Source organism: Polypterus senegalus, chromosome 16 (assembly GCF_016835505.1).
Source record: "Polypterus senegalus isolate Bchr_013 chromosome 16, ASM1683550v1, whole genome shotgun sequence".
NCBI lineage: Eukaryota > Metazoa > Chordata > Cladistia > Polypteriformes > Polypteridae > Polypterus > Polypterus senegalus.
This window is the reverse complement of record NC_053169.1, coordinates 97,159,734-97,448,091: the sequence shown is the minus strand read 5'-3', so window position 1 is coordinate 97,448,091 and position 288,358 is coordinate 97,159,734. Positions and strand designations below refer to the sequence as shown.

Below are 288,358 nucleotides of genomic sequence, written 5' to 3'. Positions count from 1 at the left end.
TAAGCCACAGCTTCATCCACCACGTGCAACCTACGCATTAGCCGTGGTTCATGCTCAGTTGGCACTTACTTCTTGATCAACCATGATCAACCATCAACTATGGCTGGGATGTTTGGATGAGGGTCTCTGATATTAAAAAACCCAAAACATCTGTTGACCCCACTGGACTATCATAGTGGGGGGTCTCACGGTTTGCATTGTGGGAGAAGACATTGAAGACACATCTGTTTACCCTTGTATTCGAGTATAGGTGAGCACCTCTGGTTTTAGACGGGGTGGTGGGTCAGGCAATGCAAGGTGTACGTTTTGTGAATTTTGTGAACTGAAGCGGCTTAGAAATTGCTCAGAAAGTCAGTTGCTGGTAACACGTCGTTATTGGGGGAGAAAACAACACCGTGAGGGTCCAGAAGACTGTTTGGTGTAGCATCTTGAGGTCAGGAGGAAATGAAAGTGATCACCAAAATGGATGATTAGTAGAGAGAGAATGAGGGAAGGCGAGAGAGAATGAAAACAGAAAAGAGGATGGGATAAAAGAAAACACACTGAGGATGACTGCAGATGTGAAGAAGACCACTGGACTATCTGGGTAGAAAGAGATGTCAATGTTATTAATGTTATTATTATTTTTCTCAGTTTGTATTGATTGCTTTTTACCCTTAACCCACTGGGTTCCTCATGTCTAATCACCTAATGGTCAGAACTTCAAGAAGCATGTGTGTAGCTCTGATGAGAGCTATCTTCTAGATGGATGGCAATCACATTACCTGGAAGTTCAGTTTTTGTAGACCTAGTTGTGCAGTTCCAAGGTCTCAGACTGGGATTGGAAATCACATGAATCTTGGAGCTGCACACATACAAGATGTCAGTCTTAAGGTCTTTGTATTTGCTGAGCTTTTCTACCTCTTTGACTGAGATGTTCACATCATCTGGAATGGCTACGTCAAAGAGTAGACATTGTCACTTTCTTCTGATGTTGAAAGACACCCCCAGGTAACATCACTGATGATGTGCTCTGACGGTGTGGTTGGTGTTTCTAACAGTTATGTCACATATGCCGGTGTTGTTCTGCGTCCCGACGAGCTTTTTAAAGCTGGAAATCGTACCAATGAGGAGGTTAGAGTCACAGAGCGTTTACCAGAGCAGGTGGCTAGCTATCCAGTTCGGACGATGAGTGCATTCTTTTGCAGTTAGAACTATGACTGTTGCATATCCTACACTTGTTATCAACATCCATCTTACGACTGTTGTTCTGATGATTGCGTGTGTTGAGTGTCTAATCCTGAGCTCTTATGAGGAGACTCTCAATCTCATCCCTACAACTCAGAGTCTCATGACCATCCAAAGGTCACTTTCTGGACACAGTTGTTTGACGTATATCTGTAGAAGTGACCATGGAGTGATTGCGATGAGAGACTGTTGATGGCTTCGAGACGTGATGCTATTGTCTGGGAAAAATTATTACTATTATTATTATTGTTATCATCGTTATCACTGTGTTGAGGAGGAATTGCCCTCCGCTTTGTAAATCCAGAGGGTCTCGCACAGCTCCTGGTGGTTCATTTTGAATGTGCTTAGGATTGTTTGGTGAGCTCTGGGAGTCTTCTATGTTTTTTTTTTTTTTTTGACCCGATGCTCTGGTTTTTGACTTCGCTTTGGATTTATTGCTTTGGAAGTTTGTTTGCTTTGGATTGACTTCTGGCTTCAGGGGATTCCTTTGCCTTTTGTGCTCTTGACAGCTTGCTCTCATTTCAGAGCATTTGTGTTAAAAATAAATTGTTCATTTTGTAAAGATTCTTCAAAGCCTTCTTTGTATCTAGCTGGGGTTTGACGATAACCCTCACCCTTATCCCAGTGAGTATTTTTAGAACTGTCTAGTACTTTGGGACTCTGAGTGTTCATAATAGAACTGTCCTTGCCAATAGAGTCCGCAGGTGAAGATCTGAAGATTCCTAACGTCCTGCTGTCTCCCACACCACTTGGTCTTTTTTTCCATGTGTCTGGTTCTCTATATGTGATGAAACTGTGAGAGACCCTCCAGTGTTATAAGGTGGAGGACAGTTTCTGGCAGTGATTAGCAGGTGGCCCTACCTCTAGGGGAACCACCCATTAAACACAACAGATCATAAACCAGGCAGCTTATTATACACGGACACATGTCAAGTCAAGTCAAGTTGGGGGGCATGCACTGGTAAAGCCCGTTGCTGTATCCATCACACAACGAAACAGCTCAGGATCCCGGTTGGCAACCCCCCAGGCAGACACACGGCCCAGTCCCATCCTCTGGAAATAACCTTCTATCTGCCACAGCCAGGTGTTATGTGGGCGATCCCTTGGCCTAGTCCAGCCACTTGGGTCCTCAACAGTGAGGGTCCTGTGAGCCAGATCTCTCTCAGGTAATCATGCCACATGACTCTAGTGCCTTAACTGACGCTCCCTAACAATGCAGGTCATGTGCCTCATTCGGGACTCTGTGTGCAACACAAAGTCAAACCAGCAGTACTCAAGAATTCTCTGGAGAGACACACATGAAGGAGTCCAGTCCTCGTCTCAGCCCACTGGATGGCGTCCACGTCTCACAAACAGGAAGCACCAGGGCTCTGAAGACTTCGACCTTCGTCCTTTTGCAGAGATTTTGGGAGCACCACACACCCCTTTACAGTGACCTCATGACCCCCATGCTCTCCCAATCCGTCTACTGACTTCATACGAAGAGTCACCAGAGATATGAATGTCACTGCCGATGTATGTAAACCTCTCAATGACGAGGTTGACACTCTCTTCTCAGACAGACACACTGCTGATGGCCGTGCCCAAGAGCTCATTAAAGGCCTGGCTCTTTGGTTTTTATCAGGACACTCACAGACCCAGACACTCAGACCCCTCACTCAGTCTCTCTAGACCCCCGATCAGAGCCTCCATGGACTCCATGAAGATCACAGCATCGTCAGCAAAGTCAAGATCAGTGAATCTCTCTTCACCAACAGATGTCCAACGGCCACTGGACCCCACGACCCTGCCCAACACCCAGTCCATACAAGTATTGAACAGAGTAGGAGCAGAACACACTGCTGACAGACCCCAGAATCAGCTGAGAGGGTCCGCCTCCACTCTGCACAGCACTCACAGTACCAGTGTGACACAACAAGACCACTCTGCAGAGATCTGTTTGACATCAAAGCGTCTTTTCCACTGGGTTTCAATGTTGCACAACAAGAAAAAGTGAGAACTTCCAGGGTGGCGAACACTTTTTAGACCAAAATACATAACAGTTTAGACACACCCCCACCCCGAGTATGGCAGGCTGACACTAAAGATGAGTCCCAAAAGCCATCAGGATGACACTCTCTCTGTGGTTGGCACCACCTCAGCTCTCTTCCTACTCCTTCTACTTTTAACTTTGAGTTCAGAACCAGTCTGTGTCGCTGATTTCTCAGATAATTCTGTATTGGAAGAGACTAACCAAAAATTACTTTACGTGGGGCAGCAGAAAAAACAAAATAATCAAAACAGGGGGAAAAAAAAGGGGGAGGCACCAAATTGTTTATGCCGCTGTTTCTGCAAGTAGTAAACACTTTGGCCCATGAATTTCCTGCATAACACCTCCAAGTTCAAGTGTTGATTGTCACGGCTTTGATATTCGAATGACTTCTCTCTCCAAACTGTGGTGTTTTGCAGTGACAGAAGCCCCGCTCCACACATCAGTATGTAGGACCCCCTTTCTACAGCACAGTTGAAGACCCATCTGTTTATCCTTGTACTCAAGTGTGGGTGGGCAGCTCTGGTTTTAGTCAGGGTGGTGGGTCAGGCAATGCAAGGTGTAAGTTTTGTGAACTGAAGCTGCTTGCAAGTTGATCAGAAAGTCAATTGCTGGTCACACATCATTATTGGGGGAGAAAATGACACCGTGAGGGTCCAGAAGACTGTGTGTGGTATAGCATCTTGAGGCCTGGAAGAAATGAAAGTGATTACAAAAATGGATGATTAGTAGAGAGAGAATGAGGAAAAGTGAGAGAGAATGAAAACAGAAAAGAGGATGGGATAAAAGAAAACACACTGAGGATGACTGCAGATGTAAGGAAGATCACTGGACTATCTGGGTAAAAAGAGATGTCAATGTTATTAATGTTATTATTTTTTTCTCAGTTTGTGTGGATTGGTTTTTACTCAGAACCCACTGGGTTCCTCACGTCTAATCACCCGATGGTCAGGACTGCAAGAAGCATGTGTGCAGTTCTGAGGAGAGTGAGTCCTCAAGATGGCTCTGGATTAGGAGTGGAGGCCCATGGGGTGAAGTAAGTGCCACCTGATCATTTGCCACAGCTTCATCAAAACCATGTGCAACCTGAGCATCAGCCATGGCATATGCTCAGGTGACAGTTACTTCTTGATCAACCATGATCAACCATCAACCATGGCTTGGTTGCTTGGATGAGGGTCTCTGATGTTAAAAGACGGAAAACACCATTGACCCTGGCAACATCACATCATTATTGGGGGAGAAAAAGACATTGTGACGGTCTAGAAGACTGTGTGAGATGTAGCATCTTGAGGCCTGGAATAAATTAAAGTGATTACAAAAATGGATGATTAGTAGAGAAAGAAAGAGGGAAAGAGAGAGGGAATGAAAACAGAAGAGAGGATAGAAAAAAAAAGCACACAGGATGACTGCAGATGTGAGGAAGACCACTGGACTATCTGGATAGAAAGGGATGTCAATGTTATTAATATTATCATTTTTATTATTATTTTGCTTTGTACCCAGAACCCACTGGGTTCCTCACGTCTAATCGCCCGATGGTAGGGACTGCAAGAAGCATGTGTCTAGTTCTGATGAGAGTGATTTTCTGCAGATGGATGGCAATCGCTTTACCTGGAAGTTCAATTTTTTTAGACCTAGTTGAGCAGTTCCAAGTTCTCAGGCTGTGATCGGAAATCGCATGGACCTTGGAGTTTCACACATAGAAGATCTCAGTCTCAAAATCTTTGTATTTGTTGAGTTTTATCTACCTCTTTGACTGAGATGGAATGGCTACGTCGAAGAGAAGACATCGCCGTTTTCTTCTGATGTTGAAAGACACCCCCAGGTAACATCACTGATGATGTGCTTCAACGGTGTGGTTGGTGTTTCTAACAGCCATGTCACATATGCCGGCATTTTTCTGCATCCCGACGAGCTTTTTAAAGCTGCCAATCGTAGGTTCTGGGAGGTGACAGTCACAGAGCATTTACCAGAGCAGGTGGCTAACTGTTCATTTGTGATGATGAGTGCGTTCTTTTGCTGTTAGAGCTATGACTATTGCATATCCTACACTTGTTATTAACATCCATCTTAAGACTGTTGTTCTGATGATTAGGGTTAGGAGAAGAAGACAAGAATCACTTTTGAGTTGGACCCTCTTTATGGTAGAATAGTTTAAAGTTCTCCAGGTTTCTTCTTCACCTCCATGTGTCAGTAGTTTGTTCCACAGTCCCACAACTCCTTGTGTAAAGGAGAGCATCCTGGCTTCAGTTTTAAAGGCACTTCCCCTTAATATGCACTGACATCCTCGAGCACCGGATTCACACTTAAGCTGAAAGAGAAGAATGTTGCTGGATCTCCTTGATCAATGCCTGTGATGGTTTTGAAGATATGGAGGAGGTTCCCCACACAACTCTCCTCCGCTCGAAACTAAACAGGTTAAATTCTCGGAGTTTGGCAGAGCAGGGTGTGTCCTTAAGTCCCATGATGCACTTGGTTGCTCTCCTCTGCACAGATTTATTCATTTTCTGTATCTTCTTGTAGTGTTGCATCACTGCTGCCCAAGATTTCAGTTGTTTCAAGGCAGAGTGGTCATGGCAAGTGGGTGAATTTCTCTGGGGTAATCATAGGGTCCCGCTAGTGCCTCAACCACCAAGAGCAAACCAAACTCGATGCATGACGTGCCAATAAGAGGACAGGGTCAGACACAATCCTCTCTAATCATCTGCACCTCATCCTCACCTCTTTGAGGTTTTTCTGAAAAGCACATAAGGCAATTGTTTTATACCTACAGTAAATCAACTGTAAGAGATTCCAGGTTCCCGCAGGGCATCATGGGATTTGGAGTTCATCTTCTCAGCCCTGCTGGATACTTTGGGTGCCACCAGAAGACATTGCCAGGGGACCTGGGGACTTGTATCTTTTCCATAGCCCGTGGGGATAGAAGCACTGAAGTACTTCCAGGCTGAAGAAGAAAACAAGTTCTTCCATCTCACCCGGAAGTGCTGGCAAGTCACGTGAATGGAAGATGAGAAGCACTTCCGGGTCAAGGACTATATAAAGGACTAATGGAGACCCAGCAAGTGAGCCAGAGTCGAATCGGGAGGAGTAGGATAAAGCTTACTGGGAGGTGTGCAGGAGAGAATTTGGAATTATTATAGAGAATTGTGCTGATTTGTTGCATTTATTGCCTTATTTATTGTGGTGGAGGTGCTTCAGGGCACTACAAGAAGAAGAAAAAGAATTAAAAGCCTTCTTGGTGATTTTACCCGGTGTTCAACCCTAGTGGGTTAAAAGGGGTAACTGCGACCCCTAGCATCTTACAAGGTATTTGAGGAAGTGATAAATCAATTATTGGTTACTACAGCATGTAACTTTTAAACATCCATCCATCCATTATCCAACCCGCTATATCCTAACTGCAGGGTCATTGGGGTCTGCTGGAGCCAATCCCAGCCAACACAGGGCGCAAGGCAGGAAACAAACCCCAGGCAGGGCGCCATCCCACCGCAGGGCACACACACACACACACACACCAAGCACACACTAAGGACAGTTCAGGATAGCCAATGCACCTAACCGGCATGTGTTTGGACTGTGGGAGGAAACCTACGAAGACATGGGGAGAACATGCAAACTCCATGCAGGGAGGACCTGGGAAGCGAACCCAGTACTGGGAGGCAGCAGCGCTACCCACTGCGCCGCCCCACTTTTAAACATGTCAGTTTAAAATGCAGTACAAAATCAAACTCCGTTTAAAAATCATACCGTCTGTAGCATAACTAAAAGCAAAGCAGAAGTATTGCCTCTCTCTTAGCGGCTGCTCCAAGCGTATTGCATTTCGAATCAAGAGCACGCATTAGTCATGGCAAAACTGAATGTAATCAAATGACCAATCAGAGCCAAAGGGCGGGGCAAGGGGTAGTGGCATTTGGGGGTAACAGGAAGTCGATAACACCAGGGATATGCAAGACAGCTCTAGTTGCTCTATTGTGAGATTGAATAGCACTGAACAGCAGAAAGCTGGTTAGGTCAATGGTGGCCATTCCTTCAACCTCATGGCCTGTGTTCAACTGCCCGACCTCCCACAGTCAGGTGTGTGCCGTTCCTAATCAGTCCAATCAACTGAATCGACCGCAGACGGACTCCACACAAGGTGTAGAAACATCTCAACGGTGATCAGTAGAATGAGATGCACCAGAGCCAAACAGCAAGTGTCAAAGCAAAGGGTCCGAATGCTCGTGTCAATGGGACGGTTCAGTTTTTTTAATTTTTAAAATTTGCAAATCCTGTTCTCTCTTTGTCATTCTAGGGTACCCAATGCTGCCTGATGTGAGGAGAAAGCAATGGAAATTGATTTAGCACAACTAGACTGCAACAGCACAAAATGTGAAGAAAGCAGAGGGGACTTTCTGAAAGCGGGATACTCACAGGGGTATAAGGGCATACCCCTCAGCTGCCACCAGTGGGTACAAGACCGGTGTTTCCGTTTCCTATTCTTACTCTACAAAACAATTCTAAAGTTTTTCAGTAAAAATTCTTTATGGTGAAATGCAATATTATTGTACAGAACGCACAAAACGGGGAAATCACAATGAGTTTCCATGATTCAGTAAGTGGTTTCTAACAAAAACAAGAAGTTAAAGGCCGCCCTTTATTGCCTGTGATATATTTAAGGAATTAGTGACGAAACCCGATCAGTTCGAAAAGTGAAAGTTTCAGGCTAAAGCCAGGCTGTAAATTAAAAGGTTTTGCAAAAGTACAGTGTCATGCATTTAAGGCGCCTGTACATTAAAGGGCAAATGGGGCAACCATGCCATGATTTATTACAAAGGATACACGTCTCCAGTGTTGAAGACCTCCAAAGCGTTTGAGTCCTGCTGAGAACGTTTCTGGTATGCTTGTTAGGAAGTGAGTACTTCCCAGATGGTGTTTCAATGTACATTTGATACACATCACACTTTGCGTCATCTCACCTTTTGTTTTGTATTTGCAGTGTGCTGTGCATCATCATGCGCCACCTTGATCTTGGATACCCGTCAGCCTGGTGGCACGTTCTTAGGAGGCCAGGTGGCTTTGGTCATACGGACATTCATGTAGACTTTCCTAGCTACTTTGGGTAGCTTTATTTTCACGGTGTCTCTTCGGAGACTCCTTGGGTACCGCTGTTGCTCATGGGGTCCCGAATGAGGCACGGGACCTGCATTGTGAGGGAGCGTCAGTTGTGGCACTACAGCCATGTTGCATCATTCCCCAAGGGTGATCCGGCTCGTTGTTGGGACCATGCCAAGAGGATGACCACATAACACCTGGCTGCCACAGACAGAGGGTGGGATTGGACCGCGTGTCTGCCTTGTGTTGCCAACTGGGATCCCAATCTGTTTTGTCATGTGGTGGGTGAAGCAGCACGCTGTACCAGTGCCTGCCCCCCAACCTGACCTGACCTGTCATCACTAGTTGGCCTTGTTTTACTGTAGCTTTTATCAGAATACTTTACTTTCAGGCTGGCGGTAAAGTCAAGTCAACTTTAATTATAAAGCACTTATATAAAAACACAAAAGTGTTTACCAACATGCTGTACAGTAAATAACTGTAATAACAGAAAGACAATAAATAACATATATGCATAACAGAACAACATTCCATAATTACAGTCAACATGTATAAGAAACAGTGCCTATCCAATACATAAAATGTAAACCAGCAACCCTTTTAATCTGAATTTGAATTGAAAAAGATACGTTTTCAACCTGGATTTTAAAATGTTCAAATTCAGAGAGGATCTCATCTGTACACACAAACGCACGATCACCCCCATGCTTTAGCCTTGTCCAAGGGACCACCAGTAGCAACTGGTCAGGCGATCTTAAAGACCGAGTCAGGGCAGGTGATTTTAGAAGATTGGTAAGATGTACGCATGCTAAACCATTTAAAGATTTATAAACAAGCAATAAAAGCTTACAATCAATTCTAAAACTAACAGGTAGCAAATGAAGAGAGGCCAGTATTGGAGTAATGTGTACTCTCTGGCAGATGGCTGGGGATCCTGCACAGCCGGGAAGCCTGGAAGGACCGGGAAAGGGACAATACCTCTCTTGGACCAGAAGAGGGCAGCCTCCCTGGTCTGCATTGGGGCCACGGGATCAGAGCTTAGAAGCTCAACCCTGTGGTGGCCCGTAGGGCGCCCGGAGGATTATGGAGCCCTGGACTGCAGCACTTCCGCCACACCAGGAAGTGCAGTCGGAAGATCATTAAGAAGGACCTGGAGCACATCCAGGGTGTTATAAAAGGGGCCGCCGCCTCACTCCATTAGTCAAGCCGGAGTCGGGAGGAAGAAGACAGAGCTTGAGAGAGGAGGAGCGAGGGCGACAGAGAAGAAGGAAAAGGCAAACGAAAGGACTGAGCTGAGTTTATTGTGGTGGTCTGTGCACTGTGTGTTGTACAAAGAAGAAGGTGACAATAAAAAGTGTCTGCTTTTGGACATCATTGTGCTTCAGAGTCTGTCTGTAGCTGGGCTGGTCTTTTACAACTTGCTTTTGTCAAAAGCCTAGCCGCTGCATTTTGTACGAGCTGTCGGTGATACAGAAGGGACTGTCTGACCCCTGTGTACAGAGAATTCTAACAGTCCAGGTGGGATGAAATAAAAGCATGCATGACCTTCTCAGAGTCAGAAAAACAAAGAAAAGGCTCTCAACTGAAAAAAAAAAAACAGTTTTTAACAATTTATCTCTTTATCAAAATTCCTATCTGCTGATGTCCAGCACTGCTGCAGTGGACCAAGACTTCTACCAGTCACATATGAAACCTCGGAAGGACCAAAAATCAGAACCTCAGTTTTATTCTGTTTAAAATCCAGAAAATTTAAGGACATCCACTCTTGGGTCATTTAGCTGGACTAAGTCCTCCCACCAGATATCGTGCCCCCTCACCCCAAAGCTCCATGGCCCTGGGTGTACTGCTACATTTTGTATTTTTTTGACTTTATCACACAATGTCCCCCCACCCCTCATAATTCATATACCCCTTACCATTTTTTGTTTGAAGCCAAGGCTGTTTTCAGATTGTTTCTTATGCATTTAACTAACACTTATGGCAGACGACCAGGGACCTTGCCCCACTGTGACGCCTTCGAGAAGGGAAGGACCGGGAGATGGGCCATATCTTCCCTGGCATGCAAGAGGGCAGCACCCCTGGATAGAATCTGGGCCAAAGATACAGAGCTGGGAAACTTAACCCTGTGGGAGTCCGTGGCCATCGCCCCCACCTGGATGGTTCCCAAGCCATGGACTGCAGCACTTCCGCCACACCAGGAAGTGCTGGTGGAAGGTCATCAGGGAGCACCTGTGCCATAAACTTCATTCAGGGAGCCAGAGTTGGGTTGAAGAGGACAGAGCTTGCGAGAGAGGAGTGGAGGCGGCAGGAAAAGAGAATTAAAGAAAGGATTGTGAGTGACTGGTGCACAGAGCTGTGTGTACAGAGCGGAAAATAATAAAGCGTGTGTTTTGGACATTGGCTATCTGTGTCGAGGCCGATCTTCCACACTCTACTGTCAGGGATGCCAGGGGCGATGACAAGGCCGGGATGTCGGGAAGGACCGGAAGAGGGCGTGCGCCCATCTGGGATCACGTGGGGGCTGCCACCCTGGTTGCTTTGGGGGCCACGGGTTGAGGGCTTGGAAGCCCAACTCTGTAGGGGCCCGTGGTCACCATCAGGGGGCGCTCCGGTGCCTTGGGAGCCCTGGACCTCAGCACTTCCACCACACCAGGAAGTGCTTGGGGGAAGAGAAGCAGTGACACCCGGAATGCTTCCGGGAGTACAGCTGGGACTTCTGCGTGTCGACGGATGATTGCTGGGGAGCACCTCTAGAATATCTGGGTGAGGATAAAAGGGGCCGCCTCCCTCCAGTCGACGGCAAAAGTTGGGTGGAAGTGGACGGAGCTCGAAGGAGAGGAGAGGAGGTGGTCTGAGGACTGAGCAAGGCATTGTGTTGGCCAGGACTTGAAGGGGTGATTGGTGCTGCGGCACTGGGTTGTGCACTGTACATAGTATTGTAAATAAACGTGTGTGGTGAACCAACATGTCTACCTGTCTGTGTCCGGGTGTACCTCACAATATATACATACAGTATATAAAATCCAACATCTATCTGTCTGTATGTCTGTCTGTCCACTTTTCACAAGAGTTTTTTTCTAGAATTTGCTTGAACATTCTGGTTGATTTTGCGACTTCTCACATCGCATAATCACCGATCTGTGGCACCGATTTATTCACATGAATCCGAGAGAGAGCTGCAGTGGGCCGAGGGGAGGGGGTGGTGCCCTCCTTAGTCACGCGCCAGCCTCAGGGTGTTCCTTACCTCCACTTAGCTAGCAAACGAGAGAACTGCTTAACGGTTTTAGATCAGGCTTTTTTCCAGAATTTACTTGAACATTCCGGTTGATTTTGTGACTTCTCTCATTATGCTAAGAATCATAGATCGCTTGCAAGATTGATATATTCACGCTAACCTGAGAGAGAGGCTGGGGGGCGAGGCAGCGTGATGTCAGTAGTGGGTGGAGTTACGGGGAATGGCTAGTCTATTGGTCAGTCAGTGTCCAACCCGCTACATCCTAGCACAGAGTCACAGGGGTGTGCTGGAGTCATTCCCATTACGCAAGGCAGGAACAAACCCCGGGCAGGGTGCCAGACCACCGCTTGGCACACATACACACCAAGCACACGCTAGGGACAATTTAGGATCACCAATGTACCTAACCTGCATGTCTTTGGACTGTGGGAGGAAACCCATGCAGACACGAGGAGAACATGGAGACTCCACACAGGGAGGACCCGGGAAGTGAACCCAGGTCTCCTTACTGCGAGGCAGCAGTGCTACCACTACGCCACCGCGCTGCCCAGATAGTCTATTATTAAAAATAAAACACTAAGGTCTGTGTGTCCAGTCCTTTCGAGCAATCTGATTGGTCAGTTTTGGCTTTGGTGTGATTGGTCAGCTAAGCTTTAGTGTGACTGATAAGTTTGGCTTTGCTAATGCAATGCGTGAGGAAGTGCAAGAGTAGGACACCTGAGGAGGAAAACTGGTGCAGGCTGAGAGAGCCGCTTTTAAAGACGGCAGGTATGAAACCGGACAGGAGGCGAGAAAGGCCGCAGAGTCCTGAGAAGCCGACTTTACGAGAACACGCTAAAGGAAGTGCCTGTGAAGTGACGTTCAGACACATTAAAATATGGAGGAAGGGCATTGAAGGTACACATAAGGGCAGGAGATGGGAATTACATTTTAATTAATGATTCGATTACCTGACTTGGTAGTATGGCTTGTAGTGTAATAAAATAGGAGTTTGCCCATTCTCCTTATTTCAAATATTGACCCAAAGCAACAAATATTGTGTCCTGCAGTGGAATGACTTTCTATCCAGGGTTGTTTCCCATAATAATAATAATAATAATAATAATAATAAAGACCCTGAACTGACCAAGTACTTGTGGTAATGGGTGTGTATGCATGAGTGTGCCCTGCGATACCCTGGTGGGAGTTTGCACTCCATGATTATCGACACAACATGAGTGCCATGACTGCCGAAAGTAGCCGTTTTTGGGTGGCTGAACCCTGAAGGCCATTCTTCATAATTTGCTTGCCAGGTTTATCAGCTCTCCTTAAAGGTCAAACAATCAGCGGCTTAAAAGGTGCCATCTTTAGCCTCTAAAAACAGGAAAGCACTTTATTTTTATCTTAATATAGTTTTACCTTAATATAGTTAAAGTTAACTCCATCATTTCCTGACATAACTCACTCTGCTCTACAGCAAAGGGAAAGGCCCGGACCCAAATTAGAATGAGGAAGCGTTGAGCCAGCCATTGTACAGAAGTGCAAATCCTCCAGTTAACGTGCGGCGTGCTTTAGTTCAATCGTTCCATGAAATGCCAACTTGTTTTTAGGAATTAGTGAAATACAGTAAGAAAATGGATGTGCAATGACAGGGATATTTTACAGGTTACTCCAAAGAATAACAAAGCGATTCTGAAAAAAGTGTAGCGGACATTTGGTGTTTCTACAGTTTAAATGGGCTGCCTTACTGTTTTGCAAAATAACCAACAGGAAGACGCCAACTGGTGTCTTCAGCATAAAGGATCAGAAGGACTTGACGTGGCGAACGTTACATCCACTGACCCATTATTGAGATACAAGGGGGTTAAAGTTTCTCCTTTTAATAAAATTTTGAAAAAAATGGAGATCATCAGTATAGAGATGTGGACTGTCATTTTGTGCTGTTACGAGGTTGCCGATCACAAATATGATCATATTTATGATATTTGGTTCTTTCCTGGTGGTCCTGTCCCTCTAAGAGCCATTCCTAGAAGGTTAAAAATGACAAATCTCAAACATAAGCATGTGGGGTATCATTTTAGACTCTTTCAAGGTCAGTGAATATGAATAGATAGATAGATAGATAGATAGATAGATAGATAGATAGATAGATAGATAGATAGATAGATAGATAGATAGATAGATAGATAGTGTGGGGTCTCCTCAGTCTGTCAGTGGAGCAGGATGGTGACAGCAGTCTGTCACTGCAGCTGCTCCTCTGTCTGGAGATGATCCTGTTCAGTGGATTCTCCATGATTGACAGGAGTCTGCTCAGCGCCCGTCGCTCTGCCACGGATGTCAAACTGTCCAGCTCTGTGCCTACAATAGAGCCTGCCTTCCTCACCAGTTTGTCCAAGCGAATATATTGTGGTCTATGGCCAGCTTGTCATCCCGGCCAATACCCCCAGGCTGCCAGATGGAGCTCTCCCTGCAGTATGGAGGTGCCCCGGATACCAGCAGGGAATCATGGACGATGGAGTTTTTAACCACAGCCCTGCTGGATACCACAGGGGCCAACAGAGGACGCTTCAGGGAGGCCCAGAGAGTCGTATTTGCCCTACGCCCCGGAAGTACGTCCGAGTCACATGGACAAGATAGATAGATAGATAGATAGATAGATAGATAGATAGATAGATAGATAGATAGATAGATAGATAGATAGATAGATAGATAGATAGATAGATAGATAGATAGATAGATAGATAGATAGTGTAAGGTCTCCTCAGTCTGTCAGTGGAGCAGGAAGGTGACAGCAGTCTGTTGCTGAAGCTGCTCCTCTGTCTGGAGATGATCCTGTTCAGTGGATGCAGTGGATTCTCCATGATTGACAGGAGTCTGCTGCTCAGGTGCGAAAGCATGACCATATCACCCCAATCCTGAAAACCCTTCACTGGCTCCCTTTTCCACTCAGAATTGAGTTCAAGGTCGTTCTCCTCACCCATCAGTGCATCTATGGACATGCCCCCCTTTACTTACAGGAACTCCTTACCCCTCATACCTCCTCACACACTCTCCGCTCTGTACACACTAACACTCTCCAAGTCCCTAGAACCAAGCTTCGCAGTATGGGTGATAGGGCTTTTTCATCAATGGCGCCCTCCCTGACTACCTGAGAGCCCCACAGTCGACTGATGTTTCTAAGACGGAATCTAAAAACTCATCTTTTTAGAAAGATATTTTGTTAAAGTATACATAGATTTTCTTGTTTTATTATTTTTGTTTTTACTCTGTAGCACTTTGAGATTTCTAAAATATGAACAGCAATATAAATAAAATTTATTATTATTATTATTATTATTATTATTATTATTATTATTATTATTATTATTACAAGAGGAATGACGTACTTCCAGGATGAAGAAGAAGACTTTTTATCTGATCCGGAAGTGATAGGAGATCACATGGACTGGGGGATTGGAAACACTTCCGGGTCAGGGACTATAAAAGGACGATGGGAAATCCCAGACGTTGAGCTGAGCTGGGTGGAAGGGAGGCAACGCGTCTGGGAGTGGTGGATTTATTGATTAGTGTATTGTGATTGATTATATGAGTATTGTGGAGAGGGGGGTGCTTTGTGCACTGGGTAATAATAAAAAGTCAACTTATTGGACTTTTATCTGGTGTCTGACATTATAGTCTGAGGGTTCAAGGTAGCAATAGCGCCCCCTATCTATCACAATATTTATATATATATTAGGTTATTTTGAATTTTTGACCCTTTAATAGGGGTCTATTCTTCTATCTCTATTATAATTGAGAATATTTAGACTTTAAACATTTAAAATTGAGGCACACATTTTAATGGGGTGGCACTAAGGTGAAATGGTAGTGCTACTGCCACATGTGGAGGAGAGCAGGGTTCACGTCCTGGGTCCTTCCTACATGGAGTTTGCATGTGTGGGCTTCCTCCGGGTACCCTGATGACTTGCAGGTTAGGTGAATTGGCGACACTTTATTGGCCAGGTCTGCGTGTTTGGTGTGTGTGTGTGTTTGTCTATCCTGTGATGGACTGGGATCCCGTCTAGGGTTTCTTCCTGCCTTGCACCCTATGCTAGCTGGGAAGGCTCCTGCATCCCCCGTGACCCTGGTCTGGATTAAACCGGTTAGAAAATGACTTGACATCCATTAATATATCAAATATTTTTACACAGCTATTTTTGTTTCTTATGTACTTTTACTTCATGAAGTTTATCATTACATTTTTCATCAATGCCCCAAATTAGGAGGACGTTTGCTAATTCAGAATGTTTTAAAAATGATTTGCATCGAATGCAAAACACAAACACCTCAAACAAATGAATGCAGTGTTATTAGGGCAATTTGAGAATGGTGTCAATTTTATTAATTTTAAACGTAAAATGTCCGATTGGTTGTGATTGCACTTCAAGGAGTTTAAAACACAAAAACTGTATGAACTGGCCCTAACATGCGCTAATGCTCCTTATTTCATTTAAAAGCACAGAGCACTGCTTGTGTTGCAATCATTCAGAAATAAAAGAACAAAGGCCATCCCTGTTCTCTTGTCACTGGAAAGAAACGGAGACTTGACGCACAGCCAAACCGTCTCTTCAGCAGCAATTTCATTCTCAGGGCACCGTTGTGAAATATTAAAGACATTTATTAGTCATGTCTCTGTTCCAACCAGGTGTATAAAATCATAAAAAAAAATACATTGTAAATGAAAGAGCAGTTTTAGGGCAGTCCGGTGGCACAGTGGTTAGTGTGGTTGCCTCACACCTTCACAGTCCTGCACCCCTCGGTCAGGACTGGCTCTCACATTGCATCCAATAATGGCAGGACTGACCCTAAAATGGAGAAGTGGGTTAAGGGAATGATGGACGACAGCTCTCGTTTTGGGGTATAGAGGTTACTTTCCATCACAACTACATTTTATGCCCATGTGTTATGCACTAATTGAGTGAATTGAGTTATTTTGCATTAATGATACTCAATTACTAAATGGTGCAATTCTGATGCACTGAAAGTGTCACTTATGAGGCCGTTACTTAAAAAGTTAGAGCTAAACCCCACGTTTAATAATCCGAGACCCATTTCAGATTCATCCTTTCTTTCTAAAATACTGGAAAAAGTGTTTGATGTTCCACTTCAGCCACACCTTACACATCACAATTTATTTGAAACATTCCAGTCCGGCTTCTACACTGGTCACAGTACAGAACTGACACTATCCCATAAACACTATTCTCATATCCTCTGATGGCAGTCAGTCAGTCAGTCATCATCCAACCCGCTACATCCTAATTACAGGGTCACGGGGGTCTGCTGGAGCCAATCCCAGCCAGCACAGGGCGCAAGGCAGGAACCAATCCCGGGCAGGGCACACACACACACACACGCACACACACCAAGCACACACTAGGGACAATGTACCTAACCTGCATGTCTTTGGACTGTAGGAGGAAACTGGGACACACAGTGGAAACCCATGCAGACACGGGGAGAACATGCAAACTCCACGCAGGAATGGCAGTTATATCAGAATAATTATGTTGTTAGATTTAAGTGCAGCCTTTGACACCATTGACCACTCCATTTTATTACACAGGCTGAAAAATGAAATCAGGCTCTCAGGAGCCAGCCTTGACTGGTTTAGTTTGAATTAATTCAATTGATGTCAGTATGTACAGAAAGGTGCTGAAAAGACTCCATCATTGCACTCTGAAGGTAAATATGGTGTCCCGCAGGGCTCGGTACTGGGACTTTTAACTGTTTCACTACTTGTTTCCATTGGGACGGCAGTTCTCAACCCGTGGGGCGTGAAGTAACAAAAAGGGGGGCGCGGAGATGTGAAAAAAAGAAAACAAGAATCGAAAATATGAAAAATACATCTATTGAGACAAAAACAAATGAACTTAAACTACATTCTGATACTAGAAAAATAAATACAGTGGTACTTTGAGATACGAGAGCCGCAACATACGAGTTTTTGAGATACGAGCCATCACTAGGTCAATTTTTTGCCTTGAGTTACGGGCCAAAATTCAAAATACGAGTCATCAAAGAGCTTGTCGCCACACATTCTGAGGAACTGACGATGGAGGAGTTGACAAAACTACAGACGCGGCAACATACGGAGGTTCTGCAGGAGATCGATATCGCAGAGGAGGTTATCTCTTAAAGTGAGATAAAGGAAGTGTTTGCAATGTGGGAAAGTTTCGAACTTTAGGTTAGGTGGATTGGCTATTCTAAATTGGCCCTAGTGTGTGTTTGTGTGTGTCCTGCGGTGGGTTGGCACCCTGCCCAGGATTGGTGGCTGGGATTGGCTCCAGCAGACCCCCATGACCCAGTGTTCGGATTCAGCAGGTTGGAAAATGGATGGATGGATGAAAAGTGAAGTGAAAGAAAAAAATAATACAATACGCTAATCGGCATCGCCAACATCTGTTTGTTTCTTTAGATTCTCTTTTATGTATTAGGTTTTATTTTGTTTGTATACAATATCTGTTCCTTATAAATACATTTTTCTTATGTCGAAAACATTTAACAAAAAATCGGGGTGTTTTTTGCGGGGCTGGCACGAATGAATCTCATTTCAATTAATTTCAATGGGTAAAATTAATTTGAGATACGAGCATTTTGACTTACGAGCTCAGTCACGGAACGAATTAACCTCGTATCTCAAGGTATCACTGTATAGAGTTACATAAATGTCGATAAAAGTTAAGTAAGCATAATAAAACTTGTAGCGGTGTATCGGCAGCAATAAATATAGGAATACATTTTATTAGGGTTTCAAAAAAATGTTAGGGGGCGCGATTCAAACTGTTATGAAAATACTTAAAGGTTGAGAAACGCTACATTAGGAAACATGACATTCATTTTCACTCGTATGCTGATGATTAGGGTTAGGGTTAGGGTTAGGGTTAGGGTGATGATTCTTTTCGACCAAATGGCATTTCTCCAATAATGTCCTTAATTAATTGTGTCTCTGAGTTAAATGAGTGGATGGATGAGAAAAACTTGTCTCTGAATGTAGAAAAACCAGAAACGCTCTCTGTTTTAGGGTGATGAGACCACAAAAACATCCTGTCACTGAGCAGGACGAGACGAGGTACAGAATGATAAAGAGCCGGTTCTCACTCTGATGTTATCCTTGGTTTTAGTAGATTATTTATTTTAACTTTCTCACTGTTTTTACGTATTACTTATTGCTTGAAGACTCTTAACTGTACCGCACGTTGTTTTGGAGGCCGTCTTTGGTTTTAATAAACACACGAACAAACTTGCTGTTTGTGTCCTCATTGTCCGAGTCCATCTCGGTTCATGATAATCGATGTCCCAGGAAGGCTGTGAACACTCAGGTCATCTCACCTGTGTTACCCAAGCCAACGGTTAACGGTCCCTTCCTGTTGTGGGTTTTTTTTTGAGACTCTATGCTAGGGAACTCCAAAGTTCTTGACCATTTTAATGTGATTGAGTATTTCTGCCGTAGACACCAAGGATGGATAATATTCTTGTCAGCATATTGGTAGGCTGAAATACTAAAAGAACATATTCTAACAAATTGTCACCCCCTCCCACTCCATTTATGGATTCTTCCTACCCTTACTCCTACTATGCAATTGCTTTGTCAATTGAACCTCTTTCCTTTTACTACATTTGTGTTTCTGGTCATCATTTGGGTTTTGGTTCACCAGCACCTTCCCTAAAGTCCTTCCATCCATTACCCAACCCACTATATCCTAACACAGGGTCACGGGGGTCTGCTGGAGCCAATCCCAGCCAACACAGGGCACAAGGCAGGAAACAAACCCTGGGCAGGGCGCCAGCCCACAGCAGACATCCCTAAAGTCCACGACCTATATAGACATTTGGAGAAAATGCAAATTCTACACAAATCTGGCACGTGATTAGACCCCAGGATACTTAGTCCATGAGGCAGAAGCACAAACCACTGGGTCGCCATGTCCCACCAATTCAATGTATAGACTCTGATAATGTAAGAACACTGAGAAACTGACTTCCTGCTTATTATCATTCATTTAGCTGCCCACCCTTAAAGGCAAATGGAGCTTTGCGTCAGCATTCACACCTACATCCGCATGACCTGCAGCTTACGCAGGAAGCCCACTCAGTTAACACCTGTAGGAGGGAGGCTGTTTCATTTATCAATACTTAAAGGTGAATTGCAGACAGGTCTTTAACACTAAGGAAACAGCACTTTATACGCATTTAAATTTAATGCTAGTGGTTGTGTGTGTGCCCTGCAGTGGTCTGGCACCCTGCCCGGGGGTTGTTTCCTGCCTTGCGCCCTGTGTTGGTTGGGATTGGCTCCGACAGACCCCCGTGGCCCTGTAGTTAGGATATAGTGGGTTGGATAATGGATGGATGGATTTTCTAAGAGATCAAGTTGGAAACATTGGAAGCTGGCGTGCTGTTGCCTGGTTACTGAAGAATGGAGCTGGGAATGCTCAGATTAGGAAACGGGTCTGATGGAAGAATTAAACACACTATATGGTCAAAAGTTAGCCCTTATAAGATCTTGTTGTGCATCACATTCCAAAAAACATTGGCAATAATATGGAGTTAGAGCCCCCTTTATGGCTATGATGGCCTCTACTATTCTTTCTACAAGATTTTGGGTCTGTGAGAATTTGCACCCATTCAGCCAAAAGAGCACTGGTGACGTTGAAGGTGAAGACATGGCTCACAGTCATTGAAGTCCTTCTGAAGTCACCGTATTCTTACGTGTTTGTGAAGAGGGTTTGCAGACCCAGGAGTAGGAGTGGGGTGGGCTGGCATGGCGGTCTGGACAGCTGCCCCTTTGTCCCCATTTTAAGACGTGCTCTGCACATTGTACAGTGGCAAGCTCTATCTCTCTCCTTCGTTTTCTCTCAACCTTACTCCCCATCCCTTAGCAAACCCAGACAAGCTCCCAAATGTCACCAATGAGAATCGAGCTGCGTCCCGCTTCTTTCAGTTTCACATCCTCACATGAAGTGGCTGGCCGTGAGCTTGGGGCGTATAAACTGTCTGCTTAATCAGTTGCCCTAAAACAGAACTCCTTCAGGGCAGCTCGAGCCCGGGCACTGCCATCTCAGGGAGGATGATGGACCAAATGAATCAGTGGAGACAGCGACACTTCATCAACTGGGGTAAGTGGAGCAGGGTGAGTCCTAGTTTGGAATATCTGCAATAGTGAATTGAATGAAAAGGCATACAAACTGACAAAAAAGGTCAATGGGTGGCAGAACATGCAAATAAAAAGTGAGGATGGCTATTGGCTTGCATATGTGGTACAATAAGTGGAGGGTGGCCATTGCTATTGTGCCAGTCAAAGCATACAATGCATGTCCTTCACGTATCTGTCTTGTTAAAAAAAACACAATACTTAAAATACTTTCCATGTAAATAACCAGTTTACAAATAAATCCACTTGTTGAAGGCGCCAAAGCTTCTCCTAACAGGAATCGCCCGACTTCTAAGAAGCACCTTAACAGAAAGCAGATTTCTGCTCTTTCAACATGCTGTTAACACAGCCGACTGCTCAGGTTTTCACAACTTTACTTCCCGTTTTGTCCGAGTGTGTCTCATGACTTTTACTGGGCATTCCAGTTTCACTTCCCGTTTATTTGAAGTCTGCAGAAAACTCCTCTGTGACGTGCTGTTAGCCATTAATGAAAAAAATGGATAAACTAATTTACCTGCCAGAAGATGGTTAGGGGGTCACGTCTAACTAACAGCAGTCATACCACCTGAACTTCAGAAGAGGTCATCCACCTGACGCTAAGCACATGTAGACCAGACCAGTACTTGAATGGAAGAAGCTTGGGTTGCTGCTGGAAGAAGGTGTTGGTGAAGTCAGCAGGGGTCTGAGTGTAGATCCCGATGCCCCAGTGTACTGACAGGGGGACATAATGCTGTAAAAATGGCGCGTCTTTCGGATCTGACGTAAAACCGAGGTGCTGACTCTCTGTGGTCATAAAAGATCCTTCATAAAGAGTAGGGTGCATCTCAATATCCTGGCTAAATTACCCACCACAGCCTAGTCCTTCTAGCCCCCTAATCATCCCCTGTCTCTAACTGGCTAACTGTCTCACTGTCTGCAAAGTGTGAGACCAGTGCAATGTTGAGATCTCAGCATAGACATAGACCTTAGAGTTTTTTCAGGCTAGATTGTCCATCACAGGCCTTGTCCATTCTGGCCCCCTAATCACCTACCGTACCCCACCCCCCCATCTCTAATTGACTATCTCTCTCACCCATTCACCACCTGACAGCTAATGTGTGGTGAGTGTATTGGCACAAAAATGGCCGCCATCACATCATCCAGGTGGATGCTACACTTCGTGGTGGATGAAGTGGCGGCCCCACTCACTATGCAAGCCCTTTAAGTAGTGAAAAACGCACCATATAAATGTAAAACAAATTATTATTATTATTATTATTATTATTATTACTGCTGCACTGCTTTAATGACCTTTAAAGAGGGCCTGTATGCAACATTATTATCTGAAATGATATCAAGGCACTGTGGTGGGCTGGTGCCATGCCCGGGGTTTGTTTCCTGCCAGGGACGTTCTTATGCATGCGCGAATTACACATCCACGTAGGGCCGACTTACAATTTTTTTTATTGCTGTCGGGCTGTGGGCCTGGGGCGCCTGTCATGCCCCTGCCAACTCAGCCGTCTGTGCCAGTCCTTCACACCATGTACCCACAATACACAATTTTATGGTTCTTTTCTGGACACTTTATTAGAACACCTTACAGAGTTAAGGGGGGGCTATACCCCCCAGACCCCGCCCCAATCCGGGGCCTTCACATCCGGGGCCTGCACATTTCTGAACCGTGTAGGCCCCCCAAACTGCTAAGAACAGCCCTGTTCCTGCCTTGCGTCCTGTGTTGGCTTGGATTGGCTCCAGCAGACCCCCGTGACCCTGTAGTTTAGGATATAGCGGGTTGAATAATGGATGGATGGATGGATATCAAGGCAGTGTGAAGGCACAATGGTTACCATTACTGACTCACGATTCCCAAGACCAGGGGTCTGTCCCCCCCCCAGGTCTGACCACTGACCGTAGAAGTCTGCATGTTCTCTCTTTCTTGAGCTTTCTTTGTGTAATTCCAGTTCCTCTCATTTCCAACACGCACATGTTAATAAGTTGTCCCTGTATAAGTGACTGTAGGTGGGCTGTGCGTTACATAGACAGTGTGGAGCCACTCCAACCACGACCAATGTTGTGATGGCAGCCATTCTTGTGCCAGTATGCTCACCACACATTAGCTGTCAGGTGGTGAATGGGTGAGAGAGATAGTCAATTAGAGACAGGGGGCCAGAATGGACGAGGCCTATGATAGGCCTGGATAAACCCTAAGGTCTTTGTCTATGCTAAGATCCCAGCATTGCACTGGTCTCACTCTTTGCAGACTTCCAAATGCGCACTGCAGGAAGTGGTAAAAACAAAGAAAATGCACAGAACAGGGTGCCCTGAATTAGATAAAAGCCTCAACCATACAAAATAAAACTGAAAACCAGTTTCTCCTTAAGATAACTGATACTGATTTCGAATGGCGAGAGCAGACTTTCTCGTTGCTGTTTAGCGATCTCCTCTGGCAGGTGGAAGTGCAGGTGTACGTCTGTTAAACGGTTCAGTATTTGTCCTCAGGCTGGTTACCTTGTCATCGTGTGTGTGAGCGAATGTGGCACAGCCCCAAAAATGAAATGTTACCTTGGCATCCTGTTTGTGCACAGCCGTTAAAGCATCAGGTTTACAAGTCCAACTACTGCAGGCAAAACGTAACGTGCATTTGAACTGTAGTCGTCTAAGGCCTGAGATGCCTGGCTGATTCTTTCATCTCCATTTCTATTTATTCATTTTTTTCATATTAACTAAATGTTATTATAGTGGAATAAGAAAGAATTCAGAGCCCTTTACTTTCTGTGCACTTTATTGGGTTGTAGATTTAATTTTAAATACCATTTTTGTCCCTCAATCTACACTCAACAACCCATCATGAGAGAGTGAAGACACCCCTTCAGAAGGGTTTGCAGATTGAGTTCAAATCAAAAACTGAAATCTCTCACTCATAGAAGCATTCACTTTGTAGAAGCCCCTTGTCTGCCCGTGCGCTGACAGTGACAAAACTCGGGCAGGTAGCACAGATCAGGTAGTGACATCCCCATTCAACATGGCTGCTACAGCTTTTCAGATGCCATGTTGGCCTCAAAAAAGTATGGAGGAGATCATTTAAGACACCTGCATGGTGAATTTTCAGGGAAAAATTTGTTGAACGTCGTCACAAATTCGCTGCGAGAAACACTTTTGCCAAATTTCACTGGTCCACACAAGTTATGACGTGGCTGACTCTGTTAGGTATGGCACACTTGAATGGCAAAGGCGAAAGGGTAGGAATAGAAAATGGCAGCCTCGTTGAAAACACGATAGGCCCCTTCAGCAGGAGCAGACTGGGTCTGAAAACCGGCCCGGGCATTCGTCAACGAGTGAGGTGACAAGGTACTTTCTGACAGTTTCTTGTTCTTTCTGGGCCCCAGCTTTTCTCCTCGTCTGTTTTGCTTCATCCATATTTGGCAACAGACACTGAATGGCTGAAATGAACGACAATGATGTGAGATTAAACGAGGACGAGGTCATGAGTGGGTGTTAAAAGAACTTTACTTAATTCAATGCCAAATAACTACCCATATAGGCAGTTAGGCAAACTAAAGCAAAGTAAGTATGAAACAATTATTTTCAACTCGATAATCAAACTGCTCATTTACAATGGAATGAATAATAACCGAAGTTATAATGAAAATCTCACATGGTTGAAATGTTCCATTAACTTAACGATAAACTATAAATGTTCTGTCCTAATATGAAAAATTCCTGTCCTGTGCTTTATAACTTTATTTTATCCTACTAATAATTGCAGCTGAAAATTACTAATTATCGCTCAGGCCGACAACCAGAGAGCAATTAAATACATAATCTAAACTAATTATTAGTACCAAAGAATTTAAGTACTGGATATGAGATAAAATAAATTGCAATAATGTATATGCTAACCGAAATGTAGCGGTATCGAAACAGAAATCGGCAAAAGGCAGTTTTGACCAAATTTTTCGCTGCCATGTTGTGTACTGACAACTAAAACAACTTGATGATGTAATACGGTATATTAAATAAAACTATAGAAATCGCAGTACCGGAGAGATAATGTTTAGTAGTTTAGAAAATTAATTTTAATGTCAAACAGTAACCACTACATAAAATTTATTTCATGAAACGGCCTGCCCATGACCAGACCAGAGTCCGCGGCCCACCGGGCATATATATAGTATATAAATATATACTATACTGTATATATATATCCATCCATCCCGCTATATCCCAACTACAGGGTCACAGGGGTCTGCTGGACCCAATCCCAGCCAACACAGGGTGCAAGGCAGGAAACAAACCCTGGGCAGGGTGCCAGCCCACCACAGGGCGCCCACACACCAAGCACACACACACTAGGGACAATTTAGGATCACCAATGCACCTAACCTGCATGTCTTTGGACTGTGGGAGGAAACCCACGCAGACACGAGGAGAACATGCAAACTCCATGCAGGGAGGACCTGAGAAGCGAACCCGGGAGGACCCGGGAAGCGGGAAGCAGCGCTACCCACTGCGCCACTGTGCCGCCCCATATATATATATATTTATGTTGGAAATATGGTGGCTCTGTGGCTAAGGATCTGCGCTGCTAACTGAAAGGTTGCTGGTTCAAGTCTTGCTCCTGCCAGAGGGGATCCTACTCCATTTGGCCCTCAAGCAAGCCCCTTCACCTGAAACAAAAATGCTTCAGGGGTGCTCCTCAATGACTGCTTCTTCACTCTGACCACCAAAACTCAAACAAAAAGACAATTTCCCATCCATCCATCCATCCATTCTCTTCCGCTTATCCGAGGTCGGGTCGCGGGGGCAGCAGCTTAAGCAGAGAGGCCCAGACTTCCCTCTCCCGGCCACTTCTTCCAGCTCTTCCGGGAGAATCCCAAGGCGTTCCCAGGCCAGCCGGGAGACATAGTCCCTCCAGCGTGTCCTGGGTCTTCCCCGGGCCTCCTCCCGGTTGGACGTGCCCGAACACCTCACCAGGGAGGCGTCCAGGAGGCATCCTGATCAGATGCCGAGCCACCTCATCTGACTCCTCTCGATGCGGAGGAGCAGCGGCTCTACTCTGAGCCCCTCCCGGATGACTGAGCTTCTCACCCTATCTTTAAGGGAAAGCCCAGACACCCTGCGGAGGAAACTCATTTCAGCCGCTTGTATTGCGATCTCGTTCTTTCGGTCACTACCCATAGCTCATGACCATAGGTGAGGGTAGGAGCGTAGATCGACTGGTAAATTGAGAGCTTTGCCTTACGGCTCAGCTCCTTTTCACCACGACAGACCGATGCAGAGCCGCATCACTGCGGATGCCGCACCGATCCGCCTGTCGATCTCACGCTCCATTCTTCCCTCACTCGTGAACAAGACCCCGAGATACTTGAACTCCTCCACTTGGGGCAGGATCTCTCCCCCAACCCTGAGAGGGCACTCCACCCTTTTCGGCTGAGGACCATGCTCTCGGATTTGGAGGTGCTGATTCTCATCCCAGCCGCTTCACACTCAGCTGCGAACCGATCCAGAGAGAGCTGAAGATCACGGCCTGATGAAGCAAACAGGACAACATCATCTGCAAAAAGCAGTGACCCAATCCTGAGTCCACCAAACGGACCCCTTCAACACCCTGGCTGCGCCTAGAAATTCTGTCCATAAAAGTTATGAACAGAATCGGTGACAAAGGGCAGCCCTGGCGGAGTCCAACTCTCACTGGAAGCGGGCTCGACTTACTGCGGCAATGCGGACCAAGCTCTGACACGGTTGTACAGAGACCGAACAGCTCTTATCAGGGGTCCGGTACCCCATACTCCCGAGCACCCCCACAGGATTCCCGAGGGACACGGTCGAATGCCTTTTCCAAGTCCACAAAACACATGTAGACCGGTCGGGCAAACTCCCATGCACCCTCCAGGACTCTGCTAAGGGTGAAGAGCTGGTCCACTGTTCGCGACCAGGACGAAAACCACACTGTTCCTCCTGAATCCGAGGTTCGACTATCCACGGACCCTCCTCTCCAGAACCCCGAATAGACTTTTCCAGGGAGGCTGAGGAGTGTGATCCCTCTATAGTTGGAACACACCCTCCGGTCCCCTTTTAAAGAGGGGACCACCACCCGGTCTGCCAATCCAGAGGCACTGTCCCGATGTCCATGCGATGTTGCAGAGGCGTGTCAACCAAGACAGTCCTACAACATCCAGAGCCTTAAGGAACTCGCGTATCTCATCCACCCCGGGGCCCTGCCACCAAGGAGTTTTTTGACCACCTCGGTGACTTCAGTCCCAGAGATGGGAGAGCCCACCTCAGAGTCCCCAGGCTCTGCTTCCTCATTGGAAGGCATGTTAGTGGGATTGAGGAGGTCTTGAAGTACTCCTCCCACCGACCCTAAGCGTCGAAGTCGAGGTCAGCAGCGCACCATCCCCACCATATACGGTGTTGACACTGCACTGCTTCCCCCTCCTGAGACGCCGGACGGTGGACCAGAATCTCCTCGAAGCCGTCCAAAGTCGTTCTCCATGGCCTCTCAAACTCCTCCCATGCCCGAGTTTTGCCTCAGCAACAACGAAGCCGCTCCGCTTGGCCTGCGGTACCTATCAGCTGCCTCCAGAGACCCACAGGACAAAAAGTCCTATAGGACTCCTTCTTCAGCTTGACGGCATCCCTCACGCGGTGTCCACCAACGGGTTCGGGGATTGCCGCCACGACAGGCACCGACCACCTTGCGGCCACAGCTCCGGTCAGCCGCCTCAACAATAGAGGCACGGAACATGGCCCATTCGGACTCAATGTCCCCCACCTCCCTCGGGACGTGGTTGAAGTTCTGCGGAGGTGGGAGTTGAAGCTACTTCTGACAGGGGACTCTGCCAGCCGTTCCCAGCAGACCCTCACAACACGTTTGGGCCTACCAGGTCTGACCGGCATCTTCCCCCACCATCGAAGCCAACTCACCACCAGGTGGTGATCAGTTGACAGCTCCGCCCCTCTCTTCACCCGAGTGTCCAAGACATATGGCGCAAGTCCGACGACACGACCACAAAGTCGATCATCGACCTGAGGCCTAGGGTGTCCTGGTGCCAAGTGCACATATGAACACCCTTATGCTTGAACATGGTGTTCGTTATGGACAATCCATGATGAGCACAGAAGTCCAATAACAAAACACCGCTCGGGTTCAGATCGGGGGGGCCATTCCTCCCAATCACGCCCTTCCAGGTCTCACTGTCATTGCCCACGTGAGCATTGAAGTCTCCCAGCAAAACGAGGGAATCTCCAGAAGGTATGCCCTCTAGCAACCCCTCCAGAGACTCCAAAAGGGTGGATACTCCAAACTGCTGTTGGGCATACGCACAAACAACAGTCAGGACCCTTCCCCCCCACCCGGCGGAGGGAGGCCACCCTCTCGTCCACCGGGGTAAACCCCAATGCACAGGCTCCGAGTGGGGGGCAATAAGTATGCCCACACCTGCTCGGCGCCTCTCACCGGGGGCAACTCCAGAGTGGTAGAGAGTCCAGCCCCTCTCAAGGAGATTGGTTCCAGAGTCCAAGCTGTGCGTCGAGGTGAGTCCGACTATATCTAGCCGGAACCTCTCGACCTCGCGCACTAGCTCAGGCTCCTTCCCTTCAGAGAGGTGACATTCCACGTCCCAAGAGCCAGTTTCTGTAGCCGAGGATCAGACCGCCAAGGTCCCGCCGCCACCACCCAACTCACACTGCACCCAACCTCCTTGGCCCCTCCCATAGGTGGTGAGCCCATGGGGAGGAGGACCCACGTTACCTCTTCGGGCTGTGCCCGGCCGAGCCCCATGGGTGCAGGCCCGGCCACCAGGCGCTCGCCATCGAGCCCCACCTCCAGGCCTGGCTCCAGAGGGGCCCGTGACCAGCGTCGGGCAAGGGAAAACGTTGTCCAGTTTTTATTTTTCATTGGAGGTTTATTGAACCGCTCTTTGTCTCATCCCTCACCCAGGACCAGTTTGCCTTGGGTGGCCCTACCAGGGGCATAAAGCCCCGGACAACATAGCTCCTAGGATCATTGGGACACGCAAACCCCTCCACCACGATAAGGTGACGGTTCAAGGAGGAGACAATTTCCCCTCGGGGGTTAATATAGTATATCAAATGAAAAGTAAAAGGAGGACATAAAAGTTTTCAGGGTTTCCTGTGAAAAATATCATTTTATAGGAATTATGCAACATACCTGAAAGAAACAATGCAGACAGTGATTGGCCAGGCAATGACCAATGAAGTCCTCGGGTCGATGAAGATGCCACAGATCTCGTCGTCACACGAATCGATCCACAAGTCACACAGATTTATTTTGTGCTTCAGTCTGAAACTCATGTTGGATCTGGGAAGAAGAACAAGACATGGAGACGAGTTAACCATCCATCCATCATCCAACCTAATTGCAGTGGTCTGCTGGAGCCAATCCCAACCAACAAGGCAAGAAACAAACCCCAGGCAGGGCGCCAGCCCACCACAGGGCACGTGCACACACACACACGGGACAATTTTGAATTGCCAGTGCACCAAACCTGCATGTCTTTAGACTGTAGGAGGAAACCCACGCAGACACGGGGAGAACATGCAAACTCCACACAGGGAGGACCCGGGAAGTGAACCCAGGTCTCCTAACTGCGAGGCAGCAGCGTAACGCCACGAGTTAACCAATTCATTGTTAATATATTTGATGAAATGTAATTTGTGTTGTATTATGGTTTGTTACTTCTGTTAACTAGCATGCTTTAGTGATAGTGTATGGTTTCTAACTGAATTGAGCTGTGAGGGGGGAGTTCCCCAAAAGCATCACAGTATTAAGAATATTCTCATCTCCATCTTAGGGCAAATCGTGAATTTGTGAGTGTTGGAACCAAAGTGGCACTTTACTACTACAACAACAGCAACATTTATTCCTATAGCACATTTTCTTGCAAATGACGTAGGTCAAAGTGCTTTACAAGATGAAGAAAGAAAAGTTTATAAAAAATTAAAATTTAAAAATAAAGTAAGGATGGCAGAAAACAAAACACAAAACAAAAACAAAATCTGCAGGGGTTCCAAGGCCACAAGACCACCCAGCTCCCTACTTTAAACCCTTCATAATTGATGTCCTCCCCGGCCTACTCTTAAACTGGCAAAATCCCATGACAGCCTTAGAGACGGGCAGTTGGTTGCTAGAAAGAGTAAATTTAATTAATCTCAAACCAATTAATAATTATATGTTTTATTCAAGGTGGCACAGTGGTATTGCTGCTGCCTCGCAGTAAGGAGGCCTGGGTTTGCTTCCCGGGTCCTCCCTGTGTAGAGTTTGCATGTTCTTCCCATGTCTTCCTCCGAGGATTCCCGTTTCCTCCCACAGTCCAAAGACATGCAGGTTAGGTGCATTGGTGATCCTAAATTGTCCCGTGTGTGTGCTTGGTGTGTGTGTGTGTGCCCTGCAGTGGGCTGGCGCCCTGCCCAGGGTTTGTTTCCTGCCTTGCGCCCTGTGTTGGCTGGGATTGGCTCCAGCAGACCCACCTGACCCTGTAGTTAGGATATAGTGGGTTAGATAATTAATGGATGGATTGACATTCTTTTCTTTCTGTTTTATTACCGCTTGCTTTTTGTCTCTGTGAGGGAGTGTGTGTGAGTCGGGCCAAGGCTGGGTGCATTCCTGGGGTCCCCACCAAAAATATAAATAAATCCCCGACTGAATCTTACCTGGGAGTTTTAGTCCGCTACAATCTGATGATTGAAAAAAAACATCTGCAGTTGCCTGCCTGAATGACTATCAGCCTACAGAGTCAACCTTTGTGGTGATGAAGCATCTGGAGGAACTGCTCATGATCCACGTTAACCATAACATTCTTGCTACCCTGGATCTGCTGCAGTTTCAGTTACAGTTTGCATGCCAGCATAGTAGACCTGTGGATGATGACATCTCCCTCTCCCTGCACACTACTCTGGGATCTTAGGAAAGGAGGAACACCTGCAGTATGTCAGGATGCTGGTCCTGAACTATTGCTTTGCCTTCAACACCATTGGGGCCTCCTGCCTGGTGCTCAAGTTCAGAGACCTTAGTCTGAGTATCTCCATCGGCAGCTGGGTGTTTGACTTTCTGAAATATCTCCATGTCACACACGTGCGAGTTGGAGGTAGTCAAAGAGCCTAAAGGTGAATGAAATCTCGCGAGACAAGGGACTGTCACGTGGTGCTTACCTAAATCTCTTCTTACCCACAGAAAACTGGAAGAAAGATAAACATATTCATTTCCGGCTTCAAAATGGCCGCAATGACGTCACGTCCGCTTACACTCCGATGACGTCACTTCCGGTTCCACGATCCATTGCTTTGGTCTGCTCCTGATGACGATGCTTCCATGTTCCTGCCTCCAATCATCACTTCCTGCCAACCATTTCCTTTCCCATGATACCTTCTGCTATATAAACGCCGTTTTGTTACCATTGATTCATTCATTCTGTACTGTAAAGTCATTTTGAATCGCTTTATTTTGCAATTGTCTGGGAGACAATATATGGGGACAATCCCCAAACCTTTTTCTTTTTTTGTGGAAGCTTTATTCTTCTCACACTCCACCATGTTGTTCACCAACATTGGCGTTCTGCAAGGCTGCTGCTTCATCCCACGGCTATACACTACAATCCATTCACCTATGACTGTGTAGCAAAGCTTGAGGGAAACGGCATCAACAAGTTCATTGACGACACCTCTGTGACTGAGCTCATCAGTGACAATGGTAAGGCTGCCTACAGGAGGAAGGATAAAAAGCTCTGACTATATGGTGCCATGACAACAACCTCTCCCTGAATGTCAACAGAACATAGGAGGACATTGCTGACTTCAGAGGAACCAAATGCAGTCACTCTCTACTCAACATCGTCAGCTCCCCTGTACCAGACAGTTAGCACCTTCAGGTTCCTGGGTGTCCAGGTCCTCGACTGCCTTTTGTGGTCAGCCAAGACCACCTGCATACAAAAAAAGGTTCAGCAAAGTCTCTTTTTTACTTTCTCGTATATCAAGTTTAGAGAGAGTATAGTGATCATGAAAAAAATTTGACTTTGAGGTTCTGACGAATCTTGACGCTTTAGACATCCCTGAGTCAAAAAATGACATTGTTTTAAAACGATGTCTCTGTGTGTCTGAATCTGTAAACACGACAACACTGAAACGCAATGAGACAGATGGAAGAAATTTGGCTTGTGGTTGTTATACCAAAATAATTGTAGATCTGTATTAACTTTTGGGCCAAATTCATCCAACGGGAGATGTACTTTACCGGAACACATGCTTGATTCTTATTTTATTCACGCAGCTGCAGAGTTCGATTTATTCAAGTTTACTTTTATAATAATTGTTCAATATATTACTAACTACCTGTCTCCCGCGGCTCCGCCAGCATAGTAGTAAAACAGGACAAACTTTAAAAATCAATAAACAAAACAGGTATCGCTAGCTAAGTGGATGCAAGGTACAGTCCAAAATGCAGAGGTACAGTAATTCGAACGGAGGATGGCGTGTGAGTGAGGAGAGCCAACGATGCCTTTTCCAGCACGATGGAGCACCGGGCCATAAGACAAAAGTGGCTCGGGGAACAAAACATCTAAATTTTGGGTCCACTATCAGGAAATTCCCCAGACCTTAATCCCATTGAGAACTTGTGGTCAATCCTCAGGAGGCAGGTGGGCATCAGTCAGGATTGGGCCCAGAAGTTGATGGACAGACAGCCTGCCAGGGCGAATTGCAGAGGTCTTGAAAAAGAAGGAAGGGCCAACACTGCAAATCTGGACTCTTTGCATGAACTTCATGTCTTTGTCTATAAAAGTCTTTGAAACTTCTGAACTGCTTGTGATTCTACTTCAGTCTACCAGAGAAACATCTGACAGAAAGATCTAGAAACACTGAAGCAGCAAACTTAGATAGATAGATAGATAGATAGATAGATAGATAGATAGATAGATAGATAGATAGATAGATAGATAGATAGATAGATAGATAGATAGATAGATAGATATTGTAGCTGGCAGGATTAGATAGATAGATAGATAGATAGATAGATAGATAGATAGATAGATAGATAGATAGATAGATAGATAGATAGATAGATAGATAGATACTTTATTAATCCCCAAGGGGAAATTCACATACTATATTATCTACTTGTATTATTTATCTTCTTCTTCTTCTTCTTCTTCTTCTTCTTCTTCTTCTTCTTATTATTATTATTATTATTAAAGTGTGTTATCATAACCTGTGTGTCTTTTTCCTACTCTTGCCCGCGCCTGTATGTACAAATAGCATGAACAACAAGGTTCACTGGTCCCTAAAGCCTCCTTCACACTTCCATGTTTACCTGTGTTCTTTCCTGCAGTTGTGTCTCCTAACTTATCTGGACCAGAGCATCACTGAGCTCCTGGACAGTCTGAGGTGCAACCTGGTGGCGTCAGATGGACTGAAACATCATGTCCCACCCAGAGGTGTTCTATTGGACTGAGGTCAGGCGAGTGAGCGTGGGGGCCAGTAAATGGTATCAATTCCTTCATCTTCTCGCAACATAAGACCGGCCATTGTCGTGCACAAGGAGGAACCCAGGAGCCACTGCACCAGCATAGGGTCTGATATTGGCTCCAACGATTTCATCCCGATATCTAATGGCAGTCAAGGTGCCATTGTCTAACCTGTAGAGGTCTGTGAGTCTCTCCATGGATATGCCTCCCCAGACCATCACTGACCCACCACCAAACCGGTCATGCTGAACAATGTTACAGGTGGCATAACGTTCTCCACGGCTTCTCCAGACCCTTTCACATCTGTCACATGGGCTCAGAGTGAACCTGTCTCATCTGTGAAAAGCACAGGGTGCCTGCCAGTGGTGGACCTGCCAATTCTGGTGTTCTATGGCAAATGCCGATCGAGCTCCACGGTACCCACTAGAGGACGTCGGGCCCTCAGACCACCCTCATGAAGTCAGTTTTTGATTGTTTGGTCAGAGACATTCACACCAGTGGCCAGCTTGCTGGAGGTCATTTTGTAGGCTCAGGCAGTGCTCATCCTATTCCTCTTTGCCCAAAGGAGCAGATACCGGTGGGTCCTACTTATGGGTTTAGGACCTTCTACGAGGAGCCCTGGAGCTGGACCAGCTCTCCTAGTGTAACTGCCTGTCTGTCTCCTGGAATCTCCTCCATGCCCTTGAGACTGTGCTGGGAGACACAGCAAACCTTCTGGCAATGGCATGTGGCATTGATGTGCCATTCTGGAGAAGCTCGACTACCTGTGCCACCTCTGTAGGGTCTGGGTATGGCCTCATGCTACCAGTAGTGACGCTGACCATAGCCAAATGCAAAACGAGTGACAAAACAGATGAGGAGGGAAAAATGTCAGTGGCCTCCACCTGTTAAACCATTCATTTCTGTTTTGGGGGTCATTTCAGTGTCCCCCCCCCAGTGCACCAAAACAGCTAAAACTGATGAGCAAGTCCCTACTTAACTGAGCAGATCAATAACCCAGAAGTGTCATTGACTTGATGCTATACTCAGATAACAAAGGGTTCCTTTCATTTTTTTGAGCAGTATATAATCCACACCACACCCGTAAAGTCAATTCTTTTTACGCCAATCATTCACATCACCATAGGAGAGTGCTTGCCCTTGCTACTTTAACTTTGCTATATTTTCTTTGAGAGCTCCTCAACTTTAACCGTACCCCCTATTTCTCTCCTTCCTGATCTTGCCAAGCTTTTGTTACTCCACATGTCCATCTCCACATCCTCCAGTTTCCTTTTACGCAGCTTTTTAACTCTGCAGGATTTCTGATCGACACAACGACGCAGGGCTGACCGCTCACTGTGTTACACGTTTTACCCTTCACTCTCGCACTGATGCCTCGGTAACACATATCACTCCTGATACCTTTCTCCAATTTCTCTTTATTTTTCTTCTCAATTAATCTTAGACACTGAACGGGGTTTTCCCCAGGACTCCAATCCTTTATCTGTGTGTGTAATTGTGATCTTTCGACAATACGTTCTAAGAAACAAAAACTTAAGTACAATGACAGGAATGGTAGATAAGTTGGTCCGATCCATCGATCGAGTTATGACTGTCCGTTGAGCCCCTATTTGAATTTATGACTAAGACAAATCCTCGGGTAATTTTCGGAGCTAAATTTAGATCATGTCTACGTATTTTTAAAACATGCAGTGCAGCTTTTCACCCCGATTTCCTGAAAAATCACTTTTACTGATATAAATAGAGCTGCTTTCAGTTGACCCAAGAGCTAAATGACAATGGGGCTTTTCCCTTGAATTTCTGGGAACTGTGATTGTCTCAATGATGAGATCCGGCAAAGCAACGGTAGTACAAGTTATGCTCAATGTTTTCATAGTGTTTTGTGTCGCCTGGGGGTTTTTTCTATTGTTCACTTGTAATGGCCGTTAACAAACCAAACATAATAATAATAAAAATAAGGTGTAGGATTTGTACTTTCCTCTACAGAATGACTTTCACACCAGCGCTTCATGGTGGCCTCACATGACTAATGCCGTGTTGTTGTTGGATGGCCCACACATGTGCATGTAGGAGGAATGTAAAATGTCAAGGCTGCAGCTCAACGCGACGTTAGACTTCATTGTGGGAAGAAGTTATATTCGTCCACACATCTGTTCATTTTATCTACCTGGTGTTTTTTGATTGCATAACAGGTTCTCCATTGACCATTGATTGTAAGCCAGGAACAAACTCTGGACGGGATGACATGGAAAATCCTCCGCATTCACTCCCACTTTGGGTGGAGTGGTGGATCCGAGGCTTAGGATCTCCACTTCTGGTTCAAATCCCATAAACACCAGAAGTGATTCTACTCTGTTAGGCCTCTGAGCAAGACCCTCGACCTGCAATTGCTCAATCCTTGCTACGACATTAATCTGCAACCAACCCTGCAAGGAGGTCGTCCAAGTTACAGGGAAAACTTGTGGCACTCCAGCCACTGTAAAAAAAACAAACCATCCCACTGTTTAGTGTGGTGATGAGGCTGAACTCGGACCCCAATCTGGGTGGTTTGCCATGTGGTGGGGTGCGGCAGAGTGTTCCCAAACCTCCTCACTCACACTTTGATCGATTAAGCCAGGATTAGGATGTTGGAGGAAACTGGAAAACGGTGAATTCAGAAAGTATTTGGGCCTCTGTCACTTTCTACACATTTAAAAATCAATTACTTTACCGGTCAATCTCTCCACACTCAATAGTCCAAAATGATGAATTGAACATGTTTTTTTAGAAAGGTGTGCAAATGTATTCAAAATCAAAAACTGACATCTCTCATAAATGTCCATTGTTCAGACCCTTTGCTCTAGCACACCATATTCTGCTCTGGTGCCTCCTGTTTGCTTTACTTATCTGTGAGATGTTTCTAGAACTTGATTAGGGTCCACCAACATGAAATGATTAGACATCATGTGTACCTGTGTATAGAAGGTCCCACAATTCACACTGCATGTCACAAAGTCCAAGGAGCGCTGTGTAGACCTTCTTGATCAAAATATGGTAAGGCATCGATTAGGGCAAGAGGATCAAACCATCTGTAATGTTTTGAGAGTCCCCAGAAGCACACTGGCCTCAATAATTGTAAAAATGGAAGAAGTCTGGAACCACCAGAACTCTTCCTAGAGATGGCTGTCCAGGAAAACCAAGTAACTGGTCAAGAAGGGTCAGACAGATAAACGGGAACCTCAAGAGTCACACTAACAGAGCTTCAGATTCCTCTGCTGAGGTAGGAGAACCTGACAGAATATGGCCATCTCAACAGCATTCCATCCATCAGGTGTTTCATGGTAGAGTGGCTAGATGGAAGTAAAAGGCACATGACATCCAACTTGGTCTCTGGGAGCATGAGGAAAACAGATTCTCTGGTCCAATTAGGCAAATGCTGAGCTCTATGGGCAGATCTCCAAGCACGATGTCTACTCATCAACATTCTTAATACCAGCCCTACAGTGAAACATGGTGATAGCAGATCAAGGAAGACTACAAAAACTTGTCTACAGTACTGAAGGTTCCCAAGAGCGCAGTGATCTCCATAATTCTTAGATCTGCTGTCTCTCCCAAACTGAAAAATGCCTTAGTTACCAAGAACTCGATTGTCACTCTGGTTGAGGTCCAAAGAAACTTTGTGGAGATGGGAGAAACTTTCATAAGAACAACCACCACTACAACACTCCACTTATATGGGCTTTATGGCAGAGTGTCTAGATGACACATGAAAGCCTGCTTGAAGTTTGCAAAAAGGCACCTTAAGGACCCTGAGACTATGAGAAATGAGATGATCTTGTCTGAAGAAACCAAGGTGGAACTGTTTGACCTCAGTTCTAATCATCACATCTGAAGGAAGCCAAGCACCTCTCGCCAGTTTAGAAGCACAGTTGTGGTGGCATCATTCTGTGGGGTTGTTTTTCACCTGGCTGAGGTTCACAGAACCTATGTGGACATGAAAGAAGCTTCCAGAAGAACAACTGTTAACTGCAACACTCCACTGATGTGGTCTTCATGACAGAGTTCTCAGCAGAAGTCACATGGAAGTCCTGCAACAGGGCACTTAAAGGACTCAGAGTGCGAGATATAACATTTTTTTGGTCTGATGAATCCAAAATGAATGTCATATCTGGAGGAAACCAGGTGTCACTCGTTATCTGTGCAATACCATTCCAGTGGTGGAGCAAGGTGATGGCAGCATCAGGCTGTGGGGTTGTTTTTTTTTTTTTTAGCCTAGGTCAAGGATAAGGTGAACAGAGAAAAATATGGAGATATCCTTAATGAAAACCTTCTCCAGAGCACTCTGGACCTCAAACTGGACCTCAACAGGGTAATGGTCCTAAGGACAAAGCAAAGACATCACAGGGGCAGCTTAGGGGCAACTCTGGGAATGTTTTCGAGCGGCTCAGACTTAAACTGAATCAACGATATCAGGAAAAACCTGGAAGCAGATGTCTACTGATGGACTCCATTAGATTTGACAGAACTTGAGAGCATTTGCAGAGATGAGTGGCAGAAAATACCAAAATCCTGGTGTATGAAGCTTGTTGCGTCAAACACAAGAAAAATTCTGGTTATAAGTAGTAAGTAAAAGGTCTGAATGCTTGTATTAATGTGATAGGTCAGGTCAGGTCAGGACAGGTTGGGGAGCAGGCACTGGTACAGCATGTTGCCGCACCCACCACATGACAGTACAGCTCAGGATCCTGGTTGGCAACCCCCCAGCGAGACACAAGTTTCAGTCCCACTTTCTGGAAATGACCATCTATCTGACACAGCCAGGTGTTACGTGGGCATCCCCTTGGTCTGGTTCAGTCACTCTAACTAACCCTAACCCTGACCCTAACCCTCAACAATGAGGATCCTGTGAGCAAATTCAGGATAAAACCTGGATGTGTTATTTTTCTCTGCTGGTTTAGGAATGCCTGGAAATTCACTACTGAAGATCTGGAGTCATCAGCTTGGGACAGAGAAGTCTGGGCTGACCTGCATGATCTGCTGCCACTGTGTCACCAGTTCACTGTATGCAGCTCACAGCAGGTCATTCTAAAGTCACCAGTTAACCTGACTGGCATGTCTTTGAAATATGTCAGGAGAAAATCTATGCTAATGCAGAGGAAGAATTGGAAAACTATACTTTGGAATTGAACCCAGGTCTTCACAGCTGTGAGGAAAGATCTCAAATGATTGTGCTGACTGTGTCTTATCAGAAAGCCATGAAAGTCCACCAGAATTCCAATTAAAGTGAAATAGTGTCAGAGTGAGATTTGCTGAACGGATATTAAATATGGAGCCTTTAGCAGACACAGCGGGGGAAATGAAAGAGGCGACAGTGTGCTCTTGTGTGTGTCCTATAAAAAACTCAAACCATCTTTCCACGCATCTTCCTACAGCATTTCGCTCTTCCGGTTGGCCTGGAGGCAGCTTTCAGTCAAACCCGCCCACCCCAGGCAGCCTACAGAGCTGTGACAGGAGGCCAAGTGGAAAGGAAGTCGCACTTGTATTGAGACTGCCGCTCTTTGATGTCTTCTGCACAAAGCGTGATGGTACAGTGGCCTGTGGAGAGAGGAAATTCCACTAGACGCGGCATGTGTGGGGGTCCGACTGTAGTAGGTCACCTCTGACGAAAGCACCAAAAACAAACAGGCTACATGATTGACAAATGTGGTACATTAATAACATGATTACTCAAATTTTTAGAATGTGATCTGACAGCAGGGGGAAAGGAGACCACTAAAGTAAAGATGGCAGTGGCAGCCTGGTAGATGGACCGTTCCTTGATACATTAAACATTCTCTGGTATAGTGACGGTGGAGCCGGAACTTACATTGCAGCCACAGGTACAAAGCCTGACCTCCTTGTACACCAGTGCATCACATTCACCAGCACACCCACATGCACTAACTGGGGCGAAGCCAGAGACGCCAATGAAACTGACAAGCAGGAAATCAGAGTGCCTGGCGCACAAAAAAGAACCGGTGGTCTGCACAGCAAAGTTCCACTGGTTCATGTCTGAAAAAAAAGAAGGGCTTATCTGTGTTACTGTAGTGCCTTTAGTATCTATTGATGGATCTGCCCTTGGATATCAACCCACCATGCCATCCATCACAAGTGCCATTCATGTATGTCTCACTACCCATTTCATGATTCTTTTAAGAAAAAAAATCTATCTATCTATCTATCTATCTATCTATCTATCTATCTATCTATCTATCTATCTATCTATCTATCTATCTATCTATCTATCTATCTATCTATCTATCTATCTATCTATCTATCTATCTATCTATCTATCTATCTATCTGTCTAATCCTGTCTACTATGCTGTCTATGCATATCTACCTATGCAGACCTATAAATACCTGGGAATGCAGATGGATGATAAATTGGACTGGACTGCCAATACTGATGCTCTGTGCAAGAGAGGACAGAGCCGACTATACTTCATTAGAGGGCTGGCGTCCTTCAACATCTGCAATAAGATGCTGCAGATGTTCTATCAGATGGTTGTGGCAAGCGCCCTCTTTTATGTGGTGGTGTGCTGGGGAGGCAGCATAAAGAAGAAGGACGTCTCACGTCTGGACAAACTGGTGAGGAAGGCAGGCTCTATTGTAGGCACGGAGCTGGACAGTTTGACATCCGTGGCAGAGTGACGGGCGCTGAGCAGACTCCTGTCAATCATGGAGAATCCACTGCATCCACTGAACAGGATCATCTCCAGACAGAGGAGCAGCTTCAGCGACAGACTGCTGTCACCGTCCTGCTCCACTGACAGACTGAGGAGACCCCACACTATGCGACTCTTCAATTCCACCCGGGGGGTTAACATTATTCAAAGTTATTGTCTGTCTGTTATACCTTCATTGTTATTACTCTTTAATTTAATATTGTTCTTTATCAGTATGCTGCTGCTGAATTTCTATCTATCTATCTATCTATCTATCTATCTATCTATCTATCTATCTATCTATCTATCTATCTATCTATCTATCTATCTATCTAACATTTTTACTTCCTTATATAGCTCTCATTTACTGTATATAGTGCCTTTCATATCTATCTGCTTAAAGTCTATCTATTTCATAGATCCATCAAGGCCGTCTTCACAAGGAGCTAACAGCAGTACCAACATACGACTCTAATAATTTCCAGAACGCAAGTCCAAGTCAGCACAGCACGGTGGCAGGCAGCTCAGGTTGAGCAGAAGAGGCATGAAGATGGGAGGCACACCCCTTTGTTTTGCACCACAATCCATTACAAAATCTTTGGTGTTGTTTTTTAATTTTATTTTTTTTTTCTGCTTCCTGTTGTTGCACAAATCCATCAGATACCACAGTTTACTTCTTAACTGCTTTTGCGCTGACCTGAGTTAAAACAGTAGTGATCCGTATTCCACCCTAACTGTTGTTTTGAGTGCCACACGTGACCCTAGAAATCCCCAGTGCTGCCAAACATGAAACATCACTTTGAGTCAGCTGCTGTTTGGGCTCCTGGACTACAGCTGTAGGACTTCCCCTCATGTTTTCATACATGTTCCTCTTAACACCAGCAGCAAGGTCCAATTCGGGGAGCTTTACGTTTGGCTTTCTGCACTGTGGTACAAACAGCCTGAACATTAATAAAATAAAGAAGCTGTGAATGACAGCAGCACTCCCTTCCTCTCATCCTATCCACACCTACAGTTCATGCCACAAAAGCCATCATTTTTACAGCCTGTCTCCATTACTAGCTGCACTATCTTTATTACCCTGTCATCTTCAAGGATAAGCTTGTATTAAGATTTAAGTCATTTCTAATCTCAACTTTATTCCATCCAGTGACTTCTCATTGGGACAACACAGTGGTCATCCTCATGAATTCACCGTCCTGGCCTGGCTAAAGTTAGTGTGTAGTTTTCATGTTCTCCCTTAATGTGTGTGGACCACCGGCTTTTCCTCTGGCGTCCTATGTGTGTTATTTTAATTGGTGAATCAAAATGGAACAGCTTAAGAGTCGGTGTGCCATGCGATGGTCTGGCACCCCGTGCAGGATCGATTCCTGCAAAGCACCAACATGGGCTAAGGGATTGACATTAATGAAGAGGGGTTCAGCGTGTCGTGTTATGTTTTGTTTGCACTTCTCAGTAGAGTTGTGATTTGGCAAGATGCTTCTCTCCCGCTGCACTGTTTGCCCACTCGATGCTCTGCAGACTGTGTAATGTAATGTGCCATGAAGCTGCAAATGGACAGCTTTCTGCATCTGTGGTATACGGACGGCAGCCATGAGACGTGTCATTTGACGTACTGTTAACAGGGCCTGCAGTAAGAAGTGAGACCCCTTCACTTTGTAGACATTCTTGCTGTGTCGCTGCCTTAGGCTAAAATTGTTTCAATTCATTTTTTTGCTTCATCAAGCAACGTTCAATATGCCACAATGACAAAGCAAAAACAGAATTTTAAGTCAGCTCAGCTCAGGTTGGGGAGCATGCACTGGTACAGTGTATTGTCACACCACACCCTCCACATGGCGAACCAGCTCGATCCTGGTTGGTGACCCTCCCAGGGCAGATACGTGGTCTAGACCCACCATTCAGAAATGACCCTCTATCTACCACAGCCAGGTGTTACGTGGGCATCCCCTTGGCTTGGTCCTCAACAATGAGAGTCCTCAACAATGAGGATCACCCTCGGGTAAACACGCCACATGGCTGTACTGCCGTAACTGATGCTCCATCACAATGCAGGTCATGTGCCTCATTTGGGACTCCGTGAGCAACACAAAGTCAAACCAGCAGGACCCAAGGGCTCTCTGGAGAGACAGAGCATTGAAGGGGTCCAGTGTTCATCTCAGGTCACTGGATAGCGTCCATGTCTCCCAAACAGAAAGTACCAGAACTCTAAAGAGTTGGACCTTCGTTCTTTTGCGGAGACATCAGGAGCACCACACACCCCTTTCCAGCGACTTCATGACCCTCCATGTTCTCCCAATCTGCCTAATGACTTCATAAGAAGAGTCACCAGAGTCATGTAAAGTAAGTAAACCTCTCAACGACGAGGTTGACATTCTCTCCGCAGACAGACACATTGCTGATGGCCGTGCCCAAGAGGTCATTAAATAAACAAATCTGAAATTTCCCATCAGACCCTTTACTTAGTCCTTAGCTGAAGCCCCTTTGGCAGCAGTTCCAACCTGGGGTCTTCTTGGCTCTGGTGTGACAAGCGTTCCCACACCTGGATTTGACAATTTTCTGCCATTCTTCTCTCCATATCCTCTCCAGCTCTGTCAGGTTGGATGGGTAATTTCAGGTTTCACAGTTGGATTCACCGAGTTGTCCTGTTAGAAAGGGACCCTGCCGCCCCATCTGTGGTCCCAAGTGCTCCAGAGCAGGTTTTCGTTAAAGATACCTCTGTCCTTTGCTCCATTTAGCTCTTCCTCGATCTTGGCATGATGCTGCCATTACTGTACCATGCTTCACCGTTGGAATGGTGGACCCAGGTTTCCTCGAGACATGGCATCAGTCTTGGATTCATCAGCTTTCCTTTAACCATGGCCAGTCTCTGAATACCTGGCTCTGAAAAAATTAGCTGCACCTTGGTGCAAAATTTCTCATTTGGGACAAATAGGTGCAAATATGTGCTCTGGGACAGATGGAAAATCCGAGATGTTGAGTCGAAAATACCATGTGAACGCTCGACAGATCCGGACAATTTGGCCAAAACCTACGTGAATTGTCTGAGTTGTGATGTAATGCTGACCTCTCACCTTAGTCAGAACATTTAAAATGAAACATATAATCTGGTCGACCCAAAATGCCATTTTGTGATCTCAATTCATTTGGAGCAAAATTATACATATTCAGTACGCTCGTGTTGCTCTTTCTTTCCACCAACAAATGCAACTGATTTTTAATTGAAATTTGTTTTGAAGACTAAATAACAAATCAACAGCAGACTTGCATTTTTCTGAGTAATCCGACCCGGCTAGCACAGATGGGGTAGTGACATCCCCATTTAATATGGCTGCTACAGCTCTGTGATGTCAAGCTGGCCTTTCAAAGCTTCATGAAGCACTGAGAAATAAAAAAAAAAACTTGGTGACACAGTAAATTTTCAGGGCAAGATTTGCCAAATAAGGAGAACCTTGGTGAATTTCGTCAATCAGCCCTCATGAAGAGCTCAGATCAGACTGAATTCGGGCCTGTCCTGTCATGGATGCCATTTTTTTTTCTGCTGGCATGAATTCTTCTCCCCATATCTCTGCATTTGAGTATCTGTTTGAATTTAGAATTCATACCGCGGCTGACTTTCCTTTTTAGAGACCATTTCAACTCGAGACTTGGCCAGTGGACCACAGATAGAGGTGGGTGTTTTCACTTCTCTTGAGCTTTGGTCTGTAGGGACTTTTTTAAAAGTAACATATTTTGTCATTCTGTGCTCCTCCAACACACACACACTATTCTTCCTGCCCACCATTAGAGTAAGTCACAGACCACTGGACGACTACACACTTTAACTGAAAAGGCTTGGCAGAAGCATTTGACTCATAGCCGGGAAGAAAAAGTAAAGATAGAATCAAACAAACTACTTTTAGTTAATCTTGAAATTCTCATTTACTTCAGGTGATCTCTGAAGTTTAGGACATCAACAGAGCACTTCCCACCTGATCTTACTAAAAGTCCATCATTAAAGAATTCTTGTCAAAACCCCATCTACAATATGGCTTCTGCCATTGCCCAGGGTTGACAGCAGCATTACCCCCTTCATGTGACATTATACCCCTGCTCCACAAGTGCTTCACCTGGACAGCACTGTGAGGATGATGCTTTTTGATGTCTCCAGTGCCTTCAAAACCATCCAGTCATTCCTGTTAAGGGGCCAACTCAGAGATATGCAGGCGGATGAGCCTGTGGTGTCCTGGGTGATGGACTGCAATTTGTGAGACTCAAGGACAGAGTGAACAACACTGGAGCACCAGAAGGAACAGGCCTGACAGCTTATCACTTCAATCTGTATACCTCAGACTAGAAATACAACAGCAGGTCAGGTCACTGGCAGAAACTCTCAGATGATTCTGCACTTATGAGAGTGTATTGATAAGGGGGGTGAGACAGAGGAGAGCAGTCAGGGGAGAACTCTGATAATGTTCTGCAAAACCTTGGAACTGCTTATTGACTTTCCACGCACCAAAGAGTCTCTACACGCAGTCACTGTTCAAAGAGTGAATGTATAGTTGGTGCACTCCTACAGGTACTTGGGGGTCCACATTAGTGACCAGCTGTACTGGCCTCATAGCACTGAGGAAGAACAGAAGAAAGGGCCGAGTAGACTCATTTTTATATTAGGAGATTGCATTCCTTTAATATGTAAGTGACATCCTTCACATCTTCAGCAACTCTGTGATAGCCAGTGTGGTGGGCTGGGCTGGTGACATCATTTCAAGAGAGGCCCACTGAACAAAACTAAGTACCATTACAAACAATGCTGTGCATCCTCTCTCTGACACAACAACACTGAGGACTTTCCACCAGGGAATTATTCAGCAGAAGTGAGTCTAGAAGTGCAACCTGTGGTCCTTTATACCAACAGCAGTAGGCCTGTACAGCCACTTACTGGTAATGTAAAATCAGAAGTCTATCTGTCTGTTAATTTAATAAGCTTCTTTAAAAATTACGATATAATCCTGCCAACTAAGCTATCTATCTATCTATCTATCTATCTATCTATCTATCTATCTATCTATCTATCTATCTATCTATCTATCTATCTATCTATCTATCTATCTATCTATTCTCTTATATAGTGCCTTCCATATCTATCTATCTATCTATCTATCTATCTATCTATCTATCTATCTATCTATCTATCTATCTATCTATTATATAGTGCCTTTCATATCTATCTATTTATCTATCTATCTATCTATCTATCTATCTATTATATAGTGCCTTTCATATCTATCTGTTTATTATATAGTGCCTTCCATATCTATCTATCTATCTATCTATCTATCTATCTATCTATCTATCTATCTATCTATCTATCTATCTATCTATCTATCTATCTATTATATAGTACCTTTCATATCTATCTATCTCTTTATTATATAGTGCCTTTCATATCTATCACACTATCTATCTTTTATTTTAACAAGTTTCTGTAAACAGCCAAATTTCCACCTTTAGGTAAGTAAAGTTCTCTCTATTGTCATTTATTGCCAGTTTATTCCACCTCAGTCATTTCCGCAGGACAACAAGTCATTTTGCGGTGGCACAGTGGTCATTGTGCAGGCCCCACAGCTCCTGAGACCTGAATTCAATGACCAACTCAGTTAATGTGTGTGTGGAGTTTGTAAGTTCTTTCCTTGTCTGTCTTGGCTTTGAAAACTGGTAGTCGCATGTTGTTCCACATCTCAAAAATGTGCAAGTCAAGATAAATGTTGACTCTGACTCTGTCTGATGTGATTGAGTATGGCTGTGATACTATGGAGCTGTGCCCCCCATTCAGAAACCAGGCCTCCCACATACACCTTTGTTAGCTCTATATTAATCGAGATTGCTAACTTCAACCCTAACCTGACATCAATTGTGAATAAATTGACCTTAGAAGTGTTGTCAATGAAGCGAGTTGTGGTAAACTTCAAGGGGGAACTCCCCCGGGACTCGCCGCAGGTGACCATGTGCTCCTCATTACCTTAAGGTTCTGTTCCTAAATGAGGGATAAGGCCACCTCAAGAGACTAACCAGTGGATCGATTCAGTGGTAGCAGCATTGCGTGTGCTGAACAAGACTGTGGTGTCGAAGAGGTAGCAAAACTTTCGATTTACTGGTCAATCTACCTCCCCATCTTCAGTTGTGGTCACAAACTGTGAAGCAGCTGCCCTAAGGCTCAAGCACTGTTAGCCTCAACTTCTCTAGATGTATTTACTTACTTCAGCTTGGCGATAACAAGTACATCGCTGAACAGGAACAAGTGCTTCTCTTTCGTTTTTAAGCCCTCGGTGAGCTGCACACAAGCATCGGCAATCAGTTCAGCATCCTCGTTTGTCAGGCCCAAAACGAAAGGACTCTGGTCAGCAGAAACGGGGCACGGCGGGCTCTCTCTGCAAGTAAAACAGACAGAGGAAATGCAGTTTACAAATTAGGAAGGTCATTCCATTTAATATGAGATTCAAATACTCTGAATACAGAATGAGGAGTCTCCAGGCTCGGATGATATCCCTTCTATGAACAGAGCACTTCTTTTTTTCATTTCTTAGCCCAGAGGCTTCACAACTGTCTTTAATTCTGCAACATTTATCATGTAGTGTTTGCTTAAAATTAAGCAAAATAATTATATTGGAAGAGCTTTCGTTTCAGGAAATATAATATGAAGAAGTACTCAATCAGGACATGGGGTCTCATTTATAAAACTCTGAATGGATTTGAGCGTGAAACATGTACAGTAAAAAATGAAGAAAAATGTGTTAACCAAAAAACTGAAATTTCCACATTTGTACAGAGTTTACTGTCATAAATCACAATCATCTTGTAAATGTATGCACATGAACACACCTTGGACCCCACCTGATTGCAACCCTCAAAGAACTAAATATGAAGCTGTGCTACCTGTCAAAGACATGTTGAAATCTAAATAATCATGAATGCAGTGAACCACCCATTGGAATGTATTTTGTAGTAAATATAGTAATAAAAGGCATTGCATTCATCATTATGGCAGATGGTGCATCACAAAAATTTGTGGTAATAAAATGCATTACTTAAAACAGTTGTGATGCACCATCTGTTGGAATGACAAATGCAATGTAGATATCTCTGTCAAATGTCATTTGGTATGACATTTGTAAAAGCAATTTCAATGTTAGTGACACACCATCTGTTAGAATGATAAATGCCATGTGTTTTATTGTAAATGTTTGTGATGTCCCATCTGTTGGCATGACAAATGCAATGCATATGTGTCTGTTATATGCCATTTGGTATGGGATTCAAAAAAGCAGTATTAATGTTTGTGATGCGCCATCTGTTGGAATGACAAATGCAATGTATATGTATCTGTTTTATGCCATTTGGTGTGGTATTCAAAAAAGCAGTGTTAATGTTTCTGATGCGCCATCTGTTGGAATGACAAATCTAATTCATATGCTTCAGTTATATGCCATTTGGAGTGTGATTTGTAAAAGCAGTGTTAATGTTTGTGATGCGTCATCTGTTGAAATGACAAATGCAATGTATATGCTTCAGTTATATGTCATTTGGTGTGAGATTCGTAAAAGCAGTGTTAATGTTTGTGATGTGCCATGCGTTGGAATGACTAATGTAATGTATATGTATCTGTTTTATGCCATTTGGTGTGGTATTCAAAAAAGCAATGTTAATGTTTGTGATGCGCCATCTGTTGAAATGACAAATGCAATTCATATGCTTCAGTTATATGCCATTTGATTTGGGGTTTGTAAAAGCAGTATGTCATGCATGCTCATCAGTGAATCACTCTCTGGGCTCATCTAAGGTATGAACTATCACAGAATTATTATTATTATTTTTATTAATTACAGAAATTGCCAAAGTTAAGACTGATTGCTTCACATCAGTTCTTCTTCTAACATTGTACACATTCCCTTCAATGTCTAAGTAAAAGTGGACCTCTGCAAAGTGGTCTAAATTTTTTAGAAATGTACAACAAATAACAATTGACTGCATTAATTGTTCACCCCCTTTAATAAGTCACACAGTCCCAGAATTAGTTCAATGGAGAATGACAGGAAATCATCCAGTTCGGGATTATTATGCAGATGGGGTTGCATTTTGAGATATTGACCACAGAACATGTTAGCAATCATTTAAAAGAAACGAGCAGCAAAAGAAGATCCGACTGCAAAAAGAGCCCACCCATCTGCGTATTATGTGACATGATACCAAACCCACAGGCATTTGTACAGCACTGTGCTGATCTCCTGCTTTTGATCTGAAAAATACAAATCACTTCCGTCTCTTGAACCTGCTCGCCTCTTTTATCACACAGGATCAAAATGTACTTCCCTTCAGAGAAACGACACTGATTTAATTACACTTTCGGTTGTGGGAGGTCTTGGACCATTAATGAAGGAACAAAGAAAGAATCAGCTCGGTTATAAATTAAATTAACGGTTTGGAAATAATTTGGGATCTTTGCCAAGAAAACAAATCGAAGATACCCAGAATAATATAAGAAAAATCTAGAATAGAAGAGTCATTTTAAAGCAGCTGCGCTTTGCGCAGGCGCGCAGAAACTGATTGATTGGCCGCTGCCAGCGCAACTTCAAGTTCACAGCCTCACCGCGTGACGCGTCTGTCGTCTGATGCGTGGAACATTTCAAAGCGGCCGGTGACCTGGCCTTGCGTTCTTTCTTTTGTCTTCTCAAAGGAGGCTGTCTGTCCTTTAACTAAAGAGGGGAGCTAATGCTGGACGACCGACAACGTCACTGCTCGTTTGCCGTGTATTGCCGTGTGTATTGAAGCGGCAGGTCCCGTTTGAATACACGCTGAGACCGTTTCACTTGCATGACGATCAAACCGATTTTCTCGGAAACCTGGGCTCACCTTATTCTCTCATGTGCAAGTCGGTGACCCACACATCACAAGATAGATGTATATACAGGTATATAGAAAGGCAGTGTGGCTCAGGACATCACACCCTGAGGTTGTGAGTTCAAATCCCCACCACTGACACTGTGGGACTCTAAGCAGGACACTTCAACCTGCATCTGCTCCAACTGGAAAATGAAAAAAAATAATGTAACCAAGTGTTGTAAGTCAATTTGGAAAAAACATTTTCAGCCAAATGAATAAATTTAAATCTACTCTCTATATATAAAACTAGAAAAATACCCACGCTTCACAGCGGCGAAGTACTGCCTTAAAATTTTTATTAAGAAGAAAAGTAAACCTTTTAAAACTGAGGGAAAATATACCAATAATTATTTGTTAAGGATCTCCTTGTATGCCACGTTGTCTGTTCGGCCCTCCGGTTGTAATATGACCAAGCTGTGCACTGAGCTTACTCTTGAGCATGTAACGTACAGTCGGCCATGTGAACAGTAATCTTGTCTCAAATCTCACAGCTTGGATTACTGCTGTCATAATCGGTTTGAGTTTCATGGTTTGTTTCAATGACGACAGTATTTGTAGTACTTTTGTTGAAGTGACATTCGGCATCTGTCAAGCGTTGTAAGCACACAACCAGTTTCATTGATAACTTCACATCCAGCTTTTGAGAGTTGAAACATTCATAAACATCAAAGTGTCCACTACTGAAATTGTCACCTGTCAGTCTAAGATGTTTAAGAGGCATTGGCGGTTGTCTAAAGGTGTAAAATATTTGGCCATTTCAGTACACTTGAAAGCGACAACCGAACAATTCACCGTCAGCCATCAACTCACATGCAGATCCACAGGTGAAGGGCTTAAGCATTTCACTCTTCTAGTGCTCCTGTGTAGTCTAATTATCTCCTGTACCGTCATCAGTCCACACCTTGAACCTGTGCCAGTCATTCAATACATAAGACACAATGGATATCAAGAGTGAGCCTGATATGGCCGTGCAATATGTAACACAGAGAATGGAAAAGAGAATAGAAAAGGCAGGTGCCACTCGGTAAGTGACAGTTCTTTGATCGATGGTGATCACCTCGATAGACATGTTAATGGCGGTACGGTTGGAACGATAAAGGAAATGGGTACCTGAACAATGTAAAGTAAGTCTAAAATACCTACACAATAACTATAATCGTAATAAATGAACAATAAAACAACGGAGAAGCAGTGGATTAAATAAAAAGGCTGTAGTTATCAGCACGGAGACTTGAATCCCGTGGTGAAGCAAGAAAGGGAATGAAGAGACTGGAGCGACGGACGGCGTTATATAGGCAGACAGCCAACAACGTGGGAGGTGTTGGGATGTGGGACCCAACACCACCTCACACGGTGACCGAGCTGCAGGCTATGGACGTATATATGTACGTAAGTAGGATTCAGTTAGCGTTGGGAACCCGCGTATCAAATTTCTTGAAGATGGGCCCATAAGTAACAAAGACTGTTGAAAAGTTCAATATGGCGGTCGACAGTGGCATCATACCACCGAAATAAGTACGTACATTGGTTTCGGTTACTGCAGGGAAGCCACCTACCGAATTTCGTGAAGATGGGGCCATAAATAAAGTTTAACATGGCGGACTTTATCGATCGTTATGACCATTACGCATAGAATTTCGAAATGAAACCTGCTTAACTTTTGTAAGTAAGCTGTAAGGAATAAGCCTGCCAAATTACAGCCTTCTGCCTACATGGGAAGTTGGAGAATTAGTGATGAGTGAGTGAGTCAGTCAGTGAGGGCTTTGCCTTTTATTAGTATAGATCCTGAGCCTAAAAGTGGAACGATTTTATGTGACGTTTTCTGTCACGCTTTAAATCAGACTTACTGTATCTTAAAACCAACATATACATGTTTGATATCATCCATCCATCCATTATCCAACCTGCTATATCCTAACTACAGGGTCACAGGGATCTGCCGGAGCCAATCCCAGAGTGCAAGGCAGGAACAAACCCCGGGCAGGGTGCCATCCCACCGCTGGGTACGCACACACACAAGGGACAATTTAGGACCACCAATGCACCCAACCTGCATGTCTTTGGACTGGGAGGAGGAAACCCATGCAGACACGGGGAGAACTCCACGCAGGGAGAACCTGGGAAGCGAACCTGGGTCTCCTAACTGTGAGGCAGCAGCACTACCCACTGCACCACCATGCTGCCCTGTAACAGAATAATTGTTTAAATTCCATCCATCCATTATCCATCCCACTATATCCTAACTACAGGGTCACAGGGGTCTGCTGGAGCCAATCCCAGCCAACACAGGGCACAAGACAGGAAACAAACCCTGGGCAGGTCACAAGCCCACCGCAGTGTTTGGTATCACTCTTTTTATTATTTATCAAACTTTAATGTGATGTTGTTAGATTTTCAAATTCTTATCCCATTTTTAAATTATAAACTGAAAGATCAAGAAAGTCGTGGTTTTTAACATCAAGAAAGTTTTAGTTTTTATTTTCGATCGAGTTAACTTTCTTTCACAGGAACAAACTATTTAAAAAAAAAAAATATATATATACTGTATATCTATTCATAACACCAATGTTTGTATTTAGGTGATTTAGTTAGCTTGAGTTTTTTTGTTTTTTCTGTCCCCCCTGGCCATTGAACCTTACTCTTATTCGATGTTAATGTTGATTTATTTTTTATAATTATGTCTTTCATTTTTCTATTCTTTAATATGTAAAGCACTTTGAGCTACTGTTTGTATGAAAATGTGCTATAGAAATAAATGTTGTTGTTGTTGTTGTTGAAGGTCGAGGTGTCGAAGGCGCCAGCCCACCCAGTTATATATAAAAAGGGTAAATTTTATTTCGAGAAGGTCTAGTGAAGTAGACCTTTGAAAGATATGACAGATACCTACTGAGAAACATGACCATTACCACACAGTCTAAATCAAAACAGATAAAAAAAAAAATGTCCTCGTTCCAAAAGACATCTGGCACATCTTGACCACAAATGCATTCAGAGTTGCATTTAGAAGAAAATAAAATCATGCCTGCTGATGCCCGAGCCCATCGGTTTTTCCCCACACCTCAGTGATACTCCCACTCTCAGAACTATTGACCTTTCTGACTAAAGCGATCACATGCAAATTTGACAAGGAGGCTCAAGTGTTTATGGAAGCAAAAAAAATATCAATATTTATTAAAAGAAAGCTGAAGTTAATAAGTATTGTAAAAAAAAAATAATGTGGCCAAAAAAGGGGAGCTAATTGAGCAAACCCCTAAACCCGTAGTCGGGTCAGATTTATTTCAAAACACGCAGACCTACGTACGGAAGCCGAAAGAGGACATGCAATATCGTTATTTTTATTAAAATTGTTTCTTCGAGATAACAGACTCATTTTATCGACATGTCGAGAAAACGAGAATTTGTTTTATTGAGATAACGGACTAATTGTATCGCGATCTCGAGAAAACAAAACTTAACCTTTACTCCTGGCATCAGGCTCGCTTAGTTTGCAACGCCTATACAGCTAAAGCCTTGCTAAGTGTCTTCTTAAATGACGGCCACTAACGTTATTTTCTAAACTAAGGCATGAACTACTGAAGCCAGGAGAGGATAGTGAAATATCGTTGTTTTTTTTTAATTGTCTCCTCAAGATAACGGACTAATTTTATCGTGATCTCAAGAAAACGAAACTTAAGCTTTGCTCCTGGCATCAGGCTCGCTTAGATTGTGACGCCGATACAGCAGAAGCCTTGCTAACCTACTTTCTTCTTAAATGACGGACACTAACGCTATCATTTTCTAAACTAAGGCATAAACATATTTCAGCCACGTCAGTCCTTTATTGAACAAAAATGTGACGCGCTGATCAATACAGTTCTGCTCTTCTGCCATTTCAAACAGGAAGTGGCTTCAATAAGCTCAAAACTGAACGTTAGATACAATTATTTCATAATTTCCAGAAAACAAGGTCTTTTGTTTTGTTGAGTTCTCGATAAAATTAGTCCGTTATCTCAAGGAAACAAAAAAATATAACGATATTGCACGTCATTTCTCGGCTTCCGTAATTTACGAAGACGCTTAGCAAAGCTTCAGCTGTATAGGCGTCGCAATCTAAGCGATCCTGATGCCAGGAGCAAAGGTTAAGTTTCGTTTTCTTGAGATCGCAATAAAATTAGTTTGTTATCTCGAGGAGACAATTAAAAAATAAATAAATAAAGTTATTGCACGTCCTCTCTCGGCTTCCGTACTTTGCTCCTGGCATCAGGCTCGCTTAGATTGCGACGCCTATACAGCTGAAGCCTTGCTAACCGTCTTCTTAAATGACGGCCACTATCGTTATTTTCTAAACTAAGGCATAAACTACTGAAGCCAAGAGAGCACGTGCAATATCGTTATTTTTTTTAAATTGTCTCCTCAAGATAACGGACTAATTTTATCGAGATCTCGAGAAAACAAAAATGTGTTTTCTTGAGGTAACAGAAATAATTGTATCGCGATCTTAAGAAAACGAAATTTGCTCCTGGCATCAGGCTCGCTTAGTTTGCAATGCCTATACAGCTGAATCCTTGCTAACCGTCTTTCTTCTTAAATGACGGACACTAACGTTATTATTTTCTGAACTAAGGCATAAACACATTTCAGCCTGCACCAGCCCTTGATTGAAGAAACATGTGACGCGCTGATCAATACAGTTCTGCTCTTCTGCCATTCCAAAACAAAGTTTGTTTTCTTGAGACAATTTTATCGAGATCTCGATAAAACAAAATATCTTGATTTCCCGAAATTATGAAATAATTGTATCTAATGTTCTGCGGTGGGCTGGCGCCCTGCCCGGGGTTTCTTCCTGCCTTGCGCCCTGTGTTGGCTGGGATTGGCACCATCAGACCCCCTTGACCCTGTGTTAGGATATAGTGGGTTGGATAATGACTGACTGACTGAATGTATCTAACGTTTAATGTTTAGCTTATTGAGGCTCCACGTCCTGTTTGAAATGGCAGAATAGCAGAACTCCATTGGTCAGCACGTCACAAGTTATTCACAAAATAAACTTTGTATGTGCAAGATGATTTACAGGAATGTCTCAACCTGATCACCACCACGTTCAACACACAAAGACCCAACGAGCAGCAGTACCGTTTAAAGGCCGGACACACATTTCGAAGGGGAATAGATGACACCACAGTCCGTATTCTGTCCTTCAGGTCACTGATATCACAAACTTTCCTTCTATACACACGTGCTTCTTCACCCTACCCCATAACCAGAAATCACAAGAGTGTGGAGGCCATGGCAATGGTCCACCATGACCTGGAAAGGTGTGGTTGAGATAACAACAATCCATTAGTGTTGGCAGAATTTTGACTCCCCCTGTACTTACGTACTGTGGCACCAAGAAGGCGTCACAAAGTTAGAATTTTACTTCACGGCCTACCTAGCATCTCTCTGCTTATGGTAGAGCGGACTCTTGTCTCCCTGAACATGTGACAAAAACAAAAGCAGAAAAGAAAAATCGTACGCTTGAACCAGTGACAGGCAAAATGTGATGGTGGTGCCAGCTTTCTTTCATTTATAAAGGACCTAAAATGAAACACATATTAAGGAAGAGAGACAATGCAGAACTCTGACGATGGACGCATCACAGGCGTCGTGTATCAGCGTTTCACATCAGCCAAACTACCAACAGCATCCAGCCTCATAAACCAAGCTTCTTGTTCTGTCTGTCAGATCAATTACCAATGTGAAATAATGGCTTAGGGAAGTAAAACTTTGTGATGCGTCACTTTCTTGCCATTCAAGAACCAAAGTCTGGACTAAATTTAGGCAGACCACAGACTGTCCTGAAAAAGAAAAGAGTCGCATCAAAGGATAATATCCTGTCACCTTCTGCGGTTCCTGTCAGTCGATTCCTAATTAGAACTTTAGAAAGGAGTGATGAGGAGGAGGAGGAGGAGGACGGGCCGTTTAGACCCGAGGAGTTCGTCTGTCCGCTTCATCTCAGTTGAGATCCAAAGGCCTCTAAAGTCCTGCTTGGTCATTCATCCCCTGTGTCTGTATATGTAAATTTCAAACATTCACATCTAATCTGCGCTTAACAAGTTTCCAACTGTGTCCCTGAGCTCTTGTGGCAGAATTTTTTTTATAGGGTCCACCGCATTAAAGTGGCGTGTGAAAGTATTGAGCCCCCTGGTGAATCATAATAATTTTCTGCATGACAAAAGATTTGTGCATTCAGTGTCATGAATGTGAACTCTTACGCTGTAACGATCCATCCATCCATTATCCAGCCCACTATATCCTAACTACAGGTTCACGGAGGTCTGCTGGAGCCAATCCCAGCCAACACAGGGCGCAAGGCAGGAAACAAACCCTGGGTAGGGCGCCATCCCACCGCTGGGCACACACACACAAAGCACAATTTAGGATCGCCAATGCACCTAACCTGCATGTCTTTGGACTGTGGGAGGAAACCCACGCAGACACACATGGGGAGAACATGCAACCTCCACGCAGGGAGGACCCGGGAAGCGAACCCAGATGGGTCTCCTAACTGTGAGGCAGCAGCGCTACCACTGCGCCACCGTGCTTCCCTGTAACAGAATAATTGTTTAAATCCCATCCATCTATTATCCAACTACAGGGTCACGGGGGTCTGCTGGAGCCAATCCCAGCCAACACAGGGCGCAAGGCAGGAAACAAACCCCAGGTAGGGCGCCAGCCCACCGCAGGGCACACACACCCACACACCAAGCACACACTGGGGACAATTTAGAATTGCCAATGCACCTAACCTGCATGTCTTTGGACTGTGGGAGGAAACCCACACAGACAGGGGGAGAACATGCAAACTCCACGCAGGGAGGACCTGGGAAGCAAACCCAGGTCTCCTTACTGCGAGGCAGCAGTGCCACCGTGCCACCCTGCGGGAGCAATACATTTCCAAAGTCCAAAGATATCTGTAAGTGAAGAAGCAAATCTCCCACGTTCTTGTTTGCCTAAGTATTCAAGCCTTCATACAATTGCACTGCAATAACAGCCTTCATTCTTTTGCGGTAAGTACGGACCGGTTCTGCACATTGTTCAGGAGGGATTCTTCCGCATTCACTCTCAAGACTTCCTATTTTTTACTTCCTATGTGTAATTCCTTAAATTTACTTGCATTCAATTTCATCTGCTACACATGTGACTAAGCCTGTACGGTATGATCTCCAAGATCCCTCTGGAATGATTTGGCTGATTCTCCATTATCTGCACTTCCACTAGTTTGGTATCCCATATTAAAATGTTCCTGTTGATCTTTGATGGCACGTGAGACATGCAGTAGAAGAGATTCTCCTTTGTACTTCATTTAAAAATCAATGTTGTCACAGATGTTTCTCCAATATTTCATAGGAGACATAGCTGTGGACAACAAAGGAGACATGAGATTCCACTGAGGTAAAAATTGAGAATTTTGGGTTGAAAAGTGTGCTCTATTTTGTGAGATCTCTGTCTAGTTTTGCTTTAATCTCGTTCAAGACTTCATATTTTTCACTTATTTTTGGACTGATGCCTTCATCCAAGGTGACTTACATCATTTCAGACATGATTGGTCGCCTTTCTTTTGGTTTTTCCCAAATGGAGCACAGGTAAATGAAGTGATTTTCTCATAGGTTAAATGGTGTCAGCAGTGGGATTAAAACTCACGGTTTGAAGGTCAAAGCCTCAACCGCTACACCAGACAGCCTGCCTGTTCTTCTCGAATGCGTCTGGTCTAATTGGAGCATGGCAATATAATATAACAGTATTATACAGAAGCAAGGAGTACAATTTTATTATCTGTAGATGCCACATGGGCTGGACGGGCATCAGACCCGGAAGGAAAGGAGCAACGGTCAGCCCACTACAAAGAGAAAATATTGATTGGGGCTTTTTACTCCCCCAGCACGCTGGATAGCCAGTAGGGCATTTAGGTAGCCCTGCTGGGGTCACTGGGTGCCAGAAGAGACAAGCTCCCTGCTGTAATGGACTTCCGTATGACCTGAAAGTACTTCCATCGGGTAGTGGTCCTGGCACCAGATGTACTCCCGGGTCATTAAGGGGCCACACTCCATTGGCCAGGCAAGTTGGAGCTGGGAGGAAGAAGGGCAACACTCAACTGGAGGTGGTGAGAGAAATTGTGGGTAAGAATTGAATTGTGAAGAGAGAAACCTGTGCTTTTGTGCTTTGTGTTCCTTGTTTGGGGAGTTTGGTTAATAAACCAGCCTTTACTTGAACCTGGGACTGTGCTTGTGTGTTCGTGTTGGGATTTGGGCTCCCTGACGCCCCCACGGTTTCCATCACACACCGTAGTAAAGGGTTTGATTACCAGAAAGGCTCTCCAAACATTTCACCCGATATCATCGAGCAGGATAAGCAAGTACTTTGATTGCAAAAAAATAAATAAATTGGGGAAATCTGAGCCCACTGTGTGACGTTGATGAGTTCTCTGCTGAAACTCGAGATGAGACACGTGTGGCAATACCGGAATATTTTTAAGAGGTAAGATGATAGGAATCAGATGAGGATGAATAATGGCTTGTGTGATGAGAATTGTAATAAATGTAAGAGATGCCCATGGCATCTGAAGTGAGTCTGTATGTGGTGCCTGTCTTGAGACTCCGAGTGCCCTCATTGGGGCTGAGGGTGCCCGCACCAGTCTTCCTGTTACTGCAAGGGTCTTGACTTACGGTTTTGTTCCTCACTATCTCCACTTCTTTCGTCTCTCCTCAAGACGTTCCTTCAAGACGTCTCCTTTCTTCCTCTGTCCGTCTGCTGACCATCCCTCCTTTTGCCAGTTGTGCTAAGACTGGACAATGCTTCTCCATTCTTGTTCCAAAGCTTTGGAATGATCTCCCTTTGTCTATTCAGACTTCACCCAATTTACTTCTACGTTTTGAACATATGGCTTTTCATTCCATAGTTTGAAACTGCTTAGCTTCTTCTCCACAGATCAGCTGCTGTTGTACTCTAACAGAGTTGAGGTCACTGGTGAGTATCTTAGTCCAGCTGCAGGTTCAAGAATCTAACAGGACATCCCCATCTTGCTCAGGTTTTCAAGGTGTCCTAAGTTGCTTTTGATGCCTGCACCTTCTAACTATTCTTGTATGTTATATGGCTTGCTGTGTAAGTCACCTTGGATGAAGGAGTCTACTATCCATCCATCCATCCATTTTCTAGCCCGTTGAATCAGAACACAGGATCACGGGGTCTGCTGGAGCCAATCCCAGCCAACACAGGGCGCAAGGCAGGAACCAATCCCGGACAGAGCGCCAACCCACCGCAGAGGTGTCTACTAATTAAATAATAATAAGAGCAAAATAAAACAGCACAATATCAGAATGTTCAGTATTACAAAAACACCCTTGTACAAGTAAATCTGGATCTTGGGAAAATAAATGATCACAGGAGAAATGTATGCTAAAGATTTCTTAAATCACAACACCGGAGAAATCTCTTCTAACTGAACACGATTTCTGATTTTTATGCGGCAACGCATATAAACCAACAGCCAGGCCCCTCTAAATACTTGACATGTAGCTGGAAATATAACACTAATAATATGATATTTCAACATGCCAGTTTATGATAAAAGGCATCATAACACCGATCACAATCAGCTGCCAATGAAGACCACCCACGAACGCCACATAGACCATTAACAGTATGACATTAAAAGGATTTTCCCAGAGGTTTGTGTCAACAGCAGCTCTGTGCACAACACATTTCTGTACTTAACTTGTGGATGACTTAAATTAGATAAACCTAGAAATATTTGCATGTTTCAGAATGAAAGAGTTCTTCAGAACAGAAGCACAGAACCATAAAAAAACATCCTGCAGAGGCTCGAGACCACTTTGTATCATTTCATTGGTACTTAATGATTGTTTAAGGTTTACGTTAGCCTGATTTTGTAATCCACTTATTGAGATCTGTAGCTCTGTAGAGAACGGTTTTAGAATCACCACGGGTGTTAACTATTTGAAAAGATGCTAAAAAAAAAAAAAAATTCATAAAACTCACTTACTGAAATCAGTAGTGCCGGAAGTCACCAAAACATTTATTATAATTAATATTTATGTCACTCTCACCTCGAAAATGCAGTGTGCAGAATAATACAATCAGTAATTAACATCAAGTAAAAAGGGTGGATACTGTAGATAGATAGATAGATAGATAGATAGATAGATAGATAGATAGATAGATAGATAGATAGATAGATAGATAGTGTAGTTGGCAGGATTAGATAGATAGATAGATAGATAGATAGATAGATAGATAGATAGATGTAGATTAGATAGATAGATAGATAGATAGATAGATAGATAGATAGATAGATAGATAGATAGATAGATAGATAGATAGATAGATAGATATGAAAGGCACTCTGTAACAGATAGACACTCCATGGTGGACAATGACTGAATGCACAGAAGGCTCAGTGCCAGTCTGGAGGTCGGGGTACAAGCCGCCATTGACCAGTAGGATGGGTGACTTACAGTGGTGGGTCTTACATGGGATCTTAGCTGTGAACTCCTTCTTGTCATTTATTACTCTGGGGGTTTCTGACAATTGTTTTCTTTTTTTGTGGTGAAAGAGAGTCGTTATTTTACTGTTTTATGTATTGTGGAAGGTTAGAGAAGCTTTTTGGGGGGTTGGGAATGACATACGCGAAGGTGGGCTTTCTGTTTGGGTTTAAAATGATAAAAAATAAAGAAAACAATGTAACTCTGGCAAATTTTATTATAAGACAAAGTATTAGATAGATATGACTTATGATGTCTTGTAACCTGGGAAGTGTAACTTGCTTGTACATCCTGAAATAAGAAAATGTTGGGATGTTATGTAAAATACAAAAGAACAAAAACAGCAAAATGATTCCAAAATTGACTTTGACTTTTATTTCATTGAAGACTGTGTGTGGACTCAAGATATTTCACTGTTTGTCCGGTCAAATTCATTTCATTTGTTAATATCCATTCCTGTATTTCAGGCCTGCACTACAGTTCAAAAAAAGTTGCAGCGTTTTCTTTTGTTCATTTTTATTCACAATTTCTATACCAACCCAACTTTCTCTGATTTGGGGTTGAGTTTTCTTCTGAGCTTTTCTCTTGCGATGACCACTTCTGTCACCTTGTCCTGTAGCAGTTTTTCCCAAACAGTCCCAGTTTACTTGATTATGTGGACTTCTTTTGTAAGTCACCTTTGGATAAAAGAGTCAACGTAGACTGACAGATGTGACAGGGATAGGGTTAGGGTTAGGGTACAAAATGTCTGGCTGTCTGAACTTGTGCTACGTTTCCTGATTAGCCTTTCTAAAACTCATAAGTATGGCTTCCTGAAGACAATCACTTCACCTTTTGATGTTTCTCTCTAGCCTTTGACCCAACTGTTGACTACAACAACCATGAAGTCCCAAGCCTAGAAATGAAATTTCTGTGGGGACAATGGTCACAATTGAACAGAGAAGCTGGTGACGTCATTAATAGATGATAAGCAACGAGGAAGTGTAAACCATAAAGTGATAAATAAATGATCTACACATTACAAACATATAGAACTCAAACAGCAATGAGACAAAAGTGACATTAGATATGGTCAGATCCTGGCATTAAGAGAGCCACACAGTCTTATAATGGTGAAAATGCATGATGGGAGAGAATAAATGAAAACATGATGTGGCACACATCTAACTAGGTCTTACAGCAGCCATTCTTGAGTTACAGAAGTAGCTGGCCTCTATTAAGCGCCTGGCATTGTTCACATCCCATTGCTTGGAGATCTTTCTCAGACTCTGACATTTGAAACATCATGCCAGTCCCCGACAGTTTTATTCCTAGCTGTCTTACAGGACTAGAAGTCACCCGCAGATCGCTTCTATTATTTCAGATGACCAAAGTGTGGATTTGCCAACTTCATTTTGTCAACATTTCTTGGGTAAGCATGACGAGAAGATTGCCAGTTACACAAATAATAATCTTAACAGAGATCTGATAAGCAATGCGAAGGTGGGTGTGTGTGTGTAAGCACTTGTAAAGGGGGGATTACAGGAGGGGCGTCAAAGAGTGCCAGTCTATGCAATAATACGGCGAGAGTGGCAAAGGGTACTTTAGGCGACCGTTTGTGGAAAGTACATCAAATCACAGTGTGGAAACCGGCAGCAAGTGTGCCACATGCATAGACCACAAGCATGTCAGAAAGCCAAGCAAAAAAAAAAAAAAACGTCATGAAACATCAGCAAAAACCTCTGCTGGGGTCTTTTTCAGCTATTAACACTTCATATTTTTCAATCATTATCTGCCATGAAATGGTTATATCTTTATTTTCTTTTCTGGACTTCTGCTTTGTGTAGCCATGGCATTTTGCACCCTATGAGTCAGGGGTACTCAACTCCAGTCCTGGAGGTCCACAGTAGCTGCAGTGTTTTTGCTTTAACAACATTTTTAATTAGAACCCATTTGTTTACCACTAAAGCAATATATTTCTGAGGCTCAGTTTAGTGAACTTGGTTGTTATGATTTGTGACCACAAGGAGGCACCAGTGAGCCCCAAACCCAAGACGCTTCAATACACCCTGCGTTACTAGAATAAAATAAAGGATTTTTATTCTCTCAAGGCCCTTCTTCACTCCAGTAATCAGCCACATCAACAATACACAATCACAATAATAAATAAATCTTCCTCCTCTCTAACTCTGCCTGCAGACTCAGACTCAAATGAAGTGAGGCAGTTGGACCCGGGAATGCTTTGTCCTTGCAGAAAAGTAGGGAGATTCTCCTCCCAACAGTACCCTCTATCAATCCCCAGGGACTCCAACAAGGCTGCACTTCTGGACTCCAAGTCCCAAGCACCCCTGGGGGTGTCCCTGTTGGGATACCATAGGAGAACCACTGCCACCTAGTGTATGGGTGTGATGGAACCAATCCCTATCCTCGGCTCTTCTCAGTCCGTCCATTCAAACAGTATAAATTTATTCCCCAGTTTAGTCAACCAATCTGCTTGCATCATCACACTGACCTCCCGTCCGGGTAATGAAACATCCTCCAATCGGGCCGGGGTGTCCATTCTCCTCCTACAGATTTAAAACCCTTAATTGCTTATTTTAGCTTTGAACAGCTGCAGTAAGGTTTTAATGGAGGGGCAGACTGGCCATTAGGGCATTTGGTCTTGTCATGGGCCGGCCATTTCATTAAATTAATTTTATGTACTGGTTACTGTTTGACATTAAAATCAATTTTCTAAACTACTAAACATTATCTCTCCGGTACTGCGATTTCTATAGTTTTATTTAATATACCGTATTACGTCATCAAGTTTTTTTAGTTGTCAGTACACGACATGGCATCGAAAAATTTGGTCAAAACTGCCTTTTGCCTTTTACCGCTACATTTTGGTTAGTATATACATTATTGCAATTTATTTTATCTCATATCTAGTATTTAAATTCTTTGGTACTAATAATTACTTTAGATTATGTATTATGCATTTTATTGCTCTCTAGTTGTCGGCGTGAGCGATAATTAGTTTTCAGCTGCAATTATTAGTATGATAAAATAAAGTTATAAAGCACAAGATAGGAATTTTTCATATTAGGATGGAATATTTATAGTTTATCGTTAAGTTAATGGAACATTTCAACCATGTGAGGTTTTCATTATAGCCTAGAACAAGAAACTGGTAGAAAGTACCTCGTCACCTCACTCGTTGACGAATGCCTGGGCCGGTTTTCAGTCCCAGTCCACTCCTCCTGAAGGGGCCTATCGTGTTTTCAACGAGGCTGCCATTTTCTATTCCTACCCTTTTGCCTTTGCCCTTCAATTGTGCCATACGTGACAGAGTCAGCCACGTCATAACTTGTGTGGACCAGTGAAATTTGGCAAAAATGTTTCTCGCAGCGAATTTGTGTCGTTCTCCAGTGACCACGTTCAACAAACTACCTGAAAATTTGGCGTGCAGGTGTCTTAAATAATCTCCTTCATACTTTTTTGAGGCCTACATAGCATCTGAAAAGCTGTAGCAGTCATGTTGAATGGGGATGTCACTACCTGATCTGTGCTACCTGCCCAATTTGTGTCACTGTCAGCACATGGGCAGACAAGGGGCTTCTACAAGCACACGCTAGGAATTGTTCATATTAGGACGGAACATAGCGACATAGCGAGTCATGTACTCATCACAAATGTGAAGAAAATTACAATGAATAATGGGCCAAGTGGGTCGACCTCGTCACCTCACTCGTTGAAGGATGTCCGTTCTGGTTGTGAGACCCAGTCTGCCCCTGTTTAAATGGTTGCCTGTCTTATTAAATGGCCATCAGTCAATAATGAGGTGCAAATGACAATGGAACCAGCAGCCTTTCAAGTAAAACGCTTCCTTTTCCACCCGTGTACATGCATCATCACATATCTGTATAGTAAAGTAAAGTATCTGTATTAATGCAATGTTTTGAAATAAAAGAGAAAGAAAGGAAGGACCGGAGGTATAAATCTGTTCTGGATGACAAAACATATGGAGGATGTTCTCAGAAAACAAAAAATCTACAATACGATAATCAGGAGCTTGGCTGCCCAGGGTGAGGTTTGTTTTTGAGTTCCAGTCCAGGTAGACTGTATTATGCTGAACAGTCCTCCAAATCAAACTTATTAATAATTCATATTTGAGTTCAAAAACAAACACAAGGCTTTGAAATAAATGAGAGGGGAGGACCACAAGACACATGGCCAATATCACCAGATGACATTCTCAGACAACGAAAAATCGTCATCAGGAATGATCTGTGTTAATACAATGCCTTCAAATAAATGAGAGACAAGGGAAGGCCCAAGAGGTACAAATCTGTTCTGGACCACAGGTGTTCTCAGAAAATGTAAAATCTACAATGTCATAATCTGGAGCTAGGCTGCCTGGGGTGAGGTCTGTTTTTGAGTTCCAGACCAAATGGAGGGTATTATGCTGAACAGTCCTCCAAATCAACCTTATTAATAATTCATAGTTGAGTTCAAATGCTTTGAAAGAAATGAGAGGGAAGGAACTCAAAATGCATGGTTAATGTTCTCAGACAACGAAAAATCGGCCTCAGGAAGTATCTCTGTTAATGCAATACAAATAAATGAGAGAGAAGGGAAGGACCAAGAGGTACAAATCTGTTCTGGACCACAGATGTTGTCAGAAAATGAAAAATCTACAGTGATAATCTGGAGCTTGGCTGCCCAGGGTGAGGTCTGTTTTTGAGTTCCAGACCACATGGAGGGTATTATGCTGAACAGTCCTCCAAATCAATCTTATTAATAATTCATAACTCAGTTTAAATGCTTTGAAAGAAATGAGAGGGAAGGAACTCAAAACACACGGTTAATGTTCTCAGATAAAGTGTGATAAAGATTTGTCTTGAAAGAACAGAACCACTAACAAGCCATATAATTTAATGCCAGATTTCATTGTCTGCTAGGCTTCCCATCTAATTATGAAACTGGTTGGAATGAAAACCTGCCCTCGTTGTGGGCCTCCAGGACCGGAATTGTGTACCCCTGCTTCTAGGGGATTTCAAACAAAGAGAATTCAAATTTTAAAATAAAAAAATGATTTGAGATGAAGATAAACATTCTATCAGCGAACCGGCAGAATAACGTTTGAGTAAACACTGGGAGATGCACGTAAAAAAAACAGACAAAAAACAAAATAAAGAGAAGCAAAACCGAGGCCTATTACACCAAACAATAGAGAACGAGAGAGACCAAACCAAAAGTACACAGAGTACAAAGATAGAGTTTGAATATTTCATATATTTGGTATCCACAGATCGCATAAGGATTCACATGTCCTTTCGTTCCCTTCGTGTCGATTATGCATGGGTCCCAACCTCAGAGGCCAAATTCCTAGCAATGCAAGAAGTGGATCTAACAACGGAAAAAACACTGGCGACCTTTGAAGATCCAAAATAATTCCAAATCACGCCAAAAATGACTTTGCGGTGGCGCAGTGGGTAGTGCTGCTGCTTTGCAGTTAGGAGACCTGGGTCCACTTCCCGGGTCCTCCCTGCGTGGAGTTTGCATGTTCTCTCCGTGTCTCCATGGGTTTCCTCTGGGTACTCTGGTTTCCTCCTGCAGTCCACAGACATGCAGCTTAGGTGCATTGGTTATCCTATATTGTCCCTGGTGTGTGCTTGGTGTGTGTGTGTGTGTGTGTCCCAGCAGTGGGCTGGCACCCTGCCCGGTGTTTGTTTCCTTGCCTTGCTCCCTGTGTTGGCTGGGATTGGCTCCAGCAGACCCCTGTGACCCTGTAGTTAGGATATAGTGGGTTGGATAATGAATGGATGGATGTTTTTATAGTTGCCTGGTAACCTAGTTGAAAAAGGGCAGGGCAGTTAGGGGTTAAAAGATCATCATCCAGGTCCTTTCCCCATCAAAGATTGTGGATAAAATATTGACACTGTGTGAAACTGTTAATGAAAATGCTGCTGTTAAAAAAGACCTCAAAGCCGTAAGGGCTCTTGTGATGGTAATTCTCTGCCTCACTATGGTTTGGCGCTATTTGATAACACCTTCTCTTTTCCTCCTTCCACAGAATGGACGATTGACACCATTTCTATCACCATCATCACTTCTGGGGTCTGTCTTTCTGGACCTGCCACTTCCCGCCGGACGTCAACATTACCAGAAGCTGCACCGTATGATCATTTCTTTTCTTTCCCTCCCACCATAGACCAGAAGATGGACGGCTTTTTCACCACTGATGTCACTTCCTGGCCCCGCCTCTTCCTACCAGAAGTCAACATAGCTGATAGTTCTTCCATTTTCTATCAGTCAGAACCATACTCCAATCTGGAAAGACGTTTTCCTCAACACTGTCCCGGTTCGGCAGGTAAATGCATAACTATACTTTTTGAGTCCCACCAGGAGATGAGTGCAAAAGGCAAACAAAACAAATAAAAAAAATAAAAGGAAGCGGGTGAAAAAAATGGATGAGAGGCAAAAATCACATACAGAAATTCAGGCAAGAAGTCGAAAACCAGGACAAGACAATAAAGAATTTCAATAATGGAAAGGATTTATCTGCAGATCGCTGTCCTTTTACCCTGTCTTGCTGATAAACTTGAGGTCATGACCCCGGAGACCACACCCCCTAGAAGCATGTGACGTGACACTAACAATGGTTATGCAAAATGGTGTCTACTACAGAAGAAGGCTATACGACTCCAAAATTCAGCCCTGCATGTGCTGTGAATTTCATTTGTTTTCCAGTAAGACGGGGTTTGCCCACTGGTGCCCCGACACTCTTTATTGTCTCTCCTTGTTATTACACCGACTGGCATACAAAGTCAGAAAATGGCATCAAAACAAACAGTAAAAAGAACGTTGTAAAGTACATTTTAGGATGTTAAAAAACGCAAACCCAAGAATAAAATAACTGCTGAAAAATACCCTTGAGAGTCGTAGAAACTCCCCTTTGGGAAAGGGGGAATCTTAATCAATAAGACAGAGGAAAAGTAAAGAATAAAGCCAAATCACAACATTAACAAGAAATAAATCTAAAAGAAAATGCATTGAAAAAATGTGAAAATCAGGTTTTCCAACAAAAATCAGACAAACTGACCATCACACCATACAGGAAGCAATGGCCACTGACCACTACTGTCACATTGGGACATCTGGAACGGAATAAAAGACATAACAACATAAAACAGGAACTCAACCCAAACGGCCCTGACACACGTCAGCCTCTTAAATGACCTACCTGATGGACGGCCACGGCTTGTTGAAGGCTCTGCCCAGAATCAGGGAAGGAGCTGAGCGCCGACGTCGGGCCAGGATCTTGAGTTGCTAAATGACATAAAAGAGAAATGGAGCAGAGAGTGAGTCGCGTTTCTTACTTCTGCTCTGTACTGTGTGGATTATATCTAGAATTACGCAAGCAGATCACTACACACATGTTCATAGTATTCATTCAGTTCCACACCTGCAGCAGGTCTGTTCATTTCTGGAAGTCTTCTCAGTTTCTATTTTTGTGTTTTTGTGTTTGGTAAAGGAAGACCACTCATGTCTAACCAGACATAAATGTGTCAGAAAGCCCAGGAACTCTAAACTGCAATACTGCGTAACACGACTGTCTCACACCCACTTAGTCCAAAGTGAAGTTCATCTCAAACACACATGCGGCCAGTTTGAAATTACCAGTTGACCAAATCCTCCCATCTGTAGGGATGTGGAAGAAAAAAAAAGCCTTGTCCAGAAAGCACCAGAAATGTTAAAATAATTAAATAATATAAAAAAAAAAAGATAATTAGGAAAAAGGGGATCCGCTCATCAATATGAATCTGCAAAATCCAAGAAATTCGTGTATGAGCAGCACAGTACAAGAAGTTACAGTAGCAGATGGGGCCATCCAAGACAATAAAGAAACTTCATCAGCCCCACACTGTGACGGGGGAAGACACCAGCAACAACATCACACACACACACACACACACACACATCTATGCAGTGTATCATTTCAATTTTATTTAAATTTTGCTAATATTATTTTACAAAGCACAAAGCACTACAGGAAGCAATCATGTTATCAAATTTTTCTACACTTGCTTTCTGAGATTTCCCTAATTTTTAGATTTCTGCGAATCTTTTCTGAACTGTTAAGAAAATACTTAGGAGAATCTCAATGCTTTCTTATTTCACTGTGAGATATGCAAATTTCCTTTGGAAAGCCACAGTGGGAGCGTTTAATGCGCCATGTCAGCTTCATTGTAGATGCCATCCCAGAGGTTGAAAGTGAGCAATGACTCCCAGTCTCCCAGGACTACCATGACATTCACTCGGAGGTAAAACTGGAATGGCGTTGGACACAAGAGGGAGAATGGAGCCTGCTCATTCAAAACGACTGCATTCAGTTCTTTAGGATGTTATTAAGGCTCATGTGCAACATTTGTAATGAGTTATTCTATCTATCTATCTATCTATCTATCTATCTATCTATCTATCTATCTATCTATCTATCTGATCCTGCCAACTACGCTATCTATCTATCTATCTATCTATCTATCTATCTATCTATCTATCTATCTATCTATCTATCTATCTATCTATCTATCTATCTATTTTGTAGTGCCTGTCATATCTATCTCTCTACTAATGTTTGTGATGAGCCATCTGTTAGAATGACAAGTACAATGCACATTTCTTTCTTATATGCCAGCTAATGTATATGCCATTTGGCACTGGATTTGTAAAAGCAACATTATTGTTCATGATACTTCATCTGTTGGAATGACAGAAACATAGCCAGCAGATAGACACACTGACACTTATCCTTTTATTAAGGTGGATAATCACTTGATTATTTCCTTCTGATTTAGCACCTTTAGTTTTATTCCTGTAGAGGGGAGTATGGTGACCTATTTTTGCTTGGTTGGTGTGACCTTCCTGGTGTTAAACAATGCCAGAACAGGAAAGGACAGCAGACTACAACAACATATTTCCAACGACCTGCAGAAGCTTTCTCTGGATGTTCCAGTTTGGGGCCCTCTGATGTTGTCTACATGACCCTGTTTGTGACTCCCATTGTCACTGGGGGTGAGAGTGTCAGCTCTGGCAATGTGGCCACAATGTCCCTCAGAGGCTTTGTCTGACCAGGACGTTCTTCCAAGAAATTCTCCTGGTGTATGAGAATTACTCCTGAGTTGAAATTTAAAAGAAGCATCCATGATGGGTTTGGACTTGGAAGGGAAGCATTGGTGAGAACTCACCTGGCATGATGTAAAAGAAAAGATGAGCATTTTGATCTAAAAACATGGACATGGGTTATAAAGGGTGGAACTGTCTAATAGACACATTATTATAGACAGGTCCTGGACTTATGCATTTGTGTTTTCCACTAGAGATTTGCAGGAATTGTCATAGAAAGCCTCTATATTCAGGTATACACAGACTATGAACAAATGAACACTTAGAAGGAGATCTCTCTTCTAAAATGGATAGATGGATAAAGTCTGTCTATCTGCCTGTCTGTGTACTGCATATATCTATATATTAAAATAGTATAGATAGATAGATAGATAGATAGATAGATAGATAGATAGATAGATAGATAGATAGATAGATAGATACTTTATTAATCCCGCGGGGAAATTCCCATATTCCAGCAGCAGCATACTGATAAAGAGCAATACTAAATTAAAGAGTGATAACAATGCAGGTATAAAAAACAATAACTTTGTATGATGTTAATGTTTACCCCCCAGGTGGAACTGAAGAGTCGCATAGTGTGGGGTCTCCTCAGTCTGTCAGTGGAGCAGGACGGTGACAGCAGTCTGTCGCTGAAGCTGCTCCTCTGCCTGGAGATGATCCTGTTCAGTGGATGCAGTGGATTCTCCATGATTGACAGGAGTCTGCTCAGCGCCCGTCGCTCTGCCACGGATGTCAAACTGTTCAGCTCCGTGCCTACAATAGAGTCTGCTTCAGAGAGCTTCCGGGAGAACAGCCAGCACTTCCGCCACACTGGGGCATGTCAGCGGGAGATTGCCGGGGAGCACCTGGAGCACATCCGGGTGCGGATAAAAGGGGCCGCCTCCCTTCATTCGGGGCTGGAGTCGGGTGGAAGCAGGACAAGGCAGAAGGAGCGAGAGTGGAGGCGGCCCGAAGAAAGGCAAGGTGTTGTTTGGCCAGGACTTTGGGGACTGAAGGGGTTGTGTGCACTTGACATTTGTAAATAGTTTGTAAAATAAACGTGTCTTGGTGACTTTCAACATGTCTGCCTGTCTGTGTCTGGGTCATTTCCACAATAGATAGATAGATAGATAGATAGATAGATAGATAGATAGATAGATAGATAGTGTGGTCCCCGTCCGTGGCTGGAGCCTGGCCGGGACGCCCAGGAGGACGAGAGGAGGGCTTGTGCCTCCTCCAGACCGCGAGGCGTCCGTCCTGGTTATGTTGGGGGCCTCGGGTACAGGGCTTGGAAGCCCAGCCCTGTAGGGACCCGTGGCCACCGCCAGGTGGCGCCCTGGTGCCTGAGGAACCCTGGAGCCCAGCACTTCCGCCACACCAGGAAGTGCTGGGGGGAAGACTTAATGTGGCGCCCGGAGAGCTGTCGGCACTTCCGCCACGCTGGGGCGTGGCCAAGGAGGGAATGCCGGGAACGCCTGGTGCTCATCCGGGAGCATTATATAAGGGGCCGCCTCCCTTCAGTCTAGAGCGGAAGTCGGGTGGAAGAGGACGGAGCGAGAGGAAGGACTGGAGGCGGCCAGGAGAAAGGCAATAAGACTGTGTGGCCTGGACTTGGGGGAATCGATGCAGGAGGCACTGGGGTTTGTGTGCACGTTACAACTGTAAATAATTAGTGTAAATAAACAGTGTGTTGGGTGAAATATGATGTCCGTCTGTCTGTGCCCGGGCCGGCTTTCACAATAGATAGATAGATAGATAGATAGATAGATAGATAGATAGATAGATAGATAGAAATGGCACCTAGTTATAGACTCAGGTCTTCCAAGTATTTGCATGGTACGTTCATCTTAACTTTGTTCTCCTTTTCTTGTGTTTGTCTGTCCTTCACTTCATCGTATTAATGAGTAATCCTTTTCTGCTTTCACATGTCTAACTAGGCTCATCATTTTCTTAATCATTTTCACTGTCAGCTCATTTTCAAAGACAGGCATGCTGTAATAAAGACAGTTAACATTACACAAGCACCATGTCACCAAAACAAAGCCTCATTGTTGTCAGCTGTCCCTTCCTTAGTGCCACTTTCTATTGATTGAATGAAAAACACACACACACAAATAATACATCATTTGTGAACTGTGTCATTGGCTGCAGTTTTCATAATATTTTGATGGCAGATATGAATTTTGAAATTATTGAATTTACTGGAACAATAAGTGCAGATTGAATCATCTTCTCTATTTCCTTTCTGCTGTGATGCTGTGTGGCGAGACAGAAGTGTTTAAAGGCTTCACTGAGTAACAGCAGACATCAGCACTGGGCACACCAGGCAGGCACACTTACTAAGCCCACTCATATCTGTCCATTCACACTGTGGCAGACATAGTGCGTACCTCCACAGTGGCAGAACCTGCCAGGATGCCTCTATAATGGAAAGACAGAGGGCAGGCCCCCTGGGTTGCTGTGGCTCCATGGACACCCACAGGGCTTCATGGGAGTTGGAGTTTGGTACAGCTCTGTTTTGTCCCGTGGGTGCCACCAGGGGGTGCCGTAGGATATGTGGACCCCTTTATTGTACTGGACCCCTGGATCTATAAAAGGAGCCGTCTCACTTCATTTGGGCAGCCAGAGGTGTGAGGAAGGGAGATGAAGCTTTCTGGAGGTGGAAGGAGAAAGAAACAGAAGAAAAGAAAGAAGAAAATGTGTGCTTTGTGCTGATTACTGGTTATTGCTGTACTCTGCAGAGCAGGTAGGAAATGAGTGAAAGCGTTTCCTGTGAAAAAATAAAAAAAGTGTCTCCTGAGCTTGCGTCGTGTGTCTGTTTGTGTCGGGTTTGCAGGCCACAGCACAAATGATAAAAAGTCACAAAGAGTATCACCAGCCTAGGACTGGTCATCAAAGTCACCAAGTTTCCGAACATCAATTTGGCCAAAATGTGGGATTCGGTGCTAGAAGGGTGGAAGAAAATTGATGTTACCTGCGTCTGCAAACTGGTGGCACCCACACCAGACAGAAGTGCAGACGTTCTTTGGTCACCCGGAGGAGTCACGTGCTACTGTAATAATCATAATAATTCTTTATATTTATGTAGCGTTTTTCTCAGGACTCAAAATGCTTCAGTGAGTTGGGAGTCACTTCTACCTCCACTAATGTGTAGCAGCCACCTGACAGCCATTTTTGCTCCATTACACTCACCACACATGAGCTGTTAGATGGTAAGAGAGATAGCCAGCTAGAGACAGGGGATGAATAGGGGGCCAGAATGACCAGGCAGTGGTGGGCAATTTAGTCAGGACATTGGGGTACACCCTACTCTTTACGAAGGATGCCCAGGGATCTTTTATGGTCACATAAAGTCAGGACCTCAGTTCTATGATTTATCCAAAGGATGGCATCATCTTCACAGCACAGTGTCTCCGTCACTGCATTGGGGCATTGGGATCCACATTAAGACCACAGGGTAAGTCCCCCCTGCTGGCCTCACCATCACCTCTTCCAGTTGGAACCCAAGCTTTTCCAAGATGGCCTCCTATCCAAGTCCAGGCCGGGCCTGAGCAGGCTTGGCTGCAGATGGGTGAATGACATTTTCTGAAGTGCGTGTGGCTGCTGGATAGGATAAGATAAGATTTAGCCAGGGGGTGCCTACTTTTTTTTATCAGGTGGGCTTTCTACACCATTGAATTCTAATTTCTGGTATAATGTGATGATGGATCCTTGTTTCCTCCCCAGTGCAGATTCATAACAAAAAGCTTTTCGTATCAGCTTTGTAATGGAAAAGGTCATCTGAACAATTTTCTGATGGATGTTTATGTGAATTTCCCCTTGGGATTAATAAAGTATCTATCTATCTATCTATCTATCTATCTATCTATCTATCTATCTATCTATCTATCTATCTATCTATCTATCTATCTATCTATCTATCTATACAGTACCAATATTCATTGGTGCTGCTGTATCAAGTGGGGCGTTCCAAAGGAACCACAGAACGAGTAGCAGATGTTTCCTGTTACTTTCTGGCTAAAATACAAAATGAATTGCAAAATTTTGGGGGCATCCCATTTCAGTGGGTTTTTACATGCAAAATAGAAAACTGTTGCTCCAAAAATGTACTGGTGTGACACCAACGAGGAGAGCAAACAGCAGACGGGCGCCACTCAGAGTTAGTCCACATGGTGAAGTCATCGAGTCCTTACAAAACATACTCATCGCCTTTTGGACATAATTCACACGTAATTCCACACCGATCGACAGAAAAGGACTCCTTCGTGTCAAAGGGACAACAGATCTCTACAAAGTGATCATAATGAATTGAGGATTTTAAAAATATATATATATATATTGTAAAAGCGCTATATAGCGCCCGACCCGGCACAGACCACGCAGAGGCAACGTGTACAAAAACACACAGGTTTATTTTCTTCAGCCGTGGGCACACGCCTTCCCCGTGTCCCACAGGCCCAACACAGTCCCAAACACAGTCCCAAAACACAATCTTACAATTCTCCACCACTCCTCCCAGGCAAGCTTCGTCTCCTTCTTCCTCCCAACTCTGGCTCGCCGAGTGGTGGTGGCTGGGCCCTTTTATAGCCCACCCGGAAGCATTCCAGGCGATTAACCACCTGGTCCCGATTGCACCTCCGGGTGGGGCTGAAAGCTCGTCCAGCCGGGCTGTGGGAAGCAGGCAGCTCCCCTAGCGGCCACGCCGGCCCCAACCAAGCTGTGGAGGACTCCATCTCCCATGGAGCCCTGCGGGTGGTTGGGGAGTCACTGACGGCCAGGGAGGCTGCCACCAAGCGTCCCGGGGGAGGTATTGGACTTCCCATGGCGGCTCCCCCGGAGCATAAGCAACAGAGGCGTCCCTACCGGGCATGGGACCCGGCTGTCCTTCACAATATATATATATATATATATATATATATATATATATATATATATAAATATATATATATATATATATATATATATATATATATATATATATATATATATATATATATATATATATATATATATATATACTGATTGCATAAGTATTCAGTGGATGGCAGCCATGACAGCATTGAGTCTGTGCCCACAGACTGTCATTCTGCCCCATTTCTCCTATTCTTCTCAAAGCTGCTCAAGCTCATCAGGGTGCATGAGAACCATCACTGAGCTACCTTTCCTCAAATCCAGCCAGAAATTCCCCATTGGATTGAGATTTTGACACCTGAATCTGTCACTCCTGCGCATTCCCATTTGATGTTTTGAAAGTCATTCATACATGTGATGAAGACCATGGAGCAGCTGGTGCTTCACCACCTGAGGCCACAGGTCCACCACGCCCTTGACCTTCTGCAGTTCGCATACCAGGAGATGGTGGGAGTGGAGGATGGCATCATCTATATGCTACACCGATCCCTCTCCCACTTGGACAGAGGCAGTGGTGCTGTAAGAATTATGTTCCTGGACTTCTCTAGCGCCTTCAGCACCATCCAACCTCTGCTCCTTAGGGATAAGCTGACAGAGATGGGAGTAGATTCATACCTGGAGCCATGGATCGTGGACTATCTTACAGACAGACCTCAGTATGTGCGGAACTGCAGGTCTGACATTGTGGTCAGCAACACAGGAGCGCTGCAGGGGACTGGACTTTCTCTGGTCCTGTTCAGCCAACATACATCGGACTTTCAATACAACTCGGAGTCCTGCCACGTGCAAAAGTTCACTGACGACACTATCATCATGGGCTGCATCAGGAGTGGGCAGGAGGAGGAGTATAGGAACCTATATATAGGACTTTGTTAAATGGTGCGACTCAAACCACCTACACCTGAACACCAGCAAAACCAAGGAGCTGGTGATGGATTTTAGGAGGACCAGGCTCCTCATGGACCCCGTGATCATCAGAGGTGACTGTGCAGAGGGTGCAGACCTATAAATACCTGGGAGTGCAGCTGGATGACAAACTGGACTGGACTGCCAATATTGATGATCTGTGCAAGAGAGGACAGAGCCGACTATACTTCCTTAGAAGGCTGGCGACCTTCAACATCTGCAATAAGATACTGCAGATGTTCTATCAGACGGTTGTGGCGAGTGCCCTCTTCTACGTGGTGGTGTGCTGGGGAGGCAGCATAAAGAAGAGGGCCAAACTGGTGAGGAAGGCAGGCTGTATTGTAGGCACAGAGCTGGACAGTTTGACATCCGTGGCAGAGCGACGGGCGCTGAGCAGACTCCTGTCAATCATGGAGAATCAACTGAACAGGATCATCTCCAGACAGAGGAGCAGCTTCAGCGACAGACTGCTGTCACCGTCCTGCTCCACTGACAGACTGAGGAGACCCCATACTATGAGACTTTTCAATTCCACCCGGGGCGGTAAACGTTAACATTATACAAAGCTATTGTTTTTTATACCTGCATTGTTATCACTCTTTAATTTAGTATTGCTCTTTATCAGTATGCTGCTGCTGGAGTATCTATCTATCCATTCCTGTGTATGTTTGAACTCAGTCTTGCTGCAAAAAAATTAGGCTGAGGTTTCTTGCCGACGGCATCAAGTGTTTCTCCAGGATTTCCTTGTATTTTGTTGCGTTCATTTCACCCTCAGAAGCCCCTCGAGGCCTGCAGCAGAAAAGCGTCCACACAGTCTGATGCTGCCACTAGCATGTTTCACAGTTGGGGACGGGATGTTGTGTATGGTGTGTGTTGTTCGGATATGGTGTTTAGTCTGATCACCAAAAAAATCTCAATTTTGGTCTCATCAGACCGCAGAACTAGGGAATCCATTCCCAGGCTCCCGGGAATGAAACTGCTGGAATTCCCGGCTGAATGGGAATGGCCAAGCTCGCATATATAGTGTGTGAAAGTGTAAAAATCGATCAAGAAATAACAGAGTTATAGTTGAAAATAATTAAGTGGCACGGTTCGTTCGTCGTCTGGTAACACGACTTGAACAGACTGACAGCAGTAGTTTGGCTGCAACATCCACAACACCGGAAGAAGTTGGCGCCATTGCTGCAGCTTGCACTTCATCAGACAACAGCTTTGAACAGCAACTTGAAATTGCAAAGCGTCAGCCTGTTGCATCCGCATTATCTGTGCCAAGAAACTTGCCATCACAGAATGATGACACGAAACTGGATGCATCTGTAAAAGCTGAAATGGCGGTGTTTCAGAGCAACGGCAACAACTATAGAACTTTAGAACAACTGTATCAGTATCTGATGACTGTGCCGCCTACTTCAGTGGAGACAGAGTGTGATTTCTCAGCGGCTGGCATACTCTGGATGAAGGTGCGCTCTCGCCTGGACGACCGCACGCTCGACACATTGTGTTTTCTACACTCTTATTATCTGTAACTAACTAGATACATGTACTTATATGACAGCATGAACTGCTTGTAGATAAGGTTAGTCTTTTATTGGTGTCAACATATTGCAGTAGTTTTATTAAAAATAAGTGTCGCACGTTGCAAAACCGTTCACATGTGAGATTCCCGTACACTGTGTCATTCGTGGAGCCCTGGATTGCCTAATTCCTGGAAATGGACAAACCCATCCGGGAATGGATTCCCTACACGGAACTTTCTTGCCGCTGACTTCAGATACATTCACAGACATGCTGAGCGTTTTTAATCTTTGCTACTCTTGCATTCGAGCCGCAACTGGTGAAGTACTCAGGCACAGGTGTTGTCTGCACTGTGTTGGCCGCGGTACCTTGTGATACCTTCAGAGTTCTCGGAGGTCCCTCACTTGTCTTCTTCTTGCACAAAAATGAGTCACAGGATAGATGCGAATGGTTTACAACATGGGTTATTGCATTGGGTGCTGCCAAAGGGCATGTTGTACAGGCAAGGTGTCGACTTTGCTGGTATGTCAAAGCCTAACGTCCAACAGGGTCATCCGACAGTGGCATGGCGTCCACTGCTAATCGTCATTAGATCTTCATTCCAAAGACTGGCGTCATGTGTCATGCATTCTGACAGCAGACAATTCCTACAAGTGTCTCAGCTTTTGTTGATTACTTACAAAACCTCTGCTTGCATGAAATCAGCGATGGAACAAACCGGGTTACCTTCAGCGCTTCATACTCCAGAGCGGCTGACCCAGTCTTCCAAGATGACAGTTGTCACCTGTACAGGGCTGGAAATGCGTGTGATTGAACATTCTGAAGCATTCTCCCATAGCGAAAGATTCTGGGGGACTGTTTGGAGAAATGAGTGAAATGCTGGTGGAACCATCTGACCAATCCGGACAAACAGTGGGATTTGCTGCTGGAAGGGAGGACGAAAATTAAATCTTCGAAGACGAAAATTGTTACATGTACGGTACAGGGCTGGGAATGTCTGCGACTGGACGGAAGAACATTCTGAAGCATCGTCATCACTATCGCTCAATCCGAGTTTCAGTTTGTTCTAAAACTGCCTTTACAGCTTTTCGTTTGCCATTGTGTCTATAGTCGGAGGCTCCGCCCCACTCATGAATATGGATGAGTTTCCTTTGGCTGGCAGCTCGCATAGGAATAGTCATGATTTTTTGCAGCACGGTGTTATTTCATCCACTAGATGGCAGCAGAACACTGTCCCGGGTGTTATTCAGGCTTGTAAATGTAAAGCGGATCATTACGTGTCTCCCCATGCGTGACTTGTGGCTAACAGTAATTGTGCAGAATCTCGAGCCCAAGTCACACAGGAAGGTTAAAGAGTCTTTCTCTAAAGAAGTCCACTGTAATTCCATGTTGTATAAAAATATAACCTAAATATTTCCAGCAGACCCCCGTGACCCTTTGTTAGGATATAGCGGTTGGAAAATGACTGACTGACTGACATTTCCCAAATACGTTTTATGGACACTAATAAATGTTGTATATTTATTAAAAATCAAAGCAGCGGAACATATTTGAGACGTTTCGGCTTCAGAGAAATGCACATTCCTGTGACACCTTTCTTTTTCAATTAAACGCTTCCTACTTCCATGACTCTTATAGGATCAGGCAACAAGTTAATGGTGGGGATTTAACTGGCATCCTTGTGGGATACATTCCAACACGTTAGCGATCGGAGCCTGGATTCAAACAGGGATATGAATGGAATGACCGCTTCATTCTGTTGTAGGCCGCAATCCCACATAAGTACACCGTACCCAAAGTGGATATGAAAATTGTGCCCCAGTACTGCCATCTGTTCCCAGTCTTTTCTTCTTGGATCTGGGAATCTCGCCAGCAGTTTATACAGTACAGGCCAAGTTTCTGTCTGTGTTGAGCTTTCATTTGTGCTGTACATGGCCATTCAGTGGTAAAGGCTTCAGTGGGACACTGAACAGACTGTACATATGAGACTGGTAAATGGCAGCGATGAAATGTCCGCGTCCTGATGCTCGGCACTATTTACAAACAGAGCAGTTGTCTGGTGCCTCGACAAAGTCACTTCTGTCTCTTTCGAAAATCTTCTTTGGTAAACTATTATCATTAGAGGTAACGAAAAAAAAAAAACAATTATCCTTAGGGCTGATTTTCAGACATTTCTAACTTAAAGTTTTAGAAAATTCTCCTACTAAGTTTTTACAATCCAACTTTTCTGCTAGCCCCTTTTCAATGGAGACCACCGTCAGTCTTTAAAATCTCCTTTCAGTCCCCTTGACTTTCTGCTCACTTTATAGTGTTTCAGATTTCCTTTGAAATGGTGTCATGCATACATGTTGGATGACCTTCTCACAGGCTCTGCGGAGGTATGCAAGAACCGACCAGGACGTTAGGGGACGCTATCAATAACACTGTCATCTCCTTCTTTCTGCACAGTGCAGAGGAGCTGCCCAGTGAAGGGCAAATGACCCCAAACCTTCTGGTTCAGACGCCGGAAGGAGGCATCATTAATGACATGAGCGACTCGTCGGATGGAGCTCCGCTACCACAGTGACCTTAGCTAATCAAGTCAGAAACCTCTTTTCTTTAAACAGGAAGAAATACACGCTGAAGAGGGGTATCGATTGTTTTGTTTTTTGTGCCTCCGGAAAATACTAATTTTCCTACTGCATTGAGCTGTCAATCCGGTGCCCGGCCTCAATGGCTAAATGTACCATTTTTGCCCATTAATGGGCACTGAGTACTATCTTCACAAAGTGAATGCATATTTTTACAAAAAGATTTCCGAATTTATTAAAAACCAATAAGCAAAATCACCCCCAAAATGAAAAGCCTTGTTAGGACTAATGAGGAATCAGAACGTCATAATGGTGGCATAACTGTGTATAAAAATAAAATGGCAGCCTGTCTATCTGTTCCCAATACAATCCTACAAGCTTTGACCCATCTGGACCAAATTTTGCATAGTTGCTCTTTAGTACCAAACGGACAAAATAGACATTTCAGGTCTGTAGCCCAGAAGAATGACATTGTCATGGTTTGTGCTTTTCCCCTGTTATTCGATTATTTGAGCGCAAGAAGGTGACACCAACAACACAAGGCACATACATTACATTGAAAATGGCTAAATAATGGAGGGTGAGAAAAATAAATTGATAGATGGATAGACTTTATTGCTGTCTTCTTCATACATGCTGTATTTTCCAAATGATAGATAGATAGATAGATAGATAGATAGATAGATAGATAGATAGATAGATAGATAGATAGATAGATAGAAATGGCACTATACAACAGATAGGAAGTCACAATATGATATAGATAATATAATAATAATAATAATAATAATAATAATAATAATAATAATACATTTTATTTATATAGCGCCTTTCTCAAGCTCAAAGGAACTATCCTCGTTAGTATAGATAGATAGATTAGATAGATAATAATACATTTTATTTATATAGCGCCTTTCCCAAGCTCAAAGGAACTATCCTCGTTAGTATAGATAGATAGATAGATAGATAGATAGATAGATAGATAGCGTAGTTGGCAGGATTAGATAGATAGATAGATAGATAGATAGATAGATAGATAGATAGATAGATAGATAGATAGATAGATAATAATAATAATAATAATAATAAATTTTATTTATATAGCACCTTTCCAATGCTCAAAGGAACTATCCTCATTAGTATAGATAGAAAGATAGATAGATAAAGACTTAAAGGCATGATTAAATGATAAAATGTATAGTTAGACATATATAAAAGGCACTTTATTAAAGTAGATTGACAGTTATGAAAAGCATTCAACAAATAAAATAACGAATAATGAATAAAAGAGAGATAGATGGAAAATACAAATAATAACTGAATATAAAACACACAATTTAAAACACAGGCAAGATATGAACGAAGCTATATATATATATAGATATGAAGTCACTATATATTTACATCGATCGGTCCTAAAGGCACAACAGAATGTATAGTGAGACATATATAAAAATGCACTTTATTAAGGTATATTATATTTATAATACAAAGTACATTATAAATATAATGCCTTGTGTGTTGAAAGTCATCCCAAAGCACCTCCATCGCCACAGCTCATGTAACTCTGACACAAACGGCGTATAAACTCCTCTGCTTTCAGGCACATGTGGCACACAGTTTAGTGAGGCTGCTCCAGGGACCACACGAGTGATGTGTTACTCAATGGCTAGAAATGTACGGAAAAGTTTCATTGTACTTTGTAAACATTACAGTAAAGTTGAACTTGAACTTTATATGTATGTTTGTATATATATATATATATATGCACCCACATACAGTACGGATACAGTGTACCCATGTTGTATTTATATTTATTTATATTTCAATATTCAGTATATTTATTTATACAGTATACACAGACATATTTTAACACAGGTGCCAAATGTGTTTTTGTCTTCTCTACTCCATTATCCGTTCTATTTCTGAGTTTTCGAGGTACTTACGGGGCTTATTGATGCCGCAATGTCGTCACAGCTCCCTCTCCTCATGGCTCTTTGTCGCCGCTGACGCTGTTTCTTCGTTCAGGAGTCTCAGAGTCGAGCTGGAGTCGGCGTGCTAAAGAGCACAGACGGTTTAGTCAGGCCGCCTAACTGACCACTTCATCTCTCGCTAATGAGAAGACAGCGACCAAAACACAAAAGAAGGAGGAGGTCCCGCCATGCAGGAATTCTGCTGAATTGTAATGAGGGCCCAGGAATATAAAGTAACTGTGCATCAATCTCCCAACTGCCAGCCAGCAGCGAGCCTTGGAACGCGTCCCTGTTTTCACAATGAGCTCCGCACGGCGCGTACTTTAATAAGTAGGGCTGGTTTGTTTTTTTGTACTTTAAAGAATATGTCATCCATAACTGGGCATGGCAGAAGTCTTCTAGTACCTTACATCTCTTAATTACCAATTGAAATTAGGGAAGATTTCAAGTTCTAAACATATTTCTTTGTTCTAAACTGAAAAAGCAAACTTTTTTTTTTTTGTTAATGCTCGTATCATTGTCTTTGAAGCTAAATCGTATTTATTTCACAGTACATTGTTCATTTATGTGGACCGTAGTGCGACATTCAAGTATACTAGAAGGACAGTTAGACTGTTTCCTGGATAAAGGAGTTCAAACAGTGCTGTGCTCGGCTGGATTATTTGTATTTAAAAGAATAAAGCAGAAAATTTAATGTGCTGCCTTGGGGGTGCAGTACTGGTGCCAAACATCCTGAGAGTCCAGGGTTCAAATGGCAGCCGTTTGTCAGTATGGAGCTTTCACTGGGTACATGCAGATTATGTGATGACAGCTCCCGATTCTTGAGGTGGGCAGGGTGGTGTGGTGGTTAGGACATCGGACTGCAGGTTCAGGAGCCTGTGTAAGTAGTTGTATGGAGTCCTGACCGTGATCAGTCTGAGTTACCATTATAATAAAACTGCTCTAAAAAATGAAAGGAGCACACTGAAAACACATCAGCTCTCAATGGGTAAAAAACTTTTGCTGGCTATCTCTGCTTCAATGGACTGATATGGTGATGTGTAAGGAACGAAAGGATGACCATCACTGACCCACCACCAACCCGGTCAAGCTGAACGATGTTACAGGCAGCATAACGTTCTCCACGGCTTCTACAGACCGTATCACGTCTGTCACATGTCCTCTCATCTGTGAAAATCACAGGGTGCCAGTGTTGGACCTGCCAATTCTGGTATTTGATGGCAAATGCCAATTGAGCTCCACGGTGCCCACTAGAGGACGTCGGTTTCGATTGTCTGGTCAGAGACATTCACACCAGTGGCCTGGCTGCCTGCTGGAGGTCATTTTTGTAGGCTCTGCCAGTGCTCATCCTGTTTCTCGTTGCTCAAAGGAGCAGATATTGGTGGGTCCTGCTGATGGGTTAAGGACCTTCTACGAGAGGTCCTGTCCAACTCTCCTGGGTTAACTGCCTGTCTGTCTCCTGGAATCTCCTCCATGCCCTTGAGACTGTGCTAGGAGACACGGCAGACCTTCTGGCAATGGCATGTTATATTGATGTGCCTGCCGTCCTAGAGAAGTTGGACTGCCTGTGCCACCTCTGTAGGGTCCAGGTATCACCCGCCTCATGCTACCAGTAGTGATGCCTGACAACTGACAAAACAGATGAGGAGGGAAAAATGTCAGTGGGCTCCCTCCTCCTGTTAAACCATTCACTCCTGTTCTTGGGGGTCGTCTCAGTGTTGCCCCTCTAGTGCACCAAAGCAGCTGTAACTGATGGACAGGCCCCTCTGCTACTTAACTGAGCAGATCAATAGTCCACAAGTGTCATTGACTTGATGCTATACTCTCAATAAAATTTCATTTTTTAGAGCAATATTCATTAATGTATGTGTGACTACGCCATGTGAAGGAGTCGTGCCCTGTTCACTGCTGGCGATGTAAGTTTTATTACCAGTGTAACCAGTAGGAGGCGCTGCAGCACCTCAAACAACACCACTCAAACACAAGTCCCAGGTTCAAATAAGTCATTTATTAACAATAATGCCATCGCCATGGCTCTTAATACACACTGCTGCTCTTTAATGTCTTCCTTTCATCTCCTCCTCCTCCTCCATACCTACAGGCGAGTTTTGCCCTCCTTCCACCCAACTCCGACTCCCTGGATGAGGTCAAGTGGCTTCTTTGATCTGGGATCCCCGGAAGTACTGCCGGTGTGAAGGCATAGCCCGATGGAAGTACTGCCGGGTCAAACGCGGGTCCTATAAGGCTGAGATGAAGAATCCCTGCAGCACCACCTGGTGGTCCCAATAGGACCTGACAAAACTGTTCTGCAGAAACTACAACATCCAGAGTGCCTTGTGGGTATCATCACCCAAGGAAGCTGTCTCCTGTTGTCTCCTGCTAGGCGGTCTCCACTTGACCTTCCATTCTACTGGCCGGGTGTTTTTCCTGACTTCAACCCAGGGCCGTCTTAATGCATGGGCACTCTGGGCAGTTGCCCGGGAGTCCCCCATGCTAATCTGTGCAGAGTCATATGAAAAAGTTTGTGAACTCCTCTCAGCCTGCATAATAATGGACTCTCCTATCAACAATAAAGATATCAGTGGTATGTCTCTCATTTCCTAGGAGTACTGCGGTGTTTTCTGAACAAAGATTTTTAGTGACGCAGTATTTAGTTGTATGAAATAAAATCAAATGTGAAAACTGGCTGTGCACAAATGTGGGTCCCCTTGTCATTGTGCTGATTTGAATGGCTGTCACTGCTCAATGCTGATTACTTGGTTGGATGAGCTCGTCAAGCCTTGAACTTCATAGACAGGAGTGTCCAATCATGAGTGGTCAAAGGTATTTAAGGTGGTCAATTACAAGTTGTGCTTCCTTCCCTTTGACTCTCCTCTGAAGAGTGACAGACAGCATGGGACCCTCAAAGCAACTCTCAAAGATCTGAAAACAAAGATTGTGCAGTCTCCTGGTTTAGGGGAAGGCTACAAAAAGAGATCTCAGAGGTTTAAACTGTCAAGTTTCAACTGTAAGGAATGGATCAGGAAATGGAAGGCCACAGGCACAGTTGCTGTTAAACCAACTCAGCAGGTCTGGCAGGCCAAGAAAAATACAGGAGCGCCATATGCAGAGGCAGGATTGTGAAAATGGTACAGACAACCACAGATCACCTCCAAAGACCTGCAAGAACATCTGCTGCAGATGGTGTATCTGTACATCGTTCTACAATTCAGCGCAATTTGCACAAAGAACATCTGTATGGCAGGCAGGGTGATGAGAAGAAGCCCTTTCTGCACTCACGCCACAAACAGAGTCGCTTGTTGTATCAAATGCTCATTTAGACAAGTCAGATTCATTTTGGAACAAAGTGCTTTGGACTGATGAGACAAATGGAGTTATTTGGTCAGAACAAAAGCGCTTTGCATGAAGAAGAACACCTCATTCCAAGAAAAACACCTGCTACCTCCTGTCAGATTTGGTGGAGGTCCCATCATGCTGTGGGGCTGAGTGGCCAGTTCAGGGACTGGGGCCCTTGTTAAAGTCGAGAGTCTGGAGAATTCAACCGAATATCAACAAATTCTTCAGGATAATGTTCAAGCATCAGTCACAAAGTTGAAGTTACGCAGGGGTTGGATATTCCAACAAGACAATGACCCAAAACACAGTTGGAAATCTACAAAGGCATTCATGCAGAGGGAGAAGTACAATGTTCTGGAATGGCCGTCACAGTCCCCTGACTTGAATATCATTGAAAATCTATGGGATGATTTGAAGCAGGCTGTCCATCAAATTGAACTGAACTGGAGAGATTTTGTATGAAGAATGGTCAGAAATACCTCCATCCAGAATCCAGACACTCATCACAGGCTATAGGAGGACAGCGTCTGGAGGGTCAAAGGAGGCTCAACTAAGTATCGATGTCATATCTCTGTTGGGTGCCCACATTTATGCACCTGTCTAATTTTGTTATGATGTATATTGCATATTTTCTGTTAATCCAATAAACTTAATGTCACTGCTGAAATCCTACTGTTTCCATAAGGCATGTCAGATATTAAAAGGAAGTTGCTACTTTGAAAGCTCAGCCAATGAGAAACAAACATCCACAGAATTAAGAGGGGTTCCTGAACTTTTTCATATGACTGTATGTTGTGACTTGCTGAGTGGTTGTGTCGGTAGGGGGTCCCACTGCACTGCTTCACCCAGGGGCCTATAATGCTGTTTAGGCGGCCCTGCTTCAATTCAACTGGGGGTGCCATGTTGGCATCTTCTGCCTGTCCTCTGGGTGAGACAGGACGATCTTCACCCTGCTTCTTGTGACATCATAAGGCTGGCCTGCTGTCCAGTTAAAGGCACTATGATCCATCCCAGGGCCGGGACACCCACCCATGTGCACCGTCCATCACAGCAGCTTCCCAAAACTCTTTAAGCAAAATCAAAACAGTTCAGTGTGTTCTCCTGGCGTCCTGAGTGAATGTGAAACATTACTTTTGGTAAAACAGTCTTTAAATATGACAGCACGTCTCTGGTACTTTCCAGTCTCAGATAAAGACACACGTGGGTGACAGTGTAAGGAGAAATGGGTGTCCTTTGAACCTTTTCGTAGAAATGCTCTCCAGCACTGAAACTCCCATCCTAGAAAATAACATCTACTTTTTCACGGCTGCAAATATTTTTTTGTCGCATTATGAAAATATGACATCTGATTTTCATTTTAAATTGTACATGTAATTCATCCCAAGCCTTGGCTTACTGTCAGGTGAAAGGGAGATTCTCAGACGTGATGCTGCAATTATTAGCAATGCCACCGCCAAGCAACTGCTTGAATTTCATGTGAGGCATAGGAACGTTCTCTGCTGGTCTTTGTGCCTCACCAACCACCTCACTGAGATCTCAGGGTTTTGTCACACCTCACAATGATGTGTCTGTTAGTTCATTTCTCTAAATTGAAGATGACAAAGAAGACAAAGAAGAAAACGGAGAACATGAACACAAAGCTGAAAAACGTGAAGACTAAGAAGAAAATGAAGAAGACAAAGAAGATGAAGAATACAAAGACAAAGAAAAAATGGAGAAGATGAAAACAAAAATGAATGTAAAGATGAAGAAGAAAAAGCAGAAGATGAAGATGAAGAAGATGATGAAGATGACAAAGAAGATAAAGATGAAGAAAAGGAAGACAAAGAGAAAGAAGGAAATGGAGAAGAAGATGAAAGCAAAGATGAAGAATGTGAAAACGAAGAAGAAGATAAAGTATGCGAAGGGGACGATGAAGATTATGAAGATGATGAAGACGGAGATGAAGATGAAGAAGACAAAGAAGAAAATGGAGAAGAAAATGAAAGCAAAGATGAAGAATGTGAAGACTAAGAAGAAGATGAAGGGGACGAAGAAGATGATGATGACAAAGAAGACAAACAAGAAAATGGAGAACATGAAAACAAAGTTGAAAAATGTGAAGAAGAAAACGAAGAAGGCAAAGCAGAAGATGAAGATGAAGAAGATGACGAAGACGACAAAGAAGATGAAATTGAAGAAATGGAAGACAAAGTCAAAGAAGAAAACGGAGAAGATGAAAGCAAAGATGAAGAATGTGAAAACAAAGAAGAAGATGAAGTAGGCAAAGGAAAAGACAAAGAAGACGAAGAGGAAGAAGGTGATGAAGACGGAGATGAAGATGAAGAAGACAAAGAAGAAACTGGAGAAGATGAAACCAAAACTGAAGAATGTAAAGATTAAGAAGAAAACGAAGAAGACAAACACGAAGATGAAGAAGACAGAGAACAAAATGGAGAAGAAGATGAAAGAAAAGATGAAGAAGATGAAAAAATTACTTAATGTGATGTCGCAAGGTTCCCACTAGCAAAAAGGTTGAGTGTGATTGCTGTGTGCCCTCTGAGGCTGATGTTAGTTATTGTGGGAGCGTAAAGGACCAGGAGATAAACAGCAAAGCAGACAGGCGGTTACATTTTTAGAATATTCTTTTGAAATGACAGTTTTAATTAGTGAGGAGATGAGCCAACGTGGTGCATTCAGAAAATAAGACAGAAACATATGCACCTCACTGTTAAGATAACTTAGAAAGTTTTTGTTTAGCTTTATTAGTGCCAATCCCACTTTAATCCTAAAAACTCCCTTTGTAGTTCTGATTGCCTTTCGGAAAGTCCAACACGTTTTTTTATAATCCTTTCTCCCAAATAGCTGTCATTGCCAGTTGTGCAAATTCATAAAAAAAAAAAAAACTGCAGACGCATCAGAATGACTTCAGGAAGAGAAAGATCAGGAAGCCCTTAAACATCCAAGAAACCTTCCATTGTTAAGCAGTCGGTAGAAAGTTTGATCAGAATGTGAGTAAAAATATGCAAGGATGACGGTGCAAGTGGGACCTGAAATGACTTTGAGATGATGATTCAGGCTGAGACTGTGGGCCTGCCCGGCCCGTCTGCTGTGACTGTTTATAACGCTGCTGGTAAATGCAGACTCATCTGCCTTAATGCTCTTTCTCGGTTTAGCATTAAAGAAGGCTTAAGTGAGGAGGAGGAGGAGGAGGAGGAGGCTCAGGTTCCTGAAAATCTGCTTGTGAGTGCTGCTTCAGTACTGAAGATCTGCTGGAGAGATAATTGACTTGTAAAATGAAGAGAAATCAGGGGGAAGGGTTGTTTGTTATAATATTTCTTAAGCTTCAGCAATCAAGTAATGCAGATGCTGTGGAGAGAGTGTCCAGCTTTAAGTTTCTAGGAGTCACCATCTCAGAGGACCTGTCCTGGGCTAGAATAGGCAAAGCACAACAGCGCCTCGGTTTTCTCAGGAAGCTAAGAAGATCTATCTATCTATCTATCTATCTATCTATCTATCTATCTATCTATCTATCTATCTATCTATCTATCTATCTATCTATCTATCTATCTATTATATAGTGCCTTTCTATCTATCTATCTATCTATCTATCTATCTATCTATCTATCTATCTATCATATAGTGCCTTTCACATCAATCTAGCAGTCGATCTATTACTTCATATATGGTATGTTACAGCAGTGTTGGTTGCCCCTGCCTCGCAATTCAAACTCCTCTGGCTTCATTCCCATGGCACTGCCACTGTCTGTTTGGTCTTCCTCTACCTATAAGGGTGGTCTCTGGCTCCTCCCACAAAACAAAGACATGGCAGGTAGCTGAGCACTGGGTGACCTGAATATGCCCTCTGTTGGTTGCATTCTTGCCCTCAGTCCGACTTCACATCCTCACAGCCTTATAATGTACTATGCTAGTTCTGAAAGTGAGCAAATTTAAACGTGCATGCCAGATGCTTTGGCAAAGAAACATCAATTATTATGATGGCTTGAAAAGGGGTAAAATATCTGACCGATGACATCACTGCATCGATTAACCTCCGCCCATCCAAAGGTGGTCTCTCATGACATTTGACCCAAAGCAGATCTGTTAAATTTTTCTTCATTGTCTGTATTTGTGTCTGTGTCAGTCCCTTACAAAAGAGAAGGCATGCAGCTTTAACAATCTGTTACAAAGTTGGAAAGGAATTTTTCCAGAGGCGATGTCAGCCATTAATTATTGCACATTCCAGTGTACCTGAATTATGAAAACCTTCAACACACGCATTTCAAAATATAAATAAGAGTTCAGGAGCAGCCTGGGAGGTTAGCAGCAAATGTTGATTTACAAGAACCACTTTAAAGTTCAAAAGCAAAAATAGTGTTATGATCTAAGAGTAGAGCAAAAAGATTAGACCACAGAAGTCTTATCAAAACACCCAACTCATAAACTGAATATGTCATTTGTCTTTAGGGAGCGTAACATCTTAACTATTATGCAGAAGAAATAACAAAAACAGAAATAAGGGGAACTTCAAAATAACAGCAATGTAAATATAAACAACTGGAATTGAACAAAGATAGATAGATAGATAGATAGATAGATAGATAGATAGATAGATAGATAGATAGATAGATAGATAGATAGATAGATAGATAGATAGATAGATAGATAGATAGATATTTTTTAATTTTTAACAGACCTTTATTAACAATTATAACACAATTGCAGTCAAATTAACAGCCAAAACTCAACAACATTTAATAACATAGTTTTTCTACTTATACTTTAGTACCAGACATTCATTTTCCAGGGAACATAAAACATCATTTACAGCCCAGATATCTTCAAATATATCTAATTGATTAATTAGTTTAAAATATGCAAATTCAATCTTCAATCTCCTTTGAATGAGGACCTTAAACATTCACAGAGCGTCAGTGGTTTTCAGATCTTTATCTCTATTTCTTCTTGTTTTAAAGTTGCCATCTTGGCCTGGCCTAACAAAAAATTGCAAAGTGAACATTCTCTTTAACAAATTCTTGACACAGATATTCCAAAAATATAAATGAATTTGTTAAATACAATTCCCAAATCCATCAACAATAAAGCAAGGAAATGCAGCAGTGGTTGTAATCAGGTACAATACAGAAATAAATGATCAATTGTTTCTTTCTGAAGGCGAAATGGACACTGATCTGTTGCGCTGGCGTCAACGGTTTTTAAGAATGAATTGGTGGCTACTGCTACATGTAGAATCCTCCACTGCAGGTCCCAAATAGATAGATAGATAGATAGATAGATAGATAGATAGATAGATAGATAGATAGATAGATAGATAGATAGATAGATAGATAGATAGATAGATTGATTGTGTGATTTTGGGCTATAGAAAAATACATTTTATTGTATTGTATTGTATGAGAGATTCTGTGTGTTACTTGAGGGAACAACAATAGGCCAACATACAGTATAATAAATATAATATAATAAATGTCTTCTAGTATTGGATTAGGATAGTAAACTCAGAAATATGTCTAAATCCATATTGAAGTCGGTCATCTCCTGATGAAGTGGAAGGTACAAGCATTCTGAGCTCAGAGATGCTATCAGAGCACCCCCTTCAAGCCTCAGGCTGGTTGTGCCCATTGCTGTTGGCACCGACTCCAGGGCTCTCATGACTCTGATCGAGAAAAAAATGAATGTAGTAAATGGAAGAATGAAAGAGATGATGAAGATGTGCACATGCAATAGACAAAGAACTGATAATATCAGAATAGCCCAGGCCACCTTTCCAAGTCCTTCCATTGCTTTGAAGTTCATGTTGGGGGGTGTATTTGTAAATTTGGAATGAACATTAAAATGTGATCATCAGCGAGTATAACCACCTGACCCAGAAAGACGTAAACGAGCTCTTGCTGGCAGTGAACCCCACGACGGCGGCTACCTTTCTCACTTAACACGCATGGCATCACATTTGGAGTAGGTCATATTTTCATGTCCCACTTAGCCTGAAAGTAAATGGAGCAGAAATCAACCAACTGCAGTCTGGTTCACTTTATGCCTGACTTACCTGCATGTGACTTTGACCTCATCCTCTTGCACGTGAGGTGCGACACTGAAGCCTTCATTATCACACACAGGTTTGGTCTGAATAACCAACCGTTGTAACTGTTAGATCTGCTTTCTACACACCCACCTCCCTCCTGTCTGCTGTGAATATGGCGTGTCTGATCGCGCTACTTAAGTAACGAAGGAGTCGCCTTGCTAAGTAATAATCGAGAACGGCTATCTTACAATCGTTGGAGTCGTAAAAATAAAGACATTGACAGATTTGTAAGGAATTGGGAATCAGGCATGATGGCAGTGTAGGCCCTGGGTAGGCCGATGCCTACCCACTTTCCTTATTGGCTGACCTCATTTTATAGCATGGAATTCATTTTTTTTTTTTCATAGTGCATACGTTCATTTTAATAGACATCTCCCTTAAATTAGATTAGATAGAACTTTATTGGATATTATATCAGTTCATTCAAAACCTACACGGAAAAATCGGCAGTTTTACTTTACCACTAATAACAGTTAATTGAACTCTTAAGAAGAGTATAAATGAATGGTGGTCTTACGGTGTACGTTTGGTTTGGTTTAACCGATCACAAACACTTAAAACATCCACCGTTACATGGCGGTTTTAACAGCTAGGAAGGGAAATTATGTCAGCGGAACCGGGAATGACGTCTTCATGACCGGAAGTGACACCATCGTCAATGCCAAAAGTGATATCTTCATGACTGGAAGTGATGTCATCGTCAGCATCAGAAGTGACATCTTCATGACCAGAAGTGACGTCATCATCGACACCGGAACCAAGTTGGATTTCCCAAGAATGGTCTGCCAGAGACTGAGAGAGACAGTTAGCACACTCTGCCATCCCCTGGTCTGGCGTAGAATGACTATTATTTAGGACCTTTAGCTGTTTCCCATGCACACGTGTGTGACAATGGATTATTAAACTGTGGGTTGTAGCCCATTTTGGGTCACGGGTTGCCGCCTTTTGGGACGCATAAGGTTGAGGTATGCGTTAGTATTCGTGAATAAGGTCGAGTACAGTTTGAGAAGCATCTCGCGATGGGTTGCCAGCAATCGGTATTGTTCCAGTTTGATGGTCTGTAGCGATTCTCCAAGGGGGGCCTTCACCCCCATACGTGATGACTGGCAATTTTCGAAGAGGGAAAAACAAGTTTAAGGAACCCTGGCTTACTGAAGTTCTGTTATGTAGGCAGGTAAACGTGAACAAGGATAAGTGAACCTTTGGGATTTTATTAGCAAAAAGCAAATGAAGAGAACTGCAAAACTGCTCCAGAGTTTGGCTGAAAATTTCGCTAATGCCCCAATGACAATTGGCAATGCCACTACTAGCTCTTGTCACACACGTGCACTTGGGAGGCAGTTTATGGGCTCAAATGGATACAGTTACCTGCTGAACCAGAGGTTGGCGCTGCCCTGTAACTCTTTTTCCTCTCTCCCATGCCAGAACAACTGAAGAATCCTCATGGTAACATCACTTCCGGTTCCAACCCTCAACACCCCACCTCTCCATGATGTCACTTCCGGTTCCTACCCTCAATATCCCACCTCTTCATGACGTCACTCCCGGTTCCAGAATGCCTTTTACCCATGACATCACTTCCTACAAAATCTACTGTATACGCCACCTTCATTTCCTTTTTTGTAAGTTCCAATTTGAACTCGGTCAGCGAAGACGTCACTACCTTTGTTCGTGCTACATTATTTGGGGTCAAAAACCTTTGATGGTGTTTGTGTCCTTATTTTACGCTCTTTCTAAATTTATGTAATGTATGCTGGAAGATCTACCACCACTCCGTTACCAACTGACAGGTTACAGATTTGTCCAATTTTGATGAGTCGTCAGCTCCATCCGTACTAAAGTTTCCAGTGTCTCTTCGGCCAAAGTCACATTAGTCATATAGTATGTCAGATTTGCCAATTTAAATGACTGAAAATCATTGGCCATGCCACATTTTAACAACAGCATGCCAACCTTCTAGTAGAGTCGCACTCATCCTTGTGCTGTACGAACCATTAACAGCTGTGGCGAGTTCGGTCACAATCTCTACCCTTGTTTCGTTTTTTGCCATTCTATCGTGAAACGTAAAGTGCACAACATCAGACAGATGACCTTCTGTTGTGTTTGTGAGGTCCAAAACACCTGTGTTCCTTATTCCTCCTTGCTTACTACATGCATTGTACTTCCAGATGAGCATTCATTGGTTATCAGCTCTCATGCATACAGAGCCTCCTCACCTTCAAAATCAAAAACCTGTTTGATTTTGTTTGGAGCGAGTCGCAGATTATTTGGGGTGAGTCGGTGGGCTTGTTCTGCCATCTAGTGATGTGTTTGTTCATGAACGTGCCACCTCTAAGGGCCAATTCTTTGTAGCGAACGATAAGAGCCGACTCCAGTCGGGAATCTTCAGCTGCTTCTGCTCAGCTCTGCTGAGAATCCCTGTAGGCAAGGGAGGGACTTTATTTTGACGGGCACACCACCCGGCCAATCACATGCAAAGACAGACTAGGATCGCACCGTCATGTGAAAGAAGGGGTGGGCAGATGCTCCAAAGACAGCGAGTGCGAGAGTGACAGACAGACAGGGGTCAGATTGAAATGCCAGCGCGTCAGCCCATCCAAGCTGAGTCATCTGGTATTTCTGAATGCCAACCTTCACTAAAGACTTTTATCTAAAGTGTCATAATGTTAAGACTTTGGCCTTTATTTATTTATTTGATTGCTGTTGTTCTGGGTTCATCTATCCATCCATTATCCAACCCGCTATATCCTAACAAAGGGTCACAGGAGCCAATCCCAGGTCACAAGGCAGGAACAAACCCCAGGCAGGGCGCTAGCCCCCCACTGGGCACACACACACCCACACACCAAGTGACAATTTAGGATTGCCAATGCACCTAACCTGCATGTCTTTGGACTGTGGGACGAAACTGGAGTACCCGGAGGAAACCCACGCAGACACGGGGAGAACATGCAGACTCCAGCAGGGAGGACCCAGGAAGCGAACCCAAGTCTCCTAACTGTGAGGCAGCAGCGCTACTCACTGCGCCACCCTGTTCTGTGTTCAGTTATTCATTTAAAGGTTTGTTTATAATGTTAAACAACAGTAACAGTATATTTTTTTTGTAAGCAAAAAAATGCATAAAAATAAGGCTTTTATGAAAACACTGAATAAAAAAATTGCTTACCAACACACAAACCATTGTGATAAAAGACACAAGACTGTTCAAGGTTTGGGGGTTTCAGCCCCGTATACTGCAACAAAATATTGTCAATTGTTTTACAAAAACTCAAAAGACATTGAAGGGAGGGAAGACGGACATTTTATGGAGGTGGACTGGATATTGCTGTGAAGAATGCTGGGATAGATGTGGTGGATTCTGGGAGCATGACGTCATCACGGGTCGGCAGAGGGAATAAATAGACCCGGAAGTGTGTGCTTCCTATAGCCGCCCGGGCGTTAATTACGGCTGTGACGTCTCGGTGTTTCTGAGAAAGTAAAGAGAGACAGGCTAGTACACTGCCGTTGGGGGACGTTTTCCGAAGCAAACCGGGTCGATCAGCTGTTCCCCAAGCGCTCATGCGTGACACCATTCATAATTGTTAAATTAGGCTAAAATAGAAGGCTCTGAGTGATTATAAATGAAGAGCCATTTGGGAGCCATAAGAGCCGGCTCTTCTACGGGAGCCGAGCCAAAACAGCCGAAATCTTTGAAAAGAGCCGGACCTCCCATCACTACTGCCCACTGACACCGACTCGCTAAGGTCATGTCAATGAAGACGCATTGCCGTGTGTGTAAAGGAGCCCCAGTCGTGTTACCTGACACACTTGTGCAGCCCCCTCTGGTGACACCCAAGGACCCCAACAGTGCTCCTCTTTCAACCTTGAAGGTGTCCAAATTGGGACCGTGCCAGAGGAGCACTGCCACCTATCGTACTTGGGGACCACCAGTCTCTGGTTTAAAGTCTTCCCAAGACCATCCATTATTTTGTCTCCCCTAACTAGGAACCATCCTAGCTGCACTACCATCAACAGAGTCCATTGATTGTGACCTCCCAGGACACCCCTACACCAGTTATGGTGTTCACAGAGGGTGAATACTTTTTGTCGCCACTGTAAATGGGGGACCACCCTGTAGGTTGTACCTTCCTGAAACTCTAATCTGCTAATCTCATCATTCCTGATGCTATTGTGGATACCTAATAGCGAATGGATTATCTGAATGACCTGTAATAATAATAATAATAATAATAATAATAATAATAACTAGCTGATTACCCAGTGGCTTCGCTCACTGAGTGCAAGGGAAAAACATAAAATGCAGTATTTATAAAATAAGTTTGAAAATTACCAATTTTATTTTTGAACAAATAAAGAGCATTTACAATAACATAGAAATCAATATAAACAACATTATTAACATCATTATCATATGAGAATATGAAGTAATATATAAGAAGCACATTGCATATAAATATCAATTATTAAAACATTTCGATGAGATAATTTGAATGACATATAAGAAGCGCATAAATTATTAAACAGTAAAACATTCACATTTAAGAAGTAAAGATACATTGAGTACTACTGCAGTGCTTTCGGGTAAACTACATTTTTTGTTTGCCCATTAGGTGCATAAATGTATATGTTACCGGCAAAGTTTGAAATCCGGCATTCTATAGAATATATAATATAATATATATGTATATAATGCCCAAAACTAGCCGGCAATGTATGAAACGATTAATATTTCACACTCTATAGAATGCCGAATGAGAAACCGGCCAATTATGAAGTACATCTCCGATTCGTTTCGAACATCGAGTGGCAAGGCACGTGACTTTTAACGCGCGTCCTCAGGCTTAGAATTTGTCAGTTGCACTTTGCGTTTTGTTCGGGAGTGTCAAAATACGCAATTTTACTTAAATTTGTTCAACAGAAAATTTGTTTTTTTTTTTACTGTGCTCCAATATATTGGCAGTTGTAATGAGTGTGACAGAGGATGGTTTCTACCGACCTGGAACTTCTGAAGGAATTTTAAAACAAGTATATGCGAGATCACAATTCACTTTATGCCCTAAGAACTTGCTTAGAATTGAAGATATTCCTGACCATGAAATTCCTCTCCGGTCAGTTGCAACTGCTCAGTCCAGTGGAAGCGGCCAAGGATTCGTCAAATGTATGTGTAAAACAAAGCGCCAAAATATGAAATGTCTTTGCGTGAAAAATGTAATGAAATGTAATTCAAAACGTCATTCAAGCCTGCCATGTTGCAATAATTAGGTTAAGGGTAATTTCTTATTTTTTATATGAAAATTTTGTTTCCCTTAATAAGAAAGGCATACATTTTGTTTTGTACAACTTTCATTTTTCTTTAGGTATTTTGAATAAATTTTTTTTAATGGCACTCTCATTATTTTTTTCAGAATAACATTTGTATATTTGAGGAATGCACGTCATTTATATAATAGCCTTTTCAGGACCTTTTTTTATACTTTGCCTAAATAGCATTTGTCATTCTATACAATGCCTAGGGAAACTGTGTAAAAATTCTCATATTCCATACATTGCCTAAAAACGCCGGGCATTATATACAACGCCTAGGTGTTCTATAGAATGCCGGCTTTTCTTACTTTGCCGGTAACATATGGTAATGACCCGGCAGTCAGCGCTAACAGCCTGGTGCATTATGGGTATTTCTTTAAAGTTTACTTTTTATGTTAATTAAGCAAGGCAGTCGATTTCTTTTGCATTAGAGATGTTATGTGTTTATGTCAAGTTAGTTTGGGTGGGTTTGGTTCATTTGCAGCCCAGTTATATGAGAGTGTAACAGTTACCATCATGGAGAAAGATGTCTTTATGAATGACCTTGGCAATGGCCTTGCAATGTGTTAAGCTTTGTTTTTGACTCTCGGCTCTATTAAAGAGGTTGTAAAGGACAGAGCTGTGTCTTGCTAGATATTCCATCTATGCAATTATTTACAGAGACGCTCGGGGTCGTGCGGTGTATGGGACACGAGTGTTCGCCTGCTTACTGAGCTAGGTACAGCTGCGTGTATGGCGCTGGCATTCCGCTAGCCGATAGCTTGGGGGAAATGCGCAGCAAAGTTCAGCTCCAAGAACTTCAATACTCAACTACAAGTTGTTACAGTGGGATCTCAGGCTGTTTAGAAGACGCCGTTATGGAGCAGAGTATTGTCGAATTAGAGCGTGCCATCCGAGAGAACAGCGTTATGCTAGAGCGCCTGACAAGTGGAACAATGCGGAGAGAGGTGTCACACTGGCCTGATGGTGCCAGTGTTCCCCGGACAGTGTTACGCTCTTCTAGGCACGGCCAGAATGAACCAAACCCACCCAAACTAACTTGACATAAACACATGACATCTCTAATACAAAAGAAATCGACTGCCTTGCTTAATTAACATAAAAAGTAAACTTTAAAGAAATACCCATAATGCACCAGGCTGTTAGCGCTGACTGCCGGGTCATTACAATATACATTTTTCGGTGTTTTCATCCTGAGAAGATGCTACATATAACTGACCGTGGGAGAAGCTTGGATTTTCTAAATTGATTCCTACAACTTTAAGTGATTGGCCTTGCGCTCTCTTTATTGTAATTGCAAATGCAAGGCGGACCGGAAATTGTAGCCTTTTGAAGTCAAATGGCATGTCCGCAGGGATGAGCGGGATACGTGGTATGAAGACATTATTCCCTCTGCCAGCATTTGTCAAGATTGTCGCCTCAATGACATTTGGCATGAAATGTAAGCGCTAGTTACGCTGTTTCCGGTCATACGCACGCACTTAGTGTATTATAATATGTTCTGTGGTCATACGTAATTTCCATTTCAAACGCGAAAAGAATTGTATATATTTAGATAAATGACACTTATATAACACTTTTTTCTCACTACTCTAAACGCTTTACAGATGAGAGCTCCCACCTGGATGACGACGTGGCAGCCTTTATAGCAGCAGTACCTTCGGCACACGTTAGCTATTAGGTGATGACAGAGATAGACAGAGGATGATTAGGGGGCCCAGACTGGACATGGCCATTTTGGACAATTTAGCCAGGACATTGGGACACCACCTTACTCTACATGAAAAATACCCTCAGATCTGAGAGTCAGGACCTCGATTTTATGTCTTACCCAAATGATATCACCATGTTTATAGCACAGCATCCCCATCACTGCACTGGGGCATTGGGACCCACATTCAGACCACAGGGTAAGCACCCCCTACTGGCCTCACCAACACCTTCTTTCACCAGCAACCCAAGCTTTTCCCAGTTGATCTCCCATCCAAGTCCTGGCAGGGCCTGAGCAGCCGTAGCTGCAGGTGGGTGACCTCTTCTGAAGAGCAGGTGGTGTGGCTGCTGACTCTAAAGCTACTGCTTTATCCTGAGAGCAGGACTGTTCATCTTCTGGTGAGAGCTTCTTAATGTTACATAAGGATGTATATTTATCGACCTCACATGTTACGAAAATTCACTGATTTTTAGGCTTTGAAACAAGGATGGAATTACTTAATCTGTTTGCTGTTTGCACTCTGATGAAAGGGCAGCAGTATTTGAGAAATAAAATAAAATTTGACAACAGGAGGCTTGCATAAGAGAAGCAGGAAATGTCAACGACTTCTACATGGGAAGCAGAGAGATGGGAGGGTCTCTTGATGGACGTTCTAACAGGTTTGTTCAGAGTTACTTGCTCGGAACAAGCGGCTCTCATAATTATTTTCATGGCTTATTAGTCAAAGATGAATGTAAACATTGTCTCCTAGAATTCTCCAGAAGAGGAAGTCATTACGTAACGTATGATTGGCCTAGTTTGACAGTCGGTCATGATAACAGTCAGAGTATCCTCTGATGTTTCTGTTGTGGAAAGGAGGCGAAAGAACGGAAAATTAACTGTCTGATTGCTAATTCCTGTAGATTTACTTTAGTCCTTATAACACTGGGGGAACATGGAGGTGAGTGCTGCTGAACCACTCGAACTTGGAAGCAAACTGTGGACACGTGGAATGAATTACTAAGTAGTGTGATGGAGAGTAGGACTTTACAGATCTCGAAATTATGTTAATTTAAACAATTTTAGGTGAAAATAATAAAATAGCTGGTGGGGCTGAAAGACCTCACCTTGTTCTCATTACAAATGTTCCAATGAACAATTTTAGATAGATAGATAGATAGATAGATAGATAGGTAGCGTAGTTAGCAGGATTAGGCAGATAGATAGATAGGTAGCGTAGTTGGCAGGATTAGGCAGACAGACAGTTAGATAGATAGATAGTGTCAGGGATGCCAGGGGCAACGACCCAGCTGGGACGTCGTGAGGGACCGGATGTGGGTCTGCGCCCACCCTGGATCACGTGGGGGCCGCCAGGGGTCTGCAGGAGAGCCGTTTTACCCTATTGCGGGCTGGCGGCGTGCAAGCCATGAGTGCAGCGGTCTCCGAGGAGTGCGCCGTTGCTGGAGGCGCCAGGGCCAACATTGTGTCCAGAGAGGCCACGCTGAGAACGTTTCCTCGGTTGGACGGCACCCGGGAGGTGAGTTCCCTGCCTATTGGCAGGCATGTTTTCTCTTTTCCAGGCAGGGACTTCCCGGATCCGCGTCAGTGGCGGGTGCATGCCGGTCTGCCAGCTGTGGGAGCTGCAGAGAAGGAAACGCTGCAGATCGAGAGGCGCTGGCAACAGCAAGGCTGCCGGCAAGCACGTCACCGCCGCAGAACGGGAGGCAAGATGGCCGCGGACCAGAAGTCCCTCCCCCTGACAGGCACGCGATTGGATGGTGTGTCTTGCGCGCCCACCAATGACTGTATAGAGGCGGGACCAAGGAATATTCATCACGTGCAGGGGGGAGACTCGATTGGGCCAGAGGAGGAGGCCCACAGGAAGTTGCTGGCGTCCGGGGCTGACAGACAGGTAGGCTCCGCGTCGGTTACCTTCCTGTCTTTGCCGGCTGCTCTGTCGGAGCTGGAGGCGTGCCTTCAGCCCGCGGAGCAGCGTTTGTTTCAGGTGCTACGTTTCCTCCGGGCAGAGATGCAGGTAATGGAGATTAAGGCAGTCGCGTCCATAGAAGAGCTTCGATTGGCGATCCGACGGCGCAGCACTGGATTCTCCAGCCGGAGCAGCATGGCGGGGAAGGTAGGTTCAGTCGTCCCCATACAGCATAAGGGAGGGTCTGCTGAACACGGCTGTGACTCACAGGATCAGCTTCAAGTAAGCAGCCCTCCGACTGTAGGTGCGGCGCAGGGGGCTGTGCGCGCGGCGAGGGGGGAGTCCGTGAGGACGCTGGTTGGACACGGGCTGCTAAGTGCACTGGGTCCTAGCGCCCTCCACCCCAAGTCGGCCACGGTCTCGCGCCACTCTGTAGGGACGCAGACGGGAAGGAGGCCCTTTCTTTTTCATAAGGGGACTCAGACCGTCAAGGCGTCCCAGAGTGATAGTAGGAATTGGAGGCTGAGTGCCGATTCTCCGATAGGTTGGGACGCGATGCTGGGTGCACACGTCCAGGTGTTGGCCACCCTCTGCGGGGGCAGAGGGAATCCCTGAGGCCGGTGGAGAGGAAAAGAGTGCAGGCGGTTCCAACAATAGGAGGGACATGGAATCCACAGAGAGGGTGCCGAACAGGCAAGTGCCGGGGTGCCGAATGGAGGGGGGAACGCTGCCAGTGCGTGGCACAGGAAGGGTGCCCAGGCAGCGGTTCTGCCCCTGTGTTTCTCTTTGTTGCAGGGACGGACCCTGGACAAGCAGTAGGACCCCCTTCGTTGGGGACCTGCCCTCAGAAGTCGGACCATCTTTTGAAGGATCTCTCCGCTGGCGTGCGGGTGCCACCATGGCTGGAGGAGGCTGCAAGGGAGCGAGTGGCTCCGAACAAAGGGGCGCGGAGGCCTCGGAGGGGGTGCCAAAAGAAGGGGCCCCAGGGTGCCGGAAAAAGGGGGGACCGCGACCTGTGCGAGGCACAGGAGAGCACCAAGTGGTGGTGCTCAGGCCGCATCTCCGCCCCTATTCCTGTTTGGAGAGCAGGACCGGACTCCGGCTGTCCCCGCTTCATGGGTATGCTGCTCTCGCGGGACGTGTCGCTCTTCCTGAATGGTCTTCACTGGCTGTGGGGCACTGTCAGGGTTGCCAGGGGCAACGACCCGGCCGGGACGCCGTGAGGGACCGGATGTGGGTCTGCGCCCACCCTGGATCACGTGGGTACCGCCGCCCTGGTTGCTTTGGGGGTCACGGGTTGAGGGCATGGAAACCCCACCCTGCAGGGGCCCGTGGTTACCGCCAGGGAGTGCCCCAATGCCTTGGGGACCTGTTACCTCAGCACTTCCGCCACACCCGGAAGTGCTGGGGGGAAGATTAAAAAGGACATCCGGTGTGCTGCCGGGAGAACAGCCGGCACTTCCGCCACGCTGGGGCGTGGCCAACAGGGGAGTGTCAGAAACACCTGGAGCTCATCCGGGACATGTATAAAAGGGGCCGTCTCCCTTCATTCAGGGCTGGAGTCGGGTGGAAGAAGGACGAGGCACGAGAGGAGTGTGGAGGCGGCCCGAAGAAAAGGCATTGTGTGGCCAGGACTGTGTGTTGGGGTTTGTGGTGCACGTGACTGTGTCTGAGTGACACTTATAATTGTAAATATTGTAGAAAATAAAAGTGTGGTGGTGGAAATCAACATGTCCGCCTGTCTGTGTCTGGGTTCACAATAGATAGATAGATAGCATAGTTGGCAGGATTAGATAGATAGATAGATAGATAGAGCGTAGTTGGCAGGATTAGATAGATAGATAGATAGCGTAGTTGGCAGGATTAGATAGATAGATAGATAGCGTAGTTGGCAGGATTAGATAGATAGATAGATAGATAGATAGATAGATAGATAGATAGATAGATAGATAGATAGATAGGAAAGGCACTATAAGGACTACATTGATGGAGCGTTGCAGTGATGCTTGCCCTTCTGGAAGTTTCTCCCATCTCTACCCACACAGGTTCTCTGGAGCTCAGCCAGAGTGACAATCGGGTTTTTGGCCGTCTTGGTTAGTTTTCCCAATGTAAGAATTGTGGTTGTTCCGTTTATTCTTGAGAATCTTCAAATCTGCTGGAATGTTTTTTTGCTGCCTTCCCCAGATCTTCACCTTGACCCAGTCCTGTCTCTAAGCCCCGTAGGTAAGTCCTTCACCCTCAAGGCCTGGTTTCTGCTCAACAATTTTCCTTCTACAGACAGGTCTGTGCTTTTCCTAATCAGTATAATCAGTTGAATTGACTCCACGTGGACTCCAGCTAAGGTGTAGAAATATCTCAGTGATGTCCATAGAACGGGATGGCCCTGAGCCAGATGTCATGTGTCATAGCAAAGGGTCTGAGTGTTTGTGTAAATGTCATACTTCAGTTTTCATTTTTAATACATCTGCAACAATTCCTTAACTGCTGTTTCCAGTTTGCCATTCTGGGGTATTACGTGTTGCTTAATGAGAGAAAAACTGAACTGAAACAATGTTAGCACGAGGCTGCAATATAACAAAATGTGAACTAAGTGAAGGGGTCTGAAGATTCTCTCAATACACTGTAGCTGCAGCGTCTCCCTGAACTGTCAGGCACAAAGCAACCTCCAGCTCCGGACAGCGTGTCCAGTCTGATAAACAAACACTCTGGTTTTACATAACTGACCTCAGATTCACATTTCCACCATTTTTTAAAAAAGCCCTGCATGTCTAAAAGGCAAAGCTCAGCACAAAGTGTAAACATTTATTACACAATATCAGACCATTCTGCACAATGAGTACACTGAATACATCTTCTGTCACTGTGGATGTCCTCCACTTCCTATAGTCTTCATCTAATTACTCTTCAGATTCTATTTAAAGAGGCAGCATAATTAGAAAACCTCAAATAAAGAACACTTGCCGATTGTATCAGCTATGACTCCGCTTCTTTAATGAACTACTTGTAGAAAATACAACTGGGAGCAGAGCTGTACTCCTGTCGCTGAACAATTTACACGTCAGTCCGCCGTCATCATCCCTGCTTCACGCTACACCGGACCAGTTTATGACTCTGCTGTCTGTGAAGGCCCATCTGTGTCATCACATCGCCCATGCTCTCACTCATCTTTCCATCTTTTCTCTCTTCTTCCTTGTCTTTTTGTTTCTCGACCAACCGATTCCTTAACTTTTATTTTCTTCACTCACTCCCAACTTCCCCTCCCTTTATTCAGGTGCACCATTTTAAAACCAAGCTGAGGCGAGCATAATCACCCAATAAAGATGGTTACGCATGTGGCGGCCCTACTCGCCTTATCGGCACGCGTCTACCTCGCCACAGTTAGCACATCTCGTGAAAGAGTAAATTTAGATAGATAGCGTAGTTGGCAGGATTAGATAGATAGATAGATAGATAGATAGTGTAGTTGGCAGGATTAGATAGATAGATAGATAGATAGATAGATAGATAGATAGATAGATAGATAGATAGATAGATAGATAGATAGATAGATAGATAGATAGATAGATAGATAGATAGATAGATAACATAGTTTGCAGGATTAGATAGATAGATAGATAGATAGATAGATAGATAGATAGATAGATGTGTAAGGCAATATATACTTAGCTAGATTAGTCTTTAATGTACAATAAAATAGATTACAGCAGGTCATCTATCTATCTATCTATCTATCTATCTATCTATCTATCTATCTATCTATCTATCTATCTATCTATCTATCTATCTATCTATCTATCTATCTATCTATCTAGTCTGACATGATGTTTTCATAAATGCCCTGATGTCCATTTTGTTGTGCCTTTAAGAACAATCTATTTAAGTATATAGCGCCTTCATATCTACCTGTGATAGTCCACTTATGCCCAGGGCCAAATCACATAATCTTTGAGGTGGTGGCAACTGGGAAAAAAAAAAATAATCTTAAAGTGTCTTTGTCTGCCATCTTTTGGCCGTCACACTGGTACTGCACCAAAACAGAAATCCTTAGAGAAGTGGAAGTGTGTGTGTGTGCTTGTCTACAGTTTGTTTCTGTTGTAGCTGTGCGACCCGCCTGAGATGGGTTGAAATCTAAGTAATCACCGCACACCTGAGTGTTAATGTTTACATTGGAATGTATTTTGCAATGCATGTAATAATCCATCTATCTATCTAATGCTTGTGATTTACCATCTGTTGGAATAACAAATGCAATGCATGTGTCTGTAATATACCATTTGGTCAATAATATCCAACTGCAGAGCCACAATGCCGTATGTGACCGCCTGTCTACACCAGCAGTTACACTGCAGCAGTTTCACAGCAGAAGTGTCGTCGCTACACATCTACACTACAAGCAAACAACACTAACCCTTAACCAAAAGCTAAACCTAAACTAAGCTGTTTATGTACAAGATAACCACACTAACCCCAAATCTTGACTTACGCCATGAAACTGCTGGTGTGGATCTGCTGATGTAGACTTGCAGTTATATATAGCATTGTGGCTCTGAAGTTGGGTATCATTCACTAAATGGCATATGAGAGACACAAATGAATTGAATTTGTCATTCCAACAGATGGTGAATCACAAACATTAGATAGATAGATAGATAGATAGATAGATAGATAGATAGATAGATAGATAGAAATGCATTTTATTAATAAAAATGTTTGTGATGTGCCATCTGTTGGAATGACACATGCAATAGAAAATGCATTTCAATAGATGGCACACTGCAAATGTTAACACTGAGGTCTACATCAATGATTTAGATTTCAAAGTGTTTTAGACAGGTAGCACAGCTGCTGCACTATTGTACATACTGTAAATACTTCTTACATTCTAATAAAAAATGAAAAAATGGTAATTTCTGAAATGACACCAACACATCAAACAATAAGCAGTAGCAGCTTGCCTAATGAAGGTAGGACTCCAGCTAAAAGCAGAAGTTGGGTGGGATGAGAAGCTGCAGCCCCATTAGGCCCTGGTCCTGAACTTCAGAGTCTGGATTAAGTGAGGTGAATGGGAGAACAGCGGCCCCTAGTGGGTAAATGTGAAAAACACACGGCTTATTCACAAATGCATTTAGAGAATGATGAGAATTTCTTTTCATTAACCCATTTATTTTTTCAACTGCTTATTATTTATTGTGAAAAAGAAATACAAAGTAATTCAAAGTCAAATAATTTTTAACCTACTTAATCCAGGCCAGGGTTTGCTGAAGCCTATCCAGCTAGCATAGGTAGCATAGGATGCAAGGCAGGAACAAACCCTGGACAAGGGGCGCCAGTCCATCACACGACAAACACTCACACGCCCACCCCACGTCCAATTTAGCTTTACCAGTTTACCAAATCTCTGGATCTCTCTCAAGTCTTTGGAGAGTGGGAGGAAACCCAAGCACCTGTTGGAAACCCACAGAGACAGAGGGAGAACATGCAACCTCCCCACAGGGTGGGCCTGGAATGTGTACCCTGGTCTCTTTTCTGCAAGGCATCAGTGCTACCGCTGTACCACTTGGGACTCAAAGTGATTCAATCAAATAATTTTAGTGCCCGGGCACCAACACACAATCTCCGAGAATGCAGCAAAGCTTTCAAGGGCTTCGATGGTACAATACGATAAAATAAAAGTTTATTTTTGGGGTTGGACTGATCTGAAGTTGGCAAGCAGCCAGTTTAGGTTCACTAACAGCAGGAGTCCATCCATCTGTCCATCTACAGTATCCTCAAAACCAGGGTCTCTGGAGACAGTCCCTAGCCGGTCCAAGGCTGGAACAATCCCTTTAATGGGGGGCCGGTCAATCACAGGGTGAGCACACGCTCAGACCAGCACACCCTAGGACCAGATTGACATGTCTCTGGACTGCAGTGACAACAAGGACAACTGACTGGACGACAGACACAGCTGCGCTCACACAAGCTGGGCAGTTTTGGGGTCTCAAATTCACCTCACACACACTGTCGGTCTTTGGCACTGCCTGGAGATTAGAACATTAGAACAGCAGAACAATCTGGATGACAACAGGCCATTCAGCCCCACAAAGCACGCCAGTCCTATCCACTTAATTCTTTGGAAAAAAACATCAAGTCGAATTTTGAAAGCCCCTAAAGTCCTACTGTCCACCACACTACATGGTCACTTATGTCCATTTGTGGTTCTCTGTTTGAAGAGAAACTTCCTAATGTTTGTGTGAAATTTCCCCTTCACAGGTTTCCAGCTGTGTCCCCGTGTTCTTGATGAACTCATTTTAAAGTCACCGTCTCGATTCATTGGACTAATTCACTTAATCATTTCAAACACTCCAGTCAGGTCTCCTCTTCATCCCCTGTAAAGGCTCAGCTCTTTTAATCTTTCCTTACAACTCATCCCCTGTAGCCCCCCATAATCAGCCTTGTCGCTCTTCTTTGGACCTTCTCTAGTGCTGTTATGTCCTTTTTGTAGCCTGGAGACCAAAACTGCAGCCAGGACTCTAGATGAGGCCTCACCAGTGTGTTATAAAGCCTGAGCAGAACCTCCTGTGACTTGGACTCCACACGTCAAGGCGCTATATAACCTGACATTCTGAACACTGGATGGAAATCGATAGCTTAGAGTCCACTACGACTCCTAAATCCTTCTCATAAAGTGGACTCTCGATTTTCAAACCTCACATTTTTATTTCTGACGTGTAATTCTTTATATTTGCTGACAATAAACTTCATCTGCCGAAGCCAAGACCCACTGTGATGATTCTACAGATTCTCGATTATCTGCCAATCCACCCAGCTTGTTATCATCTGTAAACCTAACCAGCTTGTTCTTTATATTCCTACCCAAATCATTTATCTTTATTACAAACTGGCTGTGTAATGCCATGCTGTAAAAAGTCCAGGGGCCTTGAAACTATTGAAATCGTCAGAAAACAAATTGAAATGTAAAGAACTACGCTGGGCGTCTCTCTACTAGAAGGTTTCATTTCGCCAATGTGCCCCCCTCTCTTGTGTATTAGCGACTAAACTCTCAGAGGTTTTGTGTATTAGCGACTTCAGAGGTTTCATTTCATCGATGTGCCCCCTCGCTTGTGTAATCGACTTTGTCTTGTGCCCCTCTTCAGAGGTTTCATTTCGCCGATGTGTCCCCCTCGCTTGTGAATTAGTGACTAAACGATGTGCGATGTGCCCCCCTTGCTTGTGTATTAGCGACTAAACGACTTTGTCTTTCTTCAGAGGTTTCATTTCATCGATGTGTCTTTCTTCAGAGGTTTCATTTCATCGATGTGCCCCCCTCGCTTGTGTATTAGCGACTAAACGACTTTGTCTTTCTTCAGAGGTTTCATTTCATCGATGTGTTCACATCGCTTGTGTATTAGTGACTAAACGACTTTGTCTTTCTTCAGAGGTTTCATTTCGCCGATGTGCTCCAAACACTTGTGTTTCCTCGGAGGCCGAGCCTTTACCCCGACTCCACCTCTCATTTCCGGCTGGACAGACAGACACACACACTTCCATGTGCAGACGTTTATATATAAGATAGCCACGGCCCCGGCACTGCCCCCTGCTGGACACCACTCAATTCTGACCAGGTTCCTCCCACCATCACCCTCTGTTTCTGAGCCAATTCTGCACTCATCTACACTCCACCCCCTGAACTCCTACTTCTTTTAGTTCTCACCACTGTATCTTGGGTCCAGCATCCTGGGTTCCAGTCCCAAGCTCAGTGATCTCTCAAGGTCTTAATGTGGTCACATTTTTGTTTTTCTGTACCCCCAAAATGTTAATGGATTGTGAAAGAAGTCTGAATCACGAATGCAACAATGTTGTTTCCTGCCTGGCACTCAGGGCCGCCGGGATAGGCTCCGTTCTTCCTTGCCTCAGATGTTTTGTCTGTTTGATCCTTCATATGTGGATACAGATATTGGAGTAAGAAAACTGCACAGGGGAAGTGACCAGGCTGGCACTGGAATCATCTCATGGAGCTGTAAGTCAGCCAAGTTCACCACTGAGCTACCAGGCCATCTCAAAAAAAAAGACTTGTCAGCACTTCAGCGGTCCCCAGATCAGGGTGCTTGGCCAAACTGAGCAACTGTGGTTGACAAGCCATGGCAAGAGAGGTGAGCAAGACCCCTGACGGTCACCATGGCTGAGCTTCATGGAACCTGTGTGGCAATGGAAGGAACTTCCAGAAGAACAACAGTCAGTGCAACACTCCACTGCTACTCTGGACTGTATGAATGCGGCCAGAAGGAAGACACATTGAAGCACACTTTGTATGTCAAGCCCAAGAAGATTCCAGGTCAGAATTGCTGCCAAAGGGTCTTCAACTAAGTGCTTGGTAAAGAGACTGAATCGACTTTAATTAAAAGGATAAGTGTCTGTCTATCTATAGGTTCATGCAGTTGCTACTTTTCTGCCATTGCAACAGGTGGTGCATCACAATCATTTCTAGTAATAGAATGTGTTGCATTTGTCATTTCAACAGATGGTGCACTACAAACATTAGTAGGGATGCATTTTATTCCTACTAATGTAATGTGCCATCTGTTGGAATGACAAATGAAAAGCATGTATTATTAGATAGATAGATAGATAGATAGATAGATAGATAGATAGATAGATAGATAGATAGATAGATAGATAGATAGATAGATACTTTATTAATGCCAATGGGAAATTCACAATTACATGCATTGCAAAATACATTCCATTAGATGGCGCAATGTAAACATTAATGCTCAGGTGTACGGTGATTATTTAGATTTGAACCATTGGCTAGCACCGAAACAAACTGTAGACAACTTCTGTTAGGATTTCTGTTTTGGTGCAGTACCAGTGTGATGGCCACAAGATGGCAGACAAAGACACTTTTAAGATTTTTTTTCTCCAGGTACCACAAGCTTAAAGGTGTGTGGGTTAGGTGATTTGGCCCTGAGCAGAATTTGACTATCACAGGTAGATATAAAGTCACAACAAAACAGATATCAGGGCATATATGAATTACATCATGTCAGAGTAGATAGATAGATAGATAGATAGATAGATAGATAGATAGATAGATAGATAGATAGATAGATAGATAGATAGATAGATAGATGTGTAAGGCACTATACACTTAGCTAGATTAGTCTTAAAGGTGCAACGAAATTAATCATGATATGTCTGTCTATTACATGTGTCTCCAAGTCCATTTTATGGCCTGTGCTTTAAGCTTTGGAAAGGTGCTATATAAATCAAACGTATTATTATTATTATTATTATTATTATTATTTTATTTATTTATTTATTTATTTATTTATTTATTTATTTATTATTATTACACTGCTCGGTTTCACTCTATCCTCTAGCAGTTCTGAAACAGATTAAATAGATTTGAAGAATGCCATGTTTTAATTAGGCTCTCCATCTAAAACTGGTTCCAATCATATATCCAGTGCTGTTGAGACTAGGAACCGGCCCTACAATGAAAGGGCAAGTTAATGGATGGATTACCTTGAAACCTGTGGGGTTGGATACTGGAATGAACAGCCCCTCACAATTCAGCGACTTTGAAAGGCATCGCAGACGACAGTAACATCCTTCTCAGCTGTGGCCTTGATGCCTTACAGTCCAAAAGAAAAAAGTGCAATGTAGATGCAGTGACACGTGTGTCCACAAGAGGGCAGCAAGTGGCGGCAAGACGGAGGAGTAAGATGCGTCTAGTCCGGCAGACACTCGGGGCTTTACAACGCGCTGTCCGCTTCTTCTTTGCACCAGTGCTGAAGTAAAGGATTCTGCTGCTCTTCACAATGTCTTCAACTCCAGCACGGATTATTTTAGCCATTTGCATTTCGCTCAATTCTTTCCTGTCGTCAGAAACAGGTAGGCACTTCCTTTGCCTTCTACACCACAGAGCCACCCAGGGGTGACTTTATGATCTAATGTGGGCAAACTTTAAGAGGAATTTTTAAACCACAAATGTTGTTTTTTTTTTTTTGTTTTTTAATACGCTAAAGATTTTCTTTTTCTTTTATTGTTTGTGCATGACCGTTTAAGGTGTAGGTGTGCATGCCCTAGTTTAAAATCAAAACTTAAATCTCAGACAGTAACTAGCAATTATTCACTTTTTACTGTACTGTACAGCCTTCATTTTATTGCTGAAGAATGAGGGAATAAAATAAAGTTACATGTTCCCTTTTAATTTGCATAATGTATAATGCATACACAAGTGGTCTCACATTTCAATGCATAGCGTGCGCTCCTCGCATTGGGGCACTAAACGCGCGTCTTTATTTAATTCTCTCCTGAGAGCCACTCTGGCTCATGGCAGGCGAGTCTTTCTTGCTTTGGAAACAACTGAATTGGGTTGAAAACAAACTGAAAAACAGACGGGTCAGTCTGGGATATTTAGTGTGGAAAGGGGGCTGCAGGGGGCATCTGCCACTGGACAAAAGTGAATCCCCAGGTGCAGGTTGTGAGGGGGCAGCGCTAGAAACTCAAAAAAGGACACCAGATGGTCGGTGGGTCAGGCAGCGCCTTTTACCCCCGCGGTCCTGGCAAGCGGCACGGAAAGCCGTGCCAGGCAGCCAGCCAGCCAGCCAGCCAGCCAATACAATAGGCCAAGTGCCCCCTGCGACGTCTGCTTCCTGGGTGGGCGATCGTCTTCATGTGTCTGAATGAGTCGGGGGTGAGACGACTACTGACCGAGGGAGTGAGGGTCTCGTGCGCTGCTTGCTTTTATACTGAACGGAATATCAGGTTGAACTGCACTTTCTCTGTAAAGCCGCCATCAATTAGATTACATTAAGTGGTTCAGGACATCTGAGAAACTCAGGCTGGCATTTTTGTCACCCTGAAATTCTGTCGTGTGACTTTGCGGCGGTGGGACAAGTCGGGTGATAGGTCCCCCTGCTCGCTTTGCTATATATATATATAAAAGCAACAACAAGAATACTCCCTGGGCTGCTTTGCATGTGCGATCTGAGTCGACCAACTGTTATTACAAACACTTATTAAAATTAACTGTCAATTTATTAAGGTATAGATAGATTTGAAAAGCACGATATGATAGATAGATAGATAGATAGATAGATAGATAGATAGATAGATAGATAGATATGTGTTGCCTAATCAATAATAATATCTAAATAATAATCTATATTCATATATCTTATATAATGTGTTGAGTTACATAATACACACATACACACACACACACACACACACACACATATATATATATATATATATATATATATAATTAATATATATATATGCTCAGATTGATCTTATTGGAACTATAAAATGCTATATGCTCAGATTGATCTTATTGGAACTATAAAATGAATAATAATAATAATAATAATAATAATAATAATAATAATAATTCATTACTATATATCAGGATATATATGAAATGCAGTATTTTAAAGTATATAGGTGGATAGACAGATATGATAGGCACTATATTTCAATAAATATGAAAGGCGCAACATAGAGCGATACATTGTATATTTAGATTGGTCTCAAAAGCACAATTAAAAGCATATCAAGACAGGTATGAAATGCACTGTTCTAAAGTAGATCTAGTAGGTCGATAAACAGGTATGAAAGGCACTATATGCTACGCTACATTGAAATGGTTTCGCTTTTATCGGTTCACACAGCCACATACAGAAGCGGACTGACTTCTTGTCCGCTATGCTGATTCGCACTTGACTCCGCTACATTTTGCACAGATGCCAACTTGGCACGGCGTTAAGCAGCAGGCTGTGCTTTGTTCCGAAACAGAGCTGACAGTCGCGCAGGCGGACATGCATATTCATAACACATCGCACCCACATCTGCACATTTATCTACCTGACTTTTCATTTTATTTTTTGTTCATTTTATTTGTATTTTATCTTCAAGGACACCAGACCCTTAACTTCTGTGGTTCCTCTTTCTCCTTCTCCGTCGCCGGTTTTGTTCGCGTGCCACTTTAGCCAGTGAGGTGTTCTCGTGTCGATCATAAAACGTATGTTGTCTTTTTCGACTTTTCCTTAATTTTTATTTATTGTGTTTAATTCTGAGTGACGATTAGAAGTGGGAGGTAGCCTACTGTGGTCGGTGGGAGATAAGTGGCAGGTTTCGGTATTATGTGGGGGGTGACAGCACCCAGAATGGGCTGCTGGTTATAAATATGAGGTGTCTGAATAGCAAATGTTGACCATCCTGTCCACGCAAAATGCTGATAGCTGATTCCCGAGACGCATTATGAGGAACCTGAGCTGATTACATCCAACAAAAAAAAAAATCGGTATTGAGCGTGACGGGTGACGTCGGCAGTCAATGGTCTGCTCAGGAGAGCCGCGCTAAGACGGGCGGACTGCTCAAGGAGGTGAGGCGGCGACAGGTTCAGACGCCTGCGTTAGGGGAAAACCTCCTTCCCTGCTGATCCCATAGGAATTTTAAGAAGGGGATTTTTATTCCTTCCCCTTACAGAATGAACTGAATGAACTCATTAAAAAAAATCTTGGCTGTAAGCAAAAAAAAAAAAAAAATCACCGGGAGGAGTTAGTCAGTCAGGCGGTTATCTACATGGCGACGGACCGGACCTGCACCTCTGGATTTGTGAAGCCATCCTTCCGTTTTCCAGATAGACTTAACGAATCGAATGCCACGGAATGGAAGACCCCTGCTAAAGTTTTAAACTTTGGGTGGGGGGGAAGAACATACAGGGAGACGTCAACCAGCATCAGAAATCTGTGAAGCATCAGTGCAAAATCCTGTGGAAATAACCCGCCGCCTTTCCTCTTTGAAGCTCTGACAGAAACACTTCTGTTTTCCAAAAGGTTAAAAGGGGAGACGGCAGATTTATATCTTTTTTTTTTTTTTTTAAGCGAGGAAGTTAATAAGAAATAAAAATGTGTGAAGACTGCACGGTTATCATTATGATGGCGATTAGTGCCTACCGCACAGATGGGACAGCTGCCGTCTCAGCACCCTGTGGCTTGAAATCCATCGGCTATTCCAAATGTGAAGTTGTCTGAGTGTGTGTGTGTGTGTGTGTGTTGGGGGGGATTCTGGCTACTCAGGTCTAAACTGAAAAAACACAAAGACGGGTCTGGAAACTTATTTTATATACTTTCTGAGTATTGACAGATTAGATCCCCCCAGTATGAGCAGGAGTGAGTCCTGCAATGGACTGTAGCGCCCCCCAGTGCCGGTTCTTATCTCGACTCCGGGATGGATACTTGGCACTCCAACACTATGAACTGGCAGGGCCGCATTAATAGGCCCTAAGCACCTAATTCTAAACATACACAATCATAAACCATAAAATAATTTTTCAAAATGAAGCAAAATTTATACCAAGAAGGAAAATAATGTTTATTTTTGTATATCTCCACTTTATTTGCATTTGAAAAGTTTTCTCTTACTTATTCTGGTTGCAAAGTCTTTGATCAGATCCACAAAACTAATCTTACGTGACACATGTGCTTCTACACTTAGAAGAGATAAGGCACCCAGCCTGCCTCTATTATTATTATTATTATTATTATTATTATTATTATTATTCATCCATTATCCAACCTGCTATATCTTAACTACAGGGTCACGGGGGTCTGCTGGATCCAATCCCAGCTAACACACGGCGCAAGGCAGGAAACAAACCCCGGGCAGGGTGCCAGCCCTCTGCAGGGCACACACACACACACCAATCACACACTAGGGCCAATGTAGAATCGCCAATCCACCCAACCTGCATGTCTTTGGACTGTAGGAGGAAACCCATGCAGACAATGTCAATGTCAACTTTATTTATATAGCACATTTAAAACAGCATAGGAATGCTGTGGCCAAAGTGCTTTACGATAATAGAATAAAAGAAAACAAACAAATAACATAAATAGAAATAAAATATATGAATATAAATAAAATAAATAATAAGTCGAAGTAATGTTATATAATCACAATGAGGATGCCATCAGTATTACTGAAGGTCACGGAAAGCAAGTGACTAGAAATGAGTCTTTAATCTCGTTTTGAATTGTCGACGACTCCTTTATGTGACGAGGTGAAGAGTTCCACAGGTGAGGAGCAGCAGCTGCACAAGTCCTGTCTGTCCCCTTAGTGTGACACTTGGTATGAGGGACAACAAGAGACAGCTGACCAGAAGATCTAAGCACTCTAGATGGCTGGTGTAAAGCACACAATTCAGGTAACTAAGCAGCAGCGAGCCCATGTAAAGATTTAAAAACTAGCAGCAAGATTTTAAAATCAATTTGAAAACTGACAGGCAGCAGCCACTGTAAAGAAGCAAATATTGGAGAAACAGAATCAGACTTTCTTGCCCCAACCAGAAAGCGAGCGGCAGGATTCTGGACCAACTGTAACCTGCGGATCAGAGATTTGCTAATCCCAGAATACAGCGAGTTGCAGTAATCGAGGCGAGAGAAGATAAAAGCACGAGTAGCTTTCTCAAGATCCCTAGAAGATAAAAAAAGGCTTGATCTTAACTAATAGTTGGAAAAAGCAACTCTTAGAATTACAGAATGAACTTGTTTCTCAAAAGAGAGGTTACTGTCAAAGATAACACTAATATTGTAGAGTTGAGGTTTGCAAAAGACAGAGAGAGAGCCGAGGAGTCCAAGACCAATTTGGCTTTAGCTGATGGACATACGATAAGCACCTCCATTTTATTTTGATTCAGATCAAGAAAATTATTAGCCATCCAGGGTCTTAGTTCAGAAAGACAGTTGTGCAGTTGATTCATTGCAGAATTGCAGACGGGAATATAAACCTGAGTATCATCAGCATAGCAGTGAAAAGAAATGTGACATTTCCTAAAAAGAGCTCCAATAGGGTGAAGGTACATAGAGAATAAGATACACGAAGCAGACACGGGGAGAACATGCAAACTCCACGCAGGGAGGACCCGGGAATGCGAACCCGGGTCTCCTAACTGCTAGGCAGTAGTGCTACCCACTGTGCCACTGTGTCGCCCTATTATTATTATTATTATTATTATTATTATTATTATTATAATATATGTGAACACTGAAACTGAAAAATGAAAACATTACATACATACATATATATATATATATATATATATATATATATATATATATATATATATATATATATATGCATTGTGGCAGACAACCGGGGAACTTGCCACACCTGGACGCCTGGAGAAGGGAAGGACCGGAAGCCTGAGTCGGAAGGTAGCAGAAGGCAATAGAAGAAGAGAAAGAAAGAAAGAAAGAAAGAAAGAAAGAAAGAAAGAAAGAAAGAAAGAAAGAAAGAAAGAAAGAAAGAAAGAAAGGACTGTGAGCATTGTTGGGATCTGGGCACTGAGTGTTGTGCTAAGGACTGGAAACGACAACAACAACAACATTTATTTCTATAGCACATTTTCATACTAACAGTAGCTCAAAGTGCTTTACATAATGAAGAATAGAAAAATAAGAGACACAGTAAGAAAATAAAATAAGTCAACATTAATTAACATAGTATAAGAGTAAGGTCCAATGGCCAGGGGGGACCGAAAAAAAAAAACTCCAAACGGCCGGAGAAAAAAAATAAAATCTGCAGGGATTCCAGGCCATGAGACCGCCTGACCAGTCCCCTCTGGGCAATCTACCTAACATAAATGAAACAGTCCTCTTTGGATTTATGGTTTTCACGGAAGGATTTGATGATGATGATGATGATGATGATGATGATGATGATGATGATCACGTGGACTTCTGGCTTTTAGTCCATCAATGCTGGGGCATCATGGTGCTTTGAGTAGGTTGGTGGTGGCGCAGGCCGCCACCACAGAGAAACCGGAAAAAGAAACAGAAGAGAGAGTTGGGGTCAGTACGGATTTTAGAGCCACCATGAATAGTTATTGTGATGAATTGAACATACAGAGTATCAGGATTAAGATAAAGTGAAGTTATAGAAAGGCCATGTTAAAGTAATGTGTTTTCAGCAGTGTTTTAAAGTGCTCCACTGGAAAAATGAACGTGTGTGCTTTTGGACTTCTGGGTGTCCTATGTCTGTCTGTGATCTGGGCTGGAATCTCCTCAACATATACAGTACATGCATATCATTTTTGTATCATTTTTATATATACATATGGATGTATGTCATGTTTTCCCCTTTTTGTGGAACCTGCACTTCAGCTGCCCCATTTGCACTTTTGTACCACAGGGTCCACAGTAAATCCAGTAATGGAAGCTTTTTGGGGTGCCACCCCATACTTCTCTTGATGCCCTAAGCCGGGCTGATTTTTGCTTAATGGTGAATCCAGCCCTGTGAACTGGACAAGCTGTTAGACCAGGGATGGACGTAGTTTTCAGATGGACGTAGTGAATCAACTGCACAGAAGGGTGACCCGTCCTGAAGTGTTCGATTTTGGGAAAAGAAAAAAAATAATACCGAGGATTTAGTGGAAATTAAAAATCACTTGAATCCGAGTTATCTTCATTTTAAATGTCTCCACTTGGGCTGGAGGCGTGTAATCCTGTCCTGTCTCCCATCTTTCTCACCTCCTACATGACAGACCTCCAGTACAGCACCAGCGCTTGCCGCTTACAGAAATTCTCAGACGACTCGTCCATCGTAGGCTGCATTAATAATGGAGACGAGTCAAAGTACAGGAGGCTTGTGGAGGTCTTTGTCTTGTGGTGCGGGGAGAACCACCTGCAGCTCAACATCGGCAGAACTAAAGAGGAGGTGGTGGACTTCCAGCATGCCAAGGAGTCACCATTCAGGGGGGAGAACCTGGAAGTGATGCAGAGCTACAAGTACCTGGGGGTCCACATACATAACAAACCGGACTGGCCTGACAACACAAGAAGAAGGGCCAGAAGAGATTGGACTTCCTGAGGAGACTCAGTCTTTTGATGTGTGCAGCAAGCTACAGGAGATGTTCTACCAGGCCATTAGTAGCCAGTGTGGTGGTGTTCTACGTGGTGGTCTCTGGGGGAAGCAACCTGAGCCCTAAAGGTGCACAACGCCTGAGCAAACTTATGGGGAAAGCCTGCGCCATCACAGGGTGTAAACTGGACACACTGATGTGGAAAAGAGGAGGGCGGCAACATCGGATGCCATCATGAAGAGTTTCTCTCCATCCCCTCCTGGGGGGCCGCTCTGTCTTGGAGGACTTTGAGCCACAGGCTCATAACACCACGGTGTGCTAAGAAGTGATTCTGGGGGTCTTTTCTGCCCACTGCTATCCCCATGTACGCATTAAGTTCATTTTGAAATTTCTTCACAATATTGATTGATTGATTGATTGATTGATTGATTGATTGATTGACTTTCTGTATTATTTGCCCTGTGAGTCTGTATCCTTGTTTTTTTTATGTTTCCGCTGCTGTATGCATCATAATTTCCCATTGGGATTATTAAAGTGGATCTAATCTCATCTAATACAGAGATCATATCATCATCATTAGCGATGAGCAAACCCGCTGGATTCGCTTTATCTCAGCAAAATCGTAGAGATGTTCAGGAACTTTGCCAAATTCAGCAAAATGCATCAAAGTCAATGGGGAAGAAGAAACTGAGCGAGTTGTTGGGTGGATTATACGACCGCAGTAGTCTTTGTGTGTCCCCGAGTGCCAGGGAAGGGTCTGCCAACTCTGCTGGATCGATTATTGTGGCCAAAACTGAGAGCAGAGCTTTGAGGTGGCACTGCTAATAAACACTGAGATAAAATGAATAGAATTGAATATCAGAAGAATGGCATTTCTTGCAGATAGGAAGCATGAGGTTTGGCCCCCCCACAGATTCCATAGCAGGTACCCCCCCAAGCAAAAAGTGCTCCTTCACTACCACTGCTATCAAATAAGCAGTGCACTAATGTCTCCTTCCTGTTTGCATCAACTGCACAGCACTCTGGGTAATACAGCCTAAAATAAAAGCAAGCAGCAAAGCAGCCCCGGAAACGTTGCTGTGGTCTGTATACTTATACTCTGTCATCGGGAATGGTCACCTGACCTGTCCCACTTCCAAAATTCGAAGGTGACAAAATGTCAGCATCAATGCCCCAGAGGCCCATCCTCTAAAGTGACTTTACAGAGAGCGCGCAGTTCAACCTAATATTCCATTCAATATGAAAGCAAACAGCGCACGAGACCCTCACTCCCTCGGTCACTAGCCATCTCACCCCCGACTCCATCAGACACATGAAGATGACCGCCCCACCCAAGAAGCAGACGTCACAGGGGTAGCACTCTGCCTTTTGTATTGGCTGGCTGGCATGGCGCTTGCCAGGAGTTAGAGGTGCTGCCTGACCCGCCGATCATCTCGTGTCCTCGTTTATGCTCCCGCGCTGCCTTTCTAGAAAATGAAAACAGAAAACGCGTGAAGGCACCACATCCCTGAAGTTAAGGGGCTACAAGCAGGACGCCTGTGGAGTCTTTCATTTCATTGTCGTTTTTTGCCACTCGAGTGGTTTTTACAAACTCAGCCACATTATCATGTCGTGCCCTCGTTTGTGTTTCTAGCGCTGCCCCACACACCCGGGCCCTGGGGACGTACAGTAAGTGCTAGAATGTCCGATGCAGAAATGAAAGAGGGATGTAAGGGCTGCCATATCTGGGGAACAGAGGATCCTAAATGCATGACGTGATTGAAACAGATGGACTTACTATTGTACCACTTTGCCCATTTTCTTAAACTGGCACTTCGCTGTGCCAGTAGAGAAATTCTAACAGGGGATATTTTATGCCTTACATGCACCTTCAGCACCTTTCCTCAGTATCCTAGTGTCTCTCGCCTGGCACTCCTCTGTCACGTGAGTTCCCATAATGTCTGCTTTTCAAACTCTTGTCATTATTTGCTCGCCTCCTGTCAGCTTTTATGCTTCCCATCTTGGAAGACGACTCTCAGTGTGCCTCCTATGCCTTCACTCCTCCTTGTGTGTCCCACACTCACCCTTCCTCTTTGGTTCGCATCACCAAAGCCAAACTAACCAATCACAACAAAACAAAAACTGACCAATTAGAAGGCACTGAAGGCCTGGGCACACACACACACACACACACACACACACACACACAAACACACACAGACCTCAGCGTTTTATTTGACAACAAACAACAAGAACAACCCAACTTAAACACACACACACGAGTTACAAGAATGAAAAGAAATCTTCTGACTTGGCAAAAAGATAAGAGAGCAGTCATTGTGAGGCGCTATAAAGACATATTACTATTGGTATGAAGGGACCCCAGTAGCATTTATTGATATATATGTCTGACGAATAAGCCCTTGGCTAAAAGTCTTTAGTGCTAGTAAAGAGGATGCGTGGCTTTGTTCATAGCGGCCTTCAGGTTTGTCTTCATCCTCTCTTCCACTACCACTTCCAGTGGGTCTTTTCTTTACAATGTAACCGATACTGTATGGGTGTGAATAATATAATATAATATAATATAATATAATATAATATAATATAATATAATATAATATAATATAATATAATATAATGCGGTGGGCTGACACCCTGCCCGGGATTTGTTTCCTGCCTTGCACCCTGTGTTGGCTGGGATTGGCTCCAGCAGACCCCAGTGACCCTGTGTTAGGATATAGCGGGTTGGATAATATAATATAATATAATATAATATAATATAATATAATATAATATAATATAAGGTAACACTGGTGTATATGTGTATAGGTGTGCCATGTCATTTAACATGTACTGTGCGGTCGAGATACAGAATTACAAGTCACCACTGGAATTGCTGGAGTGCCAAACTGGTCCTCCTGTTTAATTCTCACAAAAAAAAACTTTTTTTATATATGAAACAAAAATTAAGGCTGCTACGCGGCCCAACAGAAAGCCTTTATAAAATATTGTCTCTGCAGGTAACTCCGTCCTGTCTCAGTTCGATATAAGACTGAACATCTTCTCCCATCAGCCGAACCTGAAGAGACGGAGTCAATTTCCCTCAACCAGGCATCTTGTCCGTGCCACGGTGGAGACAAGAAAGGAGAATGTGCCCCCTCTCAACCCAAAATGGTATTAAATACCTGAGAGGAGCCCGTAGAGTGGTCCACAGATGCTCATGCGTGGCAGCTGGTATACTTCTAGGCATGTATGCACCATCCACCTTAATAAAAGGACAAGTGTCTGTGTATCTGTGTATGTCTATGCAGTTGCTATGTGTCTCTTATATGCCATTTGGTATGGGATTCATGTTTTGTGATGCACCACCCGTTGGAATAGAAAAAAACAATGCATTTTATTACTACATGCATTACAAAATATATTCTAATAGAAGGTGCATGGTAAATGTCAATGCTGAATACGCTGAAGGTCTACGTTGTTTTCTTAGATTTCGATCCGTCTTAGACAGATAATACTACACAATACAAACAGTATTGGTGCCTCTGTGTCTGCTTTGTAATATGATGCATATTATTAGATTTATGTGTGAGAATATTTGTCATTTAAAATGTAACAGATACTGGTATGGGTAATTCATCCATCCATCCATTATCCAACCCGCTATATCCTAACCACAGGGTCACGGGGGTCTGCTGGAGCCAATCCCAGCCAACACAGAGCGCAAGGCAGGAAAGAAACCCCGGGCAGGGCGCCAGCCCACCGCAGTGGGCATGCATTATATAATATAATACACAATAGGTTTTAATATGGGTGTCACATTTCTAGTGCTGCTGCCATGCATTGTGTGGAGTCTGCGTGTTCACCACGTGTCTCTGTGGGTTTGCTCCCCCTGTTAAAAGTCGGGCAGGTGAGATGTGTTGGCGACGCTGAATTGGCTCTGATGTGTGTTTGGTGTGTGTATTCACCCTGCGATGGCCTGGGTCTGTTCCTGCTTTACGCCCTGTGCTAGCTGGGATTGGCTCCTGAGACCCTGGCCTGGATTAATCAGGTTAGAAAAGGACCTCTGTTATATGAGATAATAATTCATAAGAATAGGTGTATGATGTGACATATACTGGTCTGTGTGTGTGTGTGTACCATATAATACAATAACATACTGTGTTGTCAAATACTAAATATTGATACGTGTGCTTGTGTGTGTCTACTGGATAACATGACCCATATTCGTCTGTGTCTGTGTGTGTGAGCGCAGGCCGCTTGATATCATTTAAACTGCTATGTGGGACCGCATTGTTACCCCACCCACTAAAACCCTGAAGACATTTCTGCTGCTGCCAATTTTCAGCGCTGACTGATTACTTGCACTTCGTAGTCTTGAAATCTGACCCACGGTAACGACATTGAGAGCATAAATCACTTTCTACGGGAAATAAGGTGCAGTTTGGCAGCCATCGACAAAGTCTGGATCCCGCGCTGCCTTTTCTAGAAAATGAAAAAGAGAAAACGCGTGAAGGCACCACATCCCTGAAGTTAAGGGGCTACAAGCAGGACGCCTGTGGAGTCTTTCATTTCATTGTCGTTTTTTGCCACTCGAGTGGTTTTTACAAACTCGGCCACATTATCATCTTGTGCCCTCGTTTGTGTTTCTAGCGCTGCCCCACACACCCGGGCCCTGGGGACGTACAGTAAGTGCTAGAATGTCCGATGCAGAAATGAAAGAGGGGCATAAGGGCTGGCATATCTGGGGAACAGAGGATCCTAAATGCATGACGTGATTAAAACACAAGAGGCTTTACAGGGAGTCTGGGGGAAGTGATGTCATCCTCGGGGGCGGGGCCGGAAGTGATGTGCTCTGAGTTGAGGCACCGCTTCCTGGCGGGATTTCCCAGGAAAGCTCTGCAGGAGACTTCGAAAAAGAGTCAGTTTACTCTGCCACCCCCATGGCGGACGTGTTAACAGTATTCTGTGAGCCCTTCAGCTGCCTCCTATTCGCACGTGTTTGACAGTTGGTATGTTCCAGCATCACTTCCAAAACGGCTGGAGAGATTTTCATGAAACTTAGTACACACGTTTCTCATTGGTCAACCAAAAATACTGTAGGGTGAAATCAACCCTAACCCCCCCCCCCTTCTCTTGATCTTGCGGTCGTGTATGCACGTTATCATCCAGTTGACACTCGGAACGACCAGCAGAGGGCGAACTGGAGGTGACTGCCAGCATTCTTTATGTTTGAGCGCCAACACCGCGTCCGCTTGTTGCATTTCAGATTAAACAGAATTGTCCAGGGCTTGTATATATATATGTATGGGAGGCACGGTGGTGCAGTGCTAGCACTGCTGCCTCGCAGTTAGGAGACCCGGGTTCGCTTCCTTGCATGGCGTTTGTATGTTCTCCCCGTGTCTGCGTGGGTTTCCTCCGGGCGCTCCGGTTTACTCCCACAGTCCAAAGACAGGTTAGGTGGATTGGTGATTCTAAATTGGCCCTAGTGTGTGCTTGGTGTGTGGGTGTGTTTGTGTGTGTCCTGTGGTGGGCTGGCACCCTGCCCGGGATTGGTTCCTGCCTTGTGCCCTGTGTTGGCTGGGATTGGCTCCAGCAGACCCCTGTGACCCTGTGTTTGGATTCAGCGGGTTGGAAAATGGATGGATATATATATATATATATATAGTGACAGTTTGGGGGCGCTATCGCTCCCTTTAACCCTTGTCCAATACACCAGATAAAAGCCCAGTATTCTGCACAGTGCACAAAACACCCTCCTCTCCACAATACTCATTAAATAAATCTCAATAATCACAATAAACCAATCCTCCACTGCCAGACGCCGTCTGGGAGCTCCCACAGTCCTTTTATATTGCCTGACCCGGAAGTGTTCCAATCCGCAGCCCATGTGATATCACTTCCAGGTCAGATCAAAAGTCCTTTTCTTCACCCCGGAAGCACGTCATTCCCCTTGTCCATGTGACTTGGACGTACTTCCGGGGCATAAGGCAAATAAACGTCGTTCCTCCCTGCAGTGTCATCTAGCGGCGCCCAGGGCTGTAGTTAAAAACTCCATTGTTTAGAATTCCCTGCTGGTCTTCGGGGCACCTCCATGCTGCAGGGAGGGCTCCATCTGGCGGCCTGGGGGTATTGGCCGGGATGAATGGCCGGCCATATTCCACAATATATATATATGTATATATACAGAAATATCTATATATAAAGGCCAAATCCCACTGACTCACTCATCACAAAATCTCCCAAACCATGAGGACTTGGGACTTGAAATTTGACCCATAGGTGCCCGCTAAGAAACAGTTTTAAAAGTTTTGTGGTCCAAGCGCGTTCTGTCTGTATGTCTGTATGCTTTTCACAAGAGAATTACTTAATGGATTTAGATCGTTAGATTGTTCTCTAGAATTTGCTTGAAGTTTCCGGTTGATTTTGTGACTTGTCTCGTCGCGCTAAGTACCAGAGTTTGCTTGCTGTACCGATGTACTTATGCAAATGATAGAGAGTGGCTGTGGGCCGAGAGCAGGGGGGGCGGGGCCTTCCTCATTCATTCGCCAGCCTCTGTTCGAGTCGCTCTACCTGTCGCCACGTGTTGGAGCGCACCATTCCTCCACTTAGCTAGCGATACCTGTTTGTTCAGCAGACATTATCATCTAGAGATTGCTAAGGAGTAACGTTTGACGTTTTTGAGAGAGATTAGAGCTCCGTGTGTTTAAAAGGGTAGCTGCTCATTGGCAGACAGAGATATCACGGCCATGTGCTTTTCTCCCCGCTGAAATTAAATAGAGTTCCAAGCGTCAACTGGATGATAACATACATACAAGACCACAAGACAAGCACATAAGATAAGTGAGTCTTCATTGTTTGTTAATTTATTATTATTTTTAAAGTTGTGTTTTTTTAAATTATATTTTCCTCAAACAATTGAAAAAAAAAAACAAAAAAACTTTATTTTCCTCCAGGGCAATGCTGGGTACTTCAGCTAGTTTAGGAAATAACGTCCACATTACCGACGTCTAATCCAAAAGCTCTTTACTGAATGTAATCCATTTCCCTCTTTTGCAATGACGAGAAGCCAAATGAGATTTTTGTTCCGTATGTCTTTGTTTTTTTTTTTTTTTCTAATCTGAAACAATAACTTCAAATCGTGGATTTGCTTGATTTGAAAAGCTTATTGGAAAAAGCTGCTTTTCTTCTGATCCGCATTATTCGAAACCACTTTCTTGTTCCAATGAAAAAAAAAAAAAATTGAAAAGCTGCTGTTAGAAGAGACAAAAAAAAAAATAGTTTGGCTTTTGAGATTGGAGAAATGCCTTCAGACACTCGAGGCTCTTGGGAGCGAGCGGGATACGCACACCATGTATTATTATTATTATTATTATTATTATTATTATTTAATAACATCTTAAATGTCAAATGAGGAGAGAATTCAGTTCCAGACACCAACAAGGTAATGCGTCGTGTCAAGCGCCGGTGCCAGGAGGCTGCGATTGTGTGTCTTATTGTTTTGGCGTATCGTTCGGGAAGAGACAGAAAACACATCTCAGCGTTTTTTCTTCCGCTGACATTTCTTTGGATTCCATGCTGTATTCATTTTAATAATAAATACTTTGTGGATTTTACACACATTACAAATGAAACTTGAGGAAAAAAGCGCTGAAGACAAATAGGAAACTGCTGCCATCCACGTTGGAAGAGCTTTTTCCTGGCAGCAAAAGGCTTTGAGGCAGAAGTGTGTAACCAGTAAGGGGGCGCCACTGAGTCACTAAACCCCATTAAACCCCAAACCCAGTAATACCAGTCACGGGGTGAAATAAAGGATTTTTCAATCCAGTGAGCACCAAACACAGTGAAAGTTCATTCAAACAATAAAGATTTTCCTCTCCTTCTGCCTCTAGTTGAGTGCAATACAATACAATTTATTTTTGTAGAGCCCAAAATCACACAAGACGTGCCACAATGGGCTTTAACAGACCCTGCCTTTTGACAGCCCCCAGCCTTGACGCTCTAAGAAGGCAAGGAAAAACTTCCAAAAAAAAAAAACCCTTGTAGGGAAAAAATGGAAGAAACCTCGGGAAAGGCAGTTCAAAGAGAGACCCCTTTTTAAGTAGGTTTAGGGGTCTTGTAACTAAAAGCTCGACCTCCCACTGTTATTTTATTAATCCTTGGAATCCTAAGCAGACCGGCATCTTGAGATCTTAATGTGCGCTCAGGTTTGTAAGTCATGATAAGTTCAGATAAGCAAGCCGGACCTCCGCCATTTAATGCCTTATACGTTAAAAGGAGGATTTTGAAATCGGCCCTAAACTTAACCGGGAGCCAGTGTAAGGACTTGATGACTGGAGTTATGTGTTCGTATTTTCTTGTTCTTGTAATAATTCTTGCAGCGGCATTTTGGATTAACTGGAGGCTAAATAAAGAACAGTTTGAACATCCCGTGAACACCGCATTGCAGTAGTCAATCCTACTAGAGATAAATGCATGAATGAATTTCTCGCAATCCTCTTTATTTAGAAAGCGCCTTAATTTCCCAACATTTGTAAGATGGAAGAAACCTGATTTGGACAACTTTGTAATATGTGCTTTAAATGACCTGCTAGAGTCAAAGAGAACTCCTAGACTGGGGGCTGATTCAGTAAAATTAATGGGGATTCCAACTGAGTTAAATGATCACAGAATATTGAGTGTTGCCTGCTGCCTCCCGACTCGGCCTCTCAGAGGTAAGGCAGCGGGCTTCCTTTATACTGGGTGGAGGAATCAGGGTAGTCCTAGCTGTTCAATAAGGAGAATCGGAACTAGAGGAGCACGCTCCATCTGGGAACTTTCAGGGTCTTTCAGCTGCTTCCTATGCACTTGTGCATAACTATATATATAAATTATGTAAGTTTATATTGATTTATTTTGTATTACGTATTCATTATTTTTCTTGTCTAATTAGTTTTTCTTTTCTCGTAACTGTTTCCTTGAAATCATGTAAAGCTCTTTAAGCTGCATCCTGTGTATAAAATTGCGCTTTAGGAATAAATGCTACTGTTCTTCTTCTTCTTTCTTTTCTAAAATACAATACAATACAATACAATACAGTTTATTTTTGTATAGCCCAAAATCACACAGGAAGTGCCGCAATGGGCTTTAACAGGCCCTGCCTCTTGACAGCCCCCCAGCCTTGACTCTCTGAGAAGACAAGGAAAAACTCCCAATAAAAACCTTGTAGGGAAAAATGGAAGAAACCTCGGGAAAGGCAGTTCAAAGAGAGACCCCTTTCCAGGTAGGTTGGGCGTGCAGTAGGTGTCAAAAGTAGGGGGTCAATACAATACAATATACACAACAGAACAATTCCTTAAGACAGCATAATAAAAATTTTAGAATTACGGTTTAACAGTAGATGATATGACATAATTAGGTTTCGATATTTTTAGAGTCCTGGAGACCTCATCCATCTAGCTGCATCTCCATTTGGCCATGCCACGGCTGAAACATTGCTCCGATGAAAGGACCTCTCTTTCCCATGATTCCTGTGATCCTCCATCAGGGATGACTTTACCATAGGCAGGCAAACAACTTGGCAGGTGGGCCGTGGCACCAATGGCCACATTTGGGTACCGAGAAAAGAAACAGAATAGGTGAGGGTTAGTATTCAAATATAATTATCATGTTACTTATGTTATAGTGCTAATGACTAACAACAGAGATGCAGTCTGGACAGTTAATCAGCAGCTCTAGTCAGGATATGCTAACTGAAGTAGTGAGTCTTCAGCCGGGATTTAAAGGCTGAGACCGAGGGGGCATCTCTTATGGAAGCAGGAAGACCATAAAATGGTGACATGTAAAAAACATCCAAGAGCACTGCGCCAAGCTCCAAGGTAACCAGGGGCCAAAAACTTTTGTGATGTTGTAGCCTTGTCCTAAATTAATTTAAAAATAAAAGTGCAGAAACATTTTCAACATCTCTCATATCTATCTGTCTAATCCTGCCAACTACGCTATCTATCTATCTATCTATCTAATCCTGCCAACTACGCTATCTATCTATCCATCTATTTTCTAACCCGCTGAATCCGAAGACAGGGTCACGGGGGTCTGCTGAAGCCAATCCCAGCCAACACAGGGCACAAGGCAGGATGGGACTGGGCAGGGTGCCAACCCACCGCAGGACACACACAAACACACCCAGCACACCAAGCACACACTAGGGCCAATTTAGAATCACCAATCCACCTAACCTGCATGTCTTTGGATTGCGGGAGGAAACCGGAGCACCCGGAGGAAACCCACGCAGACACGGGGAGAACATGCAAACTCCACGCAGGGAGGACCTGGGAAGCGAACCTGGGTCTTCTAACTGCGAGGTAGCAGCGTTACCACTGCGCCACCGTGCCGCCCCTCTATCTATCTATCTATCTATCTATCTATCTATCTATCTATCTATCTATCTATCTATCTATCTATCTATCTATCTATCTATCGTATGTTGCCATTCATTTTTATCTGTAGAATCCAATAGCTTAAAAGCAAATTCTGCAGGGCAGAGAAATATTAATAAATGTTTGCTGTTTCTTGTTCTCCCACAGCCGAACGCCCACTGAAGCCAAGGAATGTGAAGTTAGCACCTATTGCAAGTGGTTTGAGAGTCACATGGGATGTCGCAAGTGAATCAGAACAAAGACGTCCCGATCATTACAACATCGGCTATGGGAAAACTATGAACAGCCTCCGCTTTGTTAAAGTTGACAGTAGACATCGGTCTTACACAATCGATGATGTTGGTAAGATGTTGACGGTGCTGTTTGATTAAATAAAGCTGGCTGCATGTGTGGAGTTGCATACTCCTTCTTTGGTAACTTCTTATCTCATCCTACATCATTAGCAGTGTAATGGTACGGGGCCACTGTTGCCGTATTTTGTGCTTCTTGAGGCGCCACTTAGTTCTGCACTGCAGACAGGCCAGTCTCGTCCCCGCACTCTCTGCTTACTCAGCCATGAACTTGTAATCAGTGCAGAATGTGGCTTGGTGTTTGCCTTCTGGAAAATGCAGGGACATCCCTAGATAAGACAGCATCTTGATGTCAGCATAGGTTACTCCAAAATTTGTTGAGATCATTCTGCTTTATTGGTGCCCATGGTCACTGACACAGCCCCACACAATGACAGGCGCAGGATTTTGGACCTGACACTGAGAACAGCTTGGAGGTTCCTTAGACTGTGGGACGTTAAAGAGTCTCCGAGAAAATCACGCGTCGTCTCCTTCCAAGAATTTTTTTGATAATAGAGAGATGCGTTTTTTTCTGGATTTTTGGTTGATATTCCGTCCCTCACCCATTAAAATGAAGCTACCCTAAACATTAGAGACGGCTCATTTCTTGGTAAGTGAGTAAACTTGCAAATTCAGCATTGGTGCTCAAATACATATTTGCCCCCACTGTAGCAGCACTTGAAGTTGTGCAGAAGAAAGCAGCCAAACGCATCTCAGAAGTGTAAGGACACGTCGCATTGGGACAAACTCATGGAATTAAACCTGTGTAGTCTTGAGCAGAGGAGACCATGTGGGGACCTAATCCAGGCCTTCAAAAGCAATGATAAAGTAGATCCTGACAAATTCTTTCAGCTTGGGGGGGCGAATCACAAAATTCAAGGACAACAACAGAAGGATTGAAGCCAGGAAGCGAATCAAAGAGTTGTGAAAATCTAGAAGTAAACTACCGAGATGTGGATTTGAAGGAGAGCACTCAACAACCTTATCTGGATGAGAAGCTAAACAAATGGACTTAATGGCCCCCTCTTGTTAGTCAAACTTCTTATGTTTCAAGGTTTCATATCTGACAAGAAACGAGCCGAATCAAACTCTACAAGCCAAATGTCTTGGGTGGTATTTCTAAAGGAGCGTCTCCTCACTGGGCACTGTGGCCCACCACGTTGATTCCTTTTGATTGACACAAACAATTAAGCGAATTCGATCTCTTAATGACACATAAGTAGGTGAGTTAGCAGATACGCCCTTAGGGGGGCAGCTAACACAGTACAGAAGAGACGAGACTGTAATTAATATTTGGGCAGGTATAAAGTGTTTCATGTTTACTGTAAATGAAAGTTAAATTCTGCGCTAGTCGACAGAAGAGGGAAATAAATAAACGACAAAATCCTTAACTTGTTGAAGCAGCGAAAACGTCAGTGCAGGTTTTGTTGTGCGGGATCGCGGTCATGAAAAGGCCTGCTTGAACATTAGGAAGAGCTGCCTCTTAATCTCAATGCGATTTCCATTAAAAAAGATTTAGAAATAAGTAGCCAGGCTTAAATGATGTCAATTATGAGAAAGAGGATATCCCATTCATTTTCGGATGTCTTTAAACAGGGCACTAACTAACTAACTAACTAACAAACAACTAACTAACGGCAGAGCCTCATGCTGGGCCCGTTTCAAATCATCAACCAGCCGGACCCTGCAGAAGTGAAATCAGTAGCAAAATGTTGTTGAGATTTTAACACGACAGACAAGCGTTGACCACCCTGGGATCAGAAGTCAGCTGTTTTTCGTGGCCCTTTTTTTTTTGTGTGGGTGGAACCTCCAAGAGGCGGAGCCACCATTACATCACTGCTGAGAGACCGCCCTCGGCCTTTATATCTCAGAGGTTCATGGACAGCTGTGGTGTAAGGATCATTACTGTGAGGACTGTTTGGATTCCTGTTTTCTTTTCTGCTCCTACTTTGGGTTTGCGCTCAATCGGATTATGGACCAGCCTTGTTTTGCTTTTGGTTGCCTGTTTTTGCTTTGCATCTACTGGGGAAACGCGAAAACTTTAGATTTGTCGCAAATTTTGAACTCCGGATTTCAACGTTTTAGGGTCCCCTGATACCAAAAAACATCGATATGTGTGAGTCTGTGTGTGTCACAGTATTTTCGAGAACTAAAACGACTGGACGTGAAAAATACCAAACTCAAAACTTAAGCCTGTTATGAGATGACGATGTGCTGATTCGTTTTTGAGCCAAATTGTGGAAGAGAAAGAGGCGCTCGAGAGCAGGGGTGTCGAACTCCTGGCCTGGTGGGCTTGGTGGCTGCAGATTTTCATTCTAACCCTTCTCCTAATCAGGGATCAGTTTTCGCTGCTAATTAACTCCTTTTCTCTTCATTTTAATTGCTCTGTTTTTAAGGATTCATTCCTCTGAATTGATTTGTTTCTTCATTAAATGGCAGCAAAACAGAAATGAGACGTGAAACGATCCAACGGTTGGCCAACTGAATTGGGGCTTCAGACTCCAATCAGTTTCTTACTGTGACACAAATTCTTGCTGGTAATTAAACCCGTTCTTTAATTCCATGGCTTGTTGCTGCTCTCATTCTGCCACAGCAGGCATTTCCCAAACTGTTGATTTCCTGTTTTTTTCTAAGATCACCGTCAAAAAGTTTTGGTGACCTGAGAAATCAACCTTACTGAGACCTTCACCTTTCTTTATTTTCAGATGGGTACCGATGAGTTGGTCATGTGGCGACTCGTTTTGTGTCTCATTATTGTTTGGCTGCTAATTCAGGAAAAAGAAACAACTAAGGGGTCTGAGTCAACTAAGGCAAAAGACGTTAATTAGCAGCAAAAACTGGTGACTAATTAATAAAATGGTTAGAATGAAAACCTGCAGCCACTGCGGCCCACCAGGCCCGGAGTTCGACACCCCTGCTGTAGAGGAACCCTCAAAAACCGTAATTTTGCAATTAATTATGAATTCTTCTCGTCAATTGCTATCGTAATGACATATTTTATGATCAGAAAGATCGGCATCAGCACAGTAAATAATTATTGAAATGTTAAAGAATAGTTCGGTTAACTTGGTTCCTAGGCGTAAAGCCTACTGACGCTCACAGCCAAATTTTTTTGCTCTTTTTTTCACTTATTGTTCTCCTTTTCCTTATTCAATAAATCCTTGGAATTTCGAGAACATTGTTTAGTTTTTGTCCGTCAGAAAAGAAGGTTTATGGTCATCTTGAATATTTAAAACACCAGCCTTGAAGCCTCTTTATGGGGTTTGGAACCAGGCTGCCTGGGGTGAGGCAACAGGAAACTGGCTGTAACTCAGTTAGGCCTTGTGTGCCACTGTAAGCCTGATAAAACGGTGCAATGCCCACGCCATCCTACACCCGTGGTCCTACAATTGGACTAAGCAGATTCAGTAAATTGAATGACGAATGGATGGAAAGTGGCTGTACCTCTGCCAGGCCTTTTGTGTCACCGTAAAAGTGACAGAATGGCCCAATGTCCACCCCATCCTATGCCCATGCAGTGTTGCGCATGAATGAGTTCCAAAGAGCGCCTTCATTGAACAAGCTCATTTTTCTACGAATGGTGAACTTAACATAACGTATTTTCAAGTGAAGAACTTGAACGTGAGCAAGTTCAGTTATATGTGAAATTCTGGATCTGGTGTCAGTCCTGATTAAACGTTTTGCCTTACCCTGTAATGTAGGGGTGGAGCCGAATCTGAATACGGTATTCAGAGAAGCACAAATAGTGGAGTTTTACCAATATTTATTTTGCACAAAAATCAGTGCTGTCTGTGTCTGCCTGCTTGTGCTTAAGCTGCACCCCCGTGGACACAAGCATGCGGTGAAGCTCCGCTTTTGCTTTTAGGAATAACGTTGTACTTCACAAGGCCACTTTATATTTTTCCCCGTTGGACATGCAATATGTGACGAGAATTTTGACCGGCAACGTAATGAATTAGTTCACCTACAGCCACCATTTGTGTCACACGGTTGGAAATAGAGCGGCCATTTCTATGTATACTTGCATCTATTTAAGTTATTTTTTATGACTGGGAGGATATGAGCATATATGGTTATACGTGTTTGTTGCTGGGTATAACCCAATAACGTGTATTTAAATAAAAAAAAGTCTTTAGAATTATTGCATTTTATTCAAGAACACTGTATAAGCCTAATATAAGGCATGAAAAACTGAAAAAATTAAACTCATGGGTTATTTATTCTCACTCCTTTAAAAAATACAAAATTAGTTCAAAATTGAAATGGTGAGCTACGAAAGTGAATTGATTCATTTGAATCTGCGTGAACTGAACTTTGAGTGAGTTCTTGTGAGGTGTGAACTTGCACAACACTGCACCCGTGGTTCTAAAATTGAATTAAGCAGATTCAGTAAATTGAAAGATAGCCAGATAAAAACTGCTGTGAAAAAGTATTTGCCCCCTTTCTTATTTTTTTGCATGTTTGTGGCACTTAAATGTTTCAGATCATCACACAAATTGAGAAATTAGACAAAGATAACCCAAGTAAAAACAAAATGCACTTTTTAAGTGATGATTTTATTTATTAAGGAAAAAAAAATACCCAAACCTACATGGTCCACCCTATGTGAAAAAGTAATTGCCCCCCTGTTGTTAAATCATGAAGTATCTGCGGTTAATCACATTTTTGGAAAGCTGAGTTCAATTTCACGAGCCACACACTACCAGATCTTAAATAGAACCTGTCAGACAAAGTGAAGTAGGCCAAAAGATCCCAAAAAGGAAGCATCATGCCGCAATCTAAAGAAATTCAGGAAAAGATGAGAAAGAAAGTAATTGACATCTATCCGTCTGGAAAAGGTTACAAAGCCATTTTAAAAGCATTTTGGCCTCCAGCGAACCACGGTGAGAGCCATTATCCACAAATGGAGAACACATGGAACAGTGGTGAACCTTCCCAGGAGTTACCCCAAGAGCACAGCGACGACTCATCCATGAGGTCACAAAAGAACCCAAAACGACATCTAAAGAACTGCAGGCCTCAATTCAGGCCTCATGAGTCAACCAGAAGAGAGAGACTTGGCCAAAATGGCATGCGTTGCGGAGTGAAAACCACTGCTGATCAACAAAGAACATAAAGTCTCGTCTCACTTTTGCCATTAAACATCTTGATGATCCCCCAGACGTTTTGTGGAAAATATTCGGTGGACTGACGAAACAAAAGTTGGAAGCTGTGCATCCCGTTACATCTCACGTAAACATAACACAGCATTTCAGAAAAAGAACCCTTCCTTAGATACTGAAATGTCTCCAGATTTCAATGACCACTGTGGACTTTGATTACATGACAGCATTTTGTGTGAATGGATGTCCTCTCTTTGTTCCAGAGCCAGGAGAGCTGTACTTCATGCAGATAACAGCAGAGAATCGCAATGGAAGGAGCCATCCTGTGTTTAGAGCTGCAACTACAGGAGGTTGGTATTTGCAGCTAAGTAAAAATGTTTTTTTTTTTTTTTTAACTTTTATATTTTAGGTAACATTTCCAAATCACAAATGTACAGTGAATTGTGGTGTGAGATGTTAATGGTAAGCACTAGCACGTGACAGGAGCCATTCCTTGCTTGTGGAGTAGTCTGCTTCTTGTCTGTATGTTTTGGCTTCTTCGGATTCATCGGCACGTCGTTACTTATGTGCTTTTCTTTTTTATTAACTCTTACATTGTCGTCTCTTTTTTTTGAGGTGGTGAATGGGTCAACCTCGATGGCTTTGCAATTGTAAGCCCGGCAGCAGTGGATGGCTCTGTCACAGGTACCCCCTTTCTGTTTGACAAGTGGCTGTCACTCATGCAATGATTTCTAGCATTTGTCTTGCAAATAGGATGACCTGCTTCTCTCCAGACTTTCAGACAACATCGCCACGCGTGGTGCCCCTCAGAAGGGGGATAGAGGACTGGAAAATGGCAAATATCAAAGGGTGACAGGGCAGATCCAAGCAACTATAGGCCAATAAGCTTAACAGGAAAATTAATGGAAGGAATTATTAAGGGTAAGATTGAGCAGCACATGGTAAGGATAGGACAGTCAGCGTGGGCTCAGAAGAGGGAGGCCGTTTTTCACTAACATGCTGGAATTCTATCAGGAGGCAAGAAAAGGATACAACCAAAGTGGAGCAGATGAGATTATTGATCTGGACTGTCAGAGAGCATTTGATGAAGTGCTACACGAGAGGTTGGGCATCAAATTAAAAGAAGTTGCAGTTCAGGGGGTGGAGTGTAGGAGAGTGCAGAATTGGCTCAGACACCGAGGGTGATGGTGTGAGGAACCTCATCAGAATTGGCCGATGTTAAGAGCGGTGACCAGCAGGGTTCAATGCTAGGCCCGCTGCTATTTTTAATAGATATAAATGATTTAGATAGGAATATAAGTTTGCAGATGATACCAAGATAGGTGGATTAGCAGATAATTGGAATCCATTATATCAACACAGAAGGACTTGGATAGCATTCAGGCTTGGGCAGATTTGTGGCAGATGAAATTTAATATCAGAAAATGTAAAGAATTACACATAGGAAGTGAAAATGTGAGGTTTGAATACACAATGGGCGGTCGGAAAGTTGAAAGTCCACCTTATGAGAAGGACTTAGGAGTCGCAGTGGACTCTAAGCTATTGACTTCTAGACAGTGTTCAGAAGCCATGAAGAAGGCTAACAGATTTGTCAGGTTATATAGCGCCTTGACATGTGGAGTACAAGTCACAGGAGGTTCTGCTCAAGCTTTATAACACACTGGTGAGGCCTCATCTGGAGTCCTGAGTGCAGTTTTGGTCTCCAGGCTACAAAAAGGACACAGCAGCACTGGAGAAGGTCCAGAGAAGAGAGACAAGGCTGATTCATGGCTACAGGGGGTGAGTTATGAGGAAAGATGAAAAGAGCTGAGCCTTTAGAGTTTAAGTAAAAGAAGATTAAGAGGCGACCTGAGTGAAGTGTTTGAAATTGTGAAAGGAGTTAGTCCAGTGGATCGAGACGGTGACTTTAAAATGAGTTCATCAAGAACACGGGGACACAGTTGGAAACTTGTGAAGGGGAAATTTCACACAAACATTAGGAAGTTTCTCTTTTCTCAAAGACACTTGGAATAAGTGACCAAGTAGTGTAGTAGACAGTAAGACTTTAGGGACTTACAAAACTCGAATTGATGTATTTTTGGAAGAAATAAGTGGACAGGACTGGCGAGCTTTGTGGGGCTGAATGGCCTGTCCTCGTCTAGAGTGCTCTAATGTTCTTAAAAGGGGAGAGGAAAACGATGGGGGCGAATTATTTGTGTAAATTAAACATAAAGATGTCAAAGGTTTGGGGGGAATCCCCCTCGTATACTGTAGATTCCAGGCAAGTGAAATACGTCTTCACAAACTGGAGTCCAAAACAGAACTGAGTATAACAAAGAGAAGGCGGTATATGTATGTATATGGTCGGCGGAAGGAAATGACATCATGAGTATGTGGCATTCTGGAACTGGAAGTGACATCGGGAAGGAGGTGGGATCTGGTGGACCAGAACCAGAACTGATGCTGTCCGCTGACCAGAGGTGATGGTTAGGCTGAAGGTTCGTCTGTTGTTCTGTAGAGAGAGAGAGAGGAGATGGAGTTAGAGGACAGCGCCAACCCCAGGTCTGGTGGGCAAACGTACTTATTTGAACCTGTAAATTGTCTCCTCATCGCATTTGTGTGACAATAGTTAAGAAACATTTAGTGGTTAAAAATACAAGTAAGAGAAAAATGAAATATCTATATGCAAAAGTAATCATAACCAATCGATAATCAAAAATTATATGCACAAGCCCTCCTAATTCAGGGGGTTCATAAGAAACATGAGCTACAAATACAAATGAAGGTCAGTAGGACCACCAGGACAGAATACATGTGTATGAATGAGAGGGAGGTCAGTGGAATGGTGAGGATGGAGGGAGTAGAGTTGGTGAAGGTGGAGGAGTTTAAATACTTAGGATCAACAGTACAGAGTAATGGGGAGTGTGGAAGAGAAGTGAAGAAGAGGGTTGAGTGACTGGAGAAAGAGTGTCAGGAGTGATTTGTGACAGACGGGTATCAGCAAGAGTGAAAGGGAAGGTCTACAGGATGGTAGTGAGACCAGCTATGTTATATGAGCTGGAGACGGTGGCACAGGAGACAGAGCTGGAGGTGGCAGAGTTAAAGATGGACAGGATTAGAAATGAGGACATTAGAGAGTCAGCTCAGGTTGGACAGTTGGGAGATAAAGTCAGAGAGGTGAGATTGCGTTGGTTTGGACATGTGCAGAGGAGAGATGAGGGGTATAATGAGAGAAGGGTGCTAAGGATAGAGCTGCCAGGTAAGAGGAGAAGTGGAAGGCCTAAGAGAAGGTTTATGAATGTGGTGGGAGAGGACATGTAGGTGATGGGTGTGACAGAGCAAGATGATGAGGGCAGGAAGAGATGGAAGAAGATGATCCAGAGGAGACATGCTGGGTATATTGGGTGAAGGGTGCTAAGGATAGAGCTGCCAGGCAAGCGGAGAAGCGGAAGGACTAAAACATAGTTTATGGATGTAGTGAGAGAAGACATGCAGGTGATGGGTGTGACAGAGCAAACAAGAACATTAGAGGATCAGCTCAGGTGGGACGTTTGGGAGACAAAGTCAGAGAGGCGAGATTGTGTTGGTTTGGACATGTGCAGAGGAGAGATGAAGGGTATATTGGGTGAAGGGTGCTAAGGATAGAGCTGCCAGGTAAGAGAAGAAGAGGAAGGCCTAAGAGAAGGTTTATGGATGTGGTGATGAGGACAGGAAAAGATTGAAGAAGATGATCCAGAGGAGACATGCTGGGTATATTGGGTGAAGGGTGCTAAGGATAGAGCTGCCAGGCAAGAGGAACAGAGGAAGGACTAAAAGAAAGTTTATGGATGTGGTGAGAGATGAAATGCAGGTGATATGGGGTAAAAGAGCAAGATGACAAGGACAGGAAGATATGGAAGAAGATGATCCACTGTGGCAACCCTTAATGGGAGCAGCCGAAAGAAGACGAAGAAGAATTGTGTTGGACATTTAATACATTGCAATGTGTGCTTCAGTTTAAATGTTTAAAGTCTAAATATTCTCACTTGTCCATTTGCACCTTCTGATAGAGGCCCATAGAGGGTTAGACCCCCTAGTAAAGGATTCAAAATCAAAAATGACACCATATTCATAATCAGTGCCCTTGAAATAGTCTAAAACGATACCCCACAGGCTTATGTTTGAAATTTGACATATTTAACTCTCTGGGACCGTCATATTTGAGATCAGCAACCTCGAAATAGCATAACACGACACTCCGCGTGCCAATATTATCAAGCCACGTTTCTTTCAAAGTTTTATGCAAAGGACAAAAGGGCCCCCTCGTTGTTACTAGCTGGGCTTCAAATTCTTGTTTTGTCTCATTTGTTGTAAGTGCTACTATTTCTTTTGTTGATGATCTGCAGTATCCTTTTACGTCTTATGTATTCGTAGCTAAGCCTTTGTTATGCTCTATGTGTTTTGTGGGCGGTTCCCCCAACCAGAGGACTGGAGAAATTTGGGGGGGAGGCGGGGTTTAGGATGAAGCCCTGTGGGTGGAGCCATTGCAGTGGCAGATTTCGAAGCTATTCGCTACACACTTTTGAACGGGTCATTTCAGAATCACATCTAAGAGAGTACTGCACATGAGGACAGGGGTTCAGACCAATTTAGTGGAAGGAGTTCAGGCAGGGACAAGGAGTGAACTCTGTCTTGGTTAAAAAAATAAAAATTATGGAGCACAAGTCCTCAATGTTCCTACAAGCCATCTGAGAATGCATTATGAATGAATAATATCGACGTCTGCCAAGGCAATGTTTGGATATCATTCTCATCAGCCCATCAATGGTAAAAAAATAATAATCAGAGAAGTCGCAATCTCAACAATAAGGCCTTTCAAACAAATTAACTTGACTTGAGTAGTGTTTAAACATTTAGCATCTGACGAACGATAAAATATTAGTTTATTTGAAGTTAAATGTTTATAAGTGAACTGAGCTATTCATTTCCAGTTCATCTAACTGAACCCAAAGAAATCTGCTTTCAATCTAAGTTCTGAATTTTTTTTTTATTCAGATTCACTTGGGACTGAGCAGTTCAGGGCATCTTTACACTAAAAATGCAATTAATTAAAAAAAATCATCAAACAAATGGGAAAGAAATGACATCACGTGCAAGGATGAGTAAAGCATTAATATACCAAATAGGAATGCATGGTGGGGGCAAAGGGATCAGTCAAAAAAAACAAACTGCTTTTAATTACCTCCACATCTTGGGGTGCAGAAATGGGAAAGAAAAACCTTGGGGATTTTCTTTTGGTCCACTGCACACTAGAGTGTTCAGATTGCTGTGATTTTGTCTGTCTCTAGATACTCTGGGGAGTTCTTCCTGCAGTTTAATTTAAGATGGCACTCTTCTTTGGTTTCCTTCCTTTGATTCTGTTGGGTGTTGCCGGCAGGCTCCACAAATGCTTATTCTCGCTGAAGCCATGCGTATCATACACATACTGTATGTCTGCAGACTACCTTGAGGGACTTTTGTTTAAAAGTGGGAGGGAACAATTAGACGGCTCTTTGAGTGACATATTTTTAAACCAATCTAATCCCTCAGGAAGGCGGAGCTCAAAGTAGAGGTGGTGTTTTTCAACTGCGAAGATCAGTGGTTCTCTTGCTAACCTGGTCAATCAAAAAAATGCCTTAAAGTGGGTGGGAACAATTAGACAGCTCATCGAGTGTCACATTTAAACCAATCCAATATCTCAAGAAGGCGGAGCTCAAAATAGAGGCGGTGCTTTTCAACTGCGAAGATCAGTAGTGCTTTTGATAACCTGGCCAGAGAGAGAGGGAGCTGCTTTAAAGTGGGTGGGAACAATTAGACAGCTCATCGAGTGACGCATTTTTTAACCAATCCAGTCCCTCAGGAAGGTGGAGCTCACAGTGGAGGCGGTGCTTTTAAACTGCGAAGATCAGTGGTTCTCTTGCTAACCTGGTCAATCAAAAAAAAAATGCTTTAAAGTGGGTGGGAACATTTAGAGTGTCACATTTAAACCAATCCAATGCCTCATGAAGGCGGAGCTCAAAGTAGTGGCAGTGCTATTTAACTGCAAGGACCAGGGGTGCTCTTGCTAACCTGGTCAGAGAGAGAGAGAGAGAGATGTTTTAAACTGGGTGGGAACATTTAGACAGCTCATCAAGTGTCACATTTAAACCAATCCAATATCTCAAGAAGGCGGAGCTCAAAATAGAGGCGGTGCTTTTCAACTGCAAAGATCAGTAGTGCTCTTGATAACCTGGCCAGAGAGCGAGGGAGCTGCTTTAAAGTGGGTGGGAACAGTTAGACAGCTCATTGAGTGACACATTTTTAAACCAATCCATTGCCTCATGAAGGCAGAGCTCAAAGTGGAGACAGTGTCTTTGAACTGTCAGAAACAGTGGTGCTCTTCCTAACCTGGCCATAGAGAGAGCGGCTTTACAGGGGGTGGGAACAATCAGACAGTTCATCGAGTGTCACATTTAAACCAATCCAATGCCTCACGAAGGCGAAGCTCAAAATAGAGGTGGTGCCATTTAACTGCAAGGTGGTGCTCTTGCTAACCTGGCCAGAGAGAGAAAGGAGCTGCTTTAAAGTGGGTGGAAACTGTGGTCGAAATTTAACATCTTATTAAGGAAGGAAACTTATCCTCTAATAGGACAATTCAGTAACCAGGCTAGAGAAAAGCTGTTCGTTGTATCTTTTAATTACTCCACAGCAAAAGGCCTTGGAGGGAGCATTCTTCAAAAGTAGTCCATAACAGCCTGGTCAGAATGGTCAGAATGGTCCAAGAAACAAAGGCTAGAGGTTCATTTTATAAACTGTTGAATTTTCATACAATGTGTCAATCAGTGCATACATTTTATTCTGGTTGGTTCAAGATGAATGCTATGTTACCCTAAAATTATTCTTCTACAGAACAGTTAGACGGCTCATTGAGTGACACATTTTTAAACCAATCCAATGCCTCGTGAAGGCGGAGCTCAAAATAAAGGCGGTGCTATTTAACTGCCAGGAGTAGTGGTGCTCATGTTAACTCGGCCAGAGAGAGAGCTGCTTTAAAGTGGGTGGGAACATTTAGACGGCTCATCAAGTGTCACATTTTTAAACCAATCCAACGCCTCAGGAAGGTGGAGCTCAAAGTGGAGGCGGACGTGCTCACCCCCCTTGTCTATCAGCGGCTAAGTGAGTTTCTCGCTCGTTTGCCTTTGCCCGGCGGTTTCACTTTGGCGACAGAGTCTCTTTCTTTCAGCTTCATGCTGTAGCCTTGCACTTCTTTCTTCTTCTGACTCGTCAACATGGGGTCGCCTTGCTGGCTTTTTGAGCTTCACGCTGTAGCCTCGCACTTCTGGGTCGGACAGACAGACAGAAATACACACTTTCATGCATAGACGTTTATATATAAGATTCTCTATATCAATACTACAGTTTATAGCAATTGCCTTTCCACTTTAGTACCATGGCGTTTAGGAGCTAGTTAAAGTAGGCAGCTGCTCACCCAATTTATAAAGCCTTATGTCTTGTAACTATGAGCAGCCATTAAAGAAGCAGGTCTCCTAGGACTTTGAGTTCCTACGTCCCACACATGACTAGCTAGATGACCTCACTATGGCATGTAGGCCTGAACAAACGGTATTGGCTCCCCATGCCCGTCTCCCACGGCCTCACTCTTATGGTTGAGGATCGACTGCTCTAAAATGAGTGTGCTCTCCCTGTCCTTCAGCATTGTGGGGCGGTATTAATGGATTAGCTCAAGTGTACCATGATCACTCTTTTCTATACAAGGTATCTTCTCTGGACCACACTCTACAATGATAGGGTCTATAGATCGTCTATTCAGTCACGCCAAGGAGTTCTCTTCATAAAAGTGTGGGGCTGCAGTCGCCTCCATAGGTCTTGTATGTGTTTAGTGGGGCCTCGACTCCAGCTACTGTGTGATGCTTATTATTTTTTTTTCGTAGAAAAAAGGCTGCCACAAAGGCAAATTAGAACAAGATCACATGCGTCAGAAGACAGACCCTCACAGCCAGCAAAACCAGTACACGCCTCAGCCCAAAGGCAGGCGGCCCGGGGGATGACATCGCATCAGGCCAACGGGGACGGCAGCAGGAACGTGCGCGTCGTATCTCTACAGAATGACGAGAGAATCCATGAAAAGGTGAATCATGGTAAGGAGTTTGTTTTCTTCTTCTTTTTTTGACCTCTATTAGGTATGGTAGATTTTAAAATGTCATACAGGTATCGGTGTGAATGCCTAAAGCTTCCAAACTAACATTCTGCACACGTGTGTGAATGAGTCTGGAGAAGGACCGGCGTCCTCTCTGCGGTTATTCCTTGCCTCACGCCCGGGACCTCTGAGGTAATCTCTGGTACCCCATTGACCCTGAATTGGATTCCTTCGACTTTATCATCCGTGATTCTTTGAATCTAATTTTCTGTCCTTGAGGAAACAAAATCTCATGGCAGTTTTCATCAAACGTCATTCCACTTGCTGTTTGTAATACGTAAATATGTGATATCGCGGTTAAGAGACTGCAGTCATTTCAGATGCGGGTCTTGTTCAAAAAGCGGACGCCATCTCCTTCTTGTTTGTTTTAGACTGGCCTACCCCTACTGCAAACCCTGAACTTAAGGTTCGTGGGGGTAAGGCCAGGCACACCAGGGTCCCTAATCTTAAAAATTTACAGTAGGTGACTAATCCTAAAATAGTGTAAGGGCGCCTAATCTTAAAGTGGTGTCCCCTTTTTGAACAAGACCCTAAAATACTTGGCGGAGGGGTTGGTTCATCTTGCAGTGTAGTTCACGGCTGGCATGACTTGACCACAGCTCATTTTTTATCTCATTTTTTCACTTTTCTTTTCTCTTTCTCTGGCTTTATTTCCTTCCTCTTCTCCATTTTCCACCGTCACGCTTATTTCATCATCTCTCAACACTTTGACTGTCAGCTATGAGAACTTTCCGTTTTCTGTGCCAACTATGCGTTAACCTGATAATAATAAAATGCATTCTATTATTATGTGATTGTTCCTGATATCATTGTATATTTGGTTGACACCTTTATCCAAGGTGACTTACAAGATCTGGCGACAGATGGACGCAGGAGGCACACTTAAAAGCACAAGTTTTTTTAGTTTTCTTCACCTAGTGGGAAATGCTTTGTTCGTTTCCCACAGGCACAACAGAGTTTCACGCAGAGCACACAATACTCAGTCCTCACTATATATATATATATATATATATATATATATATATATATATATATATATATATATATATATAGTAAGCAAACAAGAGAGACAAGAAAAAGGTTTGGGTTTCCAACGTGTATATTCAAAATTCTTAAATAGCGAAAAAGAGGGTCAAGTAGTCACTCTGGGCTGTGTCCAAAACGGGACTGAGGAGTGAGGGAAAAGAGAGTGTTTTATAGCCACTGAGGAGGAAGAGGTGGGTTCAAGGGGCCAAAACAGGGAGTGATGTCACTGATGCGGGAAGGTTCGGGAATTGAAGGTGGAGTTAAGCAGGGTCTGGAAGGAAGGGAGAACAAGGCATTAGTGCATCCCATTAACGCCAGTTTTGGCATATCATGCCCAACCAAGCCCACTGACTGCCTCCCATGCACTTGTGTTTGACTTATATATATATATATATATGTATTTAATATATTAATTTATATATATTTATTTATATATCCATCCATTATCCATCCCGCTGTATCCTAACTACAGGGTCACAGAGCTCTGCTGGAGCCAATCCCAGCCAACACAGGGCACAAGGCAGGAAACAAACCCCAGGCAGTATTTATTTATATATAATATATAAATATATATTTTTTATATATATTTACTTATATATGTAATATATAAAAACAAACATATATCTACTCTCTATATATAAAATCTTAAGCCTAAAAGTCCAACGATTGTGTGCAACGATGTTATGTGACGTTTTTATGTCACGTTTTTTGTCACGCTTTAAATCGGGTTTATTTTAAAACCTACATATATTTGTTTGGTATCATTCTTTTCAGAATTTATCAAACTGTTGTCAGATTTTCAGATCCTTATTCCGTTTTTAAATTATAAACTAAAATATCAAGAACTCGCGTCCTGAGAGATGAGACTTTTTGCGAAGACATTTAACCAGGCCCGGGGCCGGAAATAAAACATGAAGAGTAGGTGACGAAGACAGCTGTCTGTACAGGCTTTTAAATGTTCGAAGCACCACATGAGATGCAGATCTTCTCTTTCTTATTCTCCTCCACTCCTCCTCGGAAAGCTTCGTCTCCCTCCTCCCGACTCTGGCTCACCGAGTAATGTCCGCTTGACTCCTTATACAAGTGCTTCAGGTGCTTGATGCCCCACTTTCGGCAGCACGGGCTCAGGAATAGATGCAGTGCCCCCTGGCGGCAACGGATCCCAACAGGACTGCATCCAACTCCATCTCCCATGAAGCCCTGTGGGAGTCCGAGGCACTGCTGCCATCTAGTGCTCCATGGGAGGTAATGTTCTGTCCACACTTGTTCCCCTGGTCCTTCATTGCCATCAGGGACAAACTTAACAATTGTCACTCATGCTCATTCACCACCCCAGATGTACACCGTGGTCTCAGAGGCCATTTGGTTTTATTTTATAATTTGTATTATGACTTGAGTATATCAGATTATATATATTTTTTTTATTATGTAACACCCTGTAGATATATTTGCTATTCCTTTGCTTCTAGCTTCTGAGTCCGTGTATGTGGTATCACTGCAGGCACAGAATTCACCCGGACAGAGTCCTTTAGCTAAAAGGAAAGTTGTGAACAAAGTCAAAGCTCCAGGTAAGTGGAAATATTTTATTTTATCACTCTTTAAACCTCCAGTTCAGTTCGGTGTCTCGAAGCCCAATATGGCTGCACGGCTGTACATTTAGTCTGTCCCTGCTGGGATGTGTCGATTATCTCCTTTACCGTAAATAAGTCAATGGTGTGCAGCGATGTGACAGAGTGGCCCTCCTCGTCTAAGTTGTGCATTTTTAGAAATTGTTCAAGCTGAATGCTGTCAGAAAGTTGCAGATTTCATTTTAAATAGATACATTCGCCATTTTGGCCTATCATTCTGCACTCACTAACCCATAATGACAAAGTGAACACAGAAAGGTTCATAAATGGATTGCAAAATCTGAAAATAACTGAAATCTCTCATTCCTCGAAGTCTTCGGACCCTACTTTGTAGAAGATGGCAGAAATTCCAGCCTTCTTGAGAAAGTGCAGGCATTGTGGTGTAGCGGTTAAGGCTTTGGATGTCAAAACCCGGAGGTTGTGGGTTCAAATCCCACTACTGACACCACTCTGTGACCCTGAGCAAGTCACCTGACCTGCCTGTGCTCCAACTAGAACACCCAAAGACATGTAACCAATTGGATCATAAATGTTGGATAAAAGCGCCAGCCAGATAAGTAAATCTCTACAAGCCTGGCACACCTGCATTTGGGTAGCTTTATGCCACTCATTCTCGTAGATCATCTCAAGGCTCCGTTGAGCAGGATGAGATGCGCCTGTAAACGGCCATCTTCAGGTCTCTCCTGTGGTCGTGCGGGGAATGGCAGTTCCACAGAAGAAATGCTGGGGTCGCCAACCTGCTCATCCCCATTTACTTCAATATCCTTTAAGGCAGAAGCAGAAAGGGCGAGTCACGTCAACAGCTTAAGGGAACGGCCACTCTTGGGTTTCTTTCTCTTTCCTTGTCTGGTTAGGGAGTTCTGCCTCAGTCAGCTAAGTGACGCCTCCTTCCAGCCGCCTCAGAAGTTATAGGCCGGTGACTGGAAAGGGGCGGGGTCACTGGCCCTCACTGAGGAGGGAAAAAGAAAGAGGACCTGATTTGCGCCAGTGCCCTCCCACTTCATCCTGGGGGGGGGGTCCTCTGATGTACATGCATAACAATTAATCAATTCACACATATTCTAAAGGTCTGGTCTATGGATGGACCACTCAACAACACCCAGTGATGAGTCCCAAAGCCACTCCATTGTTATCTGGGCTGTATATTTTGGGTTTTTGTGGTGTTCCAGTCTGAGGTGGCGTCCACTCCGGGGCTATTTTCTTCAAGGGCCTCTCAGTATTCATTCTTCACTTAAAGGTGACTAGACTCCCCATCAATGCCATTGGGAAGCAACCTCATAGCAGGACCACCACGCTTCCCCATTGAAATGGTATTAGGTAGGTGATGAGCAGTGGGTGGGGGTCATCGGCAGGCATTCTGCTTGGAGTTGTGCCAACTCTAATTACCACTTGAACTGATTTAGGCTCACTAAGGGGGGCAATCATTTTTTCACATCTGAAGAGTAAAGATTTAATTTCAATGCAACACAAACAACTGAAATCATCATCAACTATGGTGTCGTTTTTCTCTCAAAATGTCTTCTGTGTGTGACCACAACTCACAAAAACTTGGACCAGATTGACGGTGAAACATATGTCACTACTATTTAGTATATAAAGCACATGCGATGCATAATGAAGCTGTACATTGAAATAAATGTGTTCTGTGAATATTTAATTTAATTAACAAGTCTGTTTAGGTTTGCAGAAATATTTAGATAGACAGCACAAAATAACCACAGGAGAATAATTGCAGCATGTCCTTTTTCACATTATATAAAAATATGGAGAATATCTTGAAGAAATTTCATGGCCGGTTTGAGAAACTTTTTTTGGATTGTTCAAGTCAATGAGTCCTCTATTGCCCTCTTCACATTTTCTGCCATGTCCTGTTTATCCCAGTCAATGCCTCCATGGTGGGGTTGTGGGCTCTAATGGGAGATCAGTGCCCGTATTTATTAAGCATCTCAGAATTGCTCCCAGGGATTGCACTAAATGTCACGCTAGTATAAGAACTTATAGTGTAACACGAGAAGTAGTTATGAAGCGTCCTGCGCCAACTCTCGGCGACGACTGGTACTTAACGTCGGGATTTAACAGCTCCACTTATGACAGCATCTCGTAGTTTACTTGGAAATCATGATAATGTTTTGTAGTTTTCTAATAATAACACTAAAGCTTCACCACAAAGATGATGATAATAATAATAATAATAATAATAATAATAATAATAATAATAATAATAATAGTAAGATAGTTAATAATAACCTAAGATAGGTTGAAATTTTCAACATTGACCTCAGTCTACTCAGTATTAACATTAGAATGTTTTTGGTAATGTATATAAGTAATAAAATGCATTGCATTTTTCATTCCAACAGAGGGTGCATCACAAATATTTTTAATAATAAAATGCATTGCATTTTTCATTCCAACAGATGGCCCATCACATACATTTATAATAATTAAATGCATTGCATCTTTCCTTCCAACAGACAGCACAACATAAATATTCTCACTGCTTTTACAAATAACATATCAAATGGCATATAACAGAGACATAGCCAAGAACGGACACAGAAAAACACAGACACTTGTCCTTTTATTAAGATGGATGAGCTGTGCTACCTTTTGAATTCTAAGTAATCAACATAGATCTCAGTGTTAATGTTTAAAGTGCGCCATCTATTGGAATGTATTTGTACTGCATATAGTAGTAAAATGATTTGCATGTGTCATTCCATTGGATGGTGCATCACAATCATTTACTGTAATAAAATGCATTGCATTTTTCATTCCAACAGTTGGTGCATCGCAAACTTGTATTTTTCATTCCAAAAGATCACGCTTCACATACAGTACTTTTACAATAATAAAATGCACTGCATTTTTCTTTCCAACAGATATATAAATAAGATAATAATTAATAAATAATAATTAATAGATAAATATAAATATTCTCAGTGCTTTTACAAGTACCATATCAAATGGCATTTAACACACACAGAGCCCCAAACAGACACACATATACATAGACAAACACACACACACACACACAGTGCCCCAAACAGATGCACAGATACATAGAGAAACACACACACACACAGAGAGACTTGTTATTTTATTAAGTTAGATGAACTGTGCAACCTGTTGAAATCTAAGTAATCAACATAGACCATAGAATGTTTGCAGTGCACCATACTGTATATTGGAATGTATTTGTAATGCATGTTCTAATAAAATGCACTGCATTTGTCATTCCAACAGATGGTGTATCACAAACATTTGTATTAATACAATGCATTGTTGGAATGACAGAGAAATAGCAACAAGATGGACACACAGATACACAAACAGGCACCTATCCTTATATTAAGGTAGAGAATAATAATAATAGTGATAATAATGTTCAAAGTAGTAGGAGAAGAAGGAAAACAGAATAAGGTGGGCTATTACACTAAGCTTCATGTAACTGCTGCCACCTCGTAACACCCTCAAGAATAATACTGTAATGAACACTGAGATGTAAAGACTGAGACACACAACAAATGAGAGTAACGCCTGATACTGGACGTGTTTATCTAACAAGAGGAGGTCCACATCCATACTTTTTAGAAGAATCGCCTTTCCACTGTTATGGCCATGGGGAGCGCCACATAAAGTAATGGTTACTAAAAGTAGCCTCGCTGTTCCTGCGCTTGTGTCACTGTGCACAAAGCCAGACCCTTGAGGAAATGGTTTAACCTGAGTGGCCTGACCTCAACCCTACTGAACACCTACAGGATGTCGATTGTGAGCCAGCTCTCCACATTGAACGTCAGTGCCTGACCTCACAAATGCTCTTAAAGGCTGAATGGCCACAAATTCAAACAGGCACTCTCCAAAATTTAATGGAAAGAAGAGTGCTAGAGCTCCAACTCCATATTAAGATCCACAAGTTTTGGAATAGGATGTCCAAGAAGGTCATGCAGGTGTGATGATCACCGACTTTTGGCCATGGGGAGTAAGGGGGACGTTCAAAAACAGTGAACTTATGATTTGCTACTTTCAGAGCCTGATGATTTGTATGAGCCCAAGGATATTGTCGTGAGGGTCATGTCTGCTCAGTCAGTCCTCGTTACGTGGGTTGATCCAGCATACGAGAAACAAAAGAATGTGGGCGCAAACAGGTAAGCCAGCTTTGTTACTTACCTCCCATGTAGATAAGCACATTTGTCCAACATTATTGTATTAAATACATTTTGAGAAAATGTAATTTTCAAAACAAATTTATGGTACAAAAATATGTATTTATAGTTAGTGTAGTAATTAATGGCAAGAAAAGATATTTTTGCTTTTCAATGCCTTAAACAAATGCAAGTCCAATGGTTTCAGGTGCCGTATGGCCTCACTTGCTCCATTCTGTGTGCTAGCAAATCTGTAAAGCTAATCAGAACATACTGGATGTACTCGAATGCTGTGAAAGGCCAAAATGAACTTTCTTCATCAATAGTGTGGCATGTAGGGGCGAAACTGAGCTCCAAACCCCAGACACAGCTATGCAAACACAGTCCCGGGTTCAAAAAAGTGTTTTTTATTAACACAGTAGAACCTCTTGGCAAGACTTGTGTTGCTTTCTTTTGCTTTCTCCTCCACTCCTCCCAGGCGAGTGTTGTCCTCCTACTCTCCCGACTCTGGCTACCATCACAAAGTGGAGGGCTTCCTTTTAAACCCCACCCCGGGAATACTTCCAGGGCCAAAACTATTGTCCCTGAGAAGCACTTCCCGGTCAGGTGGAACCATTCTAATAACTGAAACTTCATCTCTGGACAGCTCCTCCTAGTGGCCCCCAGGGATCCCAACAGGGCAGCCCTTTGGAACCACAACTCCCATGTTGCTCTACGGGCATCCATACAGGGGCTCACCATAAGGGATGCTGCCACCACGTACATGGTGGGGAGACAGCCTGAACATTTCAGGCAGCCTCCCACTATCTCTGAATTCCTCTGGCCTGGACTGGAAACCATCCCAAACAAAAATTCCTCCCAATTTTAGTCAACCATCCTCTATTGTGGCCTCTTGGTCAGGACAGGGAATGTTACAGCTTTCTTCTTGATCATCTGGACTGGTAAGGGAACAGGACCAATTGTTCATCAATTAGATAGATAGATAGATAGATAGATAGATAGATAGATAGATAGCGTAGTTGGCAGGATTGGATAGATAGATAGATAGATAGATAGATAGATAGATAGATAGATAGATAGATAGATAGATAGATAGATAGATAGATAGATAGATAGATAGATAGATAGATAGATAGATAGCGTAGTTGGCAGGATTGGATAGATAGATAGATAGATAGATAGATAGATAGATAGATAGATAGATAGATAGATAGATAGATAGATAGATAGATAGATAGATAGATAGATAGATAATGTGGTATATGGCCGGCAGGTTATCCCGACAAATACCCCCAGGCCGCCAGATAGAACCATTCTTGCAACATGGAGGTGACCCGAATTCCAGCAGGGCCTCATGGACCTTGGAGTTTTAATGCACAGCCCTGCTGGATACCATGGGGGCTGCCAGGGGACACTGCAGGGGGGCCCAGGGACTTCTATTTGCCTTATAGCCCAGAAGTACTTCCCGGTCAAGGGGACAGAGGAAATGATGTACTTCCAGGCTGAAGAAAAGGAGTTTTCCCAACCCGGAAGTGTTATAAAGTCACATGGACTGAGGGACAGAAACACTTCCGGGTCAAGAAATATAAAAGGACCATGGGAAACCCCGGCAGATTGAGCCGAGTTGGGAGGAAGGGTGACTGAGCTCCTGGGAGGTGTGGAGGATTGTGTTATTTGGATTGTATTATTGATTATTGATTGTTTATTTAAGTATAGTGGACATGGAGGTGCTTGTGCACATTATTATTAAATAATATTTGGACTTATATCTGGTGTCTGGCGTTTGGTCCGAAGGTTCAAGGGGACAACAGCGCCCCCTATCTGTCACAATAGATAGATAGATAGATAGATAGATAGATAGATAGATAGATAGATAGATAGATAGATAGATAGATAGCGCAGTTGGCAGGATTAGATAGATAGATAGATAGATAGATAGATAGATAGATAGATAGATAGATAGATAGATAGATAGATAGATAGATAGATAGATAGATAGATAGATAGATAGATAGAAATGTTACATAATAAGATCTGGAAGTCAGAGGAGGGCCTGTCAGCAAAGACAAGAAATAAAGAGGTGAAAAGGAGACAGAACATCGCAGTCCAAACTCCAGCACGTCGTGAAGCCTGATCTGGAAAGTTGAACTGCTGTGAACCATCAAGATTATAAAGTGAGGACTCTGAATGAGTAGCGAGGCCAGGAACTGTTTGGCGAGGAGTCATGGATGCTAACAGATATTAATGATGAATTGTATTGATGTTCTGGCCTCATGTTGATGGTGGGTGAGCTATTTTCAGTATCAGACCACTCTGATGGATTAGCCTAACAGCACTGGAGTAGACAGTTGATGCAGACACCTGAAATAAGAACCCCTCTACCTGACGATTCCCGTGATTCTCCATCAGGGATGACTTATTTCCACAAAATAGATGTGGAGGTCCGTGTATTGTTTTTGAAATCGGCTCAGCTGAGATGTTGCTCACAGTAAATTGTATTTCTGTTGTGTTATCGTCTCATGTCTGAAGCCTTTCTAATGACGTGTCTACAGTATGTCTTTTCATGAAGTGCTCATCGCCAGAGGTTTATGAACGCCAGCCTCATTGAGTTGGCGATGACCTCTTTGTTAGAGCTTTTCATATCATTATAAAGTGAGGGTGTGTCGCTCGTGTGATATTTGGGACCTAAAAGAGATTCTTTCGGTAATGGCTGGAGTTTTGGTTGGCGGCCATTCAATAGACAAAGCCGTTTGGGAGATGAGCAGCAGGGCGGTAGGTCCAGAGCTGACAGGGAACAGCCTGCATGGATTTGTTCTTTAAAATTCTTTTTTCCCTTCTGAGATTTGGAGCCAGCATGTCGTCTTAAAAGGCGGTGGGTGCCAACTGGAGTGAGGTGGATGGAAGAGCAGATGGCGTTTTTCAAGTCCTCGCTTGTATGCTTCAAACTCAAACACTTTACTCTGGGAACCTTCAGAGTTCAATAGGAGGGCTCCAAATTCTGGTCGCCTTACCTCCTACGTTGCTGTTGTGCATTTAGTGCGGCTTTTTCACTGTGCTAAGTCTTTTAGAGATCTCCGACAGGTCTTTGTCAGGGACTGTGTATGTATTGTGTCAAAACTAACAGACTGGCTGTCACCCTGTTCATATACAGTCAGCTTGCAGATTATCGTACAACAGAGCTACATAAACTTGTACTTGTAAGAAAAATATTTCAAAGGTCATTTCCAGAAGTGAATATTTGACTTTATCATGTAACTACTGTGATATACAATACGTGTAAATAAGAATGCTTTAAAGATCATACAGTAGAATCCCATCCATCCATCTATATCCTAACACAGGGCCACGGGGGTCTGCTGGTGCCAATCCCAGCCAGCACAGGGCACAAGGCAGGAACAAATCTCTGGCCACAGGTTCATTTTCCTCTTGTAGGATTATTCTGTGTGTGTGTTTGTACAGTAACCAAAATCATGAGGGACTGGCAAAGTATGAAGTTTCACATCTAGTATTTCAGAAAATGAGGCTGGGGAGCAAGACAATGTGGGTCGCTACCTCATATACGTCCCATAATGTTTGGGACAAAGACCCATTGTTACTTGAGTTGCCCCTCTGCTCCGCGGTTTCAAATTACAAATCAAACAATTCAGACGTCGTGATTAAAGTGCACATTGCAGACTTTCATTGAAGGGGATCTGCCCACTTTTCACTTACGCAACACTTTCTCTACATGATGGCATTTCAGGGCACCATAATGTTTGGGACAGTTGGTGTCACAGGTGTTTGTGATTCCTCAGGTGGGATTCACGGCTTCATAAGAGACCTCGGCTTGAGAGTTATTGATGATCTTCATTTCTCTGTCATCGTCATTTGCTCATTCTCTATCGTGGAGTGTGTGTGTGTGTGTGTGATTCATGCGTTGCCCACCATAATGTCTGGGACAAAGTGTAACAATCACCCGATATGGGACGCGGTCACTACACTTCACCACCCGAGAGGGAAGTGGAATGATGTTCTAAGGATATAATAACATTAAAATATTCGGTCCTCGGGCCCCCTTCATCCCCTTTACGTGCCCACCAATACCTGAATGAAACCAGATGGTACTTAGCAAGTGTATCGTAATCCAACATTGATACATTTACATGCCAGGTGACTGAGTGCTCATTGGTGACCCCTTTTTCCCTGGATGCCTTCCCCAGCCTCCCTACCCCCAGCGGGCAAATCTTAATCCCTGGGTCGAACCACACATAAAGGGAAAAGGATATCAAAAAGAGAGAGGTTAAACGTAGTCCGTGAAACGGCAAAGAATCCTGTAGTACAGTTCTTACTGCGTGATGGAGGGAATTAAAAGCGGTGAATACGGATTCCTGGCTGGCTACCCCCAAGAATTTAAAAACACCAACAGGAGCACCCGGAGAACCTCAGGTTCATATACCGCAACCCCTCGGCTCTTCTTGGGAAAAGGGACTTCAAAGAGCCTGCAGAATTCTGGGAAAAGGTCTTGAGGACAGACGAGACAAAGATGAATCTTATCAAAGTGACGGCGAGAGCAAAGTGTGGTGATGACCAGGAACTGCCCGAGATCCACAGCAGACCACGTCATCTGTTAAACATGACAGTATTGGGGGTGTTATGGCTTGGGCATGTATGGTTGGCACAGGTCCTGGCACACTTCTCTTCACTGATGATGGAACTGCAATGAATTCTGAGGTGTGTAGAAACATCTGATCTGCTCAAGCTCAGTAAATGAAGACAAAGTCACTGGACGGCACTTCATCCTACAAGAAGATAACGAGCCAAACAGACTGCGGAGGCCACACGGGAGTTTATCAAAGCTAAAAAATGGAAAATTCTTGAATGGCCAAGCCAGTCACCTGATTTTAAGTCAAGTGAGCGTAAAGAGAAAACTTCAGGAGACAAACAAGCAGGAGCTGAAGATGGCGGCATGAGAGGCCTGGTGGTGCATCACCAGAGAAGACCCTCAGCACCTGCAGATGTCTATGAATGGCAGACTTCAAGCAGTCACTGCATGTGAGGGGATACGAGACAAAGCCCTAATAGTAGACCTGCCATTGCTGTGTCCCAAACATTATGGTGCCCAGAAGTGAAGAAAACGTGTTGTGAGATCAAAATGTCACCATTAAAGACAAGACTGGTGTGTTTCTTCGAACACAAGCGAAGAGTCCACCAAGATTTTTTTGAACAGGGACAAACAATCAACCAGAGATTACGAGAGTCCGTTTGAAGAAAAAGACCCAAATTGTGGCCTCACAAGTGGACCCTTTATGTCTTCTAATTTTAAACCGTTTTTTTAGGAAGTTTAGATAAAGAAACTAAACCACACAATTAGTCCACTAAAAACGATCTGTTCTTTTTAAAATTACTAAGAACTCTCTGGTTCAACTCTTTACTTGGATTGTTACAACAACAACAACATTTATTTCAGTCGCACATTTTCATATAAGCAATGTAGCCCAAAGTGAAAGAGAAAGAGAAAAAAGACAACATAAATAAATAACATTAGGGAACACTAATTAACACAGAATAAAAGTAAGGTCCGATGGCCAGGGAGGACAGAAAAAACAAAAAATCCAGACGGCTGGAAAAAAAAATAAAATCTGCAGGGGGTCTGAGGCCACGAGACCACCCAGCCCCCCTAATATAAATGACCTCAATCAGTCCTCATGGTATTCAGGGTTCTCATGGAAGGACTTGATGATGATGGTCACGTGGACTTCTGACCTTTAACCCATCAATGTAGGGACATCACGGTGCTTTGATCAGGTGGTGATGGCGCAGATCAGCACCACAGAAAACCAGAAAAAGAACAGCAGAGAGAGTAGGGGTTAGGACGGAGTGCGGAGCCACCAGGAATGATAATGATAATTAATTGAATATACAGAGCATCAGGATTTAACTAAGATGAAGCTCCGAGAAAGTCATTTGTTTCATCTTAACACTGTGCGTGTTGCTTATATGTGAAGCAAAATATTTCCCGCATGACATGTGCAGTCCTTCATCAGACACATTCATATATGGAATGCTTTGCCACTTGACACACACATTCCCTGCAGACCGGCCATTTAATGAAATGTGCTCAGCCCGCAAGTCCCTTTGAAATGACTCGTTACATCTTTCAATATTTTGAAGAAAACACAACACGCTAAAAGGGGTAAAGTACGGGAGAACACAAAGAAAGGGAATAAAGAATCCGATAAAAAACAAAATCTTCTGCATTTGGCCTACAGAAACTGTTTTTTTTTTGGACAGTTTCATTTTGGATATTTTTTAGGAATGCCATGGCAGGACCCTGCAAGCCAAGAAAAAAAAAATGAAACATTTGTTCCACACACAAACCAAGCACCCCCTACTGGTTTCTACAACACCTTCTTCCAGCACCAACCCAAACATCTCCTGTGAATGGACATGGTCATGAAGGACAGTTTCTCCAGGACATTGGGACACCACCCAACTCTTTACGAAAAATACCCTCAGATCTGAGAGGCAGGACCTCGATTTTATGTCTTACCCAAATGTTGCCAGTGTCCCTGCACTGGGGCATTGGGACCCACATTCAGACCACATGGTATGCATCCCCTGCTGGTCTCACCAACACCTTCTTCCAGCAGCAACCCAAGAGTCTCCTAGCTGGTCTCCCATCCAAGTACTGGCCAAGGGCCTGAACAGGCTTAGCTGCAGGTTGATGACCCCTTCTGGAGTGCAGGTGGTATGGCTGCTGCTTAACTTATAAATATATAAAGGGTGCTATTGCACGCGGCATCATAAGTTGGTTGGCCACCCATGTTTTATTTCCCGTGGCCTGGAACCCCTGCAGATTTTATTTTTTTTCTGTTTTTTCCGTCCACCCTGGCCATCGGACATTACTCCTTTTCTATGTTAACTAATGTTGTCTTATTTTAATTTCTTATTTTGTCTTTTATTTTTCTTTTCTTCAGTATGTAAAGCACTTTGAGCTACATTGTTTGTATGAAAATGTGCTATAGAAATAAATGTTGTTGTTGTTGTTCCTCCCCTCTCTACATTCCTGAGTGTCCTTTAGGGTCAAACCCCTACTTTTTCATGTCATTTGACGCCACCTCCTAATTACGACTTCTCGGCCTCCTTCAGGGCCTCACCCCATCCACCTCCATCACGTTGTACTTTTTAATCCCACCATTCTTTGCCTGTCACACCGCATGCCCAGACCGACCTCAGTCTGTTTCTCCTCAGCACGGCATCTACAGTGTTGGCTTCACTCAAAGCTGTCCTCCGAACTGAGCACTTGACACTCCACACTCTCGTCTCTGTTCTTTCTAGCTTGGCTTTGTTGGCCACGTCTTGCTCCCTGGAGCCCACTATTCCTCATGCAGCCTCCATAAAACGTTTCCCCTTCAGTGCCGGAGAGGCTCCTTTCTTCTATCAGACCCTTTCGTTTTGAGAGCTCTTTAGTACTCCTCTGCTGCTTCCTTGTAAGGGCCTGTGGTTTCGATATCATCCTTATTATCTGCTGCGGTCACACTACCATATAAATCTTTGGAGATTCTTTGTGCCTTCTACATAATGAATCTTCCAGCTGCCTTTAAAAAAATATTTTTCTTAGTGGAGACGACTTGGAATTGCCAGAATTTCCTGTTCCTGATACAGTTTCATGGATTTATGTGCTAATTTACAGCTACTTTATCCTGGTTTAAACCTTCATTTTTCAAATGCAGCCCTATTTGTTAAAAGTCGCCTTCTTTTTTTTTTAGTTTATTATGCAAAGACATTTTCATGAAATTCAACCCAGGGGTCATTCAGATTCACTGTGGGTGTACTATATGCGCTTTTAATATTTGAATAATTGTTTAAATACCTTGGGGTAAACATCACAAGTAAATATAAAGCTCTTTATCAACAAAAGTTTGCCGTCTGTTTGGAAAAAATGAAGCAAGACGTGCCTAGATGGCCAACCCTTCATCTCACTTTAGCTGAAATAATTAGCATTGTTCAGATGAATATCCTTCCGAAGCTTCTCCTTTTATTTCAAAACATTCCAATATACTTCAATAAATCATTTTTTAAGAAATTAGACTCAACCATAACCTCATTTATTTGGATGTCAAAACATCCACATATCCAAAGGGCGACTCTACAATGATCTAAGGTGCAAGGTGGCATGGGCACTACCTAACTTTCAGTTTTATTACTGGGCAGCAAACATACAAGCTATAAAATCTGGGCATGGACACAAATAGACGAACATACTTAGGCTTGGTCTGCAATAGAAATAAAATCCTGCAGCGCTTCTTTATATTCCTTGCCTTGCACACCAATAAATATAAGTCATCGCCAATAAACAATACATTACAATACATCCATCCATCCATTTTCTAACCCATCCATCCATTATCCAACCCGCTGAATCCGAATAGGGTCATGGGGGTCTGCTGGAGCCAATCCCAGCCAACACAGGGCACAAGGCAGGAACCAATCCTGGGCAGGGTGCCAACCCAACACAAACACACCCAGCACACACCAGGGCCAATTTAGAATCACCAATCCACCTAACATGCATGTCTTTGGATTATGGGAGGAAACTGGAGCGCCAGCCCACCGCACACACACACAGGGACAATTTAGACTCGCCACCTAACCTGCATGTCTTTGGACTGTGGGAGGAAACCCACGCAGACACGGGGAGAACGTGCAAAGTCCACGGAGGGAGGACCCGGGAAGCAAACCCGGGACTCCTAACTGCGAGGCAGCAGCGCTACCACTGCGCCACCGTGCCGCCCCATTACAATACAATACAATACAATTTATTTTTGTATAGCCCAAAATCACACAAGAGGTGGGCTTTAACAGGCCCTGCCTCTTGACAGCCCCCCAGCCTTGACTCTCTAAGGAAAGAAAAGGAACAACTCCCAAAAAAAGCCTAATAGGGAAAAAATGGAAGAAACCTTGGGAAAGACAGTTCACAGAGAGACCCCTTTCTAGGTGTGTTGGGCATGCAGTGGGTGTCAAAAAGAAGGGCATCAATAAAATACAGTACACAGAACAGAACAAATCCTCAATACAGTATAAAAAGTATGGAGTAGTATTTAACAGTAGATGATATCACATAATATGATTTGGATTTGTTCAGAGTCCTGGAGACCTCAGCCATCAAGCTGCCTTCCCCTATTGGCCATTCCACGGCTGAATCAGCGCTAGAACAGCCAATCCGATGAAAGGACCCCTCTACCCCGCGATTCCTGTGATCCTCCATCAGGGAGGACTTTACCTTTGGCAGGCAGAACAACTTGGCAGGTGGGCCGTGGGCACCAAGTGCCACATTTGAGTACCGAGAAGAGAAACAGAATAGGTGAGGGTTAGTAACAAATCCTAACTATCATGTTACTTATGTTTTAGTGCTAATGACTGACAACAGAGATGCAGTCCATACAGTTAATCAGCAGCTCTAGTCAGGGTGTGCTAAACTGAAGTTGTGAGTCTTCAGCCAGGATTTGAAAGCTGAGACTGAAGGGGCATCTCTTATAGTAGCAGGCAGACCAGTCAAGTGTTTAGGGGGGTCTTGTAACTAAAAGCTCGACCTCCCACTGTTATTTTATTAATTCTTGGAATCCTAAGCAGACCGGCATCTTAGAGATCTTAATGTGCGCTCAGGTTTGTAAGTCATGATAAGTTCAGACAAGTAAGCCGGACCTTGGCCATTTGAGGCTTTCTATGTTAAAAGGAGGATTTTGAAACTTAACTGGGAGCCAGTGTAAGGACTTGAGGACTGGAGTTATGTGTTCGTATTTTCTTGTTCTTGTGATAATTCTTGTTGCAGCATTTTGGTTTAACTGGAGGTTGTATAAAGAACAGTATGAACATCCAGTGAACATCGCATTGCAGTAGTCAATCCTAGCTGGAAATAAATGCATGAATTAATTTCTCAGAATCCTATTTATTTAGAAAGCGCCTTAATTTCCCAACATTTTTACGATGGAAGAAACCTGATTTGGACAACTTTGTAATATTCGCTTTAAATGACAGGTTAGAGTCAAAGAGAACTCCTAGACTTGGGGCTGATTCACTAACATTAATGGTGATTGCATCCATCCATCCATCATCCAACCCGCTATATCCTAACTACAGGGTCACGGGGGTCTGCTGGAGCCAATCCCAGCCAACACAGGGCGCAAAGCAGGGAACAAACCCCGGGCATGGCGCCAGCCTACCGCAGGGCATAATGGTGATTCCAACTGAGTTAAATGATGATATACTAACAAGTCAATTGTGCTTCACTCACTCAGAATATGGAACCAATGTAGGAAGCATTTTAAGACAGAGAAGCTCTTATCTATGGCACCTCTGAATGAGAACCACCTTCTCCCACCCTCTCAAATGTATGCAGTTTTGAATGCCTGGAAAACATCCGGAATTAAATCACTTTGAGATCTTTACATAGACAGCGTCTTTGCATCCTATGAACAATTACACCCCAAATTTACCTTCCCAGCACCACATTTCATTCACTACATTCGAAACTTTGTTAAGCAGAACCTGCCCAATTTTCCTCACCTCAACACCTACCTCTATGCCGGAAAAAATGATTGCTCAGTTTCTAAGACTCAGACAGCTTTTCCGTAATATATAAAACTGTTTTACAGTCCCCTCCCTTTCAAAGATCCAAGAGAACAGTGGGATAAGGATCTCAGAAAAGGAGTGGAAGGTAGCAACGCACAGAATTCACTCGAGCTCCAAAAATGATGTATCGAGTGCATCTCTCTCATTTAAAATTGTCCAAAAATGTTTCCAGGGCAAAATCCAGCCTGTGAACGTTGCAATCGAGCTCCAGCCTCACATGTTTTGGGTGTCCTGCACCAAATTAACATCATTCTGGACCAAAATCTTGAAATGCCTTTCAGACAGCCTTGGGGTCCCAATCCCTCCTAATCCACCAACAGCTGTCCTTGGGGTCTTAAAGTGGAGAAGGACAAACAAACTGCGATTGCCTTTACTACACTACTGACACACAGACTTGTCTTGGTCAACTAGAAGAATCCTGACTCTTTTATTCTAAGTCAGTGGGTAACTGATGTTATATACTATTTGAAACTGGAAAAAAATCAAATTCTCACTTAGAGGATCTGGGCAGAACGTTTTTCAAACCCTGGCAGGATCTGATCAATAACATTTTAGAATAAGCATTTCAATTGAGGAAGCAGGTTATCTCCCCTCTTGTACTCCATTTATCGTTATTCATTTATTAATTTATCGATTCACTTATCTTTACTAGCATAAAGTCTGACACTGCTGGCCCGGCTCTCTTTCTCAGGGGTGGGGGTTGATTTCTTTCGAACCTTTTTCTTTCTTTTATTTCTTTATTTTTTTTGTAAAACTAGAGTTATGTGTGGGCGGCACGGTGGCGCAGTGGGCAGCGCTGCTGCCTCGCAGTAAGGAGACCCATCTGGGTTCACTTCCCAGGTCCTCCCTGCGTGGAGTTTGCATGTTCTCCCCATGTGTGTCTGCGTGGGTTTCCTCCCACAGTCCAAAGACATGCAGGTTAGGTGGCGAGTCTAAATTGTCCCTGTGTGTGTGTGCGGTGGGCTGGCGCCCTGCCCGGGGTTTATTTCCTGCCTTGCGCCCTGTGTTGGCTGGGATTGGCTCCAGCAGACCCACCGTGACCCTGTAGTTAGGATATAGTGAGTTGGATAATGGATGGATGGATTTGACCAGATCTGAGGATACGCAGGTTAAGGAAAAGCAACATTCCTGATGTTTTCATCTTCTTTTGTAGGCACTACACCATACGGTACCGTGAAAAAGGAGAGTCTGCAAGATGGGATTATAAAGAAACATCTCAGAGACGTCTGATTGTGGACAGGCTGTCACCAGATAACATGTACGAGTTCTCTATTCGAGCTTCGCAGGGAAGCAGAGATGGCAAATGGAGTGTTTCTGTGTTCCAAAGGACCCCCGAATCTGGTAAATTAGGGTTCTGTTAAAAAAGAGTTCAAATATCTCTTACGGAAAAAGTCATATTTTATGAAAACATTGTGTTTATTCTGCACACTGTAACTTAGAAGAGATTCCCAGATAAGCTTGAAAACATCTACGCTGGCTTTCATTCTTGAACCCAATAAGGACGGCTCTCCAGTCCCTGTAATCATCAGCGAGGTTTTTTCGATTTGTATAAGAATTTCTGTATGGATTTAAGAAATCTACAGGGTGGTCCAGATCTAATTATGCAATTATGAAAAGGCGAACACATCGCACCCGCTGTTCAACTGACAACCGTCTCCCCGCCATCTTGAAATGCAATGCAAGTGCTGCCATCTATCGGCAACAAAAATATTTTTTTGTGAATTCTCCATGTAATAAACTTAATAAGTTATAGCGTAATAAAAATTGCATAATTAGATCTGGACCACCCTATATGGGTCTAATTGGGGGCTGCTGCACTCAAGCATTTTGACTTTTATGTTACGTTTCTCAGTTGTGCCATATAGTATAATGGGAGAAGAGTAAGCAAATAAGTTTTTTATTTTGAAGCTTCTTAACAAAATTGGAAATATTGAGCATTTTACAGCAACACCATTCTTATTTTCTTATCGGCACCGACATTTCGTGACATTTTTGTTCGTCCTCCCTGGCCATCGGACCTTACTCTTATTCTGTGTTAATTAGTGTTCTCTGATTTTAATTCTTACTTTGTCTTTTATTTCTCTTTTCTTCATCATGTAAAGCACTTTGAGCTCCATTATTTGTATGAAAATGTGCTATAAAAATAAATGTTGTTGTTGTCATCTATATCATAATCTTTACCAGGATTTGCTGGATTTGTATTTATATTCCCCGGCAGTGCGAACCAGTTCGGCACAGAAAAAAAATTTGGGGGTCACAACCCGGTAGTCCCCGTTATTAACACAAAAGAAAATAAAAGGGTTCATGTGCAGAGACGCAATAAAAAATGGTGCTGACCCAATATTCATATGTATTCGGGGGCAGCACGGTGGCGCAGTGGTAGTGTTGCCTCGCTGTAAGGAGACCTGGGTTCACTTCCAAAGACATGCATGTTACTGTAGGTGCATTGCTAATCCTAAATTGTCCTTGGTGTGTGTGTGTGTGTGTTGGGGGGGGTTTGTGTGCCCTGCGGTTGGCTGGCGCCATGCCCAGGGTTTGTTCCTGCCTTGCGCCCTGTGTTGGCTGGGATTGGCTCCAGCGGATCCCCCGTGACCCTTTTTTAGATTATAGCGGGTTGGAAAATGACTGACTGACTGACTGACTGACATTTATTCGGTTGACAACAACAACAACAACAACATTTATTTCTATAGCACATTTTCATACAAAAAGTAGCTCAAAGTGCTTTACATCAACAACATTTATTTATATAGCACATTTTCATACAAACAGTAGCTCAAAGTGCTTTACATATTAAAGAATAGAAAAATGAAAGACATAATTATAAAAAATAAATCAACATTAACAAGTAAGAGTAAGGTTCAATGGCCAGGGGACAGAAAAAAAAAAACTCACGGCTGGAGAAAAAATAAAATCTGTAGGGATTCCAGACCATGATACCGCCAGTCCCTCTGGGCATTCCACCCAACATAAATGAAACAGTCCTCTTTGGATTTAGGGTTCTCACGGAAGGGCTTGATGATGATGATGGTCACGTAGACTTCTTCCTTTTAATCCGTCCATCATTGTTGGAGCATCATGAAGCTTTGAGTAGGTGGAGGTGGGCAGGCCACCACCACAAAGAAACCGGAAAAAGAAACAGAAAAGAGAGTAATGAAGAATAGAAAAATAAAAGAAAATAAAATAACTCATGTGGAAAAATAATAAATAGTTTGATCAATCTGGTGTACATGACAAAGCCACGCAGACCCTGTCTTGTCTATAGTGCACATGACAAGTGCAACTTCTTGTTTCTCCTAACGAACAAAAAACCACAAGTGACCAACTGATGAACTTAAAGGATGTGGTAAATGCTGATCCAAGCAAAATGTTGTAAGATGTAACGGTTTGAAATTCTTGTGCAACTAAAGTCATAAGACAAAGGCCCTATAAAAGATTTGGGATACCGACCCCTCGAGGCAGACGAAGGGCAGGTGTCCTAGGACTGTGCTTCTCTGTCATCTTACCCTTGCCTGGTGTGTATTAATAAAAGATTTTTACTAACTTTAATTATATCTCTCTGTCTTCAGTCACAAGAAATGACACTATGGAAAAAGTGTCAACAGTCAACATTAATTAACATAGAATAAGAGTAAGGTCCAATGGCCAGGGTGGACAACAACAACAACATTTATTTCTATAGCACATTTTCATACAAACAGTAGCTCAAAGTGCTTTATATATTAAAGAATAGAAAAATGAAAGACACAATTATAAAACAAAATAAATCAACATTAATTAACATCGAATAAGAGTAAGGTTCAATGGCCAGGGTGGACAGAAAAAACAAAAAAAACTCCAGACGGCTGGAGAAAAAATAAAAAATCTGCAGGGATTCCAGACCATGAGACTGCCCAGTCCCCTCTGGGCACTGGGCACTTTTATCCAAAATGACTTACAACATTTGAGGTGCAATTGGTTACTTTTTCTTTTTTCCCCCACCAGTAGGAGCACAGGTGGGTGAAATGACTTGCTCAGGGTCACTGGAAGCGGGGATTTGAACCCACAACCTCACAGTTTGAAGTCCAAAGCCTTAATTAACCAATGTGCCACACAGCCTGCCAAATACATGCATAGTATGGTATGAACGCACCATGGATGGCAAAAAGATATATATACTATATATATATATATATATATATATATATATATATATACAGTATATATATGTACTAGCAAGATACCCACGCTTCACAGCTGCGAAGTACTGCCTCAAATTTTTTATTAAGAAGAACATTAAACCTTTTTAAACTGAGGGAAAATCTACCACTAATTATTTGTTAAGGATCTCTTTGTATACCATGTTGTCAGTTCGGCCCTCCGGTTGTAATATGACCAAGCTGTGTGCTGAGCTTACTCTTGAGCATGTAACCTACAGTTGGCCATGTGAACAGTAATCTTGTTTCAAATCTCACAGCTTGGATTGCTGCTGTCATAATCGGTTTGAGTTTCATGGTTTGTTTCAATTACGACAGTATTTGTAGGACTTGTGTTGAAGTGACATTCAGCATCTGTCAAGCGTTGTAAGCACACAACCTGTTTCATTGATAACTTCACATCCAGCTTTTGAGAGTTGAAACATTCATAAACATCAAAGTGTCCACTACTGAAATCATCACCTGTCAATCTAAGATGTCTAAGAGGCATTGGCGGTTGTCAAGGTGTAAAATATTTGGCCATTTCGGTACACTTGAAAGTGACAACCAACAATTCAGCGGCAGCCATCAACTCACATGCAGAACCATAGGTGAAGGGCTTAAGCATTTCACTCTTCTAGTGCTCCTGTGTATATAATTATCTCCTGTACCGTCATCAGTCCACACCTTGAACCTGTCCCAGTCATTCAATACATAAGACACAATGTTTCTCCAGATATCAAGAGTGAGCCTGATATGGCCGTGCAATATGTAACAAAGAGAATGGAAAAGGCAGGTGCCATCTCCGGCATGGAAACCACTCGTAAGTGACAGTTCTTTGATCGATGGTGATCACCTCGATAGACATGTTAATGGGGTACGGTTGGAATGATAAAGGAAATGGGTACCTGAACAATGTAAAGTAAGTCTAAAATACCTGCACAATAACTATAATCATAATAAATGAACAATAAAACAGCGGAGAAGCTGTGGATTAAATAAAACGGCTGTAGTTATCAGCAGGGAGACGTGAATCCCGTGGCGAAGCAAGGAAGGGAATGTAGAGACCGGAGCGACGGACGGCCTTATATAGGCAGGCAGCCAACAACATGGGAGGCATGGGGATGGGGGACAACGCCGCCTCACACGGTGACCGAGCTGCAGGCTATGGACGTCTATATATGTACGTAAGTAGGATTCAGTTAGCGTTGGGAACCCGCGTACCAAATTTCTTGAAGATGGGCCCATAAGTAACAAAGACTGTTGAAAAGTTCAATATGGCGGCCGACAGTGGCATCATACCATCGAAATAAGTATGTACATCGGTTTCGGTTAGCGCAGGGAAGCCGCCTACCAAATTTCGTGAAGATGGGGCCATGAATAAGAAAGTTCAACATGGCGGACGTTGTCGACCGTTATCGACCGTTATGACCGTTACATGTAGAATTTCAAAATGAAACCTGCTTAACTTTTGTAAGTAAGCTGTAAGGAATAAGCCTGCCAAATTTCAGCCTTCTACCTACACGGAAGTTGGAGAATTAGTGACGTTGGAAAGTTCAATATGGCGGCCGACAGTGGCGTCATACCATCGAAATAAGTACGTACATCGGTTTCGGTTAGCGCAGGGAAGCCGCCTACCAAATTTCGTGAAGATGGGGCCATAAATAAGAAAGTTCAACATGGCGGACGTTGTCGACCGTTATCGATCATCATTATGACCGTTACGTGTAGAATTTCGAATTGAAACCTGCTTAACTTTTGTAAGTAAGCTGTAAGGAATAGCCTTCTACCTACACGGGAAGTTGGAAAATTAGTGATGAGTGAGTGAGTGAGTGAGTGAGGGCTTTGCCTTTTATTAGTATTATATATATATATATATATATATATATATATATATATATATATATATATATATATATACAGAAGGAGTCCCTCTTTAAAAGCAAATTTTAGCCTGATATCTCTTTCTTCCTCTTCTTCTTTCGGCTGCTCCTGTTAGGGGTTGCCACAGCAGATCATCTTCTTCCATATCTTTCTGTCCTTGTCATCTTGCTCTGTCACACCCATCACCTGCATGTCCTCTCTAACCACATCCATAAACCTCCTTATAGGTCTTCCTCTTTTCCTCTTCCCTGACAGCTCTATCCTTAGTACCCTTCTCCCAATATACCCACCATCTCTCCTCCTCGCATGTCCAAACCATCGCCATGTCACCATTCTGACTTTGTCTCCCAACCGTCTAACTTGAGCCGACCCTCTAATGTCCTCATTTCTAATCCTATCCATCCTCGTCACACCCAATGCAAATCTTAGCATCTTTAACTCTGCCACCTCCGGCTCTGTCTCCTGTGCCACCCTCTCCAGCCCATATAACACAGCAGGTCTCACTACCGTCCTGTAGACCTTCCCTTTCACCCATCTGTCACAAATCACTCCCGACACTCTTCTCCACTTTCTTCTTCACCTCTCCTCCACACTCTGTATTAGTCTCTAACTCTGAATAATTTTCAGTAATTGACAAGACCATATTTTCCTTTAATAGCCCTGATTACGAAACTGTTTTTCTCTTGTTTGTATTCAGCTCCTACTGGTCCACCAGAAAACTTCCATGTTGAACCTCTGAAGAGAAAGGGAACTGTTGTCACTGCTTCCTGGGATGAACCCGCAGAAACAAGTGGAAAAATTAAAGGTAATCACGTTCATTTCTCCTAATTATCCTATTTTTTTTTCATTTATTCATTTTGCTGAGCCCATTTTGTTCTATGACAGGGTGGCAGAGATTCAGATACATTCAGGAGCCAGGCAGACGCCTCCCCTGCTCCATAAAAAGCAATTCAAGGGACCTCCAACCATCACTTAATCAAATGCGTGCTATTAGGTTAAAAATCAAGTTCAATGATTTTATTAAATATTTTAATTTGAAAACATTATTTAATGTGTTGACGTGAAAGAATTATATTAGTACATACTTTAGCTTAGACATGCAAGTAATCTAAACTCAAACTCCTTTTTTCATTTATTGAAAAACAAAATTTAAATTCGCCTAACCTAACCTAATGTTATGGCTACTTAATTTCTCTGCTTCATGAGTGTGAAACTCCTCCCACTTAACGTGCTGTGACGAGATCAGAACGCCATACTGCACGTGAAACAAACAACTACGGTGACTGATAGAGCGGATAATTTAGTGATAGAGGAGCAATTTCAAGCTAATAATTATTTACATTGCTCTAATATACCGTAGTAAATATCATTTTCTTATTTTGCATAACAGATTGAAAAGCTCTACTGAAATTTAGTGCCGTCCATCTCACCATATTTTCTCAACATTACTTTTTTGTTCCAGCTGCTAATGATTTCTGAAGTGCGTTTGTATGTTGGTTAAGGATTTTAGATAGATAGATAGATAGATAGATAGATAGATAGATAGATAGATAGATAGATAGATAGATAGATAGATAGATAGATACTTTATTAATCCCAAGGGAAATTCCCATACTCCAGCAGCAGCATACTGATAAAGAACAATATTAAATTAAAGAGTGATAACAATGCAGGTATAACAGACAATAACTTTGTATAATGTTAACGTTTACCCCGGGTGGAACTGAAGAGTCGCATAGTGTGGGGTCTCCTCAGTCTGTTAGTGGAGCAGGATGGTGACAGCAGTCTGTCGCTGAAGCTGCTCCTCTGTCTGGAGATGATCCTGTTCAGTGGATTCTCCATGATTGACAGGAGTCTGCTCAGCGCCCATCGCTCTGCCACGGATGTCAAACTGTCCAGCTCCGTGCCTACAATAGAGCCTGCCTTCCCCACAAGTTTGTCCAGCATAAGGCGTCCCTCTTCTTTATGCTGCCTCCCCAGCACACCACCACGTAGAAGAGGGCGCTCGCCACAACCGTCTGATAGAACATCTGCAGCATCTTATTGCAGATATTGAAGGACGCCAGCCCTCTAATGAAGTATAGTCGTCTCTTTCCTCTCTTGCACAGATCATCAGTATTGGCAGTCCAGTCCAATTTGTCATCCAGCTGCACTCCCAGGTATTTACTGGTCTGCACCCTCTGCACAGTCACCTCTGATGATCACGGGGTCCATGAGGGGCCTGGGCCTCCTAAAATCCACCACCAGCTCCTTGGTTTTGCTGGTGTTCAGGTGTAGGTGGTTTAAGTCGCAATATTTCTTTACTGGATGTAAGTCTGATGGCATATTGAGAAGATACTTCATTATTTATAATAATCTTCCTTTGACTTTTCTTATTTTCCAGTTGTAAGGTTTAGAGTTTACTCCGAAGCTGTAATGTCAAATGTTTTTGCATCTTGCAATAGAAGTCAGGTTTGACATATTTGGCAATTGAATATTACACTGAAGCCTATGTTTCTACTGCTGTAGTATGGCTATTTGTTAGACAAAGTTTTTGAAAGATGTTGAAAAATGTAAAAATGTAAGTAAAAAAAAGTACATTTTGCAACACTTTCATTCTTTAAGTGGCTGTAGTTTTAATAATTTAATAAGTAATTAAACTTGATAAAGCTTAAAATTATTGGCAGAAAACACTAATTACACCAACTTCATTTTTTACATCATCACAACTTTAAAATATATTAATAATTAAGTACCGTATTTACACGTGTACCACATGCACATTTTTTCCCGAAAATTAGCATTAGAAAATCAGGTGCGCGTCATACACGAGGAAATGTAATCCTGTAATGTTTACTTCTTCTGCTTGTGCTCACTCTCTCTCTCTCTCTCTCTCTCTCTCTCTCTCTCTCTCTCTCTCTCTCTCTCTCTCTCTCTCTCTCTCTCTCTCTCTCTCTCTCTCTCTCTCTTTCTCTCTCTCTCTCTCTCTCTCTCTCTCTCTCTCTCTCTCTCTCTCTCTCTCTCTCTCTCTCGCTCTCTCTCTCTCTCTCTCTCTCTCTCTCTCCTCTCTCTCTCTCTCGCTGCTCCTCTCTCTCTCTCTCTCTCTCTCTCTCTCTCTCTCTCTCTCTCTCTCTCTCTCTCTCTCTCTCTCTCTCTCTCTCTCTTGCTCTCTCTCTCTGTCGCTCACTCTCTCTCTCTCTCTTCTCTCTCTCTCTCTCTCTCTCTCTCGCTCTCTCTCTCTCTCTCTCTCTCTCTCTCTCTCTCTCTCTCTCTCTCTCTCTCTCTCTCACTCGCTCTCTCTCTCTCTCTAAACACTTCTTTTACGATTTTCTTTGTAAAAATTACGGTGCGCGACTTACACAAGGGTGCGTGGTACACGAGTAAAAACGGTATTTAGAACTTACAGTAAAAGTGTCTTTAAAAATGTAACATAAATTAGTTAGGACAACTTAATTTTTATGTGCAGTGAATTTAAAAAGTTGTGTGTACCCTATATTTTTTTAAGTAGATACTACTTAAAAGTAATTTAAGATCTTTTCCAGTTACCCAATGTTGTGGATTGTGTTCTACGTAATTTTAACCAGAAAAGCTTACTGATGCAGAGCGTTGTGTTCATTTTTATTGTTAGCCCAGAGTGTGTACGTGGCACCGGTCTGTCAAACAAACACCCACTCTCAGTGTTACTACCATATAAATATGTGGATAAGTTCTCCCGCCTATTAGTTGGGGCTTGATTAAAAAAATGTATCATTTCTGTTATTTTATGAAGTCAGTCGTATAAGTCGAATGCAGAAGACTCACGCTATTGGTCCAAGAGATCACGATATGCTAACGCCCACCTGAGAGAGTAACCTTTTAAATTTTCTATCTATTGCGCCAACGTGACCACACGGTATTTAATACCCGTTACTATTCCGAAGTGACGTTTGCACTTTTTTGTGCTTTTTTGTGTCTCATACACTTTTATCAAAAGAGCATCCCTTATCTACGATCAGAAGAAAATATGAAGCTGGTTTTAAATTAAAAGTCGTTGAAAGAATTTGGTAACTGCGCTGCTGCAACAAAATTTGATGTGTCTGAGAAACTGGTGTGAGACAGATGTGATGCGCCATCACACGCAGACACGGGGAGAACATGGAAACTCCATGCAGGGAGGACACGGGAAGCAAATCCAGGTCTCTTAGCTCTACCCACTGCGCCACCGTACCACCCGCTTTCGATATAGCCCCACACAAAAAAAAAGTCACAAAGTGTAAGGTCAGGGGAGTGCGGAGCCCATTCGAGGGGACGCCTTTGGTCAGGAAACTTGATGTTCAGGAAATCTCTGGACTAACCTGTGTTGTTGAAAAAAGACATCAGCAAGGTCACTCCTCGCCTGAAGATGTGGCCCAGCAAACTCCTGCCGCATCTCCAGGTCATTTTCACCTGTAACGGTGGTCATAATAGAAAAAAGGAAGAGTATAGTGACTTTTGGGCCACGCTGTATTTGCACAATACACCAGCAAAGTTCCATCTGCTTGTTCACATGCACAATGTCGGTTTTAGGACATGTTCGTCATTACGCACCAGAAATGCTTCTTGTCGTGGATCATTTTTTTTTGTTTTTCTCTGATCACTCGTCCCTCAGCTCTTCATCACGCGGTAGTCGTCATGCGTCCCTCATCACCACTCACTTATTGGCCTTCACTTTCTTTTCATTCTCCACTCGTTACCCGTAAGCTCCCACTGATCGCGTCATTTTCAACTTCTCGCTCCTCACTCCTCACTTCACGTCTCGCTCGCTAGTCAGCAGTCCCAACGAATCCCTTGTCAGTCATTCCTCGTTGTGCATGGCTTTATTACGTCGTGAAGGACTGACTTGTCCTCTGTGGTGGCCCCCGGGGAGATGGCTTATTCCAGAAACTGTCTCACACAGAGACCAACAGAGGGCAGCCCTCTTGGCTTGTTTGAAGCATGGAAAGTCAACCCTGCTGGGGCCCATGGGGGCACCTAGATGTTTACCCGGGCCCTGTTTGGCAGCTCTTCTGCCACACACCAGATACAAAAATTCACAGCGACAAATGAGAAGATTGTCAAATAGTCATTGATGTTTCTGTGAAGAGCACCGCTTAGTAAAGTGACACTGATGATGCCATCACTGTCAAGGTGTTGAAAACAAAGCGTCACTCGAGCCATCAGTGATAGTAAAATGCAGTGTGAATTCTAGAGGAGCTGAAAGAAGTAGCGTTTAGAAAACGTTAAGAAGTATCAGCAGCTCCTTTTCTTTAACTTGTTTTTCATTTTTTCATTTTACCTTAGGACCGCAGGCAGGGCCGTCTTAACGCATGGGCATGCTGGGCACGAGTATAGGGGCCCCATACTAATCTCTACATATTGTGACTTGCCGAGTGGTTGTGTATTAGGGACCCCGGTGCACTGCTTTGCCCAGGGGGCTATAATGCTGTTAAGACAGCCCTGACGGCAGGTCTACATGGCAAGAAAAAGGATCGACCAATAGAAAACTCTAACTGACTCGTGGCAAAGCTGGAGTTTCTGGTGATGAAGCATCAGGATTTGTGCCATGCCAGCAGACTTCAGCACCCTGTGCCCCCGGACCGCAGGAGCCGCGGGTGAACGTCTTTCGCCTTCCTTCAGACCCGCTCTTCAGTCGACGTACTGGAAACCTAATTTGTTTAAATGAAAACTGCAAATTTCCATAAACATCGTTTTTAAACATTTACATACTCGGGTTATATTTAGTGGAACTGTAATCTTGGGAGAGCACTATGAGCCCTGACGCCTAGTCACTTAGAGGCATTTGAGGCACATTGTTGATTTTAAAGTCATATCTAGATAAATTGGTGAATATTTGTTTAAATGGAATGATGTTGAAACTAATTCCATAAAAAGCATTTTTGAGGGAACAGATAACCAAGCGCAAATTAAGTTCATATATTTTCCAGTGCCAAACACATTTATAAATGCAGAAGTTGTTTTGAAATTCTGACAAGCTGTAAGATAAATTCTTGGATTCCCACAAGTTTCAGGTTTAACATAATATTTACTTTTATAAAATGGTATGATGTCTGTTTGTGAAAGTTGGAATATTAAAATATTAGGAATGCTGACTAGTATCTTGAAGGACCAAGGGTTCAAATACTGGTACAGTCATGTCAGTTAAGAATTTGCAGGGATTTATGTTACTTACTAAAGCTATGTCTGTGTGTCTGTCCAACTGTTATGCCTCTGTCATTCCAAAAGATGGCGCATCACAAACATTTGTAGTAATATAATGCATTGTGTTTTCCATTCCAACAGATGGTGCATCATAAATGTTAACAATGCTTTTGAAAACCCCATACCAAATAGAATACAACAGAGACATATGCATTCCATTTATCATTGCAAGAGATGGCACATAACAAGAGACAACAAAAGACATGCATTGTATTTGTCCTTCCAACAGATTGTGCATCACAAACATTTGTAGCAATGAACTGCATTGCATTTTCCATTCCAACAGATGGTGCATCATAAACATTAACAATGCTTCTGTGAACCCCATACAAAATGGCATTAAACAGACACATATGCATTTGTCATTCCAAAAGAGGATGCATCACAAACATTTATAGCAATAAAAAGTATTACATTTGTCATTCCAACAGATGGTGCATCACAAACATTTGTAGTAAATTACTGCATTGCATTTTTCATTCCAACAGATGATGCATCATAAACATTAAGAATGCTTTTGCGAACCCCATGCCAAATGGCATACAACAACACATATGCATTATATTTGTCAGTCCAAAAGATGGTGCATCACAAACATTTGTAGTAATAAAAAGTATTGCATTTGTCTTTCCAACAGATGGCGCATCACAAACATTTGTAGTAATATTATGCATTGTGTTTTCCATTCCAACAGATGGTGCATCATAAACGTTAACAATGCTTTTGAAAACCCCATACCAAATAGAATACAGCAGAGACATATGCATTCCATTTATCATTGCAAGAGATGGCACATAACAAGAGACAACAAAAGACATGCATTGTATTTGTCCTTCCAACAGATTGTGCATCACAAACATTTGTAGCAATGAATTGCATTGCATTTTCCATTCCAACAGATGGTGCATCATAAACATTAACAATGCTTTTGCGAACCCCATACAAAATGGCACACAACAGACACATATACATTTTTCATTCCAACAGATGGTGCATCACAAACATTTATAGCAGTGGTTCTCAACCTGTGCAACCCTAGGGGGGTGCGAAGTAACAAAAAGGGGGGCGCAAAGATGTGAAAAAAAGAAAACAAGAATCAAAAATATGAAAAAAACATCTGTTGAAACCAAAACAAATTAACTTAAACTACATTCTGATACTAGAACAATAAATATAGAGTTAGATAAATGTTGATAAAAGTTAAGTAGGTATAATAAAATATGCATCTACATTTTAAAAAAATGTTAAGGGGGGGCGCGATTAAAACTGTTATGAAAACTTGGGTCGCAAATACTTAAAAGTTGAGAAACGCTGATTTATAGTAATAAAAATCATTACATTTGTCATTCCAACAGATGGTACATTATAAACATTAAAAATTCTTTTGCAAATCCCATACCAAATAACATACAACAGAGACATTTGCAGTGCATTTGTCCTTCCAGAAGACAATGTATCACAAACATTTGTAGTAATGAAATGCAATACATGTGTCATTTAAACAGTTTTGTGAATCCCATACCAAATGCTATAAAGCAGAGACATATGCATTCCATTTGTCATTCTGAGAGGTAGCGCATCACGGAAATTTGTAGTAATAAACTGCAATGCATTTGACATTCCAACAGTTGGCACATCACAAACCTTCACACTGCTTTTATGAATCCCACACCAAATGCCATATAACAGAGACATATGCATCACACGGCACATTGCAAATGTCCTTTAGCTAAAGTACTTGGGAACCATTTGTTCCTTTTTGATTCAGTGAGATCTATTTTGTTAATAAGCTCTTTTCTTTAGTTTTTTTGACTTGTAATTGGCATCCTATAATATGACACAGGCTTTAATACAATGGTATTTTGGGTAGACGCCAGTGATTGAAGGTACAGTAACCCTGTAACAGCTTAATATTTTATAACCAGCACACATGTTGATCATTGACTTGACCTGAAAAGCAAATGAGTTCAGAATCCTGGTCACCAGGATTGCACTTACCGGCTGTTCATTTCCAATGTCCTGTCAATGCCTTTGGATTAGGGTCTGTTACCCACCATCTCACTAACTACGTCCCATTTCATTTCAGAGTATATTCTGTCATACGCACCAGCACTCAAACCTTTTGGAACGAAATCCATCAACTACCCTGGCGATACGACATCTGCAATCGTGGACGGCCTGCAGCCTGGAGAACGTTACATCTTCAAGATCCGCGCCGCCAACAGGAGGGGTCAAGGCCCCCAGACCAAAGCCTTAACAGTCGTGATGCCATCAAGTAAGCATTAGTTTTGTTGTCCTTTTCCTACTTTTTCTTTACTAGTTATTGGTTTCAAAACACAGTACAATGCAACTACTACAAAGAGCAGCTATTAACCCTTCACTTACACCTCATTATTTTAAGGAATTTAAATATTTACCATCTGATCCAAGAATACTTACAGAATATTTAGAACATTACAACAATCTAGACTAGAATGAACCATTCAGCCCAGCAAAGCTCACCAGGCCAGTCCACTTAATTCTTTGAAAATAACATCAAGTTGAGTTTTGAAGGTCCACCACACTACTTGGTCACTTATTCCATGTGTCTGTGGTGTTATGTGTCAAGAAAAACATCAGAATGATTGTGTGAAATTTACCCCTAAAAAGTTTAAAATGGTGTTCCCGTGTCCTTGATGACCTCATTTTTAAATCACTGTCCCTTCATCATTTTTAATTCTTTATTCTTTATTTATTTGTCACATACATATTTATACTGGACAATTTTAAACCCTTCAATCAGGTTTCCTCTTCGTCTTCTTTTTCTTAAACTGTAAAGGCTCAGCTCGTTTCATCTTTCCTCATAACTCATCCCCTGTTGCCCTGCAATCAGCCAGGTTGCTCTTCTCTGGACTTTCTCTAGTGCTGCTATGTCTGGTGGGCCCACAACTGCACCCAGGACTCCAGATGAGGCCTCACCAGTGTGTTATAAAGCTTGAGCAGAACCTCCTGTGACTTGTACTGCACACGTCAAGGCGCTATATAACCTGACATTCTGTTAGCCTCCTTAATGGCTTCTGAACACCTTCGGGAAGTCGACAGCTTAGAGTCCACTACGACTCCTAAGTCCTTCTCATTAGGTGGACTTTCAATTTTCCGACCTCCCATTGTGTATTCATTTTCACTTCCTACGTGTAATTCTTTACATTTACTGACATTAAATTTCATTGTCCACAAACCTGTCCATGCCTGCATGCTGTCCAAGTCCCTGACTCCCATAATTTGCCTGTCTAATCTCATCCGTCAGCCTGTCCATCACCATTGCAAATAAGAAAGGGCTCAGAGCTGATTCCTGATGTAATCCCACCTCCGTCACTCCTACCGCAGACCTCACTACTGTCACACTCCCCTCGTTCATATCCTGTACAACTCTCATGTACTTCTCTGCCACTCCTGACTTCCTCATACAACACCACCGCTCCTCTCAATCACCCTGTCATTTGCTTTCTCCAAGTCCACAAAGACAGAATGCAACTCCTCCTGTCCTTCTCTCTACTTCTCCATCAACACCCTCAGAGCAAACATCACATCTGTGGTGCTCGTTCCTGGCATGAAACCATCCTGCTGCTCACTAATCATCACCTCACTTCTTAACTGAGCTTCCACTACTCTTTCCCATAACTACATGCTGTGGCTCATCAGTTTTATCCCCCTGTAGTTACTACAGTTCTGCACATCCCCCTTATTTTTAAATATCGGCCCAGTTCAATTCTTCTCCACTCCTCAGGCATCCTCTCACTTTCTAAGATTCCCACATCTAAGATAACCACAATCTGGTTAAAAACTCCACTGCCATCTCTCCTAAACACCTCCATTCTTCCACAGGTATGTCATCTGGACCAACTGTCTTTCCATTTTTCATCCTCTTCATAGCTGTTCTTACTTCCTCCTTGCTAATCTGTTGCACTTCCTGATTCATTATCTCCACATCATCCAACCTCTTCTCTCTCTCTTGTTCTCTTCATTCATCAGCCTCTCAAAGTACTCTTTCCATCTGCTCAACACACTCTCCTGCCTTTATGAATCCAATACCAAATGGCATTTAATAGAGACTTGCATTGCATTTGTCATTCCAACAGATGGTGCATTGCAAACATTAACACAACCTTTACGAATCCCATACCAAATGGCATTTAACAGAGACATGCATTACATTTGTCCTTCCAACAGATTGTAAATCATAAACATTTGTAGCAATAAAATGTATTGCATTTGTCATTCCAACAAATGGAGCATTGCACGGCTTTTATGATTCCCATAGTAAATGGCATTTAACAGAGACATGCACTGCACTTGTCATTCCAACAGATTTTCCATCACAAACATTTGTAGCAAGAAAATGCATTGCATTTGTCATTCCAACAGATGGTGCTGCTTTGCAATAAGGAGACTGTGGAAGATTGTGGGTTCACTTCCTGGTTCCTCCCTGTGTGGATAGCGCTTTGAGTACTGAGAAAAGCGCTATATAAATGTAATGAATTATTATTATTATTGTTAAAATCCATTGCATTCGTTATTCCAACAGATGGTGCATTGAAAACATGAACACAGCTTTTATGATTCCCATACCAAATGGCATTTAAGAGAGGCATGCATTGTATTTGTCATTCCAAAAGACAAATGATGCATCACAAACATTTGTAGCAATAAAATGCATTGCTTTCGTCATTCCAACAGATGGTGCATTGCAAACATTAACACAGATTTTATGATTCCCATACCAAATGGCATTTAAGAGAGACATACATTGCATTTGTCATTCTAATAAATGGTACATCAGAAACACTAATGCTGATTTTACAAATCCCATACCAAATGGCATATACCAAAGACACATGCATCACATGATGCACTACAAGCGTTAATGGTGGGGTCTACCTTGATTACTTAGACTTTAACCCATCTTACATGGGTAGCACAGCTAGTGAGGCATAAAGCTATAGTAGTGCATCGGCGATGTAAAACAAAACTATCTAGGTCTTCAAAACTAAGAAAGGCTGTTAAATATAGCAAAAGTAAATCATTGTCTCTGCTCATCGTAACATTTTAAATTAAACCTGAGAGGTGGTTGAGGTTATGCAGATTATTTGCCATTCTGAAGTCTTGTATCCTGCAATGTGTTAAATAAAAGTCCATATTTGTGCCTTCTAATTAGCTTTAATGTTTATTTCTTACAATTTGGATCTAACCCATCTAAGTATATTTAATCCATCAGACCTTCATAAAGCTTCTTTTACTTAGAATGATGTAAATACTGTCTTTAAATGAAGAGCGACTTGTTTAAATTACAACTGAATACAATTTTCCTTTCCTGCTAGCTAGTACTTCTCAGCGATCTAAAGTATCCCAGACAGACGAAGGCACTAAAGCAGAAGTGCTGATACCGACTGACGCCAATCCAGAAGACGTCACCTCACCTCATTCTGATACGCAAAATCACATCTCGGCTGGATCTTTGAAAGACCCGTCTGCATCGAAGCAGGAGACCCAGCTCACTGAAGAGGCATCGAACAATACCACCAAGAAGGCGCGTCCTCTGTCGGAGACAAGATCCTACCACAGTATATTAACATCGGTAAGGTCTAAGGTTAGAGTCAATCCGAAAACCAACACGGTGACTCCTTCTACTCTGCAGGAGGATAAAGAGTCCAAGGAACTGAAACAAAGCAGCCAGCAAAGTACCACTTCCCAAGTTCCAGAGGTGGAAGACGAGGATACTGATAAAGAATTGGAAAAAAGCTACGGAAACGAGGAGAAAGAAGAACTGAAACAAAACAGTGCAATTCCTGTGGAGACCAAAGAAGCAGAAAATAATGCGTCCAACAATCAAAAGACCAATCCGGCTGTTGGTGATCAAACGGTTGGATCTTTCCCTCGTAAAATCTTGCCAAGCCAATCAAGATCATCGGGAAATAGTCGAACAAAGTCAAACCCGTACACGTATGAAGCACTAATAGATAAGCTCAGAAAAAAAGCATCCTCTCTGAACAGGAAAGGAAGCGATCCCGTGTCAACATCACAGACACCTTCTGGGAATTCACCATCCTTGAAGAATGAATATCCAGAAAACGGGTATCCCCCCAAGAAAGAGTCGTCGGAACCTGAGACCTCAGAACCTGTAACCTCTGTAAATCGGGATGGCGGTTCTCATAAGCAGAGAGAAGGAAAGGTTCAGTCTAAAGCCAAGTCGTTATCTCCCACATCTTCTTCTGCACCTAATCAAGGCTCAAGCGGTGATGATGCCCGTCGGGCATCTTCTGTCCATCAACAGCCCACTCCTACCGTGGCAAAGCCGTCTCATGGAAGTTCACACCCCTCGCTCTCCATCCAAAGGTTACCAAAACCAGAGCACAAAGATTATGACTATGAGAGCGGTGAAGATAAAACGACGTTGACTTCTAAAGTAGACCCCCCTGCCCGACAAACTCCAGTTTCAAATAAACCCAAGGAAGATGTCAAACCTCTCGCTCCAAATCGACACAACAATAAAGAAACTCCTGCCAGGAAGACCTCTTCTTTAAGCAATTTTCACGTGCCATCATTTATTAAGCCAAAGAATGGAGCCGTGGTGCCTAGAAGAGTATCGCCCAAGCAGATCTCAATACCGAATACATCTTCAGCTCGTAATACGCCTTCATCGTCGGGATCAGCTACATCACAATTACTCCCGCCAAAAGAAACACAGCTAGATCCAGACTCACTGATAAGTCAAGAAATCGAAGAAACGGACGATCTTCTTATGCCTTCGAGAGGAACACAAGTGGTACCAGAGCCTTCTTTACCCAAACATGCTACAGTTCCAGAGATATCCCGCACACCTGCAGCTTCCTCACAATCCCGTTCTTCCCAAGTTGGGACACCCATACATAGACACAGCTTTTCAAAACCTGTTTTGGAGAGTGAGGACTATGATTATGAGAACAGCAGAAGTAAAAATAATGGCAATAATCCAAATTCAGACCCAGGGTTCTTGAAACCAGAAGCAACCACCATCCCACCATTACCCAAGCAGGATCAAACTGGCTTCGAAAGCCCCGATAAGAAGGAAAAAGAGAGCCACCAGAGTAAATCCGGGACTCCTTCTGTTAATTCACCATCTCAACCGATTTCTTCTGGCAATGGTAGATCCCCAATGATTCCAAGTCGCCGACCAGCAAAACTATTTCCTTTTCAAAAAAACAGATTGGGTTCCTCATCTGCCGTTAATTCTTCCAGTTCGGCAACTTTAAATCAAAGGAATCCAATTTCTTTACCTCGATCATCTGCTCGGAATCCTTTTGCATCCTCAGGAATGCTGAAAGAGACACCTTCGTCTTCCTTTCCCAATGGAAATGCATTCCGACAACCGATTCAAGGGGCAAGAAATCAGAACCCCGGGAGGGCCGATGCCGCTGCACAGGACAAAAGAACCGAATCATCTGGGAAGCCCGCGTATGAACAAGGTAACACATCCGCGTTTTCTTTATCCTTTAATGAATGTGTCCCATATTTTCCTTTTCAACTGGAATGTTAGGAACATTTTGATGAAAAAAAAGGCTGTTCAAGCCAGCTTATAAAATGGCCAATCCCTACTCACGTAACTAAATAGATAAAGTATCATCAAATCCTAGTCTGGAGGTCCCCACAAGGCTATGGACTTCTTAGTAGCCTGTCCTGTGTATCTATAGCTCTCTGTTTAAATGGAGATGTTTATTGATATTTATGTCTGTTTGGCAATTTTCTGACAGAATAGCACGTGTGAGAATAGTCCTGTGGTGACATCATGTGTTTACACTGTGTCACAAGAATGAACAGGAGACATCAACATTTTGGGGCAGCCACCCGTATATTATGCCCTGGCTGCAAAATGGGTACATTTGTTGAGTTGTTTTCAGGTCAGAGTTCAAAACAGAACTCATTTAGGTAATGTAAAGATGGTGGCTTTAAAGGCTGAGACCGGAAGGGACGCCAACGTGGACGGCGGAACTGGTAGTGGCAACTTCGTGTCGGCTGGGACCGGAAGTGACGTCATGGGGACTGGAACTGGCGTTGTTGTGGGCCCCGCAGAACTGGAAGTGTCATCGTTGGGACCGGAAGTGATGTCATCGTGGGCAACCCCACAAAACACCTCACCCTCTTCGGAACCGGAAGTTTTGTTACATTACTGGAAGTTACATCATTGTGTGGGCCCGAACTGCAAGTGACATCATTGGGGCCAGAAGTGATGTCATCTGGACTGGAAGTGATGTCATCGTGGGCAACCCCACCCCAAAAAACACCTCACCCCCTTCGGGACCGGACGTTTTGTCATGGGGTGGGGGGACTGGAAATTACATCATTGTGTGGGCCCGAGCTGCAAGTCACATCATTGAGACCAGAAGTGATGTCATCGTGGGTTCCGGAACCGGAAGTGTTGTCTTCGGGGCGGAAGTGACGTCATTGTGGGCGCCGGAACCGTGTGGGATTTCCCGTGGATGGTCTGCAGAGGATCAAGAAAGAAAGTTATTGCACCTCGCCACCCCCTGGTCTGGCATGGAACTATCATTATTCAGGCCCTGCCATGCGCATGTGTGTGACAGCTGTTTTATTAGACAGGGGGTCTTTTCCTGGGCTTGCATTTGTAGTCAATTTTTCTAGTATTCTTAGATTTTAATAGTTATTTTCTTATCTTTTTATTTTGTCTGAGTTGGTTTTATTTGTTGTTCTGCAATTGTGAACTGTCATTTTAAACGTGCCTACCTTTTATGTGTTCTGTGGGTGGTATCCCATGAGATGGGGTCACCCGGAGACCTCCCTCTGGCTATTTTAAGCCCCAGAGAAGAGGGTCTCTAGTAGTGGTGCACTGAAGTTTGTCGGAGTTGCATTTATTTAATTACTGTTTCTTCAGCTATTTTCTGCTCTGGTCTTTGGATTATTCTCTTGGATTGTGTGCTGAGACTTAGTTAGCTGGGTCTGGCTTTTAGACAACTCCTTTGAGCCTTTTTGAGCCACTTTTTTATTCTTCATTTGTGGTGAATAGATGTATTGTTTTCTAAAGCTTCTTTACTTAGACTCGTCGTTTGAAGCCGGAGGTTTTGTGGTTTTTCCTTCTTGTGAGACATTTATGATATTTTGGAAGCTTAAAGATTATTTTGAACTATAAAAGCCACATTCCCCATTTTGGGCCTGGTCAGGCCGAAGCCTGCAGGCATTTGATGGAGGCAAACTGGTGAGGGACGATTCTCTTCTGCGCCGGTCATTTAAGGTCCTGGCATGATTTATTTGCATTGTTGAGGCCTCTCACGCCTTTTTGCATTGTTTGTCGCTCTGATTCATAATGTAGGCCAGGGGTGGGCAACGTCGGTCCTGGAGGGCTGCAGTGGCCACAAGTTTTTGTTTGTTTAATTAGAAACCAATCCTTGCCAATCTCACACCTTATTTAATTGTATGGCTTGTTAGTCGGCAGTGTTAGATTCTTTTTCCTTTCCAAGGATATCACCCAAATGATTTAAATCCTAACAGGGATCATTTTCAGTCACATGTTTCTCTTTAGTGTTTTATTAAACAGTGCATGATGAACACACACAGATGTAAATAAAAACAAGTTAGATTGTCATTTGCATCTTATTGCTAATAAGGAGCCATTAAAAATGGTGAATGCAGCTGTTTAAGAGTGAAATAAGCAATTAAGGGTAGGCATCCTTAACAAGCGAGACCACTAAAATGAAGCAGAAATACGTCACCTGAGTAACAAGGGCTTCATCAGCAATAGTTGACTTCTCATTAAGAAACAATAACCTGCAGCCACTGTGGCCCTCTGGGACCAACGTTGCCAACTCCTAACACTGGCAATCAGCCTGGGACCTTCAAAGATCTTGAATCACAATCTGATTATTTGGGTGGTCACCTACCAGGTGACTAATGCTTGTGGTTGGTTGGCCAGTCGGCAAACATCCGCCATGTCCTCTCAGTGGCGAGAAGGCAATCAAAGCTATGTGATATAGAGTACCTGCCAAATAATACAAAGAGTACATGACAAGCTCAGGTGTACTCATCTTTTTCACCCTGACAAGTAAGTGAACCAGCTGCCGTGGAGCAACATCAGAGGCTTTGCCTCAGGTGCTGACATCTGGGGTTCGATCCCCATAAGGTCCGTACACCTGATGAGTATGAGGGTGAAACACATGTCGTGTACTTTTTGTATCATGTGGCAGGTACTGTACAAGTGAAGCGGGATAGCGAGGAAGGCTCTGCCCGGCTCCCCACTCCTGACGTCACGCTACCCTCTCTCCTCTGCCCACAGCCTCTGTCTCGGCTTATTGCGAATACATCGCTCCTGCAAGCAAACTATGATTCTCAGCACGATGAGAGAAGTCGCGAATGTTCAAGCAAATTCTAGAAAAAAACCTGATTTAAATCCGTTACGTAGTTGTCTCGTTCGCTAGCTAAGCGGATGTAAGATTCGCCTGAGGCTGAAGCGTGAGTGAAACGGGCCCTGCCCCTTCCTCTCAGCCTGCTACATCTCTCTCGGATTCACACAAAAAAATCGATACCGCAAGTCAACTATGATACTTAGCACGATGAGAGATGTCGTAAAATCGACCAGAATGTTCAAGCAAATTCTAGAAAAAAACCCGATTTAAATCCATGAGGTAGTTCTCTCATGAAAAGCAGACAGACATACAGACAGTACAGACAGACAGAGAGATGTTGGATTTTATATATATATGTGTGTGTGTGTGTGTGTACTGTGTGACCGGCAGCCAGGAAGCAGGCAACACAATGCAAAAAACCTGAGGTGCCACCCCAGAAACCCATGTACTTCTTACTGTAAATCAAAAGAAAAGTAAAAACAATAACAGAAACTGTCCTGACAATACCACCCTGACGATCACTCAGTCCGAGCTCCGAGCTCCTCTGCAGTCCCCTCAAAATGTGGACACCTTTCTTCTGACCTGACTGTCAGGCTCGGTGGCCCTCACTGGGTGTGTTTCTCTGGGCTACAGAAAATGAAAAGGAACCCGTTAGTGACAGCACCCTCTCTCACCCGGGAGTGGCACTGCCTATTTCTGCTGAGCTGGTCAGGGTAGCCCTCTGGCGCACATGCGTGACAATCTATATATATTGTCAGAAGTACGACGAAGAGTCACACACAAAAAAAAAAAGGTTTGCAGCAGCCACCCGTATATTGTTCCTAGCTGCAAACAGATAGATTCAAGGTACATGCAGTACATGGACGGGTTGCAGTCCATAACTGAACTGATTTGTTGACACAAAGATGGCAGCTTTAAGGGAGACCAGAGAAGTGACGTCAATAGTAGTGCCAGAACCAGAAATGGGGTCATCAGTGGGCATGGAACTAGAAGTGGTGTTATCGGAGCCAGGCGGAATTGAGAGACAGAGTTAGTGCCCACCGCTGCCCCTTGGTGTGGCATGGAATTACTTTCATTCAGGCCCTTTAGCTGCCTCCCACGCACAAGTGTGTGACAATCTATATATATATATATACAGTATATATATATATTGTCACAAAAACGTCCAAAAGACATTGGGAAGGTTTGGGGCAGCCACCCATATAATTTTTCCCGGCTGCAGAGCTGATTAATAAGGACAGATATGTTCACACAACTGACTCCAAAACAGAACTGACTAACTGGAAGCAAGATGGCGGCTTTAAAGGCCAGAAGAGGAAGTGATGTCATCACGACTGGATCCGGAAGTGATGTCGTTGGCTGCCCCAGAACCCGGCGGGATTTCCTAGGAATGGTCTGCAAGGGATTGAGAGAGAGAATTAGTACACTTCGCGTGGATTTACTATCTATTCAGGCCCTTTAGTTGTCCTCTAAACATGTGTGTGTGACAATAGACATATCCATCCATCCATTATCCAACCCGTTATATCCTAACTACAGGGTCTGCTGGAGCCAATCCCAGCCAACACAGGGCACAAGGCAGGAAACAAACCCCCGGGCAGGGCGCCAGCCCACCACAGCAATATATATATTTATATATATACAGTATGTTACATAGTTTACTGTCAAATAATGCAAAGAGTATGCAACACATCACGCTCATCAGGCGTACACACTCCACTGCACCCATCATGGGAATCGAACCTCGGACGTCAGAGACAAAGCCCCTTTACGCTGCGCCACGGCATGTGGTTCGTCTATTTGACAGCCTGTAGATCGGAGTAATTCCATTCATAGCATCCGTAGTCTGAGTCCCGTTCTGATTGTATGGGTGGTTCAGGTAACGCATGTGGTTGGTCTGCCAGTCTGCAAACATGAGTGTAATTACTCCGATCTCCAGGTTGTCAAATAAATGAACCACACGCCGTGGCTAAAAAGGGACTTCGTCTCTGCCGCTGACGTCCGAAGGTTCGATTCCCGCGAGGGGTGCAGTGGAGTGTGTACACCTGATGAGCCCAAATGAGGGTGAAACACGTGTCGCGTACTCTTTGCATTATTTGACAGTAAACTATGCAACATTCTGTGATCTGCTTCTCACAACTGAGAAGGCACCGTGGTGGATGTTTGCTGACTGGCAGACCAACCACATGCATTACCTGCAGGTATATTTTACCTGCATTATATATATATATATATTCTCAAAGTATAAAGTAGCAACACGAATTTGACGTTCTACAAGTCTCCGACTTAAAATTTAAAGCCTTACAATATCTACATACTTCTGACTTACCACCTGTGTCCATATACAGTATATTCGATCAGTGTTTGCTGTTCCATTATTTCACTGAGTAATAAATTTCCGTTTGTTAGCGTGAATGCGTTATGTACTGTCTTTTTTTTTTGACACTTTCAAATTTTAGTACTGTCATATTTTTGAACTTGCTTTGCATGTGTATCGCGCCAAAGTTTTTAAAAATCTTTATGAAGTTCTACTGTGTCTCCAGCACTTTTGGGTCTTTTTTCGACGCGCTGCTCTTTCTTCTTCGCTTAGTCATGGTCGTGTCATCTTCAACTTATCAATCATTTTAGAGCTGCTCTTTCCTCTTCGCTTTTTAGATGACCGTGATCTTGTTTAGAAAATGGCTGTAAGTAGGGCGGGGCAACAACTGAGAGGTTACATGACCGTGATCTTGTCTGACAATTCATCGTTTCACAGGAACATGCTTCCAATGGATGTCAGTATGATGCGCCTTGACCGTGTCGCGGGAAGTGAAAGTGTCTCTGTCTCTCTTCAAGATCACATCTTGTCGCAGGATTTTCTTTTATAATAGAGAGATAAGGCTAAACCATAACAAAAAGTGGAAATACTGAAGGGTTCCGAGTACTTCAGTGCCATGACAGTTGCTTTGTATTTCTCAGGTGGCCAGGGTAGAACAACAACAACATTTATTTCTATAGCACATTTTCATACAAACAGTAGCTCAAAGTGCTTTACATATTAAAGAATAGAAAAATGAAAGACATAATTATAAAAAATAAATCAACATTAACATCGAATAAGAGTAAGGTTCAATGGCCAGGGGGGACAGAAAAAACAAAAACTCCAGACGGCTGGAGAAAAAATAAAATCTGTAGGGATTCCAGACCATGAGACCACCTGACCAGTCCCCTCTGGGCATTCTACCTAACATAAATGAAACAGTCCTCTTTGGATTTAGGGTTCTCACGGAAGGGCTTGATGATGATGATGGTCACGTAGACTTCTTCCTTTTAATCCGTCCATCATTGTTGGAGCATCATGAAGCTTTGAGTAGGTGGAGGTGGCGCAGGCCACCACCACAAAGAAACCGGAAAAAGAAACAGAAAAGAGAGTAGGGGTCAGTACCGATTTTAGAGCCACCATGAATAGTTGTTATGATGAATTGAACATACAGAGTATCAGGATTAAGTTAAACTGGGTAGACTGGCCATTGGGCTCTTTATAGAGGATCGCTTGTGTTCTGTTTTGTGTGTTGTATTCACCTCATTTTTTTTTGACACTCACTGCATGCCCAACCTACCTGTAAAAGGGGGTCTCTATCTCTGAATTGCCCTTGCCAAGATTTCTTTCATTTTTATTTTCCCTACAAGAGTTTTTGTCTTTATAGGGAGTCAAGGCCTGTTAAAGCCCAGTGAGATTTTGGGCTCTACAACAATTACTGTTGTGCTTTATGACTGCACGATCAGTGTGTCTTATTAAATACGTAGGCAGTCAATGATTTTGTGTTTTATATTTGTAATTCATTTAGACCACTATGCAGAGATCTGCTTTGACTTTGACATTAAAGAGCCTTTATCTGTTAATCAGAGTCAAAAAAGCCCAATTAAATGCAGTGCGACCCAATGATGTATAACAATAAAATGTGAAAACTTCAAGGGAGTGGAGACTTTTCACAGGCAGCCGATGTTCAGCCCTCCTTTTAATTCGTTGTAACACGCAGGTAACCAGAGACAAATTGCTTCGCAGCAAAGACTAAATGTGTTTTTCCTGGCATGCATTCTGAAGGCAAATAAAATTTGATTCTGATCCAAATACATTTTTTTTAAACATTTTGAGACACCATATTTGTCATACCTACGTGAAAAAAATAAGAAGGACAAAGAGTTAGGAATGAGCGTAAGAACCGTGCTTATTATCTAATTCTCTGCAGATGGCACTGAAGGTCCTGCTCAAACTCCGCAGCCATCATTTTTTCCACATTCCATTCTTTATCTCTCCCACATAAATCCTCCAAAAAAATGAGCGGAGCTGTGAATGATTTTATTCAACAATAAAAAGGAGGTCTGTGCCTTAGGAGAATTATGTCTTTCAACTTTTGTGTGTGGGTGTCGGACGTGGTGCGCAATCACTTTGAGAAAAAGGCACATCAGAAGGGGCTCACGTTCATCAAAGACATCGCTCAGCCCCGGCAGCCAAAGATTACCGAGACTTGATGATGGCTGCTTGTAATACAGTGAAGCGTTGATCGCCAAGGGGAAGGAGGGGGGAAGGAGGGGGGTTGATGTATAAAATGGGTGGGCCAGGCAGAGTCCTCATGTTATTACGGGCTGGCAGTTCTCTCAAAGGGACAGTCTGGGCATTGAGCTACCTCCTCCTCCTCCTCCTCCTCCTCCTCCTCCTCCTCCTTCTTCTTCATCTTCTTCTTCTTCTTCTTCTTCTTCATCTTCTTCTTCCTCTTTTCCCATTTCTGTCTGGGATTGATGGGTTTGATCAACTTTCTCCAAGCAGCTCACTCCTGTCAGGCTTGGTTGCCTTCACTCGGTGTGTTTTCTCAGCTATAGAAAATGCAAAGGAAGGAAACCATTCGTGACAGCGCCCTCCTCTCGCCCGGCAGTGGAACTGCTTACCTCATCTGAGATCTCATTCAGGTCTTCTGTTACTTTATCCATTGTGATGGATGGCCAGGAATCCTGCCATACCGGGGGACCTGCAGGAACAGAGAACTAGTAGAAGGGTGATTTATACCCTGGGACATAAGAGGGCAGCCCCGCTGTGGGTTGCATCGAGGCCACAGGCTTGGGGCTTAAAAACGTTTTGGGATCCTGGACAACTCCGGAAACAAGATCTGCAGCACTTCTGCCACACCTGGAAGTGCTGCTAGAGGTTAATGGGGAAGCACCTGGAGCACTTCCGGGTTCATTATAAAAGGGATCACCTCACTCCATTCAGGGAGAGGGAGTCGGGTGGAAGAAGACAGAGCTTGCATTAGAGGGGTGGAGGTGGTAGAAGAAAAGAAAAAGGAAAGTAAAGGTCTGAGTATCATTGTCGGTGCACTGTGTGTTAAGTTGTAAAGAACTGCAAATAAATTGAGTGTGCTTGTTTGGACATTGGGTGTCTCAGTGTCTGTCTATATTCGGGCTGGTCTTCTACACCATCCACCTCCACATTGGCCTCCCTCACTTTCTCTTCCCCTGGACTTCCACTCCCATCACTCTGTCGCCCAGATATTCCTTGTCTCTCCTCACACCACTTCAGCCTCCATTTCTTGTCCTTTCTTCGATATCTCATCCACTTTGTGGTTCCTCCGATTGCCTCATTCTGTTCTTTTTTTGTTGCTTCACCCACCCACTTCGACCTTTTCACTTCCGCCACATCCAAGTTCTTCAAATTTAAATGTAGCGAAATCCAGTTTAACCTGTAGCAATATGTTGCAACAAATATTATATATAACAAGTTCAAGTTAAGTCAAGTCCAGGGAGCATGCACTGGTACAGCGTGTTGCCACACCCACTATATGACGAAACAACTTGGGATCCCAGTTGGCAACCCCCCAGGCAGACACGTGGTCCAGTCCCACCCGGAAATGACCCTCTATCTGCTGTTATGTGGGTGACCCCTTGGCCTGGTCCAGCCATTTGGGTCCCAAACAATGAGGTTCTTATGAGCCAGATCACCCTCGGGGAAACGCACCACATGGCCGTAGTGCCGTAGCTGACGCTCCCTCACAATGCAGGTCATGTGCCTCAATTGGGACTCCATGAGCAACACAAAGTCAAACCAACGGGACCCAAGAACACTCCGAAGAGACACAGTACCGAAGTTCATCTCAGGTCACTGGATAGCGACCATGTTTTGCAACCATATAGCAAGACAGGAAGCACCAGGACTCTAAAGACTTGGACCTTCATCCTTTTGCAGATATCAGGAGGGCCACACACCCCTTTCCAGTGGGGTCAAACCAATGGTTCCCAAGGATTCTCTGAAGAGACACACATGAAAGAGTCCAGTCTTCATCTCATGTCACTAGATAGTGTCCATGTCTCGCAACCATATAGCAAGACAGGAAGCACCAGGACTCTATAGACTTGGACCTTGGTCCTTTTGCAGATATCAGGAGTGCCACACACCCCTTTCCAGTGACCTCATGACCCTCCATGCTCTCCCAATCTGTCTACTAACTTCATAGGAAGAGTCACATGAATGTCACTGCCGATGTAAGTAAACCTCTCAATGACGAGGTCGACACTCTCTCCGCAGACAGACACACTGCTGATGGCCGTGCCCAAGATGTCATTAAAGGCCTGGATGTTGGTTTTTATCAGGACATTCGCAAGCCCAGACACTCAGACCCCTCACTCAGTCTCTCGAGCGCCCCGATCAGAGCCTCCATTGACTCGGCGAAGATCACAGCATCGTCAGCAAAGTCGAGATCCGTGGAATCTCTCTTTGCCAACAGATGCCCCACAGCCGCTGGACCCCACGACCCTGCCCAAGCATTGAACAGAGTAGGATATAACACTAGCATGTTTTCTAGGTTTTTAGGTGGCTATAACTCTTTACATAGCATATAATCGAGGTAATGCATATGTAATCATAAAAAAATTCCACCACCGTTTTACCGACCTCCCTAAGTGTGAAAATATCGTTTTAATATTAAGTTTGATTTTAAATAGAGATAAATGATTGTGTATCGATCTTATGAATTAGTTATGATGAGAAACAAAGAGATATGATATTTGAGATACGCAACAGGAAGTGGTTCTCATGGCCTTTTCCTCAATCTCAGAATACAAGAAAGTCGAGGGGAACGCAACACCAATTTTTTTTTTTTATTTTGGTGCCAACAGCTTGCAGAAAATAACGTTATGAATAGACTGTAGTCTGTAGTTATGTTGTCACAAAAGGGGTATGAGAGCTCCTGATGTTTTGAAACAACTAGATTTGTTGCACAATGAGAATTTGATGACAATGAGAATTGAGATAGTGACAATCGAGTGGATGATGTGGAACCTGTAGGCTCTGGCACTAATGCAGATACGAGGGACGTTCAAAAAGTTTCCACACTTTTATATTTTCGTTGGAAACGGTGCAGACGGGAGGAGTAGTAATTGGGCATTAAAAAGTTGGCATGACGACGGGCAAAATTGCATGGCAAAGGATTACGACTATGTAGAAAAGTGATGTCATTTGTTTTTGAAATTCTTAATGAATAGAGTTAAAAATAAGTGCGCAAACTTTTTGAACGTCCTTCGTAGTTGTCTCTGGTGGCTCAACTGACTTCCCCTTCTTCCCTCAACCTCAGTTTTCTTGCCCTTTCCCTTTAACACCATCTTGCCAGTCCAGCTGCTGATCGCAGGGTTGTTTCATTTTTATCACGAAACAAAACTGTGTTGCAAATGACGACATTGTCGGTTGTGTGTTCCTTCAGGTAAAAATGGAAGACCAAATCTTACAAATACAAATGGAAAGGTTTCTTCAACATCAGATGACAAAGCCAAACCTTCAGGTCGAAGATTAATTAATGGGCCCGATGGATCAAAATGGGTAAGTAAGTGGGGTGAAACTCTGCATGAAAGGGGGGGTTATCCTGATTTATGTCTGCTCTTGTTAAACCTCTTTTTGATATTCTTTATTTTTTTTGTGAATAAATATGGGCGGCACGGTGGCTCAGTGGTAGCGCTGCTGCCTCGCAGTTAGGAGACCCGGGTTCACTTCCCGGGTCCTCCCTGCGTGGAGTTTGCATGTTCTCCCCGTGTCTGCGTGGGTTTCCTCCGGGCGCTCGGTTTCCTCCCACAATCCAAAGACATGCAGGTTAGGTGGATTGGCAATTCTAAATTGGCCCTAGTGTGTGCTTGGTGTGTGGGTGTGTTTGTGTGTGTCCTGCGGTGGGTTGGCACCCTGCCCGGGATTGGTTCCTGTGTTGGCTGGGATTTGCTCCAGCAGACCCCCGTGACCCTATTCGGATTCAGCGGGTTAGAAAATGGATGGATGGATGAATAAATATATTCATCTCTAAAGATTCCTTGCTTAGTTTTTTCCATCTTTGGGGGCATTTCTGATATTTTGGGATGTTAACTTCCTTGATATTAACCTGATTGTGGCAGGAAATTCTTTGTACTGTAAATAGGTTATCCCTGTGTTAGCCTCGGGGTGACATCTAAAGATCCATTTCACAGTAGGAGACAGTATTCTGCTGCCATCTAGTGGATAAAATAACAATATGTTGCACAAATTTGTGAATATATGTGTTTAGGCACTCTAAGTTATCTCATCAATATTCATGAGTGGGGTGGAGCCCTCACCCAAAGCATAATGCGGTATAAATAAGAAGCTGTAAAGCCAGTTTTAGAACAAACTGAAAGGGAAGCATTAGTTGAATCAAGTGATGAAACTGATGCATACGGCACTGTATGACCGGACCGCCGTGATATGCCTGGTGAACTCAGATGTGTGAATCTTCAGAGTGCCAAAAAGGAAAAATGGCTGCAGTCATTAGCCGAAGGACAAGAATGACACTAGCCATCCAAGCACTGTTCGCAATGGAGCAGCTGTCAATATTTGTGTCAGGGGAGTCTCCAGGCCTTGCCCTGTGGTAGACTGCAATAACACAAGGGGGAACGTCGATCGTTCGGATCGGGCGCTAACATTCTACCCTCTCATGCCGCAAGCAACAGAAGAGATGTTGTAAGAAAAGTGTGTAAATAAAACACGCTTGTACTGCCCCGATTGCAACGTCAGGTGGTGTGTTGGTGACTGTTTAAAACATGTCACATTAAGGACGTGTACTAAATCTGCATCAAGACACCAGACATTGCCGTTCTTCGGTATTGATTTTGTCATTTTAGTATTTACATGTTCCCGTTACACATAATAACAATTTTGGCTCGTTTTTCTGGAGAAACACTAAGGAGGTTAAAGAGCATTTTGAACTTTTAAAGCCAGTTTCCCCATTTTGGCCTGGTTAGGCCAAAGCCATCAGGTCGACGTTGGGGGGCAAACTGCTCAGGACAGAAATGAAGCCTTTATTACTAAACTACTGGTATGTATATAAACTTGTAGCGATCACAGTGACGCTAAGATTCACACTGTCAGAAAGACGGTGATTTATTTATTTTATGTTGGGAACAGACCCAGCCTCAATCCGGCGCGCGCACACTCACTTACTCACAGTAAACACAGTTAATGGCCCAATGAATCGATACATAATAATGAAATATATTAATCAAATGAAGGAAATAGAATGTGTAAAACCTTCCACATTTCTCCCGATGGAGATAATAAATCCAAAGACCAACACAACGAACAATAGACAATGTCCGAACCAGTCCAATGTAGTGGGGACAGTTGACGATGGATGGGCGAGTGAAACATTTTGTGAACAGTAGGCAATGTAAAGTTTGTCCTACCAGTTTCCAGATGTAGTGTGGGATCAGGTGTTTGGGTGTTTCATCCCTCTGATGAAGATGTGTCCAATCCGAACAAACTCACATGAACACGCAAGCACGAGACAGACTGTAAATCCAGACCAGAACAATAATCCAAGATAAACAATGAGTAATCCAAATATGTGAACAACGTATGAACACACAGGCGGACAATCGCGATCCCTTGGCGCCTTTCCGGTTCCCTTTTTAAGGTTTGATCTTCTTCCAAGCAGCCTTTGTGCCCTCTGAAACTGTCCAATAGCATTATACCGCTAAGGCTGCTGGGATATGTAGTACCTTTTTACATAGCTCTGCTACATTTTATACATATTTTAACATATAAATACGCTTATATACTGCACACATATTGTAAATGGTGCAATAAATACACACATTACAGAATAAACTTCTTTTCTTGTGTTTTTGACAGATAGTAGATTTGGACCACGGAGTTTTAATGAACCACGAGGGCAGAGTTCTTCAAGACTCACAAGGCAGACCCCTTAGAGTGCAGCTTGGGGAGACGGACGCACAATTATCGGTGGGTAGTATTTTTTAATGTTACAGTTCATCTGCAACACATCATAAAGGAAATATTTTAAATTTATATCGGTGCAAGACGAGTTTGTTAAAAAGATAGGAAAGAAAACATTTGGCTCAGTGACAAATGTCGTCAAACATAAGTGTCACTCGTAACATCTCCATTTTGAATCAGTCCCCAAGGTCCACTTGAGCATCTGTGGATCAGCCCACCAAGGTTTTTCCCTTCAGATCAAAATGCACTGGACCCTTATGATTGCAGGCAGTGGGCATCCTCATGTTGCCCGTTCATACTGCCCCAATGGATCAAGGCCCAGGTGCTTGCCCTGGTCATGCCGTCACCTATGGCAGCGAGCTTTGGGTGGTGAATGAAAAACGCTATCACGGATGCAAGAAGCGGAAATGAGGGTGTCTGGGCTCAGCCTTACAGATAAGGTGAGGGGGGCAGACATTCGTGAGGAGCTCAAAGTAGAGTTGATGGCAGCCAGGGGTCACTCTGTTAGACCTCAGTCTGGTTTGGAAGCCCATTGCAATGCATTAGCAGCATGTCCTTCAGGTAACATCCATATGTTTACTGAGCTCTGGTTAATCTTGTAGGTATGAAAGCTGGACACAGCGTGTTACCTTGTCACAATCTGATTCTGTGATGTAGAGCCCCTAGCATCTCCATGCTAAACAACCTATTTTTTTTTTGGCAATTCTATGTAAATACGGTTATTCCCTCATCAGCCTTGGGGTGACATCTAAAGATCTGTTTCACAGTATTAGACAGTATTCTGCTACCGTCTAGTGGATAAAATAACATTGTGTTGCAAGAAAGCCCCTAGCATCGCCATGCTAACCGACCTATTTTTCTATTTAATATAAGATCATGAAGGAACTCCTTTGATCAGCTCTGATGGACTCCCATTATTTGGACATGGACGGGATAGCCGACCTGTGGTGAGTCCCAAGGGGAAGCCTGTGCTTGCGGTAGGAGGCAAGCCATTGAGAGACATCGATCGCATTTGGCCGAAGAGGACCACGACCACAGTGCCACCAACCACATCTACAACCACCACCACCACCACAACTACCACTACAACTACCATGACTACAACAACTACTACTCCAGAGCCAACCATGGTGCCCACCACAGTGGAAATAACCACAGAGGATACCACCACTGAGCCCACAATACCGCCTTGCCCCACCGGCACGTATCCTCGACTTGATGAAGACGGATTTGCTATCGTAACTTGGGATAACACATTTGATTGCCACCCAGAAGGTAAGTCATTTGTATGGGCTAACAATATTTTGTAACAGATTATCATCTCAATAGCATGAGATGGACGAGTCAAAGTGACTTTAGACCTCCAGCAGTGGGCTGTTTGTCAGGGTCCGACTCCGGCGGTCTCAGAAGGGTTCATGAAAAATAATAATAATAATGATAAGTTGTATTTATGTAGCGGGCGGCACGGTGGTAGCAGTAGTAAGGACACCTGGGATTGCTTCCCGGGTCCTCCCTGCGTGAAGTTTGCATGTTCTCCCCGTGTCTGTCCAAAGACATGCAGGTTAGGTGCATTGGCGATAGTGGGTGTGTTTGTGTGTGCCCTGTGGTGTGTTGGCACCCGGCCCGAGATTTGTTCCTACCTTGTGCCCTGTGTTGGCTGCGATTGGGAAGCGAACCCAGGTCTCCTTACTGCGAAGTAGCAGCACTACCCACTGTACTGAATATTCTTTCCAAAAAACATAGTTTCTGAAAAGCAGTGGTTTCACGAAGAAATCAATATAAAATGTCTGCTGCGGCATGCTGCGGCTGCCACTTTGCCAAGAATGAGTAGCAGGGTTGCTGCCAGGCTGTCTTCCCGTCAGGGTCGCAGTGCATTGCAATCTGGCTTCTACCTCTTATCATTGTTAAGTGGCACTCCTCCCTGGTGAACATGGCTGTAGGCATATCAGCTACATGAGCCCGTTCAGCACCATGAATTAACTGGGGACCAATCAGCTGAAGCTGGAACCTCACATTCATTTTCGATCACTTGTATCAAAATCAGAGTCCGGCAAGTCATAGTCCCAGTTGAGAGATAACAATAGGCAAAACGTCATCCATGGGGTATTTTGCTTTACGTATTCGCTTTGATCTCTCGCCATTATGTCAGTGCCATTTTTACTCTTGTCTGTGCCTTACTGCTCGGAAATCTCAGTCAGACCAACGAAGCTAACCATCCTTCTAGGAACGAGAGTCCAACTAAAACATAACGGTTGTCGGTTGTTTGTCTCAGTTTACAGTTGATTACCATCTTCAGCCCTGAAAGAGTTAAGTAAAGCAGTTTCAGTGCTATGTAGGGCTCTGAATTCCGACTGAAAAGGCTCAAGCAGGTTATGCAAGTTTAAATAATCATCGAGTTGAGCAGCAATAACCTTTTCTAAGATCTTAGCCATAAATGGAAGATTAGAAATTGGGCGATAAAATTTGAGCTGTAAGGGAATCTGAGCCAGGTTTTTTAAAAAAAAAAAAAAACAGGGATTACAGCAGCAGTTTTTAAATCACTGGAGCAACACGGGCACGGAAACTACAGTTGATAAAGTGAGAAATGGGGGCAGAAAGTTTGATAGTGCAAGCCTTAATCAGTAACATAGGGGCAGGGTCTAGGCGTCAGGTAGATTGATTTCATTTGGATATTACTTCAGCAATATAAGTTGGTGTAATGGGGTTACATTTCAAGGTGCCATTTGCTCATAAAACCAACAGTCAAAGCACATTGGAATTCTTGTGCAGAGTTCTGTCCGAGTCATAGTAAGACATTACAAAAAATGTAAAAACAGTCAAACAATATGCTGCGGTGGGCTGGCATCCTGCCCAGGGTTTGTTTCCTGCCTTGCGCCCTGTGTTGGCTGGGATTGGCTCCGGCAGACCCCCGTGACCCTGTGTTAGGATATCGCGGGTTGTATAACGGATGGATAAAAGAATATAATAAATAATATAGATTATACTAGCACTATACAGAAAGGTGGTAATATCTACACAAAAAAATACAATATTTTGTAGGTATTGCACAGTTAAAATATTGCACACTAGCCAAGCCGCATAATCAGGCCGCTTTTTAAATGATTTTTAAGCACAGAGGAAAAAATAAACATTTGAAAAATTCGTAATTTAATAAACCACCAAGAAAAGTAACATTGCAACAATGCACGCTACGAACCAACATACAATTGTCCGTGACTGAAAACCGGAGGAGCGCCTTCCAAAGCGAAGGACGGGGTTGAACGGCGCTCGCTCAGTACGCGCTGCCCGCTTATGTGCCCGCCCCCAACTCCCTACCTGAGTCGCTTTCGTCTTTGTACAGTCCAGATGCACCTGTGACTCACGTAGACTTTTCATTGCTCTGTGCGGTTTTGGCTGCCTTTCTATATATAATCCTCCAAGACACCCGACCACGGTGGGAGGGCGGTGTGTACAAAGTGCAGGAGTATCTAGGAAGACACATGTTTGTCGCGGATGCGAATTGCTGTATGTAGCGTGTAAAACAGTTTGCTATGGTCACGCGGTCGTGCGTCGTAACCGAAAACTCGTTTTTTAAAGACTGCTTACTTCATTGTGTTCTAACCTCAGTTGTAAAGGAATGGTTTAAGGATCCCATGGGATACCCCTCGCAAACAGTTTTACACGCCGCATATGGCGATTCACCTCCGCGACAAACATGCCTCTATGAACAGTCAGCGTGGGTCGGAGCTGCATGTTGCCTCTACGACAGACGAATATAAATGATGGTTTTTCTGTGTCGTCGCGTCCGAGTTGGTGGGCGTGGCTCTGCGAGTTGTCGTCGTATCTAATGGTCTTGGAGTTGGTGGGCGTGGCTCCTTCCTGCGTGCGCCATAGGTGTCTCACTTGTCGGCTTAGTGAATCCACACCCCTTCCGGCGTGCTTTCCATGGTCGTCTTGCCTTAGTGAATTATATATATAGATTTTTCACTCGTCATTTACGTGAAAAGTGAAGTGAGGTAGTGTAAGGTTATTACACATCTCTTATATATATTTCTCTCCTGTTTCGTCCTGCTTCCATTTCAAACCCGGTCACGTCACGTCACCTCCCTATATCTAGCCTGACCGTGTGACCTTTTACTTCGGCGGTGATGTGACACCTATGGGGTCTTGAGAGAGGATGCGGGGAACACGGTAGTCCAAAGGAGGAATAGGAATCGAGAAAAGCAGCGTGGGGGTGTATGGGAGGCCACGGCCAGTGTGGGGAAGGGTGTATTACGCTCAGCAGGCCAGTATAGTGCATGACGTGGAAGACGACCAATAGGAATCGAGAAATGCCGTGTGGGCTGCGTGTGGGGGGGACCGAGTTTGAAGAGGAAGCAGGACAAACCAGAAAAGAAATATATATAAGAGATTATTGAGTTCAAACTGATTGCTATCCAAAATTCTGAAACAATCATCATTCCCAGAATCTCTCTCCTTCCTTTCGACACCAATCTCCCTTTTAAATTGAAACAGACACAATTCCCACTCAGACTCACCTTCTTCATGACTATCGACAAGTCCCAAGGACAAACGTTTGCAAAGATTTGCATTAATCTACAACAACCAGTCTTCAGCCACGGTCAGTTGTATGTGGCCTTTTCTACGGTTAGATCTTTCGACTCATTATCTGTCGTCTGCAGCAAAACACCAATTCACACCTCGTCTTTCAAGAAGTATTTCTTTCTTCTTGATTTCTGAATTCCTATTCTTACACCGTCGTATGCTGCGGCGGGCGTCGGCTAGTATTCACTAATTTTGTTTTGCCATCAGTCTGACTGTGGCGGGGAAGAAGCTATTGAAAAAGCTTGTGTGAGAGATGACGCTGTCTGCTCTGTTGTGTCTCAGGTTGTACGTACAGTTTTTGTGTCTGAGCAGAGAGTGAGCTGGATGGAGTGAGTCCCTGATAATTCCCTCTGCTCTTTTCCGACTATGATGTGCGTACATAAAGTCCATGCAAGGAAGTTTTGTCCCTATGATCCTCTCCGCAGTCTTTATGACTCTTTGCGAAGCCTTCCTCTCTGCCTGTGTGGTGTTCCCATACCAGACAGTGATACCTGCGGTGAGAATGCTAGATGGTTCAGGCCGGCTTTCCTGAGCAACCTAATAAAATAGAGCCTTTACTGGGCTTTTCTCACTGTGGCTGTGGTGTGAAGAGTCCAGCTCAGGTCTGATGTCACCTGCGATCCCAGGAATCTGTGGCCGTCGGCCCTCTCCACCTCAGTCCCTTTGATGATAAGAGGCCGTAGAGGGGGAGGATTCTTCCTGAAGTCCGATATTATTTCTTTGGTCTTGTCTATGTTGAGGATGAGGTCATTCTCCTCTCCGTAGACAAGAATGTTGTTTACCAGGGTCCTGTACCCTGACTTGTCCACCCCTGATGAGCCCCAAGATGGTGGTATCATCAGCGTATTTAATGACGATGGTGTTGTCCTGGGTGGAGACACAGTCATAAGTGTACAGGGTGAAGAGTTTGGGGCTGAGGCAACAGCCCTGTGGGGAGCCTGTACTGACTGTGAGCTCAGCAGACACCCATCCTCCCATTCTCCCCACCTGTGGTCTATCTGTCAAGAAGTCCAGGATCCAGTTGCAGGTGGGAGCTGGCACGCCGAGGTCTGTCAGCTTCTTGATCAGTTTTCCCGGGCGGATAGTATTGAAAGCAGAACTGTAGTCCAGGAAAAGCATCCTGGCATATGTTCTGCTACTTTCCAGGTGTTGCAGAATGTGATGTAGGACTATTGCTACCGCATCATCCACTCATCGATTGGGGTGTTAGGCAAACTGTAGATTTAGGAGTATAATCAGTCGACAGAGATGAGGAATGGTTAGTAGAGAAACTTTGATATTCTCAATCTGTGGGCGGGCCCCCCTAGGGGGGCGCGAAGTAACAAAAAGAAGTGAAAAAAAGAAAACAAGAATCGAAAATATGAAAAATCCATCTGTTGAAACCAAAACAAATGAACTTAAACTACATTCTGATACTAGAACAATAAATATAGAGTTGGATAAATGTCGATAAAAGTTAAGTAGGTATAATAAAATATGCATCTATGATATATCATTAATTAAAAAAGAACAAATTGGTATTAGTGGGCTCCTTTCAAAAAACATTAGGGGGGCACGATTAAAACTGTCATGAAAACTCGGGTCGCAAATACTTAAAGGTTGAGAAACGCTGATATATGGTGTGGCGGACGCCCCTTCTACATATGATCCTGGGGAGCAACCATGGGCTGCTCAATACCTCCCCCGGGACGCTTGGTGGCAGTCTCCCAGGCTGAGGGTGGTGCCTCAGCTTCCCGCAGGGCTCCATGGGAGATGGAGTCCTCCACAGCCCGGTTGGGATCTGGGATGGCCGTCAGGGGGCGCTGCATGAGTTCCTGAGCCTGGCTGGATGAGTCTTCAGTCCCACACGGAAGTGCAACCACAAACAGGTGATCAATCAAGAACCTGGAGCACTTCTGGGTGGGCTATAAAAGGGGCCGGCAATCAGCACTCATTGGCCAGAGTCGGGAGGAGGAGGACGAAGCTAGGAGGAGGAGTGGTAGTAAAGAAGAAGAAGAAAGTGTGTGCTTGTTTGGTGGTGCTTTGGGGACTGTGTTGTGGGTGGGGGACATGGGGAAGACGTGCCCTCCAGTTGAAGAAAAATAAAAGTCTTTTCATTTTATACGCGTGTCCGTGTCCATCTGTGTCGGGTCAGGTGTCTATATAGTGCCTTTGTTACAATGGTCATAAAAGCACGTGGAATATCGACTTCGGGTCATTTTTTCTGCGCTAGTCATAACGCAGTGTTTTCTTTCAGTACCGTTTAACAAAACAGATCTCCACTAAAGTTAGTGACCGGCAGTGCCGTTCGTTCCAGATGGGCCAGTTCAAAGAGGGTAATAAAATGACAGGCCCTAAATTGCAGCCAGAGAACATGATGTCACTTACTGCCGATGAAAACCCTAAAAAAAAATATGTCTGTCGAGCACGTTCTACCACAGGAGGCCTTCACTACGCAGCTCCTTCTGCTGAGCTATGTTTCATTTGGGAGATGTCGGCAATTAATGTCAAGTCCGCTGATCTCAATTTCGGATGTTAGAGGATGTGACAGAAGTTGCGTGTACCTCAGCGGCCCCCTTGTGTTTCTCTTCCTTGCATTGTGTCTTTTTATGATGTGCTCGCTGCTTATTGACTACTCCTCATGGGTTCCGTAATTTTTCGGTGGCTTTCTAAGCACATCGCAGATCTTACGCTCCATGGGGGTTCAAGTGATTGGGAGAGTAAAGGGTCGGCTTTCGATTACGGAACGCTGTGATTCAATTACGGGATACTGCGGAACACCATGTTTTAATGTTTTAGATGGATTCTCTCTTGTTGGCCTGGATTTCTACTGCTGGAAATAATGAACTCATCCATTTGAGAAAAATGGGTCATGGGAGAAAAAGGTTTTTGCAGATGTTATAATCATAGGGGTCTGTTCTGTTAATTCTTGCATGGACTGGGTGTTGGGTAGGGTCGTGGGGTCCATTGGCTGGGGGGCATCCTTGTTGAAGAGAGCTTCACGGATCTTGACTTTGCCAATGATGCTGTGATGTTAACGGAGTCAATGGAGGCTCTGATCGGGGCGCTCGAGAGATTGAGTGAGAGGTCCAAGTGTCTGGGCTTGCGAGGATCCTGATAAAAACCAAGAGACAGGCTTTTAATGACATCTTGGGCACGGCCATCAGCAGCGTGTCTATCTGCGGAGAGAGTGTCGATCTCGTCATTGAGAGGTTTACTTATCTCGGCGGTGACATTCATGTCTCTGGTGACTCTTTCTATGAAGTCAGTAGATGGATTGGGAGAGCATGGGGGGTCATGAGGTCACTGGAAAGGGGTGTGTGGCCCTCCTGATATCTGCAAAAGGATGAAGGTCCAAGTCTTTAGAGTCCTGGTGCTTCCTGTCTTGCTATATGGTTGCAAAACATGGTCGCTATCCAGTGACCTGAGATGAACTTCGGTATTGTGTCTCTTCGGAGTGTTCTTGGGTCCCGTTGGTTTGACTTTGTATTGCTCATGGAGTCCCGAATGAGGCACATGACCTGCATTGTGATGGAGCGTCAGTTACAGCACTACGGCCATGTGGTGCGTTTCCCCGAGGGTGATCTGGCTCATTGTTGAGGACCCGAGCAGCTGGACCAGGCCAAGGGGATGTCCATGTAACATTTGGGACTGGACAATGTGTCTGCCTGGGGGGCTTGCCAACCAGAATCCCAAGCTGTTTCATCATGTGGTGGGTGCAGCAGTGCACTGTACTAGTGCCTGCTCCCCAACCTGACCTGACCTGATACTCACAAAATTATTGAATTGTAACAATAATTGTACAATTTGCGAAAAAACTCCAAAAGGTTTGCGCAGTCTTCATCACTTAAACTATCCATCTTTCTGTTTTGCAAAACTGCATTAATTCATTATGGGAATATGAGGGTTGGGCATAAATGCAAGAACAAAACCAGGATGGGGTGGCAGTCCATCGCATATAAACACCAGAAATGTGACAGATGGGAGGAGACCATTCAGTCCATCAAGCTCGTTTGTTTAGCTAACAGCTAAGTCGTCCCCAATATCTCATTCCAGATCCTTCTTAAAGGGTGTTGTGGTTTCTGCTTCAACTCCATATCTCTGCAGTTCTGGCTTCAGTCCTTAATAAATTTAGCCCTACACATCCATGCTGTGAGAACCAGCCTCGATGGGGGCAGACACCCAGACAGCTTATGTCCATAATACACACGTTTATTTTCTCTGACAATTACAGTGCATCAATCACTCACAGTCCTTCTTTTTCTCTTATTTTTTTCTTGCCACCTCCAACCCTCTCTCATAAACTTCGTCTCACTCCCTCCCAACTCCGGCTCCTCGACTGGAGTGAGGCGGTCCCTTTTATTATGCAGCACCCGGATGTGCTCCAGGTGCTTCTTGACGATCTTCCTGCAGCATTTCTGGGTGTGGCGGAAGTGCTGCCTGAGCACCCAGAAGCACACCAGGTGTATTTGCCTCCTGGCCTAGCAGCACTCCCTGTTGTGGCAGAAGTGCCGCCGTCCATGACTCTGGGAACGTCTGGGCGGACCCTGGTAGTGACCACGTGCCCCAACCGGGTGGAGCTTCCCAGCTCCAAACAGATGGCCCACCAGCGAACCAGGGTGGTTGCCCTCTCATGTACTGGGGGAGGCATTGGTCCTCTCCCAGTCCTTTCACCTTCCAGACATCCCGGCTGTAACGACACCCCAGCTGTCTGTCATAATGCTCACTTACACAATTTTGTCAGCCTCCTCTGTCTGCTGTGGTTACCAGTTATATTCCATCCATCCATTATCCAACCCACTATATCCTAACTACAGGGTCACGGGGGTCTGCTGGAGCCAATCCCAGCCAACACAGGGCACAAGGCAGGAAACAAACCCCGGGCAGGGCGCCAGTCCACCACAATACTAGTAGTAATAGTAATACTATTAGAATAAGAAATGTGACAGTCAGAGGTATAGATGAGGTGGGATGTACTTTGTATATCTAAGGAAGTGCAGGAAAGCAGGTTGGAGAACTATGAGAGACAAGGAATACAGTATGTGGGCAAAAAAAGGGGGGGGGGTTACCCTATGGCATCGCTCTGAAGAACCGCTCTAGCACCTTTATATTTAAAAAGTGTGTGATGCTATTTCAGACATCCCAAGTCGGCCTTAATCCCAAAAATCAGTGTCTTCTTCCGGACTTCCACCTGAGAATCCCAATCTCCAGGTGTAAAAAAACTGAAAAAAGAGAAAAATAGTCTGACTTTTATTTTGAAGGGTATAACACATGAATTTTGAATGAGGAATGATGAAGTTTTAGCAAGGGTGACAGACGGCTGGGGGCCTGGCCTGGTTGGGACGTCCTTCTGATGGAAGGACTGGGGGAGAGGACATGTTCACAGCAATACCTCCCCTGGAATATGGGAGGGAGAGGGAACCCCCCTTGCTTGGAAACTCAACCCTGCTGGGTCCTGTGGCCCCCAACAGGGGGCACCTGGACAGTCCCGAAGCCCTGGACTCCAAAAGAGGATCCGGGTGCCTATTGAGCACTTCCGCCACACCCGGGAGTAGCTGCCGGAGGAGAACCAGAATGCACCTGGAGCACCGCACTCCATTTGGGAAGCCAGAGTCAGGAGGTGAAGGACAAAACTTGTGTGGACAGGAGTGGAGGTGGCAGAGAGAGGAAGAGGAAAGAAGAAGGGACTGAGCAATATTGGTTTGGTGATTTGTGCACTGTGTTGCTAAAAAGGGAAGAACAATAAACACGTGTGGATCGGGGCGCTGGACAGCCGGCCTAGCTTTACCCCACCATTTAAATCCAAGTAGCAGAAATTGAACATAAATGAGGCTGAGTTTAAAAGGTGAAGGTGAAGAACACACACACCGTATGATGCAGTATGTGCAAGCCTGACTCTTCCCACCCACCAGAGCCATCGTCATCATCATCATCATCATGTAGTTTCATGCACCCTGGCAATTTGATACACCCTCATAAATTTCATCAACCTCCGACTTTTCTTTATTTTTTTCTGCCAGCTAGTAAAGTAATAGAAAGCTGAAGCTTTCATCATAATGGCGATGGTAAAGAAGTCTTCAATCCCATCCTTCAAGAGAGGACCAAAGCGCCGCAATGCAAACAGTACAAACGGTTTTGGGAGACTCGCTGTTTGTGCTCCCATACAGAAACAGACGTCATTCTTCAACGCAGACTTTTCTATAGGATAGAAAGCACACCTCAGTTTTTCCAAATGGAAAGGAATGCTCATCCTGTTTGACCTACAACTCCTTATATTTTTCTTCTTAATTTTCCATTTTCTTAGCCAAATATTTCTTGCTCTCCGTTTTCCAACTGCCGTCCCCCCATTTAAGTCAATGGAATGTGTTCTGACGTAGGCAATTCACCTTGGAATAACGCGGCCTACTTGAGAAGCAAATGTTACTAATCTACCCCTACAGAGCGCTTGGCTCACATGGTAAGCTCTTATTATGTAACACGGTAACTGATGTTAGTAGGAGAAGGCAAAGTTTCCGTTTCACGGCCAAAATTCAAGCTGAATTTGAAAAGAATGCGTTTGTCTGTTTCACATCATAAATAGCAGAAAGACCCTGCGTTTGTTCTGAGACTGCAGGGTGGACTGGGGTGTCTTAACACTCATTGGTTCAGGGATTTGGTGCCGGCTTTCATATAGAATGTGATGAAGAAAAGTGGCAAAAAAATTCTTCTTCTTCTTCTTCTTCTTCTTCTTATTATTATTATTATTATTATTATTATTATTATTATTATTATTATTATTATTATTATTATTATTATTATTATCTGAGCCCTTTTGAAAATAACCATATGGGTGTCTTAAAATACAGTCTGACCTTCAGATAAGCTACAATAACACAAATCTGTTTTAACTAATAGCAAAAAATGACTGTATTGTTCTTAGTGGCCTGTAGAGGGCGTAAGAGCCCCCCAAAACCCAGCTGCAACTACACACAGACACACACAGTCCCAGGTTCAGATCCAGTGTCTTCATTTACAATAACATGATCCTTTCCCAGACTTCCCACCCTCAGTGTCGTAACGGATACCCCACAACACAATACAGCCCGAAAATACCGTCAGTCTCTCACTTTGCTCCTTCCATTTTTTGCCATTTCTTCCAGTCGAGTGTTATCCGTCTGATCTCCCAACTCTGACTCCCAGGTCCAAGTGAAGGGCTGTTTTTAAACTCCCGGTGCTCGATCTAGTGCATCCGGGGAACACATCCCGGTTTCGACAGGACCACAGCAGTCTCTGTACAGTCAATATACGATAGCTCCTTCTGGTGGCCCCCACAGAAACCTGAGAGGGCAGCTCCATTGGAATGAGTAGAATTGTGTAAAGAACAAGTGCAACCGACGAAGCTCGGTCGGGTCGACCATCGATATCTCACACACAGGCCCGCATCGACGTGTGCGAATGTCTTAATCAGAGAAGATGGACGGATTCCGTTGGCCGCTGTTGTTGCACATTTGGATATTCAGTTATGGATCTGCACACACCATCGTGCGTGATGACTTGGGGTACCGTAAAGATTATACAAGACAGTGTAATAAGAAGATAAGAGAAGGAAAAAGGTTTGGGGATTGTGGTAGAAATTTAACATCTTATTAAAGAAATTTGGGACAAATCAGTAAACAGGTAAGAGAAAAGTAGTTCATTGTTATCTTTTAATTACTCCTCAGCAAAATACCTTGGAGGGAGCATCCTTCAGAAGCAGTCTGTTACAGCCTGGTCAGAAATAGTCAGAGAAACAAACAATAGAGGTTCATTTTATAAACTACTGAATTTACATAGAGTGTCAATCAATGGAAACATTTACTCTGATTGTTTTGTTGGTTTACATTCAAAGGACTATGAAAATAAAAATCCATCATATTATACTAGCTTTGTAAGCCTGTGCTGTAAAAATCCCGGGCTCCTAGAAACCATTGAAATTGTCAGAAAAAAATTTGAAATGCAGAGTCGGGGTTTTTCTTTCCTCAGAGGTTTAATTTCGCCAATGTGTTGTCTATCCTCAGAGTTTGTTTAATTTTGCCGATGTGCTCTCCTCACTTGTGTATCAGTAGTTAAGTGAGTTTGTCTTTCCTCCTCAGATGTGCTCGCTTGCTTGTCTATCAGCGGCTAAGTGAGTTTGTCTTTCCTTTCAGTGAGTTTGCCGATGTGCTCTCCTCACTTGTGTATTAGCAGCTAAGTGAGTTTGTCTTTCCTCAGATGTTTCATTTTGCCGATGTGCTCTCCTCACTTGTGTATTAGTAGTTAAGTGAGTTTGTCTTTCCTCAGATGTTTCATTTTGCCGATGTGCTCGCCTCGCTTGTCTATCAGCAGCTAAGTGAGTTTTGTCTTTTCTCGGAGGTTTCATTTCGTGGATGTGCTCGCCTCACTTGTGTATTAGTAGTTAAGTGAGTTTGTCTTTCCTCAGATGTTTCATTTCGCCGATGTGCTCGCTTCGCTTGTCTATCAGCGGCTAAGTGAGTTTGTCTTTCCTCAGATGTTTCAGTTCGCCGATGTGCTGTCTATCAGCAGCTAAGTGAGTTTGTCTTTCCTCGGATGTTTCACTTTGCGATGGAGTCGCTTTCTTTCAGCTTCATGCTGTAGCCTCACTCTTCTGGTCCGGACAGACAGACTTGCATGCACTTCCACACGTAGACATTTAAATATAAGATTCTGGTTCTTCTTATACCTTTTGAGATGAGCTACCACCCTTCAAATTTCTGTGCATATAACAATTGTCCATTTTGGTTGTTTAAAGGACATCTACTGATTTCTTAGTCATCTCTTCATCATCTTTCAGTACATTCTGTTGTTCACTTGATCCCTGTCTGGTCTCCTTACATACCCACAAAGGTTTCTGACATTTATTAGCCTTTTATGTTGTTTCTTTAAGATGAAAGCTATGTTACCCTAAAATTATTCTTCCACAGGATCGAGCCCGTTTATTGTCAGGCACACACTCAAGAATCAACCGAGTAATCGTGAAAGACTAAGTCCCAGTTCTTTTCTCGACATTCTTTTCTCAATGTCCCCATCATATGCACGTGCCCAAACCATCTCAGTGAAGTGTGGTAAATTGAGGTCTGCGGTTGACCGGCATCTTCTTAAATAAATAATCGCCGCCCTCGCATCTTGGTAGAATGGGAAGTGGTAGTGTGGCGAGAGCGGTGCACGGGCGTGATGTGGGAATGGACGGCCCTACACTAAGTGCACATGTGTATGATCGACTGTGCCACCAAATGCATTAGAGGAGCCCTGAGGGTGATCCACAGTTACACATGCGTGACAATGGCAATTAAACTAAATTAAAACATACAGGCGCTGCGATTTTTAAGAGCTAAGAAGGATCGCTCATCTCACACTTTACTGAAAAGATCACACACAGCTAGCTGCCAGACTGAAATAAAGGCAGCCAACATTCCCAGAAAAACACCTACACTCAAAATGGAATGAAAAAAAAAATTACCAGCAAAGATTGCCGAAACATTAAACAAATTAAACCAAAGTAATGCCAACATCCTAATGGTTTATAGACTCGTCTCTATTATTCCCTGTTCTCACCAGTATATCCAGATCATTTTTGAATAAATTGTCTCATTTTCTCTTATACTGTAAATGACCAGAATTTGTTTCTGGTCCATCCACCATCTCATAAAATGCTAAGGCCTGTGTGTGTGCTTGTGTGTGTGTGTGTGTGTGTGTGTGTGTCCAGTCCCTTACAACAGCCTGATTGGTCAGTTTGATTTGGTGATCTCACCATCTGGACAAATGCCTACCAAGGTTGACTGATCAGTTGGTGTTGCTTGGCCCGATTAAAACCAGCTGTTAACTGGTAGCACTTGTTCTCTAATTGTGATGGCAGACCTTCTTTAACTGTCTGTTTAAATCTTTTATTTTGTGATTTTGGACACTTATAGCTGAAGATATGGGATTACAATATGTCTCTTCTATACAATTCAGAGAAGGTGTGACTAAAATGGAATTTGTTCTCTAATTTTGCTCACTTGTGTATTTAATGAAGTGCCTTAAAAGATGTGTGGTAGGTTTAGTTTCATAATTATTTATTAAGGTCTAAATGTCTTTTAGGATATTATAGTGACCTCCTTAATGTTTGGGGCAAAGACACATTTTTCCGTAATTTCCTCCTCTGCTCTGCAGCTAAAAATTATAAATCAAACAATTCAGACATTGTGTGCAGACTTTCATTTAAAATAGATAGATAGATAGATAGATAGATAGATAGATAGATAGATAGATAGATAGATAGATAGATAGATAGATAGATAGATACGAAGCATACATGTCACATGCCTTCCTGTTGCAAAGTAACATCTGACAAATACTCGGATAATTTATATCTTTTCTCTTTTCCAGAATCAGAGCTCACAGAGACCACAATTCTTCCAACGACGATTCTTCCAACGACGATTCTTCCAACAACGGTGCCTCCGACGACGGAATATGTTGAAATACACGCAGAAACAAAGCCATTCAATGGCACGCCATTGTCAGAATATGATGTCGCCGGAAACAAGCGCTTCACAGGTACTGTGCACTCCATGTATGTATCTTACAGTAAAATGTGTGCAGGGTGGCACAATATGGCAAAGCAACTCCCAACTTAAAGGACTCAAGATCAACGCACGGTCTGGTGACTGTTTGTGTGGACTTTGATTCTTCACGCTGTGTCTAGTTTGCCTTTTCTTTGGCTGCCATTGCCTTCTCCCACATCCCAAAGGTGTGCTTGTTAGAATAACTGGAGAGAGTGTGTCATACGAGTGTTGGACTGGCACCCTCACTACGCTTCTTTCTGACCTTGGAGCAGGGCAGGGCTGCCTTTTTGAGGTCCAGCTCCCCATGACTCAAAAATAGGGTAACACAGATTGAGAAAGTGGGGGGGCTAGATGGATGACACAGTGATTAGATCTTCTGCCTCAGAACTTCCATTATTCAAGTTCATTTCCCAGCCCAGTTATAGTCCGTATGGCGTTTGCAGGTTCTCTCCATGTCTACTTGAGTTTTCTCTGGATACTCCATTTTCTTCTTATTTAATAATGATACGCCTGTTAGAGTGAGCAGTGACTCTACAATTTAGGGACATCCTGTGGTAAGTCGAGGGGGTGTTTTTAATTTATTTAATGGTTGGCATGATTAGATAGATAGATAGATAGATAGATAGATAGATAGATAGATAGATAGATAGATAGATAGATAGATAGATAGATAGATAGATAGATAGATAGCGTAGTTGGCATGATTAGATGGACAGATTGATAGATAGCGTAGTTGGCAGGATTTGATAGATAGATAGATAGATAGATAGATAGATAGATAGATAGATAGATAGATAGATAGATAGAGTTGGCAGAATTAGATAGGGCTGCATGTGGGCTTAGACTGGCTTTGTCCGTTTTGTTGAAATTGGTCTTTCATGTGGATGAAAGTGACATTAGCGGTTCTTCCTTGATTCTTAAGGTAAAACAGAAGCTAAGGTTATGGACCATGTGATCCTGTCACCCTTCCCCTGGGATGTTACCTGAGCAGAGCCCATAAAAAGCTCTTGGGTCTCGGGTGTAGGACATGACATAACTAAGTGTGAAGCTAAGATGGCTTTAACTGGTGGGAAGAAGGTAAGCCAGAGGTGGACAGAAACAGAGATAGAGTGAGGGCTTGTGATGGGTACTTTGAGGTGGAGAACTCGCACTTTTTAATTTTGTATACTTTGGCCTCCTTGACAATAATGAGTGTGTGGGGCCACTTGAGGGGTTTCACTAATAGAACACATTTTGGTGCTATCATATTATTTCTTATAATTATTCATCATTAAGCAGAGAAATAACAGCTAATAATGCAGATTGTGGCTGATGTAGAAGTGCCCCATATTCACCCAGAACAAAAAAAATGAAGCCTAGCAAATGTCTTATCAACAAAAGGAGGCAACAGGATGAGGTCCAAGTACTTGTTGACTGGGAGATGTTTTCCAGAGACAGGTTACCAAAGGGTGATACAGTTGAACGAGCGCCATGTGTAGTACACAATGCGGGGGGAGATCAGCCAGCAGCCCCCACCAAGCATCTGACAAGAGGGAGACGGATGGCCCACATGATTCTTACTCTTGACAAAACTGCTATTCCGCACATTCACATCTGAAAGGAATTAAAATTCTTGGGCAACAAGAAGTTTCTAGCAGCTTTAACTTTCTGAGCCATTAAGATCTAATTATTCATTTCAGTTGAGTGGGTAAGTGCCAAAGAACCCTTGTTTTGAGTTAAATATGCCACCTTGGTGAATTTGTCTGGTTTTTGAATTAAGCTGGAATAAGGAGGATGATGTGGGTGCCTGTATAAATACGGCTGTAGACACAGGAATAAAAAAGAGCTGCGCAATTGATATGCAAAATACATATTTTCACAGCATTGCCATATTCAAATAATTCAGGTGACGTCCACTGTTTTAATGAGACCCTTGCAGGATCACATATTGAGGACCTTCAATAAGGTTCAGAACCCTTCCTTCACTTTTTCACGTTTTTCTTATGTTGCAGACTTGTGCTAAAATCATTTCAATTCAATCTTTCCCTCATCAAGCAACACTCAGTACCCCCGGAATGAAAAAGTTCACTCTTGCACTTTGGCCTTGTTGGCTCTGTTTCGTCTTTGACTTTTCTGGTTGTCTACTTGGCATTCAAATGAATCTCCAGTGTCTGCCCCTGTTTATCTGTGAAGTACAGTGAAGCACCTGCAGTTAAAATGGAAACTCATCCAATCAGACAAAATGAAAAGAAGGTGACGTGCTGCACTGCCTGAAGAAAATGGCTATTTTATTATGATGCCAAAGATGTGGCAGTCTCATGAAGGAGATGGGAACCTGCGCTGACACATGCCACTGCTGCCATCACCTGCGCAATAGCATTCCAGCAATGAAGGAGTGTGGTGGGATGGCATTAGAAAAGGGATCTGGCCATAAAAATCACAACTAAACCTGGAGTCCGGACCTAAAAAATAACTACCCTGTATAAAAATGGGAATAGCTATAGAAAAAGAAGAAGTACAAGAAGAATAAGAACAAGAATGAAAAGAAGTTTAAGAAGAACAAGAACAACAACACCAATGAGAAGAACAACAAGTACAAGAAGAAGAATAACAAGTACTAGAATAAAAAGAAGTTTAAGAAGAACAACAAGAATGAGAAGAACAAGAATAACAAGAAGTTTAAGAAGAGAAACAAGAAGAATAAGAAGAGGAGGAGAAAGGAGAACATGAACAAGTTCAAAAGAAGAAGAAGAAGAAGAACAACAACAACAACAACAACAACAACAACACGAATGAGAAGTAGTTATAGAAGAACAACAAGAAGAAGAATAACAAGTACAAGAATAAAAAGAAGTTTAAGAACAACAAGAATGAGAAGAACAAGAATAACAAGAACAAAAAGAATAAGAAGAACAAGAATAAAAAAAGAAGTTTAAGAAGAGAAACAAGAAGAATAAGAAGAAAACAAAAAGGAGGAGGAAGAAGAACAAGAACAACAAAAACAACAACAACAACATGATTGAGAAGAACAAGAAGAATAACAAGTACAACAATAAAAAGAAGTTTAAGAAGAACAACAAGAATGAGAAGAACAAGAATTACAAGAACAAAAAGAATAAGAAGAACAAGAATAAAAAGAAACAAGAAGAATAAGTAGAAAAAGAAGAAGAGGAGGAAGAAGAAGAACAAGAGCAAGTTCAAGAACAACAAGGACAAGAACAACAACATGAATGAGAAGAACAAGAAGAACAACAAGAAGAATAACAAGTACAACGATAAAAAGAAGTTTAAGAAGAACAACAAGAATGAGAAGAACAAGAATTACAAGAACAAGAATAAAAAGAAACAAGAAGAATAAGAAGAAAAAGAAGAAGAGGAGGAAGAAGAACAAGTTCAAGAAGAAGAACAAGAACAACAAGAATGAGACGAACAAAAAGAAGAATGAGAAGAGGAACAAGAACAAAAAGAAGAAGACCAAGAAGAATAAGAACAAGAATAAAAAGAAGAAGTTTAAAAAGAGAAACAAAAAGAATAAGAAGAAGAGGAGGAAGAACAACAACATCAACAAGTTCAAGAACTAGGAGAATAAGAGGAATGATGCATGGTGATGGCAGCATCATGCCGTGGGGTTGTTTTACGGCACCAGGGACTGGAGACAAGTCAAGGTTGAGGGAAAGTTGAATGAAGCAAAGTATAAAGACAACCTTAATGAAGAGCTGCTCTGGAGTGCCCTGGACCTCAGACTGGGTTGAAGGTTCACCTTCCAACAGGACAATGACTTTAGTCCCAAAGCAAAGACAGCCTAGCAATAGCTTAGGGACAACTCTGGGAATGTTCTTGAGCAGCCCAGACAGAGCCCAGACTTGAAAACAGCTGTCAACTGGTGGTCTCCTTCCAACCTGACAGAGCTTGGGAGGATCTGCAGAGAAGAATGGCAGAAAACTTCCAAATTCAGGTGTGTGAAGCTTGTCCAGGTTGTAAAAGATAAAGATTTAATGTGACATGGTGACCTCTTGTAAAGGCAAAGCAATAAATGCAGCTTTTAAGAAAACAAACATCTCTAAGGGGCGCAAGTCTCAAATTAGACTATTGAGGATGGCAACACTTTTGGCCAAATGCCAGCTGGTGAGGTTGTCAATCATCCAGTCTGTAGAAGGAGGAAGAAAAGATCCCTGTGGATCAGTGAGAAATTACCACCACCAGAGCCTTTCAGATAAACGTCCTAATGAAGTTTCCAGCCGTGTCCCGGTGATCTCCACGAACTCATTTTAAAGTCCCCATCTCGATCCACTGCACTGATACCCTTCATAATTTTAAACACCTCAATCACGTGTCCTCTTCATCTCCTTTTTGCCTAAACATAAGTCAATTGTTTCTCCTGATGTGAAGAAGTGTTGCAGAAACAGCATCTTATTTGAAGTAATCTACCACACCGTCTTAACAATGATCGCTTCTCCTGACAAATTTAACTGGAAAAACACCGCAAACGTCATGTTTTTTTTAATTTGTCTAGACGCGGTGTACGAATTTCATTATTTTGGTTTTTTTTAGTGTGTTTATAGAGCCAACGTGGCATAAATTACGGCCTGTAAGAAACCATGTAGTGCTGGGAAGAAGATGCCTGATTTCCATGGCTTCCTTTAAGAGATGTCTGTGCAAAACATCTTCTCAACCCATTTGGGAGGATCGGCACGACAAACCTGGCAGTCGCCGTCACTGTTTTGAGTTCTGGCACATCTGTCATGTCTTGTGCTGTGAAAGAAACCTTGATAAGCATTTATGAAAATCAAAGCAATAGCTTAGAGGAGCTTTTGATGGGTTCAAAGGGTTCCTGCTATATGGTTGGGAGGTAGGTGAAAGTTTCACAAGTTCAAGGGGCTCCCAAAATGCTTCCTGTAACACTGATGAGAGTGGGGCATAGAAGTTTCCATAAATCCCCTGACAAACCCTCCTCTGATACCTCAAAGACACTTCCTTTGTTTTCGTAGCCTGTGTTGGGAGAGGACACCAGTCCAACAGAGAGCACAGTCATGGCCTACATCCACAACTCACTCATTTGGGGTTTATCCATGGGAAGTGGGAAGAAACAAAGTGAAATCACACAAAACCCCAGGGGGGAAAAGTGAGGACTTGCAGCCAAGATGTGAATTTCTTGCCGGTGTGTAAATGTCTAAGCATGTAGGAGTGGAGACTGAGAGAGTCCTCAGCCTGACCTCACACCCATGTGAGTTTGATGCCAGCTGCAGAATAGTGCTGATGGTGATGGTGATGGTGAGATTTCTCCTATTATTGCTCTACAAGATGAACAAGAGCTTCAATATAACCTGAAGGTCACCAGTTTATGTCACTGTAATACTACATTTTTCTTTATGTCACTGTATCTGGACAATACTGTTATGAGTTTTATTCACATGTGCATGTTAACTGTGGCACACAGAGGCTCAGCAGTTAGAATTGCTGACCAAGCATTGGATTAGATAGCCAAAGACAACTGGAGGCTTGTATAGTCAGCTTAAACACAGGTTATGGTATTTCTGTCCTCTATCAGCACAAACCTTCTTTCCTTCTTGGGAGAATGAGAATCGACATGTAAGCACTATGATATTTCTGTATTTTGTGGGAGAGGAATTCAGCCCTTGTTTGGAAACGAGAAGACCAGCAAATGAAGCAAGAACCATATAAAAGGTCTGGACAGTGGCCAGACCCTTCGAGGCTGTGCCAACAATAGGTGTTGGAAACCCTCCCAGCGTAGGGACGGAAAAAATGGCTGACTGTGTTGATCCAGATTCCCACCTGGATAAAGTCTGTCCATATGCCTCCCGTCTGTAACTGCGTAAAACGTCAGTAAATGTAAGCTAAAAGATATTTTGTCTCATGTGATTCTTGTACCGCCGTAATCACTATGGGAGGGATATCGCCTTTTCTGGTATATTATGATATTGTTTAATTATTTAATAAGCCACAATATTAAAAGAACACATTTCCAAGAGAGCTAATGCCTCTGCAGGAAACATAATGGCGTAGTCGGCAGGATTGTGGCTACATTAATAATTATATTATTATATATTAATTATAATATTTTATATATATATTAAACATATGCTTACACTGATGAATGGGAGGCTCGGTAATAATATTTGATATATATATTTCGGATTGGTTGCGCACGGTCATGGACTCCGGCCGAGAATTAAAACTGCCTTAACATGCCTGGCCTGATTAATTTATCCCATCAAAAGACAAGAAGCGGACTTGTCAAACTCGGCACAGTGCATGAGGCTGGAAAGAAAGCCCGACATCTGTCGGCGAATCGTGGTAGCGTCTGCTACCTACGGTATGAGTGAACTTTAAGGTTGGACTTTTAAGTTTAACGCATAAGTGGGACTAAAATTGGACAAAATAAATGGAATACAACAAGATTGAAACTGATGGCACGAGACTGGCTGTCCAGTAAAATGAAACGGCACTCACAGGGCAGCACAGATTAATTAATGGCCGTACGAAGCCCAAAATCTACCTAGAAAAGTAAATGCCGTGTTGGGAAACACGTATTTACAATAAATTACATCGCTAGCCTTTAGAAAACAATATTGAAGGCTATAAAGAACGGCGCGTTATTGTATATTAGTTGCGGCAGGCAGACAAGACATGCAGGCATTGCACTCACCTTGCCGTTTGCGTGGTAATTCAGCGGAGCTGAAAAAACTTAAAGATGAAACCAAAGCAACAGCGATAGAATCCATAACGTCTCAATCACGATCGCTAAAATAATTTGTAGAAATCTTTAATGGCATCCAAGCAGCTCGATGCAAAAATACAAGCTTCGTCCACGTGTTACAAGCAGTCTAAAAGACGCCAGCTGTTTCTATCAGTCTACCTACAAGGGTAAAGGTTAAAGGTTTTGGCAAAACCCCCACCTATTTTGGTACTTTTAAGAAATTGCCGTGTGTTTAAACACACAGAAATAATTAAATTACCTTTTAAATATAGCTTAAATAACGAACATACTTTATAAGCTAATGTTTAAAAAGAATTTGTAAAACGGTGTACACATATAGCGCTAAAATGCAAAAGAGCTCGAACAACAAAGTGGAAAAAGAATAAATACATTTGGGGTTAAAACTTACAATAAGAACAATTGGTTTAAAGCAAATCAAAAAGAATGTCTCCACTTTTGTTTAAAACTTATAAACGTGCAAAACATTTTTTCTTTTAAACCCTGATCAAGTTTAAAGGAAAAATACTCTTTAATAATACTAAATAATAAGGAGACAAGTTCTCACGGATATGTAGCATGTGCCCGATTGTGCATGAATGGAGGTTATGTATTTTGGGAACTCTTAAGGGAATGTATGGTGGCGCAGTGGTTAGCACACTTGCCCGGTGATATGAGATAAAGGTTCAAGCATGTATGTTTTCCTTGTTAAGTCAGAATATTCTTTGTGACCGCATAACTTTTTCTGGGAACACTTTCTTGTTGTGGAATTGTGCTGCGTGATTTCCTCGCGCGTGGATTTTCTTGTTGTCGCAGAATTTACGGAGTCGTAATGTTCGCCACGAAAATTCCATGATCTGGAAAATAGCGCGTATGAAACTGAGGTAAGAAGCATTCCTAATATTTTCAGTAATATCAGCTTGCGGCCTGAGATGTTGTTTGATTAATAATAAGCATGAAGGAAAAGACGTGCTTAAGTATGTTGCATGGTGAAACCCTATAGATAAACAAAAAAGCACAACCTCGAGTGAGTTTATAGCACGTGTGCTAGAAATCGAGAACTTTATTCTGTGAATGAAGTATTGTTGTAAAAGAGAACGTGAGTATGTGAATACATGTGAAAGAATGAAGCAATTGCCAAATACTGTGTGTAGAAATGACTGAAACGAGTGAAGGTTGATTGTCTGTTCTCTAGTGAACGAATTTCTGCTTTAGCTAAGTAATTCTACTTGGACATGAAGCAGAGTTTAGAATCTAGAAAAGAAAATAAAAGACGAATAAATTATTTTTATTCAGAGTCTGGGGTGGCAGATGCGTGTTTATGTCATTTGTACGTCTGTCTTTCTATGTTCGTCAGCTGACTAAGAATGTTAAACTGTAGAAATGGGAGACGTCCCATATAAGAATATTCAAAGTTAAATGTAATACATGTGAATATCAATAGTGATCATGACTGGTGATTGATAACACAATCTGTGCCTGGTCTGTGTTTTGAAGCCTGCAAACAGATGCAGAGTTTAAATAACGCCATGACTTATTGACCTCGACGAATCTCAGAATAGCTTGTAACATGGTCAGTTAAAGAGAAGAATTTTCAAATCTGAATTTCATGAAAAGTGTTATAAGCATAAAAGTTGCATTTAAAATCTATAGATGTTCTTGTTCTCCAGATTCAGCAAATCCAGTGACCAACGGATGGAAAACAAACTATGTTTTTATACAAGTTGCAAAAAAAATAGCTTAATAGCAAGTTTGGGCATAGCAATTAGAAATAATTAATAGCAAGTTTGGGCATAGCAATTAGAAATAATCTAATCGTAGGATAGTGAATATTTATCAATCATAAATTAATGAATAGCAGCTATTAGAATAATTTTCTTGCATGCTGATTTAGTGCAAGTGTTAAATGTTTTAATGAAAAATGCAAACAAATGAACACTAGACTGATTTCGTTCTTTGAAAAAAACAGTATAGAGGGTTTACATATTTTGATGTATGACAAATGATTATTATTATTGTCACTTCAGTAATTACAGACTGTATTAGAATTGAAATACATTTATTGATTTGTCTCTGTAAGTGATTAATTTTAGGAAGAGTTGTTATTGCATCAATGTATTAGGTTAATGCTCAGTGATAATGCACATAGCAAAATGGATTATTCAGTTATACATTAGAACCATTGTATATAACATCCTGTTATAAGTTAAGACACTTGGATAACTGAGGCAATGTGTTAATTTTGTGTAATGTATGATCCTACTGAAGAAACATTGTCACTAGCATAGTTTAAATGTATTACTCTATTTCTTGCTGTTATTTTATGAGACTGAACTGCGGGTCTAGAATTGTCATTTATAATGCTGCATTTGTATGATACATATGATTGGGAAATAATTGCTTTATGTTATGTATTTGCTCTACCTTCCACCCTTCTCTAGTTTAGCATAGCAAGTAGCTTAAGTTTAGCCACTAAATTTAGTGGTTAAAGCCTCTCCATTCAGTGGTAAAGTTTATGAATGAAGTAACAGGTGGTGTATATACAAACGAAGATTTACAGAGACTGTACTGCGCTAATGACTTTTAATCTGTTGCACATACCTGAGAATAGCTGGTGAAGAAACACTTGCTTTCCAGAGGAACGGAGTAAAGAACTAAAGAAAGATTGCAAGTCCAGCTACTCAGATTTGATGCCATGAACTAAGACAAGTTTTATGGACTGTGGCAGGGACAGGCTGTAGCCACTGAGGTGATGTGACAGCTGTTGAAGGCTCCCATGAATGACCACTGAATACAGTGCAAGCTTAGAGGGAAGTGCACCTCTGCTAAAAGGGACAGTCACCATGTGTTCATCTTATGAGCTCCCTAATGATAAAAGGACTGTTTACTTTCTGTTCCAGTAACAACAAACTTTAGTGCCTTGAAGCAGTCACACTTTGTTCAGACGGATCTGCAAAGTTACCAATCTGCAAAGCCACCAAGAAAGAGACTTTGTTAACAAACCACTGAGTTGGACAAGGCATATATATAGCAAGTCTAGGAATATACTTGAAACTATTATAAGAAGGGCTCAAAGGTATGAGGATATGCATGATTTATCAATGATGTGAACTTGTAAATTGGTAACTTGGAATAGAACATCTGATAGTGAAGTTGGGGAGGATAACAGATAGTGAATGAACAATTATGCAATAATACTAGTTAAGAACAATTAATAATCATAGCAATGAAGCTAGAATAGCATCTGAGTTATGTTACAACTATTGTAACTCATAAAGGGATCAGACATCAAAGGGTGGGCACATCTAGCAACATATTGAAGCTAGAAATGATAGAAGTGCCAAAGAATAGTGTAATCCATCAAGATGCTATATAGGATTGTAATATAATCTGATGCTATGACACCCACTGCATGAATTCAGTAATATGTAGACACAACACAGACTATGTAAGAAATAACAGGGCAAAAATCTCCACTAACACCATTGATGAGATATCACTACTTGATAACAGCATGTTAAATGTAACTGTTTGTCCATGTTTACGCTGGTTTTAGATGAATGGTACAGAAGCTATAGTGATACTACATCTCACATGTCCAAAATGACTTGAAATATTGACACTGTGATGGGGATCAAGTACCTTTTGTTTTGTGGATATGACTTTCAAATATTGTTTTTTGTCACAGATCCAGTGACAAAGGGTGGCTTGTAATACTACATTTTCTTTATGTCACTGTATCTGGACAATACTGTTATGAGTTTTATTCACATGTGCATGTTAACTGTGGCACACAGAGGCTCAGCAGTTAGAATTGCTGACCAAGCATTGGATTAGATAGCCAAAGACAACTGGAGGCTTGTATAGTCAGCTTAAACACAGGTTATGGTATTTCTGTCCTCTATCAGCACAAACCTTCTTTCCTTCTTGGGAGAATGAGAATCGACATGTAAGCACTATGATATTTCTGTATTTTGTGGGAGAGGAATTCAGCCCTTGTTTGGAAACGAGAAGACCAGCAAATGAAGCAAGAACCATATAAAAGGTCTGGACAGTGGCCAGACCCTTCGAGGCTGTGCCAACAATAGGTGTTGGAAACCCTCCCAGCGTAGGGACGGAAAAAATGGCTGACTGTGTTGATCCAGATTCCCACCTGGATAAAGTTAGTCCATATGCCTCCCCGTCTGTAACTGCGTAAAACGTCAGTAAATGTAAGCTAAAAGATATTTTGTCTCATGTGATTCTTGTACCGCCGTAATCACGATGGGAGGGATATCGCCTTTTCTGGTATATTATGATATTGTTTAATTATTTAATAAGCCACAATATTAAAAGAACACATTTCCAAGAGAGCTAATGCCTCTGCAGGAAACAGTCACACAAGCAGGAGTGAAATCTCAGGTTGAAGTACGTTGGCTGCTGCTAACTGACTCTATGCATGTGTGTTTTCCGTGAAGTTTCTAGGTTTGCTTCCTGTCTTGTGCGTGATGCTGCCAGGATAGGCTTTGTTCCCCATTTTGATCCTGAGGGGATGCAATGCTACACTATACGGCCAGGAGTTGGTGGCCTCTTGACCATCACACCTATATAGAGATTGGAGTATTGTGCGAAGTTCTGGTCACCACTTTACAAAAGAGACATAACAGCACATGGATCTGTTCAGAGGAGAGCAACCATGTGCATCCCTGGCATAGAATCGAGCCTGTTCTAGTCTCAAGCTAAGGAGAGATGACGTGAGAACCTAATCCAGGTTTTCAAAATCTTCAAAGGTATTGAAAAAAGCACATCCAGGGTAATTCTTTTAGCTTAAGGGTGAATCATGTACTTGAGGTCGCCGGTGGACATTAAGGGCATTTAGGACTGAAGCCACAAAGCCCTTCTTTACACAAAGAGTTGTGGAAATCTGAAACAACCTACCGAGATATGGAGTTGAAGTAGAAACCATGACAGCCTTTAAGCAGTATCTGGGTGAGATATTGGGACAGCTTAGCTATTAGCTTAGACTGAATGGTTCCATGGGAAATGTTCTACATGAGCTTGTTGTACATCCTATTCCAAAAACCGTGTGTATTAACATGGACTTGGCCCCCTTTTTTGGGGCTTCTGGGAAGTCTTTCCTCACGACTCTAGAGTGTGTCTTTGGAAATGTGTGCTCATTCACGCAGGTCAGGATCTGATGTTGGATGAGAAGACCTGGCTCACAGTCGGTTGACATCAGGGCTCTGTGCGGGCTGCTCAAGATCTTCCATGTCTTTATGGACCTGGTTTTGTGCACAGAGGTCCAGTTATTCTGGAAAAGAAAAGAGTCTTCACCAAACTCTTGTCACAAAGGTGTCTAGGATGTCTTTGTATGCTGTCACATTGACAGTACCCTTCACAGGACCCATGGGACCGTGCCCAAACCTTGCCATTCTCTCTACTCCACTAGACTGTACAGTAGGCACTATGCGTTTCAGAAGGTAGTGCTCTCCTGGAATCTGCCAAGTCCGATTGCTAGAGATCATCACTCCGGAGAGCACAATTCCACTTCTGTGGAGTCCGACAGTAGGCAGTGTGTTTTACGGCAATCCAGCTGACGCATGCCATTGACATATATAGTGTGTCAACGACAGACAAATAAAGAAACCAAAAAAATGTACGGGGCAGCCACGCATATAATATTCCTGGCTACAAATTTATAAATTAGTTGTACAGATGTGTAGAGGTTCGAGTCCAACACAGAACTGATTTGAGATTGTCAAGATGGAGGTTTTAAAGGCAAGCAGAGGAAGTGATGTCATCAATGATGCCAGAACCAGAAGTGGTGTCATCAGGGCCAGGGCCAGAAGTGATGACATCAATGGCCCCAGAACCAGAAGTGACGTCATCAGGGCTGGGGCTGGAAGTGACATCATCAGGGCCAGGCGGCATTTTCCCGTAACTTGTCTGCAAAGAAGTGAGATAAAGGGTCACTGTACTCTGCCACCCTCTGGTCTGGTGTGAAATTACTCTCATTCAGGCCCTTTAGCTTTCTCCCATGCGCACGCGTGTGACAAGTGATTTTAGGTTCATTGTCAGTTGCTCAGTCAAGTCATGAAGCTTCTGGTGCACAGTTCCTGTTACTTCCAGTGGTAATGTGAACTCTGTTGTGACTGATACCACAGAGGACAGATTGACTTGTAGGCATTTCAGCACTCAGAGGACCCACTCTGTGAGTTTGTGTGGTCTCCCATTTTCTGGCTAAGAAACTGTTGCTCCTCAACCCTTACAACACTTCACAATAATAGCATTGCGGGTAGACATCAGCTTATTGGGTGTCTTCACTCATCTTAAAGATCTGTAGGTGAAGTTAATGGCCTGCTCCACTCTGGTCCGATATGAACAAGTGAGGGTGAGTGAGTGAGTGAGTGAGTGAGTGAGTGAGTGAGTGAGTGAGTGAGTGAGTGAGTGAGTGAGTGTGGCTACCTTCTTTTCTGAATCAGTTGCTCCATTGAGTCTGTAATAAAAACGGGCCACCTCACATGAAGAGATGGATGCTTCAGTTTTGTATGACTCATAAGGATACTGCTGTGAGTATTTATCCATTCATTTGTTCCTTCATCTCTTTCTAGCTCCTTACGTGAATTACATCCGTAAAGACCCTGGTGCTCCTTGCTCCTTAACGGAAGCCCTAGAATATCTTGAAGTGGACATCCTGGAAGACCTGTTCTCAAAAGAAGCTGTGACAGGGCCACCTCAGCATAAGCCTCACAACATTACGGTGGTGGCGATGGAGGGCTGTCACTCCTTTGTAATCCTGGACTGGGCACGGCCACTTAAAGGAGACATGGTTTCAGGTAAGAAGACCCTCTTCGTTACAGTTAATCTGCAGAACTCACTCCATAGAAATGGGAAGCGCCTCAATCTTGTGCAGAGCAGCTCAGTCCTATTTTTTATTTTTCATTTTTAGGTGATCATTAGAGTAGCCGAAAAGAACAGGCCACTGTAGTTCATGTAAAAACCAAACCTTAAATGTCGTGATGAAATCATTCGACAATGAGGACGGTGATGGAGGAAACCTCAGGCTTTATTAGATTAATTTCAGTGTAGCAGAGACACAGAAGATGTCACCATTGTCACTTTTTCACATATAGAGGTGTCATTACTACGTGGGGCGCCTGATTGTAGACTTCTCATCAGCTTTAAATGCCATCCAGCACCATTTCTTGGAAAGAGACTGGTTAGAGACTAGCCAAAGTGCCCAGCATCGCCCGTGTATATTTGTACAATGGGTTTGGGTGTTTTTTTTTTTTTTAATGTTGACCCTTTTATCAATGCTGACTGTCTCATCCATCATCTCCATTATCTCTCCATCAGTCAGTGTGTTTACATTTGATCTAGTAACCCAGTTATTCACAGAAATTTGCTTTCTAAAATGCCATGAAAATCCTTGTTCTGGTCGGAGGAATCTTGTTGTTGGTCTCCTTACAGTGTGAGCTAACAGAAAAACTCCCATAGTTTGCCATGCGGAGACCACCTCTGAATACTGCAAACAGAACACTTCCACGTGATGCCAGAGTTCTCTTTTTATCTGTCAGCCCCCATTATATTCTGTGCAGGACCACCACTACACTGCAACAGTCTGCAGTGCAAATCCCATCCTCACTGCCAAATGGAATGCTGTGGACTCACATGACAAAGCATCTCAGTTTGAAGATTTACACTTTGGTGAACTGCTGGGGGTCCGGGATGAACCTGCAGTACCTAAGTCAGAAGTGGTCTCCAGATATTGTGAGCTAAAAGGAGAAATCCTGTAGTCATTCACGCAGAGACGGTGGGAGCGGAGGGCTTCCTGGTGACGTCACCCGAGTACTCACTGTCTCTCTCTCTCTCTCTCTCTCTCTCTCTCTCTCTCTCTCTCTCTCTCTGTCCCCACCTTTTCTGCCCAACACCACCACTACACTCCACCAATCGGCTATTCAAATCCCATCCTCGCCGCCAAATGGACTGCTGTGGACTCACATGACAAAGCATCTCAGTTTGAAGATTTCCACTGTGGTGAACTGCTGGGGGTCCGGGGTGGTCTCAGATATTGTGAGATAAAAGGAGAAATCCTGTAGCGGATGGCTTCCTGGTGACGTCACCCGAACGCTCTCTGTCTCTTTCTCTCTCTCCCTCTCTCTTTCTTTCTCTCTCTATTTGTCTCTCTCTCTATTTGTCACTCTCTCTCAACTTGTCTTTCTCTCTTTTTCTTTCTCTCTCTCTCCCTCTCTCTCTTTCTTTCTATCTCTATTTGTCTCTCTCTCTTTCTTTCTCTCTCCCTCTCTCTCTCATTCTATCTCCCTTTCTCTCCTTATTTCTCTCTCTATTTGTCTCTCTCTCTCTTTCTTTCTCTATTGTCTCTCTCTCTCTCCCTCTCTTTCTTTCTCTCTCTACTATCTCTCTCTCAGACCCCACCTTTTCTGCCCAACACCACCATTACACTCCCCCAGTCCACAGTTCAAATCCCACCCTTGCCGCCAAGTGTATTCCTGTGGACTCGCATGACAAAGCATCTCAGTTCACAGTTTTGCCTTGTGGTCAACTGCTGGTGGTCAATGACGAACCTGCAACACCCAACCCATAAGTGGTCTCCTTATGCCGTGAGCTGCCTTAGTCAGTGTGACAGCAGATGGCGCTATACCAGCACTTAACCCGACCCAGACAGGCACGGGAGGCACACTTATATAAACACAAGCTGTTTTTTATTATTCTTCTCCGTCCCTACGAGCCTACAACACCGTCCAAGCATTAAACACAATCACAATACTTTTCTTTCTCCTCCACTCCTCTGGTCAAGCTTTGTCTCCCTCCTCCCGACTCTGGCTCCCAGAAAAGTGACTGCTGGCTCCTGTTATAACGCCCCCCAGAAGTGCTCCATGTGCTCGCTTCCGGCAGCACTTCCGGGGTGTGGCGGAAAATCCACCCAAAAGAGGGCTCAGCAGCTGTTTCAGCACCCCAGAGATCCCACCAGGGCTGTAGGTAACTCCAACTCCCCTGAAACCCTGCGGGAATCCGAGGCACCCACCGCAACCCATGGGTGCTGCCATCTAACATCCCGGGGTGAGGTACTGTTCTGCCCATGCTTGCTCCTCTCCGTGAAGAGGTGTCCCAGCTGGACAAGGACCCCGGCCGTCTGTGACAACAGCCACGCAGAGACATTACGAGCGGAGGGCTTCCTGATGACGCAGGCAGAGCTTTCGCAGCCCCCCGTCTTTTCGATGTAAGACCACCGCATGGCCAGAGCATGGCTGGGTGCTATCTGAGGTTAGCCTGTGCGTGTCTTTCAAGGGTACCCTGACTGTCAAATCCACTGTCACCTGGGGACTCTCATCCCGTCTCTACATGGGAGTCCCAGCAGATCAGGGTGGGCCTTGGGAGCGATAAGGAATGCTGTGAAAACGAAGCCATATTCACTGTGCTCCTCATTTTTCTTTGAAAGTCCTGAGGACTGACTGCTGTATAAATAAACCTCAGCAGATCTGCTTTCACACCACAGCCTTGGCAGGAAGGCACAACACGAGAGAAGCAAATATGCTTACGTTGGCAAATAAAAAGTCAGATAAGTTGAAACAAAAAAAAAATATATATGGCCGCGCACTCTAGAGAGCAAAATATGACAAATGGCTAAGGAGCTGGCCCCGGGATGGCTGGTGACACATGTGGATTTAGTGCCTTTAGCAGCTGCTGGGCTTCAAATCAGAAAGGCTGGAGCGTGCGATTGGCTTCAAGGCCAAGAGCAGCAGACGTCCCGTTGGGATTCGCCGTTGAAGAAATTCACATTGGCCACCTCTGAAACCTGCTCTGATGGGACGGAACGCCAGCGCGCTACAAAAAGGGGACAACTCACGACAAGAGCTGGCACCTCATCCAGGGAGAGTTAGTCCTTTAAAATAAGGGAGCCCAACCGGGGTGGGTATCTTTTTTTTTTTTACATTTTGGGCTAAATATGAGCCACAGTGGTGGATTTTTTTTTTCTTTCTTTTTTCTCTCTTTAGTCCAAGAGTTGCCAGCTCTGTTGCAGGGAAAGAATTTACTTTTACTGTGTTACTGTGGGCATCAAAAGTCTTGTTAAAATGGAAAGTTTTGGATATGTGAAAAAAAAAAAATCAAAGTAATCATGTCAGAACCCTAACCCTGAAATTTTACCCGAGTCAAAGATGGTGGAAACAAACCATTTAGAGAAATAAGATAAAAAGATTGACAAAAAACCTAATTGCACACCCCGAAACAGATACAATAAATCTCCGTTCCTGCGGATTCGCTTGTCCGCTGTTACAAAAGTGTGACCCGTTTCATGACCCCTGCAGCCTAATCGCACCTATTCATGGATAAGCCCCTCGCCATGGGCTGCGGGATGGTGTGAGGATGGACATCAGTGGGGCGTTTGGATTTGCGGGCATGTCCACCAGAAAAACAATTCAATTGTCCTCAGCGACATCGGAGATTGAGCCATAGCAGGCCTGCGGTGCCCTTAGAACAGACATTTATTATAAAGAGCCAACGTTATCAACACGCAGCGAAATGGTAAGTTACGTTAATTGATGACGAAGGAAGGGCGGCACGGTGGCGCAGTGGGTAGCGCTGCTGCCTCGCAGGGTCCTCCCCACATGGAATTTGCATGTTCTCCCTGTGTCTGCATGGGTTTCCTCCCACAGTCCAAAGACATGCAGGTTAGATGCATTGGCAATCCTAAATTATCCCTGGTGTGTGTCTGTGTGTGTGTGTGTGCCCTGCGGTGGGCTGGTGCCCTGCCCGGGATTTTTTTCCTGCCTTGCGCCCTGTGTTGGCTGGGATTGGCTCCAGCAGACCCCTGTGACCCTGTAGGTAGGATATAGTGGGTTGAATAATGGATGGATGGATGGGTAACACAGTAAAGGTGCAGAGGGTGGGTTTAAAAATGGAGGTGGGATTAAGCCTGGGCCAACTTAACAGCCGGACAAAGTATTCAGCTGGGACCCCTGAATTGACAGCAAAACAGAAACATACATAGGCATCAGAAACATTGTAGGCCCCTATGCTCCTGGGACCCCGAGCCAGTGCCCGTTGTGCCCATATGTTAAGATGGCCCTGGTGAGCCCCCCGATCTCTGGCACCCAGTCCTGGATCTAGGCAAACAATCATGGCAAGCCCCTTGATCTTCTTGGCCATTGCATATTATTTGTATTCCCGTCATAAAATAAATCAGTGAGGCGGCTTCTACGTTTGGACAGATGCTGAGGTGAGCCTGCAATCATTATCTTTATTTTGCGATTGAAATACTTAACTTTTAGTTGCTATAAAATGACCAGCGTGTTGTAAAGACCCGAGCAGACATCAGTTTGCCCAAGCAGTTGTCCATCCTTGTTGCGACTGCATTGTGCATCGTGCTGTTGATGTCCGCCTGACTTCTGGTCCTCAGAGAAAGTTGGCTCACATCAAGGCCATCTTAACAGCATCATAGGACCCCTATTTTGGTAGCAAAACAGAAACCTCATGGGTCCCTTTGCTTCTGGGGCCCCCAGCCAGTGCCCATTGCACCCATATGTTAAGACGGCCCTGGTTCACAAGCTTCTTATTCCTCAGTTTCCCTATGTAACTTGTGTTAAGAAAGATGCAAACCCTGAAACATTTGTGGAGGTTGCTGCTATACACATTTGGTGAGTACAAGCAGGTTGTGCAAAGCGGAGGCCGGAGTGGTCATTCTTCGTCTTCCTATGATGTATTCAGCCTCTGCAATGCGCTTCACACTCAGCAGAAGTCACTGCTGTTGCTCTGTGTCTCTCTTAGCCGTGTTATCTTGTTGGAGTTTGCTGTAAGAAAGATGCACACCCAAATAATTTCCCTGAGGTTGCTGCAAGCCATATTGTTTGCTTCATCAGCATGTATCACATCATAAGCTTTCAACTGAGACCAAGATCAAGGCTCTAGCCCCAGTGATTTGTGAGTTTTTATACATGTAGACTAACTGTGCTACCCATCTAAGACAGGTTGGAATCTAAGTTACCAACGTAGACCTTAGTGTGTTCAGCATTAACGTCTGTAGTGCACCATCTGCAGTATAAGAATGTATGTAGCAATAAAATGCACTGCATTTTCGCTTCAACAGATGGCACATCACAGATATTTGTAAAATGTATTACTAAAAATATTTGTGGTGCGCCATCTGCTGGAATGCCAAATGCAATGCATATGTCATTTGGCATGGGATTTGTAAAAGCAGTGTTCATTTTTATGATGCACCATCCGTTGGAATGACAAATGCAATGCATTTTATTAATACAAATGTTTGTGATGCACCATCTGTTGGAATGACAAATGCAATGCATATGTCTCTATTATATGCCATTTATTATGGGATTTGTAAAAGCAGTGTTAATGTTTATAATGCACCATCCGTTTTAAAGAAAAAATGCAATGCATATTATCACTACAAATGTTTGATGCACCATGTGTTGGAATGACAAAAAAAATGCATATATCTTTGTTATTTGCCATTTGGTATGGGATTTGTAAAAACAGAGTTAATGCTTGTGATGTGCCATCTGATGGAGTGACAAATACAATGCACATGTCTCTGTAATATGTCATGTGGTATAGGATTCATTAAAGCAGTGTTAACTGTTATGATGCACCGTTGGAGTGACAAATGCAATGCATTTTATTACTACAAACATTTGTGATGCACCATGTTGGAATAACAGAGATATAGCAACTGGATAGAGACACAGACACTTATCCTTTTTTTAAGGTGAACATTCATTCAGAATTAAAGAAGATAATACAAATAAGCCAGCTTGTAACATGACATAAGTGTGGACCACAATTCCCACCTCACTATTTGTTTTATAAGTCAATAAGAATTAGATGTTGGATGGTTTTTCATGGGGTGGCACAGTGGGTATCGCTTCCGCCTTGCAGTTAGGAGACCAGAGTTCGCTTCCTAGGTCCTCCCTGCGTGGAGTTTGCATGTTCTCCCCGTGTCTGGTTTAGGTGCATCCTAAATTGTCCCTAGTGTGTGCTTGGAGTGTGCGCGCCCTGCCTGGGTTTGTTTCCTACCTTGTGCCCTGTGTTGGCTGGGATTGGCTCCAGCAGACCCCCGTGATCCTGTGGTTGGGATATAGTGGGTTGGATAATGGATGGATGGATGGTTGTTCATGACCTATCTATAGTTGCAAGTTTATGTAAGACAACACTATGCACTGCGTCACCATGCTACCCCAAATTGTATTGGTGTGGAGTTTGTCATGAAAGGCACTCTAATGTCATCGACTGAGTGAGAAGAATGCTCTTAGGCAACAACATGTTGATTCAGATTTGCTGTCATGGGGCTGGTGTTACTAATGTGAAATGCTGTTCAGTATGCTTAACCGTAAATCATCATCTGTAGCACTGCTTTGCTTTCATGCCACCAGGTGTGTTGGTTGGTTGCCAGATTTCATGCATCAGTAAAAATGATTTTGGTTTCAGTAGTCCAGATATTTTCCATATTATGCAAACAGTAATCTGGATTTGGTTTACATGTTGCATTTGTAAGCCTTTTGTTTTACATTATTAATACAGCAGGAAATAAAAAAAAAAACTTTCCTGAAAAATGAACTCACAGTATTAGTTAGCAGTGCACAGGGAAAAGAAGCTAACTAATGGGCATATTGGGTATGGTACTGTACAAAGAGTGGTGATCAGATTTAAAACAGAGCCACGGGCTACAGGTTCACACAGCCACTGCTAATATTGCTAAATCAATCAATGAAGGTCACTTTCCTGTCTTTTGGACTTTGTGAAGTTTACTTGGGAAACCAACCCTGGATGGGTGCCAGGCTAGCACAGAGTGCCCACTCATGCCAACAGAACTGCCACTCAGCCCTAAAGACAAAACATAGACGGAATTGGATTTGTGACTTTCAAAACCACAAGATCGACACGTCACATTAGCTCACCCTGCTAACATATCTGAACATGTGAGATGATATTAACACTGTCCTAAAATATTTCTCTTTTACTTTTTCATACAGGATATATGGTGCATTCTGCATCATATGATGACATCCTAAATAACAGGTGGTCTTCAAGTTCTTCATCTGGCACTCACTTGGCAGTAGAGAATCTGAAACCAAACTCCAGGTCAGTATACACTGCAGTAAAAGTTTGGCATTGATATAGCTGGGACATTGCTGCTTATCACTGTATGGACAGAACATACATACATATATAATATATATATATATATAACATGTATATATATATGTGTGTGTGTGTGTGTGTGTTAAGAGAAATAGAGAGAGAGATTGGAAAGGCACTATATCAAAGATAGACTGATAGATATGAAAGATACTGTATAAAGTAGATAGATAGATAGATAGATAGATAGATAGATAGATAGATAGATAGATAGTGTGAACGTTACCCGGGCATAGACAGGCAGACATGTTGTTTTCCACCACCACACGTTTACTTACAATATGTACAAGTTGAAAGTGCACCACAAACCCCCAAAGTCCTGGCCACACAACACCTTGCCTTCTTCAGACCGCCTCCACACTCTCTTCTCCTGCTTAGTCCTTCTTCCACCCGACTCCAGCCTCGAATGAAGGGAGGCCCCTTTTATCCACACCCGGATGTGCTCCAGGTGCTCCCGGCAATCACCCGCCGACACGCCCCTGTGTGGCAGAAGTGCCGGCTGTACTCCCGGAAGCAGTCTGGGTGTCCCCGCTTCTCTTCCCCTTAGCACTTCCTGGTGTGGCGGAAGTACTGAGGTCCAGGGTTCCCAAGGCATCGGGGCACCTCCTGGCGATGACCACGGGCCTCTACAGGGTTTGGCTTCCATGCCATCAACCCCTGGCTCCCAAAGCAACCAGGGTGGCAGCCCCCACATGATCCACTTCCGGTCCCTTAAGGCATCCCGGCCGGGTCGTCGCCCCTGGCATCCCTGACAATAAAAAGATAGATAGATAGATAGATAGATAGATAGATAGATAGATACTGTAGTCAGCAGGATTAGATACATAGATAGCGTAGTCGGCAGGATTAAATAGATAGATAGATAGATAGATAGATAGATAGATAGATAGATAGATAGATAGATAGATAGATAGATAGATAGATAGATAGATAGATAGATAGATAGATAGATAGATACTGTAGTCAGCAGGATTAGATACATAGATAGCGTAGTTGGCAGGATTAGATAGATAGATAGATAGATAGATAGATAGATAGATAGATAGATACCTGTAATGAAATCATCACTCTGTCTAAACATTTATAAAACACAAGAAACTCAGCAGAGGCGTTAAGCCTTTTTTCAAATTGACAGTGGCTGATGGTGACAGTTATGTCTTTTCTTAAGCAGTTTAATGACATGGGAGTGTTATGACAAAAAGAGAACGCCAGCAGTGGTCTTTCACGTGTAAACGTTGATTATTAAGAAATGAGGTTCCTGCCTTAATCGGTTTATCCAAATTAACCCGACTGGTTTTCTGTATGCCTATAAACACATTGAATTACCGGCCTTGGATTTGAACCCAGGACATTGGATCCAGGGTTTAGGGCATTTAAAGTAGTTAAAGTTTCTAATGTTTAAATTAACAATCAATTGCATTAATTAAAAGTTTTTTTATTTACTGTATAATAAAAAATATGCCTTCAAATGCTTTCAAATAATATTTTAAAATGACCTCAGTGTTTGGCCTGGAGAGCTTCAGTATAGGAGTCTAGGGTTAGGATAATGTGCACCCACCACACAACAAACCACCGGGATTGGGGACCCCGAGTGCAGCTGTACTAAGGGTGACACTTCAGCGCCACACCAGAACAGTGTGAGGTTTATTACGGCAGCTGGAGTGCCAATCCAATCCTGCCAGCAACCCCCAATGTCTTATTTAACTTAATAAAACATTAAAGGTTCCTTTCTGAGAGGCACTCCTGCCTTGACATTGAAAGTAAGCCCTGCGCTTTGTTAAACACTAGTTTTAAACTTTTTTACCTTGGATCTTAAGAACTCTAAGCATTCCACGAAAATACCATTTAAATCATACTTAAGGTCAGGTGGGTGCCATTATTTGTCATTATTCCATAATTCACAATTGGTCCTTTTCTCGCATTGATGTAGAGAAACTTCAAGCACTTCAATGACAGGGCCGGAGACCCCCTTGGCGGACTTCAAGGACATGGCTGTTTTATGTCCCGCTAGAGCAAAAAAGAAAAAAAAAAAAACGATGATGAACTTTAAAACAGATGAACTGGCTCATGTCGACAAGAAGATTTACAAGACCGTACTTCTACAAGTGAAATGGGGCTCATAATAAAATCCATTCCCACCGTCTGAATCTGCTTTGTGCTTGTGATTTATTCCATTTTTGCTGAGAAGGAATTATATTTAATACACGAGGAATGCTGAATAGGAAAATCCATGGAATGAAAACCCGATGTGCTGCACCTTATTAGACTGATAGAAAAATTGAATATTGGAGAGGCAGATGACAGGGAGCCCCGCATCAGTGTGTGTGTTTTTTTTTGATGTTTTGTATTCTCTGTGGCCTGTAGGGGGCATCTCATCACCCCAAAACACCGATCCAGGGCCCGTATTTTATCTGAACAAATCCAAATCCTATCTTATATAGAAACGTCTATGCGTGGAAGTTTGTGTGTGTGTCTGTCTGTCCGGCCCGGAAGTGAGAGGTGGAGTCGGGGTAAGGGCACCGACACCGGGGAAACAAAAACTCGCTTAACTTTTAATAACACAAGCGAGGCGAGCACATCAGCAAAACGAAACCTCAGGAGAAAGATAAAGTCGCTTAGCCGCTAATGCACATGCGAGGCGAGCACGTCGGCGAAACAAAACCTCCGAAGAAAGACAAAGTCGCTTAGCTACTAATGCACAAGCGAGGCGAGCACATCGGCAAAATGAAACCTCTGAGGAGAGAGACGCCCAGAGCAGTTCCTTTCAATCACCTGACATATTTACAATTTGATTTTTTTTTCTGACGATTTCAATAGTTTCTGGGACCCTGGGCTTTTTACAGCACAGGCTTACACAGCTAGTTATGTGATATCATCTACTGTTGAATTCTGTTCTGTACTTACAGTATCTATCTATATCTATATATTATATTGTATTGAGGGTGACTTGTGTTCTCTTCTGTGTATTGTGTTGTATTGACCCCCTTTTTTTTTTGACACCCACTGCTCTTCCGACCTACCTGGAATGGGATTTCTCTCTTTGAAGTGCCTTTCCCGAGGTTTCTTCCATTTTGTTTTCCGTACTGGGTATTTTTTTGTGCCTTCTTAGAGAGTCAAGGCTGGGGGGCTGTCACAAGGCAGGGTCTGTTAAAGCCCATTGCAGCACTCCTTGTGTGATTTTGGGCTATACCAATATAAACTATATTGTATCGTATTGTGTTGTATATTTATCAGGCGTCTCAGAATTGCTTCTAGGAATTGCATTAAAAGTCACTCTAAGATTAAAATTTGTCCGACCGCAGAGTCGGACATGAGAAGTATTAGTGAAGCATTTTAGTCTCAGCCAAGAGTAGGAATTCACGTCTGAGAATTACAGCTTCTCCAAAATGCAGCGACCAGGCTTTTCACAGTCATAAAGGAAAGGGATGATGGTTTCCCACTGCTGGCTACACTGCACTGGCTACCAGTTAAACATCAGTATGCACTTCCAAGTTGTGTTATTTGTGTTTCTTCCAGCCCCACCTAGTTTGGCTCCACACTCCACCTCAGATCTTTCACACTCCCTCATGGTTCTCTTGGGTCATCTAACCAACAATTGCTGTTTATTCAACCGTCAAAGGTGATCGTGCTGCACCCAGTCTGTGGGATGCGATTTCCCCAAAATATCAGACTGTCCCAATTTACAGACGTATTTAAATCGCTCTTGAAGATTTATTTTTCTTCATTGGTTTTTCATTCTGTATAGTTTTAATATCTTAGCTTGGCTTGTTTCAACCGTTTCTATTGTCATTTTGTTTCATTATATTCTTATTAAGCTGTGTACTATTTCTATTGTCTTTTGCTTTAGTTTATTTTATATATATATTTACTATTCAGGGTACTGCACAACACTTGGGTACAACTAATGTTGCTTTTTTTAGCTGTGCTATCTAAATAAAAATGACCGGACTGGACTGGCTTTATGGCACCACTTGCCTTAAATCGACACTCGTCATGAAGTTTTTGTGAAGTTTTCTGATGCTAACGCCGCGGCTTCAACACAAAGATGATAATGATAGTATCATCATAATAATCAAAGTAGAAGGAGAAGGAAAACAAAATAAGAGGATATTGTACTAAGCTGTTGCCACTTTGCAACATCATGAATACTGTAATATTAAATAGTGTGGACACCAGGGGGCGCTCCAGCTCCCCAAACACAATACGCATTTCTTGCCGCAACAGCCACAAGTACAATAAAGGACAAGACAGCACACTCTTTGTCTTCTTTCTCTCTCACAAATTGCTGCCTCCTCCACTTCTCCCGACTCTGTTCCCTTGAATGAAGTGAGGTGGTCCCATTTACAGTATGTGGTACCCTGGAACACTCCAGGTGGCCCATTGGCATGATACAGAATTGCAGTGTAAGATGTGGTGGAAGCCCAATGAAATAGGGCTCACTAATTCCTGCAGTACCCCCTGGAGGCACCTCCAGAACCCAACAAGGCTGAGCCCACAAACTCCAACTCCCAGCATGCCCTGTGGGAATCCGGGGTGTGGTAGCAACCCAGGGGGGCTGCCATCTAGCACTCCGGAGAGGGCGGTAGCGCCCTATGTATGTTCTTTCCCCAAGTCCTTCCACTATCGGGGTGATCCCGGTCAGATAAGGGCCCCAGCCGTCTGCCACAGTAGAAAGATGGAGACATACACACCGGCAGAGAGTAAAGGCCAATAATGGGCCCATTTATTGAATAATGAAGGCTACTGGGATTGCTCTTGCCTTGTGCGCTATGCTTACTGGGGTACATTGCACTTCCTCTATGACCCTTCTCAAGGTTTAGAAAATGGATGGATGGATGTCAGATAAATCACCTTGCTGTTGTTATGCCAACTACCGGAACTACCCACGGTAATTCATGTGCTACTTCAGAAGTCACTCTTCCAGTGTCCCAGCCCTCCCAGTTCTGGTGTTCTACTGTCCCATGCCATGTCTGTCTCCATGACACACCCCACCCCCCAGCAAAGCTGTATTATCCCGTGCCCTGTGAGTCTCCAGCCTCACTTATTTTCCTGGTAATATAATAACCCTAACCCTAACCCTAACCCTATACAGTTTGCACCCGTGACCACCTTTGTGTTGATACTGTGATCATCAATCACATACACATGCGTATCTACATTTGGGGTGATGATCTTTATATGTGTGCCAATTTGCATGAAGGGAGCTTATATTAACATTACCTCATGAGGAATGCTGGGTAAATATCAAAATCTGCATTACTAGATAGATAGATAGATAGATAGATAGATAGATAGATAGATAGATAGATAGATAGATAGATAGATAGATAGATAGATAGATAGATCATGTGGGTAACAGCCCGAACACAGACAGGTAAAAAATGCAAGGTGGAGAGTGCCAGGCAGGTATAACAGTCCATAATCTTGTATAATGTTAACGTTTACCCCCCAGGTGGAATTGAAGAGTCGCATAGTGTGGGGTCTCCTCAGTCTGTCAGTGGAGCAGGACGGTGACAGCAGTCTGTCGCTGAAACTGCTCCTCTGTCTGGAGATGATCTTGTTCAGTGGATGCAGTGGATTCTTCATGACTGACAGGAGTCTGCTCAGCGCCCATCGCTCTGCCACGGATGTCAAACTGTCCAGCTCCGTGCCTACAATAGAGCCTGCCTTCCTCACCAGTTTGCCCAGGCGTGAGACGTCCCTCTTCTTTATGCTGCCTCCCCAGCTCACTACCACGTAGAAGAGGGCACTCACCACAACCATCTGATAGAACATCTGCAGCATCTTATTGCAGATGTTGAAGGACGCCAGCCTTCTAAGGAAGTATAGTCGTCTCTGTCCTCTCTTGAGCAGAGCATCAGTATTGGCAGTCCAGTTCAATTAATCATCCAGCTCCATTTCCAGGTATTTATAGGTCTGTACCCTCTGCACAGTCACCTCTGATGATCACGGGGTCCATGAGGGGCCTGGGCCTCCTAAAATCCACCACCAGCTACTTGGTTTTGCAGGTGTTCAGGTGTAGGTGGTTTGAGTCTCACCATTTAACAAAGTCCTTGATTAGGTTCCTATACTCCTCCTCCTGCCCACTCCTGATGCAGCCCACGATAGCAGTGTCGTCAGTGAACAGGACCGGAGAAAGTCCCGTCCCCTGCGGCGCTCCTGCGCTGCTGACCACCATGTCAGACCTGCAGTTCCCAAGACGCACATACTGAGGTCTGTCTGTAAGATAGTCCATGATCCGTGCCACCAGGTATGCATCTACTCCCATCTCAGTCAGCTTGTCTCTAAGGAGCAGAGGTTGGATGGAGTTGAAGGAGCTAGAGAAGTCCAGAAACATAATTCTTACTGCACCACTGTCTCTGTCCAAGTGGGAGAGGGATTGGAGTAGCATGAAGATGATGGTATCCTCTGCTCCCACCTTCTCCTGGTATGTGAACTGCAGAGGGTCGAGGGCGTGGCGGACCTGTGGCCTCAGGTGGTGAAGCAGCAGCCGCTCCATGGTCTTCATCACATGTGATTTCAGTGCGACAGGCCTGAAGTCATTCAGCTCACTAGGACGTGATACCTTTGGGACTGGGGTGATGCAAGATGTTTTCCAAAGCCTCACAGTTTGATAGATTTTAGGCCTATTTTTGTGGTTTTTTTTTTCTTAGATTATTGAAGGCCATGTGACGCATTTTTTTTCTAAATCAAAAATATTTGTTTTTTAGGTATTACTTCAAGGTCCAAGCTAAGAACATATTTGGCCTGGGACCCATCAGCGACACGTTCACATATGTAACTGAATCGGGTAAGGATCGCTTTTCTATATTTAGTGCTTCGGAAGGGCAAATTAGGAATCCCAACAAGTCAACAATTTTGTGTTGGCTGTAAGGTGGTGCGCTCTTGAAGGAAATGAATTCTACCATACAGGCTTACGGGCCATAAAATATGTTTCTTTTTATGAGAAATGTTTTGAATTCAATAAGAAACAACGACAGTCAATCATTTCACACACAAGATATTTCAATGGCAGTAGTTAACGATTCCTATAAAATGATGATTCACTTCTGATAGTGCGACCCACTCAAAGCTAAATATTACATATCTTACATATTACGTTAGACTTTATTACATATGAGATTTTCATATTGTTTTGGGCCTGTTCTTCTCCTTACAGATGATCCACTTCTGATAGCGCGACCTCCAGGTAAGAAAGTTTTTTGTTATGTCTTCCTTCTTCAGATTCTTATGGTTTTTAATTATTTCTCCGACTGTCTCACTAGTCGTTCGCCCTTGTGGTCTTGCTTGTCTTGCCCCCTTTACCGCCCCTCTCACCTACCTCTCTCTCTATCTCTTCTGCACCTTCCACTCACTCAACTTTGGTTTTGTTAATCAGCATGGAATTCAGTTTCAGGCCCCTTCCCAATTAGCCTAGCCGCCCAATAATTATCTCGACCACGAATTCTAGAGGGACGTTTTCTGCTGATTCTTCCCATATTTGTGTGGGTTACCTGGATTTTCACCCACATCTTGAAGATCAGTGGGTTATGTTAACTGGCATTGCAAAACCGACCAAGTTTGAGTCGGTATTTGTGAGTGTGACCAGTCACCATCAGTGGTCACTTGAAATGAGGGTGATGGCTTTTTAGATGACTGAGGAGCCCAATTCTCAAGACCACAAATCTTGAAACAGTTGGGGTCACATGCGCCATTTGGAGGTGACTTCCCGCAAAACTGGGTTCTCCTCCTTCTCTTCCCACTGTTGTCTGATTTGACAGAAGATGGTCAGCCTCATACTGGGTTTCCGCCATGAGGTGCCAAAAGTGGACATTTTTATGGTCAGGGCTTTCCCAACTAGCGAAGCTGATCTGGCCCCTTTTGAAGTCAAATCTTCAAGGTATCTTTGAAGTGCTTTTTGTGGCCACCGCAAGATCTCTAGGCATGGGCTCCATTGTGAGTAGGGTATCTGTTTAGAGAACTGGGAGTGAGTGACCTGTCTAATGGAGTTGGTTGTGAAGAATAATGGATTTGATTGTGGTGTGTGCCCAATAAAGCTGTAGTGTCCTGTGCAGGTGTGGCTCCCAAGGAATGGCAGAGTGGTGGCTCTGTGGCTAAAGGAAGCTCTGGGCTGGTTACTCTAAGGTTTGAATGCGACAGAAGGAATGCTACTCTGTTGGGCCCTAGAGCAGACCAATTAACTTGTAATTGCTCCTGGGCCGCTGTACAAAATAGCTCTGCTCCCCTAAAACTCTTAGTAAGTTGGGGTACGCAAAAAGTTCCCCCTCAGGGAAAAAATAGAGAGATCCAGGTGAGATTGAATGGCTCCGTGAAATAACAAAGAAGCTAAGCCTGATCCAGCCTTTAACCCAGTGCTGCTAGAATAGGCTGTACCTTCCTGTGATCCAGTATTGGAATAATGGATGAATGCGTGAGAGGGTTCATGGAGTATGCTCTAATCATGTTGGACAAGGGGTATTTCCATGGGCACTGTATGATTCAATTAGATGTTACCACTATGAAGAACTTTTATTTTTGTATAGCACAACCATTAACAGTATTAATCCATTTCAGGAGGAGAGCCCATCTGGATTCCATTCAGTTTTAAGTACAACCCCAGTTCAAGCAGTTGCAATGGCAGTCAGTTTGTCAAAAGGACTTGGTACAGGAAGTTTGTTGGAGTGGTACTCTGCAATTCCTTACGGTATAAAATTTTCATGGGTGACGGTTTAAGAGGTAAGATATCTTAATATCATGTTTTATTTACCTACTGCGCTTTAAGAGAGGCTAGCGGCATATAAGCAGGAGCAATGATAACCTCCAAACGCACTCCTTATTGACTGCATTTCCATGCACACACAAAACTGGGAGTTACCCAGATTCTTAAAAACCTGTTTACTTATGGAGTTCTCCTTTTGGAAACGCTCCAGCATCATTAAACTGTGCAAAGAAGAGCTGAACGTATTCATTGGCCGCCATGGGTCCGAAAACAAGCAGGAAGCCAGTGACCATTTTGTTGTGTTTTAGAAATAAGTTTAGTCAAACGGATGCTTTATTAATGGGTTTCTGTTACTGGATTGCATGCTGCGTACTCTTTTCTGCTTTGCGTAAAGATATTTTTTGAATTTTGAAAGCCAGCTCTCCGTTTTAGGCCTGTACAGGCCAAAGCCTGCCTGTGGAGTTTTGGGCCTGGCTGGGATTTCAGATCAGAGGAGTACTGCTCTGGTTTAAGGTGTTTCAAGGCCTCAACTTTTTTCATTGTGTTTTGTGTGGCCACTTCACAACACTTAGTAAGGTCCCATTCATTCTAATTCCGAGATAATAAAGCCAGCATCACACAACACAACTTTTCAGTCGCTGCTTTCATTTATGTAATCGCTGCAAGTCGTGGACAGTCACCACTGCACTCTTTTTGGTATCAGCCCTCGCTGTTGTTTCTTAAGCACATATACAGTATCTTCCTGTCCAGTGAACCCCGTGCTAGTGGTTATCCACACACATTCTTGCCAGCAGACAATCCAGGAAGTCTACTGGAATTAAACAAGGAAGTCGGCTGTGTCCACAGATTGGTTCAGGACCTTTGTGTTGGAGGTTCTTAGGATGCATTTTTATCTTCTCGATACTATGTGGCTCAAACATTGAAACCAGCACATTTATCTGACTTTGTATTACTCACTCTTGCAATTTTGTTCAAGGCAGTAAATATTTTAAAAATGAATATATATCTTATGAGGATTCATTCAAATATTTTAAGTCATTTAATTCTACAGTATAAGTGAATTTCTTTTTAGATATGTTCTATAACATTGGAGATTCCTTTGGAAGAGGAGAGGATCACTGTCAGTTTGTAGACTCACACTTGGAAGGACGGACAGGCCCCCAAACGTCACTAAGTTCTCTGCCCAACATCGAAGGTAACATCGTTAGTCTTCACAGTAAAGGATGAAATGATGTATGAAATGTGCTGTAGATTTGATCTATCTATCTATCTATCTATCTATCTATCTATCTATCTATCTATCTATCTATCTATCTATCTATCTATCTATCTATCTATCTATCTATCTATTCCTGCTGACTATGCTATCTATCTATCTATCTATCTATCTATCTATCTATCTATCATTATATAGCGCCTTTCATATCTATCTATCTATCTATCTATCTATCTATCTATCTATCTATCTATCTATCTATCTATCTATCTATAGTGGTGAGACGCCCAGGAGGACCATAGGAGGGCTTGCGCCTCCTCCAGATAATGAGACCTGGTTGCTTTGGGGACCACGAAGCTCAATCCTGTAGGGGCCTGTGGTTCCCAAAGCACCTGGAGCTGGAAGTGCTAGGGGGAAGAGGACCAGAGACACCCGGAGTGCTTCTGGGTGCGCAGCCGGCACTTCCGCCACACAGGGGAGTGCCGGTGGAAGAGCGTTGGGAAGCACCTGGAGCACATCCAGGCATGTATATAAAGGGCCGCCTCCCTCCTTGCGATGAAGAGGACAGAGCTCGGAGGAGAGGAGTGGAGGCGGACCAGAAGAGGCATTGTAAGGCCGGGACTTTATAATTCATTTGGTGCAGTGGCACTGGGTTTGTGCACTAAATTGTATATAAGATTGTAAATAAACGTGTGTGGTGCTAAAACATCATGTGTACCTGTCTGTGTTCGGGCTGTTCCCCACATGATCTATCTATCTATCTATCTATCTATCTATCTATCTATCTAATCCTACCAACTACGCTATCTATCTATCTATCTATCTATCTATCTATCTATCTATCTATCTATCTATCTATCTATCTATCTATCTATCTAACACATAGCGTTTTTTATATCAATCTATCGATGTAGCTGACTATAGATACCTTATTTGTGATGTCAAATTTAAAGGTTGAAGCAAATATTTAATTTTCCAATTCATGTTTTAAAATGAGCACAATATCTCTATTTACCTTATAAACAGATCCTTCATTAATTATTTAGGAACAAAAAGTAAAAAATGTGAGTTGAATTGTGAAGTAATGGTTAGCGCTCGTATCTCATAGCTCCAGGGGCCAAACCAGCATCTCTATGGAATTTGGATTTTTCCCTGTAGGCCCAGGAGTTTGCTTCACAGGTGCTTTGACTTCCAACCCCTTATCTCAAGAACATGATGGTGTGGTTATTGGCGACTTACATGCTGACCCAGTAAAAGTGGGTACTTATGTGTGTGTGTGTCATCTGCAGAACCTTTCCTCCTCCGGCCTATTCTGCTGAGAAAGGCTCCATCTCCATGTGACTCTGCTAAGGAAACAGACCAATTATAAGAGTTTGTTATTGAAGCTTTTACACCCACAACCTCTAGTAGAGCTCCTACTGCTATTGTAGCATAGCTGTGTTTACTTCTAACATCATCCATCCATCTTCCAAACCCACTTATCCAGAGCAGGTGATTCACTGCATTCTTCACCAACACAAAACATTTTTGTCCACTCCTGTCCTGCTCGAGGGACAGCCACCAGACTACTAGGTGGCCCTGCAGCTTCTACTAGTCTCTTGAGTGCTTCATCTCATCTCTTCTTATTTTCTAGTCGTTTTATTCTCTATGAAACTTTGATGAATTTGGCACCTTCTTAGGTTTTTAAACCTCTATAGAAACTTTTGAATATAAATTAATTACCTAATCAAATTTTCACATATTGTCCTTTTGGGAACATTCAAATAATAACATTTTATTTATATGAAATTTTATTTCACAGGCTACCATCGAGCTTTTCGTCAGGAACCAGTAACCTTTGGACTGCTTGGTGACAGAACACCAAACTTCTATGTTGGCTGGTATGAATGTGGAATTCCAATCCCAGGGAAATGGTAATGGCGACAAACACAACTCACAAAGAATCTTCTGAGGAAATTTATCCCAAACTGGGACCGGAATGGAAACAAGAAGTAAAAACGACGGGTGGACCCTTATTTAAAAAAACGAAACAAAAACAAAAACAGAAAAAAACACCTTTTTGTAAAAAGGAGAACGCAAATCCTTGCTGTGCAAAAGTAACTTATATTTCTGCATTTTATTAAAATTATTATGTTGCTTATTAGATACTCATTTTATTATTATCGCCAAAGGGCGATCACTACATGAGTTAATATGTGTATGTGTGTACATGCATGTATACTGTGTATATACCATATATGAGATTTGTGGGTGTTTGTGTATGTGTATATATATATATATATATATGTATATATGCACTACATGCAGATCACACACACACACACACCCTTGTTCACATATTTTGGTATGTTGCAGTCTGGTGCTAAAATCATTTAAAATCATTTTTTCCCCAGAATGGCAAATTGAAAGGAGGATTGTAGAAAATATTGATAATGTATTGAAAATAATAAACTGCAACACAGCAAAATATGAAAAATGTGAGGGGGTCTGAAAACACTCTGAATCCATTGTGTGTGTGTGTAATATACTCTCTGTATATATGTGTACATATATTTATATTTATAAATATATGTGCTTGTGTACTAATATATATAATTAATATTTATATATCTGAATATATATTTAAACACATGCACACACATACACATAGATATCACTTGTATAAACATATATTCATACACAGATTCATGTGTGGATTCAGTATGTAGCCTTCCTTTCTTGCCTCTTCTCCCTCTTTGAATGTATGTATATATGATATAACATACAAAAACACACACACAGACAGTTCTTGACTATCAAAAAACTAGCATTATGAATTTTCTCTTAAATACAGTAAGTTCCAGTTACATGTTTTCATTACTCTTGCCTCCTAGCTGCTGACCAAAACTATTAATTTTTGGAAGAAATATACGAGGCTATCACAAAAGTTGACTTTACTGTTCTATAATTAATATACATTATATAAGAGATAAACATTTGCGTTACTGTAAAACAAAATAATGTTTTGGACACATACATTTTGTGAAATTTATTGTAACAGCTCAAATGGGTAATTGGATTTCACTTTAACTACAACAATGTACTGTATGTGCTTGTGATTATTTGCACAGTGTATAGTGTATACATAGATATTTATTTAAACATTCATATATATGTATATGCACAAATATACAGTATTTGTAAATAATTAGGTGAATGTGTGTGTGTGTATAGATAGATAGATAGATGGACAGAAGGCACTATATAATAGATAGATAGATAGATAGATAGATAGATAGATAGATAGAGAAGGCACTATATAGATAGATAGATAGATAGATAGATAGATAGACAGAAGGCACTATATAATAGATAGATAGATAGATAGATAGATAGATAGAAGGATAGATAGATAGATAGATAGATATAGATAGATAGATAGATAGATAGATAGATAGATAGATAGATAGATAGATATACTCTCAAACACATTCACACACACATACATATATAAAATATATATTGGAATGAAAAGAAACAAGACAAAATAAAGAGTTGGGGCCCCAAGTGAGATCCCCATTTAACAGCAGCAATGCTTATAAACCATCAAAGAATAACGATGTAAAACGTTGCACAGGATGATTTCAGTGATCAGGTTTTGGTTGCTTCTGCAGGGTATTTAGTTCTGTTAAATGCAGTCCAAGGCATGAACGTCAACTCCTGGTTGCATCACTTCTTATATAGCAGCACAACTGGAAGGGATGGGGATTTCCAGGGTGGACTGGAGGTGCTGTCACAGCTGTCCAGAGGTTGTTTCTTCCATTCTAGGACTGGAAATAGAAAAGAGGACAGCGACTGTGTCACACTTAAAAATGTTGCCAGTTTGCCTCATCAGCATAGCCTCCTATAGCATGCACATGCATGTGTGACTGTGTGACACTATTTTTATATATATATATATACATATGAGTATAGTATAGTATATAGTATATACATACATTTACAAAGAGTTAAAATGTAATTCCTTGCACAACTGTGTATTGTGGCCTATGCTGTTACTGACACACTGGAGTTGTTGAAAGTGCCACATGGAGAGCATGTGATGAAAGCGTAAGGAAGGAGATAACTTCTACAGTGACAGAAGCCGCTAGTGCACACATATTTTCTTTAGATTAATTCCTGAAATTAAACTGCCACACCTCACATACATATACAGTATATACACACACACTCACGGAGATGTTTCACAGTTTAAAGTATGCTGTTTAAATTTCCTTGTCCCGCCAAACCACTCTAGACGCTGTCACTCTCCGTTGATGTCTTTCATTTCAGTCCCACCTGTACCACTGTGCCTTTCAGACTTTATTCTCCATGAAATCCTAATTGTAAGATATGCCGCACTGGTTTGGTGACTCATGCCGGTGCTCCTGCCAGCACAGACGTGTAGTAGTCCGGCCTTGACAAGACCAAAGCCTGGAGTAGGAGTTGTCAGGTATGGTCGGATCTTGTGGAGATCGTTGCGGTGTGCTCAGTGTAGGACAGCTGGTTGTCAATTACCACCCCAAGGTTGCGCACTGACATGGCGGGTGTTAGCGATAATAAGCTGAGCTCATCAAAGTTGCAATATCAGTGAGACATGCAGGTTATGAAGACATGCAGCCAAAACACATTCATGAAAAAAAGGAGAAGCATAAATGTGTTTCTTTAGGATGAACTAATCAAGCTGCAGGTACACTGGCTTATTCACACACTAGTGTCGCTCAGTTTAGTGCAGAACATCCACATGACGACTCCACACCCCCTATGACAATTTGAGGAGCATTGACAAGACTGTCAGGCATTTCTTAATAGCTGCCACATGCTCATCATTTTCCATTTTCAATTTAAAAACAAATGTATTCTCATGTCTCTTTACTATTGAAAACCCAATAAGAAGTACAGAAGAAGACTCCGAGGAATTGTCAGCAGCGGATTTGTAAACCCATGAAATGATTGGATGCCCTTGGCATCTTATAAAAACCACATCAAATACTGGATATATTATAGCTGAAATATAGAATGGACAAAGAAGCCTGTCCACGGTTATTATACTAATCAGTTTTATCCTGATGTGTATTGCACTATTCTATCAATCAAAGCAAAAAGACCCAAATCGGATTAGACCTACATACAATATTGTTGTACTATGCACTCTGCGCTTTAAAAATGCATCAAGGAAAAGTTTAACATATAAAAGCAACACGCTGGGGGATCATTTGATCCTCACTTTCTTTCTAATTATGAATTGGTGTTAGCACTTACACCTTCATTTATTTATGATTTGCACAAGTCACTAAAATGATCAAACACTGTCTCTCTCTCTCTCTCTCTCTCTATATATATATATATATATATATATGTATAAATATATGTACAGTATAAGACAGGGGTGTCCAACTCCGGTCCTGGTGGGCCACAGTGGCCGCAGGTTCTCATTCTCACTCTTTTCCTAATCAGTGATCAGTTTTCGCTGCTAATTGACTCCTTTTCCCTTCCTTTTAATAGCCTTGTCTTCTACAATAATTTGTTTCTTCATTACATGGCAACAAAACAGAAATAAGACGTGAAACGGGCCAACAGATGACCCGCTAAACTGGGATTTCAAATTCCAGCCAATTTCATTCCAACCAGTTTCTTAATGAGAAGCCGATTCTTGCTGTTCATTAAAGCCGTTATTGAATATCCTGACTTGTTGCTGCTCTCATTCTGCTACAACTGATTGTCTGTTTCTCCTAAGACCACCATCAAGATATTTTGGTGACCTGAGGAGTACCAACATGACCGAGACCCTTCTTTATTTTCGGTGAGCTGGTCATGTGGTGGGTGGCGCAGTGGGTAGCGCAGCTGCCTTACAGTTAGGAGACCCGGGTTCACTTCCCGGGTCCTCCCTGTGTAGAGTTTGCATGTTCTCTTCATGTGTGTCTGCATCGGTTTCCTCCTACAGTCCAAAGACATGCAGGTTAGATGCATTGGCAACCCTAAATTGTGTGTGTGTGTGTGCACGCCCTGCAGTGGGATTTGTCTCCTGCCTTGCACCCTGTGTTGGCTGGGATTGGCTCCAGCAGACCTCTGTGACCCTGTAGTTAGGATATAGAGGGTTGGATAATGGATGGTCATGTGGTTGCTTGTTTTGTGTCCCATTATTGTTTGGCTGATGGCACGGTGGCGCAGTGGTAAGGAGACCTGGGTTCACTTCCCAGGTCCTCCCTGTGTGGAGTTTGCATGTTCTCCCCGTGTCTGCGTGGGTTTCCTCTGGGTGCTCCGGTTTCCTCCCACAATCCAGAGACATGCAGGTTTGGTGCATTGCTGATCCTAAATTGTCCCTAGTGTGTGCTTGGTGTGTGGGATTTGTTCCTGCCTTGTGCCCTGTGCTGGCTGGGATCGGCTCCAGCAGACCCCCGTGACCCTGTGTTAGGATATAGCGGGTTGGGCAATGAGTGACTGACCGTTGTTTGACTGCTCATTAAGGAAAAAGAAACAACTAAGGGGTCCGAGTCACGTCAATTAAAATGAAGGCAAAACAAGTGCATCAGTAGCAAAAAACGGCTCACTAATTAAAAAGATGGTTAGAATGAAAACCTGCTGCCACTGCGGCCCACCAGGTCTGGAGTCGGACACCCCTGGTATATGAAGATAGCATTGTGCTGCAACAGGGCAGCCAACTAGAATACCATAACATCTGTTTGCTCAGGAAAGAAAGGATTGCAACAAGGTGCTATACAAATCAAACAACGAAGTCCCTTCACGTTCTCCTTTGCCCACCGACTCCGATTTTGGACGAGCCGCAGAGCCAGTTCCTCTGTGGAATTTGCATGTTCTCTCCTTCTTCTCGCCTTCTAAAGGTATCCTGTCCAGTCCATTGCCGATTCTGCTTTTGTGCCACCCAGACTTGAACGTGTGGGCATAACATTGAAAAGATCGCATTGAGTCCAGTTAACGCATCACGTGAAAATTGAGCTTCCTACGGAAATGAATGATTTCCTTGGTTTAATGCAATGTATGTATGGAATGCACTTGAACTGCTTTTAAACGTGGCTAGTGCTGCAGTTGTCATCATTTGTATACGTTCTCCATAATCTTTCACACATATCTTCATTGTTTTCAAATCTAAGATGGAAGCTGAATTCTGCACTGAGCCGGTGCTCACTTGCCGCTAACTCCCATTTCTTTTGGAAGTTTACCAACATGGACATTTTCGTGAACCGTGTTGCACCCTTTAGGTCTTTATGGGAGATATGCATCTTGATAATTGTATGAATTATGTAATATCATTTCCAGTGCCTCTTTTTTTGCTCATTGACTGGTTTACTCAGTTTTCTGAATAAATAATAAATGTTTTTTTTTTCCTCTGTTCACAACAATTAAAATTTTTGTGCTTATAGTGCAGCTCTCGTTGTATTTATTACGCATTGCACTACAATTTACAATGGTCAACAAAGAGAGATAAGGAGAGAGAGATGCGAACGAGAGAGAAGAACCATCACCTCAGTTATGATCACATGACGCTCAGCAGACAAAGTGTATCCATACTACTTGTTTTGCAAGACATCGCTCGTTTTATCAAGTCAAAATTAATTAAAAAATTTAGCTCGTCTTGCAAAACCAAGTTACTTGCAAACCGAGGTTCCGCTTATATATATTATTTATCAGTGTTATTTGTTAGGAAAATTGATTTTTATGTTGATTTTTTTGGGGGTGCAGAACGGATTAACAGGATTTCCATTATTTTCAATGGGGAAGTTTGTTCTAGATATGAGAAATTTGCTATATGAGCTCAGTGCTGGAACAAATTAAACTCGTATCTCGAGGTTCCACTTTATTGAATAAAATAAAAATCATGCATTTAGGTTGCATCCACAAACTTGGACAACCAGAAAGTGTATGACACTGACCTGAGTATATTCAACATGTTATATACGTTGGATTTTGTTATATTTCTGTCTATTTCCTTGTATGCTGTGGGTGTGTTGACCAGGGTCGTGACCCACAGGTTATTGCAGCGATGGCATTAAAAATGTCACTCAATCCACTGTATTTTCGTCCGAGCCGCAGATAAAAAACCTTGTCTTGTGTTTTTCTAATAATATATATTTTCTGGTGTCTGGTTTTCTGACTATGGCTACGTTCATAGATGGATTTTTTTGCTTCTCATTTTGGGACAGAGACACTCCCGACCTCCAGTCTACTACCTAAAATCTCCCCTTCCCCTAGTTTACACATGTAAGAAAGGGATACCACCTCCCTCCGTTCTACTACCTAAAATCTCTTTGTCTTGTGGCATGTACCTTTCGAAAGAGTTACCCAATTGCTCTGGTTCCCTACCTTAAACCTCTTTGTGTCATGGCTTATACAGTGCATCTGGAAAGTATTCACAGCGCATCACTGTTTCCACATTTTGTTATGTTACAGCCTTATTCCAAAATGGATTAAATTCATTTTTTTCCTCAGAATTCTACACACAACACCCCATAATGAAAATGTGAAAAAAGTTTACTTGATATTTTTACAAATTTATTAAAAATAAAAAATTAAGAAAGCACACGTACATAAGTATTCACAGCCTTTGCCATGAAGCTCCAAATTGAGCTCAGGTGCATCTTGTTGCCCCTGATCATCCTTGAGATGTTTCTGCAGCTTCATTGGAGTCCACCTGTGGTCAATTCAGTTGACTGGACATGATTTGGAAAGGCACACACCTGTCTGTAGAAGGTCCCACAGTTGACAGTTCATGTCAGAGCACAAACCAAGCATGAAGTCAAAGGAATTGTCTGTAGACCTCCGAGACAGGATTGTCTCGAGGCACAAATCTGGGGAAGGTTACAGAAAGATTTCTGCTGCTTTGAAGGTCCCAATGAGCACAGTGGCCTCCATCACTTGTAAGTGGAAGAAGTTCAAAACCACCAGGACTTTTCCTAGAGCTGGCCGGCCATCTAAACTGAGAGATTGATGGAGAAGGGCCTTAGTCAGGGAAGTGACCAAGAACCTGTTGGTCACTCTGTCAGAACTCTAGAGGTCCTCTGTGGAGAGAGGAGAACCTTCCAGAAGGACAACCATCTCTGCAGCAATCCACCAATCAGGCCTGTATGGTAGAGTGGCCAGACGGAAGCCACTCCTTACTAAAAGGCACATGGCAGCCCGCCTGGAGTTTGTCAAAAGGCACCTGAAGGACTCTCAGACCATGAGAAACAAAATTCTCTGCTCTGACGAGACAAAGATTGAACTCTTTGGTGTGAATGCCAGGCGTCACGTTTGGAGGAAACCAGGCACCGCTCATCACCAGGCCAATACAGTGAAGCATGGTGGTGGCAGCATCAGGAACTGGGAGACTAGTCAGGAGAAAGGGAAAGATGACTGCAGCAATGTAAAGAGACATCCTGGATGAAAACCTGCTCCAGAGTGCTCTTGACCTCAGACTGAGGCGACGGTTCATCTTTCAGCAGGACAACGACCCTAACCACACACCCAAGACATCAAAGGAGTGGCTTCAGGACAACTCTGTGAATGTCCTTGAGTGGCCCAGACTTGAATTCGATTGAACATCTCTGGAGAGATCTTATAATGGCTGTGCACCGACACTTCCCCTCCAACTTGATGGAGCTTGAGAGAAGAGTTGCCAAGAGGAATGGGCAAAACTGGCCAAGGATAGGTGTGCCAAGCTTGTGGCATCATATTCAAAAAGACTTTAGGCTGGAATTGCTTCCAAAGGTGCATCGACAAAGTATTGAGCAAAGGCTGTGAATACTTATGTACATGTGATTTCTCAGTTTTTTTATTTTTAATAAATTTGCAAAAAATAAGGCTGTAACATAACAAAATGTGGAAAAAGTGATGCGCTGTGAATACTTTCCGGATGCACTGTAGATACGAGAGGGATACAGCCTCCCTCCATTCTAATATGTACAATCTCTTCGTCTCCTAGCTTATACGTGTATAAAATGGGCACCCCCTCCTTCGGTCTCATACTTAAAATCTCTTTATTTTCTGGCTTATATACGTAAGAAATGGATATACCCCTTGCTCTGGTCCCCTACCTTAAATATCTTCATCTCATGGCTTATATAAATACGAAAGGAATTAACCAACCCTTTGGTCTCCTGCCTAAATATTTTTCCATCTCATGGCTTATATATATCAGAAAGGGATACCCTCTACCTCTGGTCTGCTTCCAGAAATTTCTCTATCTCCTGGCTTATACCTGTACAGAAGGGACACATTCTCCCTTGGTCTCCTACCTAAAAATCTCTCCATTTTCTAGCTAAACATATATGAACGGAACATCCCTTCCCTCTTGTTCCCTACTTTAAATCTCACCATCTCATGGCTTATATATGTACGAAAGTGACACGTGCTACCCCAGTCTGCTGCCTAAAATCTCTTTGTCTCCAGGCTTATAAATGTCAGAAAGGGATAACCCCACCTGCTTCCTCTGGTCCCCTACCTTAAATCTCTTCATCTCATGGCTTATATAAGAACAAAAGGAATTAACCAACACTCTGGTCTCCTACCTAAAAATTTCTCCATCTTATGGCTTATATATCTATCTATTATATAAAATAATTTTGGGTCAAGACGTGATCATCTCGGGGAGACACTTTGAAGTCCCGCGAGACTTCTTGCACGCCACGTCCTACTTACAAACAATATCTCGGAGACACTTTAATGACCCAAGAGACAAGGAAGTGAGACAAAAGGACAGCTGCTGTGCCGACCTTTAAATGACCGACATGCAGACCACGCAGCTCGATAGCAGCTAGAAGAAAGCCAGCAGCTGAAGTGGCTAGTGTGAAGTGCGCCCCCTGGGGTGGGTGGGCAGAGCGAGTAGGGGGCACAACCCCCTAGTATATATATATATATATATATATATATATATATATATTTCAGAAAGGGACACCCCTTACCTCTGGTCTACTTTCAAAAATTTCTCAATCCCCTGGCTTATACCTATACAAAAGGGGCACACTCTCCCCTGGTCTCCTACCTAAAAATCTCTCCATTTCCTAGCTAAACATATACGAAAGGAACATCCCTTCCCTCTGGTCTCCTACCTAAAATTTCTCCATCTCATGACTTATATGTGTATGAAAAGGACGCCTACCCCCATGTGTCTCCCAACTTATATCTCTCGGTCTTATACCTTACATTGATCAGAAAGAGATACCCCTTCCCTCTGATTTACTTCCAAAAATCTCTCTATCTTTTGGCTTATACTTGTACGAAAGGGACACACTCTCCCCTGGTCTCCTACCTTAAATCTCTCTGCCTTATGGCTCATATATGTCCAAAAGGGACACCTGTTCCCCCAGTCTTTTACCTAAAATCTCTTTGTGACTTGGCGCATACAAGTAAGAAAGCAATAAAATCATCACCACCTCCCTGCTTCCTCTGGTGCCCTACCTCACCTTACCATCTCATTGGCTTATATACAGGAAGTACTCAATGAAGAAAACCCTCCCTCTGGTCTCCTACCCATAATTTCTCCATCTCAAGGCCGGTCTGCTTATGATCCCAATGATTAACAAAATAACAGTGGGAGGTCAAACTTTTAGTTACAGGGCCCCTAAACTGTGGAGTGGTCTGCCTGCTACTATAAGAGATGCCCCTTTGGTCTCAGCAGAAGACTCGCTACTTCAGTTTAGCACACCCTGACTAGAGCTGCGCAGACTGCATCTCTGTTGTTAGTCATTAGCACTAAAACATAAGTAACATGATAGTTAAGATTTGTTACTAACCCTCACCTATTCTGTTTCTCTTCTCGGTACTCAAATGTGGCACTTGGTGCCACGGCCCACCTGCCAAGTTGTTTTACCTGCCTAAGGTAAAGTCATCCCTGGTGGAGGATCGCAGGAATCGTGGGAAAGAGGGGTCCTTTCATCGGATTGGCTGGCTTAGCGCTGTCTCAGCTGTGGAATAGCCAGCAGGGGGAGGTCTCCAGGACGCTGAACAAATCCAAATCATATTATGTGATATCATCTATTGTTAAATTCTGCTCCGTACTTGTAAAATTTGTATTTTTATACTGTATTGAGGATTTGTTCTGTTCTCTGTACTGTATTGTATTGACCTCCTTCTTTTTGACACCCACTGCATGCCCAACACACCTGGAAAGGGGTTTCTCTTTGAACTGCCTTTCCCAAGGTGTCGTCCATTTTTTTTCCCTACAAGGGTTTTTTTTTGGGAGTTTTTTCTTGTCTTCTTAGAGAGTCAAGGCTGGGGGGCTGTCAAGAGGCAGGGCCTGTTCAAGCCTATTACGGCATTTCTTGTTTGATTTTGGGCTATACAAAAATAAATTATATTATATTTATGTATGAAAAGGACACCTACTCCCCTGCGTCCCCCACCTAATATCTTTCCATCTCATACCTTACATCGATCAGAAAGGGATACCCCTTGCCTCTGGTTTACTTCCAAAAATCTCTCTATCTTCTGGCTTATACTTGTACGAAATGAAGACCCCTTCCCTCTGGTCTCCTACCTTAAATCTCTCTGTCTTGTGGCTCATATATGTACAAAAGGGACACCTGCTCCCCGAGTCTGTTACCAATAATCTCTTTGTGATCTCGCTTGAACATATACCAAAGGGTACTCCTCCATAATACCCACACACCCCACCCAAGCTGAATGAGCCAAAAAGCTTGAAGTCCCACTGCCAATTTCTGTGTCACCTATCAAGATGTCATTGAATTGAACTAAAAGCCTTCATTTCAGAGTTCACTTTGTTCCCATCTTCAACACAGACAGCTCGATTCAGTAATTGAATGGCTTGCTCACTGTGTCAAAATATTTATTCAAAACTTTCCAAAAATGAGAAATTGAAAATTTAAGTCAGTAGAAAGGAATGCAAAGGGAGGACACGACTGCGGTTTCTATAATTTGTAGGTTAATTAAAAATCTGCAAGATGTTGAAAGTTTATTTGAGTTCTCTGGCAAACGTTTATTTTTCATTAGAACATAAAGTGGTGTAAAATGTTTTCATATATTTTTTTAATGAATGTCACCCAAAGGCCTGCAGCAATACTTCAATAACAGATTTTAACGGTGATAAATGTAGGATACTTCAGCTTCCTGCTGACGTAACTCTTGGCTGGGAGACCTGAAATCAATGGTCTACTTTAAAATTCTATTTAATAATTCTGACTTTTTTGTGTTTGTCTAGAGAGGCCATTAATTAAATCACAATGAATTTTAATCAGGCTGTTACAGAACATAAAAATTGAAAAATGTATATTTTGATCTATATGAACACAAATCTGGAGATTCTGGAGACTATTCACTGTTTTCCTCTCTATTTGTGATGAATTATTAAACTGTAGGCAGCTTGATGGTTAGCACTGCTGCTTCATGCATCGAGTACCATGGCCTGAAAACTTGCACTTAGCCCTTGTACGTGTAGATTACGTGATATTCCCCATTCTCCAAAGATGGCATGTTAGCTTCATCAACCATTCAAATGGACTCATTGTGGGTGTGAGGCTCGGCGATGGATTGGATTCCTTATTCAGGACTGGGATAGGTTCTGGGCCCCCAAAGAAGCAGAAGCATAAAGAAGCAGAAAATTCACAGCATGACGGGACGAAGGAAAAACCTGCAAAAATTGTGTGGTGCATTTGAATCAGGATGGACCAGAATCTCAAAGAAACAAAGAATCTATCTATCTATCTATCTATCTATCTATCTATCTATCTATCTATCTATCTATCTATCTAATCCTGCTGACTACACTATCTATCTATCTATCTATCTATCTATCTATCTATCTATCTATCTATCTATCTGTCTAATCTATCTATCTATCTATCTATCTATCTATCTATCTATCTATCTATCTATCTATCTATCTATCTATCTATCTGTCTGTCTATCTATCTATCTATCTATCTATCTATCTCTATCTATCTATCTATCTATCTATCTATCTATCTATCTATCTATCTATCTATCTATCTATCTATCTATCTCTCTCTGCTTCCTTCCTGTTTCGCTGTCGCAGTGCTTGTTGGGAGTTTGTGTTGGCGCGGATGGCGGTTGTGGTGTGTGGGAGCGGATCTTGAGGTATGTGTTGTTTTGTTTAAACTTTAAATCACTATTCTTTTCTTTTCTAATTTTCTTACTTTTCTTTCTAAGTGTTGGTGGAAGAGTTTTAAAAGTACTTATTGTGTGGCCTTAGGCCACGGCAGCCAAAATGGCTGCAGGCTTGGAAAAGTTGACTCGCCGGCATGGCGTTAAACTTGTGTCAGAGGATTTTATTCCTTTGGAAAGTGGGGTATTGGCCGTAGGAGAAGTTATAGGATGTGAAAACATTAAATCAGCGTCTCGGATGAATGGATCCATAGTTTTATTTTTAAGTTCTGTTGATTTGGTATCGACACTTGTCGAAAAAGGAGTCGTTGTCGATGGTTTTTTGTGCAGGTGTATCCGCTGGCGGCTCCGGCCCGTAAAGTTATTTTGTCCAATGTACCGCCGGTTTTAAGAAATGAAGTACTTGAAAGAGAATTGGAGCGTCACGGTCGCCTCGTATCAAAGATCCGATATATTCCCTTGGGTGCAAAGCTCCTGCAATAAAACATGTATTATCTTTTAGAAGGCAGGTGTATATGGTGTTTAATCAGACGGATGTGGATCTTAATATTACTATGCGGTTTAGGCTTGACGGTCATGATTACGTGATTTTTGTTACTTCTGATGAAATGAAATGTTTAGCGTGTGGCAGTGGGGGGCATTTAGTTAAACAGTGCCCTGAAAAGCGGAATCGGACAATGGCACATAAAGAGGGAGAAGATGAACAAGGTGTACAGCAGGCTGGACCCTCATCAGCCCTAGAAGGTGCAGCGCAGGGGGTGTCCTCAGTGCCGGAGAAATCAGCCAGTGAGGGGGCTTCTGTTAGTGCGCTGGGGGAGAAGGGCGCGCATGTTGATGAGACTGTGAACAGTGAGGAGGGGGGCAGTGGGGTTACGGGAGAACTACCTGCTGTTGTGGATGACAGTGTTTGGGGATCGATTGAAATGGAAGTAATTAAAGATGCTGAAAACAATGACGGTTTTAAACGACCGGCTCAAAAGCGCCATTATAATACAGTAGAAGGAGGTTCTCTGAAAAAGCGCAGCAACGTCGCGGCGGAATCGCCTGTTGCTGACCGAGAGAGCAGCGCTGCCGCCTTTCTCGTCGCTGAGAGCAGCTTTGCAGTTTTAGCAGCTGTGACGGAGGAAGACGCCGCGGTAGCTAGTGAAAGTGAGGAAGAGGAAGGCAGTATTTCTGATTCATCCACGGTGTCTGAAGCACAAGACCTAAAAGACAGGGGGGGTTACAGTGCCCAGAGTATAAAAAACTTTCTATTAGAGACCGCTGGGCGGAAAGGAGTCGATGAGTCCGAATTCTTTCCTGATCTTGATCTGTTTGTGTCATCAGTCCGCAGTTTAAGAAAATGTCCATCCTCTTCCGCAATGTTCACCTCACAAGAGCTGGTGAGACTAAAGAACATATTAAGTAAACTGAAGAGAAAGTCCAAAATGAATAGTCAAAATGAATAGGACTTGTAGGATTCACCCCCTTCTGAACTGGGGTCTTCTCGTGAATTGTTTTTTTATATCATCTGTGATTATGGCCGGTATAAAAATTGGGAGTTTAAATATCAATGGGGGTAGAAATACTGGCAAGAGATGGGCTCTTTTTGAGTTTTTAAAACAGAAAAATCTGAATGTAACCTTCTTACAAGAAACTCACATTGATAAGGAAAACCAGTGGGAGTGGAGCCGGGACTGGAATGGTGGGATATTTTATAGTAATGGGTCCAATGTCAGTGCCGGCGTGGCTGTGCTGTTGACAAATAACATAAATGCAGACATCTGTGGGGTGGATAACATACTGGAGGGGAGATTATTGAGAGTGAAGGCACAGATCCAGGGGAAGGTTTTTACTTCATAAATGTTACGCTCGAATGATGGAAATGACAGAGTACAATTTTTTAAGAAAGTTGAAGATCTTTTAGAGCAGTGCAGTTCGGAAGAACTCGTGGTGTTGGGAGGTGATTTTAACTGTACCATAGATTCACCAATAGATAGAAATAACGGGATTGAGCCTCATCCTCGCTCTGCCCAAGAACTGCTGAGACTACTGAGGGAATGGAGATGGTGGATGTATGGAGGAGGAAGAATGGGAGAGCAGGCAATACACGTGGGGAGAGTAAGTGGTGGGGAGGTGTCACTGGCCAGACTGGACCGTTTTACACATTCAAACATCACCTTGGACTGTTCAAATCGAGCTCCATCACACCCACTGGGCTGTCAGATCACAGTTTACTAACCTGCAGTGTGCTGCTTACAGCCTACACACCTAAAAGTGCTTATTGGCACTTCAATTCTACTTTACTTCAAGATCAGAATTTCAAAGAAATATTCAGGTTTTTTTGGAACACATGGAAACTTAAAAAAAGGGAGTTCATCAGCCTGCAACAATGGTGGGATTTAGGGAAGGTGCAGATTCGAGGGTTGTGTCAGCAATACACTAGAAATGTCACTAAATGTTTAAAATCTGAGATGGCTGAATTAGAAGCTGAGGTCACAGAAATCCAGAGGCTTCTCGATTCTGGCCCAACCACACAGCTTACAGAGAGCCTCAAAGATAAAAAGAGGGGTCTGGCCCAGCTGTTGGACACCAGAGTTAAAGGGGCTCTGGTGAGATCAAGATTTCAGAGCCTAAATGAAATGGATGCACCAACAAAGTATTTTTTTAGTCTTGAAAAAAAGAACTCGCAAAGTAAAGTTTTATATTGTTTGCGGGCAGCAGATGGGACAGAGAAACAGCAGCCAGTGGAGATCAGGGAGATCGTGAGGGACTTTATAAGACTTTGTATGCTGCAGAGACGGCTCAAGATGACAAGGACTGCCATCAGTTGTTACAGAATCTTCCTCAGCTTCCTAAAGGAGATGTCACAAACCTGGAAGCAGCTGTGACTTTATCGAACTTTCTGATGCTTTAAGGGGGCTTAATGTGGGCAAGGTTCCGGGTATTGATGGGATCCCAGTTGAATTTTATAAAGAATTTTGGGATCTCATTGGTCCAGACTTCCTAGAAGTGTTCACACAGAGCATCAGGACGGGTGTCTTACCCCAGAGCTGTCGGAGAGCAGTGATAACCCTCCTTCCTAAGAAGGAGATTTGAGTGAAATTGAAACTGGCGGCGTGTCACTGCTGTGCGGACTATAAGTTTTTCTAAAGCTGGCCAACAGACTCGGACTGTCTGACTAAAGTGGTGCATCCAGATCAGAGCTACTGTGTCCCTGACAGAACCATTTTTAATAATATATTTTTAATTCGGGATATTTTGGCTTCCTCAGAGCTTCTTAATTTTAAAGTTGGCTTACTCTCCTTAGATCAAGAGAAAGCTTTCGATCGGGTCAGTCATTCCTATTTGTGGGATGTGATGAGGGCTTTTGGTTTTGGGGAGAAATTTATTAAAATATTCAGTTACTCTATAGTGACATTTCTAGTGTAGTGAAAGTCAATGGTGGCTTGTGCGCGCCTTTCACAGTTCAAAGAGGAGTTCGTCAGGGCTGCTCACTTTCTGGAATGCTGTACGCACTGGCATTGGAGCCATTTTTAAAGGAGTTGCGGAGAGTGCTGAGTGGATTGTCAATCCCAGAATATACAGTGGAGCCATTTAAAGTTACGGCTTATGCGGATGACATTGTGGTTCTCATCAAGAATCAGGAGGATGTGGATAAGCTGACAGCTTGTCAAAGACTTATGAAAAAATGTCATCGGCAAAAATAAACTGGGCCAAAAGCAGTGCTCTGCTAGTGGGAGACTGGGCAGGATTGAGTCCACCCCAGCTTGAGGGGCGTCTGCAGTGGAGCACTGGAGGATTATTGTACCTGGGAGTCTACCTTGGCAATGGACACTTTATAAGTAAGAACTGGGAAGGATTACTACAAAAGGTTCAAGATCGACTGGCAAAATGGCGCTGGATCCTCCCCAGATGTCCTATAGGGGCAGGATGCTGGTTATTAATAACCTGGTGACCTCCAGCCTGTGGCACAAGTGCATCTGTTTGGAGCCCCCATCACAGCTGATCAAGCAGGTACAGGAGGCTATTGTGAACTTCTTTTGGGACGGTATGCACTGGCTGAGATGAAGTGTGCTGTACTTACCACTGGAGGAAGGCGGTCAAGGACTTATGGATGTTGGGAGTCGAGTGGCTGCTTTCCGTCTACAAACAATACAAAAACTGTTATATTCACAGGAGCAGCACCCATGGACTTTTTTAGCTCGGTTCTTTCTTGACCAGGTTGGACAGATGAGACTGGGGAAGAACATAGTGCTGTGTGAAGTGGACAAGATCAATACCTCACAGTTACCGGACTTTTATAAAAGTTTATTAAGTGCTTGGTCTCTACTGAAGGTCACAAGGGATTTTGAAAGTACTTTTTGTTTTGGGTACTGGAGGAACCGCTGCTATTTAATCCTCATGTCAGCTGCTCTTGGGAATTACAACATTTTGCTTATAATTTTGCACTGTGCCATATTACTAAACTTCGGCATTTAATTGATTGGGACAGATTTGCTTGGAAGGACACAACAACAATAGCAGAGGAGACAGGAGTGCACTCTCTGTGATTATTAGGAAAATTCTTAAATAGACTGAGAACATCATTGATCAGGAACTATTGTACACAAATAGAAGATCTGTTTATTACAAAGATTTGCCCTTCCAGTGACTGTGATTTTCCTGCACTTGTGGTGTCCCCGGCATGTGAGTGGACAGACAGTAAAACTAATGGCTCACTGTCCATAAGCAACCTGCTGGACTTACCATTGCAGTGTGTGACTGGAAAACAACTCTACAGAATGTGTGTGACTGTCAACCATCAAACTCAGCTGAAGACGCATCCTGACACACCGTGGAGAGAGAAACTCGCTGTTCTGGAGGGAGCAAAGCCGGCCTGGAGGTCGCTGTACAGGCCACCATTGGCTCATCGGGTGGGAGATCTGCAGTGGAGGCTGTTGCATGGCATTTTAGCGGTGAACTCCTTTTTAGCAATTATTAGTCCTGGGGTTACTGATACTTGTCCTTTTTGTGGTGAAAGAGAAACTGTGTTTCATTGTTTTATGTTTTGTATGAGGCTTCAGCCTCTTTTTACTGTCATCAGAAATCTGACCGTTAGATTGGGTTTTGTTTATAACGAGGTGGGCTTCTTATTTGGGTGGAAGGCAACAAAACAAACAGGAAATAATGTGAACCTGGTGAACTTCATCATAGGGCAAGCAAAACTAACAATATGGAAAACCCACAAAAATAAGATCAGTGGGGCTGGGCTTCAGGATACCATTGGGGTCTTCAAACTGTTATGTAAAAGTAGAATCTTAGTGGATTTTAATTTTTATAAATGTACAAAGAATTTGGAAAGGTTTAGGGATATATGGTGTGTAAATAGTGTGCTCTGTGAATGTGAAGAAGACGAGTTAATCTTGATGTTATAATATCTCCACACATATACTTAATTAGAGCGTGGTAGGACAGATTGGTTTGGAAATGTGTTCTTCATTTGTTATATTGAATAAGATTATTTTTTCTGTATATATGTGTTTTTTTTTTTTGTCTGTTGGGTGGTGTTATATACTGTTTTTTAACAATTATATCAATAAACGTTTGTTTTTAAAAAATTAAAAATTATCTATCTATCTATCTATCTATCTATCTATCTATCTATCTAATCTGCCTACTCTATCTAGCTATCTATCTATCTATCTATCTATCTATCTATCTATCTATCTATCTATCTATCTATCTAATGATAACCACAAACAATATATATTTATATATACAGCATTTGTTATGTTATGTTTTAATGACTGCTGTTCAGTCACCTTATGACTTGCGAGTAGAAATTGCCCCTGAATCTGCTGATGTGAGATCCACGGGTCCTGTATCATTTTAACAGATTGGAGTGAAAAATGTGACTGCGCAGGATGTTGGGGGTCTTTAATTATCCTGTTTGTCTTCCTCCATCAGTGAGTGTTGTAAGTGTCCTGAACAGAAGGCAGCTGGGTACCGGACATATTCTATTCTGCCTTCTTTCCCCTCTGTAGTGCTTTAGAACCTTGAGCCAAGCAGGTACCATAACAGGAAAATTAAAAATAAAAAGATGTTATTATGCTTAGAGGCAATAAAATTGTATTCTTTAGCAGCCTTGGTGCAGCTGTTGTACCTGCAGGCCATCATGCAGTTAGTTAAGTTGCTCTCCATAGTGCGTCTATAGAAATGAACCAGCAGCTTCTGGGGGAGGTCAGCTCTCCTTAGAAAATCGAGGCGCTATTGTGCTTTTCCTATTCTAGCCCAGAACAGGTCCTCTGAGATGGTGACTCCTAGAAACTTAAAGCTGGACACTCTCTCCACAGCATCTGCATTGATTGTTATTGGACTGTGATTGGTCTTTGTAGTGGTCCTAAAGTCCAGAATAACTTCTTTGGTCTTTTTGGTATTTAAGACCAGGTTGTTGGTGTTGCACCGTGCTGCCAGAACCTCTTCCTTATATGCAGCTCCATTGTTGTCTGTTACAAGCTGAATGACAGTTGTATTGTTCGCAAATTTAACAATAATATTTGATTGGGAGCAGCATGTTGGTTCAGTGGGTAGCGCTGCTGCCTCCCAGTTAGGAGACCTGAGTTTGCTTCCTGGGTCCTCCCTGCATGGAGTCTGCATGTTCTCCCCGTGTCTGCGTGGGTTTCCTCCCACAGTCCAAAGACATGCAGGTTAGGTGCATTGACGGTCCTAAATTGTCCCGTGTGGGTGTGTGCCCTGCAGGGGGCTGGCCCCCTGCCCAGGATTTGTTTCTGCTTTGCGCCCTGTGCTGGCTAAGATTGGCTCCAGCAGACCCTCGTGAACCTGTAGTTAGGTTATAGCGAGTTGGATAATGGATGGATGGATGTTTGATTGGTGGATGGGTTGGCAGTCATGCAGGTTATGATTATTATGATAGCTTTATTAATTCAATAGCTGCATTAACTTTATTAACTCAAAAGAAAGGCACACTGGCACAGTGCAATCTCATAAGCACTCAAATTGCTGGACTTGTATACTCACAACTCTAAGCCTACTTTTGCCCACCCTGGTATTTGCCCACTCTGGTATATACAGGGTGGTCCAGATGTAATTATGCAGATCCAGATCATCTGGATGACTTTGATTTATGCTGGGGCGATTCCAGTTCAGCGTGAAGATGATTCTTCATGTCATCAGTTTGCACACTTCTTAATGGTCCTGGATTTTTCCACATGATTTTCTATGTAATAAACTTAATAAGTTATAGCGTAATGAAATTGCATAATTAGATCTGGACCACCCTATATGGGGTGGACAAAAGTAGGTTTACAGCTGTTTGTGTGGGAAAAGACATGCTGGATTTGATTAATACAATAAGGTTTATTAACTCAACAGCTTTAAAAAGAAGACAAATAAGATAAATAAATAATACAGTGATTAATAAATGAAGAATACTACAAGAGTAAACACTGTGTTTCGTGTACTCACAACCACAAACCTACTTTTGCCCACCCCTGTATATAAGTTGTAAGAGAAACAAGATGGCAGAGATAAAGAGGTGGGGTACCAGCCCAGTTACCTCGTATGACTGAACTGCAAGCAAAAATGAAAAACACGCAATGACAGCGGAGACACCTTTTCAGACTCAAGTGCCACTTTGAACTGACAAAGATGGCGGTGCTTCCGGTTTTCAAGAGGTGGGTCCAGATGGGAGGACGCTGGAAGTGACATCACAGATGTCTTCACAAACAATCGTCCGGTCTGCAGTGGGAGAAAAAGAGAAAAGCGTTAGGACTGTTTAGTCTTGGCAGAGTTCTCTATTCCTCTACTTTTCCCCTTTTTGTTTTATTAATGTGTAGCCTTTGTCAGGATGCCTCAAATCTCACATTTATAAAGCGTCGTAGTGTGTAACTTTGTAGCGGTGCTACATGAATCAAGTGCTTCCATATCGCAGTTTCTAACCAGTTCAAGTTCATTATCATTAATCACTCTCTGGACAATTTCCTGGACTTTACGTGTGTTATGTGTTTCGTGTGCATCGTATCTGTTTAATGTTCAATGTAGCGTCAAGGGAGGGTTTACTCGCTATATTTATTGCTGCACTGTTTCATTTAATATTCGTGGGTTTGTGTGAGTTAGGGGAGGAGGGATGGTGAGATATTTATACTCTTTGGCATTTTGTTTTCATCAATATATACATTCACTTTAGTAACATGCATACTGTTTGACTTTTTTGCTTTTTTGATCGTTGATTTGGGAAGTAATTGGAAGAAGTACAGCTTGTCTAAGTCTAACGCCCCTCAGGTTGCCAGGCCATAGGTCCTGGCGGTGTAGTTACCCATCCAGACGATTGGGCTGGCCATTACAACTTCTCCCCACCTTCCTTTCTACATTTATAACCTCAGGTGATTAGGTGTAGTAAAAGACAAACAGGAGTCCAGTTACACTTTAAATAATGTATCATTGATAATATTAATAATTAACGCATAAATAATAACAAAAAGCAAAGTACAAGTGAATATTGGCAACCATACAACCTGATAATAAATTCATAAATAATAACAATAGGCCTGATAATTAATTCATAAATAATAACAATAAGCAAAGTACAAGTGAATATTGGCAACCATACAACCTGATAATTAATTCATAAATAATAACAATAAGCAAAGTACAATTGAATATTGGCAACCATACAACCTGATAAATGCTGATTTGTCATTTTAGGGGGCACACAGACTTGTTTGTTACTTAAAATGTCTCATTTGTGGTCAGCTTTCTTCAGAACAGGCCACATGCCTGTCTCAATATGGCTGCCGAGCTGCGCTATTCATTGTGTTATCCTTTTCATGGAAATTGTGTGAGAGATTCTTCTTCATGATGATGGTTAGAGAGAGAGAGAGAGAGAGGTAAAGCAAGCAAATTTATACTGCAGACTCTCTGTCCAAACCCTACAGCCAATAGAGCGCCGTGGTCCTTAATGGCTTCTGATTTAAAACCAATCAGGCAACTTTAGACCAATGGAATTCTGGTGCGACACAATGGGTTTCATACCTGCCCCCCAATACCATTTGTTAAGGTGGATCCTGCCATCCAGGTAGTTGATTGAGAGGGTCCTACGGAGAATCACTTGCCAAACTGGTTTGAGGTGCTTCACCCCGACCTTGTTGTAAAATTACAAAGAGTCAGTCCTAAAGATTGGGGGGGGGGGTCTTAACCATCAAACCATTGCTGTTCTTATCAATAACTAGCAAAATACGAGCATTTTGCGGAGGAGAAGTGGTGTGTTAAAGAAGTAATGAAAAAGAAAAGGAAACATTTTAAAAAATACGTAACATGGTTGTCAATGTAATTGGCTATTGAGGGTGAACTTGATGATTGTAAAGAGTTTAATTTACGATTGTAAATGCTGTGTATGAGAAATGCCCATTTTTAGGATTTCTTTGTGAATGACGTTTGCAGTTCTGCCCTCTGGCTGTAAAATGACCAAGCTGTCTGCTGAGCTCACTCTCGAGCATGTTAACGTACAGTCGGCCGTGTGAGAAGCCAATGGTGACCTTTTTTAGAGTCTGGCCCTGTGACTTATTTATTGTCATAGTGAAGTAGACCCTTAATGGAAATTGGAGGCATTTGAATTGGAATGGGAGGTCAGAGGGTATGAGACGGATGCAAGGAATAAATCCAGTCTCCACTGAGCCAGGTCCAGTGAAGACAGTTGGCTCAATGAGGTTCTTGTGCAGAGATTTGATCTGAAGCCTGGTGCCATTACAAAGTTTTGGTGGTTGTAAGTTTCGTAGTAACATAATTGGTGCGCCGACCTTCAAAAGTAGAGTATGCAGAGGCCTGCTCAGAGGATTAAGAGTGTGAAGAAACTAAATGAAAAGACAGGAAGACGTGAACCAAGGCCAACAATAACAGGCTTGATGCGGTGGAGTAAAGAAGGAGGGAACAGTGAGTACGATGAGGAGCTGAGGAAAGTAAGGAAGCGAGTGAGGAGGCACACAAGCGCTGGATGTCGTTAATATATACAGGCAGGGAGCCAACCACGTGGCCATGCGGAAAAAGAAAGGGGGACCGGGGTCAGCCCTCGTGCGTCTTGGCTGTGAAATAATTCATCTGGTAACGGAAATAAGGAATGAAACCGCCAAAAGGAGAGGTCAGTTCTGAAAGTTCCTTACGGCATAATGGTGAGAACCGCCAATAAGAAGACATTAGTTTCGAAAGTTTGTTACGGGGCATGGCGCGTAATGAAACATACTTAACGTTTGTAAGTACAGTGTAAAGGATGGGAAATTTGGGCTTCTTACGTATATTGGAAGTCGCAAAAATAGTGAGGAGGGGTTTCCCCTATCTATATATATAGTTTAGGGGGTTCACCCGTTTTCCTTCCCTTGGGTGTTGCAGTAGGACATGAAACACACCTAACTTTTGTAATTACACTGCAAGGAATGAGCACGCGAAATGTCAGCTTCCCACCTTTATGGAAAGTGGGAGAATTAGTGACGAGTCAGTGAGGGCTTTGCCTTTTAAATGTTGTGGCGAGCGGTTGCGGGTGGATGCCCAGGAGGACCGGAAGAGCGACTATGCCCATAGACATATATAGACAGACGCCCCATTCACTGTGTTGCCTAGTCTGCACGATACGTCAGCCTTATTGCGAGTGGCAAAAGTGCCATTTAAACTAATACAGGTAGACGTGGAAACCCGGTTTTCTGATGAAAAAACAATAACGTTTAAAACAGTATCATTTACATACAACAGATTTTGGCGAATCGTTTAAATGCAATTACAGTGGTACCTTGGTATACGTCCTTAATCCGTTCCAGATCTTTGGACTTATACCAAACAGGACTTATACCAAACAAATTTTTCCCATAAGAAATAATGGGAAAATGATTAATTCGTTCCCATGAAAAAAAAATCCTATTGTTATTGGCATATTATACATTGATGGGGTTGTATAAAATAATTGAAACACTGCTTAATACTAAAATACATAAATACAAAAGCAATTAGATGAAATAAATGAAAATTAAATTGTCCGATAACAATGAGTTTAATTTTACTGCACAACAAAGGAGAGCGTTACAGCTCTTCCAAAGGAGCCACTTCAGGTGACTGTGTAGCACCTCCGTTGTTCTTCTTCAATCCAAATCCCTAAAGCAGATTCCATCCAGACTGCTGCCTTATTACATCCACTTACAACTCGTTTTGCACCCTGGTTAAAAGGACACTGCGGCCGTAGATCTTATATTCCTTTCCTACTTTTTAAATAAAAAGAATTGTAGCCTTCAACAATCCAAAATGTTTACCTTTTCGGCAATCGTTAACATCTTCCGTTTGCGCTTGGGCACGGCCCCTGAAGCAGTAGCAGATTGTTTTGGAGCCATAATGAAGGGCTTGACTATGCACAAAGATAAACACAAAAGAGCACAACTCTTTACACAGTGAAACACGTTGATGCTGAATGAGCGAGACGAGACTTCCTGGTTAACACCGCATTCAGCACGCAGGAACTTAACTGCGTGCTCTGATTGGTTAGCTTCTCAGTCAGGAGAACTTAACTGCGTGCTCTGATTGGTTAGCTTCTCAGTTATCTGCCAATAGCGTCCCTTTTATGAAATCAACTGGGCAAACCAACTGAGGAAGCATGTACAGGAAGTAAAAAGACACATTGTCCTCAGAACCCGGGAAGCAGCGAAAAATACGCTTTATATATTTAGTTATGCTTTCATATAAAATCCACGATAGAGTGAAGCTGCGAAAGTCGAAGCGCGATATAGGGAGGGATTACTGTACAGGTTAAAACTTGGCCTTTTTTTTTGAAGGTGCGTGCCCGGTATTCCACACGTGTTGTTCTAGCACACGAGTCGTATTCCAAACAAAGGTCGTATACCAAGCAAAATATTTTGCCTCTAAACAGGACGTATACCAAGTTGGACTTATTCCAAAGCAGACGTATACCGAGGTACCACTGTATTTATATACAATACAATACAATACAGTTTATTTTTGTGTTGCCCAAAATCACACAGGAAGTGCCGCAAAGGGCTTTAACAGGCCCTGCCTCTTGACAGCCCCCCAGCCTTGACTCTCTGAGAAGACAAGGAAAAACTCCCAAAAAAAACCTTTTAGGGAAAAATGGAAGAAACCTCGGAAAGGCAGTTCAAAGAGAGACCCCTTTCCAGGTAGGTTGGGCGTGCAGTGGGTGTCAAAAGTAGGGGGTCAATACAATACAATACACAGAACAGAACAAATCCTTAATACAGCATAATAATAAAAATTTTAGAAGTACGGTTTAACAGTAGATGATATGACATAATTAGGTTTGGATATTTTTAGAGTCCTGGAGACCTCATCCATCAAGCTGCCTCCCCATTTGGCCATGCCACGGCTGAAATGTTGCTCCGATGAAAGGACCCCTCTTTCCCATGATTCCTGTGATCCTCCATCAGGGATGACTTTACCATAGGCAGGCAAACAACTTGGCAGGTGGGCCGTGGCACCAATTGCCACATTTGGGTACCGAGAAAAGAAACAGAATAGGTGAGGGTTAGTATTCAAATATAATTATCATGTTACTTATGTTATAGTGCTAATGACTAACAACAGAGATGCAGTCTGGACAGTTAATCAGCAGCTCTAGTCAGGGTATGCTAAACTGAAGTAGTGAGTCTTCAGCTGGGATTTAAAGGCTGAGACCGAAGGGGCATCTTTTATAGAAGCAGGCAGACCACCCCACAGTTTAGGGGCCCTGTAACTAAAAGCTCGACCTCCCACTGTTATTTTATTAATCCTTGGAATCCTAAGCAGACCGGCATCTTAGAGATCTTAATGTGCGCTCAGGTTTGTAAGTCATGATAAGTTCAGACAAGTAAGCCGGACCTCGGCCATTTAATGCTTTATATGTTAAAAGGAGGATTTTGAAATCTGCCCTAAATTTAACTGGGAGCCAGTGTAAAGATTTAAGAACTGGGGTTATGTGTTCGTATTTTCTTGTTCTTGTAATAATTCTTGCAGCAGCATTTTGGATTAACTGGAGGCTGTATAGAGAACAGTTTGAACAGCCAGTGAACACCGCATTGCAGTAGTCAATCCTACTAGAGATAAATGCATGAATTAATTTCTCACAATCCTGTTTATTTAGAAAGCGCCTTAATTTCCTAACATTTTTAAGATGGAAGAAACATGTTTTGGACGACTTTGTAATATGCGCTTTAAATGACATGCTAGAGTCAAAGATAACACCTAGATTGCGGGCTGATTCAGTAAAATTAATTGGGATTCCAACTGAGTTAAATGACGACAAAATATTGCTGTGATCAGCGTCATTCCCTCCAACAATTAACATCTCTGTTTTATCTGTATTTAAAGACAAGTAGTTCTCATTCATCCATTCCTTTAATTCACTAACACAACTAATTAAAGACAACATCGGAGAAACTTCATTTGATTTAAATGAAAGGTATAACTGGGTGTCATCTGCATATGAATGAAAATTAACATGATGTTTCCTAATGAGAGATCCCAGTGGAAGCATGTAAAGTGAAAACAGTAAATGTCCGAGTACTGAGCCCTGAGGGACACCATATTCAACTTCTGTGTATAATGACGGAGTACTGTCTGCACATTTCTGTACATACTGGAATCGATTTGATAAATACGAACTGAACCAAGCGAGCACCGGGCCTGTAAGCCCAACATTGTTTTCTAGCCTGTGCAGTAAAATAAAATGGTCAATGGTGTCAAATGCTGCACTTAAGTCCAACAACATATCCATTTATACACTAATAATGGCAATTATTTAATAATAATAATTATAATTATTATTATTAAATAATTCCTCCCATATAAGTAACATTTCTCGGACTGCCTTCTTCCATCTCCGAAACATTTCTAGACTTCTATTCTTGCTATTCTATCTGACATCCCACAAAAACGTATCCATTGCTTACAACATCTTCAAAATTCTGCTGCCAGGATAATAACCTGCTGTTCTAAATCCACTGAACATATCACACCGATTATCTCTCAACTTCACTACAGAATACAACACACAATACCGCTCTGAACATTTAAAGCTCTCCACAGCCTCACTGATCTCCTCCAGACTGACACTCCTCTCGCTCACTCAGATCCTGTACTTTGAGAGGATTCAGTCTGGCAATTTGGTGCAGCCTTAGTTTGTGGAAGACAGACACAACTAAAGACATGAGCATGAAATGATGGTTGTCAGTTTCAAACTGTGTTTCCTCAATGTGCTCCTTGAGGAAAAAACATCATCAAGTTTGAGAAATGTTAACAGCTAACAACAATCTACGTATAGTTAGTGACTAAATACGTTTAGCCAAAACTTTGTTTGGAGGCTCACTTGAGCATATACAGTAAATGCATAGCTTTGCTAGCTTAGCCTGGCGTAGCTAAAGTTAAGATTATAAAACGGGATTTTCTAATGGCCAAATATAACCAAAACAATTGTTCAGCCTTACCTATGAAATGTAATCCCTCGGGATCTGGTTTGGAGCGTACAGCGGTTTGTATAATCCCAAGTAGAACATGTGTGAGGCATCTTATCCATTACGTCACTCCTCAGCAGTGCCACTCGCAATATGGCGGCGACATTTACGTACGATTCTGCTGGTCATGAGGTGTCTAGTTATTCTATGTCTATGACTACGCCTCCTCTGGACCATGAAGGAACAGAGCTTGGAAAAGAAAATCTGAACACATTACTCCAGTTTTGATGTCACTACACTGGTTACCTGTGTCATTCAGGATTGACTTTAAAATTCTGCTTATGGTTTACAAAGCCTTAAATAATCTCGCCCCATCTTATATATCGGAATGTCTGACGCCTTATATACCAAATCGTAACCTTAGATCCTCAAATGAGTGTCTCCTTAGAATTCCAAAAGCTAAACTTAAAAGAAGTGGTGAGGCGGGCAGGCGGCCTTCTGCTGTTATGCACCTAAAATCTGGAAGAGCTGACCAATAGGAATTCACCAGGCTGATACAGTAGAGCAGTTTAAAACACTGCTGAAAACACATTACTTTAACATGGCCTTTTTATAACTTCAATTTAATCTTAATTTAACTTAATCCTGATACTCTGTATGTTCAATTCATCATAATAACTATTCATTGTGGCTCAAAAATCCGTACTGACCCCTAGTCTCTTTTTTTGTTTCTTTTTCCGGTTTCTTTGTGGTGGTGACCTGCGCCACCTCCACCTACTCAAAGCTTCATGATGCTCCAACAATGATGGATGGATTAAAAGGCAGAAGTCTACGTGACCATCATCATCATCAAGCCCTTTCGTGAGAATCCTAAATCCAAAGAGGACTGTTTCATTTATGTTAGGTAGAATGCCCAGAGGGGACTGGGCGGTCTCATGGTCTGGAATCCCTACAGATTGTTATTTTTTCTCCAGCCGTCTGGAGTTTTTTTTTTTGTTTTTTCTGTCCCCCCTGACCATTGAACCTTACTCTTATTCGATGTTAATTAATGTTGATTTATTTTGTTTTATAATTATGTCTTTCATTTTTCTATTCTTTAATATGTAAAGCACTTTGAGCTACTGTTTGTATGAAAATGTGCTATAGAAATAAATGTTGTTGTTGTTGTTGTTGGAAGCTCAACCCTATAGGGGCCCATGGTCACCACCAGGGGGCGCCCGGATGCCTGAAGAGCTCTGACCCTCAGCACTTCCACCACACCTGGAAGTGCTGGGAGGAGGAAGACCAGAGACACCCAGAGTGCATCCGGGTGCACAGCTGATACTTCCGCCACACCAGGAAGGTCATCGGAAGGCACCTAAAAGAAAAGGGGCCGCCTCCCTCCATTCGATGGCTGGAGTCGGGAGTGGAGTAGACGAAGTCTTGGAGGAGAGGAGTGGAGGTGGACCTGAAGAAGGAAAGGCGTTTTGAAGAGGCCTGGACTTTGGGGTGATTGGTGCTGCGGCACTGGGTTGTGCGTGCATCAACTTTGTAAATAGTTGTAAATAAACGTGTGTGTTGCTGTAAAACCATATCTACCTGACTGTGTCTGGGCTGCTTCCCACAATGTATAGATGTGACACTATTATTATATTGATTTGTCTAAGTTACAAATAAAATTTTTCACCACAACAAGGACACAGCGCCAACTCCTGGTGTGACCACAGAATTGCTGTCTCTAGGGCCCTTCCGCTGTCCCCTACAGTAATGACACATACATTTTGTGCTAATTTCCATTACTGCATGCTGAGTTTAAATAAATACAAATATTATTACGGTATCCCTGAAATGTACACCTCTGTCAAACGCTACAAACTACATCCGTCACTTCTAGTTTGCGCTGCGTGATGCTCACAGTTAGCGTCTATGAGGCAATAATAGTGTCTTGTTCGAGTGAAAAAACAAAACAAAAAAAAAAAGAAACAAAAGAATAAAGCATCTGTTTCGGTGAAGTCCGTGCGCATTGAGCCCTGAGTGCTTACTCACGTGTCTGCTGCAGGATTCCCACTTGAGTCGGCACATCTGTTTCTCTTTTGACTCGAAGATGTGTGCTATCCGAGGTCATTGGTCTTGTGATTACTCCTGTCTTCCTAGTCAGTTTTTGGGATCTTTCCAATTTGAAGTGAAATTCTAAGAGAAGCGACTAGAGGGCAATGCAGATTAGAGGCCCGGATAGAACTTAGCAAAACACTTTTGGCTTTCATCTGAGGAAATAAAAAATATCACGGGCTCGGTGCTGTCAGCTTGTCTTATCCTGAAATTACCCAAAGCGGACATTTTTTAATTTTTTATTATTCTTATTAAATGTAATTGTGTTTTTTGCTTTAAAAGTTTTTTTTATTTTCTATTATTGGACTAGGCTGTGAGTGATCTTTATCTTATCCACTGCAGGGCTTTTATAGGAGACTCTCTAACACTGCAAGCTTGCCTCGTCAAGAATGCTGTTATTTATGGCGTTATTTCAGTGCCACTATTCTGAGCACACGTAAAAAAATATTGAGCGCACGTAAAAAGATTGCAAGTGCAAGTGTTGCATTTTGAAGAGAAATTTATTTTGAGCGTACAAAAGCTGAATTTGAGTGAACAAAATTCATTGCTGCGTGCAAAAAATGTATTTTAGTGTTTGCGCTTATCCATATACACACACACAATAGCACCCCTCTCGCTCAGTTTTTTCATTTGCGCTTGCTCGCAATGTGTTTGCTAGCGCTCACAACATTCTCTGCTGCGAGCGTCCAACTCTCTGTACACCGTTATAAGTGTGCCACAAAACCAACCAATCACAGACTTGGTTTCAAAAATTCTGATTGGCTCTTACGGTCTCCAATCAGCTCGCTAGCTGCTGCATTCCGGAAACAGTCCGAAATGTAGCTAAACCCAGCTAAACTCAATTAAACCCCAATTTTAAAATAAAATAATTAAAGATATTATCCATAAATTGGGGTTTAATTGAGTTTAACTAGAACAATTTTAAAATAAAATAATTAAAGATATTATCCGCAAATTGGGGTTTAATTGAGTTTAGCTGGAACCCCAATTTTAAAATAAAATAATTAAAGATATTATCCGCAAATTGGGGTTTAATTGAGTTTAGCTGGGTTTAGCTACATTTCGGACTGTTTCCGGAATGCAGCAGCTAGCGAGCTGATTGGAGACCGTAAGAGCCAATCAGAATTTTTGAAACCAAGTCTGTGATTGGTTGGTTTTGTGGCACACTTATAACGTGTACAGAGAGTTGAGCGCCGCAGCAGAGAATGTTGTGAGCTAGCAACACATTGCGTAGCAAGCTTTAAATGAAAAACTGAGCGAGAGGGGTGCTATTGTGTGTGTGTATATGGATAAGCGCAAACACTAAAATACATTTTTTGCACGCAGCAATGAATTTTGTTCACTCAAATTCAGCTTTTGTACGCTCAAAATAAATTTCTCTTCAAAATGCAACACTTGCACTTGCAATCTTTTTACGTGCGCTCAGAATAGTGGCACTGAAATAACGCCATAGTTATTCTTTAATGTTTGCTGTTCAAGTTCAAGTTCCAAGTTTATTGTCATGAGCACAGTAAGGAGACACGTTTCCCTGTACAATGAAATTCTTCCTTTGCTGCCCACACCAAATGACAAAACCAACATATAAAGATAAACCTAAATAATAAGTAGCAGACAGATAATAAGTAACAGAGGCAGAATAAAGTATAAAGACAGAATAAAAGTATAAAGTGTAATTGTGCAGGTAGGTGTGTGATGGACATGTCCAATACAGTTGTGTGAGGTCGATAGAATGAGGTGGCCCGTGGTTATAAACTCCAGTCAGTTATTGAGGAGTCTAATGGCCTTGGAGAAGGAAGAGTTCTTTAGCCTGGAAGTCCTGCATTTCATACGTCTGGACCTCCTGCCTGAGGGTTGAAGTGTGAACAGCTCGTGTTGGGGGCGAGTCGAGGCGGCTCTCCTGCAGACTCTGCAGTTGTTGATGCTCTGCAGAGAGGGAAGTGGGGTCCTGGTGATCTTCTCAGCAGGTCCTTACCACTCTTTGCAGGCGTTTGCGGTCCACAGCAGTAGTGTTGCCGTACCACACGGTGATGCAGCTGGTCAAGATGCTCTCAACAATGCAGCTGTAAAAGTTGCAGAGCATCTTAGTCGACATACCAAACTTCCTCATCCTCCTCAGAAAGTACTGTTGAGAGCCCTCTTGACCCACTGTGTGGTGTTAAGTGTCTAAGTGAGGTCCTCACTGATGTAGACACCCAGGTATTTAATGCTAATCACCCTCTCCACTTCAAGCCCTCGGATGAACAGTGGCCGGCGAGGTCTCCTCTCCTTCCTCATGTCTACTATCATCTTCTTCGTCTTGTCTGTGTTGAGGGTGAGGTTGTTGTCCTCACACCATGACACCAGACTGTCCACCTCCCTCCTGTAGGCCACCTCATCCCCACCAGTGATGCATCCAATCACTGCGGTGTCATCTGCAAACTTTGTGCTTTGAGCGAACTGTGAAGTTTTTAAGAGAATGGCTAGCAATAAAACCTGGGTGGGCAATGTCGGTCCTAAGGGGGGGCCCAGTCCTTTAATGAGAAGTCAATTATTGCTGATGAAGTTCTTATTGCTCAAGTGACATTTTGGTGCTTTCGTTTTGATGGTCTCGCTTGTTCAGGTTGCCCACCCTTAATTGCTTACTGTATATACTCACATATAAGTCTGGTCTTGAAACCCAAAATATCGATCGTAAAATGAGACCCCGACTTGTACACCTGTTCAAAAATAGGATACTTACTGTGCATTTATTATTTTTTTACATCTTCTTGCCTCCTCCAATCTCGCACCAGTTTATCAGACACGTTGAAATTTGCTGCAGCAGCTCAGTTATCAATTTCTTTCGTCACGCCAACGACTTTTAATTTAAAACCAGCTTCATATTTTCTTCTGATCGAACGCTCCACCATAGATAAGGGATTGAGGGTGTGAGATACAAAAAAACACAAATCGGTGCAAACGTCACTTCGGAATAGTTTGGGTATTACTGTTTGGTCACGTAGGAACAATACATCGAAAAAGAAGGCCGTGTGCTCCGTGGTTCCTCTCTCAGGCGGGTGTCAGCATATCGTAATCTCTTGGACCAATAGCTGTGAGTTTTCCGCATTTGACTATTCAATTATAAGGTAAAATCAAGCCCCGACTTATCGAAATGTGAGTATATACGGTAATTCCTACTTAAACAGCTGCATTCAGTGTAGCAATAACTCCTTATTAGCAGTAAGATGTAAATGACAAAGCAGCCAGCAGTTCTCCGTCTAACTTGCTTCCATTTATATCTGTGTGTGTATTCATCGAGCACTATGTGGTTTAATAAAAAGTTACAAGAAAAATGTGACAGACTGAAAATTAGTCATTTTAGGCTTCAAATCATTTGGGTGATATCCTCGGAAAGGAAAAATAATCTACGATATAAGAACCTAATATTGCAGATTAATAAAATGTAAAATAAAATAATGTCAGAGATGGGACAAGGATTGGTTTCCAATTAAGCAATTGGGATTGAGTGAAAACCCTGTAGCTGCTGCGGCCCCCCCAGGACCGACATTGCCCACCTCTGGAATAGTCCATCCTGGTTAAGAGAAATGAATTCTGCCGGGCATACACAGTGCGATTTTAAGAAATTGTGCTCAAGCGACTACTCACACTGCACCATGGAGTCGCCAGTCAGATAATAAGTGACAGACATAAGAAGGGTTGGGGTACCAGCAGGTCACTCCGATGTTGCCTGACAAAAAAGAACAATGTCTGTAATGAGTGTGTCTCATTCGATGGGACGTCACATTATTCTTATCTAAATGTAACTTGTCTGTAACTACTTTTTTGACATGTTGTACAGCACTTTTTTTTCCAAACATTTTTGTGAGAAGGATTACATTTTTTATTATTATTATTCATTTTATTTGAAGAATTAAACATTCCATGCGATCACATCTAACTTAACAATCCAAAATTCAACTTCCGCCCGACAGAAAGAGAAGAGAGCCGACAGCTTGAGCTTGCAGCAGGTAAAGTCATCTCTGATGGAGGATTGCAGGAATCGTCAGGTAGAGGGGTCCTTTCATCAGATTGGCTGGCCCACCGCTGACTCAGCTGTGGAATGGCCAATAGGGGGTAGACAACTTGATGGTCGAGGTCTCCAGGACTCTAAACAAATCCAAATTGTTTTCTGTGATATCATCTACTGTTGAATTCTGCTCTGTACTTGCAATATTTCTATTGCATCATTATATTGTTTGACACCCACTGCACACCCAAACTACCAGGAAAGGGGTCTCTCTTTGAAGTTGCCTTTCTCAAGGTTTCTTCCTTTTTTTCCCTACAAGGGTTTTTTTGGGGGGGAGTTTTTTCTTGTCTTCTTAGAGAGTCAAGCCTGGGGGGCTGTCAAGAGGCAGGGGCTGTTAAAGCCCATTAGAACATTAGGACCCTCTCGACAAGAACAGGCCATTCAGCCCCACAAAGCTCGCCAGTCCTGTCCACTTATTTCTTCCAAATAAAACATCAAGTCGAGTTTTGAAAGTCCCTAAAGTCTTACTGTCTACCACACTACTTAAGTGTCTATCATTCTTTGTGTAAAGAAAAACCTCCTAATGTTTGTGTGAAATTTCCCCTTAAGTTTCCAACTGTATCCCCTTGTTCTTGATGAACTCATTTTAAAGTCACCGTCTCAATCCACTGGACTAATTCCCTTCATCATTTTAAACACTCCAGTCAGGTCTCCTCTTAATCTCCTTTTGCTTAAACTGTAAAGGCTCAGCTCTTTTAATCGTTCCTCATAACTCATCCCCTGTAGCCCTGAATCAGCCTTCTCTGGACCTTTTTCTTGTGCTGCTGTGTCCATTTTGTAGCCTGGGGACCAAACCTGCACCCAAGACTCCAGATGAGGCCTCACCAGTGTTAAAGCTTGAGCAGAACCTCCTGTGACTTGTACTGCACACATCAGAGCGCTATATAAACTGACATTCAGTTAGCCTTCTTAATGGCCTCTGAACATTGTCTGGTCATTGATAGTGTCGCGTCCTCTACGACTCCTAAATCCTTCTCATGAGGTGGACTCTCAATTTTCTGACCTCATAACTCATCCCCTATAGTCCTGGAGTCACCTGAGTCGCTCTTCTCTAGACATTTTCTTGTGCTGCTATGTCTGGTGGGCCCAAAGCTGCACCCAGGACTCCAGATGAGGCCTCACCAGTGTGTTATAAAGACTGAGCAGAACCTCCTGTGACTTGTACTACACACGTCAAGGCGCTATATATCCTGACATTCTGTTAGCCTTCTTAATGGTTTCTGAACACTGGATGGAAGTCGATAGCCTAGAGTCCACTACGACTCCTAAATCCTTCTCATAAGGTGGACTCTCGATTTTCATTGTGTATTCAAACCTCACATTTTTACTTTATCCTTCTGTAATGATAAATTGTATAGTATTGTATTGTATTGATGGAATTTGTTTTTGAAATTCTTAATAAATAGAGTTAAACAAAAGTGCGGAAACTTCTTGAACGCCCCTCATGTAATGCACTAGTGAGACCGCATCTGGAGTACTGTGTGCAGTTGTGGTTAACGAAAGAACGACCCAACAGCACTTAAAGCTCTGCAGAGGAGAGCAACCAGGTGTATCAGAGAGATTATGGATGTGCCCCACTCTGAAAAACAATGAGGAGAAAGTACGGGGGACCTCATCTCGATCTTCAAACTCCTCAGAGGCACCGATTAAGCAGATCTGAAAGAACTCTTTCAACTTAAGGGGGAATGGTGTCCTCGGGGATGTCAGTGGAAACTTAAGACCGAAGCCAGGAAGGACATCTTTGAGATATCAAACTAACTGAGCCATGGCATTGAAGCAAACACCTTGACAGCCTTTAAGAAGGACCTGGAGGAGACCACGGGACATCTCAGCTCTTTGCTAAACCAACGAGTGACACAAATGGACCGAATGCACACGTGCGTGACAGGGTTTATTCTTTTCTTTCCACGTTTTGCTTTTCTGTCTTTTTAATATCATTTTATAAAACAAAAAAAATAAAAAAACAAACCCGAGAGTCTTTGAGAAGTGGTCATTGTTTTATTCAATCTCAGAACCAATGCCGATTTGTTTCTTTTGCGGCTTTCATTTCCCCATGAAACTACCATGATGCCAAACAGATGTTTAGTCGCTGATTCCAGCATTATGTCTACTAAGGGGGTTGTATTGTAAACTCTGCCCCCGTAGTTTAAAACCATCAGCCAAAGCAAAGGAAATGTTGGGTAATGACCTAAACAGATCATAATGTGACATAATGCAACAGGAAGGCAAAGCAAAGCACATCAAGGATGCTCAGCGATCACTGCAGAGAGATGCGTTGGCCATGAAATGGAAATAAATATCTTAGAACTTTAATTCAGTTCATATACGTTTCTGCAACAACCTCAACTAAAAACGAGCACATCCCAGGAGGGACTTTAAAAACAATGGTGTGACATTCACTCAATGGCCATAATGAAAGGAGGTTCACTCGTCGCAGGCATTGGAGAAGTTTGTGGATTATTTGTATTCCTACTGTCATCGAGCGTGGGTAGTCCAGAAAAGAAATGTTGGGACGCTGACATTTAATAACTGAAGTGCCAGCAAAATGAACAGAAACAAAAGCCCAAACAGGCTGAGGTGCCTTTCTAATAAGGGTAATGAAGCTCTGTAGGGTGGTCTCGGATTCAGCTCAGAGCTCTTCCTAAAGTGAGGCCTGTCTTCACTTTTTGATTTTCCTTTATGCTCATAAAAGACCCCTAAAGACAAAACAAATGAACCACCGGCTGGATCTCTCACTCTGACCTGCAGATTAAGGGCACAGGGAGGAGCCAGCAGAGATGATGTCAGGATGGCCCCGCCCATTGAAGCTCATCCCACTAACAACATACCTGGAAGGTAGGCACATTTAAAAATTAGAAAAACAATAGAAAATGCATAACAATATGAAAAGTAATAATTCATTCATCCATTATCCAACTCGCTGTATCCTAACTACAGGGTCATAGGGGTCTGTTGGAGCCAATCCCAGCCAACACAGGGCACAAGGCAGGAAACAAACCCTGGGCAGGGTGATAGCCCACCACAGGGCACACACACACCCCCACAAACACACAGACTAAGGACAATTTAGAATCGCCAGCACACCTAACCTGCATGTCTTTGGACTGTGGGAAGAAACTGGAGAAACGGGGAAAACATGCAAACTCCACACAGGGAGGACCCGAGAAGCAAACCCGGGTCCCCTTATTGCAAAGCAGCTGCACTACCACTGCACCACCATGCCGTAATAATTCAGAAATAACAATTAAACACAATAAACTCAAGTGAGTGAGCATAAGCACAAGAAGGACACCTTTCAATATTCTGTATGAACATATGCTGTCACGAACTCCAACATTTAGAAATTGGTTTGTGATCATTCTAGCGGGTTTTCAGGACTATTATATATTATATTACTGGCTGTGCCCAGCGGTTCTGCCCGCTGTGGAATATGGCCGGCCATTCATCCTGGACAATACCCCCAGGCTGCCAGATGGAGCTCTCCCTGCAGCATGGAGGTGCCCCGAAGACCAGCAGGGAATTCTGGACAATGGAGTTTTTAACCACAGCCCTGCTGGATACTGTGGGGGCCACTAGATGACGCTGCAGGGAGGAACAACGTTTATTTGCCTTACGACCCGGAAGTATGTCTGAGTGACATAGACAAGGGGAATGACGTGCTTCCGGGGTGAAGAAAAGGACTTTTAATCTGACCTGGAAGTGACAGGATAGCACATGGACTGGGGATTGGAACACTTCCGGGTCAGGGAATATAAAAGGACTGTGGGAGCTCCCAGACGGCGAGCTAAGCTGGGTTGAAGGGTCTCAACGCGTCTGGGAGAGGAGGATTGATTATTGTGGTTATTGTTTATTATTTAATGAGTATTGTGGAGGAGAGGGTGCTTTGTTCACTGTGCAGTATAAATAAAGTCTACTTTTGGACTTTTATCTGGTGTCATGCGTCTTGGACAAGGGTTCAAGGGAGCGATAGCGCCCCCTATCTGTCACACCACGTAGTAGTGAAATAGGACAGTGAGGAGGGCCCTGCCTGGCTCCCCACTCCTAACGTTATGCTTCCATCTCCCCTTCTATTTTTTCCTCATAACTCATCCCCTGTAGCCCTGAATCAGCCTAGTCGCCCTTCTCTGGACTTTCTCCAGTGCTGCTCTGTCTGTTTTTGTAGCCAGGAGACCAAAACTGCACACCGTACTTCAGATGAGGCTTCACCAGTACAACACCTGGATAAGGTCATCTTACTCAAGTCAAGGAAACCAGGTGACACAAACCTGCAATCCAATTGGCTGCCCAGCGGAGCTACTGAACCACGGAGCTGCTGGAGGTCTGCAGCGGGGCCCATCTCGTGGAGAGACCTGGAGACGGCAATTTCCAGACAATCAAAAGGATCTTGAGAGCATCTGCCAAAATCTAAGGTGTGCCAAGCTTGTAGAAAGTACCCAAGAAGAATTGACGCTGGAATTGCACCCAAAGGGGCTTCTTCAAGGTACTGAATTAAGGGTCTGAATACTTCAGTTTCCGGTTTTTAATAAATTTGCAAACCTTTTTAAAAACATGTTTTTACTTTGTCATTGTGGGACATTGAGTGTAGAGTGATGGACAGAAATGACAAATTTGCTCCGTTTAAAATTAATGAATGAAGTGTGCAGAAAGTGAGGGGTGTCTGAGTACTTTCTGAATCCACTGTTGTTAATAAAATTATATTCCAAATAATATTTAACAAATAGCAAATCGAATAAGAATTTACTTGAGCCAGAGACAACATCCTGGCTAAACCTTCAGGTTGCTCTCCATTTGTTTTGAGTTGAAAATCTGTGCTGCCCCTTTGATCAGGCTCTTTGTTTTTGGTTAATAAGATGCTGTTCTTGGCACATTTCTGCTTTGTGCCACTTTTTGTTCCAAGTTAGCATAACACAAAGGTGCATAGAGCCTGCCTTTAGGAAAAACGAACAAAAAAAGACTAATAGCAGTAGATTTATTTCAGCAAAATAATGCCAAATGAAAGCAAATGGTTGGAAGGCAATCCAGTTGTGTTTTTTAATGAGGGGCTGCCTGCTGTAAATGGCACTGATCGGGGCAGCAAACCTGAAAATGGGGATGTTTTCAGTTTGCATTCATTTGCCTATTTTGAGTTTTACATTTCTCAGTTGTTTGTGCTTATATCTGACGTCCTCTTCAGCTGTTCTTAGTTTTCTTTCAATTGTATTTTCATGCCAGTAAGTCCTCACCAGCGTCCTTCCCCCAGCTTCAGTTCACATCTGGCAGATGGTTTGAATTGGGTAAACCAGCAAATTTCATAAAATTTATCTATGATGGAGAACTTCAGAGTGCAGAAGTGAAAATCTGCCGTCATCCTGGGGAGTCAAAGAGGGATATCAGCAAGGTGCAATTTTCAATTTCTTATTCGTGATGGAAGCAGCTGTTTTCATTACCTTCTCATATATCTAGAAGCCTACAATCATGTGAAAAAGAAACTACACCTCATGAAATGTCTTTTTCTTTTGTAACATGTGTGGACAAATCAAAATTGGATTTTAACTTAAACAGTACGTAGAGATAAAGGTAATACAACATAATAAACATCATGCCACATTTGCACGTTTTGGAGCACTGAAAAAAAAATCAATACATGCAACTGTGGCACGTGGCACGAGGAATTCCAACCCCTCTGTTTGTCAATACCATCCATCATGGGCACATCTACCATCAGGGCACTCTGGGTGTGCGGGCAACGGCTTGTGAAATCCAGGGGTCGGTCTATCTATCTATCTATCTATCTATCTATCTATCTATCTATCTATCTATCTATCTATCTATCTATCTATCTATCTAATCTTGCCAACTACACTATCTATCTATCTATCTATCTATCTATCTATCTATCTATCTATCTATTATACCTACTACACTAAATTAAAATCTATCTATCTATCTATCTATCTATCTATCTATCTATCTATCTATCTATCTATCTATCTATCTATTATACCTACTACACTAAATTAAAATCTATCTATCTATCTATCTATCTATCTATCTATCTATCTATCTATCTATCTATCTATCTAATCTTGCCAACTACACTATCTATCTATCTATCTATCTATCTATCTATCTATCTATCTATCTATCTATCTATCTCTCTAATCTTGCTAACTACACTATCTATCTATCTATCTATCTATCTATCTATCTATCTATCTATCTATCTATCTATCTATCTAATCTTGCCAACTACACTATCTATCTATCTATCTATCTATCTATCTATCTATCTATCTATCTATCTATCTATCTATCTATCTAAACAATACACAATGACATTTGGAGGTGTGCAGTGGAGGTTGGTACATGGGATACTAGCGTGAACTCCTTCTTATCTATCTATCTATCTAATCTGAGAGGCTCCAGACCTAGAAGGGCTGGGGGTCACTATCTATCTATCGATCTATCGATCTATCTTTTTAGAAAAGTATGTGAAAGTAGGATATTAGTGGATTTTAATTTTTATAATCTATCTATGTGTATATGATGTTGGTGTGTTATGTTTTTGTCGTTACCAAAATGGGATAAAATGTCCACACTGTACAATTCCCAATCACCTTAATTTGCATATAAATCAAAATAAATCTCTGCATTTGGTTGTCAGCATTCATTATCAGTGTTACCAATCCCTTATCTGTCTTCAGCTTTGTTTTCCAGTTTAGCAGTTTGGTTCGGATTAAAAATAGGACTGATTCCTGTTATTGACTTTTATTTTTCTGGTGTCCTGATGCTTTTCCTCCTGGCCACCTCTATTATTATTTCTAGTTTGCCTTTCTATAGGTGCACATTTTTGCTGGTATGATAACATTGAATACTGAGGTTAGGACAGCAGTACAGTAGCAGTAACCTCTGTGCCTCTAGTGACTGTCATAATTCTTGGAAATTTATTGGCACCCCCAAATAAATCACTGAATTGTTCTCAAAGGTAACAGAAAAGGCCCCCAAGTAGGCAACTGAAGTGGATGTGGCTTTGATTATTGCTTGTTACACTGAGGTATGTCTCGAAGCTCTGCTATTTTAAGCACACAATAATAAATGGAAAAAGTAAGTTAAAGTATGCAGAATGTATGGACAGAGATTTCAGATGAGTGGGTTTTGACACGCACAGCAGCCCGGTTTGTCAGAAAAAGAAGAACAGCATTTTTTCCGTAATCTACTTTTCTCTTGTTATGGTAAAAGGAGAAGTTGTACTGTGGAAAACATCAAGACAAGTGTGAAACAAAGGCCACTGTGAACTCTTATAAAACTCTGGATGTGACATCTTCTCTGTAGGTCCTTTTTACCAACAGCAATATGCCTGAATAGCACCTCACTGGAAATGGAAGGTTTTTCATTCTTTTAAATTTTCTTTCTTCTAACTCATTTTGGTGTGTGATCAGAATATAGTGTATGTGTCTATCTATTTATCTATTATAAAGTGCCTTTCATATCTATATCTATCTATCTATCTATCTATCTATCTATCTATCTATCTATCTATCTATCTATCTATCTATCTATCTATCTATCATATAGAGGGGCACTATTTTTAAAACACTGTCATCTCTTTTTAGCCAGACTCCTATAAAAGTCCAGATGCCTCAGTTAGAAAAGCCTCAATCTGGACCTGAACTGCAACCAGAGCAGAACAGAAGACCCCCTTATTTCTGTTCATCAGCCTTTTGCACCATTGATAGCCTGTCTTGTTTTTTAATATTTTTGAGTTAAGATTAAACAGGGTGACGCCCGCAGTTCTTTAATGTCCCACGTGCCCTTCTCTGACACTACCGCTCTTGTTATTAAAACATTAGCAAAATCTGGACGAGGACAGGCCATTCAGCCCAACAAAGCTCACCAGTCCTGTCCACTTATCTCTTCCAAAATAACATCAGGTTCAGTTTTGAAAGGTCCCTAAAGTCCTCCTGTCCACCACGCTACTTGGTCACTTATTCCATCTGTCTGTGTTTCTCTGTGAGAAGAAAAACTTCCTAATGTTTGTGTAACATTTAACCCTTCACAAGTTTCCAACTGTGTCCCCGTGTTCTTGATGAACTCATTTTAAAGTCACCATCTCGATCCACTGGGCTAATTCCCTTCATCATTTTAAGCACTTCACTCAGGTCTCCTCTTAATCTTATTTTGCTTACACTGTAAAGGCTCAGCTCTTTTAATCTTTCCTCCTAACTCACACCCTGTAGCCCTGAATCAGCCTCGTCGCTCTTCTCTGGACCTTCTCTTGTGCTGTTATGTCCTTTTTGTAGCCTGGAGACCCAAACTGCACCCAGGACTCCAGATGAGGCCTCACCAGTGCGTTATAAAGTTTGAGCAGAACCTCCTGTAACTTGTGCTCCATACATCAAGGCGCTATATAACCTGACATAACCTCTTAGCCTTCCTAAGGAACACTATCGGGAAGTTGATAGCTTAGAGTCCACTACGACTCCTAAATCCTTCTCATAAGGTGGGCTCTCGATTTCCCAACCGCCCATTGTGTATTCAGACCTCACATTTTTACTCCCTGTGTGTAATTCTTTACATTTACTGACATTAAATTTCATCTGCCACAAATCTGTCCAAGCCTGTCTGCTGTCCAAGTCCCTATGTGATGATGAACTGGTTCTTGATAATCTGCCAATCTACCCAACTTGGTACCATCTGCCAACTTAACCAGCTTGTTATTTATATGCCTACCCAAATCATTTATAAATATTAAAAATAGCAGCAGCCCCAGCACTGCCCCCTGCTGGACTCCATTCTTAATTCTAGTCAGGTTCCTCACAACATTATTGTGAGAGCCGTTTCCTAGTTACATAAGATTCCTAAATGTTTTACTAAATGATAATCTATGATAATCTATGGGAGGTTCCTATAACCCCAATCAGTTGAATTGAATTGGTATATTCTAACTATTTCTAGCTTATCTGACTAAACGTTATTCTCTGCTAGTGATCAGCCTTGCCATGTGTAAGGTGTGAAGGGCACAAGGTTTTAAACCGTGCCTTCCGTGCTTTGTGTTCCTTGTGTGTGTGTTTTGTGTGTGAAGTAACATGTAAAACAAAGCACTTAATCGAAAGTGGTGCACCGTACGTTTAAAGCGTACAGAAGAAGTTAAGAATCTTTAAGTATAGAAACAACTAAAGTTTTACAAGAAAAGCTAAGTTTAGAGAAGATACATTATTCCTTTTTTTTGCATTTTATTCTACATCTGTAACATTTTTTTTTCTTTATTCTTGTGTTGATTATTTGCTTTGAATTTTCACTAAATATTTTTAAAACAAACTTTTGGACTGAAAGATTTTTTTCGGTGCACATTTTACCCGTACTTGAACTCGCCTTACACTCTGTCGGTTAAAATCACCCTCGGCCTCCTGTGTCTGAGCCAATTCTGCACTCATCTACACTCCACCCTGTGAACTGCTACTTCCTTTAGTTTGATGCCCACCCTCTCATGTGGCACCCCATCAAATGCTTTCTGAAAGTCCAGATACATAATCTCATAAGCTCCACTCTGATTGTAGCCATTTGTCGCTTCCTCATGGAATTCCAGTGCTTTAGTAAAACACGACCTCCCTCTTCTGAACCCATGCTGACTGTTCACTAAGGCTCCTGTTCTTGCCATGTGCTGCTCAATCCTATCCTTAACAACTCCTTCCATTAATTTTCCTTTTTATTCTTTCAAGTCTAAATAAGTTTAAAATATATCTCATTTTTTTCTAATATATATATATTTTATATATACAGGTAGTTTCCAGGTTACGGACATCCGACCTACGACTTATGAATGAGGACACAGCTGCGATGCATATGCCTCAGTAACTGTCGCTCCATCATCTTCTGCCTGGGGATACTGCAAGCGGTGGCTGGAAGGGGGGGCGATTTCGCTACTCACACAGTGTAGTGTCCGTCGGGCAGCTCCAGGTGGGAAGCGGTGGCCCGTGGTCCATAGTCACCGGGGCCACAGCTATCGCTCGTGTGCAGGACGATGGTTCGCTGCTCACCGGGGCCACAGCTATCGCTCGTTTGCAGGACGATGGTTCGCTGCTCGCCCACTACGCCACCACAGCTACTGCTCCTGACTGGACGCAGGCTGGATGGAGCGGAGGGGGGCATCTCAGTGCCCGCCCAGCACACACGGCTGGTAATGCTGCAAGCGGTGACCTGGTTGTGGCTGAACGGAGGCCATTGAGGGTGAAGGGGGCGACGGGGGTAACATTGTAGTGTGCCTCGGATGGCTGCCTGTTGAATGGTGTTGGGCGATTCATTACCCACCTTTGGCCGCACCGTGTTCGTTCTCGGTGGGCGGAAACTGCAGGCAGCATACTGTAGTAGAGGTGACTGTGTGGTGGGCTGGTGATAACCCCCTCGCCGCCCTCAGTCATTCTCAATAGCAAGCCTGCTTGTACTGTTACCTACATAGCAGGAAGTTGTCTCTTGTCAGTACATCAGACGTGTTGACGACGGGTGCCTTCCTGCTGTGACAGCGTGGACAATGCAGTGCAGAAGAGCTCATCTTTTTGTCTTCACTCTTCAACAATGTCTATGAAACACAAATCTGGTGATACAATAAAGAAAAGAAAAACAATCACCATGGAAAATAAAGTAGAAATAATATAAAGGTCAGAGAGAGGTGACACTCCATCATTCATTGGCAGAGCACTTGGTTACAGTCGGTCAACAATAACATTTATTAAAATAATGTACCTGTTCCGACTTACATATAAATTCAACTTAAGTACAAACAGTCCCTAACTTGTACATAACCTGGGGACTGCCTGTATATATTTATGTACATTTTTTTTTTCATTTTAAACCATTATCTCTCAAGAGCTGGATGTGATAGAGCAATTCTGGCTTAGGTTAAGTAGCCTTAGATCTATGAAGATTACTGTCTTGTTTGTAGAGCAGTGCGATTAAGTAAAAGAGGAAGAACACTTGAAATACTTCAACGACTGGAAGATCAGACAGACCTTCTGTTAACGACAATTAAACGCCAAAATAGAAATGACAAAGGGTTGGGGTATGACGGGTAACCTCGTTTGATGAAAATGATAAAAACGCAAAATGGTGAAAAATCATCGTTAGCAACGTGTTGACTCTTCACAGCCGATTAGAGTAGACGTCCTTCAGGGAGGAGATCCTTTCCAGTCAGAGGTCTGGTCCATTTGCGGTGGGGGAACTGGGAGAGATCGGTTGCTTGAGTGAAGAGAGGAAGTGACATCACTAGTCCTCTGGAAAGTTCTCCTCCATTTTAAGTTAAATAGAAACAGCATAAAAGTTGTGTCCCACCCTAATCCTTCTCCGTGACCCGTAATTGAGTTGGACCCAAAACCGTGTCACACTCCTGCTTGACACAACTGATTTTTGGATCGTTTTCTCAATGTTTCATCTCCATCATCTTACCTTGTGTTCGGCCTTACACGACAGCACCACCACGTGAGCTCAATAAACAGATAACGTGTGTGTGAGTTCAGTACGCTTGTTCGTTCTAATTCATAGTTTTTATTAGGAATAATTAAGATAGTGAATCCATGACAAGCATTCGAAAAAACAGCAACGTTAAAATCAAGGACGCTCGCCCTGTGATTTTCAGTGAAGCAGCTGCTCCTTTCGTCATTTTTCTGAAACTCTGCCATTCTCTGCTACATATAAAAACTGAAACATGGATTTTGTATTTGGATAATTTAATCACAGAGAGTATTACAGAATCTGCGTGGATGCAGCAATTTGACCCTGAGCCTTTCATGAGCATCCCCTTCAAGTCTGCATAATTCAACAATCCTTGGCAAAGGTCCACCATTCAATTTCAAGAGCTGATTGCAGAGGCCATCCAGGACCCTGCATAGTTTGCTGATTAGCTGAGGTTCCTTTTTCCAGGATTTTGTGTCTTCAGGTGCAACTTACAGTAAAAGCTCGCATTATAGAATTTGGTAAGTCACGTGCTGTGTTCTTTTTTTTTCCGTCTGACGTAAGGAAGTGCGCTCGATTCTTTCCATCTCGGTCACATGTGGATGCCCTGCTGCTAGTCGAGCTTGAGATGTCAGGTCGTCGCTTCAGCACGTGTAGGCTTGTTTGCAAGAAATGCCATGCAGTTTTTAAGATTTATTCCTCTGGCGGCACCTCGTATTTGTGCTCCGTCAGGATGTGCAATGATGTCTGTAATTAAAAGTAGGAAGTGTCCCAAGTGCAGAGCAATTAAACATGGATCAGTGCTATAAATATGGCTGGCAGACGGCTTCATCCAGCAGACGACATACCATATGTAACGTAAATAAAATGAGAAAGTAACGAGGGCCAGATGGCACGGAGAAAATGATTTTATTAATTTGTTAATTTTCTCTGCAGGGCTCTACCCTGAACTGTGTAAAACCACAAACGTAACTGACTTCACGAGGAAGGTGCTCGCCGACTTTCATTTAAATTGGCATGCTGTTCCCTCTTCAATAAAATGTTGTTAAAAAAATTACGCTACCTGGGGGGTGCAGGGGGGGAAAAAAACTTAACCTGGTAACTGTCAAACATCGGCTGCGGCCTGCGCACTCTGCCAGTGATTTGGTTTTCAGAGGTACTTTGATTTTCATCCCAGGAATGTGCAGGTTTTGTTACAATTGTTGATTCTAAATTGACCTCGCGTGAGTGCGTGGAGGTGTGCGTTTGTCTCCCTAAAAGCTGACATCAAAGCTTGAATCAACTGTGCTTGTTTCATTCTGGTTTTTGTTGAGGATATAGTGGTCATGCTTCACTCGTGATTCTTCTTCTTCTCCTTGTGACATAAAGGCTAAGAGCACCAGTGAAAGCCCAGGGGTTATGGGAAAGGAGCTCTTGATGACTAAAGCAGTGGTTCTCAACCTGTGGGCAGGCCACCCTAGGGGGGCGCGAAGTAACAAAAAGGGGGGCGCGAAGACAAGAATCAAAAATAGGAAAAAAACATCTGTTGAAAGCAAAACAAATGAACTTAAACTACATTCTGATACTAGAACAATAAATATAAAGTTAGATAAATGTCGATAAAAGTTAAATAGGTATAATAAAATATGCATCTACATTTTAAAAAAATGTTAGGGGGGCGCGATTAAAACTTTTATGAAAACTCAGGTCGCAAATACTTAAAGGTTGAGAAACGCTGGACTAAAGACTCTACTAGAAAATACGAAGTTTAAGGATTTGTCCAGAGTACTTCATAACTTAAAGCTACGTCCACAATACTACGTAACTTAAGTCTTTGTGCACTGTACCAGATACTATGAAACCTAAGGCTACGTTTACAATACTACCTAATTTAAGGCTTCATCCACTCTACTAGATATTATGAAACTTAAGGCATCATCCACAATACTATATAATGTAAGGCTACTTCCACAACACTTCATAACTTAAGGTTACCTCTACAATACTAGATACTACTTATTTTAAGGCTTCGTCCACAATACCACGTAACTTAAGGCTATGTCCATTCTACTAGATACTACGTAACTTACTACTCATGTAACAGTATTACATACTATGTAATTTAAGGCTTTGTCCACAATACTACGTAATTTAAGGCATCATCCACTCTACTAGATACTATGAAACTTAAAGCTTCATCCACAATAGTTCATAACGTAAGGCTACATCCACTGTACTAAATAATTTAGGGCTACTTCCACAATACTTTGTAACTTAAGGCTACATCGACTATTCTAGATGCTACATAACTTAAGGCTACATCCACAAAGCTAAATAATTTAAGGCTACATCCACTTGACTAGATACTATGAAACTTAAAGCTTCATCCACAAGGCTATGTCCACTCTACTAGATACAATGTAACTTACTACTTACGTAACAATATTAGACACTACATAATTTAAGACTTCATCCACAATACTACAGAACTTAAGGCTACATCCAATCTGCTAGATACAATGAAACTTAAGGCTTCGTCCACAATACCACGTAATTAAGGCTATGTCCATTCTACTAAATACTATGTAACTTACTACTCATGTAACAATATTACATACTACGTAATTTAAGGCATCATCCACTTTACTAGATACTATGAAACTTAAGGCTTCATCCACAAGGCTATGTCAACTCTACTAGATACTACGTCACATACTACTTACATAAAAATATAATACAGTATATTACATAATTTAAGGCTTCATCCACAATGCTACGTAATTTAAGGCATTAGCCATTCTACTAGATTAACTTATGATTTCCAGCTACAACAACAACATTTATTTCTATAGCACATTTTCATACAAAAAAGTAGCTCAAAGTGCTTTACATAATGAAGAAAAATAAAAAACAAAATAAGAAATTAAAATAAGACAACATTAGTTAACATGGAAAAAGAGTAAGGTCCGATGGCCAGGGTGGACAGAAAAAAAACAAAAAAAAAACTCCAGACGGCTGGAGAAAAAAATAAAATCTGCAGGGGGTCTGAGGCCACGAGACCGCCCGGTCCCCTCTGGGCATTCTACCTAACATAAATGAAACAGTCCTCTTTGTATTTAGGGTTCTCACAGAAGGACTTGATGATGATGGTCACGTAGACTTCTGGCTTTTAGTCCATCAATGTTGGAGCATCATGAAGCTTTGAGTAGGTGGAGGTGGCGCAGGTCACCACAAAGAAACCAGAAAAAGAAACAGAAGAGAGAGTAGGGGTCAGTACGGAATTTAAAGCCACCATGAATAGTTATTATAATGAATTGAACATACAGAGTATCAGGATTAAGTTAAAGTGGAGTTAAGAGAAGGCCATGTTACAGTAATGTGTTTTCAGCCGTGTTTTAAACTGCTCTACTGTATCAGCCTGGTGAATTCCTATTGGCAGGCTATTCCAGATTTGAGGTGCATAACAGCAGAAGGCCGCCCGCCTCACCACTTCTTTTAAGTTTTGTTCTTGGAATTCTAAGGAGACACTCATTTGAGGATCTGAGGTTACGATTTGGAATATAAGGTGTCAGACACTCCGATATATAAGATGGGGCGAGATTATTTAAGGCTTTATAAACCATAAGCAGAATTTTAAAGTCAATTCTGAAAGACACAGGTAGCTGAGCCCATAATATTATAAGCAGAACAAAAACGAGTGTTGGGAAAATCATACAACCTGATTAAAAAGCAGTTGATATGACTGCTTAGACTACCAGGTGGCTCTCTGTCTTAGTATGAGGATTGCTCTTTGGAATAACGTGCTCCAGTATGGCCTTTGAAGGGAATGGTAGAAACAAACAGCATGGCTGTCTGCATAGATCAGCAGAGACGTTTTTGCCTCTCTTTTATCTCTTAATTTAAGTCCAGTCCTGATTTCTTAACACATCTGTTGGACCTGTGGGTTTATATTTTCAGTTCAAGAAGCTGTGTCCACACTACTACATTTTTGTTTAAGAACACAGAAACTTTGACCTTTCATCCACACTTCTGTAGTGTTTTTAAACCCCAAAAATGGTGACTTCTGAAAATGTTCTGCAGAGACGTAAATGTCTGCAAATGCTGGTTTTCTGCTGTTTTAATGGGTGAACAACAAAGTGCTTTGAAAACGCAGACTCTAATTGCATTCTGATTTGCTGTTGCTTATTAAGGGACCCTTCCCTGATTGGATCCTGCTCTGTACAAGGTCTCATTCTCTGATTGGTCCCCCTTCGGAGGAGAAAACCATAGTCAATGTAATCTCTACTGCTACTACTTAAGTGGGTTTAATTCTCTCCAATCAACTTCTAGATATGTTGCTATTCTTTGGTACATGACTTCTTCAAACCACACTAAAACATTAAACGTGTGTGATCTGAGGTTGAGATATATATTATGTGATTATATATAAAGAATAACCGCAACAAAAGAAAACATACAGATATTAACAGGAGCCAATCAAGAAGTAACACCCCGTTACTCCATCCATCTCAGTGCCAGCTGGTATTTAAAATCCTTGACAGAATCCTTGATAGATAGATAGATAGATAGATAGATAGATAGATATGTAAAGCACTATACAGTAGATAGATAGTAAAAGGCCCTGTATGATAGCTATTTAGCTTACTTTTAAGATAATCTTCATTTAATGAAACAATAAAAAATACAAAACTTTATTATGTTCAATTGCCATGCAATCCATACTTTCCGTAAAATAAAAATACATCTCCGGTATTATTTTTTATTTTTTTCAAATAAACTCCATGAAACCCTCCATCACACCTCTTAGCTTGCACACACATTATCAAATACAAAGTTTAATACATCAAAATCAAACCTTTAGCCTTCCTGCTTTATCACCCTGCACATAAATTCAAGCAAATGTCAGATTTATGAGAAATAACTTCACCTTATGCCGCACATATGCTTGCATTCTTCCATGTAGTATCATAAACATGTATTTTTTCCCCATACAGAAGATCATAATACCCAGTACATGATGTGTTTTGCGATTCCATGCAGGTGGCCCACTGGTCAGCTCCTGCTCTAATAGATGCCTGTGTGAAGTTTCAGTGTTCTCCATTTGCTGAAAGCCTTGATCTGGTTTCATCTTACACTGTGCAGCCTAAGCTGACTGGAGTTACTGAATTGTCCTGTTGTGTGTGCTTTGCCATAACCTGGCACCCTCATCCACCCCTTGGTTCTGCCATGAAGCCAGTGCTGGATCTGTGCAGTACTTTACAAAAGCCGGAGGGGTTGTAAAACTGAAAGGTCGTGCCATACACATCATGCACCTTGTATACGTCACTATGTGCACTGTGGCAGTTCACGTAGCTTGGTCCTCTTAAGCAGGCGTTTAGCTACAGTGTGATCTGACTAACCAGATGGTCTCGGTCTGGGATACTACTGGACATCCAGAGCTGAGGATCCAACTGATGACACCTGCTGGCATTTAAAAGGAACTGCATTTAAATTAAAAAACGGGAAGAACTGCTTCAAAATTAGCATGGTGGGAATCTGAGGCAAACTGGGTGGGTAACAAAGTCCTGCTATTTTTTTTTCTATTGTTGCTTTAATTATTGTTTATCTTGTTTTTTTTTTTTCGTTTTTTTTTTAAATGGCTTAGGTACAGCAGATCCAACTCACAGAGACAGAAATGTAGCATTCCAATGGGGATCCTAAGTATCTGCTCACTAGGGAACCCTAAAAATATGTAGTGCATATCAGGTCAGCAGGTCAGTATGTGTAAAATGAATACTGCTACGTATATACTGTATAATAATGATTGAAGAGCGATTGACTATTATTATTATTATGATTGATTGATTGATTGATTGATATGGACAACACGTTACCATTAATATGTGTGTTATTAAATACACTTAAAAAATAAATATTGATTGATTGATCAATTGATTTGTATTGATCATTTTAGCATTATGTCTAGGATGAAAGCCACTAAATACTGTGGTAATGGTAGATCATTTAAATTATTGATTTTGAACTACATTTTAACATTAATATTTATACTGAGTTATGTCAGACACTTATAAAGTAAAAATGAATTGATTGATTGATTGATTGATTGATAGACAAATTGGACTATGCTTTTATTATTATTATTATTATTATTATTATTATTATCAACACCATGTAGTAAATATTGATTGATTGATTTGTACTGCACATTAGCATTATTATGTCTAGGATGAAAGCCACAAAATACTGTAGTAATAGCAGATTATTTACATTTTCGATTTTGAACTACATTTTAACATTAATATTTATATGTGTTATGTCATACACTTTCTATAGTAAAAATTAATCAATTGATTGATTGATTAATTGATTGATAGTCAAATTGGACTATGCTTTTATTGCTATTATTATTATTATTATTATCAGCACCATGTAGTCAATATTGCTTGATTGATGAACAAATTGGCCTATGGTTTTATTACTATTGTTATTATCCATCCATTCATCCATTATCCGGCCTGCTATATCCTAACTACAGGGTCACGGGGGTCTGCTGGAGCCAATACCAGCCAACACAGG

The 288,358-nt window shown here is 42.8% G+C and overlaps 3 protein-coding genes across 3 annotated transcripts; 2 read left to right on the top strand and 1 right to left on the bottom strand.

Moving 5' to 3' along the window:
- Positions 1-24,142: 24,142 nt before the first annotated feature.
- Positions 24,143-80,511, bottom strand: LOC120516418 (rho GTPase-activating protein 20-like). Its single transcript, XM_039738065.1, has 5 exons — positions 80,317-80,511; positions 66,544-66,629; positions 46,137-46,307; positions 28,907-29,056; positions 24,143-24,173 (listed from the first exon to the last, which is right to left on the bottom strand). Exons 1-5 carry the CDS (start codon positions 80,359-80,361, stop codon positions 24,143-24,145), a joined length of 483 nt encoding a protein of 160 aa, XP_039593999.1. The 5' UTR covers positions 80,362-80,511.
- An 18,190-nt stretch (positions 80,512-98,701) lies between these two features.
- On the top strand, positions 98,702-101,978 carry LOC120516417. The gene is made up of 3 exons (XM_039738064.1): positions 98,702-98,889; positions 99,227-99,801; positions 101,954-101,978. Exons 1-3 carry the CDS (start codon positions 98,785-98,787, stop codon positions 101,976-101,978), a joined length of 705 nt encoding a protein of 234 aa, XP_039593998.1. The 5' UTR covers positions 98,702-98,784.
- Positions 101,979-108,310: 6,332 nt separating this feature from the next.
- Positions 108,311-237,881, top strand: fndc1 (fibronectin type III domain containing 1). The gene is given in 23 exon segments (XM_039737866.1): positions 108,311-108,558; positions 126,079-126,273; positions 131,626-131,712; positions 131,978-132,046; positions 139,291-139,497; positions 142,052-142,150; positions 146,241-146,358; positions 158,120-158,307; positions 163,723-163,830; positions 171,307-171,495; positions 174,578-176,701; positions 187,318-187,433; positions 189,744-189,828; positions 189,831-189,854; positions 190,722-191,123; positions 204,795-204,965; positions 218,258-218,482; positions 225,659-225,767; positions 232,535-232,614; positions 232,984-233,013; positions 234,378-234,539; positions 235,595-235,717; positions 237,540-237,881. Coding segments are annotated over 23 exon segments (5,100 nt in total). The 5' UTR covers positions 108,311-108,485; the 3' UTR covers positions 237,656-237,881.
- The last annotated feature ends 50,477 nt before the right edge of the window (positions 237,882-288,358 follow it).

Coding starts and splice junctions, on each gene's coding strand:
- LOC120516418 (XM_039738065.1), bottom strand. CDS start 80,361: ATGAGGAGAGGGAGCTGTGACGACATTGCGGCATCAATAAGCCCC. Junction 46,308..66,543: donor AAGCCGTGGCCGTCCATCAG/GTAGGTCATTTA, acceptor TTTTACTTGCAG/AGAGAGCCCGCCGTGCCCCG. Junction 24,174..28,906: donor GTCTGCATTGTTTCTTTCAG/GTATGTTGCATA, acceptor CGTTCATTTCAG/CCATTCAGTGTCTGTTGCCA.
- LOC120516417 (XM_039738064.1), top strand. CDS start 98,785: ATGCAGGTAATGGAGATTAAGGCAGTCGCGTCCATAGAAGAGCTTCGA. Junction 98,890..99,226: donor GGAGCAGCATGGCGGGGAAG/GTAGGTTCAGTC, acceptor ATTCTCCGATAG/GTTGGGACGCGATGCTGGGT. Junction 99,802..101,953: donor CGGCTGTCCCCGCTTCATGG/GTATGCTGCTCT, acceptor CCCTTTATTCAG/GTGCACCATTTTAAAACCAA.